Source organism: Delphinapterus leucas, chromosome 11 (genome assembly GCF_059928025.1).
Source record: "Delphinapterus leucas isolate spDelLeu-1000000601 "Yukka" chromosome 11, BTC_Dleu_Yukka2, whole genome shotgun sequence".
Lineage (NCBI taxonomy): Eukaryota > Metazoa > Chordata > Mammalia > Artiodactyla > Monodontidae > Delphinapterus > Delphinapterus leucas.
Window position 1 is genome coordinate 42,376,091 of NC_143139.1, and position 243,793 is coordinate 42,619,883.

Genomic DNA, 243,793 nt, shown 5'->3' on the forward strand with positions numbered 1-243,793 from the left:
TTGCGGTGTGCTGGCTTCTCATTGCAGTGGCTTCTCTTGTTGCGGAGCATGGGCTCTAGGTGCACAGGCTTCAGTAGTTGTGGCACGTGGGCTCAGTAGTTGTGGCTCACAGGCTCTAGAGCGCAGGCTCAGTAGCTGTGGCGCACTGGCTTAGTTGCTCCACGGCATGTGGGATCTTCCCAGATCAGGGCTCGAACCCGTGTCTCCTGCATTGGCAGGCGAATTCTTTTTTTTTTTTAATTTATTTTTTTATACAGCAGGTTCTTATTAGTTATCCATTTTATACATATTAGCATATATATGTCAATCCCAATCTCACAATTCATCCCACCACCGTCTCCCCCCACCCCCCACCGCCACTTTCCCCCCTTGGTGTCCATTCGTTTGTTCTCTACATCTGTGTCCCTATTTCTGGCAGGCAGATTCTTAACCACTGCATCACCAGGGAAGCCCTGACCTGTTCTTTTTTTTTGGCCGTGCCTAGCACGTGGGATCTTAGTTCCCCGACCAGGGATCAAACCCTCGCCCCCTGCACTGCAAATGTAGAGTCTTAACCACTGGACTGCCAGGAAAGTCCTCCATTGACTTGTTGAAGAAATAGTCAGTTACCCTGTAGAATGACCTACCTTTTGGATTTTTCTGATTAGTTTCTTTGTGTTTTGACTTACCTTGTTCCTCCAGTCCCCATATTTTCTGGAAACTGGAGATTAGATCTAAAGACTTCCTTAGATTCAGGTTCAATATTCTTGGAAAGAATATTTGTTAGGTGATGCAACGTTCTTCATATTGCCTTATATCAGGGCCACATAATGCACATATGTGCACATGGCTGGTGGTCTGGTGTCCTGTGTTTTTGAAGCTGCTGGAGGAAGCTAAGCCCGAGGGGATCTAGGCAGTTAACCACCTCTGGACCTGGAGGCTGAGCTCTGACTGGGCCCCAGCCTCCGTGGCTGCTGGCCTTAGCAGCACGGTGTGGGTTGAGGTCAGGGAGGAGGCACTCAGAGAAGCATCAGCTTGATGTTGGCAGCTTGGACTGGCTCAGTCCTTTGGCAGGATTGAGCAGAGGGTCCTGGGACAGAGATACCACACCGGCAGCAGTGCCTCCTTTCAGCCCTGCTGTGTGCACCTTGTAGGAATGAGGAGACTAACCAGGCAAAATTCCCCAGGACTGGGGGGAGACAAACCATTTCAAGACCTGTTCACCGTGTCCTGCACTCTCCACTGTGGAGATCAGGAAGCCTTCCTCTTCCAATCTGGGACCTTTGGCGGTTGGCCTGATGGTGGTGAGGCTCAGAGAAAATTCCTGACTCTGCTGGCTCAATTTTTCTTGTACTCTGGCTTCCAGTTTCTGCCTTAAATACTCTTTGATTGATGTTAAACTTTAGAATGTCAGTGCTAGAAGAAGCCTGTGGGTCACCTGGACTAGCCCCTCACTGAAGAATCCTCATTCTCCCTCATCTTTCTTAGAAATAGCTGCATGTAAGATGGTGAGATCAGGATGTTACCATGTATTTCCCCAGCTTCAGTCATTCATACTCCACCTTCTTTTTCTTTTTTTAACATTTTTATTGAAGCCTAGTTAATTTACAATGTTGTGTTAGTTTCAAGTGTACAGCAAAGTGATTCTGTTATATATATATTCTTTTTCAGATTCTTTTCCATTATTGGTTATTAAAAGATATTGAGTATAGTTCCCTGTGCTCTACAGTAGGTCCTTGTTATTTACTTATTTTATATATAGCAGTGTGTATATGTTAATCCCAAACTCCTAATTTATCCTCACCACCTCCACCCACCCACTATCCCCTTTGGTAACTGTAAGTTTGTTTTCTATGTCTGTGAGTCTATTTCTGTTTTGTAAATAAGTTCATTTGTATCATTTTTTTTAGATTCCACATACAAGTGATATTATATGATATTTGTCTTTCTCTATTTGACTTATTCCACTTAATATGATAATTTCTAGGTCCATCCATCACACTCCACCTTCCTATTTTTACCACAATCAGGCTTCCCTTGTTCCATAATATACCATTATTATTTTTTTTTTTTGCAGTACGCGGGCCTCTCACTGTCGTGGCCTCTCCCGTTGCGGAGCACAGGCTCTGGACGCGCAGGATCAGCGGCCACGGCTCACGGGCCCAGCCTCTCCGCGGCATGTGGGATCTTCCTGGACCAGGGCACGAACCCGTGTCCCCTGCATCGGCAGGCGGACTCTCAACCACTGCGCCACCAGGGAAGCCCTACCATTATTATTATTATTTTTTTTAATATTTATTTATTTGGCTGCGCCGGGTCTTAGTTGCGGCATGCGGGATCTTTGTTGCCGAGTGCGGGATCTTCCTTGCGGCATGCAGGATCTAGTTCCCTGACCAGGGATCATACCCAGGCCCCGTGCATTGGGAATGCGGAGTCTTAACCATTGGACCATTACTTTTTTCTTCACCCTAACAATAACACCTGTGAAATGATAGGTTTGGTATGTAGTTCAATTTCTTTCTAAAAATTTATTAGGGACTTCCCTGGTGGCGCAATGGTTAAGAATCCACCTGCCAGTGCAGGGGACATGGGCTCGATCCCTGGTCTGGGAAGATCCCACATGCCGCAGAGCAACTAAGCCCGTGCGCCACAACTACTGAGACCGCATGCCACAACTACTGAAGCTTGGCGCCTGGAGCCCGTTCTCCACAACAAGAGAAGCCACTGCAATGAGAAGCCCGCGCACCACAACGAAGAGTAGCCCCAGCTCGCCGCAACTAGAGAAAGCCCACGCGCAGCAATGAAGACCTGCAGCCAAAAATAAATAAATAAAATACAATAAATGTATAAAAAAATAATAAAATAAAAATTTATTCAAAGAACACATACAGAAATGTTCAATGCCACCACACTTTCGGAAATGCTGGAGTAGAATTGGCATCAGGGAGTCCCACCAACCTCTCTGCCTTGAGACCTTGGCTGGACACACTTCTCAAGTTCTAAATTTATTTCCCAATCAGTAAGAAAGAGACACTATACTATCTACAAGTATTAGTTACTAGTCTTGTGAGTGGCTGAAGGTAAGTTCTTCCTGGAAGACACCCAGGGACTTTTGTCCAGGCACCTCTGATCACCTACAGTGGTGAGTGAGGGGAGGGCAGAGAGAAGGCAGGACGCGGTAAGGGTTACCTCTAGGCTGGGCATCGGCCTCAGGGCAGCGCTGGGAAAACCTCTCTTGGTGGCAAAAGCCTGTGAAGCTCCTGCCCTCTCCACCATCTCCCTGGGCACCTCAAGAAGGTATGAACATGGTGTTCCAGGGCCTTTCCCCCGCAGGAACCACCCACTCTCCTGGGGGAACAGTGAAAACTTCCGGGAGAAAAGAGGAGTCAGGTGTCAGGCCTCTACGAACTTCAGCTGGCTTTTCGGGCTCAAGGGAGGGAGGGCAAAGCAGGAATTAGGGGTATAGCGCTTGGGGAGAGCCAGCTGGTCCACCGCTAGCCGGAAACTGGGGGTGGAGAGGCGCCGGCCCGGCCCACACCAGTGTCCCAGCTCCAGGCTGGGCCTGAGAGGCCGGCAAACCCCACCCCACTCCTCTGGGCACCTCGTGGCCCAGGCGGGTTTGTTTATGAATCCAGCTCCCTCCACCCCCAGCCCGGCGCTCTGCCCGCCCTCAGGGTGGCCCCAGTACCGTGGGAGGGGGAAACCGGGCCAGCCCCCGCCGGCACCCCTCCGGTCCCCTCCCCTTTCCTCCTCTAGCCTCTGCTGTGGGTGCCCCGGCAGGGCAGGTCCTTTTTATAGACCTGTTGAACCAGTCGGGGCCATTCTCCTTTCCGGGAGTGGGAAGCTGGGGTGGTGCAGCTCTCTTCTCAGCTCTGTACTCCGGAGGGGTCTCAGGGCTTCTTCCCCAGGAGAGGAAGGAGAAAAGGAAACTGCTTCATTTTTGGTTAAAAGAGGAAGTTTTGTTTTGTTTTGTTTTGTTTTTAATGCTGAACTGCCAGGCAGTACCCCAGTCACCCTGGGGGTGCAGAGGTCCGGGTGGCGGTGGCGATGGGGGTGACTGGTGAGGGTAACTTGGCAGTAAGCACAGGCTTCCTTCCAGGTCTGGTGAGCTGAGGAGCCTGAGGGGGTTGGATATTTGAGGGAGGGAAATGTTTTGATTATGTGTTTGTTTTAAGCTGGAGTCCCTAGGGGTCAGATTTAAATGTTCAGTGAAGCTCTCTGCTTGTTCACTGTGGGGTCCAGGCTCCTCTCTGAGCCTCCCTGGTGACTCCAACTTGCCTCCTCTAGCTGTCAAGAATGCAGATGGATCGTGTCTCTCAGCAGTTTCTATTCCTCTTTCCCACCATGCCTGAAACCACCTCTACTTTTATTTGCCAAAGGGTCTTAAAGGTGCAGGGACCATCAGCTTGGTTTACAGTCAGGCCTGTCTTCTTGCAGTCTTCTTCAGAAAAGAGAATATTCCAGAAGTTTGGGCCAGAGTTCAGCTCCAACAATAACTAAATTGTGTTCTTGACTATGCCTCCCAACTCTCAGACAAAAAACTCCCCGGTTCCCCCAGCCTTTCTTCCTCGTCCAGGGCCTTCAAGACCGCCAGAACCACCGACTAGTTGCCGGACTGGAAGAAGGCCTTCCAAGTACCAGGCAGAGTCTAGGCAGGGATGAACCGTGATGCATCTCAGGTAAGGAAACAAAGCCGGCAAAGATGCAGAATGAGTCATTTTAAATAATAATAATAGTAAAGAATATCTGTAGCCTGTCTCGGATTTTTCATCAACATTTTCATCTGGGCTTCTCAAACAGAAAGAAACCCCTTCTTGTTAGAGTTCTTCTTAGTTACTTGCCTTTGCAGGGTCCTGAAAAGACTGAAGGGCGTGTTGTGATGATCCATTTAGCTCCTCCAAGTCACCATTGCCTTGCAAATGACCTGAGCGTGCATGATGTGAAATATCTAGGCTTGTTTTCCTGTTCAGAGAGCTAGAATGTAAAGGTTTATAAGACCGTTGAGACTTAATTTTCTTGTCAGGGACTATTTTTCTTTCCTACACTCTTTTATCCTAGAGAAGGTAGGACAGGTAAATGAAATTTTAGTGTGTTTTGTTCTTAACAGCTGTAGTTGAGAGCTTACTGAGAGGGAGGTTACAATGATGGTATAAAAGGAGAATTTTGAATCATTTGTGTATTTTAATTTGTAAAATGTTCCCGCTACCAGATTGCTAAGTGGGAAATTGCTAGAATCAAAGAGCAGCTTCAAAATCAGTTTTAGGGCTTCCCTGGTGGTGCAGTGGTTGAGAGTCCGCCTGCCGATGCAGGGGACACGGGTTCGTGCCCTGGTCTGGGAAGATCCCACATGCCGTGGAGCAACTAAGCCCGTGCGCCACAGCTACTGAGCCTGCACTCTAGAGCCTGCGAGCCACGACTACCGAAGCCCGTGCGCCTAGACCCTGTGCTCCACAACAAGAGAAGCCACCACAATGAGAAGCCCATGCACCACAACAAAGAGTAACCCCCGCTCGCCGCAACTAGAGAAAGCCTGCACACAGCAACGAAGACCCAACGCAGCCAAAAATAAATTAATTAATTAATTAATTTAAAAAAATTAAATTTGTTCAGGTTTTCACAGATGAATTGGACAAGATGGATCATGTCCATATGCTCTCAGGAACTATCAATAAACAAGCTTATGTCGAGGACATCCCTCACTAGCCAGGATCTGAATTCTGTCTTGTCCTGGAGAAGCAAGGAGAGAGTATTGTGAAAAGGATGGTGGCTCTTGAATTTCTGAGTCTAAATCTAGGCCGTTTTTCTCACTACGTGGAATAAAATCAAACCCTAGTCCCCATTTCAGGTTTAGACCAGCTTAGAGTTGTTGGAAAAAACACAAGCGTTGGAACTAAACAAAACAGTCATAATTTAATTGAAGTATCTGAGCCTCAGGTTTCTCATCTGTAGAAGAGGATGACAATTTCTTAAATTGGTTGAAAGGATTAGACAAAGCACGTGAAAAGTTCAGAGGGCTGCTCCACGTTGTTAGTTCCTCCTCCCTCCCCCCCAGAAAGTTTGGGTGTGGCCCTTTGCTAAATACACTAAACAGCTGTTGGAATCTCCAGAGCTTGGTTTACAAAGATGAGTAATACAGCTTCTTCCCTCCAGGAAGTTTCTTTCCTTCTGGAAGTTTCTTCTCTCCAATTTCTTCCCTTAGTGTTTCTTAAACTCTGATTTAGGGACTAATCACCTGAAAGAGCTATTTAAGAATGCATATTCTCATGCCCCACTCTAGAGAATCTCATTTATTAGGTCTGAGATGGGGTCTAGGAATCCACCTTTTTAAAAAAGCAGTCCAGAGGATACCAATAAAGACTCTGATATTATATTTTGAGAAACTTTGACCTAGGGAGAGATGCTATTAATGGAAATGTGATGTTTTATAGGAGTATGATACCATTTGAGCTGTTCTGGAAGTATGGGCAGGATTTTTTTCAGGAGTTAGAAGGTAACAATAAAAAGCTTTTTTAAAACTAAATAAATTTGGGACTTCCCTGGCCATCCAGTGGTTGACTCCACCTTACATGTAGGGTGTGCATGTTCAATCTCTGGTCAGGGAACTAAAGCTCTCATGTGCAGTGGGGTGTGGCCAAAAATTAAAGTATTTTTTTTATTAAGCCCATTTTTATAAATGGTTATACAAGGCATTGCTTTATTCACTCAAGAATTTATAGAAGACTTTTTGTGGGACTATTCTGGGTTGGAATATGGCAGTACAACCTATTAGCTTTGTGATCTTGGGCAAGTTACTTCCCAGCCTCAATTTCTTCACTTATAAAATACATAATATCTCTAATACTAATATCTTCCTTATGAGAATGACATAAGGAATGCAAGATACCTAGCTGACCTAGGCACCTAACACTATAGGCTTTCACCTTCAGGCCTTGCCCAAAACAGCAAGAGGTCTCAGTTTTGGGGGAATCCAGACTTCAAAACGTGACACTATCAAGTACTGAATTGCAGGTAATGAAGTGCCAACATATAACATACAAGTGAGAAAGAGAATGACCTTGTCATGTTATTGACAAACCACCCAGGCTGCCTCCACCAAAACTAGCATACAGGAGAGGCAGAATGGGAGACCAGAAATTCAGGTGTCTCAGGAAAGATCTCCTTTAACCTTTGTAGTTGCAAAAAGCAGGAACTCTATCTTGCTAGCTTGCTTTTTGCTTAGACTGTATTTACAATTAAAGGGGGCGGGGGGGGGGAAGTGGCTTACAGAATCTTGACTCTGGGAAGTTCTCCAACATGCTTTAGTCTTCAAAGGGAAGCTCTTGAAAAGTTAACCCGCCTTAAGTAGCTAGCACCTCTGTCTGGGGGGAATTTAATAAAAGGGCGTTTGCTGCAGTCACAAAGACCGTTCAAATTGGTCAGCACATTATTAACTGAATGTGTGAACACCCTCCCCAGATTTCGTTGCGCTTGTATCTACAGGGCTTACACCACATTCAGAGGCATCCGCTTGCCTGTCCGCCCACCCGGGGGAGAGTGAGACTTGAGAAGTACTTTTAAGAGCGGTTACATTAAGACTCAAGCGAGCCCTGGTGTCAAGGCAGACCTACGTGCCGAGTAGCTCGGCCCTGACACTTGTTGGGCTGCACGGCTCCGCTGAAGCGTTGCTACCTAATCACGGCGAAGACGTTCGCTGAGGAGGGCCAAAATGGCGACGGACTTCTCCTGGCACAGCCCTGTTCCCTCCCGGCTCTAGTAACGCCCATTGGTTAAGTTGGAGGCGGTGCCAGGCTCCCCCCGCCGCCTCATTGGACTGAATGACTGAGGGAGACGCCAATTCTCCTCTGCCCACTCCAGGTTCCTGCCCTCAGAGCTCACGCGGCGTTCAATTGGCTTTTATTCACGTCAACTTGCGTCCTATCGTGTCTCTTTTCAGTGTTAATCCAATCATAACTTTCCTGGCTGCCCGCCTGATTTCTGACTGGTTTTGATCAGTTTCATCCTATCCCATTCCTGTCTACTTCTTACCTCCTCCCACCAGGACTTTGCCCAGGCACGTCCAGGGTTCTGGTTGGTTGTTGTTCTGTCAGTCCAATGAAAGCTCTTCCTATCCCTACCTCTCAGGGAGCCCGCCGGGCAGTTGACTGGCTTCTTTTCAAGCCTATCAACTCTAGTTCCCGCCCACCTTCACTTCCTGCGTCTTTCATTGGCCTTTAAAACTGAGAGGGCGCTCTTTTTGGGCGGACACCTCGCACGCAACTTTGTCTTGCACGCCTTAAGAGTGCAAGCGAGTCTTCCCATTGGGCAACCTACCCGTCTTTTTTCTGCAAGTCCCTCCTTTCTCCCTCCCTCATTGGGCGGGGCAGCAGTGAAGGGGCGGGGCCTAGGCCGGGCTTGTGGCGCGCTGCTCCCTCCTCCTTACCCCCCCCCTCCCTGTCCGGTCCGGGTTCGCTTGCCTCGTCAGCGTCCGCGTTTTTCCTGGCCCCCCCCAACCCCCCCGGACAGGACCCCCTTGAGCTCGTCCCTCGGCTGCCACCATGAGCGGTAAGGATGAGTCCACTCCAAGCTTAGGGGTGGGAGGGGAGTGAGGGGGCGCGCGCGAGGGCCGACCGGGCGGTCCCCGCCGTAGGGGGGACGGGCGGGAGGCGGCGGCGGCGGCCTTGGTCCCGCCCGGGGCGGAGGGAAGGGAGGGAGAAGGGGCAGTGGCGGGGCCTCCGCGGAGGAGGGGGATGGGCCACCCGCCCCGGGGGAGGGGGCAGCGTGGCCTCGCCCGCCCCCTGCCCGCCCCGGCCACGGGGGACGGGCCTTACCCCCCACTACTCGGCCGCTCGCCTGAGGCTCCTCCTGCCAGGGGCTGGAGCCGCGGGGGCGGCCCGAGCAGTGCAGGCCCCGCCCGGGCCAACCGCCTCCCTGGTCCGCCCTCTGGTCGCCGCCGGCCCCAGGGCCCTCCCCCACCCCCCGGCCGTAGATTACCCCTCCCCCCCCGCAAATTACCCCTCCCCCCTACCGTCCCGCCCTTTCCACGCCCCTCACCCCGAAACCGCCCTTTCACTCTAGGGCCCGCCCTGTAGCCGCCCCGAAACGCCTGATTTCTAACGCCTGGACCTCTTTAGCCCCTTACTAGTATTCACAGATGTTTCCCCACTCAAACTTTTTATCTGTTCTTTTCCCCTTTCTCTTCCTTCCCTTTTGTTACTTTTTACACTTGAATTTTTCTTTTTCCTTATCTCCTTTGACCCTACTTTTAGCTCGCTTTCCATCCACTCACGTGTTGTTTTGTGCCTTACCTATCCTTTTTTTCCCCAGGATACTTTTAAACTCTTTCAACATGCCCACCGACCTTCACATTTCCTATATCAAAAGCAACTTTTCAGTGTTTTCTGAGTTTAATTTTGTGCAAGGGAGAGTCGAGGCCCAGTTTTGGCACCACCTAGCCTAGTTTACATCCTACTGGTCCTACAACTGTTTCTTCTCCCCCAATCCTTTTTTTTTTCTTAATACTGGCGCGTTTCACCTTCCTGTTAGTCATTTCTGTTTCATCACAGCCTCCTTTACCCTTCCTCACTTTACCCTTTTCCTTTCTCCAACTTTAAGTTATTTTCAAATTCTTTTTAGACCAAGATCACTCCATGGATGAAATGACAGCTGTGGTGAAGATTGAAAAAGGAGTTGGTGGCAATAATGGGGGCAGTGGTAATGGTGGTGGTGCCTTTTCTCAGGCTCGAAGCAGCAGCACAGGCAGTAGCAGCAGCAGTGGAGGAGGAGGAGGGCAGGTAAGTGATGATCTGGACAGAGTGGGGAAGGTGTTGAGAGGATGTAAATATTCGTAGATGATTGTCTTACTTTTCATAGGAAAATATTTAAGAAAGGGCTGAACTTTTATAAATAGGGAAGTAAGCACAGAGAGACAAGTAGCTTGGAGATCCCCCAAATGAGAATTTCAGCAGTATAGATAGGTCAGCTTTTTGTTTAGGTTTTTTTTTTGTTGTTGTTGTTTTGCTGTTTATATTTTGTGTACTACCCCCTGGGCTGGCAGATGGGTGTCACTAAAGTAACTCCTTTCCTCTCCTTTATTTCTGGCCAGGAATCCCAGCCATCCCCTTTGGCCCTCCTGGCAGCAACTTGCAGCAGAATTGAGTCACCCAATGAAAACAGCAACAACTCCCAGGGCCCAAGCCAGTCAGGGGGCACAGGTGAGCTTGACCTCACAGCCACACAACTTTCCCAGGGTGCCAATGGCTGGCAGATCATCTCTTCCTCCTCTGGGGCTACCCCTACCTCGAAGGAACAGAGTGGCAGCAGTACCAATGGCAACAATGGCAGTGAGTCTTCCAAGAATCGCACGGTCTCTGGTGGGCAGTATGTTGTGGCTGCCACCTCCAACCTACAGAACCAGCAAGTCCTGACAGGACTGCCTGGAGTGATGCCTAATATTCAGTATCAAGTAATCCCACAGTTTCAGACCGTTGATGGGCAACAGCTGCAGTTTGCTGCCACTGGGGCCCAAGTGCAGCAGGATGGTTCAGGTCAGATACAGATCATACCAGGTGCAAACCAACAGATCATCACAAATCGAGGAAGTGGAGGCAACATCATTGCTGCTATGCCAAACCTACTCCAGCAGGCTGTCCCCCTCCAAGGCCTGGCTAATAATGTACTCTCAGGACAGACTCAGTATGTGACCAATGTACCAGTGGCCCTGAATGGGAATATTACCTTGCTACCTGTCAACAGCGTTTCTGCAGCTACCTTGACTCCTAGCTCTCAGGCAGTCACGATCAGCAGCTCTGGGTCCCAGGAGAGTGGCTCACAGCCTGTCACCTCAGGGACTGCCATCAGTTCTGCCAGTTTGGTATCATCACAAGCCAGTTCCAGTTCCTTTTTCACCAATGCCAATAGCTACTCAACAACTACTACCACCAGCAACATGGGAATTATGAACTTTACCACCAGCGGATCAGCAGGGACCAACTCTCAAAGCCAGACACCGCAGAGGGTCAGTGGGCTGCAGGGATCTGATGCTCTGAACATCCAGCAGAACCAGACATCTGGAGGCTCACTGCAAGCAAGTCAACAAAAAGAGGGAGAGCAAAACCAGCAGACGCAGCAACAACAACAAATTCTCATCCAGCCTCAACTAGTTCAAGGGGGACAGGCCCTCCAGGCCCTCCAAGCAGCCCCACTGTCAGGGCAGACCTTTACAACTCAAGCTATCTCCCAGGAAACCCTCCAGAACCTTCAGCTTCAGGCTGTTCCAAACTCTGGCCCTATCATCATCCGGACACCAACAGTGGGGCCCAATGGACAGGTCAGTTGGCAGACTCTTCAGCTGCAGAACCTCCAAGTTCAGAACCCACAGGCCCAGACAATCACCTTGGCCCCAATGCAGGGTGTTTCCTTGGGGCAGACCAGCAGCAGCAGTACCACCCTTACACCTATTGCCTCAGCTGCTTCCATCCCTGCTGGCACAGTCACTGTGAATGCTGCTCAACTCTCCTCCATGCCTGGCCTCCAGACCATTAACCTCAGTGCATTGGGTGCTTCAGGAATCCAGGTGCACCAGCTTCCAAGCCTGCCCTTGGCTATAGCAAATGCCTCAGGTAAGGCTTGAAATCTTTTGTATTTATCTCCAGAGCTACTTAGCATCCCAGCTGAAACTATTGAGTCTAAAGAAGGGAGTAGAATCTTTTGAGGGTAACACTTTCTTGAGGGCAAGTCAATTAGAGAAATAGCAATGATTCTACGTCATTTGGAACTGACTTAATGGAACCTTTTTTTCTTTTCCTCAGTTAATCTGATGAGAAAGGAGCCCTTCTGGGCAATGTCCCTGGGGTCTCTGTACTTTCAGTGCCTTTGGTGCTACGGAACAAGGGTCGGCAAACTTTTTCTGTAAAGGGCCAGACAGTAAATATTTTAGGCCTTGTGGGCCACGTGTGGTTTCAGTTACATGTACTTTTTTGTTTGGTTTTTGCAACATTTTAAAAATACAAAACCATTCTTACCAGTGAGGGCCTTATTTGGCCTGAGGGCTCACCCCTGCGGGGGGATAGGAATTGATTATAAACTTAACCTATTTGTAGGGCAGTTATTAAATCATCAGATACTTCTTATGTACTGTAAGCAAGGGAAAAGTGATGGATTCCAAAGGACTTTTCAACAAAATAAGTTCCCTGGTTAATCTTTAGTTAACCAGAAGAGCGTACCCTCTGAGCAAGCAAGGTTTAATTTTTCAACCTCTACTTACCTTGAAAGTACTTATGTGTATTTTTAATAAGCTTCATAGGTGATTCTTTTTTTGTTTAATTAATTTATTTTTTGTTTCTTAGGCTTCCTAGGTGATTCTCATACTTCCTATATTAGAGAGCCACTTCCTAGTCTGCTTTGAAAGTAGTGTGTGGTTGAGAAGGGAGGGGCGAGAAAGGGAGTGGGGACCAGAATGGAGTTGGGGAGGTGGAGCTGAGAGGAGTTGGGAATCAGGAGAACTTTGAAGGGGAAAGAGTCGTCAGGGAAGAGGTATATATTGGAATGTATGTTGAATCAGTTGATGCTACTATTCAGTCATTTATTTTGAACTATGTTCACTAGTATTGGTTAATTTGAAATTTAAAACATTTATTTTAAAAGGTGAAAGTTAGTTTATTTAGAATTTATCATTTTAAATTCCATGGTGATGGAGCTAATCTTTAATAAAGCACATTAGGATACATACACATTTTTATATTCTGGCATGATATATACAAGTTATGATGGGAAATAGTTTAATACCACCAAACTTCTACTTCTGTTGGAATATGTGTGGGTTTATTAACTGTTTACTTTTATTATAGAGTTCTCATTCCGTTTAGACTGGTTCTTATGTAAGAGAGGATAACAAATAGGCAACCATATTTCCTGCCTCTTGCAGTTTAGGAAAATCTGTGCTGGGGAGGTCTGCTCAAGTTCCCTACTTTCTTACAGTCTTGTAGTGTGTTTAAAATTAGTACATTTTGAGCCTTAACAGACAGTAATTTTCTTAGTGAATTGGAGATCTTGGAATAGAAAGTTAGAGCTGGAAGGGACCTGAGAAAATCGTCTCATACAACTGCCTTATTTTCTAGATGAGTACTTTGAGATGCTGGGAAGCACCTAAGTGATGAGACTACTTGCTGTTAGTTCTAGTCTGGGGCATTCATTACCTGTTAGTTTTAACTTGGGACATGAGAAATCCTTTAGACTGTTTAAAATGTTTTGGAAAAGATATTTTTGTTTCTTTGAAATTTAAGGCTCTAGAGCTGGCAAGTTTTTTATAGGCTAAAAATTATGGGAGTAGAAATGGGAAAAGTTTAATAAAAACTGAACCCAACAGCCTGGAAAATTAGACACTTTCTGGGTAATCTACATTTGTGTGTTTGTTTTCTCTTTGCTCTTAGGTGGTTGTATCCAGCAGTTTTGCTCTTCAAAGGAAAGCAAAACTGAGATTGTTCTAGTTAGTAATAATTTGGATCCTTGCAATTTTTAAACGGTTTATAACTTCAGCTCTAAGGAACAGTTCTGAGACACTTTCATTGCTAAATCATGCTCTGGGGAAGTCTGCCATTTACTATGTCATAAGATAGGGCTACCGACCTAGCTGTTACTGATGGTCTCTGAGCTCTAGAAAATGCATGCCTTTTTGTAAGGTAGCAGCAGTTTGTCATTCACTAAGGAGAGAATGAGGCTCTGAAAGGCCATTTTGTGAGAGTTGAGATCGCTTTATTAATAGTGGTTTCTGAAGATACACGTTTCTTACTTTCTGGTTAGTCATACTTGTGCAACATTTTTTTCCCCTTCAATTGATCTGACTTCAGCCTTAATGAAAGATAATAAAGTCATTTCCTGGAAGCTTAGTGCTCCTTAGCTGTTGTGTGGCTGCTACAAAGTGTCTCATATATAGTTATTTCTGATATATGGTTTTTCTGGTATATAGTTATTTTATTAGAAAAACTCAACCTCTTGGCAGTATGATGTAGTGGAAAGAGCTTTGGATATGAAATCATGTTGTAAGCTACAACACACAGAGAGGTAGGTAGATAGCACTTTGCAAAGTGAGACATTATTATTACATGGTTGTGGAAGACTGCAGCTTAGTATGTTTACTTTTCTTTCTTTTTTTTTTTTTTTTTTTTTTGGCCACACTGCACAGCTTGTGGGATCCTAGTTACCCAACCAGGGATCTAAGGAACCCATCCCCCCTCCCCCCCCCCCCCGCCCCCCAGCAGTGGAGGCAAGGAGTCCCAACCCCTGGACTGCCAGGGAATTCCCACATTTATTACTTTTTAAAAGTAACGTTTAAAAATCTTCTAAGCTCTCATTTTGACTTTCACTATGTTTGTTTGCTTGAATATACAGGCAAAGGCACAAACTTAGAACCAAATAAGCCCGCCGTCTCTGTATTCCTGTTTTTCACAGCTCTGCCCCTGGTGGGTGGTAGTGAAGAAGAGACCACCCAGTAAACTGAGTTTAGTTTCCAGACAGTGAAATGATCTATAGGCTCTTAGTTTTTGTTGTTTTTTAAGTTAGCAGCTTTTTTTTTTTTTAATCAACACCCTTTCCCCTTTATCAGCACCCTTTTCCCTTTCATTTTCTAGTCATATGCTCAAAGATCGTGGTTTTTTGTTTTTTTGTTTTTTTTTTTAAGCTTAAAGCTTCAGATTTTTTCTCAGCCACTGCTAAATCCAGAAAACTCTTCCCCCAGGTTGGGGAGGGGCCTGGTTTTGAAAGACTTAGTTTGGATGACTTTGTGGGAGTTCTGCCTAATAAAGAGTGCAGGGGTGGGCTTTGGCAAGAGAATAGAGCACATTTCCTTGATGGCTATAATTCACTCAAGAAGCAAATTTCAGGCACTAAAAATAAAAATTTCACATCTGCTCAGTTTTATCGGGGTCAGGAAAATGTCTCCTCTTAGAAGTTAAGTTGAATGCGATACCAGAGTTGGTTTGCCAAGTGTCGCTAAAGTTGGGGTCAGATTGCTGAGACCTAATTTGTTAAGAGAGTTTGTATTTTAGACTAGTTCATTTGAACATTAGTGATAAGTAGGTTTAGAGGATTTAAATGTGTTCAAAATTAACATTCTAGTGCAAAAGGTCATACAAGAGAATTTTCTATTTTAAAATAATACTTTTATCAAATATAAAATGTTTCTGCATCATTTGTTGTATCTAATATTATATTTGATTCTTAGTGTGATTTTTTAAGTGCTTTTTAAACGAGTTCAGTTTAAGTAGAAAAGGTCTCCTTTAAAACCTAGGCGCCTTGATTGATTTGAAAAGACTGAGAAGGCAGTCTTGAGACCTTTTCAATTGCTCCTATTTATTCATTCCAGTGGCTTTCTGTCAATGACGTCATTGTTAAATCCTGTTGCATTGTGTAATGTGGCCATTTTAGTTCTTAATTAAATAACGAGCACAAGGGTGCCTAGTGTTTCAGAAAAATTTAGTATCTGTTCTCATATCTCCCTTTCCCTTTAATTGTTCTACTTTGTAAAGTAGCATATAAATGTTGGCACTAAAAATTTAGTTCTGCTCATTCCTTGCTTCTGATTGTTTTGTTTTCCCTCCTTGAAAATGTTTTAAATGTAAGATGAACATCTGTAGAAAAGCTTTATTACATAACGCTTTGTAAGTTACTGGTTGGGTGTCTGTAAACATTAATAGATAATAATTAGTTGAAAATTTTCAATTTGCTGTTTAATTGAAAAACAGGCATATTTTTCATATTTCATACAGAAGGGATATCACAATAGTACTATCCCTTTCTGTAACATTTAGCATTATTATACAGGCCCTGGTGTTCTGAAGCATTATTTAAAAGGTATATGCCACACTATGACTACATTGTTAATACTATTCTAGGTTTTAAGAGTTGGGCCCCTTAAAAGACCCTGAAAAAGTTTCTGAAGAAAGTTTTTTTCTTCAGAGTTGGTTGCAAATCTGGGCTGTAATTTGAATTTATACTTTTCCTTACAGTGTTTTTTAATTTTAATTAATTATTTATTTATTTAAAAAAATATTCGTTTATTTATTTGGCTGCTCCCAGTCTTAGTTGCGGCACGGATCTCTGTTGTGGTGTGCAGGATCTTTAGTTGCAGCATGTATGCGGGATCTAGTTCCCTGACCAGGGATCGAACTTGGGCCCTCTGCACTGGGAGCGTGGAGTCTTAACCACTGGACCACCGGGGAAGTTCCTCACTCCAGTGTTTTAAACTCTTGAGTGGCTTATGGAAACTGCATAGTATAACTCGTTTGACAAGTTGGGCGTGCCTGTCTAATTTACTATGAATCCTTCTCACCCTATATCTGTGTGCAAAATAAATAATAATTTAATGATTTCAAAGAAGCGGTTAAAATATAAAATATCCAGGTCAAGACAAAGACTTGCCCATTACAAGATGAGAGAACTCGGTTAAAAATCTACATCTCTGAAGGAATTCCCTGGTGGTCCAGTGGTTAGGACTCGGCTCTTTTCACTGCTATGGGCCTGGGTTCATTCTCTGGTCAGGGAACTGAGGTCCTGCAAGCCGCAGGGTGAGGCCAAAACAAAAGAAAAACAAAACAAAAAATCTACATCTCTGAAAAAAAAATTTTAAACGGTTTTCACAGGAAATCAAATATTTGCTGCAAATAATCTAAGTAAGGTTAAATGCTATTGAGATGGATCATTTCAGATTATTCCATATGTTCTTCATTAACTTGACCCTGTTTGGATTGCTTAGAAGGGGGGTGAGGATCCCCTCCAATTCCCTCCTTTTTTTAAAAAAATATATTTATTTGGTTGTGCTGGGTCTTAGTTGCAGCAGGCGGGTTCCTTAGCTGCAGTTCATGGGCTTCTTAGTTGCGGCATGCATGTGGGATCTAGTTCCCCGACCAGGGATCGAGCCCGGGCCCCCTGCATTGGGAGCATGGAGTCTTAGCCACTGTGCCACCAAGGAAGTGCCTCCAATACCCTCCTTTTGGAAACCTAAGGTGTAGAAAGATTTCAGTGACTTGCCAAAGGTCACTGACAAAATTTACAGAGTGATAGAGGTCTTCTGACTTCAGATCAGTATCCTTTCCACTACACTACTACTCTCTCTTTTTTTTAAATAAATTTATTTGTTTATTTTTGGCTGCGTTGGGTCTTTGTTGCTGCGTGCGGGCTTTCTCTAGTTACGGTGATGGGGGCTACTCTTCATTGTGGTGCATGTGCTTCTCATTGCAGTGGCTTCTCGTTGCAGAGCATGGGCTCTAGGCGCACGGGCTTCAGTAGTTGTGGCTCGTGGGCTGTAGAGCGCAGGCTTAGTAGTTGCGGTACACAGGCTTAGTTGCTCTGCGGCATGTGGGATCTTCCCAGACCAGGGCTCAAACCCGTGTCCCCTGCAATGGCAGGCGGATTCTTAACCACTGCGCCACCAGGGAAGTCTGAATTTTAGCAAAATTTATTGAGCATTTATTGTGTGTCAGATGTGTTAGGCTCTTGGAATTCATTGAAACAGGTATGTTCCCGGGCCTTCTTGGAGCTCCAGTTGCTGTTGCGTTATAGTTACCTACACTTAGTGCAACGAGAAGCCCGCGCACCGCAATGAAGAGTAGCCCCTGCTCATCGCAATTAGAGAAAAGCCCATGCACAGCAACAAAGACCCAACGCAGCCAAAAATAAAATAAATTTATTTAAAAAAATAAATAAAAATGCTGTCATGTCCTTTAATACTTGTTTTTACTTTTACTTATAATTTTGGCTCAAGTTTGTAAAAGAAGATGCATGGAAAGAGGAAAGAGATTTGTATATATATTGTGATGTACTTAATGATATTTTTGCTTGGTTGCTGTTAAATCCCTAGCATTTATGTAGTTTTAGGAAAAATTGACTAAAACAAAAGAATATGAAAAGTAATATAGATATTTTTAAATAATTATTTTTAGTTGTGGTAAAACCCACATAACATAAAATATACATACCATCTTAACCATTTTTAAGTGTACATACAGTTCAGTGATATCAAGTATATTCACATTGTTATGCAACAGATCTCCAAAACTTTTTCATCTTACAAAACTGAAACACTACCTATACCTATTAAAATCCTATTTCCCCCTCTTCCCAGCCCCTTGCAGCCATACAAAGTAGGTTCTACTTTGTATTTCTATGAATTTGACTACCTTAGATACCTCATGTAAGTGGAATCATAGGGTATTTGTCTTTTTGCAACAAGCTTATTTCATCTAGCATAATGTCTTGTAAGCTCATCCATATTGCAGCATGTGACAGGATTTCCTTCCTTTTTAATGCTGAATAATATTCCATTGTATGTATATACTACATTTTCTTTATCCGTTCATCTGTGATGGCCATTTGGCTTTCTTCCACCTCTTGGCAATGGTGAATAGTGTGGCTGTGACTTGGGTGTGCAAATATCTCTTTGAGATCCTGCTTTCAGTTCTTTTGGATATATACCCAGAAGTAGGATTGCTGGATCATATGGTAATTCTATTTTTTAAAATTTTTTCATTTATTTATTTATTTCTGGCCGTGCTGTGCGGCTTGCGGGGATCTCAGTTCTGCGACCAGTGATTGAACCTGGGCCCCGGCAGTGAAAGCGCCAAGTCCTAACCAGCGGAACGTCAGGGAACTCCCAAGTAATTCTGTTTTTAATTTTCTGAGGAAATGTATTTTGTAGCTTTGCTTTTAGCTTCTATAAACAAAGATTTTAAAAAACTACATTTCCATACTATGTTATCAGTTAGAACTACATTTTAAGCTTTTTTGTCTGATTATAAGATTATTTCCAGATAAGATTATTTACAGATTTCCTATAAGATTATTTCCAGATTTCGTAATCTAATGGAGCAAGATCATTAATACACTATAGCTGATATCCAGCTGCTTTTACATTATTTAAATACGGATATTTGTAATGTAAGATGCTTAAAATGGAGCTCAAGGATTGAGATTTGAGACAGGAATTATTACCGTTTAAGATTGCACATGAAAAATTGTCATGATAGGGAATTCCCTGGCGGTCCAGTGGTTAGGACTCCAAGCTTCCACTGCAGGGGGCGTGGGTTTGATTCCTGGTCGGGGAACTAATATCCCACAAGCTGTGCGGCACGGCAAAAAAAAAAAAGGGAAAAAAATTGTCATGATATACAATGTTTTTTTTTTTAATTTAATTTTATTATTTTTATTTTATTTTAATAAATTTATTTTATTTATTTATTTTTGGCTGCATTGGGTCTTTGTTGCTGCGCGTGGGCTTTCTCTAGTTGTGGCGAGCAGGGGCTACTCTTCATTGCAGTGCGCAAGCTTCTCATTGCAGTGGCTTCTCTTGTTGCGGAGCACAGGCTCTCGGTGCGCGGGCTTAGTAGTTGTGGCTCGCGGGCTCTAGAGCACAGGCTCAATAGTTGTGGTGCATGGTTTAGTTGTTCCGTGGCATGTGGAATCTTCCCAGACCAGGGATCGAACCCATGTCCCCTGCATTGGCAGGTGGATTCTTAACCACTGTGCCACCAGGGAAGTCCTGATTTTATTATTTTTTTAATACAGCAGGTACAATGTTGTTTGTTTTTTTTTTAAGGGAAATTGGGGCTGGATTGTGAAGGGTCGTTTATTATGCATTTCTTTTTTATATTTATGTTATTTATTTATTATTTTTGGCTGTGTTGGGTCTTCGCTGCTACACGCGAGCTTTCTCTAGTTGCCTGAGCGGGGGCTACTCTTCTTTGCGATGCGCAGGCTTCTCATTGCGGTGGCTTCTCTTGATGCAGAGCACGGGCTTTAGGCATGTGAGCTTCAGTAGTTGTGGTACGCAGGCTCTAGAGCGCAGGCTCGGTAGTTGTAGCGCATTGGCTTAGTTGCTCCGCGGCATGTGGGATCTTCCTGGACCAGGGCTTGAACCTGTGCCCCCTGCATTGGCAGGTGGATTCTCAACCACTGCACCACAAGGGAAGTCCCCACATTGTATTATTTTTAACTGAAATGTGAAATTCAGATGCATCCAGACTTAAATTACTGATGGTTCTTTGATTTATTCCTGAAAACATTCTGATGAATAATTGACTTAAGTCTTAAAATTTTATTGCAATAACCAGAATGGAGACATTATAAAGTATTATCATATTACATTATCTAGATGGGTTTTACCATAAAAATTTAAGAAATAGGCATTTAAACTTTAAGAAATAGGCACATGTAATAAGGGTTACATGAAATAGGCACTTTCATTTCCCGTACTTCTTTCCTAGCGTTGAAAATTTTTACTCCATGGACTGTTTGGTTTTAATCATAGCTTTGCTTGCAAAGGAGTTTGATGCTGTTTAAAAGTGGTACCACCCAAGAAATTGGTCCCTTTCCAAAAAGCTAAGCCTCAAACAAACTTTTCATTTTTTTAGCTCCATAAAGCGTCAGTATTATAGATAGTATTGTCCAGAATGATTCTCTTAATGAGAATGTTACTGAAGGACTACTAATGTTGCATCATCTGAAGACCCCCTCATAAAAGCAAGGTATCCCAGGACCACAGTAGAGCAGATGGTTTGGAGATACCTGGCATTGTGCTCAGCATGCTCTACAATATTGTACCTAGAGGAAACAAAAATACAAAGGTTATGTTTGGAAAACATGAGCTTCTGTTCAGAAGTCAAGTTCTAAGGCTTTTCTAGTTCTGGTTCAAAACCACCATCAGGCCCATGCAGCTGCCTTCTGAAACCTGAAATGGAGGCTGAAAATGAAAGCTACTGCTGCACATGAATGGTTCTGTTTATAAATGAGTCACATTGTGTCATGTCTCCTGTTTTCTTATACCACCTCCACACCACCCCCATTTCTATTCCCAACCTCCCGTGAGATGTTGGTGCTATTGAACAAACACAGGCACTCGCTAAAGAGTACTGTTTTTTCTTTTTTTTCCTGTTTGCTATGATGCTGTTAGGAGGGAAAATGAAATGACTCTTTGAAAGTACAATATAAAAATCCACAAAATTGTTGGGAGATTGGGAACAGTTGTTGGGAAAAGTTTTTCTACTTGGTTAGTACTCTTCTGGATGGGAAGTTATAGATGACTGACTGTAAGTGGGATCTTAAAGCCAAAATACTGCGGTTTGTTTTTTGTTTTAAATACTGTTTTTGCAGATGAACAAGTCTCACATCCTGTGTAGTATAAGATTGAACAGTTTAGCTGGATGAAATAACTCCAGCTCTGAAACTAGAAGTAATTGAAAATCCTTTGTGAAAGAAAAAGAAAGTTTGTCCTGAATGAGATACTCAGTGTAGACAGGGGAGTGATACACTAGGATCCAAATCATAACTTTGCTTCTTACTGGCTATGTGACTTAGGGGAAGTTCTTCATCCGCTATGAGCTGAGGTTTCTTTATCTGTAAGAGAGAGTTAGTTAGTATTAATATTTACCTCCATGGGATTATTAAGATTAAATGAGGTAGAGAACATGTGACAGCACATAATAGGTGCTCAACACATATTAGTGCCCACCTCTCAATAAAAGTTCTGTCTTCCATCCATTTAAAAGTAGGATTTTAATCACTTAGTTGAAGGCAGCTCTTTCAAGTTGTTGTGTCTAGACCTTCACGTTCTTTCTCACCCATTATGTTTCTTGTCCATTGGTGTAGTCATTGAACTACCACAACTGCCAAAGGAAGTAAATTCCAACCAGTATGCTTTGTTCTTTCATAAACCATTCTAGTAAAAACAGTAGTTGACAGTAGAGGTTTTTAAGATTACCCATGGATTTTCTGTTTCTTCATCTATCGTTGGCCTGGTTATGAACTTGATGTAGACTGTTTGCTAGAAAAACATTCTCCTTGATGAACACTTTGCTGACACTTCATATAATGATAATTAGGTTTCTCAATTTCTGTTTCAATGAATCATTTTTCTGTCCCTATTTTCTTAAGAGTTGTTTGGTTTTCTGTACATTAAAACAATTTTATTTTTTCCTTTTACCTTTCTAGAACTTGGTTTTACTCAATCACTGTTTTACTTCCTTTTGTAATCTCAGCTAATTCCTGTCTCACCTATCTCACCCCCACCCCCCGAGAAAAAACTCAACACTTCAAAAATGATTGTGAAATAATTTAAGACATCTAGGCAGGTGTAAAGGATAATACAGTGGATATTCTTTTACCCATATCCCAGGTCACAAAATGGTACATTATAAATATTATTAAAGCTCACAAGATTTGTCTGCCCTTCTAAAATTTTTTATAATTGCTGCTGAACTGTATGTTTTATCAAGTAATGGTTGTGTGTGTAAACTCACTTGTTTTAATCTTCTGTCGCAAAAGGAAAGTAAAAAATTGAGAAACTGGTTAGGTCTGAACCGACTCAATTTAGTGATTTTGGAATTTCTTGACTTCTGTTCATCTAAGAACAAGGATGATTATAGCTGCTCAGTTCTTTCTGGTGATGTAAATTCACAGATGTACAAATACATACAAACAAATATCTAAGACATTTGTTAGCTGCTCTTTGTACAGTTTTAGGTATGTCAGTGTTTTAGATCTTAAATGCCTGAAGGGCAGGAACCACCTCTGTTTTTCTTTATACAGAGCATGTTTGGTACCATAAACATATAGGTGCAGAATAAATGATCTAAAGGGAGAACACTGGTTACGCACACTGCTATGTAAATTACAGTTTCATTGTGGGAAATGGGGAAATTCAAAGCATTCACTTTATAAATATCTATAGAGCTAAAATTAGAAAACTTACCTTTGAGGATAGGAAAAAAATATTTTATTTTTTTGGCCATGCTGCGTGGCTTATGAGGTCTCAGTTCCTGAGGGATTGAACCCAGGCCAAGGCAGTGAAAGCCCAGAATCCTAACCACTAGGCCACCAGGTAACTCCCTAAATATCTTTTTAAGTAACCTGTTTAAGTGATATTGGTAAAAACATTAAACAATGCAAATAATACTGAAAGTAAAGTAAATATTATTCAAATAATAATGAAAGTAAAGTAAAAATTTATTGAACATTAACTATCCAAAGAAAATCACTGTTGAAATTTTGGTGATCATCCTTCCAGATATCTTTTTGTACCTTTGTGTACAATTTACAAAGAAGTCTGCATATTGTTTTATGAAGTAGAATCATACTATTCACAATTCTCCATAATCTTATATTTACTGAATAGAATATCATAAACATATTTTCCATAAATAATAATAAATATACATCTACATCATCATTTTAAATGATTGTATGGGAATTCCTTAGTATGTTTGTACTAGGATATGCTTAACCCTACTGATATACTTTTTTTTCTAAAATTTCACTGTCATAAGTAATGCTCTGGTGAATATTGTTCTTTATACTTTTTAGATTAAAATTTTGTAAGTGAGCAATTCTACTTCTAGGTATATTTCTAGGAGAAATGAAAATGTACATCCACACAGAAACTTGTACACAGATGTTTGTAGCAGCACTATTCATAATACCCAAAAGGTGGAAACAACCTAAATGTCCAATGGATAAACAAAAGTAGTATATCCATTTCATGAAATATTATTCAGCCATAAAAAGAAATGAAGTAGTGATACATGCTACAATGTGAATGAACCTGGAAAACATTCTGTTAAGTGAAAGAAGCCAGACAAAAAAAGGTCACATATTGTATGATTCCATTTATATGAAATATCTAGAATAGGAAAATCCATAGAGACAGTGATTGCCAGAAGATGGGGTAAGGGGAGAATGGGCAGTGATTCGTTAATGGACAGAGGGGCTTTTCTAGGGTGATGAAAGTTTTGAAAATAGAGGGAGGTGGTAGTCGCACAACATCGTGAATGCACTAAATGCCACCTAACTGTACACTTTTTTTTTTTTTTTTTTTTTTTTTTGCTGTACGCGGGCCTCTCACTGTTGTGGCTTCTCCGATTGCGGAGCACAGGCTCCGGATGCGCAGGCTCAGAGGCCATGGCTCACGGGCCCAGCCGCTCCGCGGCATGTGGGATCCTCCCGGACCGGGGCACGAACCCGTGTCCCCTGCATCGGCAGGCGGACTCTCAACCACGGCGCCACCAGGGAAGCCCGACACTTTGTTTTAATAATTCTTTCTTTATGAAAGTTTTAATATTTTTCCCTTATTACTACTTAAAAATTTTTTTTCCCTATTAGTCTCTTATTCTTTCAGATGAATTGGACATATTTTGTCAGGTTCCCCTAATAAAATCTTTTGGAATTTTTATTTTGATTGACTCATAGTATACTTTCATTATTTTCTTATTGATCCTACACATTTCTTGCTAACTTTAAGCTTCGTATTGTATAGTTTTCGTTGCTATTGCAAATAGGATCTTTTCTTCCATTTTATTTCTAACTGGCTCTTATTTGTATATAGGAAACCTATTGACTTATTGTGTGTTAATTTTAAAATGGCTGTATTACAATCTTATTGCTTTCAATAATTGTTAGTGACTTTCTTTAGTGATTTTTAGTTATTTTCCAGGTATACTGTCATGTCATCTACAAATAATTTTACCTACTCCTTTTTAATATTTGTACCTCATTTCATTCTTGTCTTTTTAAATAAGAGTCACAATAGTAGGGATCCTTGTTTTATATTTCACTTTCAGAGGGGTGATTTTAAATTACTGCATAATATTATATCAAGTTGTTTGCCACAGTTTATTTCTCTTTTGTCAAATACTCAGGCAGTTTCAAGATTTCCTGTATTTTAAATATAGAATATAATAGAACATATAGTTTTCTCATTTTATTTATTTATTTATTTATTTATGGCTGCGTTGTGTCTTCGTTGCTGCATGTGGGCTTTTCTCTAGTTGCAGCTAGTTAGCGGGGGCTACTCTTCATTGTGGTGCGCGGGTTTCTCATTGCACTTCTCTTGTTGCGGAGCACGGGCTCTAGGCGCACGGGCTTCAGTAGTTGCGGCATGCGGGCTCAGCTGCTCTGCGGCATGTGGGATCTTCCAGGACCAGGGCTCAAAGCCGTGTTCCCTGCATTGGTAGGCGGATTCTTAACCACTGCACCACCAGGGAAGTCCAGTTTTCTCATTTTAAATCATTTTCTTAGAATAAGTCCTCAAGAGTATGTTAGCTGATTCATTTATTACATAATCAGTATTAAAAGAACAGAACAGAAAACTCAGAATACGTTAAATAAAATGCATACATCTGAATTATTCATTGCCATATTAAGCAAAAGTTGAAGGAAACCAGTTTAGGAAAAGGAATTCACAAATGCATAGATGAACATCTGTATATTTTCATGGAGTAGCATTTCCATCTTTTATTCTTTTGTCATACTGTCATTGACAGTTTAAAGCTGTGATGTGTTTCTGTAACACTAGATATAAATAGAGTATCTGCTTAGTATTTATCTAGTAAACTGGACAAATTAAGACAAGGAGAAGTCTAATTCTCATATTAAAAAGTTACCTTGGGGTTTATGCTTGGGAGGTTTAAAATGTCAACTGGGGGCTTCCCTGGTGGCGCAGTGGTTGGGAGTCGGCCTGCCAGTGCGGGGCACACGGGTTCGAGCCCTGGTTTGGGAAGATCCCACATGCCGCGGAGCAACTAAGCCCGTGAGCCAAAACTACTGAGCCTGCGTGCCGCAACTACTGAAGCCCATGCACCTAGAGCCCGTGCTCCGCAAGAAGATAAGCCACCACAGTGAGAAGCCGATGCACCGCAACGAGGAGTAGCCTCCGCTCGCCGCCACTAGAGAAAGCCCGTGTGCAGCAACGAAGACCCAACGCAGCCAAAAATAAATATAAGTTAAATAAGTAAATTTAAATAAATAAATAAAAGGTGCCTTCTTGAAAAACAAAAAAATGTCAGCTGTACTGTATCAGATTATATAATTGCACTGTGGGTATAAACTTAGAGAGCCCTATCATTAAAAGGTACCCAATATGTAGGTGCCTATTTACATTGTCACTTCAGGGATCTCAGGATGGTATGGATCTGAAGAGTTAACTTCCTTTTTTTTTTTTTGGCCCCGCTGAGTGGCATGTGGGATCTTAGTTCCCCAACCAGGGATCGAACCTGCACCCCCTGCATTGGAAGCACAGAGTCTTAACCACTGGACCTCCAGGGAAGTCCCCTGAAGAGTTACTTCTTAATATTAATTCAGATTTTTATGCTTAATGTTACTGTATTATGATTATAAATATATAAAGTTTATTTGTGCAAATAAATAGTAATTGAGGGGAAGATGAAAAGGATAATAATAGTTAATTTGTTGTGATGGTAGAATTTGGGATATTTTCACCCCCTTTTTGGTTTTCATTACTGTTAATAGTACTATAAATATTTTTTAGACTGTTATTTACAGAACATGATAGATGGCTACTATTATTCATTTTTCTTCAGGCCCTACTAGAGAAATTAATTTGGTCTTGTTAGCGAAAGCCTCTAGTATACTTGAGTTTGAGGTACTTATCTTTACTATGTACATCTCTACTTTGCTTCAGCATTCTTTCATGCTTTATCATCAAACAGCATCTCCTTGCTATATTTTATCTAGGAAAATTTCTGAAAACGTGAAATTTTATCCACAGCTTCTTTCTCCTTTCAGAAGTATACAGTGTATTCAGAACAGTTATTTCTGCATTACTAATCAACCCCAGGCTATTTTTAATGGGAATTATGTATAATTTGAAGACTTCGATATGATTATCCTTTTTCAGTGGTAAATCCAGTGGTTAGAAACAAAATATTAGATTACTGTGCATTTTATTCTTTGTTTTACAGTATTTATTGCTGCTGTTTTAAACACTAATGATACAATTTGGTGTTACAACTCCCCTAGGTAAATTCAAAAGAACATACTGTGGGTAGTAATGGTACATGTGTAGATGGGAGGAAAAAAACATTAAAAGTCACATTTAGCCTTTTTATTTTCTTAATATACGGTGACTTACTGAGTACCTCCTAAGTGTCAGGAACAATGCTAGGTATGCTGTATTTTAATTTTTATTAGTTATCCCAGTATCCTTTTTGCCATTGAGGAAAGTAAGGCTCAGAGAGGTTCCTTGGCTAATAAGTGGTGAAACCAGGATTCATACCTAAGTTTGTCCAACTGCACCATTATAGTGCATTACAGTGTATGTAATGGCCCTTATTAATTTTAATCATCAGAGGCTCTCAGTAATTTAAAATGTCAGTTGAATATGAACAGTTCGAAAGTCAGTCAAGGGAATTCCCTGGTGGTCCAGTGGTTAGGATTGTGTTCATCTCTCCTTTAATCAGGGCAGTGATAGAGGCATGAAATAAGTCCAAAATTAATTTTTCTCATTCTCCTATTTATTGTATCACTTTCGTGTTCTTACTAAACCAAACGACTGTATTCTCTTTTTTTTTAAAAAGGGTGTCTTTTAAAATTTTTTATTATTTTTTAAATTCTTATTAAAATTTTTTTTTTGGCTGGGCCGTGCGACTTGCAGTAGCACGGCCCAGCCAAAAAAAAAATTTTAATAAGAATTTAAAACTTAGTTCCCTGACTGGGGATTGAACCTGGGCTCTCAGCAGTAAGAGCACAGAGTCCTAACCACTGTACCAGCAGAGAATTCCCAACTATGTTCTCTTAAGCTTTATGCTCCTTCTCCACAGCTTTCCTCTGGTATATATTATATATTTAAATGAATTTTAAATCATAACAGTCTGAATAATAATAGGTAATTATAGCTAGTTTGTGAGGGATGTTAAAGTGAGTCCCTTTCCCAGGAAATTATCACTATGGTGAGAGCTGGCAGAAAGATAAGGCAATTTTAGTTCATTTCTCTGTCTTGAAAAACAGTTTTCACTATGGAATGATGTTGACAGAGATGGGAAGTAAGTGAAAGTCTTGGAATTTATAAGAATTTTGGTATGTTACTAATGATGATCAAATTTTCAAATCCTTAGTTTTCTTGGACATGAAAAAAAGGAAATGTGTACCTTTGGACTGACGATGGATAATGTAAAGCCAGAGAGTGTTTAGTTAAGGAAGCATTACCAAAACTGGGGGAAAAAAATGTAGTTTTGATGGAGACACATCTGAATTATAGTTCTTCAAATGGTCCCATTTAAAATTTGTGCGTACACTGCACACCTTTCCCCTCTTTTTTTCTTCCTCCTCAACACTTCCCTGGGAGGGTGGGCTTTTAAAACACCTATCACTTAGTTACAGCGACACCTACTGGTGAGAGCCTTTGCAATCATTGTGCTGATTGCCCTGTACTTAGGGAAGACTGCAGTTTCTGCAATGTGAAGAACCAATTTTTAAAAAACGCTGTAATGGAGATTGACATATGTACACTATTGATACTATGTATAAAATAGATAACTAATGAGAACCTGCTGTATAGCACAAGGCAATCTACTCAGTGCTCTGCAGTGACCTAAATGGGAAGGAAATCCAAAAGAGAGGGGATATATGTATACGTATAGCTGATTCACTTTGCTGTACAGTAGAAACTAACACAATACTGTAAAGCAACTATACTCCAATTAAAAAAAAAGCAGTTCTACATTGATAATTTCAGGTCCACTTAAAAAATAAAAAATAAAATAAATTAAAAAAAAAAAATAGGGACTTCCCTGGTGGTCCAGTGGCTAAGACTCCATGCTCCCAAAGCAGGGGCCCTGGGTTCAGTTCCTGGTCAGGGAACTAGGTCCCACATGCTGAAACTAAGAGTTCACATGCCGCAACTAAAAGATCCCGAATGTGGCAATGAAGATCCTGAGTGCCGCAACTAAAGACCCAGTGCAGCCAAATATATTGAAAAAAACAAACAAACAAAAAAAACACTGTCAAACACTGTTAATATACCAAAAAGTGGGGAGATGCATAGGCTGATTTTTGTTTTCACTGTGTCGGTGTTTTTAATGATAAAAGTTGTATAATTACACTATAGAAAATATGAGAAGGAGAAAGGGGAAAAACAAAACTAATAGCACTTCCCATTACAGTCACCAATTTGGTGTTTGCTCTATTTTATATAAATTTTAATGTATGTATTGGGTTGGCCACAAAGTTCGTTCGGATTTTTCTGTAACATCCTATGGAAAAACCCTAACGAACTTTGTGGCCAACCCAGTGTTTCTTTAGCATAGCTTTTTTTCTTAGTATGCATGTAATGTGTTTCTTGGTTTGTTTGGTAATATAGCATAAGCATATTGTCTAAATTGTTATACTTTAATTAATCATAAATTTTACTGACTGCCTAGTAGTCCATCAGGTTACTTGAACAGTTTATTTACATTTTAATTCATTTCTTCTATTGCTGTTGTAAATAATTTGATGAGTGTCTGTTCAAATGACTTTTTCCATAGTTGGATTTTTTTCCATGATGAGCATTTTTATGGACTCTGACCTTTCCCCAAATAAGTTATGTTTTTGCTTATTAGTGAGGTTGAATATTTTTCCTTCTCCTTGTTTATTTATTATTATTATTATTTTTTTTTTTTATTCATTATTTTTGTTTGCATTGGATCTTTGTTGCTGTGCGCAGGCTTTCTCTAGTTAAAGCGGGTGGGCGCAACTGTTTGTTGTGGTGTGCAGGCTTCTCATTGCAGTGGCTTATCTTGTTGTGGAGCACGGGCTCTAGGTGCGCAGGCTTCAGTAGTTGTGGCACACGGGCTCAGTAGTTGTGGCTCGCAGGCTCTAGAGCACAGGCTCAGTAGTTGTGGCGCACAGGCTTAGTTGCTCCACGGCATGTGGGATCTTCCCGGACCGGGGCTTGAACCTTGAACCCATGTCCCCTGCATTGGCAGGCGGGTTCTTTTTTTTTTAATTTTATTTATTTATTTATTTTTGGCTGCATTGGGTCTCGTTGCTGTGCGCTGGCTTTCTCTAGTTGTGGTGAGCGGGGGCTACTCTTTGCTGCGGTGCCTGAGCCTCTCATTGCGGTGGCTTGTCTTGTTGTAGAGCAGCGGCTCTAGGCTCACGGGCTTCAGTAGTTGTGGCTCACGGGCTCTAGAGCGCAGGCTCAGTAGATCTCATATACCACGGGCTTATTTGTTCCGGGACATGTGGGATCTTCCTGGACCAGGGCTCGAACCCATGTGCCCTGCATTGGCAGACGGATTCTTAATCACTGTGCCACCAGGGAAGCCCTCCTTCTGCTTGTTTACAGATTATACCAGTTGATTTGTCTACTGGCATGGTAATATTTTTAGGAACTTGCCTGAGCTCTTTTTTTAAATAAAGAAATTCATTTGCTGAAAATAACTTCCTCAAGTTCTTACTGGCTTTTTCTAATACAGAAGCTTTTCTTTTTTGTATGTCAAATGAATTGATCTTTTCTTTTGTGGTTTCTTTAATGAATTCAAAAAATCATAACATAGATCTCTACTGTCTATGCCTTATAAAAGTTTTTGTCTTTTAATCATTTATTTTAGGCTGCATTGGGTCTTCATTGCTGCACGCGGGCTTTTCTCTAGTTGCAGCGAGTGGGGGCTACTCTTTGTTGCAGAGCATGGGCTCTAGAGTGCAGGCTCCGCAGTTGTGGCTCACGGGCTTAGTTGCTCCACGGCATGTGGAATCTTCCTGGACTAGGGCTCAAACCCGAGTCCCCTGCATTGGCTGGTGGATTCTTAACCACTGTGCCACCAGGGAAGTCCCTAAAAGTTTGATAATTGTTTTCTTTTCATATTTAAATATATGTGTGTGTGTGTGTATTTAACTCCCCTCCCTCCCTTTATTTTTCATTATGTTTAATATGAAAAATATAAAGAAGTCAACCCATCATTTAAAGAAACCAATATTAGTGTTTTTAAATTTTTTTCCAGTCTTTCTTTCCAGACATTTTTGTAAACATTGTACTTTATCTGCCCAGAATTATTTTTGAAGTGTGACAAGGGTGTGATATTGTAACTTCAATATCTAAAGTTACTTTGAACATACGGTTTGTCTCTCAGCTTCCTGACATCCAGAGCAAAAAAGGCAGCTAGAGATACCTTTTTCTGTCTTGTGTTTTATCTCACTAGAGTTTGGGTCCTTGACCGTAGAACCTAAATTTAGTGTGTGGCACACAACAGAGGTGAAATAAAGATTTATTGTATTAAAATAAATAAAAAATAAATGTTTTCTGTCTCCCTATTCCTGTGGTACCCCTCATCCCTGACAGTGTAGGTTTTTTCTTTTCACTTTTCCCCTTTGAACCTTTTCTTTTTTCCTTCCTTTTTTAAAAAAGAACTTTTTGAACTATAGTTTGCTTTTTAAAACAGCTTTATTGAGCTATAATTCATATACTCTATAATTCACCCATTTAAAACGTACAGTTCAGTGGATTTTAGTATATTCACAGAATTGTGCAACTACCACCACAATTCGAATTTAAGAACATTTTCATCACCCCAAAAAGAAACACTACTTGACCCATTAGCTATCGTGCCCCATTCTCGTTCCTCATCCCCAGTCCAAGACAGTCACTAATCTACTTGCCATCTCTATGTACTTGCCAGTTCTGAATGTTTCTTATAAATGAAATCATACAATATATGGTCTTTTGGGATTGGCTTCTTTCACTTAGCGTAATGTTTTCAAGGTTCATTCATGTTGTAGCATGTATCAGTACTTCATTCTTTTTTATTGCCAAATAATATTTCATTGTGTGGGTATACCGATTTTTGTTTATCCATTCATCAGTTGATATACATTTGGGTTGTCTCTGCTTTTTGGGTATTATGACTAATGCTGCTTTGAGCATTTGTGTACAAGTTTTTGTGTGGACATGTTTTTATATCTCTTGATTATATACCTAGGAGTGAATTTACTGGGTTATTCAGTTTTTGTTTTTGTTTTTGTTTTTTTTGGCTGCACTGCACAGCTTGTGGGATCTTAGTTCCCTGACCAGGGATCAAACCCCGGTTCCCTGCAGTGGAAGCACGGAGTCGTAACCACTGGACTGCCAGGGAATTCCCTGGGTTATTTAGTTTTAATGAGTCCCTTAGTCTGTATCTTCAAAAAATCTTTAAAAAAGCTTGTTGCCTGTCTTTTGTTCATATGCCTGGCAGTCTTGCTGTTTTCAGTTATATCCCAGAAACTTTGAAGTTCCCTGTATTCAGCCGCTTAAATCCTGCTTTCTTTTAAATCCTAAATACTTTTTTTTTTTTTTTTTGCTGTACGTGGGCCTCTCACTGTTGTGGCCTCTCCCATTGCGGAGCACAGGCTCCGGACGCGCAGGCTCAGCGGCTATGGCTCACGGGCCCATACACTTCACGGCATGTGGGATCTTCCCGGACCGGGGCACAAACCTGTGTCCCCTGCATCGGCAGGTGGACTCTCAACCACTGCGCCACCAGGGAAGCCCCTAAATACTTTTTTATCCATGCCTTACTCTTTACTGGAACCACTGCCCTACTTTAGACCTTTATTATTTCTCACCATTATCTAATGAAATAACCCAGAATATTCCACTATTTTCTTTCTAATAGTCCCCCTCCCAACTCTAATACTTCTCTTATTAGAGTATTTTATTAGTACTTTAATATACAAATTATAGGACAGATATTATACTTGTTGATTTCATTTTGTGTCTTCCCAGTGAGATAATGAAGCTGGGAAGCTCTATAATGGCCAGGATTATATCTATCGCCAGAGCTTGATACAATATCTGGCACGTGTCCTTATTCCTAGAGGTATACTTGCTGGGTTAAATATTAGTCACTTATATCTTATAGACTTGGTCTGTATTGACTTGGTCAATACAGACCAAGTCTATATTGCCAACATGCCCTACACACACTGTGCTGTTTCCCTGACATATGCTTTTGTGCAGTCATGCTACTAGCAGTTGTATGAAAGTGCTTATCTCTCCATACTCTGATTTTTAAAAAATCAGTCATTTAAATATCTGTCTTGCATCTAATAATATCATCTGTTCTGAAGTTCATCTCTCCACCTACATCTTCTCTACTCCACCATCATCCCACACTCCACTACATTCCTTTATGCTGCCCATAGTCTTCCCTGTGCCTGGGATGCCCTTCCCTTGCCAACATTTTTCACTTGGCTAACTCCTATGCATTCTTTGAAGTTTGGCCCAAATCTCAGTTCCTTTAGGAAGCAAGCCTTCTCTGAAATTCCAGACTGGAGAAATTACCCTTTTCAATTCTGGAACATCTTTTGGATGGCTTTTACTGTAACGTTTATATCATTATTTTGAAATTATCTGTTTCTCTCTTTAGTGAACTGCAAGCTTTTCAACAGTGAGAACTATTTCTTTGAATCTTCAGAGCTTTGTATAGTACCTGGAACAATAGACAGTAAATAATTGATAAACATTTCTACAGATTGCCTTTAGGGAGTCCACATGGTGGTATAAGGCACTATAGGGATAAGCTCTTAAGTAAGTTTATATGTAGTAAAGCCTATAACTTATACATGCGTGTGTGTGTGTGTGTGTGTGTGTAAAATATGTTGTAACTTTAAAACAGGAAAGATTCAATGTGTAATAAATAAGTTTAGAAGCAAGGTGTATATATGGATTTTTATAGAGCACAAGTTACTGATGAATTAGCAAGGGCTTGCATTCTGGAGCAGAAGGAAATAAATTTCTGTTGCCCATTCTCTATTCTTATGTGGTCTAGTTTAATACAAAATTATCATCAGAATTTTTTGTTACATGCTTACCCACTTACGGCATAGTTCTGGGAGTTGGACAAAGAAAATTAAAGACTCTCATCAATTTGAGTCACACAAAATAGTGACACAGAATACTGGTAGAACATACTGAGATACAGATTGCAGTCAAGAAAAATTTCTATGCCCAATGTAGTCATGACTCACATTAAGAAAACATAATTCCCTTTATCTTTTTTCTTTTTTTTTTTGTAGTTAGGGAATGCATTTAGCTGTATGTACTAGAAAACCTATTGCAGTGGCTTGACCAGATAGGGGTTTATTGTTCTCATACAATAATGAAATCTGGAGATAGTGAGTCCAAAGTTGGTGTGGCATCTCCAGGTAACAGTAGGAACCCCTGCCACGTTTACTTTTGCCTTAGTGTGGGACAATTGCCATGCTTGCAACTACTCCACTGTGGGTCATTGTGACCTTTCTAGACAGGATAAAGGAGGAAGCAAGCCTAGTTGTTCCCAATTAAAGAGGTTTCCTGAAAGTCTTATCCAGCAATTTTGTTTTATACCTGATTGACCAAGACCTTGTTACTTGGCTACTCCTGATCTGCAAGGGAATCTGGGAAGGAGAATATTTTTAACCTGGCACACTGTTACCCTGAACAAAAATCAGGTGGCTTTTAGGCAGAAAGAAAGAGAGAATGAAAACTGGGAACAAGAATTAGTATCTGCTGGGACTTCCCTGGTGATCCAGTGGTTAACACTCCGCACTTCCAATGCACGGAGCGTAGGTTTGATCCCTGGTCGGGGAACTAAGATCCCACATGCTGCGCAGAGCAGCCAAAAAAAAGAAAGAATTAGTATCTGCTATTGAGTGCCATAGCCTAGTGCACATACATATACATACCAGTGACCACACATAGAGCATGAGGAGTCCACCTAAATAATTATTTTAGATGAATGACTCTTTGTTTCTTTTATTTTTTAAAATTTATTTATTTTATTTATTATTTATTTTTGGCTGCGTTGGGTCTTTGTTGCTGCGCGCGGGCTTTCTCTAGTTGAAAGGGGACTACTCTTTGTTGCAGTGCACGGGCTTCTCATCGTGGTGGCTTCTCTTGTTGTGGAGCACGGGCTCTAGGCGCACAGGCTTCAGTAGTTGTGGCTCGCAGGCTCTAGAGCGCAGGCTCAGTAGTTGTGGCGCACGGGCTTAGTTGCTCTGCGCCATGTGGGATCTTCCCGGACCAGGGCTCGAACCCGTGTCCCCTGCATTGGCAGGTGGATTCTTAACCACTGCGCCACCAGGGAAGCCCTCTTTTTTTATTTTAAAACTTTCAAAAGATTATTTACTGAAAATTGTGGGAACATAATGGCGGCCAGTTTTTTAAATCTTCCTGGATCTTCCTCCTAAAAACAGAGTATGTTGATATCATGTACCTCTTAATATGATATGATAAGAAGGGCATTTCACTTATGTGGTATTCTTCTCCAAGACCCATAACTCCAGTCTAATGAGAAAACATCAGACAAATCCAAATTGAGGGACATTCTACAAAATACCAACCAGTATTCTTCAAAACTGTCAAGGTCATGAAAGACTGAGACACTGTCACAGATCGGAGGAGCCTAAGGACACGTGACAATTAAATGCAATGTGGTATTGTGATAGGATCCTGGTAGAGAGTAAGGACATTAGTGAAAAACTGGTGAAATCCAAGTAAAGTCTACAGTTTAGTTACTAGTATTATACCAATATTAATTTATTGGTTTTGACTAATGTACCTTGGTTATGTAAGATGTTAACATTAAAGGAAGAAGAATATACAAGAACTTTCTGAAGTATCTTTGTAATGTTTCTATCAATCTAAAATTGTTCCAAAACAAAAAAAAATTACAATAGTTAGAGAAACTAGGACAGCAAAACCAAAAACTTTACAATCAAACCTTATATCTACAGTGAACTGTAGACCTTTGATTATTGGCATTTGTGAAGGGAAGGAAGCAGAGGGAAGGCAACAGGGCTTCTGATGGCCCTGAGAACAGGAGAACCTCTAAATCACCAACAGGTATTCACTGGAGAAACATCTAGAACAGTAACTGAAACTGGGAAGGGGTTCTGCCCTTAGAGGGTGTGTAGGAGGGAATGGAGATAAACTGTGGCAACTTTTGAAATTAACAAACTGAAGTTCTAATGCAAAACTGCACTGAGAGAAACTTCTAGGGGTAGAATCCACTTTGAGCAAGACAGGAACAAAGAAAAGGACAAGGTAAAAGTCAGAGAAAGAGCAGAGGGTAGAAAGAAGGGAGAGTTGTATGTTTTTTGTTTTGTGTTTTGTTTGTTAGTCACTTTTCAAAAATAAGAGAAAATCTCTAAAGCCATGAAGCTTAGAAAAACCCATCCTGGCTCATACCCCTTCCTCATAAAATTACAGGAAAACTCACTTAAGTTTAAAAATGAGTTTGAATCCATGTACAATTACTATTAGCAAAAGATAGCAATAGCAACAACAGAAAGAAGCAGAAAGACTCCCTAAGGCAGTGGAAGGCTCCTGGAAAGACATGCTCACCAAACAGATGAAAATTGAAAATGAGCTAATTTAGGAAATGATGGAAGTGTACATTCTAATTAGGATAATATCAGAATTGAGGTGATTGGAGAAAAGGAGAATTTGAAAAGAGAACTGAGGGACCACACAAAAAAATTAGAAATAAGAGGAAAAAATCATTTCAGAAATAAAGATGAAAATAAAAGGAACATCAAATAATGGCAACAAATATGACTCAAAAAACACAAAGTAAAGCAATTAATTTGTTATATGTAATAGAAAGAGGGAAGCTTTTAAAATAAAAGAAACCAAAAAAAAGAAGGACTTCCCTGGTGGCGCAGTGGTTAAGAATCCACCTGCTAATGCAGGGGACATGGGTTCGATCCCCGGTCCAGGAAGATCCCACATGCTGCAGAGCAAATAAGCTCATGTGCCACAACTACTGAGCCCGCGCCCTAGAGCCTGTGAGGCACAACTACTGAAGACTGTGTGCCTAGAGCCCCTGCTCTGCAACAAGAGAAGCCACCGCAGTGAGCACACACGCCGCAACGAAGGATAGCCCCCGCTCACCACAACTAGAGAAAAGAGCCCGCGCACAGCAACAAAGACCCAACTCAGCCATAAATAAATAAATAAATAAATAAAAATTACAAAAAAAAGAAGAAGTAAAGGGGTTTGAGAAGAAATGATACAAAATATAGGCAAAGAGGAACCAACATTCACGTTAACTAAGTTCCTGAGGAAGAAAACAGCCAAATGCATGGGACAGAAAGAAAACTTTCCCAAAATGTGCCTGGGATGGACTTCCCTGGTGGCACAGTGGTTAAGAATACACCTGCCAATACAGGGGACACGGGTTCGAGCTCTGGTCCAGGAAGATCCCACATGCTGTGGAGCAACTAAGCCCGCAAGCCACAGCTACTGAGCATGTGCTCTTGGGTCCACAAGCCACAACTATTGAGCCCATGTGCCACAACTATTGAAGCCTGTGCGCCTAGAGCCCATGCTCTGCAACAAAAGAAGCCACCGCAAAGAGAAGCCCACACGCCACAACAAAGAGTAGCCCCTGCTTGCCGCAACTAGAGAAAGCCGGCACACAGCAACAAAGACCCAATGCAGGCAAAAAAAATTAAATAAATAAATTTATTTAAAAAATTTAAAAATGTGCCTGGGGAAATCGACCCAGAATGGCCAACACTGAGACATAGTCTATTAAAACTGGTGGACTTTAAAGAAAAATGACATTTGGGCATCCTAGCAAAAAAAGACCTAATCACTTACAAATGAAGGAAAATGGATTTTCACTAGACTTTTTGACAGCATGTTTAGTGTTAGAATGCAATGGATTAACATTTAAGAGAATCAAGGAAATAAAACAACAACCAGGGATTTTCTGTTCAGACAAATAGACCTCCAAGTATAAAGATCACTAACATGTAAGAATAAAGGAAAGAGTGTTCACATGATCCCTTCCTGTGGAATCTACTAGAGCTTCAAATAGTTAAAATGACTAGAGGACCAGATTACGGTACCTGAATACTAATTTCCCATGAAAAGAAACTAGGAATACTTGAAGAAATAGCTGATTCTAGATCTAGAGCAGAAAATTAATATCAAACGCGAGACATCTTGTCAAAGAACAAAGGAGCCAACTTGATGTTTCTGTGGCCAAGTGCAGGATAGCTTGAGCATCAGTAAGGATAATAACTGCAGCGGATAGAAGCATCAAATATGTTTAAATCCATGAGTTCATATCAATGCAAAAAAGACTGACTATGGGGGGGGGCTTAAGGGAACTACTTGAGGTGGTGGAAATATTCTGTATCGTGCTTTATTAGTGGTTACATTACTTACTGTATACATTTGCCTAAAGCATAGTTTCTCAACCTCAGCACTATTGACATTTTGATCCAGGTAATTATTTGGTGGGGGAGGAGCAAAGCTGTCCTATGCATTGTAGAATATTTAGCAGCACTGGATGCCAAACATGAAAATCAAAAATGCCTATATTGTCAGATGTCTCCTGGGGAGTATAATGGTGCCAGTTTGAGAACCCTGGTCTAAACTTACTAAAAGGGTGAATTTTTATTGTATGTGAATTGTATCTCAGGAAACTTGATTTTTAAGAAAAGGAGAACTCATTAGTCACTTTTTTTTTTTTCTTCCCGTACGTGGGCCTCTCACTGTTGTGGCCTCTCCCGTTGCGGAGCACAGGCTCCAGACGCGCAGGCTCAGCGGCCATGGCTCACGGGCCCAGCCATCATCCCGGACCGGGGCACGAACCCGTGTCCCCTGCATCGGCAGGCGGACTCTCAACCACTGCACCACCAGGGAAGCCCTGTTAGTCACTTTTTAAGGAGTCTAGGAAACCAACTCATTATTTTGAAAACTACTAATTGACAGAATCAAGCATTTATCTTATCTCTTTTACATTAGACTGTACTTCAAGAGTAACCAAATAGTCAATATAGGGATGGATTTATGGGTCATTTATATATATCACTCCCAGTTGTCAGTTTTTGTGCCATTAAAGGTATGATTCTTCTATTCCTTTTTCTCTAATTTTCTACTTCTAATATACTTTATTTGGACTGGGAAACTAGATTAATAAAATTATTATTGTTTAGAAATATAAAGGGGAATTCCCTGACAGTCCAGGGGTTAGGAATTTCACAGCTGAGGGCTTCGGTTCAATCCCTGGATCCTTATGTATTGTGAATCATCTATTTCTGTTACTAGAGACTTTTTTTTTTTAATGCAGCACCAGGTCTTAGTTGCAACATGTGGGGTCTTAGTTGCAGCATGTGGGCTCTTACTTGTGGAATGTGGGATCTAGTTCCCCGACCAGGGATCGAACCTGGACCCCCAGCATTGGAAGCACAGAGTCTTACCCACTGGACCACCAGGGAAGTCCTTAGAGATGTCTTTATTTCTTGATTTGGGGACATATTCTGGATACCTGTTCCTCACGCATAAGTGGTGTTACCAATATTCTGTTTCAACATGGCTGAAAAGACACAAACACTTTGTGGTCTGAGATATGCTTCTTTGAGTTAAATCTGTTGTGTAAATTGAAACATATTCAGAAAACCCAGTGTGTGTTTAATATAGGTATAGTTTTAAAGTTTTAGTCTTACTGTATTAATACTTACTGAATTAAAGTTAAAGAACACAGTGTTCCCAAAATCATTTCAGAAAGCAGATAAATAGGGAAGTGTATGGGAACCACCCTTCTGAAAATTACTGAGGAGGTTCTTATTTCATCTTATTTTAGTATTACCCAAGTTTTTTCTCAGAGAAGAATAGGGTGTTTGACTTACCATGTGGTGGTCTTGAAAGTTCATGACTTCAGCACACTTCTTCACTTTGGGGAAACTAAAAAAGTGTGTAACTACCATAGCTATTTCAGAAACTGATGCTAGAGGCAACCACTGGGTTGGGCAAGACTGTCATTAAACTGTGCCTTTGGTTTACTAGTTATTTTAATCATGGAAAGGAAAATCCATAATTTATTTCATTGCTTAACCAGTGCCACATTTTAAGATAAAACTGTTCTTTTTCTAAAACTGTTATTAAAAGAGGCAGGAAACAGATTTTGGTCTGATGTTGATGCTTTGTTGACATTTTATCCGTTCTTTTTGTTAAATGAAATTCAAAATTGTTCATTTTATCTAAGCCCATTCTCAGTTTTCTTATTTTAAAAAAATTTGAAATCATTGTGGGGGTCCAGGAGGATGTTAATTTTTGACTGTCCATTTCATAAGAATTTGAAAAGAGGGTTAGAGATTTAGTTTTAGTAGTCCTGATATCTAAGTATTTCTCTGTGTCCCTATTTAGTGTATTATGCCTATCTTGAATATTATTCTTATGTTTCAATAAAATGGAGAAAGATTTGCCTCTTTCCAGTTGATTGGGACAAGGGAGAACTTTGGGGATTAATGAATTGCTTCTCAAATTTTAATGGAGTTAGGTTAGCTTGGAAAATAGATCAAAGAAGAGGATCTGCTGATATACACCACAGTTTTGTCTTATTTCTAAAGACTTATTATAGATAGCTGGATCTACAGTTTTATAAATTTCTCTTCTGAAGGTAATTTTTGGTAGGTAACCACTGGCAATACTAACTAGCATCCTGTCTTGTCTGCTGAGCTATTTGGCTTATTTTAAAGGATAAATTCTCCATCCCCACTAGGGGGAGTTTCCACTCAGTAACACATACAATTTTAAGGTGGAATGATTATGTGAAATACTGGTGTATCTTATTCCATGATTTCTCACTATCTTTTTTCCACAAGATATTTTCCTAATAGTAATAGCTACAATGTATTGAATGTTTGCTATGTGACAGATACTATGCTAAGCACCCTACATGTATTATTTTATTTGTTTTTCACAATAACTTTATGAGATTGTTAAGATTTCGTCCCAATTTTACTGATGGAGAAATTGATAACTAGAGAAGTTACTCGATCACTGCCAGAAAAGCTAATCAAATCATAGTGTAGGGGCTCTTATCTAGGGTCTGTCTTACTTCAAAACTTGTTCTTAACCTGTACTCCAGTACTTCCCAGTTTTAGTTCTGCCAGTATCATGAAAATCTCAAAATATTCAAATTAAATTTATTTTAATGCAATAAGCTGGTGCTTAGAAGTGGTAGAGTGAGAAAGAAAGTACAGAGAGCTGCTTATTAGGTATTGTGACTCGAAATTATGTTGATGAGCTGAAAAGAGTTGAAATTAGGTACAGAAGTAAAGTCAAGAGCCTAGGTTTCTAGATGTTAAGTCTGACCTACCCCATTTATTTAGTTTCCTTCTTTATAAAATAGATAAAACAAAGCTGGCCATTTCAACAGTCTCCAATTATTGGAATCTTAAATATGAATAGAGTCATTAACTTATTTACAAGGTGCTTTCATAGGTGAATGCTTATTGATAGATTTGAAAGCTTGAAAAGAATGTTATGTATTCCTTTAAAACATTGCTTCTGTCTATTGGCCTAGAGCGGCGGTGTTTGAAAATGTCAAGTGTGACCCATTAGTAACTCATAAAATCGATATACTGGGTCATGACCAGCATTAAGGAAAAAAAATTTAAATAGAGTCTAGAAAATTGCAGAATACCCTGCTTATCATAAGGGTAAGCATTTTTTGTGAAACTTGTTTCAGTTACATGTTTATGTACTAGGTCACAGTGTCATATATATTTTTTAACTGTGGGTTGCAAGTTTAAAAAGTTTGAGAAACACTGGCCTGGAGCTTTGTAGCATTTATCTATTTTAATTTAACCAGGACAGAAATTATAGTGATTCAGACAGATTTATCTTTATTTATTTTTTAAAAAATAATTTTAGTTATTTTTGGCTGCTTTGGGACTGTTGCTACACGTGGGCTTTCTCTAGTTGCGGCATGCGGGCGTGGGCTGCTCTTCATTGCAGTGCACGGGTTTCTCATTGTGGTGGCTTCTCTTGTTGCAGAGCACAGGCTCTAGGCACGCAGGCTTCAGTAGTTGTGGCTCGCGGACTCTAGAGGGCAGGCTCAGTAACTGTGGCGCACGGGCTTAGTTGCTCCACAGCATGTGGGATCTTTCCGGACCAGGGATTGAACCCGTGTCCCCTGCATTGCCAGGTGGATTCTTAACCACTGTGCCACCAGGGAAGTCCACAAATTTATCTTTAAAAGGAAATGACATCAAGTAACATAATAGATTGTATGCACGATATTTTCTTCCTTTTTGTAGCATTCTGAAAAGCATCCAATCCCAAACCGAAACTTTCCTGGAGTGTATATCTAGCTACACAGAATTAACTTAGAGGACCTTCCGTGGCAGTTCAGTGGTTAAGACTGTGCTTCCACTGCAAGGCGCGTGGGTTCAGTCCCTGGTTGGGGAACTAAGATTCTGTCATGCTGCGCAGCATGGCCAAAAGAAAAAATTAACTTTGACCTCAGCTCTTTCCTTTTCTCTTTGTGTTAAAATTTATAATGTACATGTACTATTTCCCTCTGAATATTCAGCACAATTTTTTGCTCATTTTAGGAAGTTTCCTCTTTCCGGTTTTGTATGTTTTCTAGTTTGGAATCCCTTGAAGTCTTATTTTTAGTCACTTCCATTTGGTTGGTTCCATAGCACTTTAGTTCTGGGAATGAATAAGAGATTTGTTGTACATCTTTCTATAACAGTACAGAACTTTATCTCATTCTTTTTAATGCACGTATAGTAGTCCATTGCATAAGTTTATCGTAATTTACTTAACTAGTTCCTCAGTGGTGTACATTTTGATTTTTTTCCAGTTTTTTTGTTGTTATAAAGCTACAGAAAACATTACTGTCACATATCTTTGTGTACTCGTGAATATATCCATAGGACATTGCTGATTCAAAGTGAAATTTCCTTTAAGATGTGCACTTAAATTTTTAATAATATTGCCAAATTGGCCTTCAAAAAGGTTGTACTGGGAATTCCCTGGTGGTCCAGTGGTTAGGACTCCACACTTTCACTGCTGAGGGCGCAGGTTCAATCCCTCGTTGGGGAACTAATATCCTGCAAGCTGCACGGCACAGCAAAAAAAAAAAAAAAGAGTTTGTACTAATTTATCACCACCTGTATATAAAAATGCCTGTTTCCCTGTATCCTTTGCCAATTCTGTGCATTATTAGAGTTTTAACTTTTTGTAACCTGGTAGGTGAAAAATTACAAGTCTATTATAAATAGAGTTGCATTTTAAAAATTGAGTGAGAATGAGCATGTTTTCATAGACTTATTGGCTCTTTGTCTCTTCAATTCTGATTCTTGAGATTTCAAGTATGGGCAGTATCAGTGAATGTGACTTCAAAGTTTTGAAGAAATGGTGCTGTAAAAGTGAAGTGTCACTGAGATGCCTGCGACTGTGACGACTTCCCCTACTTCCCACCTTGACCCTTTTACTCTCTTAATTTCAGGTGATCATGGAGCTCAGCTTGGCCTCCATGGGGCTGGTGGTGATGGAATACATGATGACCCAACAGGTGGAGAGGAAGGAGAGAACAGCCCAGATCCCCAACCCCAAGCTGGTCGGAGGACCCGGCGGGAAGCATGCACCTGCCCCTACTGTAAAGATAGTGAAGGAAGGTAAGTTGACTCAGCCAATCTCTTAAGAGTATAAAGAAGAAAAATTAATAGACTTGGAGGTAAAAAGAAAGGGTTATTTTTAAAAATTTTTAAGTGTTGGCAGTGTTGCAAAGGGATCAGAGACAGCACAGTGCTTTTGATTAGATTATATATGGGGTCTTGGTTCCAGCTCTGATCCTTTTCAACTCTTTTTTTTTTTTTTAAATAAATTTATTTATTTTATTTATTTAGTTTTGGCTGTGTTGGGTCTTCGTTGCTGCATGCGGGCTTTCTCTAGTTGTGGCGAGTGGGGTTTACTCTTTGTTGTGGTGCACAGGCTTCTCATTGCGGTGGCTTCTCTTGTTGAGGAGCATGGGCTCTAGGTGCACGGGCTTCAGTAGTTGTGGCTCGCAGGCTCTAGAGCGCAGGCTCAGTAGTTGTGGCGCACGGGCTTAGCTGCTCTGCGGCATGTGGGATCTTCCCGGACCAGGGCTCGAACCCGTGTCCCCTTCATTGGCAGGCGGATGCTTAACCACTGCTCCACCAGGGAAGTCCCCTAACAAGATAGCTTATAAAACAGCCTGGCAAAGAAAAAGAAACATACCTACTGTAATGATTTTTTACAGTGGCTGTGTGAAAATCATGAGTTTTCCATAATCTTTTTTTCTCTCAAAATAGATAAAAATACTTATTCTGGGTAGAAAATTCTTCCATCAAGGAATCTAATATGTCCTACAGAAGAGAATTCTGACGAATTTTCTCATTAGTGTACTGGCTATTCAGTATTATCTCTAGAGAGCTCCAAGTTACTTTTTTTCAAGTCACTGATTTTGAAAGAGAATAGAAAGTCACATAGTTTTTTATAAATTTATTTATTTATTGGCTGCATTGGGTCTTTTTTTTAAAATAAATTTATTTTATTTTTGGCTGAGTTGGGTCTTCGTTGCTGTGCGTGGGCTTTTCTCTAGTTGCGGCAAGCGGGGGCTACTCTTCGTTGTGGTGCGCAGGCTTCTCATTGTGGTGGCTTCTCTTGTAGCAGAGCACGGGCTCTAGGCACGCGGTCTTCAGTAGTTGTGGCGCACGCGCTTAGTTGCTCCACGGCATGTGTGATCTTCCCGAACCAGGGCTCAAACCCATGTCCCCTGCAATGGCAGGCGGATTCTTAACCACTGTGCCACCAGGAAAGCCCCTGCCTTGGGTCTTCGTTGCTGCACGGGGGCTTTCTCTAGTTGCAGCGAGCGGGGGCTACTCTTCATTGTGGTGTGCGGGCTTCTCATTGCAGTGGCTTCTCTTGTTGTGGAGCACAGGCTCCAGGCATGCGGGCTTCAGTAGTTGTGGCTCGCGGGCTCTATAGCGCCGGCTCAGTAGTTGTGGCACACGGGCTTAGTTGCTCCGTGGCATGTGGGGTCTTCCTGGACCAGGACTCGAACCCATGTCCCCTGCAATGGCAGGTGGATTCTTAACCACTGCACCATCAGGGAAGCCCAAAAGTCACATAGTTTTTTAAATGCCTTTGAAAAAAATCTGTTAAAGTTTTGTTCCATTAAAAATAAGCACAAAAATAAGAAATGTACCAAAACAAGAAATAATTCGAATTCTTTGTAGGTTACCCTATATTACAGGAAAAACTTGAATCAAAAGCACTTGAGTACAATAGAGTTTCCCTCTCACAAAGCTTAAAGTGGATTTAAGTTTTTGAAGGAAATTCTGTGATTTCTACCTAAGTATGATTTCATTTCTGTTAGTGTTGGTTCCCCCTCCCCATGCCCCACTAATATGTGCTGTTAAAACCCAAGAAAAATCCCTCTTGGAAATCTCCCCAGTGCCCACTAATGGTTCACACATGGTACAAATTGGTTTGGCAGAAACATTTCAGAGCTGATTTCCTGAGAGGAGCTTAGGATTTGCTCCATATAGGGAATATTTTTTTTTACATACCTTGAATTAGTTAGGGTCCTTATTTCCCCTCTTTTGACTTTTATCCATCCCATCATCCTTTTCCACTGAAGTCTCTGATATTGCTCTGTCTTTTCAGTTTCTGTGTTTGTTTGTTTTAAATTATTTTTGGCTGCCTTGGGTCTTGGTTGCTGCGCAGGCTTTCTCTAGTTGCGGTGAGCAGGGGCTACTCTTCATTGCGGTGCGTGGGCTTCTCATAGCAGTGGATTCTCTTGTTGCGGAGCGTGGGCTCTCAGCACATGGGCTTCAGTAGTTGTGGCTTGTGGGCTGTAGAGCGCAGTCTCAGTAGTTGTGGTGTACGGGTTTAGTTCCTCTGCGGCACGTGGGATCTTCCTGGACCAGGGCTCGAACCTGTGTCCCCTGCATTGGCAGGTGGATTCTTAACCAGTGTGCCACCAGGGAAGCCCTCTTTTCAGCTTTTAATCTTTACTGTTTGGCTCTTGACCTTTATTCTAGGAGAAAAGTTCTGTAATTGTAAAATATTATGTTTTCTTTAAAGTTCTCCACCAAGTGCTTAGATGGAGAGACACTTTGTTCATTAAGTAAGTTCCCAGCCAAAAATATCACCATGTCACCATATTCACAGTAGTTCTCATGGAAAATGCTTGTATTGAGACTTAACTTGCAGAAAAATATAAGAAAATGCCTCTCACATTTCACAAGTCACCTTGAGAATGATTATCTCTTCAAACATCAAACATCCGAGTCAACTAAAGATTTATCTTTTGATACTAAAGAGAGGGCTTTTTTTTTTTTAAATAAAAGTTTGGATTAGTTTTGAGTGGATCCAGTAATTAAGATGTATACTTTGTGATTCTTTAATTTTTGTCTCTAGAATGAATGATGAATAGTTGTGTTCTCGCTTCCAGGGGCTCTGGGGATCCTGGCAAGAAGAAACAGCACATTTGCCATATGCAAGGCTGTGGCAAAGTATATGGCAAGACCTCACACCTACGGGCACACTTGCGCTGGCATACAGGCGAGAGGCCATTCATGTGTACCTGGTCATACTGTGGGAAGCGCTTCACACGTTCGGACGAGTTACAGAGGCACAAACGCACACACACAGGTGAGCAGGAACTTGGAGAAGGGAGAGGTAGTAATAGACGAGAATAAAAAGACACAAAATAGCACTGTGCTCTAACCCGATCCTCCTCATTGGGGTTGAAACCTGGGTGCCTCCAAGATGCCGGCTTACCACTCTTCCCCCATGGACCCTGACACCACACTCATTTGAAACATGGCACTGTTGCCTATCAGAAGTCACTTCAAAGGACCCACTCCTAGAGAGACAAAAGATACAGATATTGTGGATGAAGCTATCTATTACTTCAAGGCCAACGCCTTCTTCAAAAACTATGAAATTAAGAATGAAGCTGATAGGATCTTGATATATATAACTCTTTACATTTCTCAGTGTCTAAAGAAACTCAGAAAATTGCAATTCTAAAAGCCAAGGCGAGAAAGAAATGTATACACTGGGAATCACTAATTTTCCCATTCCTGGAGAGCCTCGTTTTCCACTTAATGCAATTTATGCCAAACCTGCAAACAAACAGGAAGATGAAGTGATGAGGGCCTACTTACAACAGCTGAGGCAAGAGACTGGACTGAGACTTTGTGAGAAAGTTTTTGACCCTCAGGAAGATAAACACAGCAAGTGGTGGACTCGCTTTGCGAAGAGACAGTTCATGAACAAGAGTCTTTCAGGACCTGGACAGTAAAGGGTGCCTTGGGCAGACACTGTCTCCACAGCTATGGGCAGCATTTACAGCAAGATGTACACAGTTCTTTGCCTTTATTTTGTAAAGTTTTATACAGAGGAGAGAAGAGAGCGTTTCTTTACTAAAAGAGCTCTTTATCAAGAATTTGGGGTTGGGGGGTGATTTGAAATTTCCGCAGTATTAAGCTGATACTTAATGAGTAATAATAAAGAAATTTCTAACATTTCAAGTCAAAAAAAGAAAAAGACACAAAATATATCTATGAAACAACTAAAATTCCTGAGCAACTTAGTTTGAAACTGATTGTATGGATCATGAATGGAATTGGAGTTAATCTGGAAAACCCTTAAGAAGGAAGGAGCTAGCTTTTGAGTGGGATTTTGAAGGTCCTGCCTTACTTTTCTGCTATACTCCTTCCTTTCTGAGTATTTCCCAGCCTTTACTTATTTTTTGTTCCCCCAAAAGGCAAAAGATAGTCACCAGGTTTTTCTTGTTTGTAATCACCTTCTAGGACTAGCTTTATTTATTCTGCCTTATATAGTTTGAAAGCAGTGAATTGGACAAGGTACCACTGCTTCCTGAGATGTGAGTTTCTCATCTTCTTTCTCTTCCTTTACCTAGGTGAGAAGAAATTTGCCTGCCCTGAGTGTCCCAAGCGCTTCATGAGGAGTGACCACCTGTCAAAGCATATTAAGACCCACCAGAATAAGAAGGGAGGCCCAGGTGTAGCCCTAAGTGTGGGCACTTTGCCCCTGGACAGTGGGGCAGGTTCAGAAGGCAGCGGCACTTCCACCCCTTCGGCCCTCATCACCACCAACATGGTAGCCATGGAGGCCATCTGTCCAGAGGGTATTGCCCGTCTTGCCAACAGTGGCATCAACGTCATGCAGGTGGCAGATCTGCAGTCCATTAATATCAGTGGCAATGGCTTCTGAGATCAGGCACCCGGGGCCAGAGACATATGGGCCATACCCATCAACCCTGGGATGCAAGGTAGCATGGGTCCAAGAGACATGTGGGAGAGAGAGAGCCGTGAGGCATTAAAAATGCATGGTGGTGGGAAGAATTGGGGGAGGGATACAAGAGAAGAGATGGGGTCCTGGCATCCACCTGTATCATCAGTACCTCCTTGAAGTGGGAAACATTAGTGAACATTCTGTTGGTGCCACCCTTTGATGAGCATTTGTTTGACCCCAAACAGTTTCTTAACACTTCTTACCCCAGTCTCCACTTCCTGCATTTCCCTTCTCAGCTCCCCCATGATGGATCCCCCCCCTTTCCTAAAGCCATCATGCCTTGATAAATATATATGATCATTGAAATACTTTTTAACAAAAAGCAGATTCTATATTATATATATATATATATATATATAAAAGATATATAGAGATGCATTTGCAGGGGTTGGCTGGGAGGAGGAAGGAGACCATTCTGTGACCAAAATAACTTGGTCATTTTTTTTTTTATATTGCCTTATTTCCTTATGGCTGAGCCTTGTTGTGACACATCAAGATTTTCTATAGATGTTGTCTTGGCTTCCCACCAGATTAAGCATTTATATGCTCTGCTTTTAGTTTATATATACATACATAATGTTTTCCTTTCTTAATTTTGTCTTTTAATTTGGGATCAGCTTCTTGCACTCCTTCCTTGACTCAACCATTTCTGTCTCCCCTTCTCTCACCTGATCACTTCATGCTTTGTTTTTGGTAGTGGTCCCTGGATGAGGCACTTCTGTCATTCTTTTAAAGTCCCTAGTCCCAGCAGCAGAATAGAGTAGCCTTGAAGCTCAGGCAAATGCTTGAGGTAGCTGTGAAGAGAGTGTTCAAAATACTACTGACGCAGGCACCCTCTTGGCGCTGGAGAGTCAAAGGCACCTCTCTCTTCATTAGCTGCTCTAAGCATCAAGAATCAGAAGTCCTTCTACAAAATTGTACAAGAGACCCTTTGAAGGTTATAATCTGGGATCAGTTTATATAAACTGTGAAAAGATGGTCAAATAATAGGTAGGGGCTTTCAATAGGAAGATGATGTGCTCAGAAGCGGAAGTGACTCAAGTAGTCCAGTTCAGGAGTTAGTGGATTATTTGGACCTTTGTACAACTGTCTTCCAAGGTAGCTCTCAGCTTTGATGTGTGGGCTTCTGAGTTCACATTCTGAAAGGAAATACACTTCCTCTTTTGAACATCCCCAGTAGTTTCTTTCCCATTATGTTATTAAGGAGCATCAGCCAATGAACCTGTTCTGGGTTTCCATTCTGCAAAACTCCAGAGCATGGACCAGTGGCAAGGCAGTGGTTCTTTGATCTTTTCCCTTAACTCTTCCTTGGGTGGTTCCTAAGGGGAAAGGAAGCACACACGATCATGGGAATGATAGCCCAGAACAAAAAGAAATCTTGTCTTACCACTGTGGTTTATAGGAGAGATCAGGAAAAACCATCCTGCTTTCTCCGTGGCCTGATTGCTGAAGAGACTGATCCAAAAATTATAGCGGCAGGGAACTCTTAGTGCATTTGGCACTGAGATTTAAATGCAACCAGAGTTGTCCTCAAGGCCCAGCCATTAAAACATTGTCTCTCTCGACCTTCTGGTATCTTGTCAGAGAGCTTTTCACTGTGAGGAAGTGTGGAAATGGCTGTGTGTATGTGTGTAATCTGTTAGGTTGGGGATAGGTTTTCTGTTAGCCAATACTATAAGAGACCTGCAATAAAAAATTACCCTAATCTGATAGAAAGTGAAGTGTTTGTGTATGACTGTGTGTGAATGTGTGTTTGTGCCTGTATATATCTACACACAGATGAGAAATTAATATTTGAAATTGTTGGAAAATAAATTCAGATCAAATGCCTTTCAGGCCCATTTCCTAGAAATCTCTCTTAAAACCTGGGTATGTTCCTGAGGTCATTTCTTTGCTTTTGCTAAATTAGTTACAATTATGAATGGGGGATATTCTACTGCACTTTTAAAAGAAGAAACTATTTTTGTGTTTGAAAGTGAAACCAACATCCGGATTTATAGCAGAGTCCTAGTTCCTTTCATGAATCTATTTACCTTGACTACAAATAGATGATGCTATAATTCTACTATATATTTTATATAAAATCTATCCGAATTAGGGTTTGGGTAAGTTTGTGTTGTTGTTTAACCTGAAATACAATAACTTAACATTCTAAACAAAAGTTTACTTCATTTGGTCCTTTCTCTGCAGACTTAATACTGTTTTTAACACAGGAAGTATTGCAAGGAACTTTTCCCCAGATCAAATTCTATTAATACTGTAGAAGTTATCCATGCCCAGAAATATCCATGCCCAGAAGCAGAAGTTATCCATGCCCAGCCACTTATCGCACCCTTTGTTCCCTCTGAAAGGCAGAACTCAGAACCTGTTATTTTATGTCTGTAATCATGTTCATAGGCATCTTCTGGAGGAAAGGGGCAGGATAACTCACTGAAGTGTGTAGTATTTCGCTAGAGCATTTCAAGGAATGGAATCTTCCCCAGTATGAAGTTATTAGATATAAACTAGCTTAATGATGCTGAAGCCTACAAGCTTTTAGAAGGTTATTTGATGATGTTTTTCTCTGGAATGGAATGCTGGTTTACCCTCAACTCCATTCATTAGCACGAGTGAATTTATATCCAGTTCTTTCCACTTGCCCTATTTCCTTCTCACCAAGGAAGCTCCAGATCCAGTATCTTGTTTGGCCCTAAAACTGAAGCAGCTTCTGCTTTTGTCTCCCAGCAGCAGTAAGTCACTCAGTCTTTTCCACAGGAAGTTAGCAGCCCACATTCCTTGAGTCAGGAGTTTATTGATGAAAGTCCCTTTCCCTGAACTTTTTGCCAGAAGAAATTAATGTAACTGATAGGCTATTGATTCTAATTTTTTTTCAAGAGTTGCTTTTTTATTTAACTTTTTAATGACCAAATCTTGTAGGGCGCGGGGTGCCCAGAGGAGTGGTAATATTATTCCCTTGTCCGTTCAGGTTGCCCAATCACATTTATCTGCTTATCATTTGACTGTCTGACTTTTTACCCAGAGCAATAACAGCCCACACCATCTTCCTTCAGGGACTTCCCAGCTGGCACCCTGTTTGTGGGTGCTATGCAGAATGCAATTTAACAGACATTTCTCAGAGTTCAGAATAGATAGAACTCTTGATCCCAGAAAGTATAGACTGAAGTGTGGGGTAAAGATTATGATTGGGGGAGGATTAGAGACAAAGGCTGTAAATTACTATGGCTGATTGATTTTATTTCTACTATATACATATATATATTTTTTGCTTTTGTATATCCTATATAGGAAACTAAGCATTGTATTTTTTTAACAAATCTGAGAAAGCACTATGAACTGCAGATGTTTGACTTCAGAGTATATTTTGTATTGTTAATATCTTCACATTGTGTGAATACTGGAAGCTGCAGATCTTTGCTAGGACGCAATAAATTTATATACCTTTTGAGGGGTTCTTCTGAGGGTATTAATCAGGCCCCTTTTGTGCTTTGGGGGAGCCCTGGTGCTAGTTACTTAAAGTTTTCATTCAATTGTAAGTACCCTGATGCCTTTTGGACCTTGGGATCAGATCAAAGGAGTTCTGATCCAGGTACCAAGGAAATGAGGATAGTCTAGCCGCCTCAAGTGAGGGGCCCTTTGCATAACTCTCCTTTCCCCTATTCAAAGCTGAGTAGCCTCTTGGAGTTGGGAGGAGAAATGTGAAATCTCAGAGTTTCATCTCCCTTAGAAGAGAGCCAGTAACATATGTGCAAGGATGAAAGGTGGCAGCAGTAGCTTTGGGGAAAGGGAGGAGGATATGGCACTTCTCCAATCCCGGAAAACATTGCTTTTGAAAACTGCTGATAAAGTATGGGTAGGTTATTACTTTTGTTTAGGAGCCTGTGTGCTCTCTGGTGCCTCTCTTGGCTCTACTCCTGGGGTACAGACCTCATCTAGGAGGATGAGCAGACCAGCTTTGAGGTTGACCTGTTTCTTTTCTTTGTCTGCCTTCCCTAAACACCAGCCCCCAGGAGGACATGAAGCAGCCTTAAGCTTAAATTCCTACTCCCTCTTCCAGATTTAGCTCACTTGCCTTAGATTGGAGTCTGGGAAAGGGAAAAAAATGGGAGTCCCTGGCTTTATTCCCCTCCTAGGTCTTCTCTAATTTGACTTCCCGGAACCCAAAAAGATTTCCTGCCCAATGTTCATTTGAGGGAAATGAGTATTTTGTCCCATTTTCTCCTTTCCTCATTATAAAACAACCCCAGCCTTCCATGTCCCTGCTGAGCAAGAAGAGGCATGGTGATTGTCCCTCAGCTCCCTTCAGTATCCGAAAAAAGGCATAACATAAGGGGCTGAGGCTGCCTGTGGTGAGGACCTTGTTGATACCTCTCCTGGGGTGTGTGTTTTCCTCTTTCTCACCTTCAGGAATTACACTGTGCCTTCTCCACAGAGGAATGGGATTCTCTACCCAGACCCCCACTTTCCCAGCAGCTGCTCTTGAACAGTGTGCACAAGGGCAAGTCTTCATATTTCTGATCACTGCTTTCTCCCAGTGGCATCCCATAGCTTTCACCTAGAGTCTAGGGCACAAAGATTTTGGGAAAACATGCTGAGGTTGACCTGAGGAGACCACGTCTACACACACCAATGGCAGCTGCTCCAGGGCCTGCTTCCTCTTCCCGAGTCTCTCCTCCTCTGGGAGGGAGGGGCAGTGCTCCAGTCTCTGGTGCCTAAAACAAGTTTATTTCTCTCTCTTAACACTGTCAATAACCAGTCTCCATACCACTGTTGCCTTTTTTAAATCTCTTAATAATCTCATGCTGTGTTTGTTGTTGGTTCCAATCCGATTATCACGGGGGCTGTGTGGTGAAATAACTTTTAAATGCTCTCTCATCTCTCTTGCTCTTTTTTCTCCTTGATCTTGTGTATGTATGATGCTAATCTCTTGTCTTAATTTCTTCCTGCTCTTTTGTATCTTCCTTTCTTGTCTCTCCCCCTACCTTTTGTCTCTGGGTGTTTTGGGGCTTTTTTTTTTTTTTTTCCTTTTTGTACAAAGATTAGTTCAATGTAGTCTGTAGCTCCTTTGTAAACCAATTAAAAAAAGTTTTTTTAATAAAAAGCCATGTCTCTGGTGTGTTGAGAGGGTTGGGAATGGGGAGAATATGGTTATAACTTCATATACTAAACCCAACAAAGGTTTCCAGCTACACTGTTGTTACATACATGTTAATCAGTGCAGTTGTCTAACACTTAACTCCCGGGTAAAGAGTTTCATGACCAAATCAGTGTGCCACGACTACATAGAAATGTGGAGGACTAGAGGAACAGGGGCAGGCCCAACTTTTTTTTTATTTAGCTTTTTATTCGAAATACTTTTAAGTTCAAAGGAAAGTTGCAAAGATGGTACAGAGGGTTTCTATATGCCCCTTCCCTAGTTTTCTCCATTGTTAACATTGTCATGGTACATTGTCAAAATTAAGAAACTGACACTGGTACATTACTTTAGCTAAATCTCAGGCTTTATGGGCTTCATCCATTGTTGGCCTTTTTCTGTTCCAGGGCCTATTGCAGGATACCACATTGCGTTTAGTTGATATGTCTCCCTAGTCTTCTCTGTGACAGTTTCTTCGTCTTCTCTTGTTCTTCATGACCTTGACAGTCTTTGGGAGTATTGGCCATGTTCTGTAGGATATCCCCCAGTCTGAATTTGTCTGATTTTTTTCTCATTATTAGACTGAGCTTACAGGTTTTTTAAAAAAAATACGTGCACAGGTGAAATGCCCTTCTCACCACATCCTATCAAGGAGTATGTGATAACCACGTGACATTACTGATGGTAAAACCTTCAACACCTGGTTTAGGTAATGTTTGCTTGGTTTCTCCACTGTTTCTCTTTCCCTATTCTTTGCAAGTAAGTCTAGGCCACCCTTAATGGGGTTGGTGGGAATTAAGCTTCTGTGAGGAAACTGTCTCTTCTCCATTAATTTAAACTAGCATGTACTCACGTATATTTATTTTATAGGCGGGTGGTTATAATCCAATTATACACTATTTTGATGGAATTGTCCCAGCTTTGGACATTGGGAGTGCTTTCAAGTTGACTTCTGTGTCCCCTTGATATGGCTACATCCATTTATTTTTTTGAGCACTTTCTTCCTTTCTGATACACAAGATGCTTCAGGCTCATATTGTATTTTCCCTGCCCCAGCCCTAGATCAGCCATTTCTCCAAGGAGCCTTTGTTCTTTTTATTGGAGAATGGTATTTAGAAACCAAGATCTAACTCCAACATATTTTACGTTTAGTTAATACCAACCTGTGTCTCAAATGATTGAATCTGGATCATGGCCCCTTGAAACTGAAATTGAAGTTATTTTGACAGCCTTTCCCATTTCCCATCAGCCTATACCTTTACTTCCCTTTCTACCTATCTAAGAATCCTTGGTTGCTTGTTTATATATAGCTACCAGCATTCTTGATTATTTTTGGTCATTTGATTCCCTATGTCAGTTTTGTCAGTCACTCAGCCAGCCAGTTGATTTCCTTATGTAGCCATTAGCAATATAACATTTTAATATTTGACTTTATTGGAGGTTTTTTTTGGGGGGGGAGTGTTTATTTTTTGGCTTTGGAGCCATAAATGGGCCTTTAATAGTTGTGCCAGCTATTCAGTCAGTAAACATTTATTGAGCCCTTACTGTGTGCTAGGTTGAGGATAAAAAATGAAATAAGACAAGCCCCGCTAACAAGTACTTCATAGTCTGGTGAGTGGGACATACCATTAATTGCAAATTTCCCAATCCTGACCCCAGTTTTCAGCAGGGGATTTGCTTCCTATTTCATGAAACAGAAGCATCAATTTCCTCAGACTACCCTCTCTTCTGTCTAACAAACATGTAGGTACTCACCAGTGCCAGTTTACCCCCTTCTCTCTTCTGAGAGAAATATTTTTCCTTTGCAAGGCCAACCCTGCCACTTGTGCTCTCAACCTTGTTTTCTTTAACTTCTTTTCTTTATTTCGATAGTATTTTCTCCTTTTATCTTCAGTCTCTCCTGGGTCCCCTTTTATCAGCCTATAAACATGTTAAAATCTGCCTCCCTGCTCCCCACCCCCCATTTTGAAAAACCTGTGCTTCCTCTTCAAGCTGCTGATCTGATTCTTAACATTTCCAAAGTTAGTGAAAGTAGTTTACATTTAATTTTTCTCTTTTATTCACCTCTCAGTCCACTTTGTTAAGCACCTATTGTTTACCAAATTTTTCTCATCAATACCAGCGCCCTGGTTGCCTGCTCAGGTGGTCTTTCAGTCCTTAGCCTCTTAGAGCTCTTTGCAACAGTGTGTGTCTTAGTGCTTTCTTCCCACTGAGTGTGAAACTGAGGCACTTCTGGTTTTCCTTTAACCTTTCTATTTGTTTTAGTCTCCTTCATAGCCACTTCTTCCTCTGTCCCTGAAATACTGCTGTTCCCCATCCTGGGTCCTTTCCTTACTCTTCACCCCGAAACAAGTTGCATCCATTCTTTATCTATTACATACATTTTGATGACTCCCAAATCAAAATGCCTCATTTTTTTCTCATCCTGGCAGCCTGCTTAGTGGACATTTTCATCTGGATGTCCCACAGATAACTCAAACTCAACATGTAAGAAAGAAAAATAATCCTTTGTGTTCCTCACCTCACTTAACAGTATTACTACTCCTTGATCACTTATGCTTGAAACCTCAGAATCATCTCTTTTTTAAAATATTTATTTGGCTGCATCGGGTCTTAGTTGCGGCATCGGGATCTTTCGTTGCAGCAATCGCGGGCTTCTTTCTAGTTGTGGCGCAAGGGTTCCAGAGCTTGCGCGCTCAGTAGTTGCAGCGTCCAGTCTTAGTTACCCCGCAGCATGTGGGACTTTGGTTCCCCACCAGGGATCGAACCCGTGTCCCTTGCATTGGAAGGTGGATTCTTAACCACTGAACCACGAGGGAATTCCCCCATTCCCCTCAGAATCATCTTTTAATTCTGCCTTTCATCTACCAACATTCGATTACCAATCCTGTCAATTAGCAATACTGTGTATCTCGGTACTTCCCTGGTGGTGCAGTGGTTAAAAATCTGCTTGCCAATTCAGGGGACACAGGTTCGAGCCCTGGTCCGGGAAGATCCCACATGCCGTGGGGCAGCTAAGCCCGAGCACCACAACTGCTGAGCCTGCGCTCTAGAGCCCGCGAGCCGCAACTACTGAAGCCCACGCGCCTAGAGCCCGTGCTCTGCAACAAGAGAAGCCACCGCAATGAGAAGACCGTGCACTGCAATGAAAAGTAGCCCTCGCTCGCCGCAACTAGAGAAAAGCCCACACGCAGCCCAAAATAAATAAATAAATAAATAAATACAGTGTATCTCAATTTTTTCCCTCTTTTATTTATCTATTTTTTGGGGGGTTGGGGTTGTGGATTTTTTTTTTTTGGTCTCGCCGAGCAGCTTGCAGGATCTTAGTTTCTTGACCAGGGATCACACCTGGGGCCCCCTGCAGTGGAAGCGTGGAGTCCTAACCACTGGACCTCCAGGGAATTCCCTCCCTCTTTTTTTTTAAATTTCCATTGTCCTAGTACTCACCCTGGCTACTGCTTAGGTCTTGTAACTGATCTCCCTTCTAGTCTCCCTGAGCCTCAGTCATCCATCTTCCACTTTGCCACCAGGCCCCTGCGTAAAATCCTTTGCTTTCAGGAAAAGTCTACACTTCCCAGTCTGGTCCCAGTCTATCTCTAGTCACGATTTTCTGCTTCATATCTCATACCCCTTTTTCCTGCTCAATCTCCCCTGACCCCAACACACCACCATACACACTTTATGTTCATACCTTTATTCTTGCTGCCTTTATTTTTGCTGTTCCCTTGGTCTGTAATAATCAGCCTCCTTTTATTTGTTTTCATTGTGTTTACCTTGAGACAATTTAAATATCGCTTTTGCTGTGAAACCTCTGGGCACTTTTCTTCCCTTGTCTTCTATTCCCTGAACAGAATTAGCTTGTTTGATCTTTCTGCTTGTATAGCTCCTTGTTCATACCCCTAGCTTGACACAGTTTTCTGGTTGCTTATTGATATATTTTCCTGCCTTTCTAGACTATGAGTTCCTGGAGGGCAGGAATCACATGTACCTTTGTAGGTCCAACACTTAATGGAACACCTTTTTAAGACTAGGACCTAATATTTTATAAATTGAATAAACAACTCACTTTAGCCTTGTCATCAGTGGGGTCAAAGGTAAATTACTGGGCCACTGCAGACTTTAATCAGGGGATCCTAATGAAGAGCTTTGTGTATATGGAATCCAGGAAGCCTTTCTTCTATGCTGAAGTTCTCTCTCAGGACCTTCCTAATCCCCCAGCTCTCAAATCCTTACCCCTTCTCTCACCACCTCAACTTTAAACTCTGACTGCCAGTTCCTGTAAACCTGACTGGAACGTTTCTGTCTTGAGAGTAGTTATCCAAGGCTTTGGGTGAGGAGACTCTGCCTTCCTGCCTGATCCTTACCTTGCTCTCCTCTGGAGGAGAGTCTCCTAAGACACTCCTGACACAAGAAACTATTTTACCTTCAACTCCTCCCCTCAGTCCCAGACTTACTGATCTGGGAGCTGGTGAAGGAAGATAGTTGTAACTAAGTACAACATTCCACCTCACTGGACTCCCAAAAGGACCCAGGAGGGGATGGGCAGCTATCCACCAGCCTGTAAGCCCTGGTCATTCCTCTAGCTGCTGCTTCACACTACTGGAGCTTTTACCCTCTCATGCAGCCTCCCTGGGAGAAAGGCTCCAGAATCAAAGAGTACTCAGGCCCTCAGCCCTGATCTAAGCCAGACCATCCCCAGAAAGGGTTTCCAGGCAGCCACCAGGGGAACAGAAGGTTAGGAAAATAGGGAACCAGTCTCCTCTGGCTCTAATTCTCATGGGAGGCAGCTGCTCTGTAGTTTCCCTTATTCTGATCAGTAATCTGGTGGAGTTGGACACCTCCTGTCTCTCGACTGCAGCACAAGCTATAGACCTCTCTCCTTCCATCTCCATGCTGACATTCCCTCTACATACCCTGTGCCCTCTCTTCACATTTTACAGTTCGTGCCCCTTAATAGATATTGGAGATGTACTATGGATATTAGTCATCAGAGGATGCCCTTTCTGCCCCCTCACTATGCCCCCGAGTTTCTCCTATGTCTGCTGACCTCTGGTGGTGACAGTTTGAACTGTATCTTTTTCTAGTTAGTGGCCTGCTCACAGGTATTGATGCACATTTTCTCAATCTGTATTTTCTTTCCGGCATCATGGCATAAGTGCAAAGAACAGGGCCTGGGCTTTAGAGTCAGACTTAACAAGGTCCAAATCCTAGCTGTGCTATTTCCTAGCAGAGTGACCTTGGGCAAGTTACCTAAATTCAGCTTTCTTACCTATAAAGTGAAAATAATGATAAATAGCTCAATGGGAGAATTAGATGAGATGATTGTAAAATTCATAGCCCTAGCTGTGCCCTAGCACGTAGGTGGTCAATAAAAGTTTGTTACCTTTTCAATAATGGTGATGTGTTTAGTGTGTGACTCAATGTGATTTTTAAAAAATTTTGATGACAGGGCTTCCCTGGGGGCACAGTGGTTGAGAGTCCGCCTGCCGATGCAGGGGACGTGGGTCCGTGCCCCGGTCCGGGAAGATCCCACATGCCGTGAAGCGGCTGGGCCTGTGAGCCATGGCCGCTGAGCCTGCGGGTCAGGAGTCTGTGCTCCACAACGGGAGAGGCCATGACAGTGAGAGGCCCGCGTATCGCAAAAAAAAAAAAATTTTGATGACATAAAATTTACCAGCATACCTATTTTCAATGTGATTTTTTAAAAACTCTGAGTAATTTTATACAACCGCTTTTCTGACTCTTGAGTTTGGAAAATGAGGTCAACTCTAGTATAGGCTGTGAAGCCTCTTTGTGCCCAGGGAACTGCAGATCTGAGCCCAGAAAATAAGGGCTAGAAAGGCTCTTGGGCACAGCTGAATGGGTCTGAGCACTTGACCTCTCTTTGGTTTCCAGCCTGGGAAGGGCTGACAGGATCCAGCATTTCGTCCTAGGGTCAGCAAAGGGCAGAGGTTTGAAATTAGGCATTGCTGGGTTCTCAGCGGGACCACTAAGGCGCCCTCCTCCCACTCTACAGAGAAAAGAGGAGGTGGCTGAAGAGAGGAAGACGTGAGATTGGTTCTCTGCTGCTCCCTCTCTCTCCCTGCTTCTCCCCACACCCATCCTCTCCCCCTCAGCAGCCGTCTCCCCCACAAAGACTGGGAAGAGGGAGGGGGCGGAGTTGGGGACTGAAGGATCAGAAGCCCCACGGTGCCCGCATCTGAAGGAAGCTCTGGCCAGGGGCAGCTGTGTTGGCTCATGCTCCCCACCTCCCACTGCAAGATGCTGGGGATTCTGGGGCTTTGGGCACTGCTTCCCACAGCTGTGCAAGGTAAGTGTCTACAGGGAGGAGCAGGGTCCTTCCACCTACCCATTAAAGGAGGGGGCACTTGAAGCAGCAGCCACCCCTTTGGAAGAGTGGTGATGGGGTGGGCAAGTGAAGGTGACGGGTACAGCTATGGGTCCCCTTGGTGGGGGTCAGGTTCCAGGCCTCTGCTGACCCTGTTTCCTCCTGTGGCTTTACCAGGCTGGCCCTGGGATATAAAACATGTTTTGTCTCTCTTTGGCTGCTGTTTTTGCCCCTGCATTCACTCTCATCTCGAACCCTCCCCTCTCCTTACCCTGGGCCGCAGCACCCCCAGGCAGGCGGACCTGTGTGTTCTTTGAGGCCCCTGGAGTGCGGGGAAGCACCAAGGATCTGGGGAAGCTGCTAGATGCAGGACCAGGGCCCCCCAGGGTTATCCGCTGCCTCTACAGCCGCTGCTGCTTTGGGATCTGGAACCTGACCCAAGACCAGGCACAGGTGGAGATGCAAGGTGAGTGGCACAGCACATGGCAGGCGATAGCCAGTGGGGGAGAGAGGCACATCCTGCGGGGGGCGGGGGTGGCAGCTGAGGAGAGGAGTAGAAAGGGAATGTGTGGAGGGAAAGAAAAGCCCGTAAGAGATGGAAGGGACGCCTCTGATAGAGAAGGGACCCCCTCCGTGTTCCCAGACCCCCGTTATGCTCACTCTTACACTCTCTCTCTCTCTCTCTCTCTATCTCTCTCTCTCTCTCTCTCTCTCTCTCTCTCTCTCTCGCCCCCTTTCTCTCCTCTTCTCCCAATCCCATCCCACCAGGATGCCGAGACAGTGATGAGCCAGGCTGTGAGTCCCCCCACTGTGATCCGAGCCCCCGAGCCCATCCTAGTCCCAGCTTTACTCTCTTCACCTGCTCCTGTGGCACTGACTTCTGCAATGCCAATTACAGCCATCTGCCTCGTCTGGGGAGCCCTGGGACACCTGGTTCCCAGGGTCCCAAGGCCATCCCAGGTAGCCACCCAGGATGCTGGAGCCAGGTGGGGGCTGGAGCCCAGGTTAGAATGAGAGGTAGAACCAGGGCCAATTCTCACCCTACCCCCCATCCCAAGCGTTCCTCCTCCTGGCCTTGAGAAGTTGGTTGCCCTGGTGACTGGGAGATAAAGGGGCTTGTGACCAGGGTGGGGGCGGGTGGAGAAGCAACTTCTCTGAGGAGCGGGAGAGGAGCAGAGAGCACGATTTGGGGCAGGGCTCATCCAGCCCGCGTTCTTGCTTTAACGTCCAGGCGAGTCCATCTGGACGGCACTGGTGCTCCTGGGGCTGCTCCTTCTCCTGCTGCTGCTGAGCAACATCATCTTGGGTACTAATCTGCCCCACCCCTCCCTTGTGACCCCAACACACTGTCCCAGCGCCCTGACCCCCATCACTTCCCACAAAGCCCCCTTCCCAGTCTCCATACCCATGCACCCCGGCCCTAAGGCTCTCCTCTGCCTCAGCCCTGCTACAACGGAAGGCCTGCCCAGTGCACGGTGGGCCAGAGCCAGGGCCAGAGCCGGAGCCGGAGCCACACTCAGGCAGGGACTGGAGTGCCGAGCTGCCGGAGCTGCCCGAGCTGTGCTTCTCCCAGGTGCCCGGGGAGGGTGGGCGGCGGGCTCCTCTGGGCGCTCTCCGAGGGTGTGCTGGGGAGGAAGCCTGGCTCTGCTCCTAGCTGGGGCCCACACCCAGCACCATGTCCTCACCAGGTAATCCGGGAAGGAGGTCACGCAGTGGTGTGGGCCGGGCGGCTGCAAGGCAAGCTGGTAGCCATCAAGGCCTTCCCCCTGAGGGCTGTGGCCCAGTTCCAAGCTGAGAGAGCATTGTACGGGCTGCCGGGCCTACGGCATGACCACATTGTCCGCTTGATCACCGCCAGCAGGGGCAGCCCTGGTCCCCTGCCCTGTGGGCCCCTGCTGGTACTGGAACTACACCCCAAGGTGAGTGCTGAGGAGCGCATATGTGTGTGTTTGCCTGTGTGTGGGAAGGCGTCGGGGCGGGGGTGCTGGATGGCAGCGAGGCCCTGTCCACGCTTATTCTTTTGCTTTATTCTTATTGTTTAGATTTCCTTTTCTGTAGAACATTAAAAGTGATTTGTATTGTTTTTACCTTTTATTATTATAAGCAGTACTTGCTAACGTTTTTGACTTAACATTGACAAGAAAAGGGAGAAATCAAAACAATTCGTATTCCCAACCTCAAGGAAAACCATTGTTAAAGAATTACCTCCAGGCATTCAACTAATGTTTATGAACTATATGTCGCACTTCCTGTGCTAGGAAAAACACACCCAGTCCCTGCCTTTCCAGATTTTATAGAGTAGTAGGGAAGCAGAAATGGATCAAGCAAACACAAAAAGATGTGTAAAATGTCAAGCGCGTTAAGTGCAGAAAGAAAAGGCACTACAAGAGAGACTTCCCTTGTGGTGCAGTGGGTAAGACTCTGCGCTCCCAATGCAGGGGGCCTGGGTTCGATCCCTGGCCAGGGAACTAGATCCCACGTGTGTGCTGCAAATAAAAGTTTTCATGCCACAAGTAAGAAGTCCCGTGCTGCAGCTAAGGAGCCCGCGAGATGCAGCTAAAGGAGCCCACCTGCCACAACTAAGACCCGGGTGCAACCAAATAAGTAAATATTTAAAAAAAAAAAAGTAAAGGTCCTATAAGAGAGGATGAAGAGTAATCGGTAGGCAGGGGCCAGACCACACTGGCCTTGTGGGCCTGCTAAGGACGTGGGACTTTATCAGCACCTGTAATTCCTTCACCTCTGAAATCTTGAATTCCGGCAAGTCCCTTCTTTGACCAATGTACCTCACTGCCTAGCTCGAAAATCACTGCTTTTTTAGTTTTGTTTGTTTGTTTACCTTTCCTGGCACACTGAAAGTGCTCAGTAATGTTTGCAGAATGAGGGACTCTATTGCTCCTTTCCCTCCAATTCCCAGTTGCTCCCTGCCAGCTGCTCTCCTACCCAACGGCTCTCCCCATCCGCGCTCGGCTACAGGGTGACACCTCAGGCCAGGTGGTTCACGAGGGTGCCCCGCCTAACCCGCTCTGCCTCTTCTGTTTCTGTCTTTACCCCAAGTCCTGTGAGGCAGTATGAGGTGGCTAAAGGTGAGTGATGCTGGAGTCAGACTGCTGAGGGTCAAGCTCTGCTACTCTCTTGCCCAGGGAGTTCCAGCAAACTCCTCATCTGTAAAACAGGAGTGACAGGAGTACCTACCTCCAGGGTTGTAGTGAGGGCTACAGGAGGCCTGGCACGCAGTAAGTGCTCGGGGCACTTGAACTAGAGCTACTGTTTTTCCTGTCAATCCAACTGATGCACGTGCTCACTCCTCCACTGCCTGCTGCCTTGCTCTGGGTGTGTCGGTGTGTAAGTCTGCTGGGAGATGCAGGGGGATCAATTGATCTCTGCTCCCTGGGGTGGATCAGCCACCTCCAGCTTTGTGTGTCCCTCTCTTCTCTCTGCTTCTCCCCAGGGTTCCCTGTGCCACTACTTGGCCCAGCACACCAGTGACTGGGGAAGTTCCCTGCGGATGGCACTGTCCCTGGCTCAGGGCCTGGCGTTTCTCCATGAGGAACGCTGGCAGGATGGTGGGTGAGCTAGGGGCAGGAAGCCATGGGAGTCAGGAGCCACACCGCTGTTTCTGATTTTCCCTTAGCTTGGAGGGGAAGGATTGGGTCAAAAAGAGAGAGGAAGAAGATTCATGTCCCTTCAACCTGGTTTCTTCCACAGGCCAATATAAACCAGGTATCGCCCACCGGGATCTGAGCAGCCAGAATGTGCTCATTCGGGATGATGGGTCATGCGCCATTGGAGACCTGGGCCTCGCCTTGGTGCTCCCTGGCCTTGCCCAGCCCCCAACCTGGGCTCCTACTCAACCCCGAGGCCCAGCTGCCATCATGGAGGTCAGTACTCTGGATAAGGGTGAGCCCCAGGATGCTGGTGGTGGTGCTGATGAAGATGGGACAACAGTGCGGCAGCACCTATAGCACGTGGGATGTTGCTGAGTCTACTTGGGGGGTTGTTGCATGGACCACTGTGTGGTGAGGAGTGCCGTGGTGATGATTGTTGGCCCTCCATGCCTTGCTGTCTAGGCTGGCACCCAGAGGTACATGGCACCGGAGCTCTTGGACAAGACTCTGGACCTACAGGACTGGGGCACGGCCCTCCGGCGAGCTGATGTTTACTCTCTGGCTCTGCTCCTGTGGGAGATCATGAGCCGCTGCCCAGATTTGAGACCCGGTAAGGTTGGATGTGACAGTGGCCTTGCTCCCCTCATGCCCCACCCACCCATTCCAGACCCACCTACCTCCTGACCCAGGAGGCTCTTCCCTTCTTCCTCTTGGCCGTTCCGCAAGAAGGCACCCCCTCGGGTTAGCTGACACCCCCTGTGCCTTTTCCCAGACAGCAGAACACCACCCTTCCAACTGGCCTATGAGGCAGAACTGGGTAGCACCCCTACCACCTGTGAGCTGTGGACCTTGGCAGTGGAGGAGAGAAGGCGCCCTCACATCCCATCCACCTGGTGCTGCTTTGCCACAGTAAGAGGCCACAGGCTGGTGGGCTGGGGACCTGCAGAGTCCTGGCACGGGCTTCAAGGACTTGTCCACCAGGACCAGCCCACCTACTCCTATGCCCTCTCATCTCCCACCCTCCTGGCTCATGGTCAGCTGGAGCAGGGCAAACTTGCTCTGAACCTCAGTTCATCCCCTTCCACCATAAGTCTCACACAGCCCATTCCTGAGACACACACCTTCCTCTTGCTCAGTCTTGCTTTGTCTGTCTCTCTTCTCTCCATCATCAGTTTGCCCTGTTCCTCAGTTCCTTCCTCCAGGAAGCCCTCCTTGGCTTTGCTTCTGCCCTGAGCTCTGCCCCCAAGATGGCTCCTCTCCTAGTACACTGGAGCCCAACATTTAATCCAATAATTCCTCATTTTATCCTACACATCTGTGTTTCTGACATGACCCAATAAAAGCCAGAACTAAGTATAAAGGGTTAAAACAGTGGCCTAATAGTGAAATTTCAGGGTTTCTGAGGAAAATAGTTTCCTAACAGGAAGCCCATTCTTCTGCTACCTGATCTGAAGTTTCCACTGCACAAGTGTCTGTTGGGTTAGATAACAAAGACCCAGGCATTGTTTGTAGAAGACCCTGATTGCCTGAGAGGAAGGAGAGTAATTTCCCGTCAGCACGGTAAGCCATTAATTAACCTGAATTAGCTCCTCAGAGGAAAAGGTGGACTCTTTGGAGAGAACCTGTCTCACAGGGAACAAGATGCAAAGGGCTGGATTTCAGTGAAGGGGAGGAAGAAGGCTCCAGGAAGGGTCAGAGGAGTGTTGAGAACGGGGCCATGATATATACCTTTTAACCCTGGGGCCGCTCATGGGGCCACTCAGGATCCTGGGGTAAAGCCTGCCTCCTGGTCATTCTTCCCAGGACCCTGGCGGCCTGAGAGAACTCCTGGAGGACTCCTGGGATGCAGACCCAGAAGCACGGCTGACAGCTGAGTGTGTACAGCAGCGCCTGGCTTCCCTGGCCCGTCCTCAGGAGGCCCACCCCTTCCCACAGGGCTGTCCACATGGCTGCCCACCTCTCTACCCAGAAGACCGTCTCTCCACTCCTCCGCCCTGCCATTCTCCCTCGTAGGCCTCAGCTGAGTGTCTGCCACTTGAGTGTTCAGCAAGGCCCTTGTTCCAGAAATCCTCAACCTGCCAGTACCAGTTCTCATGCGTAAATATGCAGTCTATGTAGAGTCGGTGTACATGGAAACATAAATATGGTGATCAGATACCTGTCTGCTCTGCCTCACCACGGCCTTTCCTACTTGTCAAATGCTTGGATGGATCCTTCCCTGGGTATCCAATCCACTGCTTCTGAACAGTGACTGGTGGGGGGAGGGGTGTGCACAGGAAAGAGATAAAGTCAGCTTCCCTGACTCTATGTCCTGGTCCTGAGGCCTTCCTCCCTTCCAGTGATCCTGCATTCCTGTCTCTCTCCTTTTCCTTCTCTTTCATAAGCCTTTATTTGGTGGGATCTCACACTGGCACTGGGAAAAGGATGAGAAAGATGAAATTGCTGCTCTGAAACTGCTCCGAGACCCACAGCTCATTTTGTTGGCCACCCATACAGTGTCCTGGGGCAGTATCCTCTCCTGAGGCTTGAGTGGGGAGGCCTCACAGAGCACAGGATGCTTGAGATGTGTCTTGAGGACCAGGAGTTTTCCAGGAGTGTTGGAGCAGTAGGACATTTCTGGCCCAGTGAGCTGTACTGTCATGTGGTGCAGTAAGAAACTGCAAGGAGGACTTCCCTGGTGGCACAGGGGTTAAGAATCCACCTGCCAATGCGGGGGATAGGGGTTCAATCCCTGGTCCGGGAAGATCCCACATGCCACAGAGCAACAAAGCCCGTGCACCACAACTACTGAAGCCCATGTGCCTAGAGCCCGTGCTCTGCAACAAAGAGAAACCACCGCACCGCAACGAAGAATATAGCCCCTGCTCGCTGCAACCAGAGAAAGCCCACGTGCAGCAACAAAGACCCAACGCAGCCAAAAAAAAAAAAAAAAAAAGATCTTAAGGGAATTGAGGGAATGCAGGAACAAAGGAAAAGCTGTCAAGAAACAATAGTTCAGGGATAAAACAGAGTCCTAATTCCTCCTCAAGGGGTATATATAACAATCTGATAAGTTCTGCAGGCTCCCACCAAGGTGGAGAATGGAATGATGATGTTCACCTTTTCTGACACTCATGACTTCAACTAAAGCTGGACTCTGTCAACCTTTGCCCCACTTCTATGCTGAATTTTCCTCTGCTCAAGCCCCTTCATGAATATGCATGTACCCTTAGCTTAAAAATTCCCCAATTTTGCTGTTCAGGGAAACACTGCTTTGGGACAGATTCCCAGTGTTCTCCTTACTTGCTGCAAGCAATAAATCCTTCCTTCTTCTTCCTTCTTCTTTGGCTTGCTTGTGTCTTTTGGCTTGACACCTACCAAGAGGTGAACCCAGTTTTCAGGTAACAAGAGGTCATTCTCTCAACCACTACACTGTACTAAGTGAACTGTCCTATCTAGGGTCAATGTCTCCTCATGTAAACTTGAACCCCTCTTTTCCTGGTCACAGGAAATTTGCTCCTTCAGTTATCCCTTCTTTCTCCAGCAAAAGCATTTTTTCTCTCTACTGGATTATTCACATCAGTTTACAAACATGATTTAAACTCTCCCATCTTAAAAAGCCCTTCCCAGACTGCCCATCCTCTTTTTTTTTTTCTCCCATTCTCTTATGATTACTGCTCCATTTCTCTGCTTCTTGTTTACCAACACTCCTTGGAAGAATTGCTTTTATTTACTGCCTCCACCTTCTCACGTTTCGTTCTCTTCTCAATTCGTTGCAGGCAAAATTTCAGCCCTAGAATGTAATTAAAACCACTCTTAGGGCTTCCCTGGTGGCGCAGTGGTTGAGAGTCCGCCTGCCGATGCAGGGGACACGGGTTCGAGCCCTGGTCCGGGAAGATCCCACGTGCCGCGGAGCGATAGGCCCGTGAGCCACAACTACTGAGCCTGCGCGTCTGGAGCCTGTGCTCCGCAACAAGAGAGACCGTGATAGTGAGAGGCCCGCGCGCCGCGATGAAGAGTGGCCCCTGCTTGCCACAACTAGAGAAAGCCCTCGCACAGAAACGAAGACCCAACACAGCAAAAAAATAAAATAAATTAATTAGTAAACTCCTACCCCCAACATCTTAAAAAAAAAACAAAAACCACTCTTAAAAAGTTCACTATTCTTGGGACTTCCCTGGTGACGCAGTGGTTAAGAATCCACCTGCCAATGCAGGGGACACGGGTTCGATCCCTGGTCCGGGAAGACCCCACATGCCGCGGAGCAACTAAGCCCGCAAGCCACAACTACTGAGCCCGCATGCCGCAGCTACTGAAGCCCACACACCTAGAGCCCCCGTGCTCCACAACAGGAGAAGCCACCGCAGTGAGAAGCCCGTGCACTGCAACGAACAGTAGGCCCTGATCGCTGCAACTAGAGAAAGCCCACACGCAGCAACGAAGACCCAACGCAGCCAAAATAAATAAATAAATGAATAAATAAATTTATTTTAAAAAGTTCACTATTCGTGCAAAACCCAATGGCCAGTTCTCAGTCTGCATCCTACATAATTTATCAGCAGCATTTGAACATTTGATAGCTCCCTCCTTGAATCTTTTCTTCACATTTTCCTCTGATTTTCCACTTCCTCACTGAAGAAGGTGAAAATCTGTATCCTTTCTTATCCTCTGCTCATTCCTCTTCTCTTGCCAGTTTCTAAATATTGGCAGGCCTGAGTCCATGGGCTGGGCCCTCTTTTCTACTCTGGCTACCCCTGCTCCCTGGCTGAGCTTATCTGGCTCCTTGAATTTTAAAAAATTTTTATTTGTTAAAAATATTTATTTATTTATTTTTGGCTGTGTCAGGTCTTAGTTGTGGCACACGGGCTCTTTGTTGCAGTGCGAGGGCTTCCCTCTAGTTGTGGCACGTGGGCTCCAGAGTGCTTGGGCTCATTAGTTGCGGCACATGGGCTCTCTAGTTGTGGCGCACAGGTTCTGTAGTTGTGGCGCATGGGCTCCAGAGTGCATGGGCTCCAGAGCATGCAGGCTTTCTAGTTGTGGCGCATGGGCTCAGTAGTTGTGACGTGCGGGCTTAGCTGCCCCACAGCATGTGGGTTCTTAGTTCCCCGACCAGAAATTGAACCTGTGTCCCCTGCATTGGAAGGTGGATTCTTAACCACCGGACCACCAGGGAAGTCCCTATCTGGCTCCTTTATTTGTTTATTTACTTATTTTTATTGGAGTATAATTGCTTTACAATGTTGTGTTAGTTTCTGCTGTACAATGAAGTGAATCAGCTTTATGAATACCTATATCCCCTCCCTCTTGGACCTCCCTCCCACACCCCCCATCCCGCCCATCTAGGTCATCACAGAGCACTGAGCTGAGCTTCCTGTGCTCTATAGCATGTTCCCGCTAGCTATTTTACGCATGGTAGTGTATATATGTCAATCCTAATCTCCTAATTTGTCCCACCCTCTCCTATCCCCGCCGTGTCCACATGTCCATTCTCTATGCCTGTGTCTCTATTCCCGCCCTGCAAATAGGTTCATCCGTACCATTTTTCTAGATTCCACATATATGCATTAATATACGATATTTGTTTTTCTCTTTCTGGCTTACTGGCTCCTTTAGATACCTTGATAACTCTCGATTTTTTTCTCTTCAGACAAGACCTCTCCCTGAGCGCCAGACTGCCAAATCCAACTGCCTTCTTAACACTTCCACTTGGATATCTGATAGCCATCCTAAACTTAACTTTGTCCAAAAGTATTCACATCTGCTCCTCCCCCGTCTTATTTCAGTAAATGACACAATTATTTCCTAGTTGCTCAATATTCTTGGGTTCATCCTTCATTTCTCTGTTTCTTTCACCTCTACCTCCAGTCCAAATCTGCTAAGCTCTACCTTAAAAAAAAATACCTGGTAAATCAACTATACTTCGATTAAAAAAAAAAAAAAATACCCAGAGTCTGACCCCTCCTGATCATCCCTACAACTTCCATCCAAGCCACCACCATTCCTTCTCTGGAGTACAGTCGTAGCCTCCTAACTGGGTTCTCTGCTTCCACTTTAACCATTTCTCCCTATTTTGTTCTTTCACCACACAGTAGCCAGAATAATAATAATAATTACTATTATTATTATTTTACCATTTTAACCATTTTTAAGCGTACAGCACAGTGACGTTAAATACATTCACTCTGTATATCATCTTTCTAAACTTAAATTCTGTGCCTATTAAACAATCAATCTCCATTCCCCACTGCCTCCAGTCCCTGCTGATTACTTTCTGTCTCTATGAATTTGACTACTCTAGGTACTTCATATAAGTGGACTCATACAGCATTTGTCTTTTTGTGCCTGGCTTAATTCACTCAGCATAATATCTTCAAGGTTAATCCATAGTGTAGCATGTGTCAGACTCTCCCTCCTTTTTAGGGCTGAATACTATTCCAGTGCATGCATATACCACATTTTGTTTATCCATTCATCTGCTGATGGACATTTGGGTTGTTTCCATCTTTGGGCTGTTATGAATAATGCTTCTATAGACATTGGTTTACAGAATGACTTTTTTAAAATGAAGATCAGATCATGTCATTCCTTTGCTCATAACCCTCCAGAGGCTTCCATTCACACTTAGAATAAAATCTAAACTCTTTCCCATGGCTTACAAGGATCTGTAAATACTGGCACCACAGCCCCTCCCCTTATTTCAATTAATTTTTCTACATAGTACACATCACTATCTGACATTTTATTATATATTTATTTATATTCTGCCTCTCCCATCAAGTTATTCCCTCGCTGAAGGCAAGGATTTTTCCTCTGTGTTTTCACTCTATCCCTAGTGCTTAGAACAGTACCTGGATAGCTTGAGAAATATTTGTTGAATGAATGAATGACAGAAGCATGGTAAATCATCAGTGATTTAATGAATCAGAGAAATGAGCTTTGCAAGCATTATTGAAACGCTTTTTAAATAATCTGCCTTTAGGGAATTCCCTGACAGTCAAGTGGTTAGGACTCTGTGTTTCCACAGCAGGGGTCACGGGTTCCATCCCTAGTCAGGGAACTAATATCCCACAAGCTGCTTGGAGTGGGAAAAAAAAAAAATCTGAGTTTAAATCTGAGGAAGAATTTCCCAACTAGCAGGTAGGTGAAGAGAGGTATGGAGGATATTGGCAACCTATGAGGGTCCTGAAGAGAGGTTAAAATCATCCTAGTCTAACAGTAAAAGTTCTTAATATTAACAAGAATCATGATAGTAATACATGGTAGCATATAGTAAGTAATTATTATGTGACAGACACACGATTATCTCATCACAACCCTATGAGGTAGGTACCATTGCCACTGTTTTACAAATGAGGGAATTGAGGTTAAATAACTTATTCAAGGTCACATAATAAGTGTCGAAGTCAGGATTTGAATACAGGTCTCTCTAACTCCAGAACCACCTTGCTCTATTCCTCTTTGTCCATTTGTTCATTCATTCATTCATGTAGTTATTTATTTAACAGTGTATTCATTTATACCATCCTATGTACCAGGCACTGTGTGAACTGTTAAGTGTCCTTACTTTCAAGAAGCTTACAGTCTAACGTAGGAAGCTAACATTAAGTAATTACTGATTCATGTCTAATTATAAACTGAGATAGGCGTGCTAAAGGAAAGACAAGATTCGACTAGAGGCTGCAACAAAGGAGTTTTACCTGACTAGGGTGTCAAGGAGGCTTCCCTGAAGAAGTGATCCTGGAGCTGAGAGCTGATGAATGAGCAGGATTTAGTTAGGCAAAGTGGAGAGAGATAGGGAGAGCATTCCAGGCTGCAGAAGCAGCAAGTGCAAAGGCCCTCCTGCAAATGGAACCAAGATCTTCTGGAGGGATGAAAGAAGCCTAGGGGCTGAAGAGCAGAAAGCCAGGGGTGAGTAGTATGAGAGGAGACCAGCAAGGTAGCAGGGCCAGACCACTGCAGACGTTGCAGTAATAAGATTTTGAGTATTTTTTTGTTGGACAAGTTGGAGGAAACAGACACTCATGTATTGCTGGTGAGAATGTAAATAAATATAACCTCTATGGAGGGTAATTCATCAATACCTATAAAAAAGTAAAAATATGTAAAATGACATATTTGTCAGGTTATTTGTTGCAGCATTGTTTTTAGTAGCAGAAGATTGAAAATAACACAAATATCTTTTGACTGGTTAAATTGATTATGGCACGTCATACAAAAGAATCAAATAGGGTTGTGAAAAAGACTGAAGACGCACTGTGCTGACTGGTATGGAAACATCCCCAAGATATATTAAGTGGGGGGAAAAGTTGCAAATTAAACTCTGCATAGTTTGCTGTTTGTATACTTAAAAGAGGGGATATAAATTTATATCAGTATTTGCTTGATTGTAATGAAGAAACTGTGGAAGTATATATAAGAAACGAGTTATGTGGTTGTGTGGGCTATGTGGGTTGGGGGAGGCTGGGTAAAGGAGAACAAGAGTGGGAGGGAGACTTTTCACTTTCTACCTCTTGGTCCTTTTTGGTTTTCAAAGCATGTGAACATATTACCTATTCAACAAAAATGAATACGTACATGTAAAAATACTTTCCACCTTTGTCTTAAGGATAATGCAAAGCCGTTGAACAATCTTAAGCAGTAGGGTGATGTCACAGTTGGCTTTAGAAAACAATTTCTGAGGTGGGAGAATGAATTAGAAGAGGGCCAGAGTGGATGCTGACAGGACATTTAATGAAACACCACTTCATACCCACTAGCATGGCTATACTAATAAAGACAGACAGCAACAAGTGCTGGTGCAGATGTGGGGTAATTGGAACACTTATACATTGCTGGTGGGGGTATAAAATGGTGTGGCTATTTTGGAAAGTAGTCTGGCAGTTCCTCAAAAAAGTTAAACATACAGTTACCGTATTACCTAGCAATTCCTCCCTTAAGTAAATACCCAACAGAATTGAAAACATGGTGGTTGCACGCGTCCCCACACACCCTCACAGTCAGTGGATGAGCCAGGGCGGCAAGGCAGCCTCCTTACAGCTCTGTGGAGGGCCTCGGGCCTCCCTACTGGAGCCGCTGGCAGGGGCCAGCCTTGCAGTGGTGTGTCCTAGGTCAATGGCTTCTAAGATTCCAGCTGGATTCACTGGACTAGGCAAATGGGGCATCCAATGGCAAAAAAATCTCATGAAACATGGCTATCCGCTTGTTATTTATGATGTGTTCCCTGATGCATGCAAAGAATTTCTCGATGCAGGTATACAGGTAGTGTCTTCCCCAGCAGATGTAGCCAAAAAAGCTGACGGAATTATTACAGTGTTGCCCACCAGTATCAGTGCAATAGAAGCTTATTCTGGAGCAAATGGAATTCCAACAAAAGTGAAGAAAGGCTCACTATTAATAGACTCCAGTACTATTGATCCTACAGTTTCGAAAGAATTGGCCAAAAAGTTGAGAAAATGGGAGCAATTTTCATGGATGCCCCTGTTTCTGGTGGTGTCGGAGCTGCTCAGTCTGGGAACCTAATGTTTATGGTGGGAGGAATCACAGATGAATTTGCTGCTGCCCAAGAGTTGCTGGGGTGCAAGGGCTCCAATGTGGTGCATTGGGAGCCCTTGGGACTGGGCAGGCTGTGAGGATCGGCTAAAACACGCTGCTGGTATGGTATGATTGGAACTGCTGATGCTATGAATCTGGGAATCAGGTTGGGGCTTGACCCAAAACCATTGGCTAAAATCCTACATGTGAGCTCAGGACAGCTTTGGTCAAGTGATACTTATAATCCCATACCTGGCATGATTCACGGAGTTCCTTTGCCTAATAACTATCAGGGTGGATTCAGAACAACACTCATGACTAAGGATCTGGGATTAGCACAAGACTCTGTGGTTAGCACAAAGAGCCCAATCATTCTGGGCAGTCAAGCCCATCAGATCTACAGGATGATGTATGTGAAGGGCTACTCAGAGAAAGGCTGCTCATCCGTGTTCCAGTTTCTACAGAGGAGGAGACATTCTGAGTTTACCCTTTGGCGGTGGACACTGTTGGAAACCAGAGTCTATCTTGGAACCTCCTTATAGCTTGCTCCACAAGTAAATGGGTCTGTCTGCTTTTGATTGTCTTGGTCACAGTAAACCCTGGGATTTTTCACCCATTTTTAACTGCTTATTCTTTTTTTTTTTTTTTTTTTTGCGGTACGCGGGCCTCTCACTGTTGTGGCCTCTCCCGTTGCGGAGCACAGGCTCCGGACGCGCAGGCCCAGCGGCCATGGCTCAGGGCCCAGCCGCTCCACGGCATGTGGGATCCTCCCGGACCGGGGCACGAAGCCGTTGTCCCCTGCATCGGCAGGCGGGCTCTCAACCACTGCGCCACCAGGGAAGCCCTTTTTTTAAAAAATCCATTTAGCAAACATATAATATCTGAAATTTTTTTTCTGTTAGCTACTGATGGTCCCTGCTAAAGCTGACCTTTTTCAAAAATTTTATCCCTGAGCATCTTTAACTAAATAGTTGCATATTTCAATCAGGATATTATTTACTTCAACTTACAAATAAAACCACATTTTTTTTTTAAAGGATAAAACATATTTTCGGGGAACAAAAATAAACTGGTGTGAAGAAAGGACTTATAGAAAGGGGAAGTATAGTGAATTACTACCTGTGTCCCTCAGAAAGTTTGTCCTTTTAACCAAGTGGTGGTATTCTTGCATTACTGAGGTTACTAATTTATTTTCTAGGAGTTAATAAAGCAAGAGAACGCCTTGCGGCATGGTATATAATTTGGACTCTGTTACATTTATCTTGGTGTGTCTCTCTTGTAACAACTCCCAATACTCAGCGAACTTGTTTTTTATATTTTTGTTCCCTTGTACATTCTTTTTTTTTTTTTTAGTAATTTTATTTATTTATTTATTTTTGGCTGTGTTGGTTTTTCATTGCTGCATGGGCTTTCTCTAGTTGCAGTGAGTGGGAGCTACTCTTCATTGCGGCACCCAGGCTTCTCATTGAGGTGGCTTCTGTTGTTGCGGAGCATGGGCTCTAGGCGCACAGGCTTCAGTAGTTGTGGCCTGTGCGCTCTGTAGTTGTGGCTCGCGGGCTCTAGAGCGCAGGCTCAGTAGTTGTGGTGCGCAGGCTTAGTTGCTCTGCTGCACGTGGGATCTTCCCGGACCAGGGCTCGACGCTGTGTCCCCTAGCACTGGCCAGTGGATTCTTAACCACTGCGCCACCAGGGCAGTCATCCTTGTACATTCTTACTACATGTTTTTTGACTTCAAAAAAATCACATAAAAAAAAAAAAGAATGACATCTTTAGAACTATTTCAGAGCCAAGGATGATATGTGTTTTAGATAATTATTACATTATTCTAAATATAACCATATAGTTTTGAATTCAAATACATTTCTATGCTGATAATAAAAAACACATATGGTCATGCACAAATTTGTACATGAATGTTCATAGCAGTGATATATATAATAGGCAAAACGTAAAAACAATTCAAATGTCCATCAGCTGATGAATGGATAAACTAAATGTGGTATATCCAAACAGTGGCATATTATTCAGTATTTCCTTCATAAAAAAGAATGAACTACTGATTCATACTACAACATGGATGAACGTTGAAATATTATGCAAAGTGAAAGAAGCCAGTCACGACAGGCCACATGTTGTACAATTTTCCGTTTGTATAAAATAGGAGAATTTATAAATTGATTAGTGGTTGCTAAGGGCTTGGGCGGAATGGGGGAGAGGTAGGGAGGGAATGAGGATTCACTACTAATGGGGTGTGGAATTATTTTAAGGGGGACAAAAAATGTTCTAAAATTAAATAATGGCAATGGTTGCACAAGCTCAGAATATGCTAAAAACTATTGAACTGTACCCTTTAAATGAGTGAATTGTATGGTATATGAACTATATTTCAATAAAGCTGCTTTAAAAAAGAAATAGTTTTAAATATTTAAATTCTAAGAGGCATCATGCCCATATAGACACATCAATAATTTCTTTCAAACTCAATGATCTTACAAGGAAGAAGTAACTCAGATATAAATTGCGTTAAAAACAAAAACAAAAAAAGTGCCAGTCCCAATTCATCTCAAATATTTAGCACAAACCTGATATAAAAATATATCAATATGTACTATGGTTATGTAAAACATAATATTGTATGTCAACTGTATTTCAATAAAATATATATAACAAAAAAATTTTAATTAAAAAATTAAAAATTGGGACTTCCAGGCTTCCCTGGTGGCACAATGGTTGAGAGTCCGCCTGCCGTTGCAGGGGACACGGGTTCATGCCCCGGCCCAGGAAGATCCCACATGCCGCGGAGCGGCTGGGCCCGTGAGCCATGGCCGCTGAGCCTGCGCGTCCGGAGCCGGTGCTCCGCAACGGGAGAGGCCACAGCAGTGAGAGGCCCACACGTACAGCAAAAAAAAAAAAAAAAAAAAAAAAAAAAAATTGGGACTTCCCTGGTGGTCCAGTGGTTGACTCTGCGCTCTCAATGCAGAGGGCCTGGGTTCATTCCCTGGTCAGGAAACTAGATCCCACATATCTCAACTAAGAGTCTACATGCTGCAGCTAAGAGTTCACATGCCGCAACTAAAGATCCCACATGCTACAACGAAGATCCCATGCACTGCAACTAAGACCCAGCGCAACCAAATAAATAAATAAATATCTAAAAAAATTAAAAATCTATCAAAAATTTTAGTTCAAGATGACAAACTCAGTATAAAATTTATCTTCAAATTTTTTGTACCTCACCAATTTGGGATGTAATGTTTTCATTATGGTTGAGTTCAAAGTATTTAATTTCCATCATGTATTATACTTTGACCCAAAGTTATTTGCAAGACTGTTTTTTTTTAACTTCCAAATGTATGTTTGTGTTGCTGAATGCACACAAGCTCATGTGCCCGACGCACAGTGAGGCCAAACCAGAACATTGGAGTTTGGAGCAGAGAAAGGTTTATTGCAGGACTGAGCAAGGAGAACCAGTGGTTTGTGCTCAAAAGACCCAAATTTTTTGATGTTTATCGGGGAGGAGTTTTTATAGGCAAAGTTTGGGGCGAGGCCTGCAGGACATGTGACTTTCTTCTAATTGGTTGGTGGTGAGGTAACTGAGATGGTATTCCAGGAATCTTGTGCTCAGCTGGAATTTACCATCCTCCAACTGGGTGGGGGTCTTAGTTTTCACAGAATAACTCAAAAATATATTGTTATGTATATCCCTTTGTTACAGATGAGGGTTCTTGGCCTCCCTAATCAATAGAAATTGATCAGAGGTCAGACAAGAAATTCAGGCAAGGCTTTACTGGGGCCCCTGCTACAGCAGGGGGGAGCAAGAATGTACAACAGGTTCCCTCTCTGGCTCGCTCCCTGAGGTGTGGGTGGTGAGCTTGTTCCTTATGTGGGGTGAGGGTAGGGGTGCGTCCAGGGGTCGGGTTGGAGGGGTGGCTTAGGTGTTTTGCCCACCCCTTAGGTGGTGGTGTGTGCCGGGGGCATGCGCAGTACCCTGCATTTGCTGCAGGCTCTTCAAAAGTGGCAGTTGGGTTTTTGGTCTCTTTTGTATCTTTTGTCCAGAATTTGCCCCAACTGTGCATGCACATTATTTTTAGTCCCGTACAGTCTCTTTGTATTTTGTTGCTCGAGGAGAGGTGTGTCCAGGTGCAAAAACTGCAGCACTGCAGCAAAGGGTCCCAGGTCCCAGCCTGTCTCACCTTCAGGAGAAACCAGGACCCTGCTTTATTGATGCACTATTGTTTTTTGACTGTTCATCCTTTGTTTCTGCATTCCCTCCCTTCCCTAATTAGCAACTGTTTGAATCTGCCCTTTGGAATTCAGGGAAGGTCTAGGATGCTAAACCCTTTTTCCTACAAACTAGAAAAGGGGACACGGAAAGGTTTTTGTACCCGTGAGGGCCCCACAGGGTCCTGCTCGGTTTCATTTGTATTTATATTTTACGTTGCGGTCAAAGAATACAGTATATAATACACAATTCTCTGAAATTTGACTTATATTAGTTGAGACCAATTTTTAAAAATGTTTTATGTATGCTTAAGAAGGATAAGTATTTTTAAATTTTGGGTGTATGGTTCTATATATATTCATTAAATCAAGCTTGTTAATTGTGTTATTAAAAAAATAGAGGCCATTGCTGCAGTCCAGTTGAGAGATGATGGTAGGCTGGGAGCAGAGACGATGGAGAGAAGTGTAGTGATTCTAGATTTATTTGGGAAACAAAACGGACCCTTCCTGAAGTTGGAAGGAGATGCGGGGGAAAGGTGAAGGAAAGAGAGAGCCATCAGGATGACTTCTTGGTTTCTGGTTTATGCAATTTGACAGATGGCGGAGCTATGCAATTGAGATAGAGAATCCTAGGAGAGATTAGAGATCTCTGTATTTTCCCCAAGAATGTTTTCTTATTTCCTGTGGGGACTAAGAGGGAGGCGGCAATATTGAGGCTTGGGGTGAGATTTAGCAGCTCTCCGCCCTTCCTTAAGCGCTCCGTCCATATATATATATATGTCTGTATACCGCTTATCACAGTATATTCACATTACAAGGTGTGGCACCCACTGGACTAAGGGCTCAGAGGTCAAGGGTTGAGTTTCCCCAAGGCACTCAAGGACTTCGCCCAGAAACGGGCCCCGCCCTCTCCTAGCCGGTTTCTCCTAGCCCCGCCCCCAGGAATTTCCGGCCCGCCCGCTCCTCTGTACTGCCGCGTCCTGAAGCGCCTGGCTCCGCCCCTACCGCAAACGGTGCCTTCTAGCCTAGAGTGATTGACGACTATGTTCCCCAATCGTAACGCTGAATGACCACATAGTACCAATCAGGCGGTAGCAGAGGCGGACGCTGAAGCTTAAGGTGAAAGGGTGACCAGGAAGTGAGAGTGGAGGCTGAAAGGAGTCCACCCAAGCAGTGGTATAGAGGTGACGGGACGCCTGGATTCCTCAGTTTCCTTCTTTTTCCATTCCTGGGTGAGGGGGTCCCTTCGCAGCTGGGAGCCAGGATCTCTATTTGCCTTTTTTAATGTGGGAGGGGGTATGTCTAGCCATGTTAAGCGTTTGAGAATCTTTCCTGAGCCGCCTACCTCCTTTCGCCTCAAGGCAGGTCCTTTTCTTAGCCTGGGGTGGGCGTCCTGTCCCCCGTCACTCTTCTCCGGGAGCGGTTAAGTTGTTTAAGATCCCTTCGCAGCTTATAGGTGGCTAAAGTCTTCCGGACTCGGTCTCTGAGTGATGGGGATAGCGAGATTCGCGGAGTCTGCCCCTCTCCGGAGGACTTAGAAACCTCCAGCCGCGGCCAGAGCTAGTGGAAGGTGGAGGGGCCCTGGGAGCTAGGTTCCTGTGGTTAGGGAACTAGGAATAGAATAGGTGTTGGGGGCGAAGGAACGGGTGGCAAGAAACATTTCTTCTGTGGAGGTCGTGGTAGTTCTCTGAGAGGCTGTTCATCCGCTGTTGCGGAGCGGGAGGCGTTGGAGTTGAGCTTGGTCTCTAAAACCCCTGCCCATTTCTGGGCCGTCAGCTTCTTGCCTTCATTTGTTTCTCCTCAGGCTGGAAGAAATAGCTGAACATGTGGAATCCCAATGCCGGTAGGTGTTTGGGGGATCTCCTTTCTTGTTCCAACCCCTTTTCAGAAGGGCCACAACAGAAGGTTTCTGTGTCAGTTTCTCCTCCACCTCTCCCCGAACCCGCAAAAGCAAAGTCCTCAGTCCATAGCTGACCGATGTTCTCATCCTTCCCTAGAGTTCACTGTCTCCCTTTCTCCCCCGCCCTGCCAGGGACGTTACCTTTTATCTCTCTTATGTAAGTTTGTCTCCCCTACCCTCCATTTTCTTTCCTCACCTTTCCGTTTGCCTTTAACTATTGAGTGAGAAACGAAATCCTCTTCTTTTTGTTGTTGTTTGTTGTCAGAGGTTCTGGGCAGTTCTAATCGTAATTGATTCTTTGCTTCTTCCACCAGGGCAGCCAGGGCCATATCCACACCCCCCTAACGTCGGGTACCCTGGAGGTTGCAATCCTGCCCATCCACCACCTGCCACCCCTACCTTTCCTCCAGGCCCCTTTCCCACTCCCCCAGGAGCACCCCAGGGGAATCCAGCCTTTCCCCCTCGTGGGCCCTGTCACCCTGTGCCACAACCAGGGTATCCAGGATGCCAACCCTCAGGTCCCTACCCCCCTCCATACCCACCACCTGCCCCTGGCATGTGTCCTGTGAATCCATTGGCTCCTGGCATGGTAGGACCAGGAATGGTGATTGACAAGAAGATGCAAAAGAAAATGAGAAAAGCTCATAAAAAGAAGCAGAAACACCACAAACATGGCAAGGTCAGTGCCCTCTGGATCCTGGCTAGTAAGGGGTGCCCCCTCAGAGGGACTAGAGAGTCAGTGGGTGGGCAAGGAAGGAGGATTCGAAGTCTGAGGACATGGGGCAGCGATTGTGTAAAGGATTCCCACTGGGAAGAATCTGATAATCTTGATAACCTTGAGAAGAATTATTAGGCTAATTAGGTCTTCTATCTGGGAGGGGCTAGGCTGAGCCTTAGAATGAATATCAGAATCAAAAGCCTTTCTAATTTGCCTTTCTCGTCCCTGAATTCCACCCCTCCCCACCCCATGTTTGTTTTAGCAGGTTGGACACACCCACTGAGGTGGTCAAATGTCAAGTAATAGAGTCAGTCCTTTGACAAAGCAAAATCTTATATAATAATTAACAGATAATAATCTGGCCCTAGTTCCTGGAGTTTCTTTCTCTCCTTCAGTATTCTCAGGGTGTTGTGGTAATTACGTGGGGCTTATTGTCCTACTGTCTGGCAGGGAAACAGGACAAGAGCAGTCAGTGACTCTCAGCCTCAAATAAAACCCTGAGTTTCATGCTCAGCCCCAAGGCTAAGTATCCTGTATGCTCACTGCTGAAGGAAATCCTTGCTTTTGCTGTTTAAGGGACAGTCTGGTTCAAGACTCCTGACCTTCTTAGAAAGCAAAGGGCACTTGGGTGGAGATGTAGGGCACCAAAGAATGTCCCATGGAGTGATCAGAGTTCATCTGGGTCTGATGATATCTCCTTTCCCTTTTCCCCTTGTAGCATTCCAGAGGAGTGTTAATTAGCAAGGGTAAAAGTAGCTCTCAGGACAATTCTGGAAGTGTTGAACCAACCTCTATCTTGAGGAGGCCTTAATTTACATTTTTCTGCCTACTATTTATTTGCCTTATGGCTTTGGATGCTAATCCTAGTTCTGGATCTTTGGTAGAAGTCTGAGGAGAAGGAAAGGAGATGGAATGGAGAGACTAAAAAATGTTTTTTATGACAGTTGTTGATGGGAGTATGCATGTGAAGAACCTTGACTAGGACTCTCCCAGCTTTCTCTCCCGCCTTCCTCACTTTCTCCCAGTTGGGACTTAGGAAGAAGTAGAGACAGATGCACGCACAGCTGCTGATTCTACTCACTTTTCTTAGACTCATAGCCACTAGGAATGTCCATGCAGCTAATCATTATTATAGGGTAGCAGCTGTTTCCCTCACTGTACTATGTTTGTGCCTATAATTTATTCCTTGCCCAGGCATTGGATTAGGTAAAGAAAATTGGAAATTTGCTCCAAATGCAGTAACTTCTGCGCAGTGATTTAGGATGGTTTCATCCATTCCTGTATGCTCACTGCTGAAGGAAATCCTTGTTTTTGCTGTTTAAGGGACAGTCTGGTTCAAGACTCCTGACCTTCTTAGAAAGCAAAGGGCACTTGGGTGGAGGTGTAGGGCACCAAAGAATGTCCCATGGAGTGATCAAAGTTCATCTGGGTCTGATGGTATCTCCTTTCCCCTTTCCCCTTGCAGCATTCCTCCTCCTCCTCCTCTTCCAGCAGTGACTCTGACTGAACACAGGGCCTGGACCCTTCCCTCAAGTCTCTCCAGTTCTGCTCTCCCATCAAGCTTCAGATGCCATCTTGTACTGGGGGAAATTAGCCCTTGTGTCCCTCCCCCCGCCACCCCTGCAATCTAAGCCTCACTCTGCTGTTCAACCCTAACTGGCTAGGGAAAATGGGAAAAGAATTGCCATGGGCTAGCAAAGGCCGTCTTCCCACTGCTTGGATAGAACTTTAAGCTGGTGAATTTTGCAGGAGAACTATTTTTTGAAAATGGTGAGATTTGAGCTAAATGCTGCAGACAAGTCTAAGATCTGTAAAATGTGATTTCTTTACTTTCTTTTGTAATACTCATGATTGGGGAGATGCTGTGGAAATTTAATTATGGAAAGGAAAAAGCAACCTGTACCTTTCTTGTGATTGTGGCATGCTTGGATGATTTAGTGGCAAATAAACATTTCCCAGCAGGCGTTTTATTGATTGCACTCACTACAAGGCTGCTGGGAAGTGGAGTCCATTTGGCTGATGAGCTCTGACTGCCATTTTGGAAACTGATCTCTACTCCTTAGCTCAGGATGCTATCTCAGGTCCTCCTCTCACTCTCCAGCTCTCAGTCCAAATAAAGCTGTTTCTCCTGGTCTCTGTTCACCTGTGCCATTACCGTGGTTGGGTCTAGCACATTCTACTACTTTCGCCTTCCACGGACCCTTTAAAGTGCATCAGTTTCATGGTAAGGAACCAGAGCGTCATCAGGAAGACAGCATACTGTCCTTATATGTCTCTAGTGGGAGGATCCTTCAGAATTGGTTCAGGCTTAGTGGAATGAATCTTTACTGTCTTCCATTTGATGAATGGATATAGGTCTTTAGCATAAGTTTTCATATCTGCTACCAAGGTTCTCAACCCTGGCTGCCCATCAGCTATCAGAGAGTGATTTAGGGCTTTGCCTGAAAGACTCTTGATAAGGATGGGGCCCAGCAAATCAGGATTTTTAAAACACTGTGGGTGATTCTGATGTATAGCTAGAACTGAGGGCCACTGATTTACCAAGTGCCATACATGGTATTACACATCGGGTTCTCAAAGATCTGTTGAGTAGAGGAAAAAGACATCTAAGAGAACTAATTAGTATAGATGCTATAAAATGCCAGAGAGATATAAACCTAGAAATAACTGGGAAGTGAAGGAGGAGTCAAAGATGACTTCACAGGGAAAGTGACGTTTGACCTTTAGGGCCGTGAGTGGAGAAACATGAGTACACAAAAAAATGAAAGAATAGATCTACCAAGTGGATGGCGGTGAAGGACTGGGAAAGGCATGTGCTTAGGTACAGGGTCTAGAGCTCCATAGCATGTTTGGGAATCACAGGTATCCCAATGGAGCTAGATTAATTCCCTGGAAAAGTATTATTTAGGAAATACTGTGTTCCAGGTGTTGAGGTACAAAGATGAATAAGACAGTCCCTGCTCTTCACGGCCTGCAAGAGCTAAGGGAGCAGATAGATATGTGAATAGGTTATTATAATACAGTAAAAGGGACCACAACAGAGACAGGGATCAAGCAGTGGGGGAGCAAAGGAAGGAGTGACAGTGCCAGTGGGAAATGAGTGAGGTCCTGGCTGGGCCTCAGGATGCGTAGGAGGTTCCTAGTTGATAAATAACATCAGCTAACACCAACCATTTATCATGTGCCAGGCACTAAGTGCTGTACATTTATAACTTGTGTTAATCTTCCCAGCAACTCTGTGAGGTAGGTACTCTGCTTCCATTTTGTGGAAGAAGAAAACTTCAGTCAGGATTCGAACTCAGGCAGTGTGGCTCCTGTGTCTATGCTTTTAACCCAGTGGATTTCAGGCAGAAGAAGCAGTTTTGCAGAGGCACAGAGTTGTAAAAAGGCGTGGGATGAAAGTTCAAGAATTCCTGAGCCTGAGATACCATACAGGAGCCTGAAAGCAGGAAATGAGGCTCTAGATGGGTCTAGAGGAAGGAGTGGACTTGAGAGATTTTACTGAGGTAGAACCCACAGGGCTTAGGGATTGAGTGTGGGGCTTGCACAGGGAAGGAGTGTTTTTAGTTGGCTGGATTGCATCTACCACTTGTCCCTGGGGTGAGTTATATGAAATAAATGCTTAAAATAAATATATTAGAGCTAGCTTCTAATTTTATTAGGATATCCAAGACCAAGGCCTGTTTTCCAGTGTCCTGGATTTGGGGGCCATTCTAATGTTTTTTTCCCAATCATACTCTGTTTTTATTTACTCCTCAGCTCTTCCTTTTCGAGGAAGAGAGGGAGATGTGGGCACAGGGGGATTGTGAGGTGAAAGAGAAACAGATGTTGACAAGCAAACCACAAATTAAGGAGAGATAATGAGAAATGGCTCAAGGGGGAAAACACAAAGAGAAACAAAGAAATTAGGGAGAAAATTCACTGACCTCCTTCCCCAGTTTTAACCATGGACAGCCCATTTCCCCTTCCTGGCTTTTCTAAGTCACATGCACAACACCTTGCTGTTTTGCTATTGTTGTTTCTCAGAAGTCTATTAACTTTTTGAAAGCTAAAAGTAATACATGTACTTGGGGGAAAATTGTAACATTTTTAATAGGATGCTTGGTGAAAAGGAAGGTTCTCTTCTCATCCCAGATTTCCAGCTTCCTCCCCAAAGGCAACCACGACTACCAAATTCTTTTGTAAACTTCCAGAGCTATTCTGAACATAGTTAAATATCCCCTCCCTTTCTATTTCTACCTTACATTGTTCCTATTGCCCCTACCCCGACTTTATATCAAATGGGAGCATAGTACAGGCCCTCTTTTGGACCTAACATTTTCCCATTTAATTATCTATTTTGGAGTTGATTCCATATCAGTATGTGTATGTGTGTGTGTGTGGATAACATTGTTTTAACAGCATTTCATTCAACCAATCTTTTATTGCTGGAATTTTAGAATGTTTTCAACTTTGCTATACATTTAACTGCTGTGGGGAGCGTTTTGGTACATATATCTTTGCCAGAGGTTGAAAAATTGGATGCTTACAGCTATATCTGGCCATGGACTTTTTTTTTTTTTGAGGGACCACTCTCTGTGTTAATTATCAGACATTTTCAATAAAGTTTCAGATTTCAAGCCGGAAACTCTAGCACCACTGCGCCACCAGGGAAGTCCCCCTGTTGCCTTTCTTTAGGCCAGTTACATTACTTGCCTGGCTCCCGAGAGCACTAGGTTGGTGCGCCGTGTTTTGTGCATCAGTATAAGAGTCTAAAGATGGTGGTTCTCACATGTTTTTGTCTTAGGCCCAATGTCCATGAGAGGATCTGGGATTCTGCCATTCTTTTCTTACTAGGAACTAAGTATAGTAAGATTTCCACACAATTAATTGAAAATGGGAAAGGATAGGAAACCCATTAGGTCTATTAATAAAATCCAGGGCTTCCCTGGTGGCGCAGTGCTTGAGAGTCCGCCTGCCGATGCAGGGGACATGGGTTCGTGCCCCGGTCCGGGAAGATCCCACGTGCCCCGGAGCGGCTAGGCCCGTGAGCCATGGCCGCTGAGTCTGCATGCCTGGAGCTTGTGCTCCGCAACGGGAGAGGCCACAATAGTGAGAGGGCCGCGTACCAAAAAAAAAAAAAAAAAAAAAAAATCCAAATTGACACTGTAGCTTTGGGGACTGTTAAGTCATAGGATGAGTCTTCAGTTTGCTGTCTTTTCGGAATCATTTCCCTGTATCAGGTTGTTTTGTAGCTGTAGGCAAGCTCACTCACTTGACTAATTTGGTTCCACTTCTGAGAAGAATTTATTGATTCATAAAATTATCAAGTGTTGCTATTGGATGCATCTTTTTCAAAGCTGGCTGCAACTGTTGGCCAGTCCCAACAGAAGCCATGTTATTGTTAGTAGAGTTATGTTGTATTATTTTATCAACTTTTAATTTGATCTTTGTTTTGTGCCCATTATTAGAGATGATTTCACAGATAGCCACTCACTTTCACCCCAGCTCTTAGAGCCCCTGGGGTGTAAATGACCCAACTGCAAAATCTTGAGGTTAATCTGACCTTCAGCCCAGGCCTCACAGTAAGCCTGCTCCTTGGTTTGCTTTTTTCTGAGTGTCCTAACATTTTCCTACCTCCTTTGCTCTCTGTCAGTATTTGCTCTGCCCCTTGCCTTTGCCAAATGACAGACTTCTTTTTATTTCTATCTCACGTTGTTCCTAATGCCCACCCATCATTTGGAGGGTGGGAGGAAAGGCATTGGAGACCCCAAGCCTTATTTTCCACTTCAGAAAGCTATCTCTTTTCAGATAAGTCCACTGAATTGGGGTTGCCCAATAATACTTGACTAATATTAAGGCCAGAACTGACACCTGAAGAACTCAAACAAGGGTAAATAATAACCCTGTAGTAGCTGTCTCTTTCAATATCCTTTTTATTTTGTTTTATTCCCTTCCAGGGCTCTTCTCTATTTTTTTTTTCTCTATTTTTTAAACAAAAGTTTTAATTTGGAAATTTACAGATATATAAAGGAGTAGAGAAAGCAGTTTAATGAACTCCTATTTCCCATAACCTAGCCTCAATAATTATCAACATTTTGCCAATCTTGTTCCATTCCACATCATATTTTTCCAATTTTTATTATGAAAATTATTATTATTTTGGGGGGGCACACCACAGGGCTTACAGGATCTTAGTTCCCCTATCAGGGAATGAACCCAGGCCATGGCAGTGAAAGTGCAGAGACCTAACCACTGGACCGCCAGGGAATTCCCTGAAAATTATTTTTTAAAAGTTTGAAGAACAGTACAATGATCACCCATAAACCTACCACCTACACTCAACAACTGTTAACATTTTACCAAGTTTGCTTCATTTATATACCTATGTGAACCATTTGAAAGTCTGTGTCATGCATCATGACCCTTCACCCTTAAATATTTCATCATGTACCTCTTAAAACAGCATTTCTCCTGCATAACCACAGTTCCATTATCACACTTAAGAAAACTAACAGCACCTCCTAATATTTGCTAATATTCAGTTCATGTTTGAATTTCCTCAGTTGTCTCCGAAATGTCTTATATAGCTGTTTTTCTTCTTAAAAAAAAACAGGATCCAAACAAGATCCACACATTACATTTGATTATCATTCTTTTAAATTTCTCCTCTTTTCCCTCCCCTTCCTTTTCCTCCTCTCTTTCTTTTCGAAGAGAACAGCCTAGTTGTCTTGTAGAATGTCCTGGATTCTGGATTTGCTGATTATCTCCTTGATGTGTTTAACTTTTTCCTTTATCCCTTGTAAATTTCCTGTAAATTGCAAATCGGGTCTGAAGGCTTGATTATATTAAGATTAAACACTTGACAAGAATACTTAACAGATGATGCTATGTACTTATTGCATCTCACCAAGGACTATGTCAAAGCTGTACTATTAGTGATGCAAAGTTTGATCACTTGGGTAAGGTGGTGACTATATGATGTTTCGATTTGAAATTTTCGGGTTTCTTTCTTTTTTTTCAAATAGTCCATGTGATACCAGGATAACATCCTGGTATCCATGTGATACCAGGATAACATCCTGCTCCCTAACAAACTTTCCCTTAGAGTTTTGATGATTGATGGCACTTGCTTGAATCAATTATTTCATTTTGGGTTGGAGAATAAATGGTGATTTTCTAACTTTTTTATTTCTCTACATTCATTATATGGAACTCTTGAAAAAAGTTTTCCCTTATCGACTAGAGATGAACTACAGTTCTTCCTAAAAGAAAGGGTAAATGCTTAAATCTTTCCTTTTAATTACCAATTTTCAGAGTAAGTTGGTGTAAAAGTGACCTCCAATGTGGCAAATTAGCTTTTTTTCTCTTTCTGAGTATCACTATAGACTACTGGGTTTTCCCGGCTCTTGTCAGTTTCTCCTCACACATCCCATTTTCCCGTTTCCTTTATCCACGGCGACTGCCAACTCTCTCCGCACTTACGCCTGGGCTTTCCAGACAGCCCGCTAGGGGACACTAGTTTCCTCCCTGCCCCCCCCACGCTGCCGCTCTATCATGAACTTCGCCGTCTGCTACCAGTTGTCTCGCTGGTGCCAGCGGTGTCCACGGAGCCGCTCTAGGCTGTTGGGAGGCCGTCCGTATTGCGTGGGGAGGGTTTGGACGACGCAGTCGCCTCGCCGGCCCCCGGGGCGGTTAGCGCTTCCGGGGTCGGAGGGTGCGCGGGGTTGAAAGCGGGCCGCTCCGCCCCGTCCCCCTCCCAGACCAGCAGAGGCAGCAGCCGGAGCAGCCGCAGCCTGCGCCCTCTCCCGCCCGCCCGCCCTCCGCCCGCCCGCCCGCCCTCCGCCGCCCTCCACCCGCCCCGGGGTCTCTTTCCCCCTTCCTCCTCCTCCTCCTCCACCCCCCCCTTCCTCCTCCGCCCGCCCGCGGGGCCCCCCTCGCCTTCCCGCCCGCCCCTATTGTTCCGCCCCCGGCCTCCCGCCCTTCCCCTTCCCGCCCGCTCCCCTTTTCCCCTCAGTCGCCTCGCGCCTGCAGGTAAGCTTCAAGATTCTCCCTCCGCCCGCGGCTACAGTTCTATTTCTATTCTTGCCATCTTTCTTAGCGGTCTCCGGTCCTCGTCACGAGCCCCGACCTCGCGTAGTCCCGCGTGAGCGCCTACCTCCTCACTCTGCTTGGCCGGCCATTCACGCGAGGCCCTGGCTCCGGCGAGGCCTACTAGGCCTCGCGAAAGGCCTTCCCCCTCCCCCCCTCCCCCCCCCCCCCCGCTTTTTCCCGGTGGCGGCTGCGCAGGAGTCAAGGAGGGCGCGCGCGCGGTAGGGGGGGGCGGCGGTGGATTTGTTGGTTGAGGCGGGTGAGGGGAGGCGATGGCCGGCTTGCTGGCCGGGCGGGTGAGCGCGGCTCCCCGCGGGGGTCAGGCGCTGGCGCAGCCACACGAGGAGGCGCTACTAGTCCGGCTCCTCCCCCTGGATCGCAGCGCCCCCCCCCGACCGAACCGTTTATTTTTTTTCCCGTCTTTTCTAGTGGAGGGATAGGGGGGTGCATTTTTTGAGTGGAAAATGCTTGGATGACCAAGGGGAGGGGGGCTGTGGAGTTAAAGAAAGGGTAGACGGGCTCCCAGTTACCGAGTTATGCAGGACGTTCTCTCGAGGTAACGAATTTTGAAATTACAAAATGCCGCTATAGACCCAGACCGAGCTATTTATAGGAGAAGGGGTAATGGACTGCAGGATTAACAGCTGGATTCCTGGGATTGGGTACACTGACGTTGACCTAGTCAGGAGAGAAATATGACAGGGATTTCTTGGATGATTTGGAGTTGGAAATGCACCTTTGTTTCTTACCTCAAGAAATGGCTTCAAATAGGTTTTCAATTTTCTTGCCTTTTCGAACTTACATTTATTGTGGTATTTGTAACGTGCTTCCTATTATGTGAGTGGGGATAAGGAATTAAACTGCCAAATTTTTACCATGTCTTACTGAAAAAAGAAAGTTTTCTGCACAGACTTAACTCTCTCTCCCCGTTCCCCCCCTCACCCCCAGCACTATTGTTTTTCCTTGAGTGAAAAGTGTTGAATTCTGGGATTTTGCCAGTAATTAATTACATTCTGGAAATGGGGGGATGAAGTGCTTTGGGGATGCCTCAGTCACTTACTTGAGGTAGCCATAGGGCAGCTTGCCATATACAGAATGGTCTGGCAGCCACTTAAACAGTTTAAATACTTAGAATATGGGCTTTGTGTTAGAGCAAAGTTAAAACGGTGGCTGGTTTTGTGAAGGGGGAAGACTGGCTGTAGGAGAGAGATCACTGATGTTGTTTTGAAGGGATGGATACTAAAAATGTCACTGGAGAAATTTCACAACTTTGGGAAGAGCCACTCTTAGGGCCTAAAGAGGTGTTGTAGGCTAAGGTATATCCAAAAACATTCTTTCTACACGTGATCAATTATTCTAAAGCAGAAATGTTAGGAACATTGCTTTAGAGGATACGTGGGGAAAGGGCCTCAGTAGGAAAGGCTCGTTACTGCTGTTTAAAACAACTACACAATAAATTTTTAGCAGTACCAGTTTTAATTTCGATTGTTTCCTTTGGAAGAAAATATAAGATTTAATAGATTTGAATGAAGACTTGAGTGGTAACAGAGGTTAACACAGAAGCAAGGAAAATTTTCAGATCTTGAGTGACTATCAAGCTAGGTTGGGAAAAGAGGACTCAGGCTGCACTTAATGTATTGAGTCATTTCCCAAAGGGGAATATGGAACCCAGCCTGCAATAGAAGGCATTTCAGATGCCTTTTTCAATGAGGTTTTTGATGTAAATCTTTAAAAAATTATTTGGTGGCATCTATTGACATTCAGAATTTTAATGTGAGATGCCTCTCATCAATTTCTTTACCTAGAAATTGCTGCCAGTAAGAACGTTTACATGTGTCCTCTCTAGCTTTCAACCCAAGAAGCTTCCTAACAGGGAAGCAAAAGGTCATTGCCCTGAGTGTAGTTGGTTAGTTTGAGGTTTGCCCTCATGATTTCCAGGTGTTTCTGTATTCTCTTGAAGCTTATTCTGCTGAAGGACAACTGGTGCACGTTCAGCAGTTCCCTTAGAACCATTGCCAATTGAAGGAATCTTTCACATCCTGAGAGTCAGCGGAAACCATACCGTTAATGAGAGCAGACTGGAAAGTTGCCTTCCATACTTTGTAACAGAACCTGAGCTGTTAATGCAGTTGTGCTGGATGTATATAAGCCTGCCAACTGATAGACTGTCATTTAAGGAAACGAGTTCATTAGAAAATATTGATAATGGTTAAAGTAAGTTTCTGTTGTTTTCCTACTCTGATTTTTGTCATGTTTTCATTTCAGTTTTTGACTTTCACCCCCACCAGTGACCAAAGACTTGACCACTCAAAGTCCAGCTCCTCAGAACACTGCTCGACATGGACACCGGTGTGATTGAAGGTGGATTAAATGTCACTCTCACCATCCGGCTACTTATGCATGGAAAGGTATGCACCAGCTTGGGAAATTGGGTCATAGTAACTGCTAGGGGAGGGGCCAGGAAGAGAGGGCATGGATCTCGGAGCTCATCAGATTAGCACTGTGGGGTGTCTGGCTTTAGAACTCTTCTCTAGCGGAGTAGATGAGAGTGTAGTGGGAAAACGAACAGACTTTACTAGGAAGCGCCACTGAGCAGGAAAGGCTTAACCAGAGGCCAGAGCCAAAGACTGTCTCATACCTGGATGATAAGTTTTTGTCATGGATGTTGCTATAGCTTGTGATAGGTAGATTTCCCCTGCCCAAACAATTTTGGGGTAACTTTAAGGTGGGGTGATATATTTGGTATTTTAAAAAAGGATTTATATTAAAGATAGCATTTAATTACTCCATTATTTCTTCACAGTTCTTCGATAGCTTTGCTTATATTTTGAGCAAAGAAAATAATAAGCCTGTCCATTCCCTTTCCCAATAAATCTTAGTTTTTCCATTGCTTTGGACTGTTAAAAATAACTTTTTGTGATAATGAACGCTTCAGATTTCCTCATATTTGACACTAATTTTCTCCATTGCAGGAAGTTGGCAGTATCATCGGGAAGGTAAGACATCACTTCAACTCTAATTACTATTTAGTCAGCCTGCGTTTAAATAGCAGTTGGAACTCACTCTTGACTTTTCCTCTTACAGAAAGGAGAATCAGTTAAGAAGATGCGTGAGGAGGTGAGTTATTGTGGATGGGGGGGTTAAGGGACTGTTAACTTGGGAAGTAAAAAAACCTTTAAAACAAAAGCAAAAAAAAATTTAATGAGAGATTAGAAGGGGGAATTTTTTTTTTGGCCGTGCGGCATGTGGGATCTTAATTCTCCGACCGGAGATCAAACCTGCGCCTGCTTCAGTGAAAGCGCAGAGTCTTAACCACTGGACCCCCAGGGAAGTCCCAGAAGGGAGGAGATCTTTTTCTCTCTCTCTCTTTTTTTTTTTTTTTTTTTTTTAGATTTATTTATTTTATTTTTGGCTGGGTTGGGTCTTCGTTGCGACGAGCGGGGGCCACTCTTTGTTGCGGTGCACGGGCCTCTCATTGTGGTGGCTTCTCTTGTTGCGGAGCACAGGCTCCAGGCAGGTGGGCCCCAGCAGCTGTGACACGCGGGCTCAGCAGTTCTGGCTCATGGGCTCCAGAGCCGCAGGCCCAGTAGTTATGGCATACGGGCTCAGCTGCTCCACGGCATGTGGGATCCACCTGGACCAGGGCTCGAACCCGTGTCCCGTGCATTGGCAGGCAGATTCTTAACTACTGTGCTACCAGGGAAGCCTGAGGGGGAGATCTTAATAGGAGAAGCTTGTATTTTTCTGGCGCAGTTATTTGTAATGACAAATAGTATGCTGGGAAATGTAATTTTAGGAAGTCTCAGTTCATTCAAGACTTAAAGCAGCTTCTGTAGTTTATGTTTGAGGACAAATATGGAGCAGTATTTGAAGTGATGTCGATATTGCCTTGTGTCAGAATCATGTATACAGGCAGCTTCTTTCCCATCTTATTTAAGAGGGATTATATATTTGTGTGTGTGTGTGTGTGTGTGTATGCTCAGATCTTTTTCTCTTTAACCTTTTGGCTCTGTTTCCTATCCAGAGTGGTGCACGTATCAACATCTCAGAAGGGAATTGTCCTGAGAGGATTATCACTTTGGCTGGACCCACTAATGCCATCTTCAAAGCCTTTGCTATGATCATTGACAAACTGGAAGAGGTTTGTTGTTCCCTGCCCCTCATTCTTTATTTTTAAGTGCTTCTAGATAGTTTAATGATTTCTAAGGGCTTTTAAAATTCAAGGACAGACTAGATCATAAAACTCCATAAATGGGTTCTTTGCTCCCATTCATCATCCCCCAAATTGGACCATTTGTAATTAAAAAAAGATGTCACTTTAATCGGTAGAAAAATACAGTTGTCCCTTGAACAACACGAGTTTGAAGTGTGCAGGTCTACTTGTACTTAATTTTTTTTTTTTTTTCAATAAATACGTACTACACAATACGTATTGTAGAACTACACAATCAGAGGTTGCTTGAATCTGTGGATGCAGAACTGCGGATAAGTTAAGTTATACATGGACTTCTGACTGGGGTGGGGTGTCGGCACCCCTAACCCCCAACTGTAGTTGGAGTGCTCACTTTGGCAGCACATAAACTACAATTGGAATGATACAGAGAAGATTGGCGTGGCCTCTGTGTAAGGATGACATGCACATTTGTGAAGCATTCCCTATTTTCCAGTTATAAAATAAGTAATGGGAGGTTAACTTTGTTTGGTGGCAAACGGTTACTACACTTACTGTGCTGATCATCTTGTAATGTATTTAAATGTCAAATCACTATGTTGTACATCTGAAACCTAAATAGTGTATATTGACTATACTTGAATAAAAGAGCCCCCAGAAAAACCCCCAAATAGTTTGACTCTTATCAGGGACTCTAAAAAATGTGTGAAAAACCAGCATCTTTTATTTCTTAACCAGCAGTTTTGAAGGTATGCCACCACTGTGTTGGTAATTATGTCCCCTAATTCATAGTTGAGTGGACTAAATTAACATGCTTTCGTTAGGAGCCCTTCTGAACACTAATATACTCCATAAATACAGGTATCTCCCAACCCTGGCTGCAGTTATATATTTAAAAAAAAATCAATCTGGTAACTGTGTCTATACTATACTTGAGCTATACTTGGAGGGAGGGAATGCGTTTTATAAGTGATCAGAAGCAAAATATCAATACCAGAGATTTTCTGACTGAAGGAAGTTTTTTTTTTTTTTTTTTTAAATAATTAACTGGTTTCAACCTTATAATGCTGAACAACCATTGCCCTAGGTCCAGTCTTCAGCTTCCTCCCACTTCTGCAGTAATAGTGCTAATCATGCAATTGACATTGCAGGCAGAGGAGAGCTTCAGGGCTGCTGCTTGATGCCTTAATGGTGCCTGAAATCTTATCCTTGCCAAGATCAGAAATGTTATCCTTTGATCTGCAAGACCCTGCTAATCCAGAGCTTGTAGCTTTAAAAAAGTTCAGAAAATCTAGCGACTTCCCTGGTGGTCCAGTGGCTAAGACTCTGAGCTCTCAGCGCCAGGGGACCCGGTTCAATCCCTGATCAGGGAACTAGATCCCACATGCTGCACCAGAGAGCCTGCGTGCCACAACTAAGACCCGGTGCAGCCAAATAAATATTTTTTTAAAAAATTCAGAAAATCTATTCATACTTTCAACAAATAAGAAGCATGTTCTTGACTTTAGGGGCTTATGTTTGAGGAGTTCCCAGGTCTAGCTACTACATAGAGATTAGGCTAAAACCATTTAATCCTCAGAAGGCTAAATTTAACTAGTTTAAAGCCATGACTTTCAGATGCAGCATATTGTAACGGGAAAGACTACGGGCTTTGGAACCAATACAGTCCTTTAGTTTAAAATCTACAGCTTTTTAGATGTGATTGGGGTAGGTACTTAGCCTCCATTTCATTATCTGTACAATGGTAATATTACCAAGAAATTAAGACAAGGATAAATGGAAGTACAGTATTTAATCTTTATGTAGTTTTCTAAGAGAATTGAATTTGTTTTTTGTTTTGTTTTTTTTTTGCGGTACACGGGCCTCTCACCGTTGTGGCCTCTCCCCATTGCGGAGCACAGGCTCCGGACGTGCAGGCCCAGCGGCCATGGCTCACAGGCCCAGCCGCTCTGCGGCATGTGGGATCTTCCTGGACCAGGGCACGAACCCATGTCCCCTGCATCGGCAGGCGGACTCTCAACCACTGCGCCACCAGGGAAGCCCAGTTACTTGAATTTGGATTGCGTTGTTCTATCTCTTAATATTTAATTTTGTCTTCTACTGAGAAAACTCTTTAATTTTCAAAGTAAGTTTTCTCTCTACCAAGAACACTTCCGGTGTGAAGGAAAATATATTTAGGGCTAAACCTGAGGACGTTTGTAGGCCATTTTATCTTTTCAGAAATAGGGTTTTGGGGGGAGGCAATATTTGAACCTTTGTTGATGCAGATTGTGACATAATATGTCCCTTGTAAGGTTCTTTCATGGCAGTTATGGGTTCCCAGGGATCTGTTTAAACTTTTATATTCTTCTGATGTTTTGACTAATTTCTTGTTGTAGGACATCAGCAGCTCTATGACCAATAGCACAGCTGCCAGTAGACCCCCAGTCACTCTGAGGCTGGTGGTCCCTGCTAGTCAGTGTGGCTCTCTCATTGGGAAAGGTGGTTGCAAGATCAAGGAAATACGTGAGGTTGGTAACTTGTGCTCATTTTCTTTTTGAAATGTAAATTATTCTAAATGTGCTTCTTCTATTAGCCTTTACTATGTCTAGGAAAAGTTTGTGTTCATTGAGATGAAGATTTTTATTAAAGTAATAGTCCTAGAAGACTGTAATTTGCTTGATATATGTGTATATATATATTTTATATTCCATATATTTCAACAACAATAAATCAGAAAAGTTAACCAGAATTTCCACCTATTGCATATGACCCATTGGCAACTTTTCCATGAGACTACGTTATCTTTTTTTAATGTTTAAAGAGCTTACAATTTGATTGATAATAATATCAAATGTTTTTCTTGGCCAAATCCCTAAATAGCAAGGGGAAAATGAAGGTGTATTAGGATGTAGTTGTAATTCTCCCTTTTAAATTATGGAAGTTACATGAAATTATGGAAGCTTTTAATTATATCTGGGAGTTATTGAATTGGATGTTGGAATGAAATTTGAATGGCTCCTAAAGGAAAACTAATTGTAGTTTTTGGGAGCCTTTTGTACATGCCATGTGAGCAGGGATTTTGATTTTGTTCATTGATGTATTCCAAGTACCTGGGGTGGTACCTGGCACATATAGCATGGGCTTGATATAAACATTTGTTAAATAAGAGAACGAAAGGTGGGTGATATTTGTGGGTATTTTGTTTGATGGCCTACAGAGCTATCATTAGCTGAGAGGAAACTGTCTAGAGGGACCTTTTTCTTGAGACCAGGTTAAATTTAGGCTGTTATTCAGCCTTATTTTCAGCTTTCAGAGGATAATTTATAACTGATTAAACAGTCTTATCTGGAATAAGGGAAGAGTGGGAAGGGAGGATAAAAAGGGTAAGATAGGAGATGGGATAAGTGTCTACTGAGCTTTAGATTCTTAAGATTTCTGCTGGGAGATACTGAAGAGTGTGAGCTGTTTTCTCTGATTTTTAAATTTTTTTTATCCCCAAAGAGTACAGGGGCTCAGGTCCAGGTGGCAGGGGATATGCTCCCCAACTCAACTGAGCGGGCCATCACTATTGCTGGCATTCCGCAGTCCATCATTGAGTGTGTGAAACAGATCTGCGTGGTCATGTTGGAGGTAAGCCCTCAGGCTCATGCTGAGAATGGGGGGAGGGTGATTTAGGGAGACAGACTGATCTATATTTAGTAAGACTAGAATTAGGTGAGGCTGTTAGAAGCCTCCAGTGGGGGTGGGGAAGAGGTTCCCTGAGTTCATATTTTCCTTCCCCCAGCTTTGACTTTTCTTATAGTGCAAGCAAAAATAGAAACTAAGCAGTGGTGATCATTTGGTTTACAGCGATTTTAGCAGAGTTGGTAGGGGAAGATTCACTACTAGGAATGAGTGGACAAAAGATGTATCTGGGTTCCTGAGAAGCTAAGTTAAATTGCCTTTCAGATTACAATATTTTAGCTACGTGCAACTTTGATATATTCTTTAAATTAATTTCTGATGAGGCAGGATTATATTCAGAATGCTGTATATATAAAAAAAATGTATCCATAATGGTTTTTCTGAATGACTTATGAGGTTCTGGTGGATGCTATTCAATTAACAAGAATAGCAAAATTAAGGGGAAGTAAACCTTTTTAGAATTGTCATAGGGAGTTGGTCCCATATTGGTGAGAAAGGAAAGTAGAATTTTCAAGTAGAGTTTAGGAAAATATTGATTGAGCCTTTGAACTATTTATGGACAGTTCTGTATTATCCTAGGTGCAACATTTGGGAGTTTTATTTCCTATTTTGTCTTTATTTCCTATTCAGGCCAAAATGTAGGATCTTAATTACCAACTCAAACGTACATATGTACACATACAGGTTTTTCGTGTTAATTAGACTTATTTGAACACATGGAAATAATGCCTAAATTATTACAGGGGCATCTGCCTTGATGAGAATTAGTGTGAGCTCTGTAGTCCACGGACCATCTTACTGCTTTAAAGGCAAATAACTGCAGATGATTTGAGATTAGATCTAGCCAGAGACAGCGTTGGTAGGTGAGGGAATGGAAATAATACAGTTTTTAATTTAACTGACCTGTGTGAGCTTAAGCCACACAGCTGAAGCAGCTTTGAAACCTTATCTCTTTTTGTTTTTTTCCCCTCTGACTCTCTCCCAGTCCCCCCCGAAGGGCGTGACCATCCCGTACCGGCCCAAGCCGTCCAGTTCTCCAGTCATCTTTGCAGGTGGTCAGGTAAGAAATTTTTTATTGGTGGGCTAAGGTGAACAAGGATTATGTTTGAAATGTCAAAACTTTGCCAGCAGCACACCAGGCCACTCTGCATGCTTGCTGAAACCTGTACTCTGGCCATAATTTGACCTGCTTTCAGTTTTATTTATTTTTTGTACTGGAGAAAGCTATGAATGCTATCTTATTTAATTTTTAGCAGGCAATGGGAGTTTTGTAGGCACTCGGAAGAGGTAATTTACTTAGTAATTTAAGGTGGGTTGGGTTAGAAGAACGGGTTAAATTGCCTTGGTGTCACTACTTCTTTCCCTACCCCACCCCATCCCATGTTTTTTCATGTGTGGGGTGTTCTTTAGAGGTCTGAATAAAGGTAGCAAAGAGTTGGACCTCTGAAAGAGATTCTTGGATGGTGGTCTCAAATTGGGGGTCCTGAAATTGAGTGTCCTACAAACTTCCCCTTCTCCCCATCTCACCTCCCCTACTCCTACCCCTTCACTCCCAAACTCCAGTGTGTTGTCCCCGGGCTCTTAACCTCATAAACACTGGTTTGAACCCACATGGCATAACAAATCAGCTGGGGTAAGGGTTCAGTGTCTAAGAATAGAAGGGGGAGAGCATGTTGGGCTGTGTGGGTCTGTGACCTTTGGTGTTAGAGTAAGAACACCAAAGCACCCCTTTGACCTCTCCTCCTTCACCCACCTAAACTCTGGATCCTTGGCACGTGGTTTATTCTGAATTTAGATTTTTATGACAAAGGGCACTGATTAGCACCATGGTTTTATGCTTTTTGGTTAGTATTTGAGGAGTAGGTAGGTTTTTAAAATATTGAGGTTCAGGCTGAAATAGTGACCTTGATTTTGGTAGCTGCCTAAACAAGTATAGTGCTCAAGGTGCCTTTTCCTACATGGGGCTGACCTGTTAAAAGCACAGATATTCAACTAGTTCCATCTTATATTTGAACTGGAGAAGCACTTAAAGTCCATCTCATTCATATTCTATTGAGTTGTCATAAAACTGAATAAGTTTTGGGGGACTTAGTTTGTCTTGTAGTTCTGGAAGCGTTCACAAGAAATTAATCATATCATAGTTTAGTACCTTGCTTTTAACACTAGCCTTGTACAAACTGGTTTGGTCAGAGGGCTCTCCATGAGTCTGGATAGTTAGGCAGGATATACAGGCCCAGAGTCAGTGTAGCAGGGAGGTTTAGTTCTAGGAGTTTTCCCTTCTACCCTGGAACTACAAGTTCCTACTCTTCTGGATTCTTCCACTCCCACTTGGGATTATCTAGAGTCCATACTGCACAGCAGCAGTCCTCTCCATTTACAAGTCTTCCTTCATTTCCCTTTCCTTCCCTCCCCTTCCCACCCACCCCTTCTTACCTCTTTGCTTTCCTTCCCTCCCTCCCCTTTATTCAATTGACCACCCTCTAAAAACTTGCAGCTTCTTCTTCCATGAGTGGCCCTTCTTGGATTATTCCCATGGGCCTTTTTAAATGGACCAGTTCATGCAGTGTCCACAGATGGACCTGTGTCTTTTGTTCCTCTGTGACAAAGTGGGCTCTGTAGGGGTTCAATTTAATCGCACACTGACCAGGAGCTGGCATCAGCTCGTTGCCCCACCCCTTCATTCTGACTGAAAATAGCCCAATTGTGCAGTGTGAAATCTGCCACCATAGGTAACTTTTTTTTTTAATTCACTGATTGCAGCTCGTTTCAAATTGTGTTGTGAGCTCCTTTTTAAAGGAAAAGAAAAAATTAAACAACTTTTTTTGTGTGAATTTCATGCTGGTGACAAGGTGCCGGATTGACAGCCCTGGAGACTGAAATCCTCTATTTATCCACAGGACAGGTACAGCACAGGCAGCGACAGTGCGAGCTTTCCCCACACCACCCCGTCCATGTGCCTCAACCCTGACCTGGAGGGACCACCTCTAGAGGTGAGAGGGGATGTTCAGTCTCCAAGGCTCACTCAATCCTTCCGCCTCAGCCGAGACTGCCAACACGCGGGGGGCCAGTGGCGCTGGTGATTTTTGTGCTGTGGACACCACCTGTCCACGGGGACCTGGACTGACCCCCCCCACCTCATTTCACACAGGCTGCGTAGCCCACCAGATGGTAACACCAACTCTCTTTTTTTTTTCCTTTTTTTTCCTTTTTTTGTTCAACCCCTTTTCCCTGTCTCCTACTCCTCCTACCCCATTTTCACCTTCCCACCCCAACCTGGGTGCACTTTTGGGGGTACTGGCCACTGTGATGTGAGAAGCCTCACATCCTGTGAACCAGCTGCTCCTTCCTTCCCCTCCCTTCCCGATTCTCCTTGTCCCCACCCCATTGCCCTGAAGACCCAGCTCCCTTTTTGGGAGGTTATGGTGTGGGGGGAGGAGGGTGTAGTGGGAGCTGCAAGTGCCTTTTATGGAGGGGAGGTGGGAGAAGGCAGGACTTAGAACACAGTGATTTTTTTGTGTGGGTATGTTCCTATGGTCAGCTCCCTAGTGCTAGGGACCCAGCTAGCTTCCAGTGCACTTAAGGTCTTTAGGCAGATGTAGAGAAAAATAAGATAGGAAAAGGGAAGTGTTTCAAAACATGCCATGTAGGTTTGTGCAGATAAAAATCATTCATGTCACCATGATTGGTAGAAGGGTTGGGGTGGCTGAGGAAAGACCGTTTTCCTTCTAGGCTATCTTGTACACAGGGAGAAGGAAGGGGGCTTGGGCAGTCGAGGCATTGTTTAATCCCACTTCCCACGTTTTCATTAAGAAACAGATGTGTTATTTTGTCTTTGATTGCAGGGAACATGGCTCCCTTTATAGGCATCCCGGAATAAGCCATCATATTAGGGTTTAAAGAAGGCCAACAGGTCTGACTGTATTTGTGAGATACTATCTACTGCCTCAACCCCTGGCCTCCCTATTCTCTAGTTCAACTCTGGCTTCCTGGCTAGTTGAAATCTGTCTTTTTCCCCCCACTGGGTGGCTGTCCGTGATTGGTTTTTAATAGGAACTGTTTTCCTCCTTTTGTAGGCCTATACCATTCAAGGACAGTATGCCATTCCACAGCCAGATGTAAGTTTTGTTTTCACTTCTTGTTTTGAAAAGTTCCTTCTCCCGTCCAAAATTGTCTCTTTTCTCCATGTAGGCAGGAGTGAGTTGGGTCTTAAACATTTGCAGTATTGTTTTCCTCACAAGGTGAACTCCATATTTTGGCCCTTAAATGATCTTTAATCAGGACATAGTAGCACCTTGTTTTTGCCATTTAATCCCTGGAAATTATAATCTGGCAGATTATTAGATTCTGCTTTCTCCCATGTTCCAGATTACTCTAAAAGAGAAATGTTCCACGGTATACTGTCATTTGTTATCCCAGGGCACAGCTTAAATTGACAGTGGGCTGTGCATCTCTGCTTGGAGTCCTTTCCATGGCGGGGGATGGGAGGTGGGAGGTTGGCTTTGCCCTTGTGTACTCCTCAGTCTGAGGTGACAGTTTAAAAAGCATCTGGAGGGGTGGGGAAAGGGGTTTGTTTACACAGGGAGGGGTAGGAAGCTGAATGTTTGGGAATTCAACTCAGTAAAACCTTCTTTGTCACTAAAAACTCCAACTTAAAAAGTGCTGGTATTTAGACTTCAAGGGCATTTCTTTCTGCACTTATCCTCTATCCTTACTAACTCTTTCAGGTGCTGAGCTTTAGATTTGGGAAGTTAAGATTGGCTCTTGGTTAGCGATAGCCCCCAGGAGGGGAAGTAGACTTGAAGAGGGATGGTTTTACAATAGCCAGGACAGTTTATATAGATGAAGAAAAATAGCTGTAGAAATCATGGGGTGGGGGTGTGCTAAACCCACTTTGGTTTCACCTTAATCTCTCTCCTCCTTGCAGTTTCCCTGCCCCCTCATCTCCTTCCCTCCTCCCAGTACTGACAGAACCCTGCATGGTGTGTTTTCCCTAGCACCACTGCACAGTTTGTTTTCCTAGCCTGTCTGTGCTTGTCCCTGGGGCAACTGTTGCAATGGCTGCAAACACCTTCATTAAATAGCCCACAGGGGGATGGTTGTCAGGCGGGTGCTGCTGCTTGTCTTTTCACACACCCCAAATGCGCTCATTCTCTTTGTACTGACACCCTTTCTATTTCTAACCCTTACCTTCTTGTTGTGCCCATCCCCAGGATGGTGATACCAGCCCCATATCTTACCCTCTGTCATAGTTTGAGTAGTAGCCAACTTTGGGGATCAGGAGCTCTGCATTTTCAAATTTGAATGTGCTTGAGCCCTGACTGTTTTGCTCTTCTAATGCCAACCTCTTCTGTTTCCTTCCTGCAGTTGACCAAGCTGCACCAGTTGGCAATGCAACAGTCTCATTTTCCCATGACGCATGGCAACACCGGATTCAGTGGTATGGATACCTCAGTGTTTATTTCTGTAAGGTGTAGTACAAGACAGAGGCCAGCCCCAAGGTCTCAGTTTGACATCTGTTTAAAACAAACTTCATTACCCAGCATCCTGCTGGTTTAAACTTGCCTGTTTTCTATGGCTAAACCAAAGGAGGTAATGTGTTTGTTAACTTGGTTTTCATTTGGGGTGAGTTATTCTAAAAGAGAAAAAAGGCCCTGGAAGGTTTGGGGTGAGGTCTGGGGATGCTTGTCAGGCAAAGGGTAGGCTGATATTTCTTCTAACCCATCCTCGCTGCTGCCCCTTTGATCTGATTGGCACCCCCTTTCTCTCCACCAGCTGTTCATAGACCTGGGTAGAAACAATCCATTTGTGCCAAATTGTGTAGTGGTTTTTGTTTCTGTTTTGTTTTGTTTTGTTTTTTTGGGCTTTTTTTATATATATAAGGAATAACTTGTCCGATAGGGTTAGGATGAGACCACCAAACTCATTTTCACTTGTATCTTAACAGGCATTGAATCCAGCTCTCCAGAGGTGAAAGGCTATTGGGGTAATGATTAAAAAAAAAATCTGTAGTATTCTACTGTTATATTAATAAACTGGTGGGAGTCTTGTTTCACTGCCCATGACATACCAGCAGAACATGCACATGGCAGAAAGGAGCTGAGAGAGCAAAGCGGGGGTGGGCCTGGTATCCCTGAGGGTCCCTTGATGGATCTGGCCTACCCCCTTCTAAAAATGCTGAGTTTTAGCAGCCACAGCTGAGAGCAAGACTAGACTTGTGAGTTAGCCAGCTGGTCTGGTCTAGTCCAGGTGTCAGATGGGTATGGGTGTTTGCTGATAGGAGTTTTTTTTCTTTTTCTTTGGAAAACAAAACCCAGAACAAATTATTGAGCAAAAGACAGGGAATAAATCTGGAGAAATGAACTTCCCACACCTTACTGCCATCTCATTCTCACTGACCTTCAAGTTTAGGCTAGGGGTAAGGGTGTGTTAGGAGGGTGTTAATCTGATATAGGTATATTTAAAGCAACTCTGCATGTGTGCCAAAAGTCCATGGTACCCAATAACAGGCATGATATTGGCGCTGGTGATAGCATCAGGTGAGATAAAATTGGAACACAACAGCAGGAAATCCAACCAGAAAAGGGGAGAAGTGCAGAAGTACTTGTTTAGATTTTGGTCCTGAGAATTGAGGATACCACATTCCCTTGCCCCTTGGCTTCCATCCCCTTACACCCTAATAGGCTGGGCTTTGCAGGAAATGTCATGAAATCAGCCTCTTCTGTGTGTACAGAGGAACCTTTCCAGCATTATTTCTACACCCCTCTCCCCTCTTTCCTCCTTGGAGGCTTCCAAGTTAGTGATGAATCCCAACAGCCAATGCTGGGTTTCCAGTTCGTTTTTCTTCTGTTAGGTTAATGTACAAATCAGTGGGAGTTTGTATGCTGTGCATTGAACTTCTTTGCTCTCTTCTGTCTTTTAGCAGGTTTGGATGCATCTGCTCAGACTACTTCTCATGAACTCACCATTCCAAACGATGTAAGTATATGGTTGGGTTGCATGGGGTGAAAATAAGAGAATTGGTTTTCAAGAATAGAGGTCTTTTCAACGGCATCATGCCACTCTTAAGAAAATGGGGTTGTAGACACCAAATTAAATTCTTAAAACTATATAAAATCTCAAGTAAAAACTGGAGGAAATTGATGAGCCAGAAAGAAGCTTTTTGTCTCAAATAGAAATTCCCATTTGCCTTTGTTTCTTGACTCAGTGGTCCTTGGATGTTCTGTCTGTACTATCCCAACGTGGTAGTCACTAACCACGTGTAGCTGTTGAGAATAATAATTCAATTTCTCAATCTTACTGGCCACACTTCATGTGTTTAGTTATCACGTTATTAGTGTCTACAGTATTGGACAGTGCAAATGTTGGCCAATTTTTTACTTTTTCCCAAGGCAAAAGCATTAGAAATTAGCCAGAATTCTTGTCACGATGGTGAAGTAGGAATCATGGCAGGATGAGTTATGGCATCTTTTTTACCAAAAACAGAATATACTTTTATCTTTATCCCTATCTCTGGTTAGCTAGTTTTATCATCACGTTTGCTCTGCTTTATTTTGTCTTTGGAGTTAGTACTCTGAGGAAATGAGCTAATGCTCGTAGGAGTCATTCAGCTTAGAGTTGGCTCTGACCTGTAGTGATCAGACAGAAGAATAGGGCAAGAGTTGAGATATAATCTATAACTCAGTTTTTAAAATCAGGAGTGTATGAGTAGAATGTGTAGGATGCAGATAGTTTCCACTGTCATGTTTGTGGACCCAAGCTGTAGAAGCCTGAGGAGTGGGTGGAATTCTTGGACCTAACCATGCAACTCTTAATTTGGTATGCCTTGTTGTCTTTCTCCCTTAAGTTGATTGGCTGCATAATCGGGCGTCAAGGCGCCAAAATCAATGAGATCCGTCAGATGTCTGGGGCGCAGATCAAAATTGCGAACCCAGTGGAAGGATCTACTGATAGGCAGGTTACCATCACTGGATCTGCTGCCAGCATTAGCCTGGCTCAATATCTAATCAATGTCAGGTAAGTGTTCCCTGTCTTTTGTGTTATTCATGCCAGCATAAGTAATGTATGTGTTGGGGGAAGTTACACTGTTAATGTAAAGTGTGGGATTCTTTGGGGGATGGAAATGGGAAGGGTAGAGATGGCAAAAGAAAAAGTTAAAAGTCTAGCTCTACTTTTCACCCATCCTTAGTGTAGCAGAAAAAGAAACCAGTTTGTAATAAGTTTGCATGGGGTTGGGGGACGGGGAATAGATTGTTTGCATTTGACTTTTTGATGGTTTTGGGAGTGGAAGGTATGGAGCATGTCTTCACCAGTAGGACTGCTCTGGCTGGAGCACCGACTTAAAACCAAATGTGGGTCTTGCTGTAGATGTCATATAGACTAATACTTCACTAATGGGGTTTAGGCTCCAAAGCACCCTTAATTGAAATAAGGATAATGAAGTTATGTGACAGCAAGACAGTTTTTTGGAGGCAGTCATTACCGTTTATTCTGAAAACATCCATTTTTCTCAAGTTGCCAGTGTGTTCCATTGTTCAGAGCTTGTGGAAAAGGAGAGGTACAGGTATTGGATGTTTCAGAAATGCTTAGTATTTTCCTTTCCCCCACAATCTCATCTCATCTCTTAATGACTTTCTGAGATTTTACTTTTTTTATCCAAACGTAGCTAATGTTAATACACACAGTTGTAGCAGGACTATTCACAGTCCAATGGGTATCCTACAAGGCATTTATATTACTTGCTTTCTCAGCACATGTGCTTAAGTCATGTTCTTAATTGCTTACTAACATCTTAAACCAGTGTTAGCAGCTCATTCCCCAAGGGACTTAGCTATCCCTTTTATGTAGACTTTTACCTAGTTGTTATTTACCTCTGTCACAATTCTTTGGTCTCTGTTGTCCATAAAAAATTTATGGGTTCCTGAATCTAGTGCAAGGGAAAGGAATTCGTAAGTATGGGATCTATTTTTTGCCATGCTTATGTAGATCAGGTATTTATTCCATGGTCTTTTATCCCCTGGTTAAGAATTCATCAGATCCCCAGTAGTGGTTCTGACTTTTGCCTATGTCTTTTGATGCCTTGAGGTATTTTCTAGTCTTTATGTAGAAAAGACTTTCCTATGTCTAGATCTGCTTTCTTCTTCAGCTACCAGGATGTCAGATTCTTACTGTTCAGACTGAAATGGTAGTTAATTTTGCATGGAGACTGTTTGCAAAGGTTTGTTTCCTTGTTTCTAATGGGGGTGGTGGGTTGTTAAGAGGAAAGAATCGTGTTCTTGGAAGCTGGAAACCAAGCGATTTTTCTTCTGCTTGGGTAGACCTGCCCTCAATGTTGTCAGATAGTGCTTCCACGTAACCTGCTTGCCTGACCCCTGTACTAGGTCAGTGGCTAAGTTGTAAGGAAGCAGAACGTGGTCCACCTTTGTTTCCTGATTTTAGTCACTCTTTTCAGGATCATCCTTTTTAATGAAACTGTCCAAGCTATGGATTTGGGTCAAAACTTTTTAAAGCTTCATTTAACACCAAGCAAGGACTATGTGTGCACGCAGCTAACTCTTCACTTTCTCATATTGGCCCAGTTTGAACGCAGAAAGCAAACTGGTTTTATTATGAATACTAGGTAAAGAAAGAGTTCTCTGTTTTCAGTAATGGACCCTGAGCATTTCTACTGATTTTGGCACCTTTTTTATGGATTGCAACTGTCCTTGGATTTAGGTAAACAAAATGGAGTCTCGAGAGGAGCCTCCCTGCCTTTGAAGAGTTAATCTTTAGCCGTAGGTTGTCCAACAGACTTCAGCAAATGCCTGCAGTTCTGCTATAGACACATGCAGGCATTTGGGAGCTACAGGTCGTTACTGTGATTTAGAGCTTATTTTAGGAGTAGCAGTGGTAGTTTTACTTTATTAAACTGAACTTTTCAGCAGTGCTTAAAGTTTCTCTCTTCCAGTTTTCTAAGGTCTATATGAGAAGTACAGTCAGTTAAAAACAAAGGGCCTTTTTTTCTCTCCCACCTCATCACCAGAAATGAGGCTTTATTTTATCTATGCTTCTGTTCTCAGCATTTTTCATTGAAAATGCTACAGTCTTTGAAGTCTGAAATGAGTGACCTACTTTAGGCTCTTGTCCCGTTCCATCCTGACATATTTGGTTAGTTTGCTGTGGCGGTAGAAGCAAATTTTTTTTTTTTTTTTAGAAGCAAATTTTAATATCAGTTACAGAAAAAACAATTCTGTGCATTAGTATCCCAAAGCTGCTCAAGTGATTGGTGGGTGAAACATTTGTTCTTGTTTGGAGATGGATGGGTACTCTTTCATTTTCTGCTTGAAATCGTTCTTTTCTGTCTTCTGGGTTGGATCAGTGTGTCAGGTAATATGGAAGTGTGTGATTTTTCTCAGTCTGTCAGCTTTTTCTTCACCATAGCAGTTTTAAATAGCATTGTGGAATGGAATTTGGCAAAGTATACATTTTTAGAGGGTGGGACACAGAATAAAAGACAGCTTGTCATAAGTTGATATTAAGTCTTCCTAATTGGCAACCAGAGGCACTTACTGATAACTGAAGCGGATTTTGTCCTGTACTTTTCCCTTTTGTGCTCTTCCCTTCCACCCACCCTTTTTTTTTTTGTTCCTTTTTTTCCTCTGTTACAGTTTAGAAAACGCTAAACCCTCCTCCCAGGCAGCCTCCGTCACGATCCCTGATCACCTCAGCATCAACCTCTCTCAACCCTCCACCCCTTCTTCTTCTTCTTCCTCCTCCACCACCACCCCCTCGCTCGCCACAGCGGGGACCTCCGACGCACCCTCCAGCCTCCCCAACCCTCTTCCGACCGCCCCTTGTGTCTCCAGTCTGCTTGGCATGAAACCCATCCCTCTCCTGGCTCTAAATGTTGTGTCTGCTGCTAAGGGTGCCGGGGCTTCAGCTACCACCACCACCACCTCTGCCGTGCCATGTGTAACTAACAAACTGAAAAGCGAGAAACAGAGATTCTCTCCCTACTGATTGCATATATCTTGGGGCACCCCCTCAAGTATTTGTTTTTGTTTTTGTTTTTGTTTTCCCTTTGTTAACATTGGTGAGAACCAAACTATTGTGAGCTTGTGACCGTTTCCTTTTTACTGTTTTGGGGGATAACAGGGTGGGGGCAGGGGCAATGGTAAACTGTTTAGGTTTAGGCCGTTTCTGCTTGAGTGCCTGTTTCAGAGTCTGACTTGTTGAATTCTCTATCTAGAGCCACAGTTCTTGCTCTTCTTTCTCATTCTGTTACTTTTTGTAGCTTTATTCTGCCTTGCAATATAACAATGTTTTAGGCTCTGTGTTAATGAATAAAAGCTTCTCCATTAACCTTTTTTTTTTTTTTTTCATGGTTATCAGCCAGCCTTCTTGGCCAGATTTGTGTTTCTAGCTGTAATAAAGTTGCCACAGTAAGAACCTTAGTTGACTGTGCTGTGAAGGAAAGAAGTTATTTCTTTACCCAGAATGGGGAGGCAAGTTGGGAAAAGTCTAATAAAGTTTGCCGGCTTCTGTCTGCATTCCTCTGAACTAGTATTACCCCTCTCCCTGTGACATTGGATAAATCTTGAACAACCAATGGGTGACATTGCCTCAGATTTGGCAGGATTCTGTCCAGTTATCCTAAGTCAACCCTGATTATTCAACCAGGTCCCTTTACCCTTCTATTCCCCGCCTACCTTTGTCTCCCCACCAACCCCATCATAATTAGAGGATTAAAGACCTAGATTTGGAAGGGACCTTTAAGATCAACTGTAACTCTTTGATTCACCTTATCAGATTAAAGAAATAGATGCTCTGGGAGACTTTAAATTTGCAGATCACATGAGTGAGTAGTCAGGACTAGCAATTTGTGCTTTACATTTACTCAGTCTTCTAAGATTGTGCTTGATCTCCCTGAAGCCTCATTCTTTTTCGTATCCCAAGATCTCTCTCCATAAAAGAGTAGAAATGCCGTAGGTAAAATGGTGGAAGGGCTCTGATAGTTTCCACTCAGCCTGAATGCATATTGCCAGGGTAATGAAAGTATGATGCTCTTCCCAGGGACTTAGAAAACCAGTGTGGAGATTTCTTTCCTGGTGACCTTTTCCCATATCCCCTTTGGCTTACATTGTTTAAAAAACAAACAACAACAAAAAACCTAATTATATTGCAATATATTAACTTCTGGTTTCGTGGTCCCTCAATCTCATGCTGGGGCTGTGAATTAGTGTTACGCGTCCCAAGTCTGCCTGAAGGACTAGGGGGGCAAATTTCATTGTCCGGATAGGGTTTTTCTTGTTGGTTGCTAGATGCTCCTTTATCATGTGGTCCAGCTTTCCTTAGTAAGCTCTTTTTATATCTTGCTGATACCATCTCCCCCAGAAACCTGGTTTTTATTTTATCTAGTTCTTGATTTTAGAAGGCCTCTTTACCTAATGAGTACTCCCTAAAGGATTGCTTGGAAGGAAGTCAGATGTTTTAAGGGCTCACCAAAATCACCACATCCAAAGGTACTTCTTGGTGCTCGATTTTTTAGTAGCTTACAGCTCCCCCATGTGGTCCTTCTATTCCTGGAGTCCTTAACACAGTATTTCTGGTTGGGTTTTCCCTTCTTACCCCCTCTCCCTGCCACCCCCAATTCCTGCCCAGGCTGTGTATAAATTCTGGACTGTTCTTTTTGGTGCCAGAGTGCCACCACCTTCTTACGTGAACTTAGGTTTTTTTTAGGTCCTAGATCTAAACTGTTTGCAGCAGCTCCTTTCCTCAACCTTCAGTTCCCACTAAACTCTTTGATTCAGGGTCTGTTGTTTACGTTGCTCTAAATCATCCCATTTTGGGGTTGGCAAGAATCTACCCCCTTTAAGAACTATTTTCCTTTATGCTGAGGTCACAGTAGCATTTCTGACTTGAAACTAAATGCAGTTTGTAGTTGAAGGACCTATTTCCTGCCCTTCCCCCACCCCCTCTGCCCCTGCCTTCCTGGCCAGTTTTTGGATATGCGTTATTCTGGAAGAGATGCTACATGCTGTCTTGACACGAGTGCCAGTAAATTTAAAATCTTTATGAAATAAAGTTATAAACTCAGGCTTCCCTGCTGGTCCAGTGGTTAAAACTCCACGTTTCCACTGCAGGGGTGTGGGTTCGATCCCTGGTCGGGGAAGTTCTGCATGCCAGGAGGTACAGCCAAAAAAAAAAAAAAAAAAAAAAAGTTATAAACTGAGACTGGGTCTTACACATTTAGTTCTGTTCAAAATGGGAGCTAAGTCCTGCTGGCTACCTAATATCAGTGAAGCAGGCTGATAGCCGAACATCTAAAGACTTTTCCTTCAAAGCCCAAAATTGGATTCCAGGACCTCAAATAGTCTATTTGAAACAGGCATTGTAGCCAGGTATATTTGGATGGAGAATTTGGCTTAACAGGACCACAAATTGGGGAGCTTCTAGAGTGAGCTAGGGAGTTGCTAAAAACATTGTTTTGACTTCCACTTAGTCTTGAAAACTAGGCCTAAAAACTATAGGTTGGGTATAATTCTTGACCCATACTTAACACTTGCTGCTCCCTCTTTAACATGCCTTAGTGTTTAAAAACTCAAGCATCTCTTAATAGTAATAGTCTTCACATTGATGGAGAGACCTGGGACTGTTCTATTAGTAGCTTGGGAGAAGCTAAAAAATAAGCTGGGCAGTAAAGAAAGTTTCTGTATATTACGACCCTCTGAGGCTTTAGTGTGTGTGTGTGTGTGTGTGGTGTATTTTCAGAGAGTGCTTAACATCTCCCACAAAGATTCTATAGAGCATAGTTTGAAGGATACCCACAATTAATAACCAAGGTCCTCAATTTCCCTTGGTTGTGAGGTAACTTGCCTCAGGAAGCTTGGATTGCAGGGGTTATAGGACCATGGTACTGATTAATCCAAAAAGTCTTTAAAATGTCTCCCTTGATAACTGAAGCAGATTATGTACTTCTTCACATCTCATCAGCCAGGCTAAAAGTTTTGGAGGTGAGGTACTGCTGGGCACTCAGAAAACTAACTTCGAGTTTTTTTTTGTGTGTGTGTTACAGGCTTTCCTCGGAGACGGGTGGCATGGGGAGCAGCTAGAACAATGCAGATTCATCCATAATCCCTTTCTGCTGTTCACCACCACCCATGATCCATCTGTGTAGTTTCTGAACAGTCAGCGATTCCAGGTTTTAAATAGTTTGTAAATTTTCAGTTTCTACACACTTTATCCACTCGTGATTTTTTAATTAAAGCGTTTTAATTCCTTTCTCTGTTCAGCTGTTAATGCTGAGATCCATATTTAGTTTTATAAGCTTCTCCCTGTTTTTTTTTGTTTTGTTTTTTTTGGGTTTTTTTTGGCTCATGAAATTTTTTTGTTTGTCATGGAAATGTAAGAGTGGAATATTAATACATTTCAGTTTAGTTCTGTAATGTCAGGAATTTTTCAAAAAAATTAAAAGATGGACTGGAGCTTTTTCTTTGTGAATAGAAACTGGATGCCACAGTGATTTCATGTGGGTTTTGTTCCTGGTGTCTTGCTGTTATTTTTGCACCTTTTATCCGTCAAAGGACACGGACCCTGCTTGGGTTTTGAATGTAAGCCTTTATTCCAGTGAAGATGTTTTCTTCTGTTTTACCACTCCCATCTTTTTCTGTAGCCCTTGAGCCTGCATTGCAGAGTGACCTTAATAGCTATAGCAAGCTGGCTGTGCCCTTGGTCCAAAAGATGGGGGGGGTTATATTTTCCTAAGATTTGTCTGCAAAGTGTAAGCAAGCACTTCAACTGGGTGGGTGGGGAGGGATACACATGCATACACATGGAAGCAGCTGAATGTGTGTCTCACTGGGATTCAGGTTGCTGGGAATGCCTATACTCTTGTCCAGACTTAAAACTGTAGTCTAAAAAGAATGGGTGTTTTATGGGTCCTACTAGAATCCTTTATAAAGACAGACCTGTTCCCATTTATGTAGATTTTTACAAGGTTGGGGCTGTAAGTGATGTTCAGTTTGTTAGTGAGAAAAGCATAAAAAGGAGGAAGTCACTCAGAGTCCTCAGATAACATCTGGAGCCCAAGGCTCCTACTTAACCATGCAGGCTACCCCATTCAGTCACCAAGAAAACCCTCAACAGCTTGCCTGCACGGAGTGGTTATATTTCAAGGTTTTTTCACAGGGGTTACAATATGACAGTCCCCACCCCAATCAGGCACCAAGATAAAAGCAGGGACTTAAAACAACACCCCAGTTCTTCAGCCTGAGCCATCACATGCTTTCACAATCTCCTGGCCTCCCCCTAGTCCCTAAGCCAGCGCTTGGGCACAGAGATGGAGGGACAAAGAAATTACATTGCCACCTGAGAAACCTCAGAGGGGAGGACCCAGCCTTAGCCTCCCTCCTCCCAAGTGCAAAATGTGTAAACAGAGTAAACGGAAAACAAAAAAGTGCAGTCTAAATGGCTCCCTTTCCTGCTCCTCATGGTTTGGGCAGAAAGAATAGAGAGGAAACTAGGCAAGTTTGGCTTTTCTGTCGCCTCACCACTTGCTGAACGTATTGGAGTGAAGCAGGAAGGGGCCAGTTTGCCCTTACCCATATCTCTAGGGCAGTACTTGTCTTTCATTTCCACAGCTGCCAGTGTCCCTAGAGTTTATCAGGTGACTTGGTCAGGGGTCAGTCTCCCTTGAGCCAGACTTAGGCTGGGATAGCCCTGTCTTTGTTGATTATGTGGCGCATATATATTACTTATATAAATATTTCTCTATGTACAAGGATAAGAGTGGCTTTCATGGAGGGAGGGAGGCTGGGGGCCGCAAAGCTTCACCACTGTTGGCATTTTCCAGTTCAGTGCTGTCACAGTCTGAGTCCTCAGAGTTGGGAGGGCCCTGTGAAGAAGAGCAGAAAGGCAGTGATGTGCGGCTCAGCATCTCTTGGCAAATAGATTCCTTCAGGATCCTTCACTGTGGTCTTTGTAGTTGCAGGTTTAGTGGTTTTACTGTCTCCCGATTTCAGTTGCTCAGGCCATTCTCCAAGGCACCAGACTCCTAGTTTCAGGATTCCTCCCTGGCTGCAATTTATAGGTACTGTGCACGCAACCTCGCTAGGTACTCTAGATCTCCCAAATTCTACCATGTGGATATTTGCTCTTTAGTACGGGAGGAAACAGCTTCAGATACAGAGTGACACAGGGGCGAAGTACCTATCTTTCTGGCCTCTGCATCTGTCTCCCCAGCAGCTCTCAAATGACTGGACATCTGCTCCCTGTCCAGTACCTGGTTGCGACTCACCTGCTCCCCTCTGAGTAGGTTGTGGTGTGGGATGGGCAAGGAGCTGGGTTCCCGGCCAGTAACCACCTCTGAGGAAGCTGGGTCCAGTGGGATTTCTGAGCCCTGGGAGCACATGTCATCAGACCGCTCATCTGGCCGCTCATCAGTGTTCGTACTGCCAACTTCAGGTGTGCCACTGGGGGAAGGCTCACTAGCTGTGCCCTCCTCCCCATCTGACGGGTTCTCTGAGCTGAAGGTAGATAGCGACTGGCGCATGTTCAGGCCCTGAGACCACCTGTATGTTGGGCAGACCAGGATTATAGCTTGACTACACGTTGCAGTTCAGAAAGCAAAGAATGCCGTTATCTCCTGATTGCATCACTCACCTCTGGCTTGAGGTCAGCTCTACTTCACTGTCCACCTCTCCTTCCTCTTCCTCTGATGAGATTCCACGTTTCTGCAGGAGAGATGAGCAGACTGTGGTCAAAGGGGGAAGAGGTCATCAAGGACCCAGGATAAGGAAACATGGTTGTAAAGGGTTAAGTCGGGAATGGCTTAAGATCAAGAACCTAACGTGGGAGGTAAATTAAGGACTTGCACCGCACCCCATGGAGAAGAAGGAAAGAGGAAGAGCTCAGGAACCATTCCATACTTTACCTGACTTCGGGTGACAGCAGCCCTGTACAGCAGTGCAGCTGGGGTCAAGTGCTGGGACCCAGCCCGGCTTCCTCCCCGTCCCGCCGTCCCTTCCCTTCCAGTTCCCAGCAGCCCTACACCGTCACCAGGCCCTACTGGTGGAGGTGGCTCCCCTTTGGCTCCCCCTGGTGAATCCGGGCTGGTGGAGCCGGGTGCCGAGCCCTCACTTGGCGGGGTGTCACCCCGGGCTGGAGGTGGTGAGCCAGGGTCCCCAGCTCCCCCTGTAGCCCCCCGGCCCCGGGCTCCCAATGCCGCTGACAGCAGGTCGGGGGACGATGAAGACATCTTTCGGAGCAGGAGGTCATGGTGGAGCCCACGGAGGGCTGGAGGGCAGGCTTCCCAGGCTGAGGGTCCCCCTCCTAGCCCCACTGGGCTTCCTGGTCCCCCAGGTTCATGGGGTGGCACAACTGCACGAAGCCCGGGCAGGTCCCCGCAGCTGCCCTTGGCGCTGGCCTTGCGGTGACGGGTCTTGCCACGGCGACTCCGTCCTGGTGAGGGGGGGCCCTTAGCACACCCAGGAAGCCCCACCCCACTCAGGGCTGCATCTAGCTTGGGTAGCAAAGACTCAGTCTTGAGGATATCTGGCCTGGTGGGAGAGGGAAAGTGCAAGTTGGAGATTAACAAATTTATCACATGAAAGCACTCCCTAACCTCAGGCAGTACAAGGCACCTCTCTCCCATCTCAGTATCCGTCTTCCTGGCATCCTTGAGCCCTACTCCTGCCTCTCCAGCATCCCCCTTGCCATTCACAAGCGATGGCACTTGTAAACTCTGGTGCTACCTTTTGCTGTGGGGTGACAGCTTCTGTGGGACATTCCTCTTCTTGATGAGCTTCTCCATTGTGTTCCCGTGCAGGAGGCCTCGGGAAGGGTGTGACTTCAGCAGACCTGGGCACCTCCGCTCTAAAGCTTGCTCCCTCCTAAAGACAAAACACGTTAGCTGGGCGTGGGACCAGGAATGGGGGCCGAGGCTCAGTAGGATCTCCAAGTTCGGCACAGCTCCAGGAAGATGGGATTTGGTGTATGAGGGTGTGTGTGATTACCTGAGTAGCTCCCGTTCCTTCAGCTCCAGCTGCAGCATGAGAGCATTAAGTTCCATGTACAGGTTGTTGGCTCTCTCCAGCTTCCGCTCATAGTGTTCCCTGATGTCCAAGGCGTGTCTGAAATGGGCAGAAGGGTCCCCGAGGTGAGCTGGCTTCACCTGGTGCCATAGTTTATCCCAGTCTCTGGGAACTGGTCTGCAGGCCCTGCTATTGGTGAAATCACCTTCCCAAAACACACACCTGAGCTCCTCCCTCCTCCGCATCACCAGCTCTTCTTCTAGGCGGTGCAGACAGGTCCCTTCTGACTTAATTTTTTCAAAATGCAGCTTTACCTCTTCACGCCACTCTGCCTGGGGTGGAGAGAAAATTAGGGGTGAGACCTGTAGAAAGCCTTCGCAGGTGCCTGCACTGCTGCACACTGTGTTGGAGCCGACAGGAGTGGGGCACAGGATCAACCAAGACCAGGTCTCAGTCCTTCAAGAGCTAATCTGTCCATCCCCAGCCACCCTTCTTCGCAGCCTCCCCTCAAAGGACACCATTATCCCTGCAAAGAGAGGGAGCTAAGGTATTCGTTTTCCTCCCCACAGCACACCTGGGACTTAAAGTAAGTCTCCTGGGGTGTGGAGAGTACATCGGCTGAGGCGATGTCCAGATGCAGCAGGATCTGTCGGAATGATGGACGATTTCGTGGTTTGCTGTTCCTGGAGGAAGTGGAGTCGTGGGAGAGAAAGGAATTTCAGGGAGGTCCAGAAAGGAACTAGAGCATCCTTTCCCAAAGGGTGTCCTGGAGAATCCAACTCTACAATGATTCTGTGACAAAACTCCCTGGTCAACTATCTAGGAAATGTTACAGGCCATCTGTTAGCATATCAAAGTCCTGCAGTAAGGAAACCTATTTAATCCTATTTTCCAACTTGTTTGCCAAAACAAACCTTTTTGAGTAACTCCATTAAAAGAAACACATTTGGGGAAATGCTTAGCCAAAGATTAGAAATCTCCCACCTTCCTCCATGGTCTAGGTTCCAAACAAGGGTCCAGGGCCTCCCGCGTTCTAAGACAGTCTATACTTGAGGCTCAACCAGCCATGCTCAGCGGCTGTGCTGGTCCTTCACAGGCGCTTCATATCAGACCCTCTATATCAGATATTGTTGTCCCCATTTTGCAGATAAGGAAACAGGTTCAGAGGGAACACTGCTTGCCCAAGGTCACACACAGTTTGTGCACCCCTGCAGACTATTGGTCAGCCCAATTTCTCTCCGTTCTTTATCCTAGTCCCCTTGATACACGCTCTGAGTCCTGGGGTCTTTCTTGGAGAGCCATATTTGGGAGCTCTGTCCCCCTTTCCCTGTTCAGGATTCTGGGCCTGGATGCCTGGGTCCTGGGTGCTGGCTAACCGTCAGCCACCTCCCTTGCTTCCAGCTTGGCCAGGTGGTCCTTACCAGCACTGACGAAGCAGGATTTTGAAGCCGTCTGGGCAGCTGGAGGGCACAGGCAGATGGAGACTGTTGCTTCCCACACCCCAGATGATGGCTGAGGAATCTACGTCTTTGTAGGGGATCTCACCAGTCAGCAGTTCCCACAGCACCACACCAAAGGACCTAGGGATAAGAGGAGACGTCACTTGGGGGGTCTTCCTCCAGAGGCCCTGCAGGTTACCGCAGGCTTGTCTCACTTCTCACTTGTACTCAGGCCCTGGAAGAACCCCCCACCCCGCCAGCTCTCATGCTGGCCACCTGCTATTCTCAGTCCTCAGCCTGGCCCTCACCAGATGTCGACCTTCTCAGACACAGGCTCGTTGCGGATCACTTCAGGGGCCATCCAGGCTACTGTCCCTGCAAAGGACATCTTGGTGCTCTTGTCACTCAGCTCCTTGGAAGTGCCAAAATCGGAGATCTTCACCACATCGTCGTACGTGATGAGCATGCTGGTAAAGAGTGTAGTCAGCTGGGGCCCGGGCCCCTCCACGCACCTCGTCTAGCTGCAGCAACTCTACCTTTCTGTTTGAAGTCATCTGGGACACCCAGAAACGGGGGGTTTATCACAGCCCTCTTGAGATAGGGCTATCACTTAGGAGGGGTTTCTGAGATGGCCACATGGACTTTAGGACAGGGTCTGAAAGCAGGGAGATGGTCACACTGACCTGGGTGGGGACACCTACAGGAGACCGTGCACAGTAGCTTCTCCCTGCTTGCTTGCTTACTCACTTGGGGGACTTGAGGTCTCGGTGGATAATCTTGTGCAGGTGCAGGTAGTTCATGCCGCCGGCAATGCCCATGGACCAGTCAACCAGCAAGGAGGGGGTGACAGGGCGGCCAGCCCGCAGCACCTCATACAGCTGGCCCTGAGCGCAGAACTCCATAAGGATGCAGTAGCAGGGAGCCTGGGTACACACACCCCTGGGAGCCAAACACAGTGGCATGAGGGGCTCAGCCAGCCCAGCATCCACTTGGTTCACACCTGGCACCCCCATTCCCACCCACGCCTTTCTGGCACCCGCTTCAGGAAGGGTGCGGTAGATCCCTGCCCTCAAAAGAGTACCCCGGCCCCTGCCCCAGACCTTACTTGAAGGTGATGATGTTAGGGTGCTTCAGCTTTCGCAGGTGCTTGATGTCAGTCTCCTTCAGGTCCCGTACCTTCTTCACAGCCACCTCCTCCCCATGGAAGCGCCCCAGGAAGACGGCGCCCTGGGCCCCTGAGCCCACCCACTGCAGGTCCAGGATTTCCTCAAAGGGGACCTCCCAAAGGTCTGTGGACAGGAGGCACAGTGCCACAGGCTCAGAGAGCCACACCTGGGGCCTTGGGGTGGTCAGGCTCAGGGAAAAGCATTGGGTTGGCTGAGACGACTCAAGGAGGGTGAGGCAGAAAAGTAGCTAAAATGGGCTGAGAAGATGAGGGGACAGGAAGGAAATGAAGGGGTGGTCTAAAAAGAAACTGGGGGGACTTCCCTGGTGTCATGGTGGTTAAGAATCCGCCTGCCAATGCAGGGGACACAGTTCGAGCCCTGGTCCGGGAAGATCCCACATGCTGCGGAGCAACTAAGCCCATGCACCACAACTACTGAAGCCCGCGTGCCTAGAGCCCGTGCTCCGCAACGAGAAGCCACCGCAACGAGAAGCCCGCTCGCCGCAACTAGAGAAAGCCCGCGCACAGCAATGAAGACCCAACGCAGCCCAAAATAAATTAATTAATAAATTAAAAAAAAAAAAACTGGGGAGTCAGTGGCTGATGGACAAATAAGGGGCTGGGCTCTGGGGAGAGAAAAGGATCATCAGGCGACTTAGGTGGGGCTGTCCGAACGGATGTCAGGCTCAGGGAGATGGGGAGAGGGTCTCCTCGAGGACACGGCCTACCTTCCTGCTGCTGCTTGTGCTCTGTGGAATAGGCCTTCCCAATCATGGTCCAGACAGGGCGCAGGCAGCCGAAGAGGCCTTCCAGGAAGCCGCTGCCGCTCTGGCACTGTAGTCGCACCTCATCTGCTCGAACTCTGGACGCCCGACTCTCAGGGGACCCAGTGGCTCCCCCTGGGCCCCCAGCATCCTGCTCGTGCAGCTGCAGGACACTGTTGGCAAAAGGCTCAGGGGGCGGCTCTCCACCTGGGGAGGGGCTGGGCCCGCCCCCGCCCTGCCCCCCGAGCGGCACTACATCTCGGAGTACACACTGGGTAGGCGTCAGGTCCTTCTCGGGGGTGCAGTCGGAAGTGTCTGGGTCCAGCTTGCGCATGGACGCCTCGCTTAGGGTGGACACGAAACCCCCAAAGGAAGGGGAGGGTGTGCGGGTCTCATGGAGGCAGGCCATGGCCTCTGGGCCCCGGTGTAGTGGTGAGCGGTGGGCCCTGTGGGAAAAAGGAGGACGGGCCGTCAAAGCCGCAGGTGCCCCAGCTCAGGAGGCTCGCCCTAGAGGCAGAGGCGTGGGGTGGGGAGCTGGGCTCACAAAAGCCTCCTGGAAGTAACACTTGAACCTCACCCTCAGGTATCTATCCCCCTCCAAGCTTCCCCTGGGATCCATCTTGGGAAACAAGCTTCCTCTCAAGCATTTATTAGTGACACAAGTCTTCCTTAGGTATACAGGCAACATACCTAAGTACCATTCTCAGGTAAATACAGGTAACAGCCCTGCTCAGGTACATACTGGTAAGGTACGTCCCAAACCCAAGTACGGTAATAGACTAGTTCCCTTCTCCCTGTAAGATTACTGTAATTCACCTCTGGAGCACATATTTCTTTCACTTGAGGCTCACATGCACACACGTGTCATACAAGGGTCCTTCGGATATACACATTTTGAGTCTCAACCTTAGGCACACGACAGTAACACTCTCACGCCTCCCTCACATTGAAGCACACACAGGTGACACTGCTAGGACTCAGCGCCGCTCAGGCCCTCTCACATGACATTCCTGGGCCTCACACTCATGTACTTGATACATGACTCTGCTGAGAGTCTTATCCTAAGGCATATTCAGGGCTCACATCTGAGTCTCCCTCTCGGGTGCTCCCACGTACACACCTGGGCCTCTCCAAGGTAAGTGATGGCTGTAACCAATGAGCTCCATTATCTGCCCAGCACAGACGAGGGAAAAAGGCAGAACCGTCCAAGGAGGATGCAGAAACTGTCAGGACAAGCTGTAGCCTACTGCTTCACCCCCCTTAGCCCTCCCATCAGTCCCACTGCTCCCCCAGGGTTCAGTTAGAGAAGGCCCTGTCTCCTTTCCTCTTTCTCCATTGCCCTCTCCCGCACTCCCCAAACCAAGATCCAGCTTTCCAAACAATAGAGATTTGTCCCAGTTCATAGCTGGGTGCTATCTATAAAGCAACTATTACAAAATCTGAATCCTAGCTTTGCCTCTGTTGCTTACTGGCTGCATGATCTCAGGCAAGCTGTAGTTGAGCCTCCATTTCTCCAACTGTACAAAGGGATAAACTAGCTATCACTCAGGCACAGCAAATTCTTCAACCTATACCAATCTTGTCCGAAGCCTGACACCAGAAGTCATCTGGTCTCCCATTTCCCTCCACATCTAGTCAGTTACCAGATCATCCTGAGGTGTAGGGATTCTTGAGGCCAGCAGTCCTCTCTAACTATTCAGCACAGTAGGGTCCCTCCTTAACCACCTGCATCGGAGCCTCTGAATCACGACTGGAGAGGGGTGGCAGGAATCTACAATAAAAAGGACTCACTGGGTGGGGATGCACCTCTGATTGTCTCAGCTCTTGTAACTCTTGATTTCCAGGCCTCTCAAAGACCTTTTCAGTGGGCAGGTGTGGGGTTTGCCTGGGTGAGTGTTTAACAAGCACCCCAGTTGATTCTTATTATGCCTGGCACATTCAAAAAGCCCTGACCCAGTGCCTTTCTGGTCTCTCTTCTCTAGTTCCATGTTACTGCCTTAATTCAGGCCTCATTAGCTGTGTCACCTGGCCCAGGACAACTGCCCCTTAAATGGTCTCCAAGTTCTTCTAAGGCTCCCCCCACCCCATTCTCCACCTAGCCTTTAGAAGGATCTTTCTAAAGCACAAATTGGCTAGCACCCCTCTTCTTCAACCCCTCTAGTAGCCCCCACTTGGTCCTGCAGCCTCACCTCCATGCTCTTGGCCCCTCCCCAGCCTCGTCTCCCACTGCTGTTGGTACCCAGGCCATAATGGACAGAGCCTGTTACCAAGCTACATCAGGCGTTTGGGCCAGGGCACCTAATGAGAATGGCTAACACTTATGGAAAGCTTACCATGTATGTTAGCCTCTGTTATAGGTGCATTCGCTTATTAAATCCTAAAAACTCTAAGTTAGGCATCCTTACGCCCATTTGACAGAGGTAGCAGAGGTCTTAGATAACCTGCCCAAGGTGCTGTTAGCTAGGAAGAGGCTCAAGCTCTGTGCTCAGCCTGGAAGGCGCTTCTCAAGCCCCATCTGTTGTTTTCCAAGTCTCACTTCATCCTGGAAGTCTTCTTCCCTGTCCCTGCTGCTCTGAGTTACTGTCCCTTCTGGGCTGGCACAGCCCCCTGTGCTTCCTCCATCATGGCTCCCATTATCCTGGAGACACAGTGCGGTCGAGCGGGCGTCCGGCTCCTCCGAGAGCCTGTACTCCTGAGAGTGACGATGTCGCACGGGATCCCAGAGCTTCGAACAGCACCCGGCGAGCAGGAAGGTGTCCAGTAAGTCCACTGCCCTACACACCCCAGAGGATCGTCCTATGGGCCAGACGTACACTACGCGTGCATTAGCTCCCTCACTCCTCAGAACCACCCAGGGAAGGAGGTATTATCATTGGTCCCTTTATATTCTTGAGAAAACTGAGGCTCAGAAAGCTGAAATCCCAGCCTCCGAATCCCCAACATATCCCGCGAGATAACAGCGGCTTCAAGAGGTGAGATGCACGTAGTAAGGCAAATGACAGGCCAAGCAACGTGCCAATTCGCCGGAGAACGTCCGCGGGAGGACTCGAGGGCTTTCGCCTGCGCCCCTCACGCCGGGCGCCCCTTCCGGACCACTGAGAACGAAGGCCGGGGCTCCCGGCGCTCCGCCCGGGTGGGCCTGCAGGGAGGGCTAGTGGGACTGGGGCGCTCCGGCTGCTAGAAGCCAGAGTGAGGGCCGTTCGAAGCGGAGAGGAAGGGGTTACGGCCCCAGCGCCCCCTCCCGCTTCCCGACCTCCTTCCCGGCCGTCACGTGGCTTGGGGCTGGGGGCGGGGGCCCGGCGGCAGGAGGAGGGGGTCCGGGCGGGGAAGGGGAGGGGACGCAGCGGGTTGGGGGAAGCGCTGGGCGCTGCGGCGTAACCATGACGACTGGGCCCGAGGCGGCGCGTGAAGTCACCGGGACAAGATTAGCCCGGAGTCACGTGAGCGGCGATCGCGGGGGTGGGGCCCCGCCCCTGACCCGGGCTGGCCCACGTGCTGGTTGCGGGCTGGCAGGCGAGGACCTCGGACCCCACCGGCTGACCGCCTCTGCGTCCCCTCCTCCCCATGACGACCCCCGTCCCCGCGTGCATTGGAGGGAGAGCCGGTGGTGGTGAAGAGAGGGGACTTGGGTTGACTTTGGGGGTGCGGTGCCACAGAGAAAGCAGGAAGTGGTGAGACAGGGAGACTGGACACGTGAAAGGGCGACAGGCACGGCCAGAGAAGGAGGGCCTACCTAGTTGAGAGAAAGACCGAACAGCGTAAAGCACAGGGAGAGACACTCCTAAGAAGGATGGACTGAAAAACAGATTTTGAAAAGCAGAGGACACTGAGTAAAAGGAGCTGAAAGGGGATTGAAAAACAGATCATCTGTGCCCTCCTCGATTCATTTCCTATTTAGAAGCTGAGCTCTGAGTAGGCACAACACCTGGCTTTTTAAAGGAATTTTTCAGCCTTCACCTGGTGTTTGGCAACCTGGAGCCTTAGGCATAGAGAGGGTGACACGCTCTGAGACACTTGCAGCCAAGCCTCCCTCCAGTTCCCCTGGCCTCCCCAGGGGCCCCTCCAAGATCCAGGGCCAGCAGCTGGGGAGGGAGAGAAGCCATTTCACCTGTTTGTCATTTCGGGCAGTGGAAGTAGCTGAAGAAATAGGAGATGGGACCTAAGGAAAGAGAGGGAACCCAGCCACGCTCAGTCCACCCCTCCCTGTTCTCAGGCTAATGACAGCTCTTCCAGATTGACCTGAAGGAGTGTGTGTGTATTGGGGGTGGGGGGGTGGGGGTGGAGCTGAGGCCCCAGGAGATTATAGTAAACTGGAGATTCCTCTCTCCCAACACACACTCTCTCTCTGTGTCCTTTATCTCTGACCTGCCAGCTGTGTCCCACTGCCCCCCACCTGGGCCTTGGCGCCAGGGCTTTGCGGCGGGGGGAGGGGATATCATGGCTAGGAACCCCTGCCCCAGACGTTTGGTCACCCTGGGGGAGGGATGTCTCCCTGGCCATCAATTATGCAGAGCATGGGGGAAGGGCAGGGATGTGACAGGAGGGGCTGGATATCTCTGTCAGTCATTCTGTCGACCATATTTACCAAAAGGTCACTGTGCAGAACTCGGCTCCAGATTGGGTGAGGGGAGAGAGCAGTCCCTAAACTATGCATCTTCCAGGGGAAGCCGCTCTTTGGACACCCCAGGAAGCCCCAATTCAGTTTCAGCTACCAGGTTCTCTGTTTGCTGGTGGTTCCCTCCAGGTGGCTGTAGGGGTGGAGTGTGGGCAGGGAGTACCCCACACCCCTTTCATTCCTCCTCCCAGGTTCTCCTGCCTGAGATGCTGGAGGCCTGTGGCAAAGCAACCCATTACATCGTTTCTCACTCCCTCCTGTTCTAACAGCAGAATCTCAATGCCAAGCTGCTTGTCTGGCTGTCTTGGGGGCTCAGTTGAGAGGCCAGGCCATCTGTCTAAGTCTTGGGCTCTCACACTGAGCACTCGCCACTGTCTTGGACCCTATTTTGCACTCAGGAAAGGAAGATTCCCCTTCTCTCCTGACTGGGGGTGGAGGGGATGTCTTCACACAGAAAGGAGACCCAAGACTTGGGAATGGTAGTTCCACCAATCCAGGCTTTGAGATCCTGAGAGTAAAGGACTCTAACCCCTCCTGGCCAAGGCTCCCGGCCAATGGCTGCAGCTTGTTTTTGTTTTGCTTTTTACAGGATCCATGGTCCTGGCCCCAGGGTTGTTCTCAGATGGAAAGAACTACAGCTTTTCTGTTGCGCCCTCATAAGGGGGGAATGCCTTCCCCTGAGAGCCTGGGCAAAACTGGAGATCACCTCTAACTCCAGGCCCCCAGCCTCACACAGGTCCAGCCCTGAGAACCCTAGCCGCCACCGCCTCTTCCCCCAGTAGTGTGGGCAGTGAAGGGGCTGGGAGAGAGGGGCGCAGTACTGTTTAGGAAAAAAGAACCAGCTTTGGATTTGGAGATCAGAACTAAAACCTCATATTGCCGTGAATTAGTTCAAGGAACGTAATCCCTCCGAGACTCCCAACCCTACCTTATGGGATGGTGAGGGTTAAGTAAGACGATGTGGGGAATGCCATGAGCACAGTGCCGGGGCTCCGGCTTTGTCTTTCTGGTTGGCTGGACACCAGGTCTTTCTCTGTGGATTCTGGAGAGGCCATCTCTTCTGTCTGACCAGAAGGGAGACCAGAACCTTCTACTTCCCCAGGACAAATCTTGATTTCATGTCCCAGGGGAACCAGGTCACAATGGCAGCGGTGCGCTAGAGGCCCCCGTCCTTCCTTTGCAAATCCTTATATCCCACCTCCTCTGGACTGAGGGGGAAGGCCTAATTCCCTGTACCCTGTCCTCACGCCCTGGCCATCGTGGCCCAGGATCACCCCGCAGACCTACCCGTTAAGGTTTGAGGGGAAGGCGAGGGTAGGAGCAAGGTATGATGGGTCACAGGGGTCCCTGATACTTAGGACCTCAGGTGCACCTGGAAGAAGTTCAGCGTATTTTAACAAATTGTTCCTGAGCCGGATGTGCATTTAAAAAGATCTGGAAGGGGCTTCCCTGGTGGCGCAGTGGTTGAGAGTCCTCCTGCCGATGCAGGGGACACGGGTTCGTGCCCCAGTCCGGGAAGATCCCACATGCCGCGGAGCGGCTGGGCCCATGAGCCATGGCTGCTGAGCCTGCGCGTCCGGAGCCTGTGCTCCGCAACGGGAGAGGCCACAACGGTGAGAGCCCCGCGTAACGCCAAAAAAAAAAAAAAAAAAAAGAGCTGGAAGGATAGAAACCAATGTGTAACCATTTCTAAGTAGGTGGAATTATGGGTATTTTTATTAAGAAATTAATCTATTTTAAACTGAAAAAGAAGAAATGAAAATTACAGAGTGCCTATATCCATTCCTGTCACCTAGCCTTGGACAGTGAGCTAGGGAGGGAGGGTGGATGGCCTGAGAAGCAGAGAGGCTTTGCTTGAGGTCCTGTCTCTGCTCCTGAGCAGCTGGGCGACCTGGAGTACGAGACTTCTTAACAAACCTCAGTTTCTTCATCTCTAAATGGGGACAGTAGTCACTAGTTCACACAGTGGCAATGCAGGATATTATGTGGGTAATAACACAGGCTCTGGGTCAGATACACCTGGGTTCAAATCCTAAACTCTTTTGCCACATACTGATTTTTTGATTTTGAACAGATTACTTAGCTTCTTTACGTTTCAGTTTCCTCATCCCTAAAATAGAAATGGTGATTATTCTACCTCTCAGTATTGTTATAAGCAGTATTGAGATACTCCACATAAAGTTCCTGGCCTGGTACCTGGCACACAGGAAGCTCCCTATAAACATTAGCACATGGAAAGCGCCTAACAAGCAGTAGTAGATTTTTATAAACGTGTGTCCCTCCCCTTCTTTCCGCTGTCTCTGCAAAGCAAGAGGCAGCAGAGATGGTATAGGTGGAAAGGGAGCTGGATAAACACAAGGGATAAAAAGGAGAGTGAAGAAAGAACAAACCAAAGGAAAAGGGCTCTATCCTGGAGGATCCTTCTTCTCCTGTGGAATAGTGCGCCCCTGCTGCCTTGTCACCCTTCCCCAACACAGCTGCCCCTAGTTCTCCCGGGAGCAAAGGAAGCAGACAGACTAGTGTCTGTAGCCAGCCCATCAGTGAAGCCCCCGTGTCCCCTGCTGGCGTCATCTCCACATTCTCCTTGTTCTGCCTCGACGGGGACTCCTGAAGGGGTTGATTCCCTAATCCCTTCTTTCTCCCAGACCAGCAGGGCTAGGTGGGACTGCACGTGATAAGCCATTGGGCAAGTCCAGGCTGGTAGGTGGTAGAATTTAGGGTCCTCTTCCTGGCAAAGCCAGAGTAGCACATCACCTCAGGGGGAAGGACCCAGAAACAGCAGTCAGTTTTTAGAGGGGTTTTGCCATCCTTAGCCGTAAGGACAACCAGAAAGTCCTGAGCCACTTCCTTAGGTAAACTTCTTGCCTCCCCTGCCCATACTTGGGTTGAATTAGGGGAAGGATATTTAGTGGTTCGTTTTCACGTGTGCTGGGGTTACTGTATCACACCATTGGTCTTCCAAGCATTGCCTCAGTCCCCACAGTGAGTGAGTAGATGGGTGGCAGGCTGGAGAGGGCAGAAGTTTTTTCCACCCTTAAGTGTGAGATAGGAGGGAGCAGAGGCCCTAAAGCTCAGAGGAACTTCAGTGCCTGGACGGGAAGACGCAGGGCGTACGCAGGCCCTTTCCTTCCTGAATCCCTCCTACTTGCCTTCCCTAGACATGACCCTCTGGCTGAAAAATCAGAGCTCCCAGAGCCATGGAGTCCATTCTGTGAGTTGGAAGGGAAATTGTGTTTAGAGGGAGGCACTGACTGTGGCTTGAGATGACTCTGTGTTGGACCTCGTGTGCACCCCTTCCTGGTTAAGGGCTGCTGACCCACTCTCCTCCCAAGAGGGAGCAGGTGAAGGAGCTAAAAGGCGGGACTCTTCCCTCAATTCTAAGGGATACCCCACTATTTCCTTCCACTGTCTATAGAGCCTCTGACCCTTTCTCTTCCCTCCCCTTAGCCAAGGCCACGGTTATAGGAGTTTTAACTCTGTGGAAAGGATTCCTGCTTATTTTTAAGCCAAGGAGTTTGAGGAGTGTGTAGGGAAAAGGGAGGAGGTTCATGAAAGGCCTGGGCTGGGGAAGTGGGTTAGGGGAGCCAGAGGCGATGGAGAGACTGAGGAGGGAGAAAGCCACGTAAGAGCGGGGCAGGGGAGAATGACCATTACCTGGGCATCCAGGAACAGGTGCTCTTGCCTATAATCCTCAGGTGCAGCCTGCTAAGTGTGTGTGTGTAGGGGGAGGGGGGTGAGGGGCACATGAGGCCTTGTCCTTCCTTTCCTGCCCTGAGGGGGCCCAAACTCTTCCTCCTCCTTCCCTCTCCCCCTTCCTGAGGGTGAGTGGGAGGAGAGGAGGATGTTCCCTTGCCCCCTGTCCTTTACGTCCGTCCCCCAATCGTGTCCCCACCCCCACCCCACACACTCCTTTCCAGCTCTGGAGGCCCTTCGCCTCCAAGCTGGCCGCGGCGTCCCTCCGCTCGGTTCCCCTCCTTCCCATCCCCACAGGCGTCGGGTCCAGGTCCCCAGTTCCTCCATCCCCACGGTCTCAGCATCCCCGCGCCACCCTCGCCGCACCCCGCCACATCTACCTCCCGACCCTCCGTCGGCACGCGGACCCCAGGACCCAGACCCACCCCTGCCCCCGACCCTCCACAACTCGGCCCGGCTCTCACCTCGGGGGCTCCGCGGCCGCAGCACAAAAGGCGGCGCTGCTGCAGCTCGGCTCCGGATGCTGCTCCCGCCTCCTCCTCCTTCTCCTCCTCCTTCCCTCCTCCCCCCGCTGCCCTCGACCGGACCAGGGGCGCTGTCACAGGCGATGCTCGTACGGTGTCCGGGTGCACGGGTGTCAGCCCCAGCTTTCTCCCCCCACCCCCCGACCCCAAGCCCCGTCCTCACTCGGCTTGAACTCCCGCTCCTTCCAAGGCCCCCGCCCCGGGCCCCCCGGGACGGACACGCCCTGAACGGGGGATGCTGCGCTGGAGCCGCGGCCTCTTAAAGGAGCCTGCTGCTGCCATCAGGCACGTTCCAGGCTCGTCCCTGGTCGTCCGGGCCCCGCACTTCCCTGCTGGCGGGGACCTGGAGCGATCCCACCCCCGGCCTTAAGCCGACTCTGTAGGAGCCCACTATGCTGGTCTTATAAGCTCCCTCCTATACCCTGAGACAGCAGCCCCTCAGGTGGGACCCCCCCCACCCCCCAGCATCGTTCCCCCTGTCAAAGGATCTTGGCCTGTCTTCTTTCCTCTAATTGTCACAATTCCAGTTCCGCACAGCTGGAATCCACTCAGCTCAATGCCCCGTCCCCTTCCAGTGTTCCTGGATGACCCCTTGTTATTATTCCAAGATTCCTCTGGACCTCCACCCCCGCACAGAGAAGCCCATCTCTTCCCTGATCCATTCCCAGAACACTCATTAGAGTCAGACATTTTTCGTGATCTCTTTCTCTCCAAGGTCACAAGATTTTCCCTACATCTTTCAGGCCAGTGGCTGTGAGACCTTGGCGAAGAGGGAATGGAGCTCTGGGACCCAAAACTACGCGTTCTGCTCCGCACACAGATTAGTTGATTAGTCTTAAGAGGCCAGAATCCTCTCTTTAGCTGAGAGACCCAAGACCCACGGCAGAAGGAATGAGACCACTGTGTGCCTTAGTCCTACTAATCCTGTTGTCCCACTATAGCCTGATTCTCAGGCACCAGAGGGGGGTCTCCTGGCGTAGGGGAACCAGCTACAGAAAGGTGTAGGGCCATTCTAAAAAGGCTTTGGAAAAGCGGAAACCGACAGGCTGCAGGGCAGAATTAAGGGGAAGGGAGGTGAAGGACAACCTAGGAAAAAGAAGCAGGTTCTGTGAGACGAAGGCCCGAGAGCTAGGGGCTTAGGCCAAAGGCTGAGCGGGAACTGAGACTGAGATGGGCTAGGATTTACAACTGCCCCGCTGCCCTGAGGGGCAGAGCTTAGTGCCCTCCCGCGTCCAGGCAGGGCCCAGCCTCCCAGAGTGCAGAGTCAGGAACCGACAGCCGCCTTGCACCTGGGCCAATCACAACCTTTTCTCAGGAAGAGGCGGGATCAAGGGGGTTGACTCTTCCTTTGTCCCCGCCCCTCTAGGTGAAGTAACCAGTCGCACTCCTCCTAGAGCAAGCGAGCGCAGTCGGGAATAACCAATTACGCCGCGAAACTTTTCGTGCACGTTTGACCCTGCCCCTCCAGCTGCGACAAAGATGGCGCGCAAGCTCCTGGGTTCTGTAGTTTTCAAGGGACCCGAAGGCCCCCAGTCTCGAGTTCGCCCTTACCGCCCCGCCCCTAGACGCTTCCACTCTGCTAGTACGCACGCCCAGAGCCCCAGCCCTGAGGCTAGGACACGCGGAAGGAAGGAGGCGGGGCGATATTAAAAACAAAAAACAAAAAACAAAAAACCACCCTCAGCTCGGAAAGCGACAGTGGATGAGTCCGCTCCTCCCAGAAGGCGGTGCTGTCTGCCCGGGCAAACCACGCGGAGGGTTGTGGGGCGGATAGCTCCCCTCCTGATGGAGACTCTTAGAGTCGGGTGGGCGGAGGACTCCATATCCCAGCATGCTCCGCGGCAGGCCCGACCGGCCGCGACTCGGGGCTTGGCCCCGGCCCTAGCTCGTCGGCGGTGTATTGGGGCGCGTGGAGGCTGCAGTCACGGTGGCGCCCGCGGAGACGGAGGAGGGAATGAGTGAAGAGGAGCAGGGCTCCGGCATTACCACGGGCTGCGGGCTGCCCAGGTGAGCCGCCTAGTACCGATCCCTGCAGGGCGCATAACTTGGCACGGTGCGGAGGGAGTAGCGTCGCGGCCCCAGCATGCACCTGGTCTGAGGGTTGTTCCCGGCAAGCACTGGGGTAGTGGGCCGTGGTTCCCGGCATGCACCCCGGCAGTGGCCACAGCCTCCAGCATTAGCTAGTTCGGGGTTGGCCCGGTTCCCAGACTGCACTGGGGCGTTGGGCTTTATGCCCCCGACATTCAGTGCATTTGGTGGGTACTGGGGACCTGGCCTGCACTGTGTCAGGGGACATGCACTTCCAAACTGCACTGGGGTACAGGATCCCTCGCCTTAACTAAGACAAGGAACAGTGCTTTCCCCGCTTGCCCTGGGGCAGTGGACCCTGCTTTCCCAGCCTGCACCTCTACTCCACACTGAACCCAGCCGGTGGCTGCCTAAGGTCCCCTGGACCCTATGTCCCCCGTAGTGTGCCTGGATCTGATATGGCAGTGCTTGGCCAGGTGGGTGCAGAGAGGGGAGGTGTGATGAGGGTTTGTGCCCCTCCCCCCAGTATAGAGCAAATGCTGGCAGCCAACCCGGGCAAGACCCCGATCAGCCTTCTGCAGGAGTATGGGACCAGAATAGGGAAGACGCCCGTGTACGACCTTCTCAAAGCCGAGGGCCAAGCCCACCAGCCTAATTTCACCTTCCGGGTCACCGTTGGCGACACCAGCTGCACTGGTGAGGAAGGCTTGGGCAGCCTGGCTGGGGTGTGCATTCACAGGGCCCCATTGGCTTTATTGCTTGGAATCTATTCACAGTCCTTTTCTCCAAGACCAGTGACGGCAGGAGAGATTTCAGGGGGAAAATCCCTGACTGGGTTAGGAGCACAGGTCTGTGAGGAGGTGGGTAGGACTCGGGAGAGTTAGAGGAGCAAAGCCGCGCTGCCACAGTGACCCGGCAGATCGTTGTTATCCTGGAGGAAGAAGTAAGAGGAGATAAATCGAAATCTCAGTGCAGCATTTGGGGGAGTGAGTGCCCGCTGTGCTGGACTCTGCTCCAGGTGCTTAATCAAGTTCACACTTACCTTAAACCGTGGTCGAATCCAGTTGATGTAGGTGGTAGTATCCCCATGTTGAATCTGAGGAAACCGAGGCTCAGAGAGATTCAATGACTGGGGCAAGGTCACATGCCTAGTAGGTGGCAGAGCCAGGTTTTGCCTCTAGAGCCTGCACTCTTTCTATTTTTCCAGCCAGCTCTATTTATTGAGAGGAAAGAAAGTGCTTCCCAGAGGAAAGTAAGGCAGAGAAAGAACCTCCAGACAAAGTGTCTGACCTCAGGAGAAGTTCTGCCCGGCATGGCTTGATTTGGGGAACTCATGGAAAGATAAGGGCCCTTCATTACAGCAGTTAGCGTTAACACTTCCAGTCTTGGGCAGGGGGAGGTTGGTGAGAGGGGGCTTGGTTGACTCCTTCTGGCTGTGAGGAGAGAGGCTGTGGGATGCTGGTTTCTCTTCTGTCCTTCCAGTGACCTCCAGTATTGCCCACACCCCCTCTCTCAGGTCAGGGCCCCAGCAAGAAGGCAGCCAAGCACAAGGCAGCCGAGGTGGCCCTCAAACACCTCAAAGGGGGGAGCATGCTGGAGCCGGCCCTGGAGGACAGCAGGTGAGGGAGGTACAGCCAAGGCATCCTAGAGGCTCTGTCAGGAACCCAGGCCCCGCACCAGCCCCTCTGCCCCGTAGGCTTGGCCTCGTGACACTGAACCACGCTGACTTGACCTCTTCCTGAGAGCTTCCTCTGGAACCCGAGCAGGATGCTTCCAGGGCTCCTGCTGCTGTGAAGGATTCTGGGGGGCAATGGCCAGCCCCAGTGAGGGGTTATGGCTGTGGTTTGGGGCCCAGGTTGGGGCCTGGGGAGGGGGAGGGGTGGAGGCTGAGGCTGGAGGGAGCTGCTCCCCACATACTTCCCCTCTCCAGCAAGATGGCATATTCCCTCTTCCACACTCAGGTTGGTGTTTGTTGCTCCCGTGGTTCTTGGGTAGGAAGAGACCCTCCTCCCGCTTTTCTTAGTCTTTTTGATCAAGTGTTTGGCAGCAAAAGATCTCAGGAGGAACTGGTGGTTGAGCTTCCCTGAGTTTTTGTCTCTAGTGGGAAGAGATTTTCTTAGGGGATGGGCAGGTCAGGAGGACCTGGGTCCCACACCCTTTATTCCCCACCCCCACCCCACGTGGGTGTGAATCAAAGGCCCCCTTCCCCTCGGGAAGTTCTTTTTCTCCCCTAGACTCTTCACTGCCTGAGGACGTGCCGGTGTTTACAGCTGCTGCGGCTGCTACTCCTGTTTCATCTGCTGTCCCAACCAGGTATCTTGTGTTTCCTGCCTGCCCTGGGGGGGGCGGGAAGGGGTCCTGGCTCCTGGCCCCTAGCCCTTGCACCCAGGCTGGTCAGGCATGAGGAAGTCTGAGTGTAAACAGAGGATGGAATAGTTGGGGACCAGAGTTTGAAGAATTTGCACCAGCTGGTAAGCTCTTGAGATGGGAGGTAATTTATAATTTTTCAGTAGCCACATGGTTGATGTTAAAGGTCTTGCAGGCCCCATTTTCTTCTGAGTTGGCCACACGATGGCCCTGTGTTTGAGTCCCATCAGGTGCTCCTGGGGACTGGACATACACCCCTCTCCACTGTCCTGGCGAGGCGACAGTCCAGTGTTCCGGAAAATCGAAATGGGCCTGGGAGCTGGAGGAGACCTTGCTGGGGTGGGAGGGGCAAGAGAGCCGGCTTGACGTTTGGAGAGACAGCTGCCTGCCTGGCGGGGAGTAGGGAGATGGCAGTGGGGGAAACCAGAGCAGGGCTTAGGACTCATGGGCAGCCGCCGAAGGAGCCAGCCCCCTCAGCTTTGGCCCTGGGCCCTTTTTCCTTCAGGAGCCCCCCCATGGAGGTGCAGCCCCCTGTCTCCCCTCAGCAGTCTGAGTGCAACCCCGTTGGTGCTTTGCAGGTGTGTCCCCATCCTCATTTCCCATGCATGCCTGTCTTCCCTTGTACCAGGGGCCATGGGGGTAGCTGATGTGGGGCTGTTACCTTGTTCTGAGGGCTTCTCCCACCCCTCCTTTATTCCTTCTTTAACTCCGAGTCTGAGGCTTCCAGGGTGGGGGGGGGAGAGGATGTGAGGACTCTTTTCTCACTGTCTTGTGCACCCTTGTTTCTCCCTTCCAAGGAACTGGTGGTGCAGAAAGGCTGGCGGTTGCCTGAGTACACAGTGACCCAGGAGTCTGGGCCAGCCCACCGCAAAGAGTTTACCATGACCTGCCGGGTGGAGCGTTTCATTGAGATTGGTAACTGGGCGGAGGGGAGTTCCTGTAGCTACTGTCCATCCCGCAGCACCCCAGCCACAGCCACAGGCAGCTCCCAGACTCTCTCTGCTTTCCTGGCGGAGACCCCCAGCTTGGCTCCTTCCTCCTAGCTTTTTCCTTGCACCCTGTCCTGCCCTCCTCTTTTGGCCGGCTAGGTTCTCGGACGCGTAGCAGGTCCTGAGCTCCTCTTTTCAGTTGACATCCCCTGAGCGGGTGGAAGCACTGCGTCTATTGGGAACCATCATTCAGCAACCCTGTCCCCCTTGCAGGCAGTGGCACTTCCAAAAAGCTGGCCAAGCGTAACGCAGCGGCCAAAATGCTGCTTCGAGTGCACACCGTGCCTCTGGATGCGCGGGAGGGGAGTGAGGCGGAGCCTGAGGACGATCACTTTTCCCTCGTGAGTGCCTTGTGGGCTGGGCCCCGGGCTCCGTCCCCCACGCGGGGGCCGGGCACTGGGGGCTCGGGTCTGTGACCTGCAAGTGAGCCTCTCGGGGTCCCAGGGCTGCTTCCGCCCTTTCTCCTACCAGACCCAGGGTTTCCTGGGCCCCCTCTCGGCCTCAGCTATAGGCCTGCATGGTGAGTGCGCTGGGGGAGGGAGCTGGCCCAGGGCAGGGGCCCTGTAGGCTTCTGTTACTGGAATGAGGAAGGCTGCCTGGCCATCCGGTCCACGGTCTAATAGCTAGAGGTGGCCACACAGGGATTGACTGGGGGAGGCAATGGGAGGAAGCGTCCTTTGGGCTTTTCTCTCCTTGGACATAGGATGTCTGTTAAATGCTTGGGTCTCAGAGTCCCTGGCTGCATCCTTCTTCCTGTCCCCATCTTGTCAGGGTGTGGGCTCCCGTCTAGATGGACTTCGGAACCGGGGCCCAGGCTGCACCTGGGATTCTCTGCGGAATTCGGTGGGAGAGAAGATCCTGTCCCTGCGCAGCTGCTCCGCGGGCTCCCTGGGCGCTCTGGGCTCTGCTTGCTGCAGTGTCCTCAGCGAGCTCTCTGAGGAGCAGGCCTTCCATGTCAGCTACCTGGATATTGGTATGGCTACTGGGGGGCCGGGGGACGGTGGGACTGGACCAGAGCAAGTATGGATGGGAGTAAGGGTTCGGGAGGGCATGGCGATGACATGGACACCCCCTTCCCGGTGCTGCCTTCCTGCCTAGCACTGCCTCCCTCTTCTCTCTTGGTCTGCAGAGGAGTTGAGCCTCAGTGGGCTCTGCCAGTGCCTGGTGGAGCTGTCCACACAGCCGGCCACCGTGTGTCACGGCTCTGCAACTACCAGGGAGGCAGCCCGAGGCGAGGCTGCGCGCCGTGCCCTGCAGTACCTCAAGATCATGGCGGGCAGCAAATAAAGGCCCGGCTGGACTCGTGGACATTCGTCCTTTGCTCCCTGCTCTTCCTGCCCCCGGCCCGTGCATCTCCCCAGCTCTGGTACCCCCTGGAGGTGCCACCTCTACCTCTGACACAGACTGCCTGCCTGCAGGCTGAGGAGGGCACAGGGCCAGGAACCAGGGGCCTCAGCTGGCCTGGGTTCTGTCCTCACGTAACTGGTAATGACGAAGGGGAATGAAATCGGGAGCTCTCCAGTAAGAGCCTGAAATAAACGTGCTGCTTTTTGGATTCTTAAACCCTGCTCTGTTTCCCTGAGTAGTCGGTGGCAGAGGTTAGCACCAGGTCACTTCCCCTGGTGTGCCTCCCCACTTTGCTCCCCTCAGGTCCCCATGTTTGCCTTTCCGGTGGCAGGAGGTTGGGTGCACTGACCTCTGGGAACTCCATCGCCTGTTCCTGGAGAGCTTGGTTTGGCAGAGATGGAGGGGGCTGTGGTTCTTGTCTTGGGACTCCCTCCTGGCCCTCTGTCTCATACAGACAGACACGCACACTGATTCAGAAGCCAGACAGCTTTATTTGGGGGGACACGTGGCACTTTTGGGTGTGGGCCTTGCATGCAAACATCAAAGGATGGCATGTCACTTCTTCCCAAAGCGCTGAGGGGCAGCCAGGTTCCAGAATGGGGAGCTCAGCCTTTCGTTGCTCCACGAGCCCTGGGTGTTTCTGCCAAACCTTAGGAGAGATCCATCCTCAGCTGTAGGCCCTTCCAGTGCCCCCCTTCCCCGCTGCCCTCCCGCCCCTCTCACTCTGGCCCTTGCCTCGCCCGTGTCCCTCTTAGACTCACCTCTGGGGCTGAAACAGGAAGGCTGGACTCCGGCTGGGTCTCTGCATGGCCTGGAGCAGGGAGCGCAAGAGTGCCCCGGGGGTCTGGGCATCCTGCAGTGGGCGGGCTCCACGGTCTTCCTCCTGTGGTACAGGGGCATCCGGGAAGGAAGATGGGCTAAGGCCTTGGGCGTTTAGGTCACGAGGGAAAGGGAGTGGCTTCCAGGGGCAAGTTGTAGGAGGCTAAGGAGTCATTTTCTCAGATGTGAGGACCCAGTGACCCTGGCAGCCAGAGAGTATTTGAACCTGGAGTACAATTCTCAAGCTGAGGTACAGGAAAATGGTGACAAGGGGGTGGGCATGCTGACTTACCGTGAAGCTCTGGTCTCCTTCATCCCGGCCCCCTGGTCCTTCAGCGCGGCCCCAGTCTGTTACTAACAGCAGCAGCGGCACTGCGGCCCGTCCGGAGTCCATGCTGCCATCTGCCTTCCTTTGGCCACACCCGCCTCTTATACCTGCTGTCCCCCTGTTCCTCGCCCCCGACAGCAGCCTGAGGGGGAATCTAGAGCAGGCAGTGGAAATGCACGGCTCCATTAAGAGCCGTCTGGGACCCCCCCCCCCCGCCCCGCTTTCCTCTGGCCCCCGTGGGACTTCCTGCTCTCAGCCTCCGGCCCCAGCCCCTAAGCCTGGAGTTACAGACTATTAGATGCATAAATCCTGTCTCCAGAGCTCAAGAAGCATCATTAATTGCAGGTGCTTTGTCAGAGCCAGGCCCTGGGGGACCTTCAAGAACTCCCAATCCCTCAACAGGTTGGAGAGTAACAACTGATCACCTCCTCTTTCCTAACTTGTAGAATAAAAGCATAGAGACAGTCCTGTCCGGCTAGGCATTATGTCCTAGGAAGGAAGGAGGGAAGAGCCAGGGTCAGAGTCAGCCAGGATGACCCAGTCTGGTGACTGGAGAGGCTGCAGGAAGGGCCACGCAGCCCATTCACACCCATGTGTACGTACGTGCCTGTTGGAGGATCAAAAATGGAATCACTACTCTGAGATTTGCCTGTGGATAGAAAAGTGAGATACAGGAGACTAAAAGGCTTCAGAGCCCCCAGAAAGTGGATATTGCTTCAGGTGTCTGTAGACAGACCCCCATCTTCACTCGCACTGTTGAGGACCTGCCTCACTTCAGCCTAGGGAGCAGTGCTCTGCAGCTGAAGCACTGCTGCCACCCTGTGGTCACAGCTCTGCATTGTCAGGCCCGGCCATTTCCTTTTTCTGGAACAGAGTTTGTTGAAGGGTAGGGTGGCTGGAGGTCCTCAGGCCCTGACCCCACCGAGTCCCAGAAAGGCAGGGGCAGGATACTGGGGTGCCCACCTCCCTCTAGTCACTCCAGCCTCTGCCTGGCTCTGGCTCTGACCTACTGGGGCAGGTGCCTAGAATGCCACCTTAGGAAAAAGCAGTCACTGCCTCTCAGGAAGCGTTCCTTCAAAGTCATCTGGTACAGTTTCCCTTCTGATCCTAGAGTCCCTTCCTCAGCAGTGCCACCAGTGTGGTTCTTGATGCTGGAGAGGTGCCATGACATAAAGGGCCTGTGAATCAGACTTCGACAAGATGCTTAGCTCTCTGTAAGAAGTTTCTTCACCTAAAACATGGCACCGTTAAAAGGAACCACTTCCTACGGTGAGCATTATTTGAGATACTTTTTGTAACCCATGCAGCACAGGACCTGGCATAGAGCAGGCTTCCTCACAACGTTAGCTGTGATTGTCCTGGGTCCTGGGGAACTTGCTATCTCCTCAGTCCAGACAGAATCATCCTTGCAAGGAGCTGGCTTTCATCTCCCTGTGGCCTCCACCAGGGGTCCTGGTTTCCCTCACTCTCAGAGAACACCTCTCATCTTTCATGTTACAAGCCTTTCCCATGTTTGAGGACAGATTTCATTCTTCCTTCCTTCTTTCTTTCGTCTTTCTTTGTTCAAGGGGAAGCGTTCCCCCTTCTTTAAAGTGAGGCATCTAGAAACCAACTTATACTTAGGATAGGTAGGTTAGATCAGGTTTTGATACTCACGTCTATCAATGCAGCCTAAGCTAGGGTGAACCTTTTTGTAAGCTTTGTCTCACCGCTGGTCCCAAGCATAGAACCTGACATTCACCATCATTACATCTTGTAGTTTCACCACTTCTTACATGGGAGCATCAAGTCCACGAGGAGATGGTTCTTCTGTGGGAAATGGGTCCTGCGCTGTATCAAGGTCCTTGTCCATTCTTATCTGACCAAGTTCAGAGGAACAAGGTATGAGGGTAGATGGGGTGCTGCAGAGCCGTTCCAGGGTCAGAGCCGTTTTAATCCAGCTCTTGCACTTCGCTGTGTGCCCTGGGCAAGTGTCTCAAGCTAAACCTCGGGTCATCATCAGTATCATGAGGTAACTGCTCCTGTTATCAAGAGGTTTTGTGAACAGTAAATAACTTGATGAATGCAAAGCATCTAGCACTCCACCTAGCACATAGCAGGCACACAATAAATGTTTACCCTCTGTTATTTCTCTGATCGCCAGTTACAAGTGGATCTGAGCTGAGGCTGCATTCAGAAAGGGGCTGGTCTAGCTGCTTCCTGTGTCCTGGATGGAGGCGATGGGTCTCTCCTTTGGCTAGAAGTTGGAATGGGTTAATTCTTTTAACTTGGGAAACTGTCCTCCCTTCAGTCTCATCCCCACCTCCAAAACCTCTCAATCTTGGTTTCGGTATTTGGCTTTCAGCAACTTCCTTTACTGCTCTCTGGACTCCCACGTGCTCCTGACCACAATGAAGACCACCACTGCCTTTCCCGCTCCGCAGGGGAGACTGGCGCTCCCTGTCTGTGTCAGTTACACCAAACACCAGCAACAAACAGCATGTAAATCTCCTCTCTCCTATTGGAAACCCCTCAGAGGTACCCAGCTATCTCCTGGTCAAGTTCTTTAGCCTGGTCACCCTCCTCACTTGTGGTATCAAGGAAGACACAGATGCAAGGAATTAGTAGTGACCGCCCCACATCTCCCCATAGCTCCTGAGCACTACCTGTTTTTTTCTTGTAAACTATCTTGCCTGTTTCTAAATAAACTCCACCTCTCATTTCCAGACTCCCCTCCTCCCCCCCCTACAGAACTCATAGAATCATAGAGCACTTCTCCTTCTGTCTGCGTCTAAGTGCACTCCCCAGGCATGCTGGAAGCTTCTTGAGGGTAGGGCTTATTATTTTTTAATTGCGGGGGTGGGGGACATAACACTGAAAGGTTAAGAGGCCACTTGCCTTCCACCGCCCTCCGAGCCCCATCCACGCAAAGCACACAAGTTCTCTAGTGAGGGCTCCCATGATGCCAAGGGCCCTCGTCCCTAAGGGCAGTGCACAGATCTGAGCCTTCTGTTGTGTTACGTAATTTATACAAACCACCCACCTCCCCTAGGCTGTGTCTTCCCCTGCATAAAAAGGAGGGATAAGAATGCCAGCTGTTTCTGTCCTAAGAAATGGGAGAGTGAAGATTGCAGACATGAAAGCCCAATGAATTCCCAGAAAGAATGGACAGTGGGACTTGTAGATCAGAGTATTGAAACATCAGACGGAACAGTGCTTCTCTTGATAGTTTAATGTTATATTTGCAGCATAAATAAGGCACAATATATGTCAGGGCAAGGGAGGGGGGAGAAGGCATGGCTGGGGGATAACTGCTATGTGGCAAGGGGGAAGGAGGAGGGACGGTCAGGGAGAATAGAGCGAAGCCTCTGCCTCAGCCCCGTCCCAGGAGACTGTGAGAGCCTGCTCACAGGGATCATGCTCAAGTGCGTGGAGGGGAAAGGGAGAAGACAGTTTCATAACAAAACAGCCTGTAGCACTGCATCCTCCCCCCTGTCAAAGTCCACCACTGGGGACTGGGGAAACCCAGACCCAGAGTCAAGTTCCTTGATGACATGGAGAGGTGTTGCTACATGTCAAGATATACAGATGAACAGAGATATAACCATAGGCACACACAGCTTTTCAACAGATACCATGTCAGGAGGCTGTAGCCTCCACTGTTGGGGCTGAAGGCTCATCTCCCTGCCTGAAAGGTGTGTGTTGGGGGTGGGGTGAGTGGGAGAACAGGACAGCCGGTCCTTCCTGTAACAAAGAACATGGAGTGACCAGTCTGCAAGGGAATATGGGACAACTCCTGTCCAGACCCACGCAGGGCAGGTTTTAGGAGTAAGCAGAGGAAGACAAACCTAGATTTTGAGATGAGTGACATTGTTGTTGTTTTAATGGGAGTGGAGGGAGGGACTGGAGGAAATGGAAAAACATGCTAGTGCTAAGGCAGAGGATGGTACTTAAAATATCCTTGATACCCTGTAAGAATTTCCCAGCTTGCCCCTAAGGCAATGGTTCTCAAACTTTAGTGTGTGTGAGAATCACGTTGAGTGCTTGTTAGAGCCCATCCCGAGTTTCTGATTCAGTATGTCTGGGATGGGGCCTGAATGTGCATTTCTAACAAGTTCCCAGATGATGGTCCTGCTGGTCCTGGACTACATTCTGAGAACCACTGCCCTAAGGGAAAGTCAATGAAACTAGTGCTCAAAGCCATTTCTTACAGCTAAATCCTCACTCACCAGTAGTTAACGCTGATGAGATAGCTCTGTGCTACCAGCCCCCATTAAAAAGAGAAACCCTAGCAGCGACAATACAAACCTGCATCTACAGAGGATGTAAGCTGCCTTAAGCTGCCCTACTCTCCCCAGCCTTTTCTCATTCCAGGGAAGAACTTTACCCCAAAGAGACACGAATGAACTGGTATGGAGGGTGGGAATGTTGGCTAGCAACCACCTACACTCATCCCTGCTGGGTCACCACCCTGGGATGGTGAGGATTTATGTCTGTGTGCACTTGCATGTGTGCAAACAGAAACAGAAATCAGTCTGTACTATGAAGGGAATGATTAGGGTTGTGGGAGGCTGAAGTAGGATGGGGGGCCTCTAATCTGCCTTAGGATCCTCACCTGTCCTGCTCTTCCCTCTGCCCCAGTCAAACAAAAGTCTAAAGAAAGCAGAAAGAGCATATCAACAAAGGCATATGTGATACAGCTAGGAGGACTGCATTCTAAACAGACTGGTTATGACATTAAAAAAAAAAAAGTGTACATTTCCTTCCTGTGTATACAATGTACAATATTAATGAAAAATAATGATTTGGGGATGGGAAGGAAAGAAAAGGGAACTTTGTGGGGAAGAGCTGTCTTAGGGCTAGCACCTTTAAAGGAGCCTCTCAGTGTGAGCAAACGGGGGGCTTAGGAACCAGAGGAGGAATATTTTGGTGTCTACTTGGTGGTTCAGGCTGTAGATGGGGCGTGGTTAGGGTTAAGCACCCTGTCTACCAGGATGGGTGGTGCTGGAGGGCAGTAAGTCAGCAAAGGAACTGGAACAACGGAACAGGCACAGGGAAGGCAGCAAGATGAGGTTCAGTTAGGCCATCTCCTCTTTTACTGCCACCGAGAGTGTACACAGTCTAGGACTTTGGGCCAAGGAGAGGAGCAGAGGCCAAAGGAAGCCAGATTTGGGTGTACGGCCAACAGGGAAAGATGAAGTAAAGGAGGCTGTACTCTTTCTAGTCCTTCCTAATAGTGTGGGAGGCTTTCAGACTTTTCAACTCTAAGCACGCTTTCTTTTAAGACAATGGGGCAGTGCTCGCTTCGGCAGCACATATACTAAGACAATGGGGCATTAAGTCTGTGGACCAGAAGACCTGGTTCTGGCCCCTTTCTCTATGGCCTCGGGTCTCTAGCTGCTGTGTCCTTGGAGTGAAGTGGGAGGCCTGAGTCCTGTGTTCACTTAGAAGAGTCCTAAGGCATCCACATTCCCAGTCCCTTTTAGAAAGTGTCTTCCCTTAGGCCCCTAGAAAGGCCATGTTCCTTAAAAAGAGCTAAGTGACACCCTCCATGATGTTCTGGTCCAAAGGAGTCTGGAGGGCAAGGAGCAGGGGAGAGTGGCCACACAACTGGCTGCAGTAACAAGGTAAATGTCATTCCCCTTGACTACAGGAGAGACTTCAGGGCAAGCAATCGCTCTGCCTTCTTAGTGAGACTAAGGACCAACTGAAGAGCTGTCTGCGGTGGGGGAGGTCCTGTCGTTGTTCCTTCCTCATTTCACTGCTGCTTTACTACTAAGGTTCTGCCAATGCCTCTCGGTTAGGTCTCCAATACTAACTTCCCACTGATGAAAATGAAATAAGGACTCAAGAGAATTAGACATGGGGATTAAGAAACTAAATAAGACCCTCTACATAAATTAGCCATCCTACACAGGGACAAACTGGCAGGACTCAAACTTCCTCCAAGGCCAAGCAGTGAGGCAGGGCATGTGTGCAGCGACAAACTGATTCTTAACTTGAAAAACACATGACTGAAGGGGGAAGAAAAACAGTCAAGGGTCTTATGAAGGCTCCTTAGGAGCCATAAACGCAGTCAAGCTTTAGGGCAAGGCTACAAGTGGGAAATAAAGATAACAAAAAATGAAACACAACTAAGGCAGGAGAAAATCCCAGGGAGCAGCCATCTAAAGGAAAAGTCCTGAGCACAAGTTATGGCTGTGAAGTTTTAAAGGCAAGTGGAGTCCCTGGAGGTGGTAACCTGCATCCTGACCATCTGCCGCGCCATTTGCTAGTCTGAGTCACCTCAGGGGCTGTTCCTGTTGGGTCCTGGGTGGGGGAGGATGAGAAAACCATGTTTTCTCTCCTTTCTCTTCACCAGGTGTGGCTTCTTCAACACCAGCTCTGAAAAGCAGGAGGGGGAATTAAAAACAAATGCAGTAGAACATGTCCTCTAACTGGCTCACCAGTTTATCAGTCTGAGGAGATGGGAATCTCATAGCTTAGAACATTTCCTCATTCCTCTATGATAGCCAATTTTGGAAGATAAAATAAGAAAGGAAGCTGGCAGTCACTCTGTATGCATGTATAAGATGGAGGTAGGAGAGAGAGAGAAAAGGACATTATTGGCTTGGGCAGATGGCAGAAAGTGGCTCTGGGACAATTGGAAGGGCTTCATACTGAAGGGCTATTGAAGCTGACCTATCTATCCACAGGCCTCTGGCTTTGGACTGCTTCCTATGGCCTTGGTAGAAATTGCATAGTTCAGAGCCAAAGGAAGATGAGGCGTCTGAATGGGGAAGAAAGAGGGACAAGAGGGATGAATTTCCCCCCCTGCAACACAACTTTTCAAAGTAAGAATGGCTGAGAGCAACAGTCACCAATTTCCCAGGCAGGTCAGACTCTTCAACGAGCAGGGCTCTTCTGCTGACATCAGTGCTCCACCTTCCCTTCCCGTGCCTCCCCCCACCCTAACTTATACTCAAGAAAACCCACTCAGGACCTCGGCTATGATGCCTCAGGGTCCTGGGGCGTAGACTATGGAGAAGCATTGCATCCAGGGGGCAGAGAGAAGAAAAGAGCTAAAGAAACGCTACAGAACCAGAGAGACCTAGTGGCTAGGCTTGGAGCCTAGTGAAAGAGAGTGAAGGTAGATCCAGTGAGGACCAGTTGTGAATATCAGACCCTCACTCAGAAAAGAAGACAGATGTGTGAGACTGAGAGATGGGGGGCGAGGGGAGGTGAGGGAGCACAAGAATCCCCTACAGGACAGCTTCCAGAGGGCTGCATCAGAACTAATTATAGAAGAGAGACAGAGGCAGGAATGCAGGCAGGGGCACGAAGAGGGAGAGGCAGGAGTGGAAAGATGACCAAAAGCAATCTGTATGCTTTGGCTAGTAAACTCTTGTAAAACATAAGAGAATCAATCTAGTAACTTGATGGAACAAGCTTTAAACTACATTGTTCCTGCCTGTCCTGATGATTAGAACTGAAGGAGGATGGAGTGGGGGATGGGAAGGGAACCAGCCAGTCAGATCCTGGGCTCTTTCCCTTTTCACTACCAAGCAGTATCTAACAAGGCCACAAGATGAGGTTGCCAAGGCTTAGTGGGAGGTGGAAAAGACCCCACCACTAGACTGGGAAAACTCAAGACATAAAATGAGGTACCCAAATAGCTCTGGAAATAAATGAGAAAGGACTAGACCGTTTGAGGTTTCATTTCTCTGTTTTTGTTTTGGTGGCAAGTAGGGAGGACTAAAGTTTATGGAAGAGCTGGGAAATACTGCTACTTCATACAACAAAGGTAACCTTACATTCTCCATAAGTGAATGTTTTAACTAGAATTTACGGAGGGGGAGAAAGGCATAAATAAGCAGCTACTGGGAGACAAAGTCCTGAGTCCATGGGGTGGCTAGGGATGGGTCAGCCATTGATATGCCATCAACTCTAGCCTCCCTCTACCTAGTAGGAGTGGCATGCTGCTAAGAATCAAGAAGGTAATAGCCATGGCTTGGTGGAAAGAGAGGGAACTGAGAAACCGAAACCTAGAAGTACAAGGGTTAGTGTTAAAAGAGACAGGTACACGTGCATGGGCGGGGATGATTGTTCGGACCATCGGGAAAGGCCTTTGGCTGTGGGTACATCAGAAACTTCCCCCTTGGGGTATGATCTATGTGGCTCTGGGGCTTGGAGGCTCCTAGTACAGGTGTCAACGTGAATGACCATGTGAGAAAAGCCCCACATCTGACCATTACTCACAACACACAATTTCCCCCCCCTACTGCCATGTCCAAGGCAGATGGGAGAGGGTAAGATGACATCTCTCTTGGCTCTCGGGCGGGCGAGCTCTGGCTGGGGACCTCTCCACCAGGGGAGGCATCATCTGCCCGCAGACTGAGACTGTGGGGTCATGATCACATGCGACTGTATGGGCATGCTCAGTTCTGTCCTTTGGCTGGCCATCTGAGTGAGGACTGAGGTGGCCACAGCTTCAGCTGCAGAGCGAACGCTGAGGCCGTTACTCGGGGCTGTTGCTGAGCTGTGCTGAATCACAGGGGCTGGAGAACCCGTTGGCTCTGAGCTTTCCTTGGGGCTTTCTGCCAGGAAGGAGGGCAAAAAGCAGAGAGCAAGTGGTTAGAAAACAGAATGGGGAAATAGGCAGAACTATCTTTTGCCATAATTCTAAAGGAGCCCAAAGGAAAATGAAGCCCATGTTTTTAGGGGGGAAAACTTCCCAGAATCTTGGCTTCTAAGCCATAAATGGGCTAGGAAACTGGAAGTTGTGAGAAGAGAAGCAAGCTAGGCCAAAATTAACCCATCTATCCCAATAAAGCCAACCCCCAACATGTTAATTACACTGCCTGGCTTCTAGGTCTCTGCACAGTTCATTACCCTTATTGGGACACACTTCCTCTTATTCATGTCTTTGAAGGTGACCTAAAATAGATCTCTTTTTTGCTATCCTCTCTTATTAATGCTCACAACATTGCAATCATTCCATTATTTTTAATATTCCTTTAGCACGTAGTTGCACCATAGGTAAACCTGATAAATATCAAGCTACAATCAAATGATGTTACAAATGACCAGTCCTTGGCCAAGGTTCAGTCAACACAACCAACTACGAAGAGGTCTGTCAGACCCTCCTGACTATTAACTAGCTAGGCATTAACGATTTAACACATTTACTTTGAGTTATGCCACTCCACCTAAAGTGACAGTAACTTTTATTACTAAACACAAATGTCCGAGCTGCATACAAAGGTAACTCCATGTTGCTTAACAGTCAAGGAGTTTCACTGAACATCAGATAGCCTCTCTGGCTACTTAAACAGAGATGTGTAGAATAAGGGCAAAATTTCAATAGTTGGTTGTATTTCTGACCTCCTGATAAATGCCTGAGTCTTCTTTCAGGATTCAAATACTACCTCCTCTGTGAAGCCTTCTTTGTTACACTCAGGAAATTAACTATTTCATCGTTTGTGCTTTCAGAGCATACATTCATTTATTCATCAAATATTTACTGAGTATTGCCCGTGTGCCAGGCATTAGGGTATAAAAAGAATAGACAGGCCCCTTGTCCTCAGGAAGTTCCCAGTCTAGGGGCTCTTTGGGATACCTGTGCTTACCTTACCCATGGCTGGACATGTTTATCTCCTCATAACCCTGTGAGTCTCTCAGAGATAGGAGAGTGTCTCGTTCGTCTTATGTCAGGTACCTACCACTATGTCCATACCACGCAGTAGGAACTAAATACATCTTTGCTGTAACAAATAAGTAATTTCAAAGGTTGACTATCTGTCAGAGTTCTTGTAGGGACTGAATAGAAACCTTACTGTATATAGACTTCATACTGATAAATACTCAGTCCTTGTCATCCTTAGCCCATCAAAAGGACTGAAATAGTTGATCACTAAATTTCTTGAAACACTTTCTTATCTTGGCTTACAGAACACCACACTCAGCTACTCAGCTGGCTTTCCTCCTACCTGCTTGGCTATGCATTCTCAGTCTCTCTTGTGGGTCCCTTCTCAACTCTCTGACCTCTAAATATTGGAGTACCCAGGGCTCAGTCCTGGAACTTCTCTTTTTCTACCTATGTGCTCTCTTTGACAATAACATTTCATCCAGTTTCATGGCTTTAAAAACTATCCATATTCTGCTGACTCCCCAAGTTGTACCTTCAGCCTTTCCTCTGAACTGCAGACCCATACAACCAGCTGCCTGCTTGACAGCTCCAGCTGCAAGCCTAAGAGGCTTCCAAACCTGAGCTCCCGATATACCACCCAGTCCATTTCTTCCTACACTTTCCCCTATCTCCATCAATGGCAACTCCGTTCCTGCCGTCGCTCAGTCCAAAACCTTTGGTGCAATTTTTGATTTTCTTTTTCCTCACATATACTGCCCCATCTGGCCGTCATCAAACCTTGTCACTCTATCTTCGAAATATATCCTGAATTAAATCCCTTCTCACCACTTTCACTACGGCCATCCAGTCCAAGGCTCCATCACCTCTTGCTCATATGATTGTGATAGCCCCACTAAGTGGACTGCCTGCTTCTGCCCATGCATTCCTCACTCTCTTAACAGAGTGACCCTGTTCAAAATAAGTCAGATCAGTCATGTCACTATTCTGCTGAAAACAACCCTCTAACGATCCTCAAAGTAGAGTAAAAGCTAAGGTCCTCACTATGACCAATGAGGCCCTAAAGGAAAATGCTTCCATTCCCTCCCCTACCTCATCTCCAAATAGTCTCCATTCCCCATTCTCTCCAATCCAGCCACACTAGCCTCCTTGGTGTTCCTAGAATGTGCCGGACATGCTCCCACTGCGGGTCTTTGCATTTGCTGTTCCTCCCGCTTGCAGTACTTTTCTCCCATATTAATGCATGGCTAGCTCCCTCACTTCCTTAAGGTCTTGTCTAAAATTTCAACCCTGCTGCTAACATTTCATATTCCTCTTTCTTGTTTTATTTTTGTCTTCCAAGCATTTATTCTTATCTAACATACTATATATATTGTACCTATTTATCTAGTTTATTGTCTGTCTCACCTACTAAAATATAAGCCCCTCACGGGCAGGGACTTTAATCTAATCTATTTGGTTCCCTATTATGTCCTCAGCATGTAAAACAGTGCCTGGCACAGAACAGGTTCAATCGATATCTGCCTAATGAATGAATGTACCCTGAAGTACACATTAAAATTAAAATTTAAATAGAGATGTTTAAAATTGGTGATGTGGCTACTCTTTTTCTATGGGAACACATCTCTGAAATGATAAAGACATTAGTGGAAAAATAATTCAATATATCAAAATTTGATAGCCAACATTTCTATGAATTTATTTAATTTGTAAAGGAAAATGATTTATTAGTTTTTACTGTCCATAAGCAAATTATTCACAGTAATTTTAATTTAAGGACTGTGCTTATCCTGAGCATGACTCTGTGACCAGCTCTTCCTAGCACTATATTATTTGTGCTCACAGATTACAAACTGAAACCAACATTAGCCCATCATTGGAAAGATAAAATGTACCACCAAATCTCAATGCTTAACAAACCCCAATGTATGATCTACCACCAAATCTCAATGCTTAACAAACCCCAATGTATTATATCCTCTTGAGGCCAAGACAGTGGCTTTGGAATAAGAAGAGCTGGATGTGAATCTTGGCTCTGCCACTTCACCAACTGTGTAACTTCAGGTAAGTGACTAATCTGAGTGCAGTTTTCTCGTGTATAAACGCAGGTAATATCTATTTCATGAGAGAACTGGGAAGATGGTTGAGTGCCTCACACAAAGTAGGTACCCAATACATATTGCTACCCTTTTTCTCCAGCTACAATAGATAATTAGGGTAACTATATTGTTCTCAAAAATTTTTTTTGATAGGACTGGTTGTTCCACAAAGGCTGCTCACTCGTCAATCTGGGCCCCCCAGAACATTCAGAACGGGGTTATAAAATTATAAAGAGTTGAGACACTCATTACATGCAGTGTACTGACTGACTGGTCTTGCTTAGGCTGTGAGCCACTCACCTAAATAGCCTTGGGTCTTTTTCTGTAGTGCTGTGACTGGGCAGTCTTTATGAGCTAACAGCAGCTGTTTCAATTGAGCCACCTCATTGCGTAGTAATGTGACTTCATTCTGGGGAGGGAGGGAAGAAAAGAATATGAAGAAAATTTATGCTCCACTCTTGAACCCCCCGTAGCTATGCCCAAAGTGAGGACAGAATGCCGTCTGGATTTTCTCCCTCAAATCTGGGAAAGATCCAGCAAGGCTTTAGACGGCCCAGGGCCAATACAGCCATGAATGCAATGACAGGAGCTGCTGCAGTGATAGTAGGGATTTTAAATAGAAAAATTACTCCTATTTAGGATAAATACGATTACATCAAAATTCATAATGCATATGTCCTTTGATTAAGAAAGCTAACTTCCAGGAATCTATTTAACAGAGCTATCTACTCAAGTGCATACAATGTACACTGCAGCACTGCTGTTCTGGCAAAAAATTAGAAACATTTTAAGTATCCATACCTTATAACATAACTTACACTACAGAATGCTACACTGTACAGCTATTTACAAACACGAGGTAGGTCCTCTGTATACATGGCTAGATCTCCAGGAGATACTGTTTTATGTTACAATAGACAGTCCCTCCCTGACTCCCCCACAAAAGCTATAAATGAAAAAAATATTAGAAATACATACATGTCTGGTAGGTACACACCAAACTTATCTACAAGGAAGAGAATGAGACTAGGAAAGACATATTGAAGAGAGACTTTATTTTTAATCTGTACCTCTGTGTGTGTATGTATGTGTATATTATATATATGTTATATAAATATATTACCTTTGTAATGGAATATTTTAATAAATAATCAGAAGAAGGGAAAATAATATTCAAGAAATTATCTGGGGACTTTCCTGGTGGTTCAGTGGTTAAGAATCCACCTGCCAATGCAGGGGACATGGGTTCAAGCCCTGGTCCGGGAAGATCCCACATGCCGCACGGGAAGATCCCACATGCCGTGGAGCAACTAAGCCCATGCGCCACAATTACTGAGCCCACACTCTAGAGCCCGCGAGCCACAACTACTGTGCCCGCATTCTGCAACTACTAAAGCCTGTGCGCCTAGAGCCCATGCTCTGCAACAAGAGAAGCCACCGCAATGAGAAGCCCGCACACAAGTTAGAGTAGCTCCCGCTCGCCGCAACTAGAGAAAGCCCCGCGCACAGCAAAGAAGATCCAGCACAGCCAAAAATAAATGAAAATATCTGTGTTATAACCATTCTATTTGCGTTTGAGTGGCTTTTTCTTTCTTAAGCTGTGTTACCTGGGCAAATACTTTCCCTTTGGGTGTTCCACTACCCCTGTCAGATTCTACTGATGACTTAAAAAGAGCACCCTGGGGTGCTTAATCTAATTCCCTTCATCCAAACTGGTCTATGGATGACTCATTCTAGTAGCAGATTTGGGAGTAGTGGTAAGTGTCCTTTCCAGTCCCCGGGGAAGAGGTTTCAACTCTGACTGTTAAGACATTCTTTCTGCATTCTCCCTGGCATATGTTCTGGATCTGTCTTAAAGAATTATCATCTTCTATTATATCGTCCCACTTTTTCCTGATTCAATCTCACTTTCCAGATTCAACAATCCTAATAATCACCCAGGACACACTCACACTCAGCTGAATGTTCTGAGACGTGAGTTCCTCAGCCTTCTTCTCTAGGGAGGACACCCACAGCTTCCGCTTTTGACGGCAGCGCGAGGCTGCGGCCCGGTTGCGCTCCAGAAAGCGCTGCCGCCGCTCATCTGGATCTTCATCCACCGTGCGCCGACGTCGCCCTCCAGTACTAGGAGTGGGTTGGGCTGGTGAGACCTGTTGCCCAGAAGGAAGAGGAGTTACTTGAAGGGAATGTCAGTCCTTTCCAAACTAAACCTGACGTAAGCTCTGGCAAAGATCTGGTAAAAGTATATACCAGTCTCTGTAACCAGAGCGAGTCTCATTACTATGTCCCTTAGCTTCTCTTCTGTAGTAGTTCCTCATTCTGCCTCCTGTTTTCTTTCGGTCTTCTCAGTTCCATACTCTGATTATTTCTGAGACAGATAAAAATGAAACTAGGATCACTTTTTGTTTCTTAACAGGAAATCTTGTAGGCAGGGAAATTATAATCAAGGGAGGTGTCAGGGGAAATTTTAGGGAGACTATGGAATAAAAAATTGGAGAATCACCTATCTGGTCAAGCAATATATACAAATAACTGTGTGCTACAAGTTTCAGAAAAGGAGAAAAGATTTTACTATCAGTGAGATATGAACTATCATGGAGATATATGAATTAGTATATTCTATTTTTTTTTGGCCACACCGCACGGCTTGCAGGATCTCAGTTCCCCGACTAGGGATTAAACCTGGGCCACAGCAGTGAAAGGCCAGAATCCTAACCACTAGGCCACCAGGGAACTCCCAATATATTCTTTTTATTTAAATCAGCTATTAATCATCCTCAGCAACGCCCCTGCTTCCTGCCTTGTTTGTTCTGTTTGTTTTTAAAGAGAAAAACATTTTTTAATCTCTTTACAAATTGGCGATTTAAGACTGTCTTTTGTTTTTAAACTTCAGGCTGATGTCTCCTGTCTCTAAAGCACTTTTGAATCATCTTCCTTTTCTGTTAGCTGGTATATATTCAAAGAAGATAGACCAATTTTACAATAACGGTCAAAATTAAAATATAGAAAGGTCAACCATCTGTATAAAAGAAACTATGTAATGTAAAACAACGCCAAAAATAAATTCTTCCTGAATCTGTTGCTATTAGAGAACATCTATATTGGTAGTTCCCAAATGCCAGAGCTCACATTAGTTGCATGAGAATAAGCATAAGCTTATAAGAAAACAGAATCTTATTCTATTTCAGGCCCTACTGAATCATGTTCTCCATTAACACAGATAATGAAGAGATCATTTTATTTATTCAGGTTAATATTCTCTCTCCTAAAAGAAAAAAAGTGGAGAGGAAATTTCAAACTTATTTTAATGAGCTACAGGCCTTGGGGTCATTGCTTCTCACTGTACTAAGGGAAGTTTATACAAATTCTCCTGTGATTTTCAATTTCCTCTTTGTCCTGAGCTCAATGGAGCACATGTAAAGATTGGTGCTTTAGGAGGAGAATGGGGAAAAGGCAATGATGGGTTCCTATTCTCTCATAGACAACTCAACAAGACATGCAGGGAATGGAGGTAAAAGAACAGACCAAGAGAAAGACAGGAAGAATAAGAAGGAAAGGAATTAGTGGTAACTAAAACATAAGTCATGTCATTTCCTCAAGAGGGGAAGCAGCACAACTTGGGCAAGGGGACTACTGCTTTACCATTTCCAGAAGGGACTGGCATTAGAAGGGGTTACAGGAGGGTGGGCAGGCTTAGCTTCCAACAAGAAAACTCAGATGAAAGCTTTTGTTGTTGGCCAAGCTTTAAGGCAGCATATGGTCATTAAATGTTAGGACATGTGCTGGTTAACTGATAAAGCAGGTGGTGACATCAGGAAAAGGGGATGGGCAAAAGATGTAACTCTAGAAACTGATCTCAGGTTGTTGTCACCTAACCAGTACAGACAATATGAAAACTGAGGCCTATTCAGTTTTCAAAGAAAATTAGTAAACTGAGGCCTCCCTGAAAAAAAGAGTTGGGCTTCTAAATGGGATCCCTCTGGCTTTTTTAAGACTTTAATTTCTCCTGATAAAAAGACATTCAATTGATGAGGAAAAAGTGTTTTTTGGGGGTGTGTATTTGTTTACTGAGCCATCTTAATACTGTGACATCACATTTTATTAATATATTGTTTTTCTTTTTTCTTTTTTTTTTGGCCGTGTTGGGTCTTCATTGCTACATGCAGGCTTTCTTTAGTTGTGATGAGCGGGGGCTACTCTTCGTTGTGGTGCATGGGCTTCTCACTGCGGTGGCTTCTCTTGTTGCAGAGCACGGGCTCTAGGAGTGCGGGCTTCAGTAGTTGTGGCACGTGGGCCCTAGAGTGCGTGGGCTTCAGTGGTTGCGGCGCATGGGCTAAGTAGTTACGGCACGCGGGCTCTAGGCGCACGTGCTTCAGTAGTCGTGGTGTGCGGGCTCAGTAACTGTGGCTCATGGGCTCTAGAGCGCAGGCTCAGTAGCTGTGGTGCACAGGCTTAGTTGCTCTGTGGCACGTGGGATCTTCCCGGAGCAGGGCTCGAACCCGTGTCCCCTGCATTGGCAGGTGGATTCTTAACCACTGCATCACCAGGGAAGTCCCTAATATATTGTTATTATCTGAGTTTTGCTATAAATCTAATCAGGTAAGTTTTTTTAGGTGGGTGGGGGCTAAGACCTAAGATAGGAGAGACTAAGGGAAGCCTCCTTTGGTGTACAAAGTGGTTTGAAGTGAGGTCCTGTCACATTTTAGAGGGTTCTGCAGATACAGCATTCACATATAGAAAAAACCAAAAAGCAGAAAACAAAAACTGAGACCTCCTGTGTGACAGTTCTGCATTATCCAGTCTGTTTGCATTTAGTACAACCCAAGGATGGATAAAGAATAGTGCATTTTGCTACTTTCAAACTGTCAACAAGAACCAAAGTGCAGGTAGATGCCCAGAATGCTGATATCCACTCTTCTTTCATTTTCTTGCTCCTTGAAAAACCAGGTATGACTTAAAGAGTAATGGTGACACAAACTGGTTCCCCCATCCAAGGGTCTAACTGACCTGTGGCTGGGCAGGGGATGGGGCGTCAGGGTGCTGGACGAGGATCTGGCTTTGCTCTGGACGGGCTGTCACCATGGTGCTGGCAGTCCCCACCACCATTCCACAGCCACCGTTGATTGAGGAGACTTGGTGGGTTAGGGTAGCTTTTAGTCTCTGTAGGAAAAGATAAGGAAAAATAGCTTGTCAAGGGTGAGATTCTATCAAGGGTGAGAAGAGCGGGCTTAGATTTTATTACTGATGTTACAGACAACTAAAATTCCCACACTGATTTTCCCTTAACAGAGGGATTAAAAGAAAATGACAGGGAGAGAGAATGTGCACATGATCCCTAAAATACCTACTCCGTCCCCTCACTATCATCCTGGGCACAGTTTGGAGGGCGGGGGTTGCTGAAGCTATAGAGTCCAGATGAAAGCTCTCTCCTGGAACCTGGCCAGGGGCTGGTTATTACGCAGTTATTCACCTCCTGGCCAGCTCTCCTGCCCACTCATCCACCCCTCCATCTGTCACCCTGGAACTGAAACAGCAAGAGTTCCATTCCAAACAATCTGTGCTGCTTCTTTTCACTGCCATGGTCTATGTACAGTCTCTAAAGGTGGAAGAGAGGAGACAGGAGTCATGAATCAGGGTCTTTTCTTCTCCAGACCCCACAACTGGGTGGGTCTTTAGCTCTGCAAGCCCCAGAAGATACCACTTCTTTCAGAAGGGCCAGCGTTGCCCCGGGCTGGGATGTACTCACCATCTTGGCTTCTGATGGCATAGGGTGGCCAGAGGGAGAAATGGAACCACTGCTGTTAACTGGTGGGCCAGGGATACCAGGAATGTTGGGCACCATAGACACAGGTCTGGCCAGCTGGATCAAGAGAAGGAAGAAAAACCAGAAGGGAACATAATGCTATTAGTGGGGCAACAGCTTCCCCAAATGAAGTGCTTTTGAGATTGGCACATTAGGGCCTGTTCTATGCAACCTGTGCATAGGGCATGCAGAAACAGCCTGGGAAATACCATCCCCCATGGAGCACCACAGGATAGGGGACCTAATCCTCCAGTGCTATGACAATTTCTATGGGGAAGGCTGAGGCTGTATCTTGAGGAAAGTGGTGGGCAATTTGTGAGGTACTTAGTGCCAAGTGAAATCAACCAATCAGCAGGCTGGCAAAATCAATTCTTGGACCAGGAGCCAATTGTCCAGATGAGCCTTTGTCTAGTGTTCCCTAGCGCTGGATTGGCAGAGGTTAGTGAAGAGTACGGGCAGGCTGCCATGTTCAACTACTACAGATCAGAGCCCACGTTTCCCTGGGGCTCATGTGTGTCTATGAGCATTCAGGTGGAAGGGAGGGGTTAATGTCTTGGTAGGGTTGGCTGCCGCAACTTCAGAGCTCACCGATATAACAGAAGGCATCTGTACCGGAGGCCCTGGCAGCACAGGCATGGTCTGTCCATTAGCAAGATGCATGACGAGAGGGAGGGAGCCAGTGGGAGACCTAGAGGAAATATGAAGAGAAATGCTCATAATACAGACCCTTTTGCCAATGATCCTCCTCCTATAATTACAGCAGATTTCCCAGTCTTTTCTAGTAGCGTTGTAAAATCTTGGCACCCTCATGAAGGTGGATAAAGCAGGGAATGCTACTTACCTTACCTTATAGATGGAGAGAAATCGCAAGATCTTTACACCTTGCAAATTAAATGCACCACTGAATTCAAGTGGGTGGGAAGCTAATCCTATTAAGAGTTTAGAACAATTAAATAAACATCCCTACCACTGGTGTGTATAAATTCTGTCTTGCCTTAGGCAACGAATACTTCAACCAAAGCTGCCATTTTGCAAAGCTGAATTATGTCATATGATAGCCAAATCTGAGTAAGTTCCTCCCGTTCCTTTCCACATTTTGCTCTACTCTGTCTAAGAAAGAAGCCATCCCTTTGTATTTTTCTTAGTGGGTCTAGAGAACAATAAACTTTAAGAGGCTGAAGCCTGACAACAACCTCTTAACCCATGGGTACCTGGGGACAGGATCTTAAGTCATCCCACTAGGAAATCTGTATGGGCCATGCTGGGAGTGAAGACAAAATTAGGAATCGCAAAGACCAAGAACCCTAACTGGGACTGAGGGGAACAACCAGACTTAAAAAGGATGACTTGGGCTTCCCTGGAGGCGCAGTGGTTGAGAGTCCGCCTGCCAATGCAGGGGACACGGGTTCGTGCCCCGGTCCGGGAAGATCCCACATGCCGCAGAGCGGCTGGGCCCGTGAGCCATGGCCGCTGAGCCTGCGCGTCCAGAGCCTGTGCTCTGCAACGGGAGAGGCTGCAGCAGTGAGAGGCCTGCGTACAGCAAAAAAAAAAAAAAAAAGATGACTTAATGGGTTTCAGCGCCTCATTCAGTAGTGCCTCCATAAACATCCATATGATTGAAGCCAAGAACTAAATATATACTTCCCTGTGTGACCTCCACCACTATAATGAACTTCCTAAAGTTCTAAGGATTCTTCTTTTAGATCGAAGAAGTATTAAACCTCCAAATTAAGGCAGTACACCCCCAAATAAATTCTTGCTTGTCTACTAAAAAGGTAAAGAAGATTCTGTTTATGGGGTGAAAAATTTATGTTGAGAGACAATCTCAGTGACTTGTTTTCCTTGAGTATTCAGAAACAGTCTCTATTTAATCAAATAATTTCACACAGAGGAAAGACATTCAGGCTTCACTGTTTCTCCCTGCTCTCTTTACTTACCCCAGTTGCCTGTTGGATGGTGGAGCCTGTGTGATGACAGAGGTTGGGGAAGGAAGGGTTGGGTGAAGTGGATCATAGCCCAAGTGGAGAGGCAGGGAGCCAGGGCGTACGATGGTAGGTGTGGGCGTAGAGATCACAACAGGCTTTGGGGCAACATCCTGGGGAGAAGACACCAACAGATCACAAAATGCTTTAAGGGACTGCTTATAGGGAAATACATAGCTGGTAAAATCTAGTATAAATTTACTGGAAAGAGCACTTGGACTACTCATGTAAATCATGACCTGATTCCATCATGATCATGGACCCATACCTCACTCATCCATTCAGTAGGAATGCTGAGTTAAGACCTTTTGGCTATCTCCCTTTCAGGGATGATGGCTATATGAGTGAGATGACAGTTGGCAGATCACTTGAAATTTCTGTAGAAGCACTAGAGTACCATATAAATTCTAAGAAGTGTTATCATTTTTTTTGGCAGGGGACCATGCCGTGCAGCATGTGCGATCTTAGTTCCCCAACCAGGGATCTGCAGTGGAAGCGTGGAGTCTTAAACACTGGACCGCCCGGGAAGTCCCAGGAGTGTTATAATTTTTCATGATCTAGATACTCTCATTCTAAACTTGATGCTCAAGTGTCCACTGATCTCTAATGGGAAAAGACAGGTATAAGACTGGTGATAAGGCAACCCAATTGGTCTTAACCCAACGTCTCCTATAGACCCCTTAAGAAAAGGGCTACGGAAGTTTGAATAATGATCATATTGTGATAAAACAAACTGCTTCCCATTGTTAAGTTGTAAGGACCTTAGACTGCCAGTGGCTACGGTGGCCCTGAAAACATCTCTAAACAGCCTCTAGGACCTGGCTGCTGATGAAAAGAGGAGGGGGGATACAGTTGTAATGTTTATGGAGAGGGTAGTTTTGAGATGTTAGCAAACCAGTTTTGGAGGGAGGTAAGATGAGGTACAGATGCTCTATCCACAGTGGATATTAAAATTAATAACCACTGGTAGCACAGTAGAGACTGGAAGGAGGTATGATGGGCCTTCTGAGGTTATGATGAAATTATCAAGGTATTGGTTACATAAGCTGTAAACTTTGTGAAAATTCAGTAAGCTGTATACTTACAATTTATGTGCTTTTCTGTATGTGCGTGATATTTCAATAAATTTATTAAAAATACTTCACAAAAAGTTTCCTTTAAAAAAATAATAATCAGAATCCTGATAGATACTCCCTTTGAATCACTAGAAAACTTCCCTCTGGGAAGACTTTTTTTCTAAATTGTTTAATGTTCAATTTATGAATAATGTGATTTTTCTTTTCCACTTATCAATTGAAGTAGTACAACATACATAAAGTACGTTAATCTAAAGGATAAAATAAAACTAAATGATTTTCTATATATGTAACAAGTCTTGTTGATGGACATTTGGACTGCTTCCAGTTTTTTGACTATTACGAATACAACTGCTATGAACTTTCTTATATACTTCTTTTGGTGGACATATGCACTAATTTCTCTTCCATACAGACTTAGAAGTGGAGTTGCTGGGTCAGAGAATAGGTGTAATTTATATAAATCTTCTAAACAATTAACATTTATTTAAATATAATTGGGCTTCCCTGGTGGCGCAGTGGTTGAGAGTCCGCCTGCCGATGCAGGGGACACAGGTTCGTGCCCCGGTCCGGGAAGATCCCACATGCCGCGGAGCGGCTGGGCCTGTGAGCCATGGCCGCTGAGCCTGCGTGTCCGGAGCCTGTGCTCCGCAACGGGAGAGGTCACAGCAGCGGGAGGCCCGCGTACCACAAAAAAAAAAAAAAAAAAAAAATATATATATATATATATATAATCAATCCTCCTGTATCACACAATATTTATACAACAAACGCATCAAAACTTCATCTATCAATTAACGTTTGAGATGACTCTTGGTAGAGTTTTACCTTCTCCCTGAGTGGTGGGGAGCAGGGGCTAGAGGCAGGACTGTCAGGTGGGGATGAGTCTACCTCCACTGGCTCTTCTTCTTTGATTTTGATGTCTGGTGTAGAAGGCAGAGACATGTCAAGGGGCCCAGAAGCAGCCTGTTAAAAGAGAGAAATGAGCATAGTTCAACCTCATGATTCCCTGCAAGTTAAAGCTATATCTTCCCAGTTAAAAGATGAGGGAATATATTTCTAAGAAGTTCAGTCCTTGGTCAAAGCACCAAATTGAAAGTCAAAGAAACGTGGAGCCCAGGTTTTATGTACAACTCTGGCTGAATCCTTTAGCTTCTCAGGGCTTCTGTTTCCCTCCTATAAAATGAAGTTATATCTGCCTCGCCACGGGTGAACACTTATAAAAATTCCGAAAGGGAAAAAAAAAAGCAACCTTAAAATGCTTATAAAGGCCCTGAAAGGAGAAAATAAAAAAAGATGTCATTTATCCATGCAAATACAATGACTATATTATTTTTCAGGAAAGCACGATTCCTGAATCCAGTGCCTTCCTATTCGCAACCAGCTCCATTGGCTACTAGCGAGCTGTGAACAATGTTTCTGCCGATCAGAATGACTAGGTTACCCACTTATCAAAAGCAAACCAAATCAAACTGGCTACTAAAGTACTGTCAACAAGACAGGAAATATCTTTTCTGGGGAACTCCCCATGCTTGATGGTGTTCTCACCCCAAAATCTGGTGCTAGAGGCTAGAAGTTAGGGTTTTGGGATAACAAAGAAAGGAAAGGCTGGTCATTTCATCAGTGAAAGAAATTAGAACTTGGTTCTAGGAGCACGACTGGAGAAAACCAGAAGGTAAAGAGTACTTTTCTGGCAGTAGTGCAATCAACTCACAGAACTGTGGAGCCATAAGTGGCTTTGAAGAGAACAATAAACCATCTGAGATGACCCTGATACTGCGCCACAATAGGAGAGCTGGCACTGCAGTTCAGTTTCATGACAAAGTGCGTCCTTTGTTCTATTCTTCCCATATCCTAGGTTTCCTGATGAAAGAGGAGCTTGTTTTTAATTTATCCCTTGCTATCTTAATCACTAGAAATATTGGTATTTGAGCAAACTGAAGATAATCTAGTGTCTACTACATGGTAATGTAGTGGTAATGGTTCTTTCTCTCCAATCTGATTAAGGATGAGCAACAGCAAAGATGGTTTCATTTCTGCCCTCATTTTTTCTACACAGATGTCAGGTCCAGTTGGGCTAATTCTCAGATCCCTGAAGTCAGAGGGCTGTAGGAAGGAGAGGCCTCTAAGTGAATACAATCACAAGTTTAAAATCTGCTAGAGGAATCTCCTAGAAAAGCTGTGGTTCAGAAAAGTTTGGGGCTCATTAAACACTCCTGGAGACAATTTTCCACTGAGCCTGTGCTTCTCATCAAGTAGACGTGAAGATCACCCCTGACCCAGCAGGGAGAAACACTGAGAGATGCCCAATGAGTAGAGGCCTAACTATGAATGGCTTCCTGTGTCAAGTGAGCTAAAATGGAAGTGGAAAAGACCTGGAGCCTTAAAAGGAGGTTAATTTTCTTGAATTTGCCTATAATGAGTTTGGTTTAAAATCCTTCACATCCTGGTGGAAACAATTTGACTATTTCTTTGTTTGGGGGGAGGGAGAAATGGCAGGGGGGATGAGGTAAGGAAACTGTAAAATAAAATTATACCACATAGGTTGAAGCAATTGATTGATGAGGGACCTGGGTCTCTGAAGAAAAAGAATGACAAGCAGACTGTGGCTAGTTCTGCTGTTCGAAAGAACTACAAATATATGCCACCGTTTCCCCACTTTCTTTTAGTTTGCGGGAGACACAGCATGAAATGGAGATCACAGAAAAGCTACGGAACTTGGAAAGACTCCCAGTGATAAGAAAACTTCATTCTTATAATTTAAGATGGATGAAAAAATCATGCACAAACTCTCTTGATTTACCTGCTATCTCCCTCTTAAGAGGGAAAGAGCTCCTCCTGGAAATTTTTTCTTATGTCTTGGCTTTCCTATATTCTCATGGGATTCCATGCCTCACTGTACCACGCAATTATGGGAGGTACATGTGTTAATGTATATATGTTTTGAGATATACTGGAATTTTTTTCTGAATTATTATGGAACACAAACGTGATTTTACGTAGTGACTAATAACCCAGAATTCTAATTCTAAAGTAGAGTAAACTTTGACCTTCTCAATTTCCTTTTTTCCAAAACCCCTTATCCCATGGGAATTATTTTTCTTTGACTCTGCTTCTTGAACTATTTCCTCTGATCTTCCACACTAAAGGATTCTCTAGGGATCTTGAATATAAAGGTTAAAATCAGAATCACAGCACCTCAGAATCTGAAGTGATTCCGATATTTTAATCCTCTCTACAATATCTATACTAAGTGGCCTACACATAATTGAGCACACTTTGTTATAGCTTCCTATCCTGGTCCTATTTCTACCCCTGGGGCACAGAGAATATTAAGTTTAACCCCTTTTTACAGGAGAGCTCTTCAACTAGCAATGTTTGAAGACTGCAATTTTGTTCCAATAAAATTTCTTTTCCAAGCAAAATGTCCTCAGTTTCTTTAAATGTTCCCAAAGTGACCTAATTTCTAGTTCTTTCACCATCCTTGTTGATCTCCTTTGAAAGGCTTTAAGAACATCCTTCCTTAAGCTTAATGTCTTGAATATTACTAGAGAGCTACTTGAAGGTAAGAGTGATATACACTGAAACAAAGAAGAGTTGAAATTCAATAAATGTTTATTGATTGGCTGATTGAATAAAAGAGTCCAGGTGACAAGTCTGATTAGCTCAGAAAAGAGCGGGATTTAGCAAAAAAGATGTTATCTAACAAAATCTGAGTAATTTATAATCTTTTTTAACATCTTCAACATATTCAGAAGAAAAATAATTAAAAAACAGATTACTGAAAATGCTCCACTGGAAGGGCAAGAAGACTGATTTTTGATGAAGATCCAACACTTGTGCTGATCCATCATCTGGACCACCTAAAGACCTGAATGGCTGACTAGGATCTGTGAGTACTATCTGGTTCTACAGAACCAAGCCCATAATTTTGTGCTTTAACCAATTAAGCTAATTAATTATTAATTTGCTTAATTATTAATTATCCCAGGACACAACAAAAGTTGCCTAGATCTGAACACTGCCAGTTTTTCAGCAGAAGTCCCATCTCTTGCCTTTTTCTCATCCTCATCTGCAGCTTTCTTGAATTCATGCTCAAAGGAGCTAGCCAGTTCATTGAAGAGCCCCACCTCTTCACAGTTCTTCAGGAATCTAGTCGGAGTAGGAGTTTGATCTGTAGACATGAAAAGAAAAGGAACCTCTATTTTAGTTTTGACCTGAAATTAAAACTTGAGAGCACATAGAGAACACATTTTTATTCTTCTATTTGGAGTGAATCTCTGTGTTCAGGCAAATTTGCTTTAATTGAGCTCTAGTAAGTAAAGACTGGTGTTAGACCACCAGAGGGTGTCTGTGCTGTGTTGCCTCAAGGCCAGCAGAGGGAAGTCAGAACAATGTTTTTGTGTGACTATCTATGTAACCACCTTTCTCCCAGAGGCTGGTTTCAGCGCCCTCACCCTCAAACAAAACAAAACCGCCCACCCAGGTGGAGTCTGTGAAACCTCTAGATAGGAAAATCAAGTACAGTTAAGTGACATTTTCTCTTTACACTTACTCCCTGCTAGGTCTGAAGTGAGTAGGTATACGCAGATGGACGTTAAAATCTGATGAGGAGAAGAAACTGAGGATCAGACGGTTGAGTCTACTTGCTAAAGCTACCAAGTAAGAAATGGTGCCTTGTCTTTCAGTTGTCACTGAGGTAAGGGTCTATTACCTTCTGAAGGCATTCCAGGCAAATCTAGGGTCTGGGGAACAAGACAGCAAGATCATGAGCTAGAAAAGGAAACTGCAAACAATAGAGCTCATTTCATAGAGACCTGGGCCTGAGAGCAAATTCGAGAAACCAGGATATTTGGATTTAGATTTGCCAGCCAAAATATCCTCTCAGAGGCTGCACAAATCTTTCCTCAGCACAGTGCCTCTGCCCTTGGGAAGAGGAAGTCTCTTGGTAAGCCATGGGAACTTTTTAAGCGACCTGAATTTGAGATTTGAGCTTCTCTCTCCCCACCCAGTTTTTCTAGTTCTTCTCTCTTAGGTCAGTTGAATCTTGTTCCCTGGTCCTAACTCTATTATGATAGTTTTCCTTGACATACTAATCACCTCAGGGATTCATCTCATACTCCAAACCACTAAACTGAATGATAGGGATAGAACAATGTTTAAATGATATTTTAAGGAGTGAGACCTGGGGCTAAAATCGCTCCTTCTAGCGTGATCAACTGGGAATAGTCCAGTGGGATTTTCCATGGAAACAACATTTTTTTTTTATTTAAACAAAACCTCTTCTGAATCAGAAGAATGTTTGGAAAAATTACCACTACCTCCCAAAATAGTTTTAAAAGGTTCTCTGGCAGCTTTGGTTGGCCAACGATAAAGCCACTTTCCCTCCATCTCTGGGTGAGTGGAGGTAATATTCCCTTATGCTTAGAGAGTACTTCAGTAAGGGCACATGAAAAAGTCACGACTCAAGTGGAACAGGACGGGGCAGCTAAGGGCATGGCTATGGCAGAAGAGGGCCTTTTGGATCTCTGGTCTGAGGCTCATATAAACTTTTCCCATTCATGAACAAACAGCCAAACAGCCAGAAAATGTATAAGAAAACCCTTAGCCTGCTCTGATGATTCCAAAGAAATCAACAGGTGTTTACTGAATACATTCTGTGTTTTGGTGCTATAAGCATACACTTGTGTGTATATTTGGGGGAGGGGGAGATAGGAGTATAGGAGTCTGGGCCAAATATAAGACACGGTTCTTGCCATAGAGAACTAAGAGTATGTTTTTTAGTTGAGGAAATCAATTTATATATATAGTATACAAAAAAATAGGTGCCATGTACAGTAGAGAAAAAAATTGTTATAGAAACTAAATAAAGACAAATTAATGACAGCAGTTAGGAAAGGTTTCAAGAAGCGGGACTTGAGCTGGGCCTTTAAAGAATGGCTTCAGATGGTAGAGAAGAGAGGAGATTAGGAAGATAAGAGGAGTAAGTCAGGTGAAGGCACAGAGAGAGGCAGGGTATGGGCACCAATATACAGATGAGGAGAAAAAGGTATGTCTATGTCAACTTACATCCCATGTTAGGGATGTAAGTTGCATCTAAAGTTGGGTGGGGTGCATAGTGGAGGGGGCGCAGGAGGTGCTGACCGCAGGCTCCTAGCAGAGGGGCTGGTGGAGTGCCTTGGGGTGCAGTGTGGGGCACCCACGAGCCCAGGACGAGGTGTCCGATGAACAGACGGCGCCCCCAGGAGCCTTGCCGACCGGCAGGACTACAGAATGGTACCCCTAAATGGAGAGAGTTAGGGTTGATCAGAGAGGACGAGAAACAAGGAAGGCTTCTGAAGGAGGGCATCCTCCGATTCTTCCCCCACCTGAATCCCTGTTGCTATGGAGACCACCACATGGGACTGAGACCTGGTATGAGAGCCTGCACGCTGTGCTGAAGGCTCTAAATGCCACTCTTCACAGCAACTTGCTCTGCCGGCCAGGGTCAGACAACCTGACTGAGGAGAGGCAGGCCACCCTACCTGGCCGCGATGACAACTCCTACAGGTACATTCTCTTCATCATGTTCCTATTTGCTGCCACTGTGGGCAGCCTCATCCTGGGATACACCTGCTCCCGCAAAATGGATAAGCACAGTGACCCCTATCATGTATACATCAAGAACCAGGTGTCTATGCTCTGATGCTAAGAGCCCGGGGATGGCAGAAGATCAAGATTCCTGAGGATTATCTTGTGGGGCCCCCAGAACTCAGCTATGTGTTACATCAGGCCTCAGAGTCCTAGTCTGTAAGATCAACAAGAAACAGTGCTAAGGGAGGTCATTTCTGGGGTAGGAGGAGAGGATCTGGCAGAACTAGGCCTTGTTGATAAGGATTTTTTCCAGCAAAATGACTTTACAGACAGTGGGAGCCCTCTGAATAAATATATAAAAGTGGCACGAACTCCCTGGTGGTCCAGTGGTTAGGACTCTGCGCTCTCACTGCCAAGGGCCTGGGTTCAATCCCTGGTTGGGGAACTGAAATCCCACAAGCCATGCAGTGTGGCCAAAAAAAAAAAAAAAAAAAAAAATATATATATATATATATATATAAAAAAGTGGCAACAGATGATGACGAATGAGTGTTCTAGTGGCTGTAGTGTTGGGGGCTAGGGGTTAGAGGAAGTTGTAGCAGAGGGAAATGAGACAGGAAAATGCCCTGAGGACACATTTTTTGATGTGTTATCTTCAGTAACCTGAGAAGCAGCGATGATTATCCCATAACACAGACAGGAAATCTAAGTTATGTTACTTACTTATATTTTTTCACATTTTATGTTTTTCAGCCCATTTAACATTTGTGATTTTTACTCCCTGTGAGGGAAGCAGAGCAAGTGCCATTCTGCCCATTTGGGCCAAAGCAGTGCCATGACCGGAACCCAGGTTCTCTGGTCTCCTTGCCTAGTGCTTTGCAAAACTCTGTGCTACCTAGGAGTGGATCTAGGCCTGAAACTTATGTAATTCTGGGGGGCCCTCCTTAAGAAAAAGAATTTTAAAATATCTTATTTTTGCAAGTACTACAAAAACATATCACCATGTTAATACATTGTTAGGGCCCCTCCTAAGATCTTAAGGAGGAACCATGTGAGTACAGGGCCCTGACCGTTAAGCCTCATTAACTCCATGGTTCCTGTGCCCCTCCAGCCATGTCCCAGTGCCCTTCCCAGCCCCATCTCCAGTCCTGGGGACTTCACTATCTCTAAGGCAGCCTCTAACATTTTGAATGAATTCTGTGAGAAATTTTCTGATATCAAGTTGAAATCTACTTCTAGAAGATTATTATCACACCTAGAAGATTATCATATTAAAAGAGGCAGGCACCTGATTCAGTGGAAAGAGAACCAGCCCTGATTCTACTACCAGTGTGGTGTATAAACTGGCTAGACGCTTAAAAATAAATAAAATAAAGTTGGGTGGACACCATGGGGCTAGGTTATAGAAAGCCTGAAAACCCAAATATAAATAGCCTTAAAGTAAGAGAAAACAGGAAGATAATGACAGATTTTGAGCAGAGAAGAATTTCAGGAAGTCTGGCTTTTTGACAGAATGAAAGGTGGATTAGAATGAGAGACGAGTCAAGGAGGCCAGCTAGGAGACTATGGAGGAATTCAAGCACAGTGACAGTGGATGGCAGGAAGAACAGAAAAGAACAGAACAGTCAGAATTTGAAGAAAGAATAAAACAACTCAAGATTTTGATAGTACTGCTATCAGTGAATAACAAAGGAGAGGAATTGGTTTAGGGCAGGGGTCCCCAACCTGTGGGCGGGCCGTTACCAGTTCGCAGCCTGTTAGGAGCTGGGCCGCACAGCAGGAGGTGAGCGGCAGGTGAGCCGAGCAAAGCTTTATCTGCTGCCCCCCATCGCTCCCATCACCCCCTGAACCCTACCCCTACCCCCCCAATCCCACCCTGCCCACGGTCCTAGGAAAAACTGTCTTCCATGAAACCGGTTCCTGGTGCCAAAAAGGTTGGGGACCGTTGGTTTAGGGGACAAGGAGTTCCCTAATTGACAGTCATTGACATGAAGATTTGAATGACAGAAAGACAGCCAAGTAAGTGTTCAGTAAGGTGTTGAAATACATGTGAGATAACCAGGTCTTAATTTAGAGATACGAGAATCACCAGACTAGATAGGATAGCTGAAGTGTGCAATGGGGCGAACACTCCAAAACAGAATGCGAAGAATAACAGGAAAACATTTTATCTCCTTGGAATTGTCCTGTATCAATTTCTCTCCCCACTGCTGGAGGGCGGCATAGGCCTTTCCAGGCATTTGGAATAACCTCTCCAACTTGATAACTTTGACCCAAATTTAACTCTTTCATAAACTTCTCCAATCAATTTCACTTAATAATAATTCTTAGTATTGATATTGTTTATTATTCACTTATACTTGACTGCAAATACTAAAAATTTTTTTCATATATACATGCCCTGACAGTAAACTTAAGTATGTGTTGCCTACATATATGTTTACGTCCTCTCCACTCTTTCCAAGGACCTCCCCCAGGCTTTTTTAAGGATCATCAATGACAATGTCCCCAGCTCAAGCAAAGTGCCTGGTGCAAACAGTAGATACTCAACAAATACTTGCTGAATTAATAAGGTACAGGAGATCTGTAGTGCAAGTCCCTTTCTTCATGTACAGAAGTATGGTAGGAGGTCCTCTCTTTCCTTCTCTGTGTCTCAGGCAGCATTTTGGCTAGTAGTACTTAGAGAAATTGTGCCTTACTTGAGTTATTAACTGATATAATAGAGTAATCACCAACTAAATCCCCCATTGGTTAAACATTGGGGTAAGCTTGCTTTAACTCAGGCTAAATCAGAACCCCTCATGGTATCAAAAGAAAAAGCCCATTTTGGTTTGTCTGTTTGTCTAGCTGAAAATGGCACAACAGAGCTGCTGCACGGTTTGAGAGCAGTTGCTGAGAATGCTCCCTTGAGAATGGCATAGGTAAGCAAAACAATATCCAAAAAAACCAGTGAGAGGTTCCAGGTCACCCAAATCGGCCTAGAAAAGTCCCACTGACTAAGTGTCTTGTTTGTCCTCAATGGTGTCTGGGTTCATAAAGGGAAGCTGAATTTACAAACTGACAATCTGCCTACTGGGGGTGGGGGGAACATGACACTGACACCCAGTGGAAGAGAAGTAGCCAGGCTAGATTGGCTCTCTTGCTTTCTTTTGTTCACCCCTTCACTGTGGGTAGGGAGAAATGTCAAAGGCGTCTTTTGTCTGTAAATCTTCCAAAGTCCTAATAAAAAGAAGGCAAGGAGGGAATAGACTGAAAGAAAGCTAAAACAAAACCTCAACACACCCACCTCAAAACCCACAGAACCCAATCGTATTAAAAACTGAGAGTGGAGGACACAATAGAAACTTGGGAGCTTTTAGTGTTCCTCTTTCCTGATTAAATGCAGATCACATAAGGGTTCTTAATGGGAGAAGGGGAGTACAGCTCCCAGTACATCTGGTCCCTGGTATTAATCTTAACTGCCTGGTGATATCAAGGCACATGGCTTCTGGGGCAGCAAATACCTGCAATGATGACTGAGTCAGTTCGGGCTGGGCCAAATTTCAATGTCATCTCATGCTTGTGTTTATGAACTGCCAGGTGGTCCTCGTTTGTAAATCTCTGAAACGAAACAGAAACAGAGATGTGAAAAAAAAAATAAGCCATTCAGTGCCTTTTCAAAATGTCCTACCAAACATCCTGCAACAAGGTTGGTCCTTGGAAAGAGGGACTGGAGAAGGAATAGAAAGGAGGAAAAAATGGAAATGATGGAAAAGGAGAGAAGATGGATTAAAAAAGAGAAAATAGGGAAGGAGAAAACAAAGCACTAGAAATCTTGGAGGCGAGGGTAAGGGGAAGACCATAGCACCAACTGCTCTGTAATATCAGGTCCAAACTAGAGAAATGGACAGATTGTTGGTGAAGTGGGATCCAGGAAGGAGGTTCCAAATGAAAAAAACATTAAGGCAAACTCGTAGCAAACAAGGGGAAAATAATTTTTAATAAAAATAATAAAGAGGAGAAGGGAAAGGCTGGGTACTAGCTGGTCATCACAAAAATAGGAAATTCAGAATGAAGCTCTCCACAGTGGGGCTGAATCGGACTGTTTATGAGCGGGCTAACAGGGAGATAAATTATGCAGGATTAGGAGAACAATTTAACTTCCTGGCCCCCACAGTGCTGCAGCAGGCGTCTGCCCAGATCTTTGGCTCAGGGTTTTAATGAGCCAGGATGGAGCTGTAGAGGACACAGGCCCAACAGCCAGCAGTAATGGCACACACCAGCCCCACTGGCCAAATGCTGTCTCCCGTAATCGGGCAGGCCGCCTGGGCTCCATCAGCCATAAAGGGGCCAGTGCAATGTTGTTGGCTATATAATGGTAAAATAAAAATGCAAGCAAAAAATTTTTGTTGGGTAGGGAGAAGCCTGTGGCCAGGATGAGGGAAGGGAAAAAGGAGATGGTATAGAGATTTTATTTATTTAAGGGTTTGGGTGAAAGGACAATGAAAATGTGAGGCTAGGTCTGCTTCAGTTTATGACTAAGTAAGACAGTGTTACTGGACAATAATCTATGCTCCCACCCCTTCTTCAGAAGGGGGAGGTGAAGGGAACAGATGAACAGCAGTAATTCAGAACAATGATACACTCAAAATTTCCTCTGAGGCTGGCTGGCTAGTTCCTTCATTAAAACATGCCTGCAACACAGTAACAGCTTGGATGCTGCAGTTTTCCACAGCTCTTTCACCAGCCAGGCTCCAAAACATGGTGCTATTTGTCTTTTTGTTTCTAAAAATAATGATTGGTTAGTCCTCTCTTTTCACTTTCTTCATTAGATACACACTTCCCACCAAAACTACCTTTAGCCCTCTATCCACAGCTCTTCCTGACTGCAAACCAGACAGGAGTTGGCCCCATCCTAGCACCTATCCAGTCAAGAAAGCAACACTGAACTGTTTAAATTCCTTTATTTTATCTAAAAGTAGCTTTTCCCAAATTTGCTCTGAGCCCTATCATAACTAAAGCCAGCTTAAGACCTAAAATCCTTCCAGGCTAGGCCCTATCATAACTAAAGCCAGCTTAAGACCTAAAATCCTTCCAGGCTAGGCCTATAGGCCTGAAGGGTGAAGGAAAATTTCAATAAAAATATGAAGAATCAAGAAGTACAACAGTCAAAAGAACACTGCCTTAGTGGTTTCCAATGGATCTAGGACAAAACTGAATAAAGTGTGGGGATATTTAGCCAAGAACTTTAGTTTTCTCTATCGCTGGTGAACCGCAGATAACAACTTTGTCAGTCACAGATTTTTCCTAATGAAAGAAGGGTGGGGGTGGGAAAGGGGGGGGAACAGTTTGTTAACCATGGGTATATTTCTAGGTTAAACAAGTCACCGTGGAGGGTCTGGGATTGCCGGGTATTCAGTAAAAGGAAATGAGCAGAACTAGTCTAAAAAGGAGGAAAAAACCATCATTTCACAAGGATAGGAAGAATAGTGGATTAGACGGGTATACGTTTTCAAAATGTAATAGTAATAACAATCTTTTTTCAAAAATACATTTATAGGTAACTTCAAGGAAATTTCCTGTAGGTAGCTTTAAAAAATTGGCACAATGTTCCAGAATACAGAAGAATGACTTTCATGCAAAAAAGCCCTTTTCTACTATTGGAAATACAGCTTATCCAAAACTGCTTGGAGGACGATTTTATTTTATTTTAGAATTTATTTTATTTTATTTTATTTATTCATTTTTGTTGGCTGCGTTGGGTCTTCGTTGCTGCGTGTGGGCTTTCTCTCTAGTTGCGTGAGCAGGGGCTACTCTGTTGCGGTGCGCGGGCTTCTCATTGCAGTGGCTTCTCTTGTGGAGCACGGGCTCTAGGAGCACGGGCTTCAGTAGTTGTGGCACACCGGCTCAGTAGTTGTGGCGCACGGGCTTAGTTGCTCCACGGGCATGTGGGATCTTCCCTGACCAGGGCTCGAACCCGTGTCCCCTGCATTGGCAGGTGAATACTTAACCACTGCGCCACCAAGGAAGTCCCTTGGAGAATGATTTTAAACCTCCAGGTTTCGCTCTCGTTAGGACTGTTTAATATTTTAAAAGGCAACTCCGCTTCTTGTTACAACTTCTCTGCACAGTCCTGACTTGCTTGTCCTCTAGTTCTTGTTTGTCCTCTAGTTCTCTAGTTCTCTGCTGCACACCCCCCACTCCCTTCCACACCACCCTATTCCCCTTTGAGCTCTTTATTTTTTCCAAATCAAAAGCTGGGATATGAAGAGGACTGAAGGTGACTGAAGGGATCTCCCACCTATCAGCATCTCAGAGGGTTTTGATAACTGTGAAGTGGGTAGAAAAAAAAATCACGTCTTTATTTTCACTAAACTCTGAAATTTAGCATTCCTAATTCATAATAGAAATTGCACATATTTTCATATCACATTATAGTTATTGTAGATATCTCAAAATAGCCTTTATACTCATCACTACTTCAAAATTATGATAGTCACTAGACCTACCACTAGAACTTATAGACAGCATTATGCTTAAAAAAGCACATATGTTACATTATCAAATATTTTTAAAACATTTTTAATAACTATATATCAAAATAATTGCTTCCTTTATAATCCTATGTCTTTTATTTTATTGATTTAAAAATATTATTCTGGGGGCTTCCCTGGTGGCACAGTGGTTGAGAGTCCGCCTGCCGATGCAGGGGACATGGGTTCGTGCCCCGGTCCAGGAAGATCCCACATGCCACGGAGCGGCTGGGCCCGTGGGCCGTGGCCGCTGGGCCTGCGCGTCCGGAGCCTGTGCTCCGTGGCGGGAGAGGCCACAACAGTGAGAGGCCCGTGTACCGCAAAAAAAAAATTAAAAATTAAAAATATTATTCTGAGAAGGGGTTCATAGGCCTCACCAAACTGCCATTGGGGGTTATGACACCACAAAAGTTAAGAATCCCTCCTGACTAAATCAGGTAGTATGCTTCAGAGGATGAGCCAAAAGGGCAGAATTTTAAGAAGCAGGGCACTGGCCTGGTCTCGGCTCTGGTCATCTCTCCCTGCTATTTCTAACACAATTCTTGTATGCCCAGAGTAGGAGGGAGAGAATAAAAGTTTACTGAAGTTTTTTTTTTTTAAATCAAAGTGAGTGTCACTCTGGCTATGATTTTCATTGTTCCTTATATTCTCTCTCGTTTATTAAGAGTTAACTGAAGAATTCTCTAGATCAATCTTGAACCACATGCTTAGGAAACCATACCTCTAAAAGCAATTTCTCAATTAAAACATCTAAAATTATTAAGTGATAAAAATTTGACCTTATTAAAAAATAGATTAGGGGCTCCCAAAAGGATTTCCTTTTTGAATTATTGCCCATTTAAAAATCTAGCTCTCCCATTTGTTAATACCCTTCGTGGGTCTTCCTTTGTTCTTTGCTCTTACCTATGACTAAGGTTATGGCAAAGAGCCACTCAATTTAGGGAACATTCACTCTGGTTGTAGGGTAAATAATGATAATTAGCAATAAACATGTAGATATTCACCATCTCCAAGAAAACTGAGGGCTGATATTATTCAAAATGGGGGCTAAAGAATTTGAGTTACAGTGGATCAGGAAGGCATTTTATATGCCTTGGGAGAAGATTTGAATAGCAACACAATAAAGTTTAGAGTCTTATTTGCTCAAGTAAGTGAATCAGGACAGCTTCTTGGCATAAATGGGAGAGGGAAAGTATTATGTGCTAATTTGTACCCTATCTATAGACCAAGATGATTTAGATTTGCCCTATCCAATACGGCAGTCACTAGCCGCGTGTGGCTACTGAGCGCTTGAAATGTGGCTAGTCTAAACTGAGATGTACTGTACTAAGTCAAAGAATTAGTACAAAAAAAGAAAAAGAGAATGTAAAATATCTCATTAATTTTAGTTTGATTATATGTTGAAATGACAATATTTTGAATACACTGGGTCAAATAAAATATATTATTAAAATTAATGTCGCTTGTTTATTTTTGATTTTTAATGTTTCTACTAGAAAATTTAAAATTAGATATGTAGCTTGCATTTTGTGATTTGCAATATATTTCTTTTGGACAGCTCCGACCTAGATAACATGCTCGAAGATCTAATGGGAATTTTAATCATGTGCCAAACTTGATTCTTTTTTTTTTTTTTAATTTATTTTTTTGGCCATGCCACGTGGCTTGTGGGATCTTAGTTCCCCAACCAGGGATTGAACCCAGGCCCTCAGCAGTGAAAGTGTGGAGTCCTAACCACTGGACCGCCACGGAATTCCCCAAACTTGATTTTTTTCCCCATAAACACATTTTTTCTAAATACAGTTTATACTATATGGCAGTGGTTCTCAACAAGGGGCAACTCTGCCCCCGACATTTGGCAATGTTTGGAGAAATATCTGCTTGTCACAACCTGGGGGATGTTACCGAACTCTAGAGGGTTGAGGCCTGGGATGCTGATATATATCCTATAGTGCACTGGCCAGCTCTCCAAAACAAAAAATTATCTGACCCAAAATGTCATTTGTGTCTCTGCTGAGAAACCCTGCTACAAGATAACAGGGAAAGAAAGAAACAAACAAACCAAAAAAAGGGCTGTTTTTTAGTTTCTCTTGCCAAACTGCCAACACATGTTTTTGGATCTGAAACTTGGAAGGAAAAAAACAGGCAGAAAACTCCCAACCTCATTTCATAAAATGGCTGACGTACTACTGATCTGCAAATACTTAGGACAGGGAAACTAGGAAGATGGAGACAGAAGGTACTGTATGTAATTGGGAGAAAAGACTAAATGGAATTCTCATGCACTGCCTTGTTAGTAGCAAGGAGATAACAGAAAAAGCAAATCAAAACAATTTTGGCTACTTCTGAATTTTGCTCCCCAATGGAGGAAAAAAAAAATCAAGAAAGGAAATTTTCTTAGTTTAAGAAATGTTAAGAAGCATAAAATGGAATATCAGGACTATGAGGAAGTCAATCTGAAAAGTGGTATTAGTATTAGGATAGGCAGTGAAAGTACAGTTTTGATAAAAAGTTTCCATTTCTAGGAAGTTTCATTCTCACCCATCCTGCTGTGATGAGAAACTGGAACCCTGGGACTTCCCTGGTGGTGCAGTGGTTAAGAGTCTGCCTGCCAATGCAGGGGACACAGGTTTGATCCTTGGTCCGGGAAGATCCCACATGCCGCAGAGCAACTAAGCCTGTGCCCCACAACTTCTGAGGCTGTGCTCTAGAGCCCGCAGGTTGCAACTACTGAGCCGGTGCGCCACAACTACTGAAGTCCACGTGCCTAGAGCCCGTGCTCACAACAAGAGATGCCACCGCAATGAGAAGCACACACACCGCAATGAAGAGTAGCCCCCGCTCGCCACAACCAGAGAGAAAAGTCCGCACGCGGCAATGAAGACCCAACGCAGCCAAAATAAATAATATATTAATTAATGAAAAAAAGAAAAGAAACTGGAATCCTATCTACTAGCAAACTGACAAAATAAGCAGAGCCAAGTAAAGTTAGGAATGGCTTGAAGAACAAGCATGGTGTGAACTGGAAATCAGGAATACATGTCAATGAATGAAGCCTTAAATTTTTTTTAAAATTTATTTTATTTATTTATTTTTGGCTGTGTTGGGTCTTCGTTGCTGTGTACAGGCTTTCTCTAGTTGTGGCAAGCGGGGGCTACTCTTCGTGCCGTGCGCGGGCTTCTCTCACTGCGGTGGTTTCCCTTGTTGCGAAGCACGGGCTCTAGGCGTGCGGGCTTCAGTAGTTGTGGCACGAGGGCTCAGTAGTTGTGGCTCATGGGCTCTAGAGCGCAGGCTCAGTAGTTGTGCTGCACAGGCTTAGTTGCTCTGCGGCATGTGTGATCTTCCCGGAGCAGGGCTCGAACCTGTGTCCCTTGCATTGGCAGGTGGATTCTTAACCACTGCACCACCAGGGAAGTCCCTGAAGCCTTAAATTTTTTAATTTTTAAAAAGTTGATGTATAATGTATACAAACTGTAAAAAATCTCAAGTATACAGCTCAATGAATTTTTATATAAGTACATGCTGGTGTAATTACAACCCAGATCGAGAGATGAAATATTTCGGGCACCCCAGAAGGCCCCCTCATACCCCACTTTTCTTAAGCTTTTAAATGAAATAATTATATAAAACACTTAGTACCTGGCATACAGCATGTATTCAGTTAGTTCTCTCCTCTTTCCCTTTTTAAATCTCAAGGCAGACCGGTATTGTAGTAAAAATTAGTTTTTCTTTGTAGAATAATTCTAAATAAGTCAGTGCTTAGAGTTCTTTCCCTAATCCCGTTAAGACTAGTCTCCCAGAAGCTTTCTGAAACAGCAACACTAAACAGAACTGAAGAGAAGGCTCAGGACAAATGAGAGCTCAGGCCAAGCTAAAGCTAAATGTTTGTCTTTTGACTCTGAGCCAAGCACAAGCATGTGGGCATCAGAAATGTAGTAGTTTCAAGTAAATCCTTGGTAAAGTTTTGTGACTAATGAAATTTCTGTGCAGTATGCACTCAACCCCTAGCCAAATTCATTCCTGAAATGTTGTTTTTGGCCACCACAGCTCCAGTTTCCATGTGGATTTGTCTCACATTTAAAAATGCTCTTATATCCTGACCTATGATTAATTCACGTCCCTTTCCTTGTTTTAGAAGAGTAGGCTGGGGGAAGGAGACAAATCAGAACTCTTTAGTTATTAGGAAATGAGCCCTGAATGCCTAAACTATCAGGCCACTGAGTTTATATTTATGATAGTCTGAAAGTCACTCACGCTGAAACCTAACTACTCTCTTCTCCAAAGTCTGTGGTTTGGCAGCGCTTCATGGACAGAGTAGCTTTCTTTTATTACAGCATCTACACTTGGCCATATTCTGATGAAAGAAAATAGTTTGAAAAAGCGGGAGAAAACTGAGAACTATAGGTAGAAAGCTATAGAATACAGTGATCTTGGTGCTGAGTAGGGTGGCAAGAATAGCTGACCTTTTTTTGAACACTATTTAATCACTTCAGCTGATCACATATCCTGAAAGAAGAAACTGGGAGATAAGCAACAGTCTTAATAAGGCTTCTCACCCTCACTGCAGAGCTTCTATTCCCAATGCATCATTTATATTTGGGAAAGTGGGGAAAGGGAGAAGGGAAGGGACTAAATACACATACCTCAATCCAACATAACTTTCGTTTGTACCTTAGTCAATCTTAGGCTCCTGCTTTCTACTTCAAGATGCTGCTGTTTACGAAATGAGTCACACATCCTGCTCTGAATGCTTCATGGCTCTTGAATGAATCATTTCAAAGTACAGGATTGTTCAACAAATAAATACAACCACAGCAGCAGCAGCTCATAGGCTGCATGTGTGAGCAAGGTAATTTACAGAGGAAAAATAAGAACAGGAAACTTCTCAAAATATTCTAAGAGAAAATGTTGTCAGGGGAATGAAGGAGTATAAACTAAAGGGAGGGGGAAAAACCCACCAAATTGTACCTAAGGTAAATTTCTTTGTCTGTGGATTGAGGAATTTTCTGCTTGGGGAAGGCTGTTTGAGTGTCTTAGAAGATTCTGGCCGCTGACTAAATTAGTCCCTTGTAAAAAGAAGGAATTTTGAGAGGAGAGACATTATTTGATAGTTGGTCTAGCAGAGAAGCCATCTGATAGAATATATGCCCCTCAAGGGCAAGAATCCTCATATGTTTGCTCATGGAAGTATTCCAAGCACTTAGAACAGTACCTGCACATAGTGGATGCTTAATAAACAGCTGTTGAATAAATGCCAACTAGCATATCTCATTAAAGGGCTACAAAGCATCCCCCACTTATAAAACTCTTATCCATGTGTACAATGGTAGGAGTATTTTCATCATCAACATTCAAAAGGAGAGTTGATATTGTAAACACCAGCTCTTTCCTATGGAACTAAAGGCTGGGCCCAGTGGGGACCAAGAATACCCTAATGGGAGGAGCTTAGAATAAGAAACAAATAGAATTTCAAAAATGAAGACAACAGGAAAAGATCAAAATGGTAGCAAAGGGGATTTAAATCACTGGGAAGAATTTCTTGACTCAGAGGGTGGGGGGGGCTGAAATCATTTCCAAAGGAGATTTTAAAGCAATGTAAAATCTATTAGTTTTCTGGTCCTCTTGTATTTTTTGTAAATGATTTTTAAAAAGTAATTTAATATTTTATTTATTTATTTTTGGCTGCGTTGGGTCTTCGTTGCTGCGTGCGGGCTTTCTCTAGTTGTGGCGAGCGGGGGCTACTTTTCATGAGGTGCGCAGGCTTCTCATTGCAGTGGCTTCTCCTGTGGCAGAGCACGGGCTCTAGGCGTGTGGGCTTCAGTAGTTGCACCACACAGGCTCAGTAGTTGTGGCTTGTGGACTCTAGAGCACAGGCTCAGTAGTTGTGCTGCACAGGCTTAGTTGCTCCGTGGCATGTGGGATCTTCCCAGACCAGGGCTTGAACCTGTGTCCCCTGCACTGGCAGGTAGATTCTTAGCCACTGCGCCACCAGGGAAGTCCCTGGTCCTCTTGTATTTTTATAACTTTATTTTCTCCTATTTTTCCACTAACACTTTCTATCCAGGTCAGTCTCTACTGATCTACAAAATCCACCTGTTTTCAATTTTGTGCCTCCACACAATCGCCCTATTCTCAGACATGCCTTCCTCTCTCCCCTCAGTTTATCCAAATACTGCAACTTTCCAAGGTCCAGCTGAAATCCAATTGCTTTTTGAAAGCTTCTCTAATCTTCAGTAGTCTATCTTTTCTGAACTTGTATGGTACTCTGAACAATCTGCACCATATAATTTAGAATTCTAGTCTACATGGTCTCACTATAAAGGATATAGTTTTATCCTTTAAACTATAAACTACCAGAGGGTTAAAAATGTATCCTACACTTACTTTTTTTTTTTTTTATGGCCATGACATGTGGCTTTTGTAATCTTAGTTCCCCAACCAGGGATTGAATCCGGCCCCGGCAGTAATACCGCCGAGTCCTAACCACTGGACCGCCAAGGAGTTCCCCTACACTTATTCCTTACCTTCCCCACCACCCCCATGTTGGGGCTTAACTCCGTGGAGAGCACACAATAGGCACTCAATAAATTCCTTTTTAAGTGGTTAGATCAAGTTTTATATAGTGGTATGAGAAAAACTGTTGAAAAGCTTTATCACCTTTAGATTCTAAGACCTTTAACAGGGCACACTTTCAGAATGATCTGATCCCTTTCCATCTCCACTTCCAAAGTATATTTCATCATGCAAATAAGTGAGAATCAGTGTATCCTTCCCACTGTTTTGTTAGACACCAGATTCCCTTTATTACAGAAAGGCACTTAGGACACTTTCAGTACACTGGAGTTATATTGCTGTTGTATGAAAGGATACTGGTGCCATGTCTTGTGGGTCAATTTACTTTCTTTGGGTATCTGAGTCCATTGCTGAACTTTATTACCAACTAAAATGCTCTGTGCAAAAAATGTCAATTCATCAACAGCAACCTTTTCCTTCTTCACTCCCCAAACCACTAGTGGTAATTTTAACCACATCCTTTTAAGCATTTTCTTTTAGGATCTCAATTACTTGAATTTTACTGGGCAGAATATCAGCATCCCACAGGAGTCAAGCCATGTCAAGAACTGGATTCCTCTGTTTACAAAGTTTACCCTGGAGAATCTGACAAGAGGAAAAGGTATATTACAATCAAATCAACAAACCAGTTGGGGGTTGGGGAGTGGAAAAATGATATTCAAACCCACAGTCAGCACTGAATTGCTGGATCTTCACTGTTAGGATCTGGGATTAACATTAATGCATTATTCCATAACATACAGACCAATGATGCAACTATTCCTCTAAGTAGCAGAAGTTTTAAACACTCAGCCACACCCAATCACTCATTTTATTTTCGTTCCTGTTCCCTCCTCCTGTTTATGACAAATGTGAAAAATCATGAGCCCCATGGGTGGTATCTTTTGCCTAATAAATCACAGCAGAAAGGAAACAGGCTCCAAAGGTCATACAGGCCAACTCCAACCAGGGATTGGGCAGTGTAGAAAAGAGGGTGGCAAATATAATTTCTTGTCAGTTTAACTGAGGAAAAATAGGTATTTTAGTTTTATTTTATTTATGAATCTTGTTTATTATGGGATTGAAAAATATAATTTTACTTCAGGTTTCAATGTACTTAGAAAGTCCTGGTCATCTCAACTTCCATGGGATTCCCTAGTATCACAGGAAAGCAGTAAGTATAAATCTTTTCTGCTCCTCCTCTTGCTCTCTTTTTATTTTTTTATTGTGGTAAAATATACATAACACAAAATTTACCATATAAACCGTTTTAAGTGTACAGTTCAGTGGTATTAAATACATTCATATTGTTGGCAACCATCACCACCATCCATCCCCCATAACTCTTTTTCTTTTTTTAATTTATTTTTTGGCTGTGTTGGGTCTTCATTGCTGCGTGCGGGCTTTCTCTAGTTGCGGCGAGCGGGGGCTACTCTTCATTGTGGTGCGTGGGCTTCTCACTGCGGTGGCTTCTCTTGTTGCGGAGCACGGGCTCTAGGTGCGTGGGCTTCAGTAGTTGTGGCACGTGGGCTCAGTAGCTGTGGCTTGCAGGCTCTAAAGCGTAGGCTCTGAAGCGTAGGCTCAATAGTTGTGGCACATGGGCTTAGCTGCTCCGAGGCATATGGAATCTTGCTGGACCAGGGCTCGAACCCATGTCCCCTGCATTGGCAGGCAGATTCTCAACCACTGCACCACCAGGGAAGTCTCCAATTCTATTTTGTAGAACTGAAACTCTATACCCATTAGACAATAACGCCCCATTCTCCCCTCCCCCCATTCCCTGGCACCACCATTATACTTTCTGTCCTTATGATTCTGACTACTCTAAGCACCTCATATGAGTGAAATCATACAGTATTTGTCTTTTTGTGACTTATTTCACTCAGCACATCTTCAAGGTTCCTCCACGTTGTAGCATATTGCAGAATTTCCTTCTTTTTAAGGCTGCATGATAGCCCACTGTATGTATATTCCACATTTTTTTGTTCATTTATCAGTAGATGGACACTTGGGTTGCTTTTGCAGTTTAGATACTGTGAATAATGCTATGAATACAGTTGTACAAATATCTCTGCTTTCAGTTCTTTTGGGTATATACCCAAAAGTGGAATTGCTGGATCATATAGTAACCCTATTTTTAATTTTTTGAGGAACTGTCATACTGTTTTCCTCATTGGCTGTACCATCTTACATTCCCACCAACAGGGCAGAAGAGTTCCAATTTCTCCATATTCTTGCCAACACTAGTTATTATCTGTTGTTTTTTTTAAGTAACCATTCTAATGGGTGTGAAGTAGTATTGTAGTTTTGACTTGCATTTCCCTAATGATGAGTGATATTGAGCATTTTTTCATGTGCTGGTTGGCTACTTGTATATCTTCTTTGGAGAAATGTCTATTCAACATTTTTGCCTATTTTTTTTAAAAAATATTTATTTATTTATTTATGGCTGTGTTGGGTCTGCGTTGCTGTGCATGAGCTTTCTTTAGTTGCGTCAAGCAGGGGCTACTCTTCATTGCAGTGTGCAGGCTTCTCATTGCAGTGGCTTTTCTTGTTGTAGAGCGTGTGCTTCAGTAGTTGTGGCATGCGGGCTCAGAAGTTGTGGCTCGTGGGCTCTAGAATGCAGGCTCAGTCGTTGTGGCGCACGGGCTTAGTTGCTCCACAGCATGTGGGATCTTGCCGGACCAGGGCTCAAACCCATGTCCGCTGCATGGCAGGTGGATTCTTAACCACTGCGCCACCAGGTAAGTCCCTCGCCTATTTTTTTATCAGGTTGTTTTTTTGCTGTTGCTGAGTTTTAGAAATTCTCTAAACATTCTGGGTATTAATCCTGTATCCAATATATGACTTGCAAACATTTTCTCCCATTCCGTAGGTTGCCTTTTTACTCTGTGGACATTGTCTTTAAATGTACAAAAATGTTTTAATAAAATCCGACCTATTTTTTTCTCTTACTTGCTCCTCTTGTGTCATATCCAAGAAATCACTGTCAAATCCAATATCATGAAGCTTTTGTCCTATTTTTCTTCTAAGAGTCTTATACATAGTTGTTACATCTTCTTACTGCACTGAAACTTTTATTAATATATAATGTCCTTCTTTGTCTCTTGTAACCTATTTTGATCTAAAATCTATTTATTCTGGTGTTAGTAGAGCCACCACTTTGCTCTTTTGGATACTATTTGCATGGAGCATCTTTTTTCATCCATTCACTTTAAAAATATATTTATTTATTTATTTATTTTTATTTTGGCTGCACTGAGTCTTAGTTGCAGTATGTGGGATCTTTGTCGCAGCAAACGGACTTCTTAGTTGTGGCATGTGAACTCTTAGTTGTGGACTTCTTAGTTGTGGCATGAGAACTCAGTTGTGGCATGCATGCAGCATCTAGTTCCCTGACCAGGGATTGAACCTGGGCCCCCTGCATTGGGAGCACAAAGTCTTACCCACTGGACCACCAGGGAAGTTCCCATCCATTCACTTTCAACCTGTTTGTGTCTTTGGGTCTCAAGTAAGTCTCTTGTAGACAGCATACAGTTGGATCATATAGGGTTTTTTGTTTTGTTTTGTTTTTATTAAAGTGTAGTTGATTTACAATATTGCATTAGTTTCTGGTGTACAGCAAAGTGATTCAGTTATACATATATATTTTTTCAAATTATTTTCAATGACAGGTTATTACAAGATATTGAATATTGTTTCCTGTGTTATACAGTAAACCCTTATTGCTTATCTATTTTATATACAGTAGTGTGTACCTGTTAATCCCATACTCCTAATTTATCCCTCCATTTCCTTTGGTAACCATAAGTTTATTTTCTAGGTCTGTGAGTCTGTTTCTGTTTTATAAAGATTCATTTGCATTATTTTTTAGATTCCACATATAAGTGATATCATATAATATTTGTCTTTCTTTGTCTGGCTTATTTCACTTGGCATGATGTTCTCTAGGTTCATCCATGTTGCTGCAAATGGCAATACTGCATTCTTTTTTGGATCATGTGTTTTTATCCATTCTGTCAATCTCTGTCTTTTGAGTGGAGAGTTTAATCCATTTACATTTGAAATAATTACTAATAAGAAGGAACTTACTTCTGTCATTGTGCTATTTGTCTTCCATATGTCTTACAGCTTTGTTGCCCCTCATTTCTTGCATTACTGTCTTCTTTTGTTGTTGAGTTTTTGTAGTGAAAAGTCTAAATTTCTTTCTCATTTCCTTTTGTGTATATTCTACAACTATTTTCTTTGTGGTTACCATGGGGATTACATTTAATATACTAAAGTTTTAATACTCTAATTTGAATTTATACCATCTTAACTTCAGTAACATACAAAAACTCTGCTCCTTTACAGTTCTCTGCCTACCCCTTTCAGCTGCTGATGTCACAAAATTACAACTTTATACATTGTGGACCCCAAAACATAAATAATTTTTTAAATGCATTAATCTCTTAAATTACATGAAAAACAATATTTGAAGTGACAAACCAAAGTTACAGTAATACTAGCTTTTACAATATAAATTTTTTCCTTAAATGTATTACTGTCTTAAATCATGTAGGAAACAAAAAGTACAATTACAAGTCATTCATTCTTACAGTAATAATATTAGCTTTATAATTGCCCATGTATTTACCTTTCTTGAGATTCTTATTTTTCCCCACAGCTTTGAGTTACTGTCTAGTATACTTTCATTTCACTTTTCAAGACTCCCTCCAGCATTTCTTGCAGGGCAGGTCTAGCAGTCACGAACTCCCTCAGCTTTTACCTGTCTGGGAATGTCTTAATTTCTCTCTCACTTTTGAAGGGCAGCTTTGCTGGATATAGGATTCTTGGTTGACAGTTTTTTTTTTAGCACTTTGCATATGTTTGGTCAACTGTTTTCTGGCCTCCAAAGTTTCTGATCAGAAGTCTACTTATAATCTTATTGATGATTCCTTGTATGTGATGATTCACTCCTCTCTTGCTGCTCTCAAGATTCTTTCTTTGTTTTTGGCCTTTGAAAGTTTGTTATAATGTGTTTTGATGTGGGTCTCTGAGTTCTTCTTCCTTGGAATTTGAGGGTTTTTAAAAAAATTTTTTTAAAGTCTTTTTTGAATGTGTTACAATATTGCTTCTGTTTTGGGTTTTTTGGCCCTGAGGCATGTGGGATCTTAGCTCCCCGACCAGGGATCGAACCCACACCCTCTGCATTGAAAGGCAAAGTCTTAACCACTGGACCACCAGGGAAGGCCCCAGGAGTATGAGCTTTCTGGATGTTTATAGTTATGTCTTTCAACAAATTTGGGAATTGTTCAGACGTTATTTCCTCAATTTTTCTCTCTGCCCCTTCTTCTCTCTTTCTCTATTCCCTCCCTGCCTCCTTCCCTGTACTTCTGGAACTCCAACAATGCATATATTTGTCTGCCTGATGGTATCCCACAGGTCCCTCAGGCTTTGCTTGCTTCTTGTCAGTATTCATTTTCTGTTCTTCACACTTGATAATTTCCAAATGCCTATTTTCTTTTCTTTTTTGTTTTTTTTTTGGCCTCGCTGCACAGCTTGCGGGGTCTTACTTCCCCAACCAGGGATCAAACCTGGGCCCTGGCAGTGAAAGGACTGAGTCCTAACCACTGGACTGCCAGGGAATTCCCCAAACTCTTATTTTCAAGTTCACTGATTCTTTCTTCTGCCTGCTCAAATCTGCCTTTGAATACCTCTAGTGAATTTTTCATTTCAGTAACTGAATTTTCAGCTCCAGAATTTCTTTTTAGGTTTTCTATCTCTTTATTGATATTTACGTTTTGTTCATACATTGTTTTCTTGACTTTCTCTACATCTTCCTTTAGTTCTTTGAGATTTAAGACAGGTGTTTTAAAGTCTTTGTCTAGCAAATCTGCCATGAGGCCTTTCTCAGGGACAGTTTATGTTGATTTTTTTTTTTTTGGGGGGGGTATGCGGGCCTCTCACTGCCGTGGCCTCTCCTGTTGTGGAGCACAGGCTCTGGACACACAGGCTCAGCGGCCATGGCTCATGGGCCCAGCCGCTCCGCGGCATGTGGGATCTTCCCGGACTGGGGCACGAACCTGTGTCCCCTGCATCGGCAGGCGGACTCTCAACCACTGTGCCACCAGGGAAGCCCCATATTTTTTTTATCCTTTGAATGGGCCATACTTTGCTGTTGCTTTGTACACCTTTTGTTTTTTTGTTGAACACCAGTCATTTCAATCTAATAAAACAACCCTGGAAATCAGATTCTTTCCCCCTTCTACAGAATTTGCTAATTTTTGATATTGTTTTTGTTTTTATGATTGTTGTAGGGTCTCTGTGCCAAGGATCAGCATGAGGTGTAAATTTAATGCCTTCTTAGGTCTTTTCTGACACTTTCCCTAGGTATGCACAGTCACTTCCTAATTTTCCCCATATATGTGGCTGTTTTTGAATGTTCTTGACTTTAATGTCTTGCTTCCAAAAGGGGAAAAAAGTGAAAAATGAAGGGGAGAAAAAGGGCACAGGACCTTTAAAGCCCCTAGAAGTCACTTCAGCCAGAGAGGGAGGGGCTTGTAACAATGTGAAGAGGTTCAACAAAATGGCTACCTGTCTACACCTCTGTGATCAGAAGCAACAATCAGCACCCAGAGCATAGATCTCTGCTACTTAGAGGAAAGGACCTTTTTGACCATCCTAGCTCCCCCACATGCTGTGTGCAAACTGCTCTAGGAACACATGCACAGATGCTTGGCACTGGCTGAGGGTGGGGGGATGGGTAGCTGCTACTGTGCTGAGCTGAAATTGACTGAAATTAACCACAATTTACCCTCCAATTCTTCCCCTAGAAGTTGCAAGCCTTCAACAGACTCCAAATTTCCAAAATAGTTACATCAGACAGATTCTGCCAGTGCAATTGTCTATGTGGGGAAACAGATTCTTGATCCTTTCTACTCTGCCACCTTCCCAGAATCCCTCTCTCTCTCTTTTTATTATTAAACTTATTTATTTATTTATTTATGGCTGCATTGGGTCTTCATTGCTGCACACGGGCTTTCTCTAGTTGCAGCGAGCAGGGGCTACTCTTCGTTGTGGTGCACAGGCTTCTCGTTGCATTGGCTTCTCTTGTTGCGGAGCACAGGCTCTAGGCCTGCAGGCTTCAGTAGTTGTGGCACGCAGGCTCAGCAGTTGTGGCTCACAGGCGCTACAGCACAGGCTCAGTAGTTGTGGCACACGGGCTTAGCTGCTCTGCAGCATGTGGGATCTTCCTGGACCAGGGCTGGAAGCCGTGTCCCCTGTATCGGCAGGTGGACTCTCAACCGCTGCGCCACCAGGGAAGTCCTCCCTCTCTCTTTTTTTTTTTTTTTTTGCGGTATGTGGGCCTCTCACCGTTGTGGCCTCTCCCATTGCGGAGCACAGGCTCCGGACGCGCAGGCTCAGCGGCCATGGCTTACAGGCCCAGCCACTCTGCGGCATGTGGGATCTTCCCGGACCGGGGCACGAACCCGTGTCCCCTGCATCGGCAGGCGGACTCTCAACCACTGCGCCACCAGGGAAGCCCCCCTCTCTCTTTTTAATACTATTTTCGTGTGACTTTTTTCAGTAAGGCCATAAACTAAATTCTGTGTCCAGTGGCTTTAAAACTGGAAATCTGTATGGCTTATCAGGCCTCTCTGGTCCTGAAATGACTGTTGTCAATTAATGCCTTGCATATTAGATTGCTTGGGGGAAGGTGGGGGGGGGTGGGGGTGGGGAACAAAAATGGAAGAGGTTTGGGAAAGACACTATTAGTTTCTAAACCCAACCCTCATTCCCAACCCTTCTCCCTTGCTTGCCTCCCATTATAAAGGCTGAAAAGCCAGATACTCATTTTTCCAGTTTCCCATGCAGCTAAGATTAAAGCCACCACACAGTTCAGGCCAATGAGACACAGAAATCCACTGGGGATTGGGGCAGAAGACTGCACTTCTGGGAATGGCATTTGCTTCCTTACAAAAGGGAAAGCTAGAAGAAGAAAATTCCTGGTGTTACTCCTTTTTTCTTCCTCATCCTCTGACAGTGAGGCAACACACTTGAGACTAAAAGGTAAAATAGCTAAAAATGGCAGAACAGAGAGGTAGGAAGTCCTCAATAACCTTGCTTAATTGCTCAGTCTTAATTCTTAGACTTGTGTTACAGGTGTTCATGAAGTTTTAAGCTACCGTTAGGTACTTGTACCTGAAACCATTCCTAACCAGTACATGATGGTTTTCAGGATATAGATTTTTCCTCATTTTCTATGTAAGGAACGTGGATATGGAATATGCAATAAAGTATCTCGTTCTATACCTTTAAGAATACTTATCAATTGGACCCTAATGTGGAATTCCATTTTCATTTTCACATAGTATACCAAATAAATTATTCTATCTCATCATCAATTTTTGCCTCAGGACTCCTTAAAAACAATAGCTATATAGTGTCTGAGTTGGGAAGGACAAAACAGTAGGAGAGGCACCCTATCATGCTGCTCCTGAAACTGAAGTAGTTAAAGATCACTCTTCACTAAAGTACGGAGTTTCAGGCAGAAGGACATCTTTTCTCATTCCTGGCTGCACCTCTCCCTCAGTACCTAATAGCTGGCTCTTTACTAAATGCCAGGGCACTCTTGGGAACTCTGCTAAGGAATTAACAACAACAGATCCATTATCTTTCTTTAGCTGCTGGCTACTTACTTGGATGGATTAAATGCTCAACAAACTTTAAAGGACCAGTGCCTAGGAGCAGAGAAATCCCAGGGACAATTCAGCAGGGCTTGGTCCCCTGTCAGTTACATGGTTAATTGCTTTCTCCATAGCTCTTGCCTAATGGTAGACCTTTTAGTATTCTACTTTCCAGACGTAGCCACTTAGTTGGGGTACCATTAAAGTTCCCAAAGGGACAACTTTAGTTCTTAACAAAACAAGGAAACTTCTTTTTGGGTCAAAATGATTATCACACAGTCCTATTAAGTTCTTGTTGAAATTACAAACTTATATTTTTCAATCTCATCTCTCTTCCCAAATTCTTATTAAGATATAATGAGCCCTTGAAAAAAACATTGTTGTTTTGTTTGTTTTTTTAATTAATTGATTATTTTTTGGCTGTGTTGGGTCTTCCTTGCTGCACATGGGCTTTCTCTAGTCGTGGCAAGTGGGGGCTACTCTTGGTTGTGGTGCACGGGCTTCTAATTGAGGTGGCTTCTCTTTTTGTGGAACACGGGCTCTAGGTGTGTGGGTTTCAGGAGTTGCAGCATGTTGGTCCTACAGCACAGGCTCAGCAGTTGTGGCTCACGGGTTCTAGAGCTCAGGCTCAGCAGTTGTGGCACATGGGCTTAGTTGCTCCGTGGCAAGTGGGATCTTCCTGGACCAGGGATTGAACCCCATGTCCCCTGCATTGGCAGGCAGATTCTTAAACACTGCTCCACCGGGGAAGTCCCAAAGAACATCAAATACTTTTATCGTCTAATTTCCTACACAGTAAGCGATGTCATCCCTGGATCTCACATATGGGTGGGAAGGACAAGCATGCACTGTGAACAGTGTGGACCATAACCATTAAAGTTAGGAAAATCTACTACACTGTGTTTTTCTCTTGGGCTGCTGAAAATTTCATTACGGAAAAAGAATATTTTAAACACTTCTTGATAATACAGGAGATTCTGAATGCTTTCAACAAACTGATCAGAGCATATATGAGTCACAGTACAGAGCATACAATAACTAAAACCCTGCCTTGTAAGGGCGTATACAATTTACTACTGTAACAGTTAAGCCAAAAGAAAAATTAAAGCTGGGGAAGAGAGAGAGCGACGGAGAGAGAAAGACAGAGGGGACAGGAGAAGGAGAGAGAGATCTCGGTCTCCAAAACTGAGTGCTTAGATTGTTGGGGCAAGCTTACAAGATTACACTCACTCACTCTAAAATAATTTCAAAATGCAGCAATACACTTTTGTTTTAAGCAAGTTATCAAATCTTAAGTGCCCAGAGCCTTAGGAACCATAGAAGAGGTTACAGGCTGATGAAGAAATGGGCAAAGACAAGACTCAAATGGTTTGGCAGTCTCTAGAATAAACCAGAAGCTTATACAGGGTATACTGATTCTGCCTTGTCACCTTAATTTAATGCAGAAAAAACTTCTTACCCTGATTTGTTGACATATTCGGCTGATTTATCTTTGTGTCTAACTTGGAAAGTTCTGAAATAAAACCAGGCAAATGGCAAACTCATTAAATTTGGATGTTTGCTTTTTAGCCATTAGAGATATATTTTAGAATGTTGGCCACTGAATAGAAGTCTATAATAAAAGAACACAGGCAGGCAGGGGAAAAGAATGGAATCTATGCTGCCTAACAGTAACACTTATCCACATGCTCCTTGACTTTCATAGTGATCTAATATAGCAACAACATCAAATACTGGGGAAACTGCCCCGGCTAACCTCTCCAGCCTCACCTCTTGCTGCTCTCCACCAAAATTTATGCTCCAGCAACATAAAGGTATCTGCAGTTTCTCTGAACATGCTATGGTGTTTCATTCTTTTGTATCTTCTGTTCTCTTATGTGTGGAATGTTCTTCTCCACCTTCTCTGTCTGGCAAATTTCTATTTACCTTTCAAAACCAGTTAAAGCATCATTTCCTCCATGAAACCTTCCCTGATGTCTAACAGACCTCTCAATACTTGCAAATACTTATATTATTACATTTATCATATTACAAGTAATTACATTTTTATGTGTCTGCTTCCCCTATGAGACAATGAATCTGTTGATGTCTTATCCATCTTTCTGTCACAGTATCTAGCATGGTGTCTAGCACATTGCAGATATTCAAATATTTTTTAATTAAATTGAACACACAAAAGCTAAAGAAGCTCTGAATGAATTGAGAAAATTATTCATGGACTAGTTTTTGGAAACATGTCCCCAGGCTTACTCAAGTTTGGAGGTACCTGGAAAAATACACAATAGAAAATGCCTTGATTTTAACAATGGATCCTTTGTGTACACTCTCTCACTAGAGACATTTGTGAAAACCAATAGTCAATTTTTGATTGTTGTCTAAAATGATAAATTGATCCAGTTACATAGAACCCCCACTCCCCTACCTTCCCCCCATTATATCAGAATGGAGACAAACCAGCAGGTGGTAATGGGATCCTATTAATGGTCATATCACATTACAACAGGCCCATCGGTTAGGAGAAGAGAGGAGAGAAAGGATAAATATAAAAACTGTCAAGCACACCGATGGGGGTCAGGGAAGATCTAAGTAGACTGTGGTACTCCTAGTCCCTACTTCTTGGTAACAACTCACTATACCAAACTGCTAATTTCAACCATAGTGTGGTAGGTCAATAACAGCTCCTATACTAGTTTGCTAGAGCTGACAAAGTACCACAAACCTGGGGTCTTAAACAACAGAAATTTATTGTCTCATAATTCTGGAGGCCAGAGTTTAAAATCAACATGTCAGCAGGGCTGGTTCCCTCTGAAGGATGTGAAGGAGAATCTGTCCCATGTTTCTCTCCTAGCTTCTGGTGGTTTGCCAGCAATCTTTGGTCTTCCTTGGCTTGTGGCAGCATAACTCCAATCTTTATTCCCTGGGTGTACGTCTGTGTCCTGTTTCCTCTTTTTATAAGGACACCAGCTATACTGGATTAGGGGCCTACCCTACTCCAGTATGACCTCATATCAACTAATTACGTCTATGATCCTCTTTCCAAATAAGGTCACATTCTGAGGTACTTGGGACTAAGATTTCAACATGTAAATATAGGTGCACAATTCAACCCATAACAGTTCTCAAAGATATGCCCATGTTCTAATTCCTAGAACCTGTGAATGTTACCTTATATGATGACTAAATTAAGGGTTTTGAGATGAAGAGGTTATCCTAGACTATACAGTTGGGCCCTCAATGCCATCACAAGTACCCTTATAAGAGAGAGGCAAAGAAGAAGGTGATGTGAAGGAAGAATCAGAGATTGGAGTGATGTGGCCACAAGCCAAAAATTGTTGGAAGCCACCAGAAGCTGGAAGAGGTAAGGAAAGGATTCTCCTGAGAGCCTCCAGAGGGAGCATGGCTCTGCCTGCACCTTGATTCCGGACTTCTGGCCTCCTGAACTGTGAGCGTAACGAATATGGTAGATATTAAACCAACTATCAATAATCACTTTAAATGTCAATAGTCTAAATACACCAATTAAAAGAGATGATCAGAGTGGATCAAAAAACAAGACCCAACTATATGTTGTTTATAGGAAACACACTTTAAATATAAAGACATGTATAGAATAAAAGTAAGGGGATGCAAAAAGATATACCATGGTAACACTAATCAAAAGAAAGGGGAGGGCTTCCCCGGTGGCGCAGTGGTTGAGAGTCCCCCTGCCAATAGAGGGGACACGGGTTCGTGCCCCGGTCCAGGAGGATCCCACATGCCGCGGAGCGGCTGGGCCCGTGAGCCATGGTCGCTGAGCCTGCGCGTCTGGAGCCTGTGCTCCGCAACAGGAGAGGCCACAGCAGTGAGAGGCCCGCGTACCGCAAAAAAAAAAAAAAAAGGAAAGGGGAGTAGCTATAGTAATTTCAGACAGAGCAGTCTTCAGAGCAAGGAAAGTCATCAGGGATAAAGAAATATTACATAAAGATAAAGGGATAAATACTCCAAAAAGACAAAAATATCCTTAATATACATGTGCCTAACAACAGAGTGTCAAAATACATGAGACCAAAACTGATAGAACTGCTAGGAGAAATAGATGAATCCACTATTATAGTTGGAGACTTTGACATTCCTCTATCAGAAATGGACAGATCCAGCAGGCAGAAAATCAGTAAGGACATAGTTGAACTCAACAGCACCATCAATCAACTGAATATAATTGACATCTATAGAATACTTCATCCAAGAATAGCAGATTACACATTCTTCTCAAGTTCACATGGAAGGAACATTCACTAAGACAGACCTCACTTGAGGCCATATAACACACCTTAACAAATTTAAGAGAACGGAAATCATACAATGTCTGCTCTCAGATGACAATGGACATAAAAAAGAAAAGCAAATTAAAGCCAAAGTAAGCAGAAGAAAATTAATAATAAAAATTAGAACAGAAATCAATGAAATTAAAAACAGGAAATCAATAAAACCAAAACCTGATTCTTTGAAAAGATCAATAAAGTTGATAAACCTTTAGATAAGCTAACTAAGAAAAGAAAGAAAGGGAGTTCTCTGGTGGTCCAGTGGTAAAGAATCCACCTTAAAGTGCAGGGGACGTGGGTTCAATCCCTGGTCAGGGAACTAAGATCCCACATGCCGTGGGGCAACTAAGCCTGTGCACCGCAACTATTGAGCTCAGTGCCTCAACTAGAAAGCCTGCGTGATGCAAACTACAGAGCCCATGCACTCTGAAACCCGCATGCCACAACAGAGCTCACACACTCTGGAGCCTGTGCGCCACAAGAGAAGAGAAAACCCGCACGCCACAACTAGAGAGAAGCCTATGTGCCACAACTGCAGAGAAGCCTGAGTGCTGCAGTGTAAGATCCTGCATGCCTCAACAAAGATCCTGCATGCCGCAACTAAGACCCAACGCAGCCAAAAGAAAAAAAAATTAAGTATAACCTAATGAAATCTGGACATGTTATGAGACTACATAGTAGGGAGAAACCAGCTTTATAAGAATTGGGGAAGTCATGATAAAGGAAAATAAAGATAATATTAAAAAAAAAGAAAAGAGAGAAGACACAAATTATTAGTATCAGATATGAAAGAGGGACACCACTCCAGACTACATGGATGTTAAAAGGATAATAAAGGACTATTATGAACAATTCTATGCCCACAAACTTGATAACCTAGATGAAATGGGCCAATTCCTTAAAAGACACAATCTGCTAAAACTCACAGAAGAAGAAATGGACAATCTGAATAGGTCTATATCTATTAAATAAATTGACTCAATAATTAACAACCTTCCAAAACAGAAAGGTCCAGATGGTCCACTGGTGAATTCTAGCAAACATTTAAGGAATAAATTATACCAATTCTCTACAATCTCCTCTAGAGTATAGAAGCAGAGAGAATACTTCCTAACTTATTCCGTGAGGCCAGCATTACTCTAATACCCAAACCAGAGAAAGACATTACAAGAAAAGATGACTACAGACCATTCTCTGTCACGAACACGGATGCAAAAATCCTGAACAAAATATTAGTAAATCAAATCCAACAATGTATAAAAAGAATTATAAACCACAACCAAGTGGGATTTATCTCAAGTATGCAAGGCTTGTTCAACATTCAAAAATTAATCAATGTAATCCATCACATCAGCAGGCTAAAGAAGAAAAATCACATGATCATATCAATAGGTAAAGAAAAAGCATCTGACAAAATCCTACACCCATTCATGATAAAAACTCTCAGCAAACTAAGAATATATGGGAACTTCATTAACTTGATAAAGAACACCTACAGAATACCTACAGTAAACATTATACTTAATGGTGAAAAACTCAAAGCTTTCCTGCTAAGATCAAGAACAAGGCAATGATGTCCCCCACTCTCACCACTCCTTTTCAGCACTGTACTGGATATCCTAGCTAATGAAATAAGATAAGAAAAGGAAATAAAAGTCATAAAGATTGGGAAGGAAGAAAGAAAACTGTTTGCAGATGACATGATCATCTATGTAGAAAATCCAAAAGAAACAACAAAAAACTCCCAGAATAAACAATTATAGCAAAGTTGCAGGATACAAGGTTAATATACGAATGTCAACTGTTTTACTATATACCAGCAATAAGCAAGTGGAATTTGAAATTAAAAACACGATGCCATTTACATTAGTACCTCCGAAAATGAAATACTTAGGTGTAAATCTAACAAAATATGTAAAAGATCTACATGAGGAAAATTATAAAACTCTGATGAGAGAAATCAAAGAAGAATAAATGGGTATTTATTGTCAAGATGTCATTTCTTCCCAACTTGATCTATAGATTTAATGCAATCCCAATCAAAATCCCAGCAAGTTATTGTGGATGTTAACAAACTGATTCTAAAGTTTTTATGGAGAGGCAAAAGACCCAGAATAGCCAACACAATACTGAAGAAGAACCATGTTGATAGACTGACACTACCCAACTCTAAGATATACTATAAAGCTATGGGTAATCAAGACAATGTAGTATTGGTGAAAGAACAGATTAAAAGATCAATGGGACAGAATAGGAAGTCCAGAAATAGACCCATATAAATATAGTCAACTGATATTTAACAAAGGAACAAAGGCACACATTCTTCTCAAGTGCACATGGAATATTCTCCAGGATAGACCACACGTTAGGCCACAAAACAAGTCTTAATAAATTTAATACTTAAATCATATGAAGCATCTTTTCTGACCACAGTGGTATGAAACTAGAAAACTGGAAAATTCACAAATATGTGGAAATGAGACATGCTACTGAACAACCAATGGGTTAAAATGAAGAACTTGAAAGAGACATAAAAAAATACCTTGAGACAAATGAAAATGGAAATGTAAGATACCAAAACTTATGGGATGTAGCAAAATCAGTTCTAAGAGGGAAGCTAAGAAAAATAAATACCTACCTCAAGAAACAAGAAAAATCTCAAATAAACAACTTAACTTTACAGTTCAAGGAACTGAAAAAGAAGAACAAACGAGGCCCTAAGTTAGGAGAAAGAAAGAAATAACAAAGATCAGACCAGAAATAAATGAATTAGAGGGATGTCCTTGGTGGCGCAGTGGTTAAGAATCTGCCTGCCAATGCAGGGCACGCAGGTTCGAGCCCTGGTTTGGGAAGATCTCACATGCCGTGGAACAACTAAGCCCGTGCGCCACAACTACTGAGCCCACGTGCCTAGAGCCCATGCACCGCAACGAAAAGTAGCCCCCACTTGCCACAACCAGAGAAAGCCCACGTGCAGCAATGAAGACCCAATGCAGCCAAAAACAAACAAATAAATAAATTTATATATATATAAAAAAGAATTAGAGACTACAAAGACAATAGAAAAGATCAATGAAACCAAGAGCTGGTTCTTTGAAAAGATAAACAAAATTGACAAACCACCAAGAAAAAGAGGACAAAAACAAAAAAAACAAGAAAAGCAAAAAACCAAAACAAACAAACAAACAAAACCCACAGAGCTTCCCTGGTGGCGCAGTGGTTGGGAGTCTGCCTGCCGATGCAGGGGACGCAGGTTCATGCCCCGGTCCGGGAGGATCCCACATGCCGCGGAGCGGCTGGGCCCCTGAGCCGTGGCCACTGGGCCTGTGTGTCCAGAGCCTGTGCTCCGCAGCGGGGGAGGACGCGGCGTGAGAGGCCTGCGTACCGCAAAAAAAAAAAACAAAAAAAAAAACCCCACAGAAATCAAGAAAAAGAGGACAAAAGCAAAAAAACAAGAAAAGCAAAAAACCAAAACAAACAAAAAAACACCACAGAAATGAAAGAGACATTCCAACTGGTACCTCAGAAATACAAAGTATCATAAGAGACTACTACAAACAATTATAAATCAACAAATTGGACAACCTAAAAGAAATGGATAAATTCCTAAAAACATACAACCTTCCAAGACTGAGTCATGAAGAAATAGAAAATATGAACAGACTGTTTACCAATAAGGAGACTGAATCAGTAATCAAAAACCTCCCAACAAACAAAAGTCCAGCACCAGATGGCTTCATTGGTGAATTCTACCAAACATTCAAAGAAGAATTAATACCAATCCTCAAACTTCCAAAAAATAAAAGAGGAGGGAATACTTCCAAACTCATTTTACAAGGCCAGCATTACCCTGATACCAAAACCAGTCAAGGACACCACAAGAAAAGAAAATTATGGGCCAATATCCCTGATAAACTTAGATGCAAAAATCCTGAACAAAATAGTAACAGAATTCAACAATACTTTAAAAAGATCATATACCATGATCAAGTGGGGTTTATTCCAGGGATGCAAGGATAGTTCAACACCCAAATCATTCAATGTGATACACCACATTTACCAAATGAAGGATAAAAAGCGTTTGATGGGATTTCCCTGGTGGCACAGTGGTTAAGACTCCATGCTCCCAATGCAGGGGGCCTGGGTTCAATCCCTGGCCGGGGAACTAGATCTCACATGCGTGCCGCAACTAAGACCCAGTGCAACCAAATAAATAAAGAAATATTTTTTTAAAAAAGTGTTCGATCATCTCACTAGATGCAGAAAAAGCATTTGACAAAATTCAACAACATTATGATAAAAATTCTCAACAAAGTGAGTATAGAGGGAACATACCTCAACATAATAAAGGCTATACATGGCAAGCCCACAGCTAACACCATACTGAACAATGAAAAGCTAAAAGCTTTTCCTCTAAGAGGAACAAGACAAGGATGCCCACTCTTGCCACTTTTATTCAACATAGTACTGCAAGTCCTAGCCAGAACAATTAGGCAAGAAAAAGAAATAAAAGGCACCCAAATTGAAAAGGAAGAAGCAAACCTGTCATTATTTGCAGATGATACACAGAAAACCCAAAGACCACCAAAAAATTCTTAGAATAAGTGAATTCAGCAAAGTTTCAGGACACAAAATCTATACACAAAAAGTCTATTGCATTTCTATACACTAATAATGAACTATCATAAAGAGAAATTAAGAAAACAATCCCATTTATAATCACATCAAAAATAATAAAATACCTAGGAATAAATTTCACCACAAAAGTGAAAGATCTGTACACTGAAAACTCTAAGACACTGACAAAAGAAACTGAAGAAGACACAAATAAATGGAAAGATATTCATGCTCATGGATTGGAAGAATTAATATTGTTAAAATGCCCATACTACCCAAAGCAATATACAGGTTCAATGCAATCCCTATCAAAATTCCAATAGCATTTTTTCACAAAAAGAACAAACATTCCTAAAATTCACAAAAGACCCCGAATAGCCAATGCAATCTTGAGAAAGAACAAAGCTGGAGCATCACGCTCCCTGATTTCAAACTATAGTACAAAGCTATAGTAATCAAAATAGTATGGTATTGGCATAAAAACACACACATATATCAATGAAAGAGAGCCCAAAATAAACCCCTGCATATATGGTTAATTAATTTATGACAAGACTATACAATGGGGGAAAGGACAGTCTCCTCCATAAATGGTGTTGGGAAAAACTGGACAACCACAGGCAAAAGAATAAAACTGGACCACTATCTTCTACCACATTCAAATATTAACTCAAAATGAATTAAAAACTTGAATGTAAGACCTAAAACCATAAAACTCTTTAGGAAAAAACATAGGCAGTAAGCTCCCTGACATCCATACTGGTGACTTTTTTTTGGATCTGACATTAAAAGCAAAGGCAGCAAAAGCAAAAATAAGCAAGTGGGACTATATCAAACTAAAAAGCTTCTGCACAACAAAGAAAATCATCCACAGAATGAAAAGGCAACCTACTGAATAGGAGAAAATATTTACAAATCATATATCTGATAAGGAGTTAATATCCAAAATATATAAAGAACTCATACAACTCAAAAGCAAAACCCCACACAATTCAATTTAAAAATGCCAGAAGATCTGAATAGATATTTTTCCAAAGAAGACATACAGATGGCCAAATGATACATGAAAAGATGTGGAACAACACTAATCTGTATCCATGGACACAGAGGGCCAGTCATATGTGGAATCTTAAAACAAAACAAAAGCCCACCAAACTTACAGAGAACAAACTCGTGGTTACCAACGGTGGTGGTGGGGGGTTAAGGGGGTCAAATGCGTGAAGGGGGTCAAAAGGTACAAACTTTCAGTTATAAAATAAATAAGTCATGGGGATAAAAGGTACAGCATGGTGACTACAGTTAATATATTACATATTTGAAAGTTGCTAAGGAAGTAAAAGTTCTCATCACAAGAAAAAAATTCTGGGACTTCCCTGGTGGTCCAGTGGCTAAGACTCCACGCTCCCAATGCAGGGGGCCCAGGTTTGATCCCTGGTCAGGGAACTGGATCCCACATGCCGCAACTAAAGATCCCACGTGCCGCAACTAAAGATCCTGCACGTTGCAACGAAGATCCCACACACGACAACAAAGATCCCACATGCCGCAACTAAGACCTGGCACAGCCAAATAAATAAATAAGAAAAAAATTCTGTAATTATGTATGGTGATGGATGTTAACTAGATTTACTGTGGTGATCATTTTGCAGTATATATAAATATCAAATCATTATGTTGTACACCTGAAACTAATATAATGTTATATGTCAATTATACCTCATTTTTTTTTTTTAAAGGAGCAAAAGCAATATAGTGGAGCAAAGATAATCTTTTCAACAAATAGTGCTGGGACAACTAGAAATCCATATGCAAAAAAGTGAATTTAGACACAGACTTTAAATCCTTTGCAAAACCTAACTCAAAATGGATCATAGACATAAATGTGAAACACAAAACTATAAAACTCCCAGAAGATAACACAGGAAAAGACCCAGGTAATCTTGGGTTTGGCAATGACTTTAGAGACAACAACAAAGGCATAATCAATAAAAGAAATAATTGATAAGCTGGACTTCATTAAATAAAAACTTGTGTTCTGTGAAAGACAATGTCAAGAGAATGAGAAGGTCACCCATAGCCTGAGAAAAAGTATTTGCAAAAGACACATTTGATAAAGGACTGCTATCCAAAATACATAAAAAACTCTTAAAACTCAACAATAAGGAAACAGCCCAATTAAAAAATAGGCCGAAGACCTTAACAGACATCTCGCCAAAGATACACAGATAGCACAAAAACATATAAAGAGATGCTGCACATCATGTCATCAGGGAAATGCAAATTAAAACGACATACCACTACACATCTATTCTATTGGCCAAACTCTGGATCACTGATAACACCAAATGCTGACAAGGGTGTGAAGCAACAGGAACTTTAATTCATTGCCAGTGGGAATGAAAAAATGGTAGAGCCAAGCTGTAACACAATTTGGCAGTTTCTTACAAAAATAAACATATTCTTACCATATGATCTAGCAACCATGCAGTTTGATATTTATCCAAAGGAGCTGAAAATTTACGTTCACACAAAAACCTGCACACGGATTTTTATAGCAGCTTTATTCATAACTGCCAAAACTTGGAAGCAACCAAGATATCCTTCAGTAGGTAAATGGATAAATAAACTGTGGTACGTCCAGACAATAGAATACTATTCAGTGCTAAAAAGAAATGAGATATCAAGCCATGGAAAGACATGAAGGAACCTTAAATGCATGTTAAGTGAAAGATGGCAATCTGAAAAAGGCTACATACTGTATGATTCCAACTATATGGCTCTCTGGAAAAGGCATAGCTATGGACATAGTAAAACGATCAGTGGTTGCCAGGAGTGGTGGGGGGGGGAGGAAAGATGACTAGGTGGAGCACCGAGGATTTTTAGGGAAGTGAATATACTCTGTATGATAATGTAACGATGACTGTATGTCATTATACATTTATCCAAACCCATCAAATGTACAACACCAAGAGTGAACTCTAAGGTAAGCTGTGGACTTTGGGTGATTATGATGTATCATTGTAGGTTCATTAGTTGTAACAAATGTGCCACTCTGGTGGGGGATGTTGATAATGGGAAATGCTATGTTTGTGTGGAGGCAGGGAGTATATGGGGACTCTCTGTACTGTCCTCTCAATTTTGCTGTGAACTTAAAGCTGCTCTAAAAAAACAGTCTTAAAATTTTTTTGGAAAACTACTAAGTAAAAGTAAATAGATTGTTGCAAGTTTATTCTCATAGAGTGCTCAGAAAAAGAGCCTGAAAAATTAAGCCTGAAGTAGAGTACTCATTGCTTATATTTCTATAAGACAGAAAAGCATGGCATAGCAGAAAAGTCCAGCTTCTAAACAAGAACTGTAGTCTCTTTGACAGAGCTCCAATCCAATTATGCCCTAGCCACTGATTTTTCTATCACCACTTCCCCCCCTTTGTTTCAGAGACAGCAACCATGACCTTCTGTTCATGTGGTGGAGGAAGAAATTGCTTCCCAGAAAGGCTTTTAGCCCACTGCATTTTACTAGATAAAGAGAAAACAAAAAGCCATTCGACTCTGACAAGCTGATTCCTGTCTACAGAGGAGCAAAATGCCTCCCTCAGGACTACAAGGTACAATATGTTCAAACCTTTAACCACCGCTCTGCCATGAGCTACCACATATGTGCACACAACTCTCTCTCCTCTGAGCAGTCACATGCATAACTGAAAGTACAAGCCTCCATAAGGCCCTGTCTGGCTGTAGCTTCAAATGCATATAAGTAAAATAACGCTGAAATAAAGTCTCCCCTTTTCACTTTTGCAATTATTTAGGTAAAAATTAAAAGGGAAGAAAAGGAAAGGCTGAAGAGGGAATAGCTAAATTGTTGAACCTAACATGGTACCTTATAGAACATATTTAGACACCTAGACCCCTGAAAATTTTAGAGTAATTACTTCTATTGTTCCCTCCAAATACCGTCTAAGTGGACTACAGTCTCTTCCTTAATCCTAAGAACTGCCTGAAACTGAAGTATAATAAAACGACAAATGTCTGAAGTTATAAACATTAACACAGTGAAAAAAAATTAATGCACACAGATTGCCACTGTGTAAAAAAAATGATGCTAACTGAAGTGATAGATGTCTGTAATACTACCTGCCCACTCTGGTATTATACAGCTATCTCCACCTACACACCACAACAGATCTTTAAAATTACCTCAACGATCTTTTCACTTGAGTCAAATAACTTATGGTAGTGAAAGATTTTTTTGTTTTTGTTGCTATTGTTGTTTTGGTTAGTAAGCTTGAGAAGAGAGACACAAAAATGTGGTAACTGAGGCTAGCATTAAAATGTAGGGCCTTTTTCTTTTCATTTTTTAAAATAATCATCCATCCTATTAGGCTGTCACTGTCTTCCTGATAACCTCTTCGGAGCCAAGTTTGTAGTTTCTGTTTGATAGGTTGCTGCCCTGAATCACCTTTTCTTTGTATTTACAGTTTTTCAGAAACTCCTGGCAGGACACACATACACACACACACACATATACACACAACTAACTGGCTTGTCAGAGGCATCCAACAAAATAAACAAATGAGATCTTTGGACATCCAGAGTAATCATTTTGATAGCTTGTGACCTTGCCCAATAAGGTATTCTTAGCTCTGAAGCCAAGAATTTGACTTCACGGTCAAAGGTAGGAAAGACAAGGCTCTAGTCAGATACTTCCTACAGCTGAACGCAGAGTTAGTTTCACATAGTCCACGGTTATATAATGAATCATTATTAGAATCAAGAAGGAAATGTATATTTTAAGCAACTTTCCAGTAAAGGATAAAGACATTCAGACAAACATACAAAGAATCCCTTTACTAAAAATGTCAACTATAAGACTCTCCAGGGACAGTAATGGAGATTCCTCAAAAAACTACAAATAGAACTACCATATGACCCAGCAATCCCACTACTGGGCATATACCCTGAGAAAACCATAATTCAAAAAGAGTCATGTACCACAGTGTTCACTGTGGCTCTATTTACAATAGCCAAGACATGGAAGCAACCTAAGTGTCCATCAACACATGAATGGATAAAGAAGATGTGGTACAATGGAATATTACTCAGCCATAAAAAGAAACGAAACTGAGTTATTTGTAGTGAGGTGGATGGACCTAGAGACTGTCATACAGAGTGAAGTAAGTCAGAAAGAAAGACAAATACCGTATGCTAACCCATATATATGGAATCTAAAAAAAAAAAAAAATGGTTCTGAAGAACCTAGGGGCAGGACAGGAATAAAGACGCAGACATAGAGAATGGACTTGAGGACACGGGGAGGGGGAAGGGGAAGCTGGGACAAAGTGAGAGAGTGGCATGGACATATATACACTACCAAATGTAAAATAGATAGCTAGTGGGAAGCAGCCTCATAGCACAGGGAGATCAGCTTGGTGTTTTGTGTCCACCTAGAGAGGTGGGATAGGTAGGGTGGGAGGGAGACACGAGAGGGAGGAGATATGCGGATGTGTGTATATGTATAGCCGATTCACTCTGTTATACAGCAGAAACTAACACACCATTGTAAAGCAATTATACTCCAATAAAGGTGTTAAATAAATAAATAAATAAGACTCTCTGGGGGGCTCCCCTGGTGGCGCAGTGGTTAAGAACCTGCCTGCCAATGCAGGGGACATGGGTTCGATCCCTGGTCCAGGAAGGTCCCACATGCCGCGGAGCAACAAAGCCCATGCGCCACAACTACTGAGCCTGCACTCTAGAGCCCAGAGCCACAACTACTGAGCCCGTGTGCTGCAATTACTGAAGCCCGCATGCCTAGAGCCCGTGCTCTGCAACAAGGGAAGCCACCACAATGAGAAGCCCGTGAACCACAACAAAGAGTAGCCCCCTCTGGCAGCAACTAGAGAAAGCCCACACGCAGCAATGAAGACCCAACGCAGCCAAAAACAAATTAACTAATTAATTAAAAAAAATACTCTCCGATCTCTTTTGATCCTTTATGTGTACTTCTACATGTTTTTCTCACAAATTATTTCACATAAATATTTCCATGTATCTACTTAGCCATATATTTCCACTTCCAATCATAAATGAAATGTCCATCGCATCAACACACCACAGTTCGTAAGAGAAAAGGAAAGAGCAGATATATGAAAGTGCTATGAAGTCAAAGAAGGAAAGATTGTGAGATCTGAGTGGAGAAGAATTCTATTATTTAACAGTTAAGACCCTCCATGCAGTCATACTTCCAAAAAGTCAGAGAATAAACAAGTTATCAATCATTGGGCAGATCATATATCTCACTACACTGGTAACATACTCCGAATCATACCCTAATTCCACCTTAGTCACATTTCCTCTTGTTAACAATCAGTATGGCAGCCACAATAACAAAAGCCCCACTGCTACATGGCACTACATAAAGCAAGACACCCAGATACCATCCTTTGCATTTGGGAGCTTACAGGCATAAAACAAAGAGGAGGAAGAAGGGAGTATGAGTGAGGAAGAAGGGAATATGAGTCAGGAAGTGACCCAGTCTAGAATTCAAAAAGATGACAGCACAGTGTTTCTTTGGGCCTATTAGTGGAGAATGCTGAAGCTATGATTTTTAGGTCACGGTTTTCTAGCTCTGTCTACATTTCTGGTTGGTCAAGAATTAGTTTTCCTTCCCATCTTAAAATCATGCCCCTACTACTAAACAGTGGTTGTTTACCTCACAAAGAGTTAGATACATCTCAGCAGCATTCCCAGGTACATAAAAAACATTATAGATTAATAAGGCTGAGGCAGTTGCAGAGATGGCTCTTTGTTTTAGTAAGAATTCTTATCTTTTTGTACAGGCAGAGCTCAGCTGTCGATCCAGCTCTCTCTGGTATGGCAGCCAGACGACTACCTACATCAATAACAAACTATAGCTAGGACTTACTTAAATGATTGCATTTGGAGCAGTGCAAAAAAGCACTACTTATTCTTTTTTTTTTTTTCCCCTGTGCTAGATGTGCATATTTACATGTGTATGGAGAAGAATAAGGAAGCAATTTATCCTAGTAGAAGTGCTGGTCTGAAGTGTGCCTGGGTTTGTATTACAGCTCCATCACAAAGTATTGTATGACCTTGTACAAGTTATTTAACCTCTCTGAGCCTTAGTTTTCTTATTTGTAAAACGGAGATAATATTATATCCTCCCTCGGGATTTCTAGGGTTAAATAAAATAATATCTGTAAACTATTTCTGCACAGTATATAAGAGCTCAGTTAGCTTTAATCATTGTTGCTATTGCTGTTGTTATTATTATTAGACATTGATAAAGTTAAACAATTTTCTTTGTTTTTGTTCTCTCCCTTTCCCCCCATATGATCCCCATATAATTTTCCTATACATTATATAAACACAACATTTCCTCTAAGTTGTAGATGTATGTATGCACACATAAGATGTTGGCCTGCACTAACTGCTGTTAATCCTGAACATTATGCTATAGAGCCTACCCTAGGCTAGTGTTCATTTTTACCATAGAGTCAATTCAGTTCAACAAGTAAGGAAATTAAATTAGTGCTGAGGCCAAGACTGGAAGATTCTCATATGTAGTCAAATCTAAAAGATAAAGAGTCAGTATCTCTATGAAAAGAGATCTTACCCAATACCAGGGATTTAACATTCTAAGTAGATGGGAAACTTGAATCCCAGAACTAAAGAAATCAGGTCACTCCCTTTCCCCCATATTTTATCAGTCTAAAATTTCCATGGGAATTCCCTAGTGGTCCAGTGGTTAGGACTCCATGCTTTCACTGCCACGGGCGAGGGTTCAATCCCTGGTCGGGGAACTAACATCTCATAAGCCGCGCGGCACGGCCATAAAATAGTAATAATAAGTAAAATAAAATAAAATTTCCAAACCAGGACAAGGAGGAAATGTCTCTTTCTACCCAAAGAGAATTAAGTTGTTTCTAGTGTTTACTGGTGCCCTTCTTAATTTATACTTCTCGGGAATTCCCTGGTGGTCCAGTGTTTAGGACTCGGCGCTTTCACTGCAGGGGCCAAGGTTCAATCCCTGGTCAGGGAACTAAGATTCCATAAGCCGTGCAGTGTGTCCAAAAAAAAAAAAAAAAAAAGATTTATACTTCTCAACTAGCATCTAGCAGAAGGAAGTTGAGATACCCCAAACAAACCTAACGAGTAAATCTGTTTATCTTTGACATCCTCATAAGTCGTCATGTCTCTTTTGCTTAGGGGCCATTCTACCTAAGCCAGTTCTCATCTACTAACCCCTAAACCCAAATAAAAACTTCTATTCCTTTATGTAGCCAATATTAATTTATACTAAAGTGTGAATGATAGCTCCCATACTTTTCTAATAACATTAACTTACATGAATCTTTAATTAATGTAGAAGTACATTATTTAAATGTACTTCAACAAAGGAAAAGGGATCACAGGCTTTACTTCCTCTCACCTTGCCCAGCCCTAATACCTTGACTCCCCAGAAACAGCCCATTCAGTGTTCATCCTGTCCTTGCTCCCAATACCTAAAACCAGTAAAACTGTCTCCAGGCAAGCCAAATCCTTTAACATCAGAGAGACTCCCAGTAGAGAAAAAAGGCTGGCCACGTAAATCTCCCTAGATTTGATTCTTGTACTTTTAGAGAGACCTCAGAGCTGTGACCTCACATCTTAATTTTCTCTCCCCCATTCTCCAGCTATTCCCAATCACATGGTTATCTGCTCATGACTTTAAAAAAAATTAAAGAAATGCATGATTCTAACCATATGACATTGTGGAAAAGGCAAAACTATGAAGACAGTAAAAAGATCTGTGGTTACCAGGGGCTGAAGTGGGGTGGGGGATGCATAGGTGGAACAATGGGATTTTTAGGGCAGTGAAACTATTCTGTATGACATGGTAATGGAGGACACATGTTATACATTTGTCAAAACGCATAGAATGTACAACACAAAGAGTGAACCCTTATGTAAACTATGGACTTTAGTTAATAATAATGTATCAATATTAGCTCATCAGTTGTAACAAATCTACCACACTAATACAAGATGTGGCAGGCTGGAGGTACAACAAGGTAGGGGGTAGATGGGAACTCTTGGACTTTCAATTCTGTAAATATAAAACTGCTCTAAAAAAATAAAGTCTATTAATCTTTTTTAATTAGAGGAAACACTGGTTAATAATGCCCACCAGGTACAATGGCTAATAAGAGCCAAGATAAGCAGTACAAGAGGAAAGCAAAAAGTAAAAAATTAAGACTATAAGCCTTGATCTCAAACTGGAGAGGACAATAATTAAGACAAGGAAAGAGACTTGAGGAAATGAGAGAAAGACAACTCTCGCAGCATTTTTATAGTGACTAGTGTGCAAAACACTAAAGCAAATGTTTTCTCCCTCAGAGAAAGAGAAGAGAAGCCAAGCTCATACGGGGCACTGAGATACTCAGCAGAAAAATCACCACCATTAAGCCTCTGGCATACTTACGAGTGTCACCCTGATGCCTCTCCCTGTGGCTAAGCAATCAGAGCTTGTCATTGTAACCAAGTCGCAACCTGTGCTGGTGCCAATCTGTATAGTAGATTGAGGTATTTTTCAGAAAAATCAAGGGGTAATTGCCCAGTATCGAAAGAAGATCTGACCCTTGAGAGGAGAAAAGAGGCGTTCCTTTTGCCATTGGATGATCCCCTCTGGAATAACATAAATGGCTCTTAAGAGAGATTATATATCTGATAAGCAGAGCTGCAACTCTGACAGCCAATCTGCTGAATGCTGAACAGAGCACTCAGCTTTCTACAATGACTCAAAGGACAAGGTAAAGCTGCAGATTTATTCTGCTGACTTTCCTTGCAGAGCTACTCAAGTTTTTCAAAGGCAAAAAGGAAGAACTCTTTCCTTCCAACCCAGGGAATTGCAAATTCCACCTGGGATCTAAAGACAGAACTATGTTTGCTCCAAATCTGACATCATCGATGTGAACAAGAAGATTTAAAGCTGGAATGATGGCTGGCAATTTTAGTCTTTAGAGCAGAAGCTGGTTCAGCTCTTCAATCTGCCAGCAGAATCAGCAGCCACACGGGGCACATGGTGTGCCAGACTGGGAATGGGCTAATTTCACAAAATTCATTCTCATTCTCTCTGTACTTTCACATGACAATTGCAAATAGTCCAGATTCTTACGAAATCACAATCTTAGGTAGCATATTTCACTGCACAAAGAAATTTCAAAGTAAAAACACAAAGGCACCATTACAAAGAGATAAATCCCAAAGCTTCCATCTTTTCTCCATGATGCTTTCTTTCCTCCTTGAAATCCTTTCCTTAACCTGTTAATTTTATGAGAAGACGTAAAAAGCAAAATCTGTCTACAATAAACTATAAATAGCAGCATTTCTGCCTCACAATTTGTATGTCACTTCTTCAAGATGAGATTTTGAACGAGAAAAGCTTTCTATACATCCAAACTCGAATATAACAGCCACATGCTATGATTTATAGGACAGTCCTTCTATGGTTAAACAGATTCAACCATCAACAGACAAAAGAAAAACTAGGCTTGAGAGTTAAAAGATACCCAATTTGTTTAAAACCTTTTTTTATGTTATCTTATGATAAACAAAGACTAAAAAACACTAACATTTAGAGGGAGTCAGTTTTATTTTTATTTTTAAAAACATGCATTACTGTACTGAGCAAGTACCCTGGAACAGGTACTGGAGGAAGGGGATTAATAATAACAAAATATAGCACAGAAAATTATAAGCAGGCTAAACCAGAATAATATTTTTTCCCCAAAACAAAATACCCCTTTTTAGAAAAATGAAGGAAAAGAGGAAAAAAAAAAAAGTTTTGCTCTATAAATAATACCATCAAATGATCAATTATATGTCTTAAATTTTTAGACATAACCCAAAGTCTAAAATATAGCTAACTGAAATTTAGCTAAGTGTTTACTAACACTTGCAACTGTAACCCTTTTAAAGGGATTTACCGTTTAGTTATAAAGACAATTAAGACTGAAACCTGGCTCTGACCAAACTCCAGCTGAAGGTGCTTTTCTTGTATTATAAAGTCCAATTTAAAAGGGGCATTTTGTTTTATTTAAGTCACTAGCATATGGTTAAAAAACTTAAGTTTGCCCTGTTACATCCTTTGAGCAGAACATTTAAGTTCTCTTTCTTCTCCTATGAAAGAGCATCCAGAGAGCATCTCTTGCACCTTGTTCGTAATGCACAATTTATCGGCATTTCGTTTCCTTTCTAAATGGCCGGGAGGGAAGAAGAGCTCCATAGCCACTGTGTGTGGTTAGTAATGGTGCTTTTACTTGTCATTGTACAAAGCCTGTTAAATATTTACAACACAGCAATATCTAGTCCTAAACACCCAGTTGTGAGTTTGAATTTTTTTAGAAATAAATCTATGACAAGTTTTCCCCAGCAAAACGCCAGAAGACTCTCCTAACAGCTTCAAGAGACCCAGCGGGTCCAGAGGAGCAGTTATAGGCCATCTGGTGATTACTTATTATTATTTATACAGCAGTGTAGATGTACACACAGATGTGTTATGAATCCACATACAGAGTAGGCCTTAACAAGGGCTTCAGACAAAACGCGACTGCTGAGCAAGTCAATCTGCATTAAAGAAACATGCTAACCAGACAGAGGGAGCACAGTGGCTGTGCTTCAATTTGCCGCATTAGCTGGAAGAGTTTTTGATAAAAGAACGAAGAATTCTATATAATAATGACAATATCTTGTAAGTTAACAACCTAGTTATATGTACATGGTTTTGCAGGGGTGGCAAAAGAGGGATTAATGAAGGACAGGCTCTCATATGCAGAAGGCGGTTTATAAACTCAGCAGTTTGTAAAAGAAGGGACTAGGAAAGAGGCCCTTCTCCTGACTCAGGATGAACTGAGATACAAAGACAGAGGATTTTTTTTTCTATCAGGAATGTTCTGAGAACAGTTTCTGGGCTCCCATACCAAATATTAAGTCATATCCAAGGAAAACAAGAGTGAGTAACTGAAAATTTTCACCTTAATTTCTTGGGTATAGCTCCAATTAGGTTCATACGGCCTTTTTTTTTTTTTGGCAGACTGGAGCTTGGATGCTTTTAACCTACTATGCTCTTAGTAACGTAATAATAAATATAACACAAAAAACTAAAATAACCAACCACTTGTTTCTAAGAGTAAATGTCAAAAGTGCCAGATCTGACATTAAAAAAACTTGGGTTTAATTCCTTGCTCTTAACATGTCTACATTTTTTATCCCAGTCCCAGTTTTTTTCTTTACTATGCATAACAGTGGTCTACTGCTATTACAAGATTACATAAAACTGCAGCATACTTAAAGTGGACTGAAAGTTATTTCAAAATCAACATATTATTATTACAAAAAACAAGGTTAGCATTTGGCCTAATTGTGTATAAGGCAGTGTATCTTCAGCTGCCTGACAGCATGCAGGCACTCTTACCAGATGGGAACTGGATTAATTATTGAATGAAATATGAATTATTAAATAAAATTTTGAATTTTATTTATTTATTATTTTTTCTTCGGTACGCGGGCCTCTCACTGTTGTGGCCTCTCCTGTTGCGGAGCACAGGCTCCAGACGCGCAGGCTCAGCGGCCAGGGCTCACAGGCCCAGCCGCTCTGCAGCATGTGGGATCTTCCTGGACCGGGGCATGAACCCGTGTCTCCTGCATCGGCAGGCAGACTCTCATCCACTGCGCCACCAGGGAAGCCCAAAAATTTGAATTTTTTTAAAACTCTTGGCAGGGGGTGAGAAAGAAAGGCTTATTTGTTTGCCTGAAATTGTTTTCACCTGTTGAAGCATGTAAAGATAGCACATATCACAGCACATATCACCACAAGTGGTGTTTATGTACCAGAGCCATTTTTTCCTGTTATTCTCCAATTCAAGATGCTCCCCTAACATAAAGAATTAGTAATCAACACCAGCCATTCTTCCTTGCTTTTCTTTTGTGCCAATGCCAGTTAATAGGAAAACCTGCCAAAGGGACAGAACTAACAATCCAGAGTCCCACAGTACCAGCAGAGCCTATTTCATGGGAGGGCTGGGATAACAGGAATAATCTCTATAGATTTGTGTTACATAGGCAATAAAATATACACCTATGCAGCATGCCAGCATTTAACCAATCATAGAAGCTATTTGTTGCCTCATATATTACAAAGCAATAGAGATTTAAGGGATAATGTTCATGGAGGCAGAGGATACGAAGCAATAAACAGCACTGGAGGTTGGTTAAATGCCAAGTGAAGCCAGGACTACAGCACCATAAACATTATTCCTATTATATGACAAGATAAGGATGTAAAGAAGCTGCCCTCCATCCCACCACAACTAGGGCTCTACTGCTACCCTGGCCTTCGGAAGGGAAAGCAGGCTCCGGAGGTCTTTGAACTAGTTATGCGTGTAGTGTCTCAGAGAGATATGAACAGAACATCAACCTGTACTGAAATGTTCTCTGGGAGAAGAAAAGATCTGGTAGTAGATATCCTCGGTGGGGGTGGGGTGGGGATAGAATAACAGCACCTCAGCATCACAATGGGTAGAGAAACAATCAAAGGATTTTTCCTTAAAAGGACAGAGTCGATACACAGTGGTTATAACAGAAACCTTTCTCAAAAATGGCTAATAATGGGATGATATTATCCATGAATAGTACCTTCTCAGAGGAAATGTGTTCCTGTTCTTAAGGAAATAGACATTCTAAGTAAGAAGCTTATACAACCAGCTTCTGCTCAAAGACTTGATGGTGGTAACCAGAACTACTTAAATCTGCATAATTCATACTGCAAACCAGCATCATGGGCCTGAAAGGGAGGTATAGGAATATGGAAATTGTTGACTCCTGGTAATAAATATTGGACAAGGAATTCCCTGGCAGTCCACTGGTTAGGACTTTGAGCTTCCACTGCAGGGGGCACGGGTTCGATCCCTGGCTGGGGAACTAAGATCCCACAGGCAGTGCTGTGCAGCCAAAAAAAAAAAAAGGTACAAATTTCCAATAAAACATTTTAAGGGAATTCCCTGGTGGTCCAGTGGTTAGGACTCCATGCTGTCACTGCTGAGGGCCCGGGTTCAATCCCTGGTCACGGAACTAAAATCCCACAAGCCCGGAGGCATGGCCAAAAAAAAAAAGGACAAAAGGCATCCAAAAGGTAAGTTACCGAACTGTATCCACATGAAGTAACATCTCAAATTCAAGATTACTGACACACAGTAATTTTTCCTGCTTCCACATGCCACAGAACTTTATAATCCACCTTCAAGTAAAAGTGCCCCCCAAGCATTAAAAACTTACAAGACTTCCTAGATTCAGCACCAAACTGTATTTCTAATATTTTAATAACACAGAGGCAAAGCTATTTTATAGTTACAATGTTTTTTAAATAGATGCTATCTTATAAACATTTCTGAAACCCATACAACTCAAATTCAACCAGCGCTTTACCACAGGGTATCTGGGGCTCTGCTGCCTTAACAACACTAACCCATTCTCCAGAGGCAGCTCTATTAACTATTCCTGCGACCACATTCTGTAAAGAAATATTAGCAGGAATATTACTTTCCCTGAGTTCCTCTTCATGAGGGTGATGAGGCCTCAAGAGAAACAGAGACTCAACAGGAGAATAGGAATAAGTTAGCTCAAAAAACTCTATCACCTGTCTTTTCAGATAAGAATGCAAAGAACACAAACTTCAGCAGCCATCTTTTTTTAAAAAGTACATGTAGCATATTTAGAACTCAGCTGTGTCACATCAGACTTACTGTTGGGAAGTGGATCATGAACAGAATCCAAAAATAACAGCCATTAAAGACCTAGCAACCAAAACATGTTTACGTATCCATTGAAAGCCCGGTGGTTTTGATTATATGGTGGAGCACATAATCCACTAGTCTATTTTAGGTGAATTTTCCTTTCACCTCCCCTTAATATTATGGCATAAGATGATTTCTGAATTTAAGGGTACACAGGGTAAAATCTGGGCAGAGAACAGATATTTAAATAATACAAGATTCCTACAGTTTTTGTTGGTTGGTTTTTTTATGGATCAGTCTCTTGAATTATAATTTGCTTTCATTCCTTCTTCCTCTAACTGGTAGAAGCCACTGATTTTTGAGACTTCTATGGCTGCTGAGTTCTAAACATGCCTTGCAAAAATGATCATGGTCCTTATTACCTCTCCTGGGACTTACATAGCCTTTTTATTATTCTACCATTTCTGGAGTAATCAATGAATCAGTGACAACTGATTATAAATAGGCTTGAAGGCCTCAAAGTGGCTACAGAATGAAACCATTTTCAAGGTAATAAGGAAGTTGGGACGACAGGCCAAGGGTAGTTCACTTTACCAAATTTATCTTCTCTGTCAGATTTTCACTATTTCATATAACAAAGCAATCATAGTAAATCTTGTAGAGATCCCACTCTAGAGTTATTTGTTACTAGATATTGGGAGAAACCTGAAAGGAGACTAAATATAACTAAAGGACTACAATCTCGGGACTTCCTTGATGGCGCAGTGGATAAGACTCCGTGTTCCCAACGCAGGGAGCCTGGGTTTAATCCCTGGTCAGGGAACTAGATCCCACATGCATGCCACAACTAAGAGTTCGCATGCCACAAGTAAGGAGCCCACCTGCAGCAACTAAGACCCAGTGCAACCAAATAAATAAATAAATAAGCAAGTAAATAAATATTAAAAGAACTACAATCTCACCTGACCATAAATTTTTGACAGGCAAAGCAGGTAAAAGGATGAATCATGCTACCTCAAAGCCTTAAGTTGTAGCTTTTTATCCTTTTTTCTATGAAACAGGTAACTTGAATCCAAAAGAAGGTAGCAATCTCCCTCAGTTCCACACTCACTGAGGGAAAAAAAAGCCTCAGGATCTATGCCAGAGGTTATAATGAATCCTAATGACCAAAATACCAACAAACAATTCAGAAATGGGAGGGAAAAGTAGTGGAAGGAAAAGGCTTATGGTAAACAGAACCCAACAATACAAGAAGGACCCAAAGTAAAAATCCCTGTTTTCCTACCTCTTGTCCAAAATAATGCAAAACAAAAACAAAGAAACAAACACAAAGCCCTTCTGGGATCTCACAAATCTCGGTGAAAACTACTTTTTTCTGATGAGATAGCCTGAAGAAACCCTATTGATATGTTTTCTTTCTCAGAAAGCTTAAGAGATGCTTTTCCTATGTATTCCTTTAGTTTTACCATCCATTTTTATTTATTTAAGCCCTTGTCTGGGTAGTCTTAAGCATACAATACATAAGAGGGGCACTGAGCAGCTTAAACAATAAGTGAAGAAAAATAAATCTTTTCACCAAAAGTGCAGGTTCTTTAAAGTAAGTGAGATAAGTAAAAAGGGTACCCGGTAACTATTATGGGAGTCACAGTAAGCACTATAATCAACAAATTCACACACAAAAATTTGGAGGAATCAGATTCAGGTATGTACTCCCATAAAGCTGTCTGAAAAGTGAAACAAATTTACTCTATTTTCCCAAGTGGCTTCTATTGTAAAAAAAAATATACACACATACACACACACACACACACACACACACACACACCCCACATGAGGAAAACATGCAGTCAACAAACAATACAGCTGAAAGCTTTGACAAGGAAGGAAATAAACTCTACAATGCTAAATACTTCAGAATTGGCTTTTTTAGTCTTTTATGAAATTTTCAGCATTTACTGGAATTTGGAGTCATCCTTCTGCCCATTCCTTGTCACCAACCCTATTTGTCTCTCAAATTCCAATTCTTAGGAATCTCTGGAACTTAACTCTCTTCTTTTTATACTTCTCTGAGTATTTACAATGTTTAATAGAACTATTCTGCAATCCCACATACTACCAGTAAGTGTCACTGGACAGTCACATGACATATTCCTAACTGAAAAGAAATTCAACCCTTCAGGCTCCATAAAATCAACTGTTGAAGGCAAATAAAACTCTCTTGAATAAAACTTTCTTTGTATTCCTTTCTTCATTCTTTGCGGAACATGGCAGAATGGGAGGATCTAGGAATAAGTGTTAAGAAGGTACAAAATGAAAAAAAAAAAAAAGGCAGTTTCAACAAAATTATTTAAAAAGTACATGATGAAAAATATTTGACACAATGTATACGCATACAAACAATAACATGGCAGCTAACACACAGAACAAGGCATTTAATGGTGTCAGACAGGGAAAATGGCTGAGAAAACTTGTAGCTGATACATTGCTGTGAGATCTCGGATTCTATGTTGGATTTGTCCTTCCTAGACAGGTATTTGCCTTAGCTGCTAACAATGATTTTCTTGATCAACAGTCAAAAGAAACCTTTTCTTATTTAGAAAATCCAAAATAGACTCTGGCAAATTGAGGTTCACAATGAATGGGTGCATTTTCAGCTTCCTATCCAAATATGCTAAGCAGGCTTTTACATCCATGAAGGTTGAAGAAAGGATATTTCTAAACTTGCTTTGTGTTTAAATAAATAGCTTTAGAAAGGAGGCGAGAGCAACATGTATTCCTCAACACTGTGTGTTGCGAAACAAACACCAGTAGAATAACAATATGAAAGAGAGCAAGGCAGGTTTCATTACGGTAGAGTGTCTACATTTCCTCATAACTTGGATTTACACACTACAAATCCTCTGATCTGATTACCTCCAGTGATCACGTAAAACACTGGCTTTAAACTCTTTGCCTCAGTGATAAAACAGCCACTTTGATTCACAACGAGACATTCACAATAAAGTATATTGTAAACGTACCTGTCCACAGCCCGGGGCATTGCACACAAACGGTCTGTCGTCTCCCATATTTCATATAGCAGAGCGGAGCTGAGGAGGGGGAGGTAGGGGGAAAAGTTATGTTAAATACGTTGGAGTTAAAAAAAAAAAAAGTGCTTCAAAAATATCGAGACTAGAAACAGGTGTTCCAAGAATGCCGTCTATCAAAGCTGTAAACACAGGCTACTTTGGGGAGACCCATTAGACAGGTGGCATATGATCTACTGTGCCTCAGTTGAAACTTTTAATTAGAAAAATTTAAACCTAAAGAGTCAAGGAATTTCAAGCCTTTTACTAGATTTTTCCCTCTTTCTGCTACTATATAACACACTTCTCCAGTCTGCTGAATTACAACCAGTGCAGTTCCCTATGTCAATAAATCCACTGAACGCTCGATGCGGAAGCCATATTTCTGAACTAGAGAAGACCAAAATTTGTCATTTAATTAATTAAGGGATTATAGGAGGGGTGCTCCATTTTACAGGGCCATAATCTGGCTCCCTGGTGTATAAACAATGAGACTGTTGGCAAGGGCCGTTTATCCCAGATTATTGCCAAAGAAAACAAAGCACCCATCCTATTGGGCTACATGGGAAATGATTTTCATTAATAAAAAAATAAAAATAAAACCCTTCTCTCCCCACGGGGAGCCTCCTTCTCCCCCCACCAATCGTCGGTGGCAAATGGAGAAATATCGGTGCCCTTCCCCCCTGATTCTATTTATGGCTAGGTTTTTAAAAGCAGCAATAAAACAAATGTCGACTCTTTGGGGGTTTACTGGGTGAATATGTTCCGGCTGTTTGTGCTGCTCTCGGCCAGAGTTCTTGGGCTGCTCTGTTGTAGCCAACAGATGTGTGCTGCTGCATGGGATAAAAGAAATGGCACTAAAAGGCATCACCATCCATCCTCTCCGTTTCTCTTTAGAATTTAACAGGGTTTATACTGTTGTTGTTTTTTAATTATTGAAGCTAAACTTTTGAAATGTTGATCAAAATTCTTTGTCAAAGAACAATAACTCCAAATGAATGTGTTGGGGAAATTTCTCATATCCCAACTAGGAATAAAAATAGAGGTGGAGATGGATAAGGATTAGAAATGCAAATCATAGTAAAAATATTCCTAAAAGATATAGAGTATTTTGAAAGAGTGAAAGAGAAAAAAGGGGGGGGGTCACAAAAATAGTCTTTATAAAATAAACTCCTAAAGGACATTTTCAAACATCCTTCTACAAGACAGAAAGCTGTATGAAAGAATACGAACAAGGGAAGATGAAAGAGGAAGAACTACAATTTGAATATGCGTAGAAACGACTTCAGAACTATAACCAAATTTCGAATTTTCATCTTGGAGATAAACCAAAATGTCAGGTTAACCTCAGTCAGATCTACGTCAAAATAAATATTAAAGTGCTAGACCAAATCTGGCAATCAGAAAACCATGCCTAAAACTCAGAGGGCAGTGGTAACATCTCTCCTACTCTCTTAAGACTCACTCTAGGGTTGGAAACCCGTATTTCTGGTAGTCTGATCAGTAATTCCACAACTAATCGCTGTTTAAAATTGTGGGGTGCCCCATAAAATACAAAGGGCTTCTTAGCAATCCTTCATTGTGATAGGAACAGGGTCTGACTATGAAGGAAACTGATGCTGCAGCACTGCTGTAATGGAAGAGAGCCTGTATGTACATAGGTGTACACAGATTTATATCACATTTAGCCAGGATAAATTGCTTCAATAAATTCTGTTCCTGGGAGAGGCCAGCTCAAGCTGATGATTGGTACTGGGAAAATGAGAGCTTTATTCTTCACACAGCCCCAGGACAAGGAGGTCTTCTGGTTTGTTTGTTCGTTTGTTTTAAATACACTTTCTAGAACTACAACACAGTGCAAAAAATAAATACAAATATACAACAGTAAATAAATGCAAAGACCAATGCCATTATGGCTGAAAACTCAGAACATTTCTGGAAAGCAACTGATCTCTGGAAAAATTCCTAACAACTGCTGTGCTGGAGGTAATTTTACTTCCTAGTCCCAGAACCTGCTTTTCTAATAAAATCACTAAATGAGAATTTTATTTCAACAAGATCCTCTAACCTATTTTCAATCAGGAAGTAAACTACAAGGGATAGAGCAGATGTAACATAAGCAGGCAGGATTCCTTATTTTTACCTTAGTTATGTTTTTTGAGGCTAAGTTTTCTCAGTTTTCTACCGATTTAGAGGAGGAAAAGGGTCTTGGCTGAGAAGTGGGGCAGCACAGGTATAGGAAGTTGATTAAATAAATTCTGGAATGGTTTTCCTCAAACCACAGAATTCAAAATTTAACTTGGTTTTGCACAGTCACATCACAATTTATGGCTTCCAAATTTTATTTCATTGCATCCTTACTAGGAAATAGAGATGAAAAATCAAGACTTTCTAAAAGCAGAAAAAAAGGCAAAAATAAGTTTTGGGGAAGAGAATTAAAATGTAACAGAAGCAAGCATTTTCATGGCTCTTAAATATTCAAATCTGTGGGTCACTAACTAAGATTTCCTGCTTCCTTCCGATTTTGCTGCCTTTTGTTTTGCCATTTTCACTGAAGAGAGATCACAATGGGAGGAAGAAGGCCCTCTTTCTTAAATACCTACAATTATTCTTTTTTTTTTGTTCCCAACCGCGTGGCACGTGGGATCTTAGTTCCCCACCCAGATTGAACCCACGCCCCCTGCATTGGAAGCGTGGAGTCTTAACCACTGGACCACCAGGGAAGTCCCCCTACAATTATTCTTCAATCATTCCCTCAATCTCTTGCTCCTTTTCATTTCCATCATTCTTGCTTTTAACTTTAAAGTGATGTCTTTTTTTAAAATGAAATATTTAACAATAATGATCTGTCTCTCCACTTAAAAAGAATTTCCAGTTAACATCATTCTAAAAATTTCTTTCATTCCCAGTCTGCTATATCAATCGCTACATATAAAGAATGCCATTGCTTATTTCTATTTGATACTTAAAACTAACCTCTGATAATGAGAGGTCAAACTGATGTCTCCTCAAAAACAAATAGCAACACATTTCTGTAGTATAAAGACTGAGACAAAAGGTGAAATCTTGAATAATGATACTGCCATTCACTAGAATTTAACTCACAGCCCATTTGTAACTGTACTGCTTGACAGGTAGATCACGTGTCCAGGCACGGCATTCAAGTCTGTCATGTGTTTCTCAATCTATTCTTCAGGATGAAACTCAAGCATTCTTTAGAACTAAGCAATAAATGACAGACAGGGGATACACATATTTAGAGACATTTCCAAAAGAAAGTGAAACGCTCTCAGTGGTGATCTTAGAACAGGAAAACAAAGATGCATAAAAAGGCTGTCCTAGGGGTCAAGGAAAAGGCTCATGTGCTCAGAATGCATGAATGATAAAAATTGGTATTCATTAAAAGAGAGAAAGTTATCTGAATGCTGGCAGAAAAGTGAAGAAAATCCAAGGTTTAGAGAATGATTTTAATAATTGGGGTAACTTCATAGAATCTTACTTTTTTTTTTTTTTTTTGCGGTACGAGGGCTTCTCACTGTTGTGGCCTCTCCCGTTGCGGAGCACAGGCTCCGGACGCGCAGGATCAGCGGCCATGGCTCACAGGCCCAGCCGCTCCGCGGTGTGTGGGATCTTCCCAGACCGGGGCACGAACCCGCGTCCCCTGCATCGGCAGGCGGACTCTCAACCACTGTGCCACCAGGGAAGCCCCATAGAATCTTTCTTAAATAGTTTTGTCAGAGCCAGAAGTATATCCTAAAATGGTCAATGTGCAAATAAGAAAACTGATTCTCTGATTCTGTGTGTATACATATGTATATCTATCTTTTTTTTTTTTTAATGGAATGAGGATGGAGTCTGCCACTGAGGTCTACAAAAAGTCAGTTCTCTGGACCTGGCGTAATATAATTATTTCTTTAGTAACCAACTGATGTTATTAAGATGGCCCAACGTAAGGTAAGGAATAAAAGCCATGTATCAATATAAACACACCCAGTGGCCTGTTTGCAGGTTCCTAATAACAAAAAGCAGATATTGCTAAGTATAAAAAAATGAGAAGGGCATGTACACCATAAATATCAAAGATTCATGAAAATCTAGAAGGGGTTCAAACTAGCTATCATTTATTCATTCAAAAGCATTACTAAAGAACTACTAAGTGCCAGGCAAAGCGGACACAAAAATAAAGACAATAGTCTTTTGCAAAAAAAGAATCTTTCTCTCAACTGTGTCAAAGAAAACCAGAGCTGGACAGTAGTTAAAGCAGTAAAAAATGGATTTTATTCAGGACTATTGCAATAGTGGCTAAGAGATCTCAGTATATAAACCAGGCTCAGTTTTCAATACACCATGGGCCAGTGGGAATTAACAGCCAAGGACCAGGGTAGAGTTCAGTGACTAGAAAATTACTAAGAGGAAACATAAGGGGTAAAGGGGATTCTGGTTAAACTAACCTAACAAGATTCTTGCTGATGACAGGCCAGGGTGATGAGACATCACCTGAGGGATGGTAGTAGATGAAGAACCTAATCAGATATGAGAGAGAACAGATACTGAGGGTGGGGGGCTCTTGCTAAACTGACTTAGCAAGGTTCTTGCTGAAATTCAGTTTTACAAGGAAGTACACAGATAAGCCTAAAAGAAGGTTCAGGAGCCTGACTAAAGTTTGGTTGGGAAAAGAATCCTTGTCATCTGGCATGAAAGATGCCAAGTAAGGGGTAAGAATGATGGCTTAATTTACAAGTTCAATTAGTCATAGGTTGATCAGTATACGTATTAGATCCCTTACTATTTCTCCTATTCTTTTTTTTTTTTTTGCGGTACGCGGGCCTCTCACTGTTGTGGCCTCTCCCATTGTGGAGCACAGGCTCCGGACGCGCAGGCTCAGCGGCCATGGCTCACGGGCCCAGCTGCTCCGCGGCATGTGAGATCTTCCCGGATCGGGGCACGAACCCGTGTCCCCTGCATCGGCAGGCGGACTCTCAACCACTGCGCCACCAGGGAAGCCCTTCTCCTATTCTTTATGGTCATTTATCAAATTATTTTACTAGCAATTCCAGAGTATATACGAGCACAAAAAAGATGGCTAAGTCTTGGTAAAAGATCTGACAAGGAAGACGTACGAAACTAATAACTACAATTTACCTTTGGGATCAAAAAGTACATTTAATCATTAAAAAAATTCATTAATTCAGGGACTTCCCTGTTGGTCCAGTGGTTAAGAATCTGCCTTCCAATGCAGGGGAAGCGGGTTTGATCCCTGGTCAGGGAAAGAAGATCCCACATGTCGCGGGGCAACTAAGCCTGCGTACCGCAACTACTGTGCCCACACGCCTCAACTAGAGAGCCCATGTGCCACAAACTACAGAGCCCATGCACTCTGGAGCCCATACGCAACAACTACTGAGCCTGCGTGCCACAACCAGAGAGCCTGCACACCGCAATGAAGAGCCCGCAAGCCTCAACTAAGACCTGACGCAGCCAAAAATAAATATATCTTTTACAATTCATTAATTCACTGAACACTTTATTCAGCGCCTACCATATCTAGGCCCCAAAATTCAACAATGAATGAGACACACAAGATATCTGCCCTCATAGTGCTTACTTACAGTCTACAAAGAAGAGACAAACACAAAGAAATTAATAAACAAAATCATTTTAGATTAATAGCAGATAATTGCTATGAAAGAAATGAAATCGTGATGTGTTAGTAACTAGAAGTGGACTACTTTTAGCTTCATGAATAAAAAGGAAATGGCTGTATTATTGTGACCAAAAGGGGAATGGGGAAGAATATAGAGATCCAGTTAAAAACTTCTGGAAGCCTTTCCTTTCATAACACGGTTGATGTTCAATAAATATTTACTGATTTAATCTGAAGTAGATATTCAAGTATACTTTGCTGAAATTTTACACTTATCTTTCCAAGTTTTGCAGAAAGCTGCTGGGTCCACAAAACAATCACTATGCAGGTATTTATGCATTTAAAGCTATATGTATTTAAGACATATTTTAAATACATATTTATAACTACTTTGTGCCTAAGGTACTTTATGTGACTGCACCCAACCAATTCTATGCTTTTCCTATCATACAAATAACACAAAAGAAGCTCTACAGTTTTTGGTTAGACTGTTAAAAATGGGGAGAGGGGAGGTATTTGTCAAGTTAATTGACACTTAACTGACCCTTGAAAACAAAACCCAGACCAGAGCTTCTACGGTATATTTTCAAGTATAAAAGAATGCTTGCTAATCAAGGATGCAGCAGAGAGGGCACCTTAATATGGGACTTGTGGGAGTACATATATGGACAATCTTTTTGGAAAGCAATCTGGCAATGTTTATATTAAGTGTCTTAAAAAGTTTTACACCCTTTGAACAAATCATTCTTCTTTCAGGACTTTATTCTGAGGCTAAAACCAGAAACATGGACCATTTATATATGAAAATGTTCATCATAGTCATATTTATAACAAAAAAGGAAAAGGAATTAAATGTTTAAAAAGAATGGATAAATATAAATTAAGATATTGTCTTACAATAGATATATTTAAGTTGTTAATAATAACCTTTCTGAAAGCTATTTAACAACATGAGAAAATGCTATACATTAAGTGGGGAAAAAAAGCAGGATACAAGGGGCTTCCCTGGTGGCGCAGTGGTTGAGAGTGTGCCTGCCGATGCAGGGGACCCGGGATCGTGCCCCGGTCCAGGAAGATCCCACATGCGGCAGAGCGGCTGGGCCCGTGAGCCATGGCTGCTGAGCCTGCGCGTCCGGAGCCTGTGCTCCGCAATGGGAGAGGCCACAACAGTGAGAGGCCCGCGTACCGCAAAAAAAAAGCAGGATACAAAATTGCATATGCACCATAATTCCAAATCTATAAAAAAGCAAACAAAATAATAAGCATAGAACAAGATGAGGGAATTAATGTCAAATGTTAATAATGGTTATCTCTGGATAATGGTATTCCAGATGATTTTATTTCTCTCTTTCCACCTTCAGTATTTTCCAAAGTCTCTACAATGATCACAGATTGCTTTTTTTTTTTTTTTTTTTGCAGTACGCGGTACTCTCACTGTTGTGGCCTCTCCCGTTGCAGAGCACAGGCTCTGGACGCGCAGGCTCAGTGGCCATGGCTCACGGGCCCAGCCACTCCGCGGCATGTGGGATCTTCCCGGATCAGGGCACGAACCCGTGTCCCCTGCATCAGCAGGCAGACTCTCAACCACTGCGCCACCAGGGAAGCCCACAGATTGCTTTTAATAAATCAAAAACTTTATAATATAATTTAATAATAAAAAGAATACTGATCTGCATGACTTAAAAAAAAAAAACATGTCTGAGTTTAAAAAAAAAAAAACAGGCCCGTATCTGCTAGACTATTCCGGTTTTTTTTTTAAGATTTTTTTTTTTTTTTGATGTGGACCATTCTTAATGTCTTCATTGAATTTGTTACAATATTGCTTTTGTTTTATGTTTTGGTCTTTTGGCTGCAAGGCATGTGGGATCTTAGCTCCCCAAGCCGGGATTGAACCTGTACCCCCTGCATTGGAAGGTGAAGTCTTAACCACTGGACCACCAGGGAAGTCCCTCTGCTAGACTACTCTAAAGCACTAAACAGTATACTATTTAAAAATTATACAAAGTCGTTCACTCTCTACTACAAAGCAACAGAACCACAGAACCAACTGACAAAGTTTAAAATGAACTACCAAAAAAATCTTTCTAAAAATGTAAACTAACAGCATCAAATAGAAATAGACATGGTGGAAACTTAGATCGATACACAGGGTAAATCAAGCATTTCAAGATAATTCCTTATTAGTTACCCTCAAGGACCCGTTTTCAGAATCCACAAATGCTGTCTAACAACAAGTAGTACTTATATTAAACACTTAGAAATTGCCCCAACTGTCCAACACAAAGTGAATAAAGTGAGTTGAAACCAAGCTTAGCAGGTACTGAATGCCTTTCAGTGAGCTACAAATACGCTAAAAAATTTAGACCGGCACCCAAACAGAGCTCTACAGGCCCCATTTCCCTATGATATTAAAAAGAAAAAAATTATATATAAACAGTTCTCTTCCAAAACCATAACTTTGGATACCAACTTTCAGACTCTTAGATAATTTAGCTGCTGCTAAGCAAAGAGTACAAACACTGAAGCTCTTCACCATAGCAGCCTCAACATTTTATTCTCCATAAGATACTCTGTGCTCCTGTGACTTGCATTACATCTAGAACACTGACTTTAGGAAAAGATTCCAATAAACCTATGAACAGTGACACTATAATGAAGGTATGTTAACCACAGAAAACAAAGAAGACTCATGTTTTACTAGGCAGTAGATTATTTAGGAATTGAAATTTCTGTTCATAAATTCTGGGTTCATTTTCCACTGTAGTATTTAGCATAACAACAGTTTAACACACTATTTCATTAGTAGGTAAACCAAATGCCCCAAAAGGATTACATAAAAAGCATAGGGCTTCCCTGGTGGCGCAGTGGTTGAGAGTCTGCCTGCCGATGCAGGGGACACGGGTTCGTGCCCCGGTCTGGGAAGATCCCACATGCCGCAGAGCGGCTGGGCCCGTGAGCCATGGCTGCTGAGCCTGCGCGTCCGGAGCCTGTGCTCTGCAACGGGAGAGGCCACAACAGTGAGAGGCCCGTGTGCCGGTAAAAAACAAAACAAAAACAAACAAAAAAGCATATATAAGTCTATAACCTTTAACTAATTAGCCTTTTGTAAAGCACTTTACTAACAGATTGGAAAACTGAGGTAGAGAGTTAAGAAAAAAAAATGCAAAAGATGAGTCAAGAGGTTGAGGTTGGACTGAACCCTAGTTACCTGTTCTCACACACCCCAAAGAAGATATAAAAATGGACACTGTATCTTTTTATAACACCTGAAAGTTGTATGACAACTTGCATATTGTATGACTACTCCTAAGTGAATCACGTATTTCCAAGTTTACACACAATAGGTGTTTCTTATATGTTTATTACATAAACGAATGTCCAGAAATATGAACTTGAGGGACTATAATTTCTTGGAGCATTATTTTTGTCTAGGAAAATTAAATAATGTTGATAGTTTGAACATTAAGTATATTTTATTATAATTGGGCTTCCCTGGTGGTGCAGTGGTTAAGAATCCACCTGCCTGCAGGGGACGTGGGTTTGAGCCCTGGTCCGGGAAGATCCCACATGCCACAGAGCAACTAAGCCCGTGTGCTACAACTACTGAGCCTCCACTCTAGAGCCTGTGAGCCACAACTACTGAAGCCCGCGCGCCTAGAGCCCGTGCTGCGCAACAAGAGAAGCCACCGCAATGAGAAGCCTGCTCACCACAACTAGAGAAAGCCCGCTCACAGCAACGAAGACCCAACACAGCCAAAAAATAAAAATAAGTAAATTTTTTTAAAGTATATTTTATTATAATAATTTTTAAACTCATAATCCAGTTATAGTATAAATCAAGGATTGGTAAACTCCAGCCCATGGGCCAAATCTAGCCTGCCACTTATTTTTTATATGGCCCACAAGCTAAGAATGCTTTTTACATTTTTAAATGGTTGAAAAAAATCAAAGGAAGAAAATTTTGTGACATGTGAAAACTATATGAAATTCAAATTTTAGTGTTCATAAATAAAGTTTTATGGGAACACAGCCATGCTTATTCTTTGCATGTTGTCTCTGGCTAGCTACTTCTGTGCTACAATGCCGAAGCTGTAGTTACAAGAGACCTCATGCCTGCAAAGCACATATTTACCATCTGGCCTTAGTTTGCCAACTCCTGGTATTTATGATAACTATTATTAATTAAAATACAAGGTTAAGATATCCCAATTATGACAAATGTCAGAGTGATTGTTAATTAAGGACTTTTATTATGTGACTATTCAAGTACTAATTTTTCATCTGACTTCTCGAAATTTAGAAATTAGGTTTTCTTTTTTTTTAGAAATTAGGTTTTCTTAAAACATGATTGATTAATTTACCTCTATAGTTCTCAATCTTTAGCATATTCATCTAGGCTCCATGTAAAAATACAGATTCACAGGCCTCCTGGATTCTCTTGGCTTTGGGGCCCAAGAATCTACACTTTAAAAAACACCTTTGGTAATTCTGATGCAAATGGTCAGTAACCTACCCTTTGAGATGCACTAAATGGTTGGATATTCCTCCCGTATGGTAAACAACTGTATTTTTCAAGTTTGGTACCATAAGACATCAGTTCTCAAAGTGGGCTCCAGGGATCTCTACAGATCCTTGAGACCCTTTCAGAGGGTTCATGGGTGTTCAAATCATACAAGGGTAAAAGATCTATTTAAGGGGCAACATAGGCCAATTCATTTTTATGTAACAGAGTATTAAAAGTTCACAGATGTGGTATCAGATTCTACACAATAGCTAACCTTTAAGAAACTATCACTTTTCAGATTTTGACGTAGTATCAAAGAAGAAAGATTATCTACAATTATCTGAAAAGAATCTTTCCTTTTCCTATTACATATCTGTGTAAGCACAGGTTTTCTTCGTATACTTCAACCAAAACAACATATTGTAACAGACTGAATGCAGAAGCAGATATGAGAATACAGCTGTTTTTTATTAGCCAGACATTTGATGTTCTTCCCCCAATTTTTTTTAAAACTATAGATAGTTATTTATGTTGTTATTTTTTTTGTGTGTATGTTGTTATTTTAAAATAAGCAAATAAATATTTTTAAATTTTCTCCATTTTAATTTCTAATATACTAAATATTAATAGATATAACCATGATAAGCAAAAGCTCTTTGGAGTTCTCAATAATTTTTAAGAGTATAGAGGGGTGGGTACTGAGACTAAAAGCAGTTTGAGACCCACAGTTTGAGAAATAAACAGTAGAGTGCCCTGAATTGATCAAAGGGAAAGTTAAAATTAATTTCTGGATTTCAGGCTCAGGCATGCAGGGACAGGTTTCAAAGAACGGAACCGGCTTAAATAGACCAAATAGTTTTGCAGCAAATGACTGAAAACAGATGGGAGTGAGAATTAGGCTGAATCATAAGTTAGGCAACACATGGCCAAAGCTTAGAACCTATATGGAAACAGCTTCATACAGGCAACTACTAGACTAGAACTTTCTCTCCAGGCTTTTGGAGGATTCAAGGAACTATTCTGAGCTATTCTCAGAAAGGCTAATAAAGCAAAAACAAAGAAGCAACAACTTGCTAAAGTGATATCAGGAAGCCGAGTTAGAAATAACTAGAGAACATTATACCTATCTGTGTTTGGCCTCAATATGATTTTAGAAGTAAAAAAATTCCTGGAAACTGGTAGGCTGTCAAAAATCTAGTGTTGTGGTTTGGTTTTTTGTGTACTCATTTTCGGATGAAGTGAAACAGCAAAGCAATAGCAATCAACCCCAAAACACTGATCTTTAAGGATAAATTTTAAACCTTCATGGACTTAATTTAAATAGGCTGCAAACAACAACAAACCTGATAGACTTTAACATTAAACCCCAGTATGAGTTTGGTCCCAGATAGCAAATAGCTACAATATCCCACAATGATAATCATGGAGACGCTTAGAAATTCTCAAGAAAAAAATCTATTTTCTAAGACTGTCCACATACTGGCAACACAGCGACCTACCTGGGGTATTCCAATGTTCACTGACTTTCAAAAGCCCCTAGCATAGATATGTAAAATATTAGCAAACTAATGCTTGACCAAAACTTAAAAAAAAAAAAAATTTAAATGGTGCTACGAAAGACATGTTAGTACCAGAAATATCGGAAAAACCATGTTAAATAAAACTAGGATGGTGTTACTCAAGTTTGATAGCTTAAACATTACTGGCCAGAAACTTGGTGCCAACACAAATCATTTACAGCAATCGTATGTTATATTCAATTAGTCATCCTGTTTTTATAATAAAGTCGGGCATATTCCTATTTCAAAAAGAATGGTTATGCTCTATTTTTTACTTTTCTACTACATGGTAAATTTTAAGCCCCAAATAAAATGCGGCCAATTTAGAACATAAATCTCCTCTGTCCGCTATGTCAGAAAGAAGCACTATATCAGATAAGAAGATATTAGTAAGTAATTCTACACAAAGAAAACAAGTTGGGTTTTGTGAGAAGGTGAGGAGATGACAGAACAAAACTATTCCCATGAAGGCCCCAGCCACAAGCTCACAAAGTAACTTTTCAAGCTAAATCTTGGCTCTTGTTAGACTTTCACAAATTGATATTTATTAAGGATAAATGCAGTATTGAATTAGAGAAACTTTTTGCACAGTCAGGTTTCAAATATATGAGAACATTCAGGATTAAACTCACCGAAAGATGAAAAGAAGCTAACAAAGTCATGAGTTTGTAATGAGTTCTGTTCTCCTTCATGACACTACTGTTGTAGCTCACCTTTGGTTTAGTTGGGAATCTTTCCTAGATGTCTGCTTACAAAGTTTTAAGAACTAGGTAGTAAATTTGTCTTTTCATAAAACCTTTCCTGGGCTTCCCTGGTGGCACAGTGGTTAAGAATCCGCCTGCCAAAAAAAAAAAAAAAAAAAAAAAAAAAAGAATCCACCTGCCAATGCAGGGGACATGGGTTTGAGCCCTGGTCCGGGAAGATCCCACATGCCGCAGAGCAACTAAGCCCATGCGCCACAACTACCGAGCCTGCACTCTAGAGCCCGCGAGCCACGACTACTGAGCCTGTGTGCCACAACTACTGAAGCTCACATGCCTAGAGCCCGTGCTCTGCAACAAGAGAAGCCACCGCAATGAGAAGCCCGCGCACCACAATAAAGAATAGCCCCCACTCGCCGCAACTAGGGAAAGCCTGCACGCAGCAACGAAGACCCAACACAGCCAAAAATAAATAAATTTATATATTAAAAAAAACCTTTCCTGAATTTTACCATTCATCCTTCCTCTCCAAGGAAGCCATGCAGTATATGTTTACTTTCAAAACTGAACTGAATTTTGCTTCACTGTATACAGGCAGTGAGAAAATTATTCAGATTTCTTTTTTTTTAACATTTCTCAACAGAAGGACAAACAAGAAAAGGAAAGGAAACAAAATACTATGACTTAACAGAAAGAAAAAAACCAACCACATTCTTTCAACACAGTGTCCACCAGGGAAATTCTGAAGAGAAAATGTCATGATAAAATATTTTAAGACATAAAATGACCCCAATGCAAAATATTTGTTGTTGTTCATTTGTTTTGTGTTTAGCTCAAAGGAATTATTATTTCTTGTCATTTGTGTTCCTTACTTTTTGTTTATCCATTCCCACCGGGTCAGTAGAACCATTTCAATTTCATTTTCTTTACATTCTATTTTTCTTCCTGATTTTTCAACAGTAAGTTCCTTGATCTGAGCCTCTACTTACGAATGTTTAGATTGTAAAGGACCTTGGGGGTCATCAAGTCCATCCTTCTGCTTTCCAGGAGAATTCATAACTACAATCTCAGATGGATGAGAATGTGTCAAAAGAAAATGTACAAACATTTCCATTCACAATTTGCAATTTTCTAAAAATGAAAGTAAAAATTAAAACCTCAAAAGAGGAAGGTGCTTTAAAACTGCATTTATCAGCTAAAATTGCTCAAACATAATTCAACTATCAGGCTAAAATTAACACACAGGAAAGTTGTTGGCTGCCAACATAAAGTCTTTATTTAGTCCCTAGAGATGTCTTCTGATGTTTTATTTTATTTGTAAGCACCATTTTACCTTAAGCACATAGCATGACAAACTTAGATCACCACACCAATAAACTATAATTATAAATAGCAATGATATATATATATATATATATATATATATCACCAGGAAAGCCCTGGGCAATAGTTTAATTCTTTGATATGTAACTTAAAATGTTCAGGGAATGATGTTTCTTCCTAAAGGAGTTTCCAAAACAGAATTTCATCTGATGACAAAAAACATACAACTATGAGGAAACACTATTAAATCATTCTAGAATTTTTTTTTTTTTTTTTTAAAGAAAACAGGACCAGGGCTTCCCTGGTGGTGCAGTGGTTGAGAGTCCGCCTGCCGATGCAGGGGACACGGGTTCGTGCCCCGGTCCGGGAAGATCCCACATGCCGTGGAGCGGCTGGGCCCGTGAGCCATGGCCGCTGAGCCTGCACGTCCAGAGCCTGTGCTCCGCAACGGGAGAGGCCACAGCAGTGAGAGGCCTGCGTACCGCAAAAAACAAAAAGAAAGAAAGCAGGACCAGAGGTCTTGGAAGTGGGGAAAAAATAATACTTAGAAAAACCAGGGGCCAGGGAAGGTAGAGTCCAGACACTATATTCTGATGAAATATTGTTTCCCAGGAAGATTATAAAATGAATTATTAAATAAATGGCTTATGAACCACTGGCAAGTAATGCAGTGATCTATAAATACTAGCATAAGAAAGCTAAATAGTAACTCATGTCTAACTTCACTTTCTTCATATGAAATATAGGTTAGGTAATAAAACAGTAGGTGGATTCATAACTGAATTTTACCCAAAAGTTTCATTAATGGATTAATATCAACTTAATGATAGTGTGCTGATATTACATAGCATTGTTCCACCCTTATATATTTTTACCAGTGACCTAAAACAAAAACATAGGTGTCATGTTTATCAAATTTAACTATCAACGACAGAAAGATACGAGGAATGGTTAAGAGGCTAAAAATAACACGCAGATGTAAACTGGTATATAGAGAATGGATAAACAACAAGGTCCTACTGTATAGCACAGGGAAATATATTCAATATCCTGTGATAAGGGACTTCCCTGGTGGTCCACTGGTTAAGACTCTGTGCTCCCAAAGCAGGGGGCCTGGGTTCGATCCCTGGTCAGGGAACTAGATCCTACATGCCGCAACTAAAGATCCTGCATGCCGCAACGAAGATCCCGCATGCCACAACTAAGACCCAGTGCAGCCAAGTAAATAAATATATTTTTTAAAATCCTGTGATAAACCATAATGGAAAAGGATATGAAAAAGAATGTACATATATGTATAACTGAGTTACTTTGCTGTACAGCAGTAATTAACACATTGTAATTCAACTATACTTCAATAAAAAATAAATTTAAAATAAAAGGCTAAATAACATTATCAAGCTAAAACAATAAACCAAAACTAACAAGATGCCAATTACAGGGATAAACACAAATTCCTCAATTAAAATTTAAAAATTAATTATATAAATTAATGTGATCTTAGGCTTTAAGAACAGAGGTATTGAGTGCAGTGAAAAACGAGGCCCTACTCTCCCCTGTACTTTGTATTGATCAGATGATATCTGAAATGTTATATTCAGATCTAGATAAGAAACCCTAAAAACTCAGGCAACTAAGTTGATAAGGAGACTGAACTTTATTAAAAATGTCACTTAAAGAATGGTTGAAAGAACGTGGGATATTTACCCCAGTAAGAGAAGCCTTAACAGAACATAACTGTCATCAAATATTTGAAGGGCTACCATGCTGACAAGGAATTAGCTTTATTTATTGTAGCTTCAGATGGCAGGAGTAAAGAGTTTCACAATGTAAAGAATGTTCTAAAAAGCAGAGCTCCAATAACGGAACAGGGTATCTATGAAGTAGGGACCTCTTCCTTACAGCATTCAGAAGTTAAAAGACCACCCACCAGACATTCCAAAATGATGCATTTTCATACTTCATGAATATATCAATACTTGATCCTAAAATAAGCCTATTAGGGGAAGGCAATATTCAAAATGAGAAGCTTAAAAATTGTTTTATTTGACATGTTTCTAGAGATGGAAGACTTTTTACATGAACTCTAAAAGAGAAATAATGCTTTTTCTTTTTAACTGAATGCTGCGTTTGTTTTTCTCAAAGAAACAACATATGCACCTTAACTTTAGTACCTTTATCAAGGGATAAGAAGCAACTGTATGCCAGCCTGCCAACTAGTTTCAAGAAGAGAGCTGTTTTTATTAGACATGTACATGGCAATGCTATTTGCTCCACCTAAAACTTCCTTCCAAAAAGGCTCCTCCTCATCAGACGTGGAGAGGAGGCTGCTGTAACACTGACTCCTTCCTACTGCAGCCTAGAAAAACTCACTCTTGACATGTACAAAACAATAACTTGTGAGAACTTCAGAGCAGCTGTGTTCAGGCAGAGCCAGGGACTTAAAGCAGCAGCTTGAGAGTAGGATGAAAAAACAAATTTCATTTTGGGTTGGAAGCAGGGAGAGGAAAGATAAAGGAGATATACAATAACGGTCTCTATTAACATTTAAAAGCCATGGTAAACAAAAATGCTTAAAAGTTACAACACTGAAACTATCACAGGATGTAACCTTTGATCCACAAGTTTAAAATGAGCAGTGTTCATCATTCTCTAGCTTTCTGCAAGGTGTTAACACTGAGATAGTGCCCAAGTCAAAGCCATCACAAATTCTAGGATGGAAGAATAAAACAAGGAACTTTGCTCTCTCATTGGATATTTTTTTGTGCTGCTGCCAGGCAAACTGAAAATGTCTGAATATCCAATAACAATGCTCTCAGTGTGAAATACTGGAACCCAATTAAGTAATTAATGCTAAAAGGTCAGTAATTAATTGGTCTCTATGTGCTGCAGGGGTAACCTCCTGGCCAGGAGGACAAATGGCTGCTGAATACCAAAGGTTAATACAAAGTGACATACTCTGGTTTCTCCTCATGTAACACCTTTACCGGTATATTTCAGATGTTATTTTGCTTCCAAAAGTAAGAGGAGAAGAAAAAGAATGTAAAAGACAAATCTACGCAATAGCAAAGAAGTCATTAATTAATTGGCTGTATTAGCTCATTATTAAATAATACACAACTATCAAACAAAGGGCAAAGACTTGTCCCTTTTTTGTACAGAATTAAGAACTGGTAAGACTACTTAGTATAGATGCCAAACTTTTCTTTAGCTTCCTTTCTCACAGACGTGTTACATTTCGCAATAGTCTCCACTTACCTTAAAGTATCCTCCATGTTTAAGTACAAATTGTGTTTGATTTCCCCAACCCTTGCCCCCAAGATATCAATATTATGACTTATCTTTAGCTTCTGAATCGGAACACAAAGGAAGAAACTGAAAATTTTTCACTTTCCTGAAATACGTGCCCATTTTATTTACACCATTTAAAAAAACATAAGCTAACTAAAACTAACTGCAACCATTCATTTAGCAACTCTTCAAGAATACGAGTGGGTAAGAAACACATTTAACAAAACAAACCAGTTTAGTACATTTTTCTGTGCTTAGAATACCTATAAAGACCTATGTCTCTGCAAGAATTATTTATACTACTGAAAAGTTTTTAAAAGTAGGAATCAAGTGAGCTTGTGGAGAAAACTCTGCACACCCCTACAAACCTACACTTACTATGACACAACCCTCAAAGATACTAAAACACCCTCTGATAAGTAGAAAACAAACTTTTACAGTTAGGAAAGCAGCAACGCGGGGATATGGGGAGGAGGTGCCCTGGGTAGTAAACACCCCAGTCACAGAACATAACAAGCAATTCAGAGCAACGTATAACTCCCGATGGAGCTCCAACTTGGCCGCTTAAGTCCCAAGCCCCCATCCCTGAGTTGAGGAAGAGATGAAGTGCAGAACAGGAAGAGAGGGAGAAAGGAAATCTGAGCAGAAGTGATGAAAGTGTTCTATTTTTCTCCTTCTCTACCCCTATCCCAACTTTCTTGCAGGCTGGTCACCAGACTGGGTGCCATATCCACCAAAAGCCCTAAATCCATTTCCCAGGCTTCTTCTGATACCTAGGCTAAACACCTGTACATATGAGCCGTCTCCTAACCAAACACCTCCCCTTACCCTTCTGGATTCCCCCATACCCTTCCCAAAGTGATACCTCTTGGCCACTAGCCCACCTCTATGAAGTCTTCCTAAACTCGTTCACTTAATTTTCTCCATATCCATACTTTCTCTCTGATTATCATGTCCCTGGTCCTCTTTTTTATAATTCAATCGAAATGCCATGCTCTCACTTCCACTTACTCCTCCCTATCTTCCCAGCAAAACCAAATACCATGTTTTCACCTACTCATCCCCACCTCCTGCCTATTACCCCTGACTCTTCTAATGCCAAGCCTCTAACCCCACTCTTTGAAGAAGCTCTGGGTCTTCAACCAGTTTAGTACCCCTACCCTTTCTCCATTCCACCCCATTACAGGATCCACTAGACTTCCATTCCCTCAGGATTCAACTCCCCTCTCCTTGCCACGCCCTGTGCCCCCCGGGGCTACTTACCCCCAAGTTCTCCCCACACTTCAGGCCTCTGGCCCCGCCTTCCCCCCAAAGGAAGGAGGCGGGAGGAAGGAGAGAAGAGGGGCGGCACTCCGCAAGGTAAAGATGACCTCCCATTAGTGCTCGTCGCCGCCAATCGTAACTTCCTTCTCTCTTATTGGTCGGCGTTGGTCCATGCCCCACCCTCTTCCTCAGACAGGGCCCAGCCACCGCCTCAGCGCCCCCGTCCAACACACACTGGGAGGGGAGACCCCGGCCTGGGACACTGGGACTGGCCAGAGTTGATGGGGAGACTCCCGTCAGATCATGGACTAGTTAATATTATCTGGACTCACCCGCTGGTAGCTCCGTCGCCTCCCGCCCGCCCGCGCTCGGTCCCACAATCTGTCTCCAGCTCCTTCTTTCCCCCCCTAAGCGGAGCAGATACTTTTCTCTCGTCCGGCCAGGCGCGCTCACTTCTCGCGAGATATGGAGAGGAGTTGGAGGAAGGGCGAGATCCGCAGGGCCTGAGTCGGAAAGGGGCCGAGGGGCGGGGCTCCGGAAAAAGAAGGGGCTGGACTTTCGGTGGGCAGGGCTAAGGAGGGAGGCTGTAAGAGTTCCTAATCGCTGGTCGCACGTGTTCGGCTGCGGAGTTTAAGGGGAAAAAAAAAAAGAAAAAGGAAGAAAGGGACTCCTTACAGGTGCCTGTAGCAATGGACATCCAAACGGTTCTCATACTAGAGAATTAGATTATCTCAAAGTAGCGCACTTTAAAAACGAGACATGGTTGTACCTCAGTAAAACTTTATTTAAAAAGAGCGGGCTGGGGGGCTTCCCTGGTGGCGCTAGTGGTTGAGAGTCCGCCTGCCGATGCAGGGGACACGGGTTCGTGCCCCGGTCCGGGAAGATACCACGGAGCGGCTGGGCCCGTGAGCCATGGCCACTGAGCCTGCGCGTCCGGAGCCTGTGCTCTGCAACGGGAGAGGCCACAACAGTGAGAGGCCCGCGTACCGCAAAAAAAAAAAAAAAAAAAAAAAAAAAAAAAAGAGCGGGGGAATTCCAGTGGTTAGGACTCCGCGCTTCTGCTGCAGGGGGCACGGGTTGGATCCTTGGTCCCAGAACTAAGATCCCGCAAGACGAGCGGCTCCGCCAAAAAACTTTTTTTTTAATTAAAAAAGTGGGGGAAAAACCGAGACAGCTACATAAGATGATTCAGTGTTCCAAACAGTCGAATAGTTGCATTTTCTTCTTTGCTCTTACAGTAGCTTCACTGGCCGTAATCTCTGCTGTGTGTCTGTATATGGGGATGGGGTGTGGTAAAAGTTCAACTGCAGGAACTGGCGACTTTTAAAAAAATGTGTAGGTTGTTTCTATTGTCCTCCAGAGTTATCACTTCCTTAATGGCAAAGTAGTTTGAAATACCCTTAGCCCTAGAACTGAAGTGCATGTATTGGGAAAAACGAGCTCCCAACTCTATCATTTTCTTTGAGTATCTTTACAGTGAGGCCAGCAATCCCATTTTACTCAGAGTTGTAATGATCAAATGAAATAATATGTGTGAAACTTCTTTGGAATTAAAAGGCACTATATTTATTACTCAGTAAGTATTTTAACAAATACTTTGGACATACTACGTGCAAAGAACTGTTCTAGGCATGGGGAGAAGAGTAGACAGACCAGGTCCCTGCTCTGGTAGAATTTATGTTTTAGTGGGAAGGGGGAGACAGTTAATCAACACAAATATTATATATTTCAGTTAGTGAAGAGTGCTGCAGGGTAATGAGACGGAAAGTGACCAAGAGTAGGGAAGCAACTTTACTCCTGGTGCTGAGAGGCCCCTTTGAAGAAATAACGTTTGAACTGTGAGAAGGAGACAGCCTTGGGAAGATTTTCGGTGAAACATCAAATGCAAAGACTGTATTTAAAATTTTCTCATATGGTTACGAAGGTGGTAAATTTTATGTTATGTGTTTTTTTTTGTTTTTTGGTTTTTTTTGCCGTACGCGGGCCTCTCACTGTTGTGGCCTCTCCCGTTGCGGAGCACAGGCTCCGGACGCGCAGGCTCAGTGGCCATGGCTCACGGGCCCAGCTGCTCCGCGGCATGTGGGATCTTCCTGAACCGGGCACGAACCCGTGTCCCCTGCATCGGCAGGCTGACTCTCAACCACTGTGCCACCAGGGAAGCCTTGTTATGTGGTTTTTTTTTATCACAACCAAAAAAAAAAACCTTTTAAAATGTTACTGTAAGTATAAGGACAGTTGACTCAAAATATTACCCGTGGAATCGCTTTTCTCTCAGATAACTTCCTTTTGCAGCTTTATATTATTACTCTGCTTTCTGAACTTCCTGCCTAGGATCTCATCTATCCTCATAGCCTCTGAAAGGTGGAAAGAATCCAGGTGATTTCTCCCTAGGTAACAAAGGTGAAACAGAAACATACAATCACTTATGTTCTTGTGAAGTGAATTGAGAAAAGTTGAGAGGAGTCTTGGCTTCCAACCTACTCTCCCCTAAAACAATTCCTACTTAAAAGAATACAATGATAGAAACAGACCTCAGTATATATGGGAGATTTGTATATAACAGAGGTGGCATTACAAATCAGAGAAGAAGGGATTCCACACATTGTGTTAGACCAATTGACTATTACTCTATACATGCAAAATAATTACTATAATAGACAATGTTTATAGGTCTCACTATGTTCCAGGCACCATTCTAAGTGTATTACATGCATTAATTCATTTTTTCCCCGAATGTATATCTCCAATCCATATCTCTCCCCTGAACTGCAGACATATCTCCAGCTGCCTACTTAACAGATCCACCTGGATGTCTGACTGGTATTTCAAACTTACCATGTCCAAAACAAATTCTTCCTTTCTCGCCCACATGTGCCCCTTCCCTAATCTTCCCTATCTTAGTAAAAGTTACCTTCATAGTTCCAGCTGTATTTTTTTTATCGTGATATAATTCACATACCATGAAATTCATCTTTTTTTTTTTTTTGGCTGCACCGCACGGCTTGTGGAATCTCAGTTCCCTGACCAGGGATTGAACCCGGGCCATGGCAGTGAAAGCGCTGAGTTCTAACCACTAGACCACTAGGGAACTCCCCAAATTCATCTTTTTAAAGTGTACGTGTAAATCAACTATACTTCAATAATAAATAAAATAAAAATAAAGTGTACAATTCAGTGATTTTTAGTATATTCACAAAGTTATGCAACTATCACCAATATCTAATTCCAGAACGTCTTCATCACCCCCCAAAGAAGCCCCATATTCACTAGCAGTCACTCCCAATCTACCCCCACCAAACCCTGGCAACCACAAGTCTACTTTCTGATTTTGTGGATTTGCCTATTACAGATATTTTATATAAATGGAATAATATATGTGGCCTTTTGTGGCTTCTTTCACTTACCATAATGTTCAAGGTTCATTCAGGTTGTAACATGTGTCAATCAGTACTTTATTCCTTTCATGGCTGAATAATATTCTATTGAATGAATATACCAATTTTTGTTTATCCATTCATCAGTTGATGGACATTTGGGTTATTCCCACTTTTGAGCTATTATGAATAATGTGACTCTGAACATCCATTTACAAGTTTGTTTTTGTTTTATTTTTTAAATTAATTTTTATTGGAGTATGGTTGCTTTACAATGTTATGTTAGCCTCTACTGCATAACAAAAAAATGAGCCATACGCATACAGATATCCCCTCCCATTTAGGTTACCACAGCGCATTAGGTACAGTTCCCTGTGCTATACAGTATGTTCCCATGGGTTGTCTATTTTATACATAGTATCAATAATGTATATGTATCAATCCCAGTCTCTCAATTCCTCCCATCCCACCCCTTTCCCTCTTGGTATCCATACATTTGTTCTCTATGTCTGTGTCTCTATTTCTTTTTTTATATATAAATTTATTTTATTTTATTTATTTTTGGCTGCATTGGGTCTTCGTTGCTGTGTGAGGGCTTTCTCCAGTTGCGGCAAGTGGGGGCCACTCTTCGTTGCTGTGCATGGGCTTCTCATTGCGGCGGCTTCTCTTGTTGAGGAGCACGGGCTCTAGGTGCGTGGGCTTCAGTAGTTGTGGCACGCGGGCTCAGTAGTTGTTGGCTCGTGGGTTCTAGAGCACAGGCTCAGCAGTTGTGGTGCACGGGCTCAGTTACTCTGCGGCATGTGGGATCCTCCCGGACCAGGGATCAAACCCGTGTCCCCTGCATTGGCAGGCGGATTCTTAACCACTGCACCACCAGGGAGGCCCTGTGTCTCTATTTCTGCTTTGCTATATATCTATACCATTTTTCTAGATTCCACATATATGCATTATTATACGATATTTGCTTTTCGCTTTCTGACTTACTTCACTCTGTACGACACTCTCTAGATCCATCCACGTCTCTACAAATGACCCAATTTCATTCCTTTTTATGGCTGAGTAATATTCCATTGTATATATGTACCACATCTTTATCCATTCCTCTGTTGGTGGACATTTAGGTTGCTTCCATGTCCTGGCTAATGTAAATAGTGCTGCTATGAACATTGGGGTGCATGTGTTTTTTTCAATTATGGTTTTCTCTGGGTATATGCCCAGCAGTGGGATTTCTGGGTCATATGGTAGTTCCATTTTTAGTTTTTTAAGGAACCTCCATACTGTTTTCCATAGTGGCTGAATCAATTTACATTCTCACCTACAAGTTTTTACATAGACATTGTTTTCAATTCTCATGATATATACTGAGGAATGGACTTGCTGAGTCATATGGTAGATCTACGTTTAACTTTTTGAGAAACTGCCAAACTGTTTTCTGAAGCAGTTGCATTATTTTACTCTTACCAGCAATATATGAAGGTCCCAATTTCTCCACATCCTCACACCAACACTTTTATCGCCCATCCTTCTGATTCTAGCCATCCTAGTGGATGTGAAATGGTATCTCATTGTAGTTTTTTTTTTTATTAATTAATTAATTTTTTTTGCTGTGTTGGGTCTTCATTTCTGTGCGAAGGCTTTCTCTAGTTGTGGCAAGCGGGGGCCACTCTTCATCGCGCTGTGTGGGCCTCTCACTATCGCGGCCCCTCTTGTTGTGGAGCACAGGCTCCAGACGCGCAGGCTCAGTAGTTGTGGCTCACGGGACTAGTTGCTCCGCGGCATGTGGGATCTTTCCAGACCAGGGCTCGAACCCGTGTCCCCTGCATTAGCAGGCAGATTCTCAACCACTGTGCCACCAGGGAAGCCCCTCATTGTAGTTTTGAGTTACATTTCCCTGATGCCTAGTAATGTTGAACATCACTTCAGTGGCCATTTATATGTCTTCTTTGGAGAAATGTTTATTCAAATCCTTTACATATTTTGTAATTGGGTTATTTGTTTATAACTATCTAGTTTGCATGAATACCAACTTAATTTCAATAGCATACAAAAGCTTTGCTCTTACATAGCTTTATTTCCTTTCTCCTTTGCGCTGTTGTAATAATTTCTATATTTTCATTGATATTCTCTATTTGTGCTGTTATTGTCATATAAATTACATCTATCCACATTGTGTGGAGGTAGGAGATAGACAGGGCCCAGGCTGAACAGCTGCAACTGGTTTCCCTAGGCTGAGCAGCTGTAGCTGGTCTCCTGCTGATGCTTCAAGATGGGATACAAGTGGGAGCATTGGGCCCTGATTGGGTGCATTCTTGTAGATTTCCTGGCCCAACACATGCTCAGAGAAGGCCCTCAGCCTAGGGGAAGGACAAAAGGAGGGGGAAGATACCAGATGGAATCCATCTTGGCTGAGAGATGGGCACGCACACCAGGACCAAATATGGAGATGATTGGCCAGAGAAAACCCAGAAAACTGCCCCCATATAAGCAATCTAAGCTGCCCCTATGGTGCATAATTCACTCCAAGTCCACCCATGTGTTCTTCCACATGTACTATGCTTCTAATAAACACTTTTATCTTTTTCACAACCTTGATCTCTTTGCTAAATTCTTTCTTAAAAGAAGGCAAGAACTGAGGTCCTTCTGCCAGCTTTTCACCGCTGGAGTCAGTATGACCATCAGAATAGATTTATGATGATTGTTTTACACAATTATCTTTCAAATACTATAGGAGAGAAAGAGTTACAAACAAAAATTACATTTATACCATCTTTTACATTATAGTTACCTATGTAGTTACCTTTATTGGTACTCTTTATTTCTTCATGTGGATTAGAGTTACTGTCTAGTGACTTTTCACTTCAGTCTAAAGGACTTCCTTTAGTATTTCTTGTAGGACAGGCATGCTAGTGATGAATTCTCATTTTTGTTTATTTGGGTATGTCAATTTCTCATTCAATTTTTTTGAAGGATAGCTTTTCCGGCTATAAAATTTTTGTTTGACAGTCTTTTTCTTCTAGTATTTTGAACATGTCCCACTACTACCTCTGGCTTCCGTGGTTTCTGATGAGAAATTGTATTGAGGATCCCTTGTGTGTGGTAAGTCACTCCTCTCTTGCTGCTTTCAAGATTCACTCCTTTTTATTTTTTAATATTTATTTATTTACTTACTTACTTTGGCCACGCCAAAGGTCTTAGTTGAGGCACACGGGATCTTTAGTGGTGGCATGCAGCATCTTTTACTTGCGGCATGCAGGCTCATAGTTGTGGCATGCGAGCTTTTTTGTTGCGGCATTCAGACTTCTTAGTTGTGGCATGCGGACTTCTTAGTTTCAGCATGCGAACTCTTAGTTGTGGTATGCATGCGGGATCTAGTTCCCTGACCAGGGATTGAACCTGAGCTGCCTGCATTGGGAGCATGGAGTCTTACCCACTGGACCACCAGGGAAGTCCCTTAAGATTCACTCTTAGGGACTTCTCTGGTGGTCCAGTGGTTAAGAATCGGCCTTCCAATACAGAGGATGTGTGTTCAACCCCTGGTTAGGGAACTAAGACCCAACATGCTGTGGGACAACTAAGCCCACGTGTTCTAGAGCCTGAGCACCACAACTAGAGAGCCCTCATGCCACAACTACTGAGCCCACACACCGCAATGAAAAGATCCCACATGCCGCAACTAAGACCTGATGCAGCCAAATAAATAAATATATTTTTAAAAGATTCACTCTTAATTTTTGTCTTTTGACAATGTGGTTATGATGTGTGTAAGTATGGATCTCTTTGAACTTCTCCTTCTTGGAGTCTGTTGAATTCTTGGATTTGTAGATTAAGATTTTTCATCAAATTTGGGAAGTTTTTGGTCATCATTTCTTCAAATACTTTTTCTGTAACTTTCCTCTTCTCTCCTCCTGTGGTACACTTTTTAGCATATCACAGGTCATTTTTCTTCATTCTCTTTTCTTATTCCTCAGACTGAATCATTTCAATTGACCTGCCTTCAAATTCACTGTTTCTCTCTTCTGTTTGCTCAAATCTGCTGTTGAGCCCTTCCAGTGAATTTTTCATTTTCGTTGTTGCATTTTTAAATACCAGAATTTCTATTTGGCTCTTTAAAAAATAATTTCTATGTTTTCATTGATATTCTCTATTTGGTCAGACATTCTCTTTCATTTAGTTCTATACACATGGTTTCTTTTAGTTTTTTGAATATATTTTATTTATCTATTTTTAATTGAGGTAACATTGGTTTATAACATTATATAAGTTTCATGTGTACAACATTATATTTTGACTTCTTTATACACTACAGAGTGCTCACCACCAAAAGTTTACTTTCCAACTGTCACCATAGAGTTGACCCCCTTTACCCATTTTGCCCTCCCTCCCCCCCACCCCCACCTCTATTAACCACTACTCTGTTCTCTGTATCTATATGTTTGTTTTGTTCATTTATTTTTTTGTTTTGTTTTTTATATTCCACATATGAGTGAAATCATATGGTATTTGTCTTTCACCATCTGTCTTATTTTACTTAGCATAATACCCTCAAGGTTCATTCATGTTGTTGCATTTGTTAGATTTCATCTTTTTTAAGGCTGAGTAGTGTTCTGCTGTGTGTGTGTATCACATGTTCTTTATTTGTTTTTTGAATATATTTAAAACGGCTGATTGAAAGCTTTTGTCTAATAAGTCCATTATCTGATCTTTCTCAAAGACAGTTTCTATTGACTACTTTTTTTATTTGTATGATCTGTATTTTCTTTTCTTTTTTTTTTGCGGTACGCAGGCCTCTCACTGATGTGGCCTCTCCCATTGCGGACAGAGCACAGGCTCCAGATGCGCAGGCTCAGCGGCCATGGCTCACGGGCCCAGCCGCTCCACGGCATGTGGGATCTTCCCGGACCGGGGCACGAACCCGTGTCCCCTGCATCAGCAGGCGGACTCTCAAGCACTGCGCCACCAGGGAAGCCCTGTATTTTCTTGTTTCTTTGAATATCTCATAATTTTATGTTGAAAACTGGACATTTATAATAGTATAATGTGGCAACAATAAAAATCAGATTCTTCCCCTCACCCGAGGTCTCTTTTGATGCTGTTTCATGTTGTTGGTGGTGTTTATTTGGTGGCTTTTCTGAAATAATTCTACACATTCTGTATTCTTTGTCATGTATCCTCTGAGATCTCTGCAGAGTTAGCCTAGCAGTCAGGTAATTAGTTGACAGAGATTTTCTTAAATGCCTGGAACCAACATGTCTTTGCTAAGGGACTCCGAATTCATATTGGGGTATGTCTTCAACACTCAGCCAGGCAGTTCGCAACTCTGCCTTAGGCTTCACTTCCTGCTTACTCAGAGCCTCAAGTTTAGTCAATGGTGAGAGTTTAAGTCCTTCTAAGTTCTTCCCTGACCATGCACCCAGCCTTATGAATGTGCATGGCCTTCTAGACTCCCAGGAACATGTCAGAACATTCCAAAGCCCCAGTGGACATTGTAATCCCCAGATTTTCCTTTTATATTTTTTGGTCAGCCAATTTTTTTTAAATTTTTTACCCCAATTGCTATCTACGGCCACAGCAGCTGCAATGTTGAAAAATTGCCTCTCATTATTTTAAACAAATGCCTCCAGGGAAAAGGCTGTTTGCATGAGGCAAGCTCTGAGTCAGATCAAATAAAGAGAGCCTGGAGTGGATCTTCTAGGGAACCACCAGATAGGTCAAATAATGACAATTCTCTGAAGATGAGGCTTTAAAGGAGCTCCAACTGCATTCTGCCCCCTCCATGGGCCTAAAGGGCTGCTGGTTTTCACCGTGATTGCAGGATTTTGGTTTTCAAGGTTACCATGGAGCTGGAGAGAGGGGAAGATGGGAATAGGACAAATTAAAATGCCACATAATTCACTGTTCTTACTGAGATTCAGCCATTTTTCTTGCATAAACACTCCCTTTGTTGTTGCAAACCTTTGGTTAATTTCCAAAGTTTTACAAAAGCTGATCCTGCCAATTGTGCCAGTGTTCCCATTGCTTTTATGGAAGAGTAGATTTTTGGAGGTTCTTAATCCATCATTTTTGCTGATGTCATTTCTTCCAGTTGTTTTTCAGCCAAATCCTTTAGAGTCATCCTTGATGACTTTCTCAAACATCCTATACCAGCAAATCCTGTAGAGGCAGAAAATCCTCTACTTTCAAAATATATCCAGGATCCCACCACTCATCACCACCTTCTTCTGTCTTCTCACTCATTGTTTTCCAACAACACCACCTCCTCACTTTTCCTTAGACTGCCAAGCATGAGCCTGCATTTTCCTACCAGGTATGCACATTCCCTTACTTCCTTCAAATCATTGCTCAAATGACATCTCCTCAGAAATGCTCCCTGACCACTCTACACCTCATACCCCATCACTCTATCCTCCTCATCTTGCTTCATTTTTTCTTAGCATTTACCTGACATATTATATTATGTTTAATAATATTTATTGTTTGCTCCCATTAGGAAGTAAGCTCATAAAGTTAGAGGCTTCGTTACTGAGTTTACTGTTGTATCTTTAGTGCCTAGAACAGTACCTGGCTCACGTTGGCAATCAATAAATTCTGGTTGAAAGTATGTCATTATCTTTCATTTGCTCCTCCAGATCCACTCTCCCCCTTCTTCCCAGTATCTAGTATGGACATCAGTGGACTCCTGTGCCCTCTGGCTTCAGCCCATGCAGAACCCCAGTACGAGTTTGGAGAAGGAAGGACAGCGAAGTCAGAGTATTTACTCCACAGGCTCTTCCCTGTGAAATTGCCTCAGATTTACCCTATCCCTAGATCTAAGATCACTATGTTTCCAATAACCACCACCTACCGTATTCCTCCCTTTTGGCCTCAGTGTTATAACAGCTTCTTTGCTGTTACTACCCTCAGGATATTGTAATACCCCTTAAGGTTCCCCTTTACCTATCCATATCTCTGTAAATAAACCCATCTCATATCATCCTAATTTAAGATGTTTCTTTGGGTCCCTGCCTCATACAGATGAATAATCCTAAGAACAACTCTATGAAGTAGATATTATTACCATCCCCATTTTATGGATGAGAACTCTGAGGCCCAGAAAGATTAAGAAACTTGCCCAAGGTTACATAGCTAGTAGGTAACAGAGCCAGAATTTACTTTAGAAAAAAATGTGGAAGAATATTTTTATGACAACATGATAGGGAAGGAATCCTAAACAAAACTAAAAAAGCATACCTATAAAAGAGAAGACTAAAAAACTTAAATTCTCTATATCAAAAGATACCATAAACAAAGTGAAGAGATAAATCACGGACTAGAAGATATTTGCACTCCACACAAAGGATTAGCATATAGAACATATAAAGAACTCCTAGAAATTAATCTTTTAAAAACCATAAACAGGGGCTTCCCTGGTGGCGCAGTGGTTAAGAATCCACCTACCAACACAGGGGACACGGGTTCAAGCCCTGGTCCGCGAAGATCCCACATGCCAGGGAGCAACTAAGCCCGTGCGCCACAACTACTAAGCCTGCGCTCTAGAGCCCCCGAGTCACAACTACTGAAGCCCACCCGCCCAGAGCCCGTGCTCCGCAACAAGAGAAGCCACTGCAATGAGAAGCTCGCGCACCACGACAGAGTAGCCCCCGCTCTCAGCAACTAGAAAACCCGTGTGCAGCAGCGAAGACCCAATAAATGAATAAATAAATTTATTTAAAAAAAGCATAAACAACACAGTAGAAAAATAGGCTGGGCAAAGGATAAGAAGGTGGTCACTCCAATTGTAGCTGCAGTAGGAGATGTAGTTTCATTGCCTGAGCAAATTAATATGAGCCCTGGTACCTACTATGCAGCTACGGATCTGGCAAATACCTTTTTCTCTATCTCTGTCAACAGGGCCTGCCAGAAGCTCTTTGCTTTAAGCTGGCAAGGCCAGCGATACACCTTCACTATGCTACCTCAGGGGTATATCAACTCTCCAGCCCTATGTAATAATTTAGTTTGCAGGGATCTTTTTTTAAAAAAAATTATTTATTTTAGGCTGCATTGGGTCTTCGTTTTTGCGCGCAGGCTTTCTCTAGTTGCGGGAGCAGGGGCTACTCTTTGTTGAAGTGCGCAGGCTTTTCATTGCAGTGGCTTGTCTTGTTGCGGAGCACGGGCTCTAGGCATGCAGGCTTCAGTAGTTGTGGCTCACGGGCTCTAGAGATAGCCAAGGTGAAGGATAAATTGTTGCATCTGGCCCCTCCTACAACAAACAAATAGGCACAGTGCCTCGTGGGCCTCTTTGAATTTTGGAGGCAACATATTCCTCCTTTGGGTGTGTTCCATTGGCCCATTTACTAAATGACTCAGAAAGCTGCTAGTTTGGAGCGGGGGCAAGAGAAGGCTCTGCAACAGGTCTTGTGCAAGCTGCTCTCCTACTTGGCCACATGATCCAGCAGATCCAATGGTGCTTGAAAGTGTCAGTGGCAGATATGCTCTTTGGAGCTTTTGGCAGGCTTCTGTTGGTAAATTGTGGCATAGGACCTTAGACTTTTGGAGGAAAGCCCTGCAGATTACTACTCTCCTTTTGAGAAACAGCTCTTGGTCTGCAACTGGGCCTTACTAGAGACTGAATCCTTAACAGTGAGCAACGAAGTTACCATGCAACCTCAGCTGCCCATCATCATGAACTGGGTGTTATCTGGCCCACTAAGTCATAAAGTTGTTTGTGCACAGCAGTAGTCTATCATCAAACAGAAATAGTATATATGAGATCGGGCTTGAGCAGGCCCTGAAGGCACAGTAAGTTATGTGAAGACGTGGCCCAAATGCCCATGATCCCCACTCCTGCTACACTGCCATTTCTCTCCCAGCCTGAACCTATGGCTTCATGCAGAGTACCCTGTGATCACGTGACAAAGGAAGAGCCTTAGGCCTCGTTTACAGATAGTTCTGCGTGATGTGCAGGTACCACGCTGCAGTAGACAGTTGCAGCACTACAGCCCCTTTCTGGGACATTCCTGAAGGACACTGGTGAAGGGAAATCCTCCCAGTGGGCAGAACTCCAAGCAGTGTACCTGGTTGTTCACTTTGCTTGGAAGGAGAAATGGCCAGGCATGTGATTATATACTAATTTATGGGCTGTGGTTAATGGTTTCGCTGGATGGTCAGGGACTCAGAAGGAATATGAGTGGAAAATTGGGGACAAGGAAATTTGGGGAAGAAGTATATATACAGGGAATTCCTTGGTGGTCCAGTGGTTAGGACTCAGCGCTTTCACTGCCGTGGGCCCAAGTTCGATCCTTGGTTGGGAACTAAAGATCCTGAAAGCTGCGTGGCTTAAAAAATTTAAAAAGAAAAACAAAAAAAGAAGTATGTATACAGGCTTCTCTGAATGGGCAGAAAAAGTGAAAATATTTGTGTACCTTGTGAAGGCTCACCAAAGGATGACCTCAGCAGAGCAGGATTTTAATAATTCTGTGGCTACCAGACAGCCTCTTTCCTCAGCTGCTCCTGTAATCACTCAATGGGCTTGTGAACAAAGTGGCCATGGTGGCAGGGATGGAGGTTATGCATGGGTTCAGCAACACGGACTTCCATTCACCAAAGCCAACCTGACTACAGCCACTGCAGAGAGCCCATTGTGGCACCATTCCTGAGGGTGATCAGCCAGATACCTGGTGGCTGGTTGATTACACTGGACCACTTTCATCATGGAAGGGGAAGCATTTTGTTCTTACTGGAATAGACACTTACTCTGGTTATGAACTTTCCTTCCCTGCCTACAATGCTTCTACCCAAACTATCATTCACGGACTTACAGAATGCCTAATCCACTGTCATGGGATTCCACACATTATTGCTTCTGATCAAGGAACTCATTTCACAGCAAAAGAAGTGCAGCAATGGGCTCATGATCATGGAATTCACTGGTCTTACCATGTTCCCTACCATCTGGAAGCAGCTGGTTTGATAGAACACTTGAACGACTTTTGGAGACCCACTTATAGTCTACTAGGTGGCAATATCTGATTATTTTTGCTAATGTATAAGTACAATTGATTTTTGCATGTTGATCTTGAATCCTATAACCTTGCTAAACTCTTAAGTCTAGTGGCTTTTTGGTAGATTCCATAGGATTTTCTATATAAGTAACATGTTACCTACGCAAAAGGACAGTTTACTTCTTCCTTTCTAAAATATATGCTTTTCTTTCTTTATGCACTGACTAGAATCTTGAATACAATGTTGAATATAAGTGGTGAGAGCAGACATCTCTATAATTCTCAGTGCATTTCTATGTTTCAAATGATTCACACTTAAAAATTTGTAATTCATATCAAAATTAAAGGAGAAATGCAAGAATAGTACAAATAGGGACTTCCCTGGCAGTCCAGTGGTTAAGACTCTGCACTTCCTCTGCAGAGGGTGCTGATTCAATCCCTGGTTGGGGAACGAAGATCCCGCATGCTGTGCAGTGCGGCCAAAAATTAAAAAAAAAAAAAAAAAAAAAGAAGAGTACAAATAACTTTTCCCCCCCTGAACAATTTACAAAAGGAAAACCATTTACCATCAGCTCTGAATACTTCAGGGTATGATTCCTACCAAGTAGAGCATTCTCCTACACAACCACAAGAGAGCCATCAGAATCAGGAAATTGATATTTGATACACTACTACCATATAACCCACATACCCTGTTCAAGTTTTGCCAATTGTCCAAAACATATCCCTCAGTGCAAAAGGATCCAGCTGAGGGTCACATGTTGCATTTAGTTGTCATATTGCTTTATTCTCACTCAGTATGGAACTTGTCTTTGTCTTGGTGTTTTTTTGATTTTCATGACCTTGACATTTTTGAAGATTACAGGCCAGTTTTTTGTAGAATGTTCCTCAATCAGGTATGTCTGATATTTCCTCATAATTCGATTCAGATTATGCATTTTTGTCAGGAATTACTATGGAAGTGATGCTGTTCTAATTGCACTCTATCAGCCTGTATATTATTTTGATTTGTCCCATTAATGGTAATGCTAGTAACGTTCATCCCTTGATTATGGTGATGTCTTCCAGGTTTCTCCACTGTAAGATTATTCTTTTTCCTTTTGTAATTAATGAGTATTTTGTGGGAAAGTACTTTGAAAGTATGGAAATATCCTACTCCTCATCAAATTTTCACCCATTTGGTTTAGTATTCGTTGATGTTTTGTGGCTTAATTATTACCGATGGCTTCTAAATGGCATTTTCTAATCCCATCATTCCTTCTACATTAATTAGTTGTCTTTTACTGAGAAAACCTTTTTCTTCTTCCCACTTATTTACTTTAAAAAAATTTTAATTTTATTTATTTATTTTTGGCTGCGTTGGGTCTTCGTTGCTGTGCGCAGGCTTTCTCTAGTTGTGGCGAGCAGGGGCTACTCTTCGTTGCGGTGTGTGGGCTTCTTGTTGCGGTGCGTGGGCTTCTCGTTGTGGTGCGTGGGCTTCTCGTTGTGGTGGCTTCTCTTGTTGCAGAGCACAGGCTCTAGGCACACGGGCTTCAGTAGTTGTGGCTCATGGGCTCAGTAGCTGTGGCTTGCGGGCTCTAGAGCGCAGGCCCAGTAGTTGTGACGCACGGGCTTAGTTGCTCCGCAGCATGTGGGATCTTCCTGGACCAGGGCTCGAACCCATGTCCCCTGCATTGGCAGGCAGATTCTTAACCACTGCGCCACCAGGGAAGCCCCCCACTTATTTATTAATTATTACAATCATAATGACTCATAGATTCCTGTTTTATTCAGTGGATTATAATCTTTTATTGTTATTATTTAGTTTGATGTTCAAATTGTCACAGATTTGGCCAGTGGGAGCCCCTTCAAGCTCTTTGTTTTTTTTTTAATTGGAGTATAGTTGGTTTAAAGCTGTCTCATATCCTTTTTTTTTTCTTCTTTTCTTTTTTTTTTTCATATCCTTTTGAAATGATGTCTCCATCAGTTTTTGGAAGTATAATAGACTTACAATATTATATTAGAGGTGTACAACACAGTGATTTGATATTTTTATATATTACAAAATGATCACCATGATAAGTCTAGTTACCTCTGTCACCATACAGAGTTATTACAGTATTATTGACTGTATTCCCTATGCTGTATACTACATCTGTGACTTATTTTATAAGTGACATGTCCCCATCATTATTTGAGCATTCCACACTTTGTCCTGGCACAACCATATATTTCAGGTTCATCTTGTACTTTCCCCTCCCCAGCCCCTGAATCAGCCCTTTTCCCATGAATCAATGGTTCTTTTCATTGGAGAACTGCTATTTAGAAACCATAGATCAATGCTATGGGGTGTCACTATTCCCAGGTCCTCTCAGTGAACCGAAGTAGGGGGAAAATGTGTTTATGTGTATATATATCTATATCTATATATTATAGATATATACATTTTACCCTGATACCTCTAATTCTAACCTAATGTTACAGGGTTCATTCTGATTTTCTTGTTTTCCACATTTGAGACCCTTATCTGGCAGAAGAAACCTGGCTCCCTTTATCTTCAATATATTTATTTATTTGACCAATCCCACTTGTATATAGCCAGTCTTCTGTTGCTGTTGCTTCCCATCACTCCTCCTACCACGGATGCTTGCTTGAGCTCCAACACCCCATGCCAGGCTCCCAAAATGGATTCCACACATGGAATCAGAACCCTCTTTACCCTCCTCAGGCTCTAACATACCACAATGGTATGGGCCACTGCTGCTGCTCATCTAACTGGACTCCTACATTCCCCACATAATGCCTTTTAGACTGAATTATTCAGGAAGGAAGGAAGGAGAAAGGAAGGAAAGTAAGAAGATAGGCAGGCTTATAATTACTTTTTAATTAAGGAGAAAAAAAAGCCTCAAATCATTTTGATTCCTAATTGTCATTCACAGGAGCATTGTTGGCTACTCCTTTACTTGTGGCCGAAAGAAAATCAGGTTTCATTATTAAACTGCGTATGGTTCATCTGTGTGCATGATATATATATATTTTTTTTTGCGGTACGCGGGCCTCTCACTGTTGTGGCCTCTCCCGTTGCGGAGCACAGGCTCCGGACGTGCAGGATCAGTGGCCATGGCCCAGGGGTCCAGCCACTCCGCGGCACGTGCGATCTTCCCGGACCGGGGCACGAACCCGTGTCCCCTGCATCGGCAGGCAGACTCTCAACCACTGTGCCACCAGGGAAGCCTATACTGAGTCAGTTTTAAGATTTAAGAGTTATCTTAGATGGGATATGCCAGATCTGGACTATAAT

At 43.5% G+C, this 243,793-nt stretch overlaps 8 protein-coding genes, 1 long non-coding RNA gene, 1 other non-coding gene and 3 pseudogenes across 39 annotated transcripts; 10 read left to right on the forward strand and 3 right to left on the reverse strand.

Annotated features, from left to right (window-relative positions):
* Positions 1 to 4,091: 4,091 nt before the first annotated feature.
* On the forward strand, positions 4,092 to 52,927 carry SP1 (Sp1 transcription factor). Of its 3 annotated transcripts, none has more exons than XM_089920785.1 (6): positions 4,092 to 4,658; positions 9,592 to 9,749; positions 10,061 to 11,576; positions 42,987 to 43,155; positions 45,960 to 46,159; positions 47,436 to 52,927. In XM_089920785.1, the coding sequence occupies exons 2-6, from the start codon at positions 9,606 to 9,608 to the stop codon at positions 47,747 to 47,749; spliced, it is 2,343 nt and encodes a 780-aa protein (XP_089776911.1). In that variant the 5' UTR covers positions 4,092 to 4,658; positions 9,592 to 9,605; the 3' UTR covers positions 47,750 to 52,927. The 3 variants fall into 3 exon arrangements, with proteins under 3 accessions (XP_089776911.1, XP_022427761.2, XP_089776912.1); XM_022572053.2 differs by lacking the exon at positions 4,092 to 4,658 and adding an exon at positions 8,441 to 8,520; XM_089920786.1 differs by lacking the exons at positions 4,092 to 4,658; positions 42,987 to 43,155; positions 45,960 to 46,159; positions 47,436 to 52,927 and adding exons at positions 8,441 to 8,520; positions 23,873 to 25,683.
* On the forward strand, positions 46,166 to 47,429 carry LOC111173943 (actin-related protein 2/3 complex subunit 3 pseudogene; annotated as a pseudogene).
* Positions 52,928 to 59,207: 6,280 nt separating the features above from the next.
* Positions 59,208 to 65,419, forward strand: AMHR2 (anti-Mullerian hormone receptor type 2). The gene is given in 12 exon segments (XM_089921581.1): positions 59,208 to 59,271; positions 59,573 to 59,755; positions 60,058 to 60,249; positions 60,521 to 60,595; positions 60,732 to 60,862; positions 60,978 to 61,208; positions 62,741 to 62,855; positions 62,998 to 63,170; positions 63,360 to 63,507; positions 63,670 to 63,806; positions 64,701 to 64,994; positions 65,282 to 65,419. Coding segments are annotated over 12 exon segments (1,866 nt in total). The 5' UTR covers positions 59,208 to 59,222.
* Positions 64,996 to 77,649, forward strand: LOC149748006 (3-hydroxyisobutyrate dehydrogenase, mitochondrial pseudogene; annotated as a pseudogene).
* A 114-nt stretch (positions 77,650 to 77,763) lies between these two features.
* PRR13 (proline rich 13) lies at positions 77,764 to 80,870 on the forward strand. Its single transcript, XM_030763069.2, has 4 exons — positions 77,764 to 77,860; positions 78,433 to 78,471; positions 78,843 to 79,207; positions 80,712 to 80,870. The coding sequence occupies exons 2-4, from the start codon at positions 78,453 to 78,455 to the stop codon at positions 80,751 to 80,753; spliced, it is 426 nt and encodes a 141-aa protein (XP_030618929.1). The 5' UTR covers positions 77,764 to 77,860; positions 78,433 to 78,452; the 3' UTR covers positions 80,754 to 80,870.
* A 6,263-nt stretch (positions 80,871 to 87,133) lies between these two features.
* On the forward strand, positions 87,134 to 109,650 carry PCBP2 (poly(rC) binding protein 2). 18 transcript variants are annotated; one of them, XM_022572033.3, is made up of 15 exons: positions 87,134 to 87,259; positions 89,582 to 89,724; positions 90,289 to 90,312; positions 90,401 to 90,433; positions 91,341 to 91,457; positions 93,866 to 93,997; positions 94,971 to 95,099; positions 96,139 to 96,213; positions 98,051 to 98,143; positions 99,227 to 99,268; positions 100,518 to 100,590; positions 101,098 to 101,136; positions 102,073 to 102,128; positions 102,997 to 103,166; positions 109,204 to 109,650. In XM_022572033.3, the coding sequence occupies exons 2-15, from the start codon at positions 89,656 to 89,658 to the stop codon at positions 109,238 to 109,240; spliced, it is 1,089 nt and encodes a 362-aa protein (XP_022427741.1). In that variant the 5' UTR covers positions 87,134 to 87,259; positions 89,582 to 89,655; the 3' UTR covers positions 109,241 to 109,650. The 18 variants fall into 18 exon arrangements, with proteins under 18 accessions (XP_022427741.1, XP_089776924.1, XP_089776922.1 ...); XM_089920798.1 differs by having other exon boundaries at positions 102,076 to 102,128; XM_089920796.1 differs by having other exon boundaries at positions 94,971 to 95,098; positions 96,126 to 96,213.
* LOC115803526 (U6 spliceosomal RNA) lies at positions 91,874 to 91,980 on the forward strand. Its single transcript, XR_004024267.1, has one exon. It is a non-coding gene; the product is annotated as a U6 spliceosomal RNA (small nuclear RNA).
* Positions 109,651 to 110,274: 624 nt separating the features above from the next.
* On the reverse strand, positions 110,275 to 125,378 carry MAP3K12 (mitogen-activated protein kinase kinase kinase 12). 7 transcript variants are annotated; one of them, XM_022572029.3, is made up of 15 exons: positions 125,299 to 125,378; positions 116,799 to 116,972; positions 116,491 to 116,699; positions 115,703 to 115,886; positions 115,345 to 115,536; positions 114,906 to 115,064; positions 114,580 to 114,738; positions 113,733 to 113,841; positions 113,381 to 113,490; positions 113,141 to 113,257; positions 112,880 to 113,017; positions 112,060 to 112,684; positions 111,789 to 111,859; positions 111,424 to 111,697; positions 110,275 to 111,021 (listed from the first exon to the last, which is right to left on the reverse strand). In XM_022572029.3, the coding sequence occupies exons 2-15, from the start codon at positions 116,933 to 116,935 to the stop codon at positions 110,923 to 110,925; spliced, it is 2,583 nt and encodes an 860-aa protein (XP_022427737.1). In that variant the 5' UTR covers positions 116,936 to 116,972; positions 125,299 to 125,378; the 3' UTR covers positions 110,275 to 110,922. The 7 variants fall into 7 exon arrangements, with proteins under 7 accessions (XP_022427737.1, XP_022427734.1, XP_089776908.1 ...); XM_022572026.3 differs by having other exon boundaries at positions 116,491 to 116,972; XM_089920782.1 differs by having other exon boundaries at positions 110,275 to 111,697; positions 113,141 to 113,490.
* Positions 125,379 to 127,025: 1,647 nt separating this feature from the next.
* Positions 127,026 to 135,169, forward strand: TARBP2 (TARBP2 subunit of RISC loading complex). 3 transcript variants are annotated; one of them, XM_089920802.1, is made up of 9 exons: positions 127,038 to 127,365; positions 127,918 to 128,082; positions 128,903 to 129,005; positions 129,604 to 129,699; positions 130,259 to 130,331; positions 130,551 to 130,668; positions 130,956 to 131,083; positions 131,514 to 131,715; positions 131,872 to 135,169. In XM_089920802.1, exons 2-9 carry the CDS (start codon positions 127,923 to 127,925, stop codon positions 132,027 to 132,029), a joined length of 1,038 nt encoding a protein of 345 aa, XP_089776928.1. In that variant the 5' UTR covers positions 127,038 to 127,365; positions 127,918 to 127,922; the 3' UTR covers positions 132,030 to 135,169. The 3 variants fall into 3 exon arrangements, with proteins under 3 accessions (XP_089776929.1, XP_089776928.1, XP_022427724.1); XM_022572016.3 differs by having other exon boundaries at positions 127,040 to 127,365; positions 127,913 to 128,082; XM_089920803.1 differs by lacking the exon at positions 128,903 to 129,005 and having other exon boundaries at positions 127,026 to 127,365; positions 127,913 to 128,082; positions 129,621 to 129,699.
* Positions 132,561 to 136,323, reverse strand: NPFF (neuropeptide FF-amide peptide precursor). Its single transcript, XM_030763068.2, is given in 2 exon segments — positions 132,561 to 132,738; positions 132,851 to 136,323. Coding segments are annotated over 2 exon segments (666 nt in total). The 5' UTR covers positions 133,423 to 136,323; the 3' UTR covers positions 132,561 to 132,644.
* A 106-nt stretch (positions 136,324 to 136,429) lies between these two features.
* ATF7 (activating transcription factor 7) lies at positions 136,430 to 227,580 on the reverse strand. Of its 3 annotated transcripts, none has more exons than XM_022572013.3 (12): positions 227,495 to 227,580; positions 208,833 to 208,901; positions 163,877 to 163,973; positions 157,856 to 157,974; positions 154,629 to 154,766; positions 152,680 to 152,837; positions 151,331 to 151,430; positions 150,686 to 150,799; positions 149,947 to 150,099; positions 146,892 to 147,089; positions 145,240 to 145,348; positions 136,430 to 141,791 (listed from the first exon to the last, which is right to left on the reverse strand). In XM_022572013.3, exons 2-12 carry the CDS (start codon positions 208,878 to 208,880, stop codon positions 141,574 to 141,576), a joined length of 1,452 nt encoding a protein of 483 aa, XP_022427721.1. In that variant the 5' UTR covers positions 208,881 to 208,901; positions 227,495 to 227,580; the 3' UTR covers positions 136,430 to 141,573. The 3 variants fall into 3 exon arrangements, with proteins under 3 accessions (XP_022427721.1, XP_022427722.1, XP_022427723.1); XM_022572014.3 differs by having other exon boundaries at positions 227,163 to 227,548; XM_022572015.3 differs by lacking the exon at positions 146,892 to 147,089 and having other exon boundaries at positions 227,163 to 227,547.
* Positions 160,149 to 160,866, forward strand: LOC111173935 (potassium voltage-gated channel subfamily E member 3 pseudogene; annotated as a pseudogene).
* On the forward strand, positions 227,484 to 236,135 carry LOC149748007 (uncharacterized). Its single transcript, XR_016394941.1, has 3 exons — positions 227,484 to 227,839; positions 233,554 to 233,632; positions 235,320 to 236,135. It is a non-coding gene; the product is annotated as an uncharacterized LOC149748007 (long non-coding RNA).
* The last annotated feature ends 7,658 nt before the right edge of the window (positions 236,136 to 243,793 follow it).

Coding starts and splice junctions, on each gene's coding strand:
- PCBP2 (XM_089920787.1), top strand. CDS start 89,656: ATGGACACCGGTGTGATTGAAGGTGGATTAAATGTCACTCTCACCATC. Junction 91,458..93,865: donor TCATTGACAAACTGGAAGAG/GTTTGTTGTTCC, acceptor TTCTTGTTGTAG/GACATCAGCAGCTCTATGAC. Junction 103,167..105,796: donor CAATATCTAATCAATGTCAG/GTAAGTGTTCCC, acceptor CCTCTGTTACAG/TTTAGAAAACGCTAAACCCT.
- SP1 (XM_022572053.2), top strand. Junction 43,156..45,959: donor TGTAAAGATAGTGAAGGAAG/GTAAGTTGACTC, acceptor TCTCGCTTCCAG/GGGCTCTGGGGATCCTGGCA. Junction 46,160..47,435: donor GCACAAACGCACACACACAG/GTGAGCAGGAAC, acceptor TCCTTTACCTAG/GTGAGAAGAAATTTGCCTGC.
- MAP3K12 (XM_089920780.1), bottom strand. CDS start 116,935: ATGGCCTGCCTCCATGAGACCCGCACACCCTCCCCTTCCTTTGGGGGT. Junction 115,887..116,490: donor GCACAAGCAGCAGCAGGAAG/GTAGGCCGTGTC, acceptor TCCTGTCCACAG/ACCTTTGGGAGGTCCCCTTT. Junction 113,018..113,140: donor AAGGAACGGGAGCTACTCAG/GTAATCACACAC, acceptor TTTTGTCTTTAG/GAGGGAGCAAGCTTTAGAGC.
- PRR13 (XM_030763069.2), top strand. Junction 79,208..80,711: donor AACACCACAAACATGGCAAG/GTCAGTGCCCTC, acceptor TTCCCCTTGCAG/CATTCCTCCTCCTCCTCCTC.
- ATF7 (XM_022572013.3), bottom strand. CDS start 208,880: ATGGGAGACGACAGACCGTTTGTGTGCAATGCCCCGGGCTGTGGACAG. Junction 150,100..150,685: donor TGCCATCAGAAGCCAAGATG/GTGAGTACATCC, acceptor CTTTTCCTACAG/AGACTAAAAGCTACCCTAAC. Junction 145,349..146,891: donor CTCAGAACATTCAGCTGAGT/GTGAGTGTGTCC, acceptor CTCCCTCCCCAG/AATGAAGTCACATTACTACG.
- TARBP2 (XM_022572016.3), top strand. CDS start 127,313: ATGAGTGAAGAGGAGCAGGGCTCCGGCATTACCACGGGCTGCGGGCTG. Junction 129,006..129,603: donor CCGGCCCTGGAGGACAGCAG/GTGAGGGAGGTA, acceptor CCCCTCGGGAAG/TTCTTTTTCTCCCCTAGACT. Junction 130,332..130,550: donor ACCCCGTTGGTGCTTTGCAG/GTGTGTCCCCAT, acceptor CTCCCTTCCAAG/GAACTGGTGGTGCAGAAAGG.